Source organism: Anguilla rostrata, chromosome 9 (assembly GCF_018555375.3).
Source record: "Anguilla rostrata isolate EN2019 chromosome 9, ASM1855537v3, whole genome shotgun sequence".
NCBI classification, from domain to species: domain Eukaryota; kingdom Metazoa; phylum Chordata; class Actinopteri; order Anguilliformes; family Anguillidae; genus Anguilla; species Anguilla rostrata.
The window spans coordinates 48,423,892-48,700,314 of NC_057941.1; the positions used below are offsets into that span (position 1 = coordinate 48,423,892).

Here is a 276,423-nt window from a genome sequence, read left to right on the forward strand (position 1 = left end):
GTGCATAGAAATGTATTTTATCTTGTTTTGTTTTATCCTCCTTTACTTTTCTATATATTTATGATTTTATAAATAAACTAAAAGCACAAAAAAATAATTACAGACTGCACTACATAAAAATAAACAATTTTCATAAAATGGTCAAAAAAAGTTCAATTGACAGTAAAAATGTACGTAGAAGATGCAGGTATGCAAACTGTATTTAAAACATTAACATTAGGTCTTTGATTGTTGTACCTGCGGATTTACCAGTTTACTATAAATTATTTCAAAGTAACCTTCAAGTAAGGCAGTACAGTTTTGTTCATAAATGATGGGGCCCAATTTCCTGACCATCTCATTGCTAGAAGTGTGGATAGCATAGAATCCTGGGAGGGTAAGTTGCATTTATTCATTGTTTTTCCATTCGAAGAGAGTCTGGAAGAAGATATTTTCATTCATCACCTTCCCTCCAGCTTTCAACGGCAAGTTTGAAACTCACAGAAAGGCCATGTGATGCAAATTATGCTCTCCAGGTACAAAGATAAATGCACATGCTACTTGTTGAGTTGAATAATTGTATTGTCAAGCTACAAGCTACCCTGACTTGTCAACATAAAAAATGAGTGTGCATTTTTCGTGTGTAGTACTTTCCAATAAACATCAGCAGTGAAGCGAAAAAGACATTTGGAAAAGTCACTCTATAATTCTGCTGAAGGGAGCAGATCAGTGCTGTTTATCTGTCTGAAATAGTTACGGATAACGCACAAATAAACAGAATCATCCCCCCTTCCCCAGTTTAAAAGCACTTCTTTACGTGAGGATCATAGTAAGGAGGTCAGGACAGTCAGGAATGGTTACTGCAGTAGTGTTCACAGAACAGGATCCCAAAAGAGCGACAGGAGAAAGAGCAGAGAGAGAATGTAAACCTAGAGCACCATGGTCTCTCTCTCTTTCCATCACAGAATTACTCATCATTTTATAGCTGAGCCACTTGGGTTTCATGTTATTGTATGTCCTCCTAAGGCCTGACAGTTCATTTTCTTTACCCCTGCAGGGGACATGAGACGCAGGTGTTAACCTTTAGAACCATATATTGTGCTAAGCTGAAAACTGCACTATAAGGGACATTCAATTAAAATGAAGAGAGCAAAATCCCAGGCTCCTGTTCTAATGGGGACTCAGCACTGTAGAGAACTGAAAGAGAGCCGGGTGTCGTAGCTGTAGATGTTTGGGGGCAAAATTACTTTTCCATCCCCATCCTTATCAGCCTCAGTAGCAAATTTCCATATTTTAATTTGAAAAACGTATTGAAATATGAAAATATCTTCAGTGCAAAAATAAAAACGACATAAAAAAAAAAAGCACTGACACATCCACACTGCGGTTGAGTGCGTTACCTGAGAAACACCGCGAGCGCAGTGACATCATCAGCCTGAGAAACACCGCGAGCGCAGTGACATCATCAGCCTGAGAGACACCGCGAGCGCAGTGACATCATCAGCCTGAGAGACACCGCGAGCGCAGTGACATCATCAGCCTGAGAGACACCGCGAGCGCAGTGACATCATCAGCCTGAGAGACGACCCGCGCGAGAAGCGAACCGAAGCTCGCCGTGAGGCGTGAACACCGAGGGGGAGATGAACGCTCTCTCGCCGGCGGGCGTGCGACACGTTAGCGTAGCGCCCGAACGGGCCGCTCAGACGGGAATTCGTTCCGGCACAGCCGTGCCTGAAATTAACCGCAGGACCAAACACAGCGCCGAAAAAGCTCGCCTGCCGCACACATTCAGGGAAAATATACTTCCCCTCACGCTCACAGGGAGAGAACGTGCTTTTCACGCGACTGCATAAAACTCAGACTGTTAACTGCTGTTCTTGTCCTCTTTATAATCGAGGGCAGCGAGGGACAGGCAGGAAGGCAATCTGAAGCGCTGGCTTCTGGAGGTGAGAAGAAAGAGTGGGAGAAAGGAGCTGAACACCCACAGCAGCTGTGAAAAGCTGCCTAACAGCGAGAGCAGACTACAGCTAACAGAGCTGTGTTAAAATGGATTATCATTTTCAATAGACACAGACGTGGCAAACAATGAAATCTCAAGAACACACGGTGGCCATTCAGCCTATCGAGGCTCAGTGTTCAGCTACAAACTACAGAGCATGCAGCACTGTGCTGGGCCTGGACTTAAACACTCTGTGCTGCATGACCCGTACAGTAAGATGCCCAGTGTTAATTCAACAATAGAGTACATATGAGTCCAATAGGCCCTGTGATAGACTGGCGACCTGTCCAAGGTGCAATCCTGCCTCTTGCCCAATGCGTGCTGGGATAGGCTCCAGGCTGGTGCTTCTTTCAAGTGCAGCTCCAGAAGAGGCCGATGTGCCTGTCAGCACACAGACGCTCCCCGAGGGGAGGTGGACTCTCCTCTCCAAAGCAAACGTTCGTAACCAGCAGGATCCACATCACTCCTGCCTCAAAACATAATAGCTGGTCCAACGCGAGACTGAGAATTGGATTCTTCATCATTTTGTTTCCTTTTCCCAGACGGTGCACAAATTATTTGTGAATTCGGAAGAATCCGGAGCTGGTCAAATCGCTTGCCGCGTTTCCTACTGTTTTGTGACGGTTGGTTGTGTAATAACTAACAGTTGGGCTCTAAATCACACGTCTGGGGATTTGTGTGCTACACTGACTTGATGGATCGGCTGACAGGCTGCCATACTTTGTCATCATCAAATTCATGTTCAATTCATATTTGTTCATGTCTCCGGTGTGTTGCGGATGACAGCCAATTTATTCATCCTGGGATCTTCTCGCAAGTCACAAAATACAGTTTGTTTGCTCAGAAATATGGTGCACTAGAAATATGGTGTGTGTGTGTGTGTGCGTGTGTATGTTTATGCACGTGTGCCTTTCTATAATTTGTGGACATGAAGATAATATTTTTTTATTAAGATGGATGCGTGTCACCATTTTCTAATATAATTTAAACAATATCCTCCTCTCTATAACAAATAAATAAATAAATAATGAGTGATTAAACCTTCCTGGCAGGACACACAGCGCATCTGTGGCTCAGGACATCTAGAGCTCAGATTGCTTGTGCAAGAAAACACAGAGTGATTAGTCAACCAAGTAGCTGGATTATTCTCAGTCAAAATGGCACATACCACCTCCAAAGAGGAGGGGAGATCCTTCTCCTGACCCAGAGATGGACAGGAGACCAAGCCTGAAGAGGGACACATCTCTCTCTCTCTTTCTCTCTTTTCCCTCCCCCTCCTTTTCCATCTCTCTCTTTTTCCCTTTTTGCCTTCTCCCCCTCTCCCCTCTCTCTCACTCTCTCTCTTTCTCCCACTGCCGGTCGCCCACCCCGCTTTCTGGCACAAGTGGTACGTGCCATTAACAATTCCATCCCTGTGAGGGGGTGGGTGGTCTGTGGCTGAGACAAGAGGCTACTTTAGCCCCATATAAATACATTCGCAGATGTCTTCCCTCACTCGCCGTGCTCTCCTCCCGCTAGCGCGGGCTACCGCTTAGCCGCCACATCGCTGGAGCAGACTGCAGCCCGCTCGCTTCCCTCTCTCTACGACGGCCGTGTGCACACGAGCGCGCCCGCGCGTGTGTCTGCGTGTGTGTGTCTGAGACACCGGGGAGAGACACAGAGACAGAGACAGAGACAGGGAGAGAGAGGTTTTGCATTAGTCCTGATTCTTCATTCTTCTGTTCTTTTTTTTTTTTTGGTTGGTTTTTTTTTCACTCCTCTCTCTCCTCCTGGCTGGGGACTTGAATGCGAGGGTCAGCGTCCACGCTGGGGGATAAAACCTGACAGGAAGCGGGGCTGCTTTGAATGCTGCCTGCGTTTCTCAGAGAGGAGAGGAAGAGAAACGGAGCGAAGCCAGCGGAGACCAGACGGGATTGTGGGAATGAATGGGAGTCCTCACGCAGCGTGCGCTGGGAATAGCTGTCCATCCCGGCTCTTCAGGTGAAGGTAATCTCCTTTCTTTGTGCACGGACGCCCGCTGTCTCCCGGTCCTGCAGGCTAATGGACAGGGAGCGCAGCCGCTGCCATGTGTCTAGTGTCTGTACTTAGCAGGAGGATTAAAGTGCAGAATCAGTATTCATGGAGAGTGTGGATTTACACTGTGACTGCAGGGCTCTGTAACGCTGGCTGTGTGTAGACGCGGTTTGCACAGAGTAGTGGCAGATCTGAGGGGCTGTGTGTGTGTGTGTGTGTGTGTGTGTGTGCGTGTGCGTGTGCGCATGCATGCAGTGCGTGTGTGTGGGTGTGTGAGAGCATGTGTCTGTATGCCTGTGCTTGTGCATTATTATGTGTATGTGTAAATGCGTATGCCTTTGTGTGTGTGTGTGTGTGTGTGTATGAATATGTGTATTCAAACATCAATTTATGCCAGAACCCTGTACTGAAATAAGCTCATAAGAGTAAGTGAACTCGTGGCTGTAGTGGAGTCACTCTTTCCACACTGACAGAAGCGCTGTGTGACGAGCTCCTCAGACTTTACCTCATCACTGTCCTGGAAAACTCCCTCCCATCCCCCTCCCTCCTCTGGAACAGTATTCCAGTTCAGGCCGTGAGCATGTGGTCATCCCTCACTTAATTCCCAAAAACCTCCCCTCCCACTGACCCCCTGAGGGCTAGAAAAAAGCTTTTATTCACATATTTTAGGTTTGGTAAAGCAAGGCCCAATGAACCCAGAAGACCTCGGCATGCTAATGCACCAGCCCACAGGGAGGTTAAACAGGGACCCCCTACCCCCCGTCCCATCCCTCTCTGCTTTGCAGCAGCAGCAGCAGAATATTCCAGCCTCTTGGCAGAAGGAGGCACTAATCTCAGCAGGTCCCAGAGTGCAGAACACAGCACAACTGACCTCCAATCAAGAAGGTGCGCTAGTGTCCATGGCCAGTGGATGTCTGTGTGTTTTGTGTGTGCACCTGCGTGAAGGGAGTCATTTCAGGGTAAAGTGTTAAGCAGGACCCCAAAGTGAGATCAGGGCCTCCCCACCTCTGTGACATGATCGAGCCACTGAGGCAGAACACTTCCCCACCTCTGTGACATCATCAAGCCACTGAGACAGAAACCTTCCCTACCTCTATGACATCATCAAGCTGCTGAGGCAGAACACTAGCTCGCTCTGTGAGAGCAGAACGCCGCTGTAAGAGCATCGCACATCCGTCAGCTGAACATGTAAACACTAGAACCATCCTAGTGACCTCTGCCAAAGTGATTTAGTGACATCCCTTTAGGGGGCAGTTGCGTGATGCTGTGAATATTTGGAGTGTTACGCGTTACTTTTGGGTGAGAGCTCTCCACTCGACATCATCACCACAGACAACACCCACCACACACAAGCTCTGAGCAAACACACCGACCAGACAACACAAGACACACACCACCACACACACACACCAGCATGTCAGTGGTGATCCTCAGGCTTCCTTCAACTCTCACAACATCCAGATGCAGCAACACAATCAGCTGTTTCCTTTAAAAAGATAAAAGAACACACATTTCCATGCTCTGTTTCTTCTTCTGAATACACAGCCGACATCTGCTTTCTGACATGTACACAGAATGTTCTGGAAGAGTTTGGACAAACACAAAAGCAGATTTTTGGCAGTGTTGCCCCATGCCCCACAGACACATTGCCCTGTCTGTTTACTGTCCCTGTGGGGGCATCCTTACCTTCAAGAGGAAATCTGTCCTACCCCCCCAACCCCACATCAGAAAAGCCTGCACCCCCAGGCCCTCAACACCGGCAGCCCTGTTCTGTTTGGGGTGCCAGTTGGAGCCCTCTAAATGCACCCCAAACCTGACCCAGCAGCCTGTCCTCTATCAGTTGCCAGGCAGAACAACAGTTCTTTTTCTTTTTTTAAACTCTTGCTTTTCTGCACTTGATGCTGTTTGCACTGGTTTTATTTTCAGTCATGTGACACAGCATTTATTTTTATTTCTTCCAGCCCTGTAGGGGTTCAGCTCTGTGTGTACTGGAGGGGGGAGGGGCCTATCATAACTGCACCTACCCTATCACAGCTGGAAGTAGGCATGGCTCACACACACACACACGGACGTACGCACAGACACACACACAGAGTCTCAGACACACACACAGGGACGCACGCATAAACACATACACACTCACACATGCACACTGTTAACTAACATGTTAGCTTTCAGCACAAGCTGTAATAAATGGCGGTAACAAAACTTGTTTTACACAGTAATTTAAATCATAAATTCATTTGCAGACTCTTTTACACATGTCATATAAAATTGTAATTAGGCTAAAGCTAACAAAACCTGAACTTCAAAATCACAAAATTAGCATATTTCAGATCTTTGCCATAAATGTGCGGAAAACTAAGAGTACGTATATATTTAGAAAAATGTTGAATAAAATGTGCTAAATTCTGCAACGCAAATAAAAATTATTTTATTTCCTGCATAACGCATTTGAGTGGAACTGGCTATATCTGGTGGTATTGAGTATTTTGTGACTTATTCACTGTATTGTTACTCAAGGAAAATAATTTAAAGAAAGTTGAGACCAGAAGTCAGTTTAAGTTTTCTGCCTCCTCAGTTTTCAGCACAGCAGTCGTCACTGACAAATGGTAATGTTGAGGCAGCTGGATTTGTTGTTGGGGAAAGGTAAAGCTTTAGCAAACTTTTTAGCAAACTTTATCTGACTGAATTCCTTCAGTCTCCCTCCAGTGTTTCAGCTCTTTGAAAGAAGCAGAACACAAAAAAGAAAAAAAGTGTTTCTTTGTACAAACAGATCCCACTGTTAGGTAGTTTCCTGATAAACTCTCAAAGGTAAGATCATTGTCTGTCATGATTCCTTGTTAACAAAGATCAACGTTTTTGAGAGCTCAGCTACAGCAGGCATGATGCAATTTCCTTCCGATAACATGAAAGCATTTCTTTCTGTCGTGGTTGTGAGGATTCAGGATGTTGTTCACTGAAGGCCCCAGGCTCAGTAGATTTTATGTCAGTGGGGACCGAGAGTGGGCCCTAGAGGTACATAAATCCACACACAGATAAATGTTCAGAGTCAATTCAAGTCTAACAGAGTTCATATGAGTCCAATAGGGATCACACTCTACCAGAGGAATATGTGCTTTATCAGTGTTGATTTAATGCAGAACATTTTACTGTTTAGGTAAAAGTACCCCAAATGCATAGCCAATAATGTTTAAAGACAAAGCATGTATTTCAGAAGGTAAAACTGAATTTTTGTTTAGAGGGTAATCAATAGTAAGAAAAAAATCAGTGTTAATGATTTGGTCATTTTGTCCATAAATGTCTTTTAATTTTCATGCATCAAAGGATTAATGTCCCAGCCATAAAAATAAATTAAACACGAAGCAGGCTGTATCATGGAGTGCTTTCACAGATTCTGAAATTACCTCCAATTTCTCTGTCCTCTGAGGTCTGTTGTGCCCTTGTGTACTGCATAAAAATATGCTTTTGTAAAGTTTATTAAAGCGAAGAAAATTAATTTGCTTACTTTTCTCAGAATTGTCCAAAAGAGCCCCTGCGACTACAAAACCTGCTCACATTTAATCACAGAACAAAAAAAAATGTTCAGAGACGACTTTTTCACGATGAGAAGGATTGTAAATGTAAGGATGGGCACGTTTCCCCGTGTTGTGGCATCCTGAGAGGGAATAATTCAGTATAAACCAGTCTTGGCTGAGATCGTTGTGGACAGAGAAACGTGAGCCAGAAGGTTCCAGAAGGCTTGGCGTTCAGTAGAGCAGGCCCCGGTCAGCTGTCTGCAAGGCCGGACTCAGCAGCCGAGAGCCCACGATTCCCCAGCCAAAGCCCGTCGATAGCTCCTGTCAAACCCCCGCTAAAATGCCTTCAGTCTCCCTGCAGATGGAGGTAGCATTTGGACTGTCAAGATGAGCCACGATTAGCTCGTGTGCGATAAAACAACAACATGACAAGGACTGATGGATCCGATCCAGTGAGCCCTTTGAAATGTGGTGAAACCTTGAGTTTAATTCACTGAAGAGTCTGTACAACTATTCTCCCTGGCATCCTCTGTAACAACAGGATGAGATAGGGAAGAAAGGACACCCCTCAACAGCTCTAATATTTGATTTACTATTTTTCTCTCAACAGTGTGGCCAAATTCTAATACTGGAAAAAAGTTAATTCTTAATACTTCATATAAAATCAGAGATCAGGGGTGGCGGTGGGTCACCACCCTGGGTTTCTAAATCACAGGGGACCCTCATGCGTGAACCCTGCAGTGGAGGACATCCTGATCGTGTGCAAAACGTAACACTTCCTGCTAACGTCACGTAATAGTGCACATTCACCTGTTCCCCTCAGTGAGATTAAACATTTACACCGCCTCACTGACCCCCTCCAGACTGATTTCAGGCACGCCGAGTCACCCCTGCTTTTTACGACGGATCCTTCTGTTTCTCCTCAGCTCTACTACACGACATCACACGATGAGAGGGACTTTATATATGGCGGTTTTAATGTTATTGATAGTTTTGGAGAGTAAAATAATGGAGGCTTGTCGGTCGAAAGGCGCTAATGTTTACGTGAGAACAGCTGGCTGTGCGTACGCAGTGATGCGGAGCGGAGAGGCGGAGTTTCGGGTCTGAAACCACGGCGATGATGGCGGCTGGTAGCGCTCGCGCGCTACTCCCCCCGCTCCACCACTCGTGTTCAGTCAGAGGCCGTCGCAGGAGGCAATTAAAAAATGATCGTCTGAAACGCCGCCAACGCGCTCCCCTCCGGTCGCCGTGCGGATGAGCGTGGACGGGAAAGCGAGACGCGGGGGAGGGGTGTGCGAGAGGTGGGGGCCGGTCGAAAAGAGGAGATGGATCCCGCGTTCTGTTTGCCGGGGTAAGGTTTTGTGGCGGACCCCCTTCCGTTCGTGAATAATCGCCCAGCGTCGGGCTAATGAGCTCAATAAAAAGTAAATCAATCCTGGAGGAGGGGGAGGCCAGCCAGCAGGGCAGCCTGGCGGAGGATGGGAATTATTGATGCGCTCTTCTGGAGATCAGAGAGAAACCCGCGTTTCCAGGAGCAGAATAACGAGGGAGAGCGGCAGCGGTCGGCAGGCCTTCTCACCTTCGGGGGTGGAAGCTGCCCCTGAGCACTGGGCTGAGGTCAGTTTGGGGTTTTCTGTGTGGCGGTTGCGGTTGGGATTTGGCGGCTGAGGTTGGGACTGGCTCTGTGTCAGTGCTGAGGGGAAACTTCTGCCTTGAGCTTTCACCTTCATCCCTGTTCCCCCACACAACACAAGCCTGGGCAGAAGAGAGGCTGCCTTCACACAGTAATGTGAGGAATCATAAGGTATATAGTCACACATAAGCATGAAAAGGTTTCTGGAAGCGAGAGCTCTGCTGGAGGCCTTTGATTGGTTAGTTTTTCAGGAAGCACTTGGAGTAGAATTATGGTTGGTTCGTTTCTGAGGAAGCTCATGGACCAGAACTATGATTGGTTAGTTTCTAAGTAAGCACTTGGCACAGAAATATGATTGGTTAGTTTCTAAGAAAGCACTTAAAGCACAAATATGATTGGTTAGTTTCTGAGGAAGCATAAATATGGGACTGGACCTTCAGCCATGATGATTGGTGGAGTGGTGAAGCCGCTCATCACTCTCCCCTTTGGCCGATGCTCAATGTGTGTCAGACTGATGCGCCAGCACTGGCTCAGCCAATCAAACGCTCCTAACTTCAGTGGGTTACTTTACAGAGGATCAAAGGGGAGTGGGTGCAAAGCACAGGCTCTAAGGCTTCCTGATTATGTGTCACCATGCGGAGGGCTTTCTGGGCAGAAAATAACTAGGATGGGTGAACAAGGACAACCTCACGCCTATAGATAGGGGCTGAGACTATGCTCACAGTGACTATTATTCTGATTCACTATTTCTATTGTTGTATAATATATATAAATATCTATTAAATATCTATCTATTATATATTATATATAATATATATGATATAATTATAAAGCTTTCTTTTGTTTACCACATTGGGTAATGTTCTAATTTTGACTGTAACTCAAGGAATGGCTTCTGTGGAAATATAAGAAACCTGATTTTACGCACAGTGTTCATTGGCATGTGTTCTCCTAGCCGCTGATTCTGATGTACCTGCACCTTCTTGTCTCGATTTACACAGTTCCTCATTACATTTAACCACATCAGTAATTCTCCTTTGCAATAATTAGCAATGCAGATATACAAATAATCAGCATGAAACCAGCTTAAGGTCTCTTACAAAAACAACACAGTCTTTACAGATGTATAAAACAACCCACTGAAATTTTCTGTGGTAACAATTTATGCAGTTATGAAAAGAGCAAAGAACTTGCCACTGTTCTTCATAATTACTAAACAGGATGGAAATAGATACGGATGCATGCACAGTAGATGTACACGAGCAGTTCATGAGGGGTCTTCTCTGCAGATTAATGCATGTTCTTGTCTGCACAAAGAAGACATGGTGAACACAACAGGACACAAACAGACAGTGTTGCTCAGTATACAAATCTGTAGGCTCCCGTATGGATATGGAAAGCATTGAAATACACTGTAACTATGTAGACTTTAAAAAAAAAAACATGTATTACATGTATTACAGTATCTGAAAGTGTCAATATTGCAGACACTTGCCTATTTGCCAATCATATTTGAAGTGTTGCAATATTTTTATATTTCAAGAGTACGGCAGTATTTTCAATTTTTACAAACAAATATACAGTGCATGACTGGTGTAGCTGTCAGAGTTAAGTGATGTGGAGAAGATCTGATCTGACATTGTTTTTGTATTCTGCCTTGCTGTTTATTTTGCGTCAATATATATCGTTTTTAAATCTGTTCTGGAAAATTCCATCCCAGCTTCTTCTTCTGCAACTCTAACCATACAAATCAAATTTATGAAATTAATAACTGCCGTCTGTTTCTTCTTCCTCAGTTGTTTTTGCACAATGTTTGCATGCCATTTTAATGAAACCCTTCAATCACTCTAAGAAGGAAACATCAGTTGTGTTTTTTTGTCCAGAACTCTGGCATTCCAGCTGATCTGGAAATATTATGAATTAGAAGAGATATCCTGTATCTTAGCCTTAAGTTACAAAGCATGTACTGTATCAGATGTTGCTATGATTGATGTGATTGAAGCATCAATAAGACTCATTTGCCAGGAAGAAATGTATTTTTGTAATACCGAGCTCTGCCCTTTTCCCCCACAAAGCCTTTGGGGTTTGATTTGGGTTTCAAGATAACTAATATTATTATTCATAACAACCAGCCATTTTCTGTTCTCTGTGGTCACTGTCGAATTAACCGGTTATTGTATTTGAAAATAATCTTGATTCTATTGCCAAAGCAGACATTTTGCTCAGGGCCGCAGCATCTGTGTTAAAGATGAAACCAGCCAGCTCAGTGCCACGAGCTGTCTGACAGAATATAATTAACTTGGCACATTCCATTTGGATTTTTTTTTCTTTTTGATCTCCAATCCCTCTTTGACTCTTTCTGTTAATAGGATAAGCGAGGACATTGGCAACAAAGGCGTGTGTGTGTGTGTGTGTGTGTGTGCGTGACTGACGGGGGTGGGGGGGGTGGGGGGGGGGGTTGGTTGGGGGCTGGAGAGTACCAAATATTTTTGAGAAAGAGAGAGATATGCACAGACAGAGAGAGAGAGAGAGAGAGGAGAGAGATAGATAGAAGGGGAGACAGAGGGGGGGAGAGAGAGGAGAGAGATAGATAGAGGGGGAGACAGAGAGAGAGAGGGGGGAGAGAGAGAGAGAGAGAGAGCACTGCAGGTGACCCAAAGCCCTCATTAGCAGTAGGTGTGAGGCCAGTGCAGGAAAGGGACCCCACTGCTCAGGCCCATATGTGAAGTCTTAAGCCCTTTTGATTAAGAGCCAGGGGTTCAGGGTTCTGTCCAGCAGCGTCTGAGCCACAGGCAGCGGGGAAAAGAGCCAACAGACCTGCCACACAGGAGGAGAGCACATTTTATTTCATTACCTCCCACCCCTCCCGTACCCCCATCTGTCAGAACAGCTCTGTCATCCATATTGGTGACATTTTCTGTGACTATTTATGTCTTTGTCCCGCGCTAAAATTTGGACCTGACACAGTGCTGCTCTTTTGACTGCAGGTGAAAGGAAAACCTCTTTTGGCTGAGTCTCATCATTATATATTCTTATGTGCAATTTTTTAAAAAACATTTATCTACTGTCATCATCTGGGATATTTTGAATTGAGCATGCAGTCAGTCACAAGGTAGAAGCTTCCGGCTAAATCACACAAACTGAAGAATTCTGTATGGGGGAAACTGCAACGTCTGCACCCTAGTGCTCAGCTCTACCCTGCATATGAGGCATTATTATGCCGCCTGTTCCAGTCAGCTGGTACCTCCTTTACCCACATAAATCAAGAATCCATGATTGCCACCATCTGTTTAGCCCATAGATACAGGGCATATACATGGATTTCACAGGAGTGGGTCAGAACTGATCATACAAAAATTACAAAAGGTTAATGGCTCCTCTATAAATGCATTAAATTTACCGTTTCAGGCTCTGTTCCATTTTACATTGTGGCAATAATACATCCTGTTACACTATAACTATGACCATAGACACAGCGCAACTAGCTTGTTATGTAGTCCCTAAAATAGGGAATTTCTGAATGTATAGAAATCTTTATAGTTGTGGGAAAACAGAAAATGCTAGCCTTGGTGGCAGTGATGAATGTGTTATTTATACGGGTAAATCAGGCGTAAAGTAGAAATATTGACACAGCAGCGACAGGTTTTACAGTTGCAAATACCACGCGAGATTGTGTTTGTAGGTCTGTGGTTATACGCTTGTCACGGGTCAAAATTTGGTGAACCCAAATGCAGACTCAGATAGCGGAGTGGCGAAACTCCTGTAGGAGAAGTTTAATGCAGCAGCACACAATACTGCAGGCAGTCTTGTAGTCAGTTCGGGCAAAAGATCAAAACTAGAAAAATCCACCGGGACGAAAGTACAAAACAGTATGCAAAATCAAAGTCGAAAAACAGGCGAAGGTCAAAAACAGGAAATCAATAAAGCAAAGACAGCAGGCAAAAATTGGTGGTCGGGAAAACAGGCAAGATCAAGCATGAGACCAAAAACTGACAGGCGTAACGGCTAGAAAGGCACTGGAAACAGAGGCACAATCTGGCACTGAAGAGCAGCGGGAACAGAGAATATATACTAAGTGGACCAGGTGAGTGAAATGAGAGATAATTGAACAGAGAGTGAGAATGCAAACAGGGAACAGGTGAATGAAATGTGAGTGATTAACCAGTGCATGAGAATGCAACCGGAACAGGTGAGAGTGATCAGTTGAGGGGAGAGAGTTAGAGGAAACCACGCCCATACTACAAACCGAAGCAAAGATTGTGCAGGAGAGAAACAGATAACCAACTAGAAAGTGAAGTGACAGTCGGAACATAACAACTCTATTTCCCTAGTTAGTGTGTAATTAAATATAGTATTTAATAATGTACAGTGGGACCAAATTTAAACTTTTAAATAAAATGTAGGCCATATTCCTGCTAAATATATAGCCTCAGAATATATTGTTTGTGTGAAATAGCTTGTACGTCATGCAGGGGGTAAAAGTATTTTTGCAGTGTTCCCATGGAGAGATAGTCCACTCAAACAAAGCTCTATCGCTTCCATTTAATTGGCAGCTGTGGGCTTAAAGTGCTCCAGAACTGAACGCTAATGATATCATTTTTATAGATTCTACAGGTAACAGCATGGCACTGTAGAACACACATTTTGAAGTGAACATTATGCAAGTTCACTGTAATAAGGAGAAAATGACTGTGATTATGTCTCTCTGTATTTAGATTCTGTAGTGGGGTTGAAATGCTCCAGATATTTTAAATAAAAGACTGATATTGAATCTATGGGTTAGCGGATGCATTGTAAGCTACCTTTATGCAATATCCTGAATCATCCCCCAGTTTGGCTGAATAACTCTCCCTTCCTTATTGTTACTATGATACCCACCTGTCTCATTATTCTCGTACTTACATATTTTACACCCTTTTTTGGGTTTTATTTTTTCCTTCAAGATTGTTCAGAACATCTCCACATTTAATTAGATTTACCAGTGGAATAATATTTCTCTAATTTCCCAATGCAGTTTTCTAAAGGCTATTAAATGGAAACTAATGCAGTACTAAAGGTTGAACGCTTATTACAAAACCCTTTTGCTCATTGTATTAAGTTTTTTGTGTCTTTTGTGTGTCATTTTTTTCTTTTCTTAAACATTCAAACAAAATGAAGAACCTTGTTTTAAGGGTTTGTGACTGGGTGTCTATGGAAGCTGTATAATACGGTCAATTAAAATGAATTTACATTTGGACAGAACTGCTCAGTATTGTATATGTGTACACAGATGATAAATCCTGAACTGTCCGATATCCAAAGCCCTGTTGCAGCACCTTATCTACTTCATTAATGCCACAGCATCTTTTTTCAGTCAGCCTTCTCTCCCCAGTCCCCCTGGGGCTGGTGTAAACTGCTCTGAAAGCTATCTGCATGATCCCTTTGAAGCAGCTATTGATTTTGTCCATGTGCCAATAGCGTATAGCATAATTAGACCGAGGCTCAGTTTCTCCATGCTGTTTTTCTGCAACCTGCTCCCTCAGGGATTCTGCTACAATATTAATGACCACAAATCCATGAATGCTAATATCCTCTTGGCCCACTAGTTACGCAGTGCGGCTCCATTGCTCCGCATGTTTTATTATTTTAGCCTCATATTAATTATCATGAATAATACACGCCAGTCAGGAGACGGCAGAGAGATGAATGCGAGCGTGGACATCGCCGTCGAGGCTCGAGCGCTGGACGAGTAAGAGACTAGAGCATTCTGGGGCGAGACTGGAGCATCGCATACTCTATCTGACTGCATCTGGTGCAGGAGCTGAGACAGAGAGAGATCAGAGAAGTGAGTCTTCACGTAACAGACGAATGCAGAAATGGTAAACAGAGGTAAACACCAATTAGCAGTAAAAGGGCCCCAAAATAATGCAGTTAACAGTCAAATTATGCTGTACAAAGATCAATCGCGTAAAAGCAGGACCAAATCTCAGGCAGACAAAAGCACACCTAAACCACGCAGGCAAAAGAACACATGAAGCGAACACACAATAAAAACCTGCCCTGTGGGGGAACAGACCCGGCCAATAAACACGCAGAACGTCCAACTGGCCCGAGCCTCACTCCCCCAGTCGCCCGTACTAACGGCAGTGGTAACGGTTGCTAAGGGGACCGGCCATCGGGAGGAAATAGGACTCACGGTGAGCCATTAGAGCTCCTGTTTCTGAAAGAGCTCTGTGATTATTTCTTTAGTAAGAATAAGAATAATAATAACATTTTTCTCTGAGAATGGCAGAGGTGTACACCTGGAGAGAGAGCGTTTTGGAATCTCATTAACTCTGTGCAGACCCCAATTTGAGCCAGGCCCACACTTCACTTCCCCCCCCGAGGGGTGAAGTCATGGAGACTGGATCCTGACACAGGTTACTGTTGGCTCATTTATAGGAACTTTTTGGCGATTCCTGCTCTGCTCACCACAATAAAGGCTTCTGTAATGACTTCACTGGGCTGCCTGGATCTTTAGGGTCTACTTTGTCATATTTTTGCTCCCTTTTTGAATGCTTGGTTTTGATGTTTTCCTCTCTAAATAATTTAAATATTCATCATAAATGCATTAAATAGGACTATTTGTATCTCTTGAAAATTTTGGATAAAACAGGCACACGCTTCCATTGGTAGCTGCGTTTATTGAACATTCCTGTTTTCTGTTATGAACATCAGCTTTGCCAGCTCATCAATGTGGAGATTATTTTACTTTGTTCAATATTTTAAAATCGCCCCCACAGAACCGTTATCCTCAGCGTGTACCCAAAAAGCATATTCAGCACACGTCTTTGAAAAGAAATGCGCGCCACACATTTCTTGCGACGCACATTTTTAAAAATTAATTTCAGTAGTTTGCATCCCAAACTGTTTGTGAACAATCTGTGATTCAGATGTGAGCAAGAGCATCTTAACAGCAGGCTGAGATACCAATGGGGACGACGTACAACTGTTTCTCAAACACGAGTGTTTTGTGAGTGTTTCCTGTTTAAAAGGGATAGTTCACTTTCTGAAGGTTTTGTTTCTGAATACTAAACCTAAAAAAATAAAACTGAATAGTTTTTCTTTTAGTTTTTTTTAGTTTTTTTTTATTTGATTTGCCAAGACAGTCTGTGTGCAGTGAAGGGCATTTGAGAAGCATGCAGTAGTTTCTTGTGACCTTCTGGTTACACAATGGCTGAAAAACAGGATTGTGGTTTAAAGCAGGAAAATAAACTCCAATACACTGCTCAACTCCAAAGCATTGTACTCAAAACCTGATGTATAACTTTAAACAGCAAAAGTGTGAAGGCAACTCTGATAGAATCCAGTACGTTTACCTCTAATATAGCGCATATTGTCCCTGTTGAACTAGTACAAACACATTGAGATTTGATTTCCTGTAACACAAACAGATTTGCTGTGTTGTTTTGTCCACATGCAACAGAAATCTACACAGCCATACTGCTGTGAATGAGTCTACCAGATGTCAGACCTCAAAGTCACTGAAAGGCACACACACACACACACACGCACACACACACGCACGCGAGCACGCACATATAAAACAATGGCAGTGATCAATTCCATTGCAAAAACACGAAGAAAAAAAAAAATAATATGACAAATGCGGAGCCTGTTCTGCCTGGCTGACCTTTTTAAAGCAATCTGTTTGCCCAGGAGAACGAGCTGACGGACAGCAAACCAGACAAGTGTGCGCATTCTTCCACTGAGTGGGGCGGAGATCAGACCCGACTGCGGCCAAATACGTCCCTCTGAAAAAGAATGGTACACGCTTCCTTCTAACTGAGGAAAGAAAGTCGCTCGTTGTTCTTTTTTATTTGGCCTTTTTCCCTTTTTAGATAGCAGTGAACTCTGTGCAGTGAAATCTTCCTGATCTCTGGGTGGCATTTTCTACTGTCTTGGTTAGATGTGTTTCACATGAACTTTGAGTTTCAGTCTCCATCTGAAGATCTACATACTGTATATAGATTAAAAAATTTTTATTTTTTTTTCCCCCCAGTAGGTCTCAGAGAGAATTATGTATGCAAGAATTAGACAAACTCACCACAACTACCTTGCCAAGTACAAATATAACCTTTGGAGTTGGAGTTGTTTACCAGCTTCACCGCAATGGGACAGAAATAAGTTTCCTATTAGTCACATTACTCCATGCCCACTGTGGTTTGTGAAAGTCATTTTCAGCAATGTATTAATCTCCATCAGTAAGCATTATATTAAAAGGCCTCACTCTTCTGTTCCCCATTGTGTGGAATTTAGAGGCAAAGATTCAAGACGGATGCAAACCTCCAGGCTCACTTTGAAGGAAAAATAAGTTATTTATTTTCAAAGTGCAATGATGCTTTTTAACTTTCCCCACATGGGACTGCGGTTGAATGTTTTGCAAGAATCCCTTAAAATTATCAACAAGAGATTTCTTCTCCTTCAAACGTGCATGCATTGTACTCTTTTCTCTGCGTTATGAATAATTAATAGGTTCCTGAAATAGCCCTTGAGTAACTCTGGAGTGCATGGTTTGTTTTTAATTAGTGTTATACTGCACTCTACGAAACAGTGCTTGTCTTTGTATTTTCATTACTGAGACCCAATTGAACTGTCAAAACATTTTAATTTTGATTAAGCTGTTTTGTGTGCATGCATGTGTGCATTCGTGCATGCATGTGTGTGTGTACATTCAGATCTTCCACTATAATGACAAGGGAATAATTACGATAATTAATTTAATGAATAACTACTTGTCAGAAAGAGTGTCCCTTCCCTGCACTATACGTTCTTTCAGGGTTGTCCTTAACATTCATAAATCTTTGACCTGTCACTTCATAGCTTCCATAACGTAAGTATTCAACTGAACTGTGGTCCCACCTGATTTAAAGTGCACATTTGCATGTATTCACTGGATTATACGGTATATAGGTTACATGATTGCATAACTCCCTCTGTAGTTCTCCAATGATGCATGAACTATTAGCAATTGTCTCCTTTTTAAAGTATTGGAGGGCTGTTGACATTGTTAGGATCACAGACTACAAACCTCCACCAACTGTGAACCCAATAATTGTATGACGTGTAGAAATCACTGAGAAAAAGATTACTGCACAAAGGGAGGATATTCACACCTATTTCATCTCAAGGATTGTCTTGCTTTGACCTGTGGTCTTGGAAAACTCTTTTTCTTCCTTTTCTTCAATTTTATCATCTCTCATTTTACTGCATGCATGTACGGGTGCTAAGCTTTGACTATGTGCCAGCTTCTGAACTTGGTCCCCTCATGGTTTTGTTATAGATTCACTTGCCTTTCCTGTTCCTTGTGTTCATTGAACACTTTGATTACACTCTCAGAGGTCTGACTGTTCTCTTAGAAGATTATTTTTTTTCCAATTCCCCTAGCCCGGGTGGCACGTCTGCTTCTCTTGAGAGATTTCCAAGAGTTCGAGCAGAAGGATGAGTTTAAGCCCAGCTGCAGTAAAGGTTCTGAATCACACAGCGGGAGCTGCAGACTGTAATGGTCCACAGGCACAATGTTTTAAATGCAGAAAGTCTTCAAAGTTTGGCAGCCAGCACTGCCCTTGTGTCTTTAATATGAAGTGACCTTGCAGCTGCAGGGTAGGAGGATAGTAATCATCACAAAAAAAGAGCGTGGAACAGTGATGGATTAGCCCGTGACTAGACACACCGGAGGACAGAGCATGATCGTGAGTTCTGAAGGGCAGCCATGTTGGAACAGATCTGGGTAGAGGATGGAGAGAGAGAGAGAGAGTGACGATGAGGGTAACCATCAAAGATCTCCCTCCTCTCGTGCAAGATAGCTCAGCGCAGTTTGAGGATTTGTTCTCTTATAAAGGCATGGAGCTCCCAAAATAGTGCAGCAAGAGTGTGTGACCTCAATTCAGGTCTCTAGAGGACATATTCAAACATGTATGATCACAGGCAATTAACCACATGCCATTAGCCACAGTTTAGCGGATGGAGAAATCGGGATAATATATATCAACCCTGCAGTTAGTGTGTGGAAGGTTGACTTATTTCCACAGATGGTATAACTTCATACGGCCACTAGAACTGTCTGCCAATTGTTGTCACCATTGTTCTGTCAGTTCTCGTCAACGTGCTCAGTAATTGGTGGATTTCTGAGTTTCATGCCAGTAAGGAGATGTTGCAGCTGTCTTATCCTTGTCTTATCATCACTGTCAAACCCTATCAAATGGGCCTGCTGTTTACTGCTAAACGGCATGTATTCTTCGCTAAGCCCACCATGGAGATAGACAGGGACCCCGTAACAGATGCTTTCGGCAGATTCCTTTCTTCCTAATCCCTCGATAACTCACAGGCACGAGCGTGTAGGGCTGTTTATCAAAGCTTACTGCTCTCTATAGACAGTGGGCCAGAAGAGGAATAATGGCTGAGACCATGTGAGTGGATGGGGGGGAGGGGGTTCTTATTTTGTTTCAAAAGCACATAATGCGGATGGCCTCAAGCCTCTACTCCTCATGGCCCCCACACACTAAAGAAATCCCCTGTATTGCCCGTGGACTCTTTTATAGATCATTCTTCATCCTTTTAGCCCAGCTCAACATTGGCCCACATCACCACTTACACGTTCACATTGGTGGTGTACTGCGGAAAGTCAAGGTCAAACGTGCTCCACATCTCAGCAAAACTGAGGGGAAAAACTGAAGGCCATTTATTAAGATGGAGATTTACTAAGGCCTTTCACTGATTGGTGCAAAACAAAGACCATGTCCAATCACTGGTCCTGTTATTGGTGCTGAATGTTTTCACGTGTGCTCAAGGTTTTTTCACCTCAGCGCACACAGCCTGGATAGAAAGTACACAGCTTCAAATAAATCTGAATCTTTCTTTCAGAAGAATTTCTCAGAATTTTTAAACAACAACAACAACAAACAGACTGAAATTATCTATGATTACAACAGAGTGCCTGAATCCTTTGAATTGTGACACCCACTGAACCAGATTTTTCCATGCTTACGTTTTCTCTGACAGTTCTGCAGAGAGTTGTGGGCTCTATTGAATCTCAGAGCTTTATTTCATTGTATTCAGTCTCACGCTTGATGAATGTGGCGATGCAGCACGTGTGGCACGATACATCTGAAAAAAGCATCGCTGTATGGATCCTGGCTCCAGATATTGCCCTGCTGTTCTGCTTCATGCATTTCTTTTTATGAAGACTGTATTGCAAATCTTTTTCGGTTTGTTGTTTGCGCACGTTATTGATTTTTATCGAGCGCCCGAGGTGGAGGGGGAAAAAAAGAGTAATCGCTGTAGATTTATCTCCTCGGATTGAAGTAGATTTGTATTCCAGTTTTATTCAGTTGAATCTCCTTGTGCTACTTGTTCTACATGCTAATTGTAGAGCGTGCTCAAAGAGATGATAAGGGATACTTCAGGGTTTAAGACCCACACTGATCAGCTCAATGGCTTTAAAATGAGTTTATGTGGAATAAATAGTCGCTTCATACTGTCATTAATGCTCTCTCACCTCCCACTACAGTGAATGGTTTATACTCTGTGTGCTCATAACATGAGTGCGTTATAATGTACATTGCGTTTTGTGGACCAGCAAGGACAAGCTTTGTAGATGAATGGCAGTCAATTTAAAAACATAATCTATTAACCCCCCTGAATAACTCACGCATGCACACACACACACACACACACACACAGACACGTACACACATACACACACACACGTACACAGACACACACGTACAGCCTGAGGGGAGAGCTGCTCAAACAACTGCATGCACTTATCATTGTATCTTAGAGAGGCTGTTATTCACATTGTACATCCCACATTTAATGCATAAATGTACTCTCCACTCCCTAAACATAGTAAAAGTTACTCCACTCCGTAATCACTAGCTCAGGATGTGTACTTCCAGTTCCACCACACACTGTATCAGGACCTTCCCATGTACACTTGCAAAATGAAACTACAGTTTTAATTAATTTCCTGCTCTGTTCACGCAGGGAAACACGGAGCGTGGCCCTGAATAATGAACGGAGGCGTTTCGGTTTCTGAGCGAGCGCACGGGAGATCTGTCTCGCTGGCCTGCTCCGTCATCCGCTGATCTGAGGTCAGTTTACCTCCTCCTGCGCCTGAGACGCTGATCCTGGGAGGAGTTCTCTCCGAGTGAAGCAGCTTCCAACGTGCATTAGTCAAAGCTGTGATTAAGACGAGGGAGAGAGTGACAGATTGAATCTGTCCTCTTAGTCAAACACCAGAATTACCCAATGGTTCCATTATGATGGAGGAGAAGAGGATTTCCTGATGGAAGAAGCACTTTGTTTTGCAAACTAATACCATTGTTCTTATTTATCGCGGTGATACTTGTAACCGTAACCTCAATCTCAATGCCTGGCTTTTCTAATCAAGGGCCCGCCTGTTGTCTGTAGATGAAAATGCTCGTTGCGTTGAAGTCGGCACTACAAGCCCATTAGAGTGAGTAAGAAAGAGAGACAGCGCCACTCCAAGATGGCTGACAGTCATGCCTCACTCCCGCCTGTGTATAAACAGCCCATCTCTGTGTTAACCCAGCCAAGGACTCTGGGATTATTTTTTTATTTTTTTTATTTTACAGAATGCTAATCATCAGTTAGATATGACTGGATAAATGCTTCTTTCTTTATTTACGTGTAAACTGCAGACATTCTGCTCAGATTTCTTATGCAGAAGACTAAGGGGGGGAAATCACCCTTGATATCAGCTACTGGTCCACAGCTGACCTCTACTTGAATAAAAAATATGGTAATGAATCAGATCTCTGCCCCCTGCCAGAAGTTATTTTCTCTTTTAGGTGCTTTTGCGAGATGCATATAATTTGAATTCACTGATTACTTCCATATTAAATGCCGGAGGGCTTTCTTATCAGTTTGCTGGTGGGGGGGTCTCTTAAACTCCCTACTGCAGAAATGTAATCATCTTTAAAACTGGTTCATGAAAGGCGGCTCCTTCACTGGCTGCATGCTGTTGTATCTTTGTTATGGTTATAGCTTATCATGCATGGAGACCTGGATTATTTGCTGCGAAAAAACTGCCGATATTTTGAAGGCATATTCTAAATCACGTTAATCTTTCATTGTGCGCCCTTGATACCTTTTTCCCTCTGTCTCCTCCTTTGCTCCAGAGAGTCCCTTATTGTAGTGGTGAGGGTCTCATTTCTGGTAGGAAAACGTGGGAGGGAAAATGGGGGTGTCCCTAAAAGTGCAGCAGAACCCCAGGAGCTTCAGTTAAGCCGCTGCAGTTAGGAGCTTCCCGCTCGCTAATGCCCCATTAGCGCAGCTCTGGGTCCAGGGCTCAGACTTCTCTCTTTGTTATATAAAGAGAGAGAGAGTGTAACCTGAGAAGGAGCGTCGTACTCGCTGAGGAGAATGAAGAGCCTCCCTGCGTCTGTCCGATTTTAACTGAATCCTGGAGGCGCTGAAAGATGATCGGGAGACGGTTATGAAAGTGAGAGACCTGCTGTGTGTGTATGTGTGTGTGTGTGTGTGTGTGTGTGTGTGTGAGGCCGGTGTCTGGGGTATGGTGTGATATGTGCCCGGGAACAAGAGAACAGGGACGCATTACATCACCCTCACACGCCCCCTCGCTCAACATGCAGAATGAAGTCTTGTCTCTGTGCCTACAGAGCACAGGGGCTTAAATATTGACATCAGGTCCTATAAACGCTGATGCAGTTTACAGGTACCCTGCCCCCCTCCACCCCCCCTTCCCCACCTCTGCAGGTCTTCTCCGTTGGCCTTGTTCAGCAGAATTAGGTGGTTCGCGACAGTAACGCGATTAAAGAACGATTTTTGGATGAGATCCACTCGACCGCGTCTGTAATGAAGCCAGGAAAATCATTGCGTGATTATCTGCGCACAGGAAACTCCCTCTGCAGCAGAGCACCGATTATCGCGGTTTCAGTGACACGGACAAAGCTGATGAGTTTCCCGCTCTCGTTATCTTACACGGATTTTCCATCTTCTGTGTTACCGTACATTTGATTTCATCGGTCTGTTGCAGTTTGAAGTATTGAACTGCGCAAATTAAAAATCTCAGGATCTTTACTGGTTAACATTTAAACTTAATTTTGTTTCAATCCATTTTGTAGCGCTTGATGGGGTTTTTTTTAATTGCAATTTCCAGGGTCTGTGGCAAAGAAAGCATTGAAGCAGACAGGGGTTAGTCTCCCCTAATGAAGTTATAAATTATATTTTTCTGTTTGTCCATTCAGCTTTGGAACTCTCGCAAGATTTCTTTTTCATTTGCCCTTATCAGCAGTAGTAGATATATTTTCTTCATTTGTTTTTTTAAGGTTGTTTACCATCCAGTACTTCATTTAGATTAGTTATGCATTCATTCACACGCCAATATGTTACTTATTCTTTAATTATAGTTTAATTAAATGCTGGAGGTGTAGTATCAGATGTGAGCTTTCTATTTCAACTGAACTGGAGAACAGTAATTTCAGTCTGAAGGCTTTTTTTCTTTTCTTTTCTTCCATAGTGGTAGTGAGGACGGTTGAGTTGGCATTCAGACAGGCCACAGCAACGAGGGGCACGGATCGATCCGGCAGCTCGGTCTCGAATTCCAAACTCCCAACAGCCTCCGCTTCCGTGTGATTGCCAAACTCTTTCAATAGAACAGGGGTCAAAGACATGTAGCCCTCCTCTACTGGAATATAAATAGAAGGGACAAATGAAATAAAAATAATAAAAAGCTGAAACAGCATTCCCTCAAAGAGCCATGGGAGGGTAAAAGAGCTTTGGCAGAGGTATTTGGGATCTTGCCAGTTTGTACTGAATGATTCATTATGAGTCTTTTGTTTTATAAGGCTCTTTAAATGACGAATGCCTTTTCTGGCTTTTTAGCCATGTTCACTCTGTCATCATCTTCAGTATAGTTTTATTTATTCATGAAACATTGTCTTATTGTGTCACAATACATTTATCAGTGCATTCATATTCAAAGTACAAATGCATGCACCTGCATAAGTAGGGCCATGACTTTTACCCTTTTTAACCTGCAAAAAATGGGTCCGTGTGTGTGTGGCCTTTGTTCTAACCCAGCACTATGACACATGATTAATCAAATCAATTCATCGTGATTTTAAATTAAACGATTTCGCTTTTTTTAATCTCCATCTCCCGTGACCTCGTACGTTGACTGTTTGCTGGTGCATGGGTCAGGTCAGCAGACAGCTACTGAGCGTACGGTAGGGATGCACCAATCAGGCCCTCAAGGCCAGGAGTGTTCCTGGTTTTTATTCTTCTCCTCTTTTCAGGGACTTGTTTAGACTTGGGATCTCTGTTAGATTGTCTTTTGTCTTCATTATATGAGGATAAGGGTTTAAAAGAATCAAGTGCAGAGATGTTTAAAAATTTACTTGGACCTGACTCTCTTTAAAATCTATTTTATACATTGTTGTAAAAAGGGAGGCAAGGTTTGTGAAGGGGACACAGTACAATATTTGGTGTTACATCAACTCTTACAGAGTACATTTGGCCCCTATTGGACTCATATGTACTCTGTTAAAGTTAAAGTAACACTGCACATTTTACTGTGGAGGAGTGGTAAAGGAGACTAGACGATGGCTGTTGATGACAGGGTCACAAACAGAGTGACATTAATCGAGCAGTTAACTGTCAGCTAAAAGAACAGCAGTGGCAGGTTAGAGTATCTAGGGTCCGTGCTCCTGCTAGTCCTCCAGAGTCCCCCAAAAGCCGAGTCACGTGACAGATGAGAGAGTCTTCACCCTCCGTCTCCCACGGGCGGATTTGCGGGGGAGTTAATGGGGTGAGAGGAGCTGGAACAAGGTGGGCAGGAGGGAGGTGATTCATTCCTCTGTTGCCGTTCCTGGTGTGGGCGATCGATAACAATCCGCTGATCCCGCACAGGTCACACGAGCGGCCCGTCTTTCACTGTCCCCGATGTCCCATCATGCCCTGCGTGAGGGGCGGAGCCAGCGGGGACCAAGCTGAATGTCCCGCAGCCACAAAAATGAATAGCAATACACGGTAATAAGAACAACCACATATGACATTGACTATATAACATCCACAGAAGCAACAAGCATCACCCACAATGTCTTTATACAACATCCGCACATGACATTGACACCGTCCCACCCTCATCCTCGGTGACAGTATAACTGGCTCAAGGACGGTTAGGGCACAGGCAGGATTTATAGTGCAAGTCTTCACTGCAGTATACCAAAAACAAATTATCTCTCCATGGTGCAGGTGGCAGTATATATTGTGTAATAACAAAACTATAGCTGATATATAAGCCATGCCTTCTGAAGCTCCTCTGCCATGTTGAGAGTGCAGCAGTTACCCACACACCCCTCTGCTGAAGACGGGAGCTAGCGCTCAGCGCTTAGCGGCAGGTTACCCTCCGGGCAGCTCTCATTAAAGAACACCGCTGCGGCAGAGAAGGGAGTCAAATTGCAATTAAAACCGTGTTAGTCTTCAGGGGTTGGATCAGCGCTGAACTCCAGCAGAGATGATTAGTACATTTTTAGTTATTAGATTTTTCTCTTTGAAAGTGCACACACTTAATTTGAGTTTTTTGACATTTTCTTTTCTATCAGTGCTATTAATCAGATTGTGGATAATTCACAATTTTACGCAATTTTCATCAAGTCTGTACTCTGGAAATGTGATGGGTTTTGCGTACAAGATTTTTTTTCAATTATGAAATGTGTGTGTGTGTGTGTGTGTGTGTGAGAGAGAGAGAGAGAGAAAGAAAGAGAGATAGAGAGAGTGAGAGAGAGGAAGAGAGACAGAGAGAGACACAGAGAGGGAGAGAATGATGCAAAAATAAACGTGTATAAGAACCCTTATTGGTAATAAAAGCAGGAGAAGAGCTTTGATGTAAACTCTTCACTTAATGAGCGAGCCCAGCTCGTGAGCCTGAGCCCCAGTTGTGTCACGTCTCTGACTGTAAAAGGGAAGCTGAAAGGGAAAGAGCTTCCAGAATAATCTACCTCCTTAAAACCTTGTGCTGAAGCCTTTAGAGTCTGTGATTTGGTGCTCCTCTTCTCCTCTCAGCCACAAATGAATAAATTACCACACTTATAATCACCGGTTTACTGCGTGTTCACGCTGGATAAGTCCGGGGGCCATGCCTCTATCTGGATTACCAAAAGCAAAACACCTATTAATTATTTAGGTGCAGTGGAACTGTTGCTACGGATGTTGTGTTTATGATGCCCGATTTGGACTTAATCACAATGAAAGGCGATAGCCACCCTTACGCAGAGCTATAAACCATCAGGCTTAATGCATTATGGGACAGAGTGGTTAATCACACTATTGAATCAGCTTCATTCTTTATGTGTAACATATATTGCTAGAGCTTCTTGGGAAATGATAAAAGAGCACGACTAACTGTATTGCTCATTTTAAGGAGAGTGTTGCTTTTGGGCAGCTCCTAATAATACAGGATCTCTTGAGGGTGTAGCAGGAGAAGCTTGACTGAAGAATTCTAGTCTCCCCTTCTCCATGCTCTGAGCCACTTTTTTCTCCTCACTGTTTTAATCAGTAAAGGATATCTATTTTTTTTTACCATCTTTCTATCCTCTTTTTTTTCAAAAAGTTGGAACAGTATTCAGAAAGTTCCATCCTCAGTTTAGATGAGACTCAAAGATTTCAGTGTTCTCCAAAAGTGAAATGAAGTTGTATGCTGGTGGCTGTCTAGTGAACCAAACTCTATAGGGTAAGTGTGCAAGCTAATTCAGAGCAACTGTCAATCAGAACTTCTATTTTCCAGTTGGTGATTAATCAGTACTTAACTCATGGCAACAAATCCAAGCCCCCCATTGAAAGAGAGATGACAATCTGAAATCCACACTGCCACTTTGGAATCACGTTATCTACTGAACCTGGTTTATTCCTTCCTCTCTGCAGTCCACCAGCTGAGCCACACAGGAACTTGTTCTTGCAACACGGTGACAAGTTCTCCTGCACAATGAATGATCTTTGTGTTGGTGTTCTGAACTGTAGCGGGCTTATAAATATTTGGGTTAATGACCGGATGCTGATATTAATGCTTTTTCTAACCGAACACACGGCTGAGCAGTTTAATGAATGACTTAAGGGTACTGGGTGTCTTCAGAGAATTCTAATTTAAGATGTTTTTATTTTATTTATGCAATTTAAGTAATTAGCTGCAAAATGTGTGGTAGCCATCGATGAAAAACAAAGTCTCTGAGATTTGCTCTCTATACATTAGCCTCTCAACCTCAGGAAGATGATAACAGCTAACTGCAATCAGCAGCATTTAAAACCTATTAGAGAAGTCAGCCATGGGAACGTGTTCTTGTGTGTCGCAAGCCAAGCATGACACTCCAGGGAGTGCAATGCCGACAATGCTGGGGAACACCGCTGCATGGAGAGAGAAAGAGCGCACCCACACAAATATGAAATAAAATAAACGGACACCTTCACCCATTCCCCCTCACGCGTTCCGGGCAACAACGATAAACTAAATCAACAAGCTAAAATGACAAAGACAAAAGAAAGTAAAACAGAGCAGCAACTTTTCAGTTCACCTGCTCCGTAGCTGACCCGCCTTCCCGGCCAGGTTCAGCTCCTCCAGCATCCCAGCTGAGGATTGCTTCCTTTTTTAATGCTCAAAATAAAATGAAATGAAATGAAATGAAATGGAAAATCATAACTGCGCTCTCAGTGTTAGCTCCCGGTCTCGGCCCCCGAACTGTGGAGAGCAGCACAGCTTTAAGCATCAGGGCTGATTAGCCAACGCAGCCCAGGTGCATGTGCTCTCTCCACCAGCCGGCGCAGCCGAGACCAACCCGCCTCTCCGGCAGACCGACTGCTACGTTGCGTTAGTACAACACGATGTGTAGAAATCGCAGTGCCAGAATGATTTAATGGCAAGCAGGGCCACAGCCATGAATTCTCAGGACAAAATATACTGGGAATATTTTAATCACCCTGGGAAGGCCTTAGGCACTACGATTCTGTTACTTACTATGTCCTTTTCTCTAACATCACCGTTAATGTGCTTTGAACAATTCACATTACACGCATAGCTATGGCGTATTAGAGTTTCAGTCCAAAAAAAAATAAGTGGACCAATTTTTTCATTTTCAAACATTTATATCTGACATATCTTTGTAAAAAAATATGAACTTGCACTTTGTGCTTTGTATTGTAGCCTACTCATACAGGTCGTGTATTGACTAAGGTAAATGGATACTAATACTAAGACTCGAATTACCCAAATAATACCACCTCGATTGACTCATTTGAAAAATGACTCAACTGTCATTTTTCAGTCGTGATGCTGACCATTTTGACAAGCCTCAAAACAGCTCCTGCCTCGTCTGACACATTTATTTTCAAAACAGCAATTTGCATACGCGACAGCAACATTACCCTTTTCTGCAGGCTTTTGTGAATCAGACACTGAAAGAAGTCCTGCATTATAGCTGGAAGACTTTGTATCTCCATCATATTCTATTCAAATGCTTGTTTTTTGTTTCTGTGTTTGTGTGTGTGGAGGGGTGGGGAGGGGGCGTTGAACTAATGGCAGAAAAAAGAATCAGACTTCACAACATCAAACTGTAATCTTCCCCCACTGAGCTAGCGTTCTGTGCCAGCTCAAGCTTCAAATATAGCTTCCATTCCACTCTTCCAAATGAGACAGTCATGCCAGAAAGCAGCAAGCCTGATATGGCTCACTGTGGCCTAATTGCTACAGTAATGCTGTATGGATTTCACTCTCATATTTTCCGAAGAGTTCCCCCCCCCCCTCAGAATTTCAATGGGGGAGAACATGACATTCTTTGACGGGTCTCTATTGTCTCCAACCGCCCAATATTCTGACCCCCTACCCCCACCCTCTCCCCTCAACACAATTTGAGCCTTTGTGTTGGGATGAGAAGCGCCATTATTGCAGTGGAGTGACCCCCCCCCCGGTTTCCACAGGGACTGGCACTGAGGACGTGACACGGCGGGCAGACTGAACGCCACCGGCAGCTGCATCAGGCTCCGCCCTCTCTGGCTCCGCCCCCTAGCTCCCGCGTTCCGATTCGCTCGTCTGGAGTTTGGCATCGGAGAAACGCATGGGACCCCCTCTTTCAAATAGCCAGTGTACAGGGCAGAGGTAGAAGGAGACCCTCGACTTCAGGCCGGGCTAAGGGAGCACTGATATTTGTGAGTACTGAGGATTTTTTAATTATTTAATTTTTTGAACTCCATACTAGTGACCAGACTCGACACCAGGTTCAGTTTCCTTTGTTTTTATGTGTCTGAACTGACTGAATTCTTGAGTGTGTCCTTCAGTAGTGATCTACTATAGCTGCTAAGGATAAAGTTTCATTTTGATGCCAAAATCATTGCAATAAAATCAAGAGAGTATGGAGTAACTCGTAACTCGCATAGATTACATATGGGCTATGCTGGAGTCATATATGATCTGTTACAGTTGATTTAACACTCAGAATTTAGTTGTGCAGTCAAGCAATTCTTTATTTGGCAGAATATTCTTTAGAGGAAAAAAACAACTCTATATTCCAAAACTAAATAAGCAAATCAGCAGCCCTGGAATGGTTTGTTGAAATTTCAGTTTTTTCATGCAATAAAATGTTCAGCATTAACCAGCAGTTTATGTGCGTCCATACGAACCGTAAATGTACTCCATCAGTGCAAAAAAAGTTATTCTCAGCGATGCATTGCAAATCAGTGCAAAATAAATCTGGCCATTTGGCTGTGTTGTCCAAATGTGCTAGCGATCTTGTATTCCATTTAGAATAATTACTGCCGCTAACCGACCGTGTGCTAGGCACTAGCGCTAACGCTAAGACACGGCTGTGTGTCCACACGCTGGGCGCTGGGCTAGCACGCTCACTGTCCAACGCTTAAGTCTGACGTTAGAGCACATGGACCGTAGCGTGCCTCCCCACCTCAGTCCCACTTCCACAGAACGGCAGATTACAGCTCTGAGATTAGAGCACCACTGGAGCAGATTATGTGACACGCCTGCTAATGTCAAACATCTGTGCGCCTCGACCTTCCGTAAAGCTCTCCAGGCACCTCTGGGTTGTGGGTGTTGGCATGGCGACAGGGAATTATGGGAAATGGGCGTGGCATTACCAGCTGGCTAAGCACAGCTGAACTCACAGAGGGCAGTGGAGAAGAGAATAAAGAGGACAGGCGTGCTCAACTCAAAAACATAAACAACTCAAACGGGTGCCGACCCCAAAAATATAAAAACATAAAAGAAAAAAGTCCCTGCTCGCATAATGTATATTTTATATATATATACAGTCTATCTGTAATTGCACAGCAGCAAAGAAAAGACAAGAAAACACATGCATTTCAGCCCTTGGCCTTCTATGCTGAGCAAATGAAGACTCATAAAATACACATATGGTGTAAATAATGGAGGAGGGAAGGAAGAGGGACTCCTGTAAGACCGTGTGCAGCTCCTGGCTGTACATGGACCCAGCTTCCCTGTTCCTCTCATACAGCCTGAGGCCACAGCCATGATTCTGGGCGTGATGTCATCAAACTGCGTCGGCCACACTGCTCAGTCCCGGCAGGCTGGCTCTGTGTGTGACATTACATTACGTTACATTACAGGCATTTAGCAGATGCTCCTACCCACAGCGACTTACACATTGCATCCATTTATACAGCTGGATATATACTGAAGCAATGCAGGTTAAGTGCTGTGCTCAAGGGTACAACCGCAGTTTCCCACACGGGACTCGAACTGGTGACCTTTAGTTCCTTACCCATTATACTACACTTCCGCCCTATGTTGACGGAGCCTGATGCGTTTCTGGGGTCTCAGTATCTTATCCATTCCATGAGAGAAGGGAAAAGACTAGGATTAAGACCATGGTAGGGTCAAAGCTTTGACCTACTTTTCATGGTGTGATAAACACTTGTGTGTTTGGACTGTGAAGAGTAAGTGACTTTTTTCAGCATTCTCCTTCCCTGAGCTTGTCAGTTTATGGGAGGTTTTGAGAGTGCATGCTATTTAGTTATGTGACTATTTTAGTATTGAACATCAAATTGTTTGAATGAAAATAAATGTGTTCACACTGGTTGATTTGTTATTTCCTTAGTTTAGCCAGCATGCATACAGCACCGATCAAAATTATTAGTAACCCGCCATTATGACAGAAGCAGCAGACCAATAACTATAAATGAAATGGCTGTTGAACACAACAAAATACGCTCAAAATATAATACATTCTCTTTATCCTGTTAGCCAGAGACAGTGTTCTCTGGTCAATTAGTTAGTCAGGGACTGAAACAATGGCATTGCATAGTCCATATTAGCTTTTCAGGGAAAGTGCACTCATTGCAGTGAGTGTGTGTAAAACATCAATAGAAACATGGCAATCTGCTAAATTAACTGAGTTAGAGAGATGAGGAGAGGCTCTCCTTCTGACATACTGAGGGTTTAAAGGGCTAGAGAAACCAGAGTCTGCTTTAGCAGATTTGAGAGGAGGGCTAGAGACAGATCCATCACTGCTGGATCTCATCTGGCGAGAACTCATCTGTGTGTATGTGTGCGTGTGTGTGTGTGTGAGTGCGTGCATGCATGCATGTGTGTGTGCATCTGTGTGTGTGTGTGTCTACCTGTCTGTGTGTGTGTGTGTGTGTGTGTGTGTGTACATGCATTTATCAGAGTGAAAGCGCTTTCTGTTCTTTGGCAGGCTCACTATAAGCCGTCTAGGAAACACAGGCTGATCAGTAGACTCTACCTGGCCTTAATATGTCCAATAGACATTACAAATGAAAGCAGCTGAACCGTACTGGGTCTTCACTGAGAACAGGTTCAGTTTGCGCAGCAAAGTAGAGCCAGTCAGCTCCTGCAGCTCCAGTAGGCCTCTGTAGCAGAGCCAGGAGGAGTCTGACAGACTCTGAGGAAGCAGAGCCACCAGAGATGACTTCCTCCCACATCAGACGCAGAGCATTTCTGCTCATTACTTAAAATAGTCCGCTTTGCCAAGGAGCCCAGAAAATGGATGGACTGCTTTTGCATGCAAAGATTTCTTATAAAAGGAGGTTCTGGGGAAAAGATGAAAGCTAATCTGAGAATAATAATATGGAATAATATGAATTAAAGAATAAAAATCACTCCTCCCCAGCTGGTGCTTAAATGCTGCTCTGATGGCCGTAAAGAGCCTTTCAGCTCAGTATTGATTGAAGGTTCTTTATATATTGATGAAGCAGCAATTAAGTTAAAGGCAATTAACTGTACTGTAATTGAGCGAGTTTTGCCAAGGGGCTCGTATCAGTTTCTGAATATCTTTTCTGGTTGCTGGGCAACCTTAAATCTTGAAACTCCATTCCTACTTTTTTCGATCAAAGAAAGAGAGTTTATTGTAATACATTTCGGTCACCAAAAAAATGATCATTTAAAAAAATAAAAATATAAAGTTTTAATGGATTCCAGCCATACCTCCATTTACCACAGTGTGCACTCCTATGGTCACTGCCACAGCCTTGCTCAGTCTGGAAACAGCACTCAGCACTGAGGCTGTGGCGTGTGTTGTCCACTAAGCTTGATGTGCCTATGTTTTTCCATAAGGCTGTGGTGTTGTTGTCCACTAGCTGTGGCGTGTTGTCCACTAAGGGGGTCCACTGTGGTGTGTGTGTTGTCCACTAAGGCTGTGGCGTGTGTTGTCCACTAAGGCTGTGGCGTGTGTTGTCCACTAAGGCTGTGGCGTGTGTTGTCCACTAAGGCTGTGGTGTGTGTTGTCCACTAAGGCTGTGGCGTGTGTTGTCCACTAAGGCTGTGGCATATGTTGTCCACTAAGGCTGTGGTGTGTGTTGTCCACTAAGGCTGTGGTGTGTGTTGTCCACTAAGGCTGTGGTGTGTGTTGTCCACTAAGGCTGTGTGTGTTGTCCACTAAGGCTGTGGCGTGTGTTGTCCACTAAGGCTGTGGTGTGTGTTGTCCACTAAGGCTGTGGTGTGTGTTGTCCACTAAGGCTGTGGTGTGTGTTGTCCACTAAGGCTGTGGTGTGTGTTGTCCACTAAGGCTGTGGCGTGTGTTGTCCACTAAGGCTGTGGTGTGTGTTGTTCTTGCTGGCGGGATTTCTGCAGTCTGGCCAGGTGTCTCAGAGCAGCCTGCCCACCCGAGGGCTCAGCCTTGCGCATTCTTTATTTCCTGGGAGATGAATGAGCCGGTCTTTCACACATCGACATACGGAACTCCTCAGGGCTGACACTGTACAACTTACTGCAGGCAAGCCACATAAAATAAAACGGCCCAGTGCATTAACACTCTGGTGCTCTCTCTCTCTCTCTCTCTCTCTCACACACACACACACACACATACACACATATCTTCCTCTACTCATCCTGGTACCACTGCTCCCCTCTCTTTCTCTCTCAAGCACAATTTACAGAAACCCTTCATAGAGCCCAACCCAAGACTTGCATCTCCTACAGAATTCTCACCATTCAGTGCAAATAAGTGAAGCACTTCAACACTCATTCATGTCTCACCAAACCACCAGAGACAAAACTCCCAGCAACCATAAGCTGGGCACTGAATCACTACTGAACCAACAACTCCCACCAAAAACGGCCATTTTGTGGTTTTTGGCATGCCGGGAGAACGAATAGCAGATAACGTCTCCCCATCCACACGCCCGTTTATATAAGCTGACAGTTTAATCAGGAGATATCACCGTGGTGATTAAACAGGCCAGTTATTACCTCTGAATGGCCTGCGTACATCATTCTTAATAAGAGCGTAATGAAAATAACTCACGTAACTCGTTAATATGGACAGCGTAAGTTCCGGATACGAACTTCCTCTCAGGCAGATTGACATCTTCTATACTTGTTACCCTGCTGTATGTTACTGTTTAATGGATTCAACATCAGAGTGGATTCTTTTGCAAAGCTTCGCAGTTCTAGGATTTAAAAGCCTATGCCTGAGCGGTTCGATTTCAGGAGTCATCTTAATAGGCTGTGAGCCTCCTATTCATTAAATGGAAAGCAAAGAGCCTTCAATATTTCGGCTTACATAATGAGTCAGACTGTCTTCCAGTTCGTGCTTTGAGTCTTTTATTGAGGTTCATTCTCATGAGTCAAACTTTTAGGGTGCAGCTTGGTTGGTTCCACAGATTTTGATAACCATAAAGAAACCTCGCGTTGGTTCAAAAGTGGAATGCAATCTCAAATTAAACCCAGAGTGGTACCTCCATCCTCTAGTAAAACAAAATTTTATATTACTTCTGAGGTTCTGTCTATAACAGATTTTATATTTGGAATGTAATATATTCAGAATTAAGAAGGAACACTTGCACTTGGATTATTAGAAAAAATCACTTGTAAAACTCTTTATAAAACACTTGCATGAAACATTAAAAACAAGGAGACATTTTCATTGTAGAATATATATGGGTGCATCAGTCAATGTGGAAAGGCAGAAACTGTAGAGAATTTGAGAAACCAACAACATTCATACAATACGAGCTTCTGAAGTCATTGGAATTCCAGGTGTCGTTTCTAGAAAGTGCTCTGGTAACCTTATCAGGTAACCATCCTGACATGTCTTAAGTTATTATTTGTTCTGCTTCGAAGCATGTCAACATGTCATCCCATGTTGTGCTCCGAGCATAATAATGGCTGTTCCACAGGTTAGCATGAACTGCAGTGTATGTGAAAGGGCAACCTGTGCATTAGCCAGGCTTACAGCCCTGCGTGTGCTAAAGCATGTTTAACAATGAGGCATTAGTCATAGGAGGATGCAAGCCTTGAGATGCACTTTAATATTCAAATTACAGACAGCAGAATGAATGTAGCTTTAAAGAAATCAAAAGGCTCCATTGTGCCGTTTAATTGGGAAGCTCCAAAAGAATGGAGACAGTTGGGCCTAATTTGTGTGTCTATTTGTTAATCTTCCGTTGGTGGCGCCTCATTAAGGGACACCTCCAGCACTCTGTTCACCCCCGCGGTCACAGGAAAACGAGAAAAAAAGACTCAACCCACCTCTGTAATTTATGGCCGGGAGCCTTAATGGCTGTCATTTGCACATGTAATGCTGCGTCTCCAAAGGCACTTATTTGCATTTTGGCTCCCCTCCCGGAGCGTTTAATGGTTTGGTCCACCGCAGCCAGTAGCGGTCTCCCCCCGGACCTGCATGTTTGGCTCAATCTGCTGCTGATGTTCAGTCACTGTTCTGCCAGTGTTCTGCCATCGTTCTCCTGATCCTTTGTACAGGGGAAGTGCTTGAGTGGGCTGGCCAATGTAAGATGGGCTCCCCCTCTATAGCCAGGTTCCTCCTGAGATTTCTTCTCATTATGGAAGTTTTTCTCGCTACCGTTTTTCTACCTACTGGGGAGTTTTTTTTTTTACTTCATTTGTTTGCTTTTTGGGGGTTCAGGGCTGGTTTTCAGGGCTCAATTTTCCTTTCTGTTTCCTCTGTAAAGTGTCGTAGTGACAGCGTGTCGGTAAAAAGTGCTTGAATAAATAAAATTGAATTGAATTGAGTTCTCAGCAGCAGAAAGTGTTCCACTCCAGAGATACAATGCTCATGATTGTGAACACTACAAAAGGATTCAGTGGGTTCCCTCAGCTGAAGGCCACACTTTGGACTGTATTCTGTAAGCATTTGTCTTGATTACTGACTTACAATTGAAGGCTAGTGTGTGATTTTTTAAAAATTTCATTAAAGTGCAACAATCACATACTGTAGCATCACAATAGCACAGCGGTATCTGTGACAATCCAGTGCTGTTCTTGCAGCATATTTCATGAATGTGAGGACTTATAGCTCTCTTTCCCATGTAAAAACATAGCCTGCAAGGCACAGAATTCTGGCTCAATACAGATCTGCCTGAGACATACAGCACTGTGAGGCTCTATTCTGTACATGCACCAGCTCTCCAAAGTGCAATGGAAATTATGTATTTCCCAATTTCCATCGATGACTCGCAGAGCTGACATCATGAATATAAACATTTAATATCCGGCATTGTCAAGCTTCAAGGTGAAGTGATTTAGTGGGAGTTTATGCCCACAGCAAACGCCGCTCAGCTTCCTCACAAAATAATTGGATCATGGTTTCATTTCATTACAGTATCTAGTGTTAGAGCTGGATAAAATGAGTGCTGAAAAATTTGAGACAGTGTCAACACTGAACTATAAATGGAAGGTCAAGGCCAATGAAATTTACTGATTAAAATTACAGCACAGAAGCAATGTAATTGAAAAATAATTGGAACCTTTTGAATTTATGTTCAATTATAGTGTTAATTCATCTCCACAAAGCCTATTTTTATTCACAAAACTTTTGTTTGTTCTCTAAATACAAACTCATGTTTCCCTTTGATTTATATAAATGCAGAATACATATTTTCATTAGAACATTTGTAAATGTGTTAGAAATTGTACCTGACATTGAACTGCTCTAACAGTGGATAGTATGAATGATTGTGGTCTTTTATATCTTGTGCAATTTTCTGTGACATTCAGAATTATTTCATATTTTCCAAATGCATGATCATATTGCAACATTGCTGAATGCAAAATAAAGCAACTCATAACACACATATTCAGTCTTAGCCATATATGAATAAAGCATCAGTGGGTGACTCACTCATACAAAAACACCAGGGTACTTATGAATGAAATGCAATAGTGTGCAATACTGGTGGATTGACAGTTGGGACTTGATGGAATCTTTGGAATTTGTGCAGGAAAAGTGCTGTAGACCCACATAGACTGTGATCTTTGAATGCTCTTGAAGAATCTTGGGGAAAAGCCATCTTACTGCAGACGTTGTCCAGTTGTGATCACATCCCCTGAAGTCGGTCAGTCCGCAGTGAAACTGTGGCATGCTGGGAAACTTCAGAAGTGCGTATCACAGTAATATATCAGGCACAGTGACTGTGAAGTCCAGGCCCATCCTTCAGGGTTTCAATATTCAGCAGGTGCAGCTCAGCTTGATCCAGTTTCATCCAACGTCATCATTTCCAGCTCCAGCTTTTCCTTCTCCAAAGTTAAACTCACATCAGTGATGTCCCAGACAAAAGCACTTTTAATGATTTTTATCAAGAAAAGTGCCACCTTGAAATCACCTTTGAGTTGCATTTAATCTTTAAAAAAAACATCTATAAAGAACAGATGTTCAATCACATCTCGTCTTACCATGTCAGGCAGAGGTAACATAGATTTTATTGAAGTTTTAAGATCTTTTTCTTGTTTCAGTGCCTTTCTTCTGGCTCAGAGAAGGTACTGTTTGATAGGCATTTGAGTGCAGCTTTCTAAGACAGGATCTTATTAACATCAGACTTGGTGTGTGAAAATGGAAGATGAAAGAGAAGGAAGTTGCAATTACTGCCCAATATTGAGTTCTGTCCCTAATAATAACTCAACTCTATGTTCTGGCTTTTCACTGCTTTTAGATTCGAAGCACCTCAAACACCTGGCTCGTAACTCATTCACTCACTCACTCACTCACTGACACACTCACTCACTCACTCACATTTAGCAGGGTGAAGATTCTCCACAAGGGAGCATTATTAACACTCATGGTGCTTCACATCAATGACACTGTGTGTCCTTATCTTCATCTGCAGCTTGAACTCTTTGGTAGCTGTCTTTTTTACAGAAATTTTTATTTAACAGCCCTGTTGAATTTTCATGAATGACACATCACTGATGACCAATGACCTTCCATGGTGCCTAGCCATTCACTATTCATCATTATAGAGGAAGTTGTTGGCAGCATAAAGACAGGCTGTCTGTCTAGTGTAGCAGTGTGTTGCTTTTCAGATGCTTGGGAAGTTCTTACTTGTGTTTCAGAGTTTTGATGTTACTGATTGGGAAATGTCAATGTCAGTCAAAATAGTTTGCTAAGAGAACAATAGGGAAACATCCTCATTGGCCGTTACACAGTGACACATATGCCCCACCCACTGTGCTTTGTACTCCATACATTGGTGCTGCTGTTATAAAACCAGAAATGATTTCTGGTGCTTGCATTTGCCACCTTCATTTGCATATTTAAAATAAGACCCGTGTTGTTCGGCTAGTGTTTCATTAGAGGTTATCAAATTCTTAATTATATTTTGCCACACACAGGCCTGTAAATGTGCTCGGCCTTTGCTCCTGAGAATCCTTCTCGTGTCGGCAGCGGGCCCATATTTCACCGAATGGGTCTTATTACAGAACGCCGCTTTGCCATTTCTGGAGACAGAGGAATAATAAAGAAGAGCAAACGCACGCTGTTTGGTTGATGACTAAGCACTGAAACGGCATCCCGCAGAGAACGAGAGTGCTTTGTGTTTCGCTGATTATTTTCTAGACGCACATTTTCGTAAACACATTTTATTTGTCATTTATCGCGTTGTAGAATAATAGGCAGGGGCAAGATCAGTCTGTTCTTTCGCAGTGGAGACGGAGATTGATACGGGCTCAGTCAGGGTATGTTCAGCTATTTCCATTGTTGTACTATAACCATAATTCATGTTCAGATATATTAAGCTTTTACCTTTTAACTTTATAGATACATAAAGAAAAATAAAGAAATAAAATGCAGAGCGTTGGTGTATGACAGGCTCAATGGATCTGTCTGTGTCAATTTCTCATTCCAAAAAAAAAAATCTCCTGGTTGAAAATGGCTGCATATGGTCTTATGTCGTCTGATGACTTTTAGAGACCTTGATGAGCTAATCAAGGTCCAATCAAAAGTCAGTCAGTGAAATCAGTAGAGCGGAAACTGCTACCAAAACTCTGATCACAATATTGCATAAATATGAGCATATATAATGAACAATTAACAATACATAATGCATTTCCATGTCATTCTAAGCTTGCTCATAGAGGATCTTTGAGGAGCTTCCTGTGTTTCTGGCCCTGGTACTCCGACTTCCATGTCAATCAAGATAACAATTAAGCATAAATGGTTTTTCTCTCGGAAAGTTATTAAGGATTTTCCATTATAAGTCTAAAAGAAAATTTCCTTTAATCGTGTACTGGCCTCCTATTAAGGAAAGGAGTGAAATCGAAATCCAGTAAAATGGCTATGGTAATTAAGTAATTATAACAGGATACTGATGGTGGGAAAAGTGCTAGAAACAGAATATTATTCAGATTGTTTTCAGATTCCTTGCAGCCTCATCAGCATAAAACTCTGCAAACTTCATTGGTTGCCCAAAGCAGAATCCCTGTAGTAGCTCCCAACCGCTGAGTCCAAATCCCTTTTCTCTCTGAAGAGGAGCTTCAGTTTCATCACAAACAATGGCATCATCTCTCAGAAAGTCATTAAAAGGCATTTAGAGAGAGAAAAGTGGCAATCTGCCTGAAGAGGCTTCGGGGAGCGTTTGATTCCCTGTCCCGTTGATGAAGTTGCTCCATTAATGAAATGTTGTCTGAGCTGGTGGGGCTCAGTTTGAAGCTTTGGTCAGAGGAGCGATAAATCGAAACGCATTTGAAGCAAGAGTTTGGGTTGAGCTCTCAGGTACTTTTCCCTGTCAAAAGCACAGCCGTTGTGCCCGGTGTGACTCATTCAAGTGTCCATGGGGTGGGGGTGGGGTGGGTTGTGAAAAGGAGGTTAGATTGCTTTAAAATCCAGTGAATCACAAGAGACCATATTATTGGCAGCAACACAATATAGACACAGGTGCTGTTCTTAAAAATATTCTTTTTATATTGGTATTATCCAGATTATACAAGGTGAAGAAACTGTAAATCCTGCAGAAAAAAACTGACAGTGAATAGAAAATAAATAACTCCATATCACCCAGTGCAACACTGCCAAATATACTGCATAAAGTTTGACTTATAAATGTGTCTCTTTATGTGTCTTTGAAGGTCAGGGCCTATATAAGGATGCATGAACAATGTCTACAATATAACCATCCCTCCATTGTTACCGAAATATAACGTGAGTTATAAAGCAGCAATCTGAAGTTTTTGTTGCTGTTTGTTTTGGATTTGATTGACATATACAAATGAGGTTCCAAAAGTTTTCTACAATTTGCATGCAGTTCCACTATTTTTAGAAATAAACAAGCCCATAGACACAGGGGAAATATATTTGTATGTATGCATGTATGCATTTGTGTATGTGAAAAAACTTCTGAGAAACCTAGGCACCCCAAAATCCAAATTTATTCCACCCCCAAATCCCAGCTAAATTTCTCAACAGTGAGTAATTGTTTCCCGGAGAGGCTAATTACTTACTGCCGGTTATCCTTCTGTGACATGTTTCTTTTCTTCCACTGACTGCAAGTTTTCATTTTCCTGTTAAATCCTGTTCTGCTGACCTTTCAGGGAATGTTCAGTTCTCCCTAAAGAAAAGGCAACGCACCAACCTTTAGAGTTTATGCCTGCCTAATGCGTAATAACTCAATATTTAATTCACACTAACTGGGACCTCAAGGCAAAGTTATTTTTCCGGATGTGACAGTACACCGATCACTTACTATCGCTCCAAAGTGCCTGTGGTCTTGATTAAAACCCTTCGAATAAAGAACAGTGATTAAGGAGAAAGGGGCATAATGCTTGAGATTGCTTTGCTGTTCTCTCTTCTCATGGATGTGTAGGTTTTATATCTGGCAGAAAATTGATCCGGGAACATGCAAAGCATTTACATTTCCTCAGTCCTGCGTGTTCCCTATGTAGGGCCCTAATCTCCAATGATTAGCCCTAAAAGAAGTGCACACTTTTAAGCGCTCTGCCGTTAGAAACAGGAGTGGTCAAGTGGACATCTGAAGAGACATGAAAGAATTTAGGACACGCCTCTGGCTGCTTGTTTGCTTCACTAACGTCACCCCTCTCCCCCCAGGTGTCCATGACTAACAGCATCATGTCCTGTTTCACACTCAGAAAATTAGCCATTTGAGCCGCTTTGATTTGAAGTGGATAAATTGATGTGGCGCAGCATTTCCAATCGAACACACAAACCAGCTGTGACTAATTTGATACATTAGACGGTGCTTTGACCAATCAAATCGCAGCACACACAAGCAGGTCACTGGGCCTGCTGTGCAGAGAGAAGAGGCCATTTTCTACACATATTTTAGCAGTAAGACAAACTAGTTCCCGCATTCCCAAGCCTGTATAACCCATGTAATTAAATTTGCATTTTAGGGGCTGAGCAGACAGACTTATCCAGCTTATATTCTTTAAATACACGATCCATTCAGACAGCTGAATATTTACTGAATCGATTCAGGTTATACACACATTCTCAAGGGCAGCAGCAGTGCTTAAGCTGGGAATCACATGCACAGCCTTGGAGTTGGAACTCTGATTCCACAGTGCCCGACCATGATCCTACAGAGCTGCCTTAATGGAAAATGGGCTGAGCTCCATGACTACCCAGCAGTGACTTGTAACCTGTTAACAGAAGAGCCTGTAATCTTACTGTTCAATCATTTTGTCTTATCTTACCTTAATTAACAACCAGGCAATTAATTATCTGGAAGATCCATATATATGTGTAGCTAACATAGCTAACATTAATCTTGGTGTTGTGCTCTAGTCTCCTGTGACATGCAATCAACGGACTGATTTCAATGAAGAAATTAAGGTCCATTCTTTGCAATATCTAAAATTATTGATGTTGTAGTCTGTTTTTTCTAATTTAAATTCTCTAGCATAGTATGAATGATGGATTACCTGTTAATATATAATTCAGATAACTGAGTCTGATGGATAGGGAACCAAAAGAAATGTATATCAGTTGTGACTAATCATCATTTGAAATTATTTTATCTTCCTCTATATCAAGAAAACAAGCCACCATATCTACTCCATCATAAGACCCTGTACTTGCCCTCTATGGTGTAATGATATAGTCAATATTTATGGTCTGGATTTGCTCATCTATCCAGGTTTTAATTGTTCAGCTCAGTGAACTGGGCAGAGGGCCTTAGTGACCTCATACAGCCCGTGGGTCTGGCCCAGTAACTCAGAACTCAGCGTTCGGAGGTCGCTGGAACACTGAGGCGTGAACGCAACTTCCTCTTCCTGTCTCCCAGGCACTCGGGCGGGGGGAGTGGTCCGCTCCTCGGGTCATGGTCAGCTGACTCTCCTCACAGCGGCACATGACCTCTGCTGCACAGCTGGGCGTGGTCATGAGCGCCTCGCGGTCGTAGGTGAGTACGGCTAGCGCAGCCACGCGGGGGAAACATCCTTTATGTCACGTGACCGTGGCAGATTTTACCCGTAATAACTGTAAGCAGCCCGGTCAATAACGATTATGATCTGTGACAAGTATTGCCACTTACGTTTATAGCCGCTCTTAAGAAGTTGCCTCAGTTATGTAAAATCTCAATCAATTTTATCGCCTCTTCACCGCAATCATTGTTTATTCATGCTAAGCATATTCTAAATGGGTTTCTTCTATTTTCCTTTTTAAACAACAGAAACAGTGGTAAAAGCCATCCCCCCCCCCCCCACCCCCATTCATATGCCCCCCAAAGCAGCAGCTCTTGCTGCCCCCTGCTCTGAATAAAGAGGCCAGAAGCTCTCCAGAGCTTTTCAGACACAACGCAAGGTGGCAAAAGGTCAGCGTTAGCTCACCTGCTTCAGACCCTGGGGCACACTGGCAGTGTAAATATATAACAGCGCTGTCATGTATCGCCATGGTCCACTTTTCCTTAATTCCTGAAACCTCACATAAAGGCCGAGGCCCTTGGGGGTTTTGACGCTGTTCTGGGTTTTCCAGATGAGCTGGATGCTATCTTCTCTTCCTTGTGCATTCCTGTGTTCTTATTCACCAGTAATTTATTTATACCTTCCTCATTATCCATAAAAGGGTATGTCTCATCTATGTTTCATGTGTTTCATTGGAACAACACATTTATCTTTGTCATTATCCATAAAATGATACGTTTCATATGTGTGTCATTGGGACAACACACTGACCTTTGTCATTATCCATATAATGATATGTCTCATCTGTGTTTCACAACTCATTGACCTTTAGCATGTTTTAAGAGTAACACCATATTAAGGAAACACTTTAGTAATTAGATAAAATGATAGACTCTTGGCATGTAGTGGAAACCATATTGTATTATTTGTATAATATTTATTATTATTCCTTTTGGTTTTGCTGGGTATTTGTGCTGCAGAAATATGAATCCAAATCTGTCTTGAATAATGCTGCATTGTGACTGTATCTGGGGATTTGATCCTGTGAAAAAGGGAAAGGTTGTGTTCTGCGGCTGTTTAAAGACATGAAGCAGGTCTCCTGGTTCCCCCTCGAGGACGACAGCCAACTGTGATGGTGTCTGAACATTTTATAAGGCTTTATAAGACGAGACAGATTTCACAGACTTCCTCTTTTAGTGTCGGATACAGAGCTACAAGCAGCCCTGGGGAAAAGTTACCAGGGCTACACATGAGAGTAGACATTGAAAAAAATAGCACTGCTCATATTACCTCAATTAAATAATTTTACAATTATTTGAGCTCATGTGCAAACCTGAAACATGGACAGCATGGTTCTATTCTCAGTTAGATAGAGAGCAAATGAGAGCACTTTTGCGTCATTGGATACAATGCGGCTGGTGATTATTTGCATGTGTGGGAGTGTGCACTGAAGCTGACCCACCTCAACAGCTCGTATTGCATTGATTATCAGTTACTTTCAGCTTCAAAAGCACATGCATGTCCAGCGCTTAGCAGCACAGCACACCAGACAGCATTTACACACTTAATAAAGGACAATGGCTGATGGCAGGTTAGGTGCACTCCTGCCATTGTCCTTGACCAAGGCACTGGCCTCAGAACGGGAGCTGGTCCCTGGGCGCTGCACTGTGGCTGCCCACTGCTCCTAAGTGGCTAGGATGGGTTAAATGCAGAGGACAGAAAGTGCATTTCCTCCAGAAGAGGAGGACAGTGTGCCTCTAAGGGTTTGAACTAACCTTCCACATTCATACGCAAACAGCTCTCAACGTTAAAGACACCAAAGACGCCGGGGGCGTTGGGGGGGGGGGGGGTGGAGATGCAGGGCAGGGAGGTTGTTTATCCACAACTCTTATCATCCATGGACCCCCGTTTTTCAGGACCGATCCCTTTGTTTCCCAGCGTGGGCGGTGTGGCTGTAGCAGAGATAGAGGCCTGGTCTGCATGCGCACGTACGCGTTCAGAACAAAAAGCCGAACAGAAGAGGCGGCCCCTTCAGGAGGAGCCGGCTCGCTATCCCGCTAAGACGGCCTCTTGGGCTCTCGGCCAGACGAGCTCTCAGGTCCCCGGGCTTCAGGGCCGACGCCACACCGTCTCTTTTGTGATTTTACTCCATCACTTTTCAGACCGACACAAAAGGGGCTCTAATGTGTGCATGAAGGCAGAGGAAGAGAACAAGGTTTTTCCAGGGGAAGGATAAAGGGCCAGAGAAGCCAGTTACCAACAAATAAACAAGACCAGGTTAAAACCTAGTATATGGCTGGACCTAACACACGTGATCCGGCCGACCAATGGTGCAACTTCATCACTCACTCAGTCAGCTCTAATGTGCGTATGAAGGCAGAGGAAGTGAACGAGGCTTTTCCAGGGGAAGGAAAAGGGGCTAGAAAACCCAGTTAATAACAAATAAAATAAAGGAAACGAGGTCACGTGACCATCATGTCTCCAGTGTCAAATCTACCCCAGCGTCTCAAGGACCTGCGATACACACAGAGACCCGGAGATACCCACAAACAGTGGCTAAGGTGCTAAATGCTGAAAGAGGGACAAAATGGAGACTGAATCAAACTCTTCAGTGGCACCTCTGTGGAAAAAGAGAAAGAAACACCACAAGCTGGTCTCTCTGATCATTTATTAGGACAGTATGAAAGTATCCTTATAATCACCAAAATCTTTTTCCATAAGATACCGTTTTGAAATGCCCCTCCCCCCAGTCCTATATATAGCCGCGTTTCCACCAAAATTACCCGGAACTTTCAGTCCCAGGAACTACTTTACCAGGAACTAAAAGGTTCCTTCAGCCAATGGTTGTCTGCGTTTCCACCGGGGTCTAAAGTACCGCGAAGATTAGGCAAATTAGCCCACTGACGTTGTCGTCGGTCCATCTGTCATATGATTTCTTCTGTAATCCCATACTACCACCGAAGTAGCCTACATTATTTTCTAATAACCGGGACAGCCCGGAGGGGTTTATTCCACTTATATACAATGGGTTACCAACAATGACTATATATGGTTACTTTTGTATTTATTGATTTTCATATATCCTCTCAAACACATTCATTAACAGCAGAAAACATGCACACGTTGTAAACAATTTGCTGCTTTATTACTTTCTCGTCGTCAATTCCATATAGGCTAATCGCAAAATGACAAGAATAGAACGAAAACTCGGACTTGCGTGAAAATGTAAATTAGTAGTGGTACAGCCACCGTTTGCTTTCCTTCGAAGTTACTGCTAGCCGAGCAGCGAAGTGTGCCCTCCAGATGCGAACCATGCACCATAAATGAGTCCATAGTCTTCCTGGTCTTTTCGTGGAATTGAAAAATGGCAGTAAAATTGAGTAAAATTACGGCAGTCTGAAAAAGCTAAAGGGAAGGTTACTAGAATTAACCTGTTATTTTACCCGGATAAAAAGTGCGGAAGGTGATTTCCAGTTTGCTTGTACTGTATCACCAATGTTAATTATGCAGAACTACCGCATACCTCACATAACTGTATCAAACGTTTTGAGTCAATTACAACGGGCTAACAAAGAAAATCCGGAAGAAAATATTCAGCAACCGAATTAATCCGTTTGAATGTTTTGGTAGCCTACGTAATATGCTGTCCCAGCACGAATGCTTAGCATTTTATAAAACGAATACTAAAGCAAGAAAAGAACAGAAGAGCACACGTTATAATTCCAAGACGTTGACAGGCTATAACCAAAAGTAGGCTACTGCGCCGCATAACATACAAGTTTGATTTGAAGTTATTATGAAAATAAATTGGTTTGCCGCTGCATATTTTCAAACATGGCGGGTAATGGCGGAAAATAAATACAACGCAAATGCTACGAGTACTCGACCAATCAGAAATGTTCAGCGCTGCAAGCTCCACCCAAAAGGTTCCTGTACTTTCGGAAAGTACTACCCCCCGAGCAGGAACGTTTTGGGGGGTAAAACAAAGCCCCCAGAACTAAATTTAGACCCTAGTTCCTGCGGTGGAAACGCACTGAGTTCCTCAAAAGGTTCCTAGTTCCGGGGTATAGTTCCTGCGGTGGAAACGCGGCTTAAGACTCTCAAAACCGTAATTTTTGCTTTCTCTTCTGATGAAGATTTTAATTGCTTTCAGAAGGGACTACTGTACTTCTAGCTGTATCATGGCAACACAGCTTGGGCCAAATTAAAAATAAATAAATAAATAAATAAATAAAAGTGTACTGTATTCCTGACGCTATGAGTCCTATCAGATGTAATGAAAATCCTCTTGAGCTGAGCTGAATGTAATTACACCAGCAGCTCTGCTGCAGTAATGCAGTACAGAAGGTTCAATCGCTCCCTCGTTGGCTTTTCAGTGGGATTCTGGGAGCGGTTTAAACTGCCGCTGCCCCATGTTCAGGAGACCGGTGGCTTTATGGTTTCCTCTGCGGATGCTTTACCACCACAAAATGGCGCCCATTCCCTTTGGCAGCTGCCGTGTGATTGGAGAACATTTGTGCAGGTCATTCTGTCCATTTAGTTACTCACAGATAAGCCAGAACAAAACTAAACATGGAATTGTATAGAATCCCCGCAGTGTCTCTGTACTGTACTCAAACAGATGTCAATTAGTGGCTGGGTTCCTTACCATTTCAGATAATGACAGGCTCTCCAACATTCATATAATGTAATGATGAGTAGATCATCTTAAATACTGTAATGTCATAATATATTTAATTCCATATCTGTTTAAGCAAGAATTACTGTAGTAGCTGTATTTTCTACCATTGAAGTAGTTAATGTGGTTTCATCTTAGTTTTGTGCTCTAAAAACGATAGCTATCTTCCGTGCCCTGGATTTTCTTACACCCTTCTCCCCCTCCCTCTACACCCTCACAGGTAATGATGCTCACGCCTGTTCTACGCCCTCACAGGTAATGACGAAGTGTGAGCCTGACGCTGGAGATGCTGAAGAGAAGAGACGTCCTTGCCATCGTGTTGATCGTGTTACCGTGGACCTTACTCATCACAGTCTGGCATCAAAGTGCAATCGCTCCTCTGCTCGCCATCCGGAAGGGTAAGGACTCCGTCTCTGTCCCCCCCCCAGGCTCGTCTCGGACTGGGACAGGTCTTTGAAAATATTTTCTGCTTGTCTTTTCCCCCCAGTGGTTTGTGAGTGGTTTACACAATAATTTATACATACATGAGCTGTCAGCTATAGCCCTGAACACATTCAAGCCCATATGTAACTGTATCCCTAATAAGGATTTAATTCTGACATATTGAGCTCAATGTATTGATTTGACTTTCTGCAAAAAGACTGATGAATTATTCTTGCTGGTTGATAAGCTGTAAAAAAGAGAGAGTTATAGTTGCTTGTCGGACTCATAAATATGTGTGGGATGCGATATTGATTGGGATCAATTATTGATATTAGTCTGGCTATATTGACTGATGCTGCTATATATATATATATATATATATATATATGACATTCAAATCATCTATAACTATAAAATGAAAAGTGCTTCAGATCCACTGAAATGAGCTGCCTGTTGTCCCCACAGAATGGAGCGTTAGCATAAAAAATGAATAAACAAACACAGACGCTCAAGTCAAAAGGAGATGGCATTTAATCCTCGTGACTTTAAGCAGTGTTTGCTGTAATAGTCTCTCCCAGCTGATTCAGGGCCTTCGTCTGAAGCCCTAGGCGAGGAGGAGTTTAATGTGATGCCCTTAGACTGACAGCAGCACAGGGAGCCGCAAGCTTCCTCCGATATTTGCAAGGTGACGGCCTTATATTAAAAAGCAAATGAACTTGGAGACTCTGCAAACAAATGTTGAGCTGTCGGAGAATCGGACCGAGTCGCTTTGTGAATGAAGATCAGCACAGAATACACAGATCAGTCAGTCTGGACCCTATTCCCCACAGCACAGTACCATAGCTCAGAGAGCATTAGAGCAGTTTATTGTATATTTCTTATACAAAATGGACAGAGAGAAGGCCTTCTCTGGCAGAAGTTGCTAAGAACGTTGCCAGTGGTGATTGTGGTGAGTTATGTGGAGCAGACAGTGTTTTTAGAGTGTGGAACAGGAATTGATCTGTAATAACACAGGGATGAAGGCCACTGTTAGTCTGGAATGCAATCAGCAGAAAATTAACTTCTGATTCAGTGGTTACTCCAATTGGTCGCTCGATAAAGCTATCCCATCGCTGTTCAGTTGTCAAGACTTCTCACCATTCGCTCTTACATGCTTTCGCCTTTGTACAGCTTGCTACCACTTAGAAAAAGAGCTCTTTATCATTCTGAGGACGATCGCAGTGCGTTGAAACCGCCTCGCAGCTATTTAAAGTTCTGGATCGGTGGAAGAGGGGGTGGGGGATGGAAATCTGCTCCACATGGCATGGAACTTAGTCCTAAATTTGAACAACGGTTTTAAGCAATAATTGCTTTTCATGATCACAATTAAACCACATTTTGTTTGGAAACAAAATAGGTTACAAAATAACATCGTACTTTCATAAATTGGTTTCTCAAAGATTATGTTAAAATGTCATAGCAGGTGGATTAACCCCCCCCTCCCCCATGTCACATGACAGTAATTCAGAGCAGCTCCATGTCTGGCCTGTCCTCCTGTACCCCTAGATGACAGGGGCCCCACCAGGAGAGACGCAGGCCAGGGCTCAGACTCCAGGGAGTACTGCTCTCCCGACAAGGACATAGTGGAGGTGGTGCGCACCGAGTACGTGTACACCCGCCCCCCGCCCTGGTCCGACGTGCTCCCCACCATCCACGTCGTCACCCCCACCTACAGCCGGCCCGTCCAGAAGGCGGAGCTCACCAGGCTGGCCAACACCTTCCTGCACGTGCCCAACCTGCACTGGATCCTGGTGGAGGACTCGCAGCGGCAGACGCCGCTGGTCACCCGGCTGCTCCGCGAGACGGGCCTCAACTACACCCACCTCAACGTGGAGACGCCCCGCAACTACAAGCTGAGGGGGGACGCGCGGGACCCCCGCATCCCCCGCGGGACCATGCAGAGGAACCTGGCCCTCCGCTGGCTCCGGGAGACCTTCAGCCTGAACGGCAGCCAGCCGGGGGTCGTCTACTTCGCCGACGACGACAACACCTACAGCCTGGAGCTGTTTGAGGAGGTGAGGTCACGGCCCGCCGCTCCTTACACCGTCACGGGGCAGGAGGGCTGATCTGGGATCAGTGTTGGCCGTTGTCCAATGCTGGAGAAAGGTCAGGATGGGGACAGGAGAAGGCTGATCCTAGGTCAGCCCTCCCAATGTGGAACACTTTATTAATCAGGCCTTACCAGTTAATATTCACATTTATATGTATTCATTTAGTGGACAATCAACCAGAATGACCAACAGTTATGTGGACACAAGTAATAAGGCTTGGCTGAGATAGACTTCTCTCCATGGAAACTGAAAATATGCAGAAATGTCATGAGTGTGTGTTCGGGGAGTATTTGCTCCATCCATTCAATATTTGACTCCCATAATGCACTGAAATGTCACATTTTTGGCTTTGAAAAGAGTGTCCTGTCAGACTTAAATACAACGGGGTAATACTTGCTGCTTTCAGATTAAAAAGGGACTCTGTGCGCATTATTTGAATGGTGAACAGAAAGTGGGCAGGGGGAGATAAAAGAGACAGCGTTTGGTAGATGCCGGGCATTGTGATGCCCGCGTATCATTTAATCACAAATTAATTCAACACAGTGCTTCACCAGCACAAATCTGAATGCAGACAATGAACTGAGGAAAGGTCATATCCAGCAATCAGTGTTCAGGGCCACAGAAACTCAGCCTGAATGAGTGGCTTCATAACAAGTATTAGAGGAGATTTGAGAGCATTAAAGTTTACAATTTACAATTTAGTCACATCCTGCTGGTGTTAAAGTGCCCTCGTAAATACTGGTACCTGTCGTTTTGATGAGACCGCCGGTACCTCTCCTGGCTAATCGCTGGTAGGACACACACACGCCACCCTAAAAGCTCTCCATCCCCTCAGCTTTTTAATGGGGTAGCCGAGCAACCACAGGAGGCGCGGCTGTCTGGTTGTCACGGTGAATGATGGCCGCGGCCGTTAAGGCTGTCGGGCCTTTCGACCGTTTTACCGCCGTTCCGGGGGACACGGTCGTTTGTGTCCTGCGCGGATCCCGCCTCGCTCTCGGCCTCTGCTTCGCCGGGGGGGGGGGGGGCAGTGGCGCTCGCTGCCAGATTGCCCGAGAATGTGCATCGAATTCTGAAAACCGAGCCTCACAGAAAGCAGGCACAAAATCAAAAACCTCACTGTTTTCTTTTCTTGTTATTTTCCTGTTTGTTTTGTTTTTCCTCGAATGTAACTCACCATGAAGCTGGGACGTACAAATCGCTCAGGCGAGCGATAATTAAAGTGTGCCCGGCCAGGCAGGTGACCTTAGAATCATCTAGAAGCCATCTGGTTCTCCTGGCATATGGATCCCCACTTACAAAGTCAGAGTAATTGCTTGGCCTTGCTTGAGCAAAATTGCCATGTCGTCAGTGGGTTTGGTGAGTAACAAATTGGAGTGACTCAGAGCATCGTCTGAGATTGCTTGTGCCCAATTTACGCTGTCTAAAACCCCCCACCCCTCCACACACAGCACGGAAAGGTCAACAGCACACCTGGGCTGCTGCCTCCTCTGTGTGTCTCACAGTAATTGCCTTCTGGAGGAAGCATTAAATCTGGATCCCAGTTCGGCCTTGTTAGATTTCACAACACTTATAGTGAGCAACAGTGACATTTGGAGCAGATTTCCAATATCTCTCACGCATACGACATAAACGATACATACATACACATACTATCATATCTCTCTCTCTCTCTCTCTCTCTCTCTCTCTCTCTCTCCACATACAAACACAGCGACCGTCTCTTTCGCTCTCCCAGACATCTATTGATCTCATAGTCTCGCGGCTAATTGTGTAAATAAATCCTCTTCCGCTCCTCCAGCTCGCCCGCTGTCCACACTCTAAAATGGCCGCCGTGTATCACCCCGGCGGGAGCGGTATGGACGGAGGATTTTTTTGCGCAGACGGAAGAGCCGCCGCTTTCGGCCGTCGCCGATCCCTCACAGCCTCGTCGGCAGGACTGTTGCGTCGCCCGCCCCCCCCGGTAAAGGGCCCGAGGACTATTAGCCGCGAAACAGAGCCGCGAAACAGAGCCGCTCTCTGTCCTCCATTCATCTTCCCCGGCAGCCAGGCCCAGACAGCGGAACACGTCCGCCATCCCCCTCTGCGAATCGCGCGAAATTAAAATGACCCATAAAACATGTATTTCTCACTGTGAAGAAACCATGCATCACGCAGAAGGGCACATTAATTATTCATCCGGTGTTTTTAAAAAAAAGTGCTTATGCTGCCTCTTTTGGAAACGGCAAAGCTTATTTACAGGAGCTCTTTATTTATATTCCAGGTACTGCTGTTATGTCCTTCTTTCTCCCCTGTTCCCTTCAGAGGTGCTGTTTGTCTTTCTGTCTCTCCCTCTTTCTCTCCCTCTCTGTCTCTTTGTATCTCTCTCCCTCTTTCTCTCAATTTTAAAGTATTCAGTTTCAAGGTGCTTTGTTAGCAAGACATGCAGTGTTGCCCAAGCAAATGTCACAAACAACAATAACACTGTCACTAATATAAATGCATTACCTGAGCCATGCCACACTATACACACATGCAACATAAACATACACCGTCTGTCATATCTCTCTCTGTCCTCTCTCTCTCCTCTCCCTCTCTCTTTATCTTTCTCCCCCTGTTCATCTCTGCCCCATACCCCCTACGGTCTCAGCTCAGTGAACCGCGCATTAAAGTGTCCCTATATACTAACAGAAAAAAAATATGTAACAATGCACCTCAGAGGCCAGTGCAGGTTTGATTTAATACCATCAGAGGACACCTCTGGTTCCAGCTGCAGCTGCCTGCTATGCTCAGAGGCAGTGTGTCTTTATCTGGGTGTGTGTGTGTGTGTTTGTGTGCGCATGCATACACACCCATCACTTTTATAGGGGCAGTTTTATTTTTTCCCACACCATTGCTTTGGACTTGCCTGTGAAGCTAAGGCATCAGCTCTGACAAACACGACCTTGTGCATTGTGGATCTGTGTATAAAATGTGCTGTAAAAATAAATACTGATCGATTGACATTGTTTCCACACAGTTAAGTACAGATGGGCCAAAATAACACAATAAAAAAACTTTCTCTTGAGAGGTTGCTTTTGCTGCTCTTAAAATCAGAATGATGTAAATCACAGAATGAACTGTATTTATAGACTATGCACAGTTGTCTCACTCAGAGTGTTGTAGGCTGGGTAAATTTGTGTTCACTGTTATATTCCGCATTTACTTATTTTATGGCAAAACAAAGAGCTAGAATGCAGTAACCACCTTTTATTTCACTTTCAACAACACAAACTATTTCATCTATCAGTGTATTCCTTGCTACAGATTTATCAACTGACATATGAACACATACAATTTAAATCAGCTGAAACGGGCACATTAAATCTAAAATACAGAAAATACTGTATCTCTGCCAGCACTTATGTGTTTATAAAAGGGCCAGCTGAGAGTTGAGTGTACTTGAGAAAATCTCTCCTAATATGAAATAAATTAGTTGTGCAAGTTACTGAATTCAACGAACCATGCAAATTAGAATTCTGAGGGTTGTATATTCCCATCCAAATGAATTTTCTCCGCATGCTAAATCAAATAGCTATACTTCCACAGTTCTTCTCAGATGTTGGCCTGTTTTCCCCCATTTCAGGAAGGAACCTCTATTTAACAAATGTAAGACTTATTAGAGAAACACTCCATAAACACGTTAAAATGAGACCACTAGAGTCAAGTCATTGAGCTCTACACATCTGTTCATACGGAGATCACTATATGAATTATCTACTGTTATACCACGGTCTGGGTGAATACTCAATTCTGATTGGTTGGAAGGTGTGCGTAAAAACCTTTCGGTCTAGAGAGCTATTGCCAGTTCGGGTAAAGTTCATTCACTGTTCCAAATTCAAAAGCTGCCTGGCTAGCTAACCAGCCTATGTAACCATAGCAACGTGCTGAAACAGTACCAAGCCTAGTGTCTTTGTTGTTAGGATAATGCAATATGTGACTAAAAAGTTCATATTTTGAGGGCAAATTGCCACTTATATTTTAACATTTGGCAAATGACCATGGTGTAAGCAGAATAATCCACTCCGAGGTGTGTGTTAAAGGGTTTTTCGCCCCAGCAGCTTGCGTTAAACCCCTTTAAAGCGCACCTCGTTGGGGATCGTTCCTAGCGTGCTCCAGCGCTATGAGGCTAACGCTCTGGCTCCATGTTCAGATGCGGCTGACCCGGAAGGTCTCCGTGTGGCCCGTGGCCTTCGTTGGGGGTCTTCGCTACGAGTCGCCCAAGGTCAACGCCGCCGGCAAGGTGTACGGCTGGAAGACGGTGTTCGACCCCCACCGGCCCTTCGCCATCGACATGGCGGGATTCGCCGTCAACCTGCGGCTCGTCCTCTTCAAGCCCCAGGCCTACTTCAAGCTGCGCGGCGTCAAGGGAGGCTATCAGGAGAGCAGCCTGCTGAGGGAACTGGTCACCCTCAACGACCTGGAGCCCAAAGCAGCCAACTGCACCAAGGTGAGGAGGGAGGGGCGGCTTGTACCTCAGGGGACACCTCGGGTAAGATTCCAGTGACCGTACTACTGTAATACAGGGCTGCCCAGTTATGTTGAGGACAGCCTTACAGGATCTCTCCCCTGCTGTGTGGTTGTGTTGGGGGGGTTAGGGTTTAGTGCTGCTGGAAGGGTCTTCCCAGCAGGAGTGGAGGGGCTGTAGACCGCTCTCTGACTGCTCTCATCTTCATGATGCCCCTCTTCAGCTCCATCTATGTCTATAAATCCCCCCTCCCCAGGGGTAGGGCGTCCGGCGCGTCAGACGTGTATGTGCATTATTCACAGAAGAAGTGGGGGGGTGGGCCAGGTGGAAATGAATTTTAGGTCCTGCTGGTCTCCAGTGAAGCTGCTTCATCTCTCCTGGAGGCCTTGCAGGCTCAGTGATATTAACACTGCTGAGAGTACATTCTACTCTGAAAGTGTACCTCTGATAGGGTTCTCATGCAACTACCACAAATCACGCTATGGCTTAACAGCGAGAATCAATAACATGGGTTTCTGGGATACTCACAATGGCCTGGTGTTTGGAGGACAGGGAAATCCATTCTCTAAATGAACAGGTGTACTCTACGGTCTATAAAACAGATCACAGTGGGCCCCAGAATACCGTTAAAGCAATATTCAAGCAATGTTCTTTGAGTAAAAAGGCTCACTGGCGAGAATAATTCCTTTCATGTAGAAAAACAAGCCCGAGTCTCGTGTGCGTAAAGGCTTATACAACCCATCTATGATTCACTCAGCCCGGTGTTGCTGGGGTTTTGGGCTGTTTTGAAGTTATTTCAGACTCAAGTGAAAGCTGGCATTGCCTGCCCTTTCCCCTGATGTATTTCCTTTCATGATAAGAGAAAAAAGGCTCTCTCAGCACCGTAAGACAAGAGTGCTGCTGCTTTGCTCTTCCACACATTTCAGGCTTTTGGCCTTTTTGTGCTCCCAGTGCCTGACAAAAAAGTTCCCCCCACTTTCAAGAAGCTACGAGGCTACGTAGCATCTCTCTTACCAGAGCAAAGAACAGCTACCACTGTATCAGTTTCACACCTACATAAATGGACACACAGAAAACAGGATACAATACAGGCTCCCATGGCGATAATTCAGATGTTCCAGCTGAGTATTGTTGCAGGGGAAGTGAAGTTTAGGTACATTGGGACAGATTGGCACAGATAGGCACAGACATTCTCTTTAACCCTGTTACTGATGTTCATTCTAACTCAGAGTTCGCTCTAGAATTTTAGCAGCCCTAAACAAGAATTATCACGAACCGGGGGTGTTCTACCAAGCTTATGACAGGGTGATACTGGCTTCATGGCCTATATTTCAAGTGAGGTGTCACCAGATAGCCCTCGCTGTTGAAGCACCAGGCTATTTCACTCTTTTTATAATGCTGTATTAAATATGAGAACTTTACCCTGAGCTCTTGGTTCCTCTGCATGTTTTTTTTATTTATTTGTATATATTTTTTTTATAATTCTGTATTAAATCCGAGCTCTTGAACCTTGGGCTCCTCCGCAGATTCTCGTGTGGCACACCAGGACAGAAAAGCCTGTCCTCGTCAACGAGGGGAAGAAGGGATTCACGGACCCCGACGTGGAGATCTGACGCCGCCGCTAACACTGGTAATATCCCGCGTAGATTATAATGTGTGTAATGTATTATAACTAGGGCCACCAGTTTGCCTCCCCTTGTTTTCTGGCATGGTACTTCAGTCCTCCGCCAGCTAGAGGTCGCAATAGCCTGTTTGTCAAGCCCCTTCTCAAACAATTATCCCATTTGCACCGCCTTGATAAGTTGATCAAGTAATTGCCACTAATTAAGCACAGGTGATGATTCACAGAAATGTTTAAAAGTGACACACGTTAAATTCAGTTTGATTTCTTACTACAGCAGACATGTTGCAGTGGTTTTAAATGTTGTACAGGGTTTTTTTCAAAGCAGTAGGACATGCTCACATTAAAATTTAAAGCAGTTATATAACGTTTCACTTTTACAAAAAAAGTTAAATAAAAAATGAGTTCATGTACTAATTAACAAATATTGGTCTTCAAGCAAGACTGTAAGTAGAATCAGGTGTCTTAGTGCTGGGCTAAAATAAAAATCTGCACCCACACCGGCCCTTTTCAGATAGGATTGGACACCCCTGTTTTATATTGATGCATTTTTATTTTTATTGCAGTCCTGGTCCTGGAGAGCCATGGAGTCTGCTGGTTTAGCGACTGATTCAAACCCAAGAAACCAGGTGAACTGAGTCAACTGTGTAATCAACTGCTTTAACCCTCCTGTTATGTTGCGGGTCAAATTGACCCTTTTTAAAGTTTGAAAATCTAGGAAAAATACTTAAAATTATGTTTTCAGTATGAAACTTCTTCTACTGGCCTTAATTAGTGTAATCAACATTTTAAATGAAAATGGTTCATTTCATGTATTTGCAAACCCCCCTGTATGGGGATTGACCCGGGAACATTTTTGCTGTATCTAAAAAATGAACAGAACAGGAGGGTTAATAATCAATTGCTGTGCTACAAGTGCTGAGTAACAATGAAAGCCAGCAGACCCTGTGGCTCTCCAAGACCATGAGTGAGGACCACTGGCTCAAAGACATGCTTTTCATAGCATTTCAGGTTCTATCCATGTTAATTTTCTTTCCTGACTTCCCCCACATTACATCAACTCATCGTTTACAAATGACTTAATTAGAAACTGAATTGTATGAATAGTGGCTTAACTGTGCCGTTGGAGTGCCTATGGGGACCCCTTAAGGATAACCATTGAAATACAGAGTTTAAATACAATACAAGTTTAGATCCCTGCAGGTCACATGGTGGATGCAAAATGGTGGCCCTACTTACACCTCTAAAAGTGCTAAAGCAACCTACACATCCGCTTAGCAGTTTACTTTAGATTCATTTCGAAGATTTTTGTGCTTTTAAATAAGATTTTAGTTTGTTCCTGTTTTTCTGTTTTCCTTCCCAGACGGCCCCAGCTCAGTGAACGTGACCTTTCACCCTGGGGTCACCTCTAAGTGTCTCCTGCTTGGCGGACGGGAACCCCAGGGCAGAGACTTAGTGGCTGGGGGGGGAGTGTAAAAGCGCAACACGTGGGCGGGACTCTGCAGTTGGCTGCAGTGCAGGAGGAAGATGGGGGAACGTACTGGTGCATGTCCCAGTGAGTGAAATTGTAGTCAGGATTCAGTAAAAACAGTGGTCCACAATTCTGGACCTGTTGTTTTTTTTGTTGTTACTCAGCAGTTCATGATCCAGTGAAAGCAGTTGATTAATCCTTTAACTCACCTCACTTTGTTTCTTGGATCAGAACTAGTTGTGGAATTTTAAGTGAAAACAAAAACCAGCAGACCCTCAAATACTTTCATTTTTGGTTACAATTTAGCACATGCCTGTAGAACAATACATTAGGAGACCTATTTTAACAGTCAAGACACAATTGTCAAATACTAGCCGTAACACAAGGGCCTGGGGAATTAGGGTGTGTCCAACTCAATTTTGTGACAACATGTTTTCATATTAGTTTTAGTTTGCAATAACAACCATGTTAAGAACACATGAAACTTATTTTGTTTATTGATAAAAAGTGATTAATCATAATTGGCTATATACAGACCCACAAGCACATAGCCAAACCCAACCCTTAGCATGTTAGCTGCTTTTGGATTACTTGGCTAACCGTGCTTTGGGGAAGAGAATGCGTCTTTAGGGACCTCACAGATATGTTTGCGGAGCCTACGTTGTATGTAGCCCTGTGTTTCCTCTAATATTAATGTGATCACAGAAATCATCACATTCCTGAATGAATTATAGCCTATTAGGTATCCATGGCACCTTCATTAATATTTTTATGATTTGTGACTGCATGTTTTTTCCCCCTCAGGTGGTACGTATGGGTGTACCCACTGGCCTTTTGGGGCAGCCTAAAAAAGGTGAAAACAAAAATGTCCTATTTTAGTGCCCTGACAGAGGGAGAGGCACAAGACTTTGCCCTGGGATATGGACAAACCCTAACGAAACATTTGCAAAGGAACTTTATATCCCAGGACATTTCTACCCATGAAGAAAACATTACAAGGTGGCCATTTTGTGTGTGTGTGTGTGGGTGAAAATTGAGTGGCTTGTAATTAACAAATAATTTAAAAAATGACAGGACCACCCTTGAGATTTGTATTTTACATTTTATTCTAAAATATTTAATTGAAACCATGTTTGAAACTGTACTAGGTATGTTGCCAACAAATCAAATGTATTGTCATCATATGTATTTTTTTAATTTTCTAAGCTATGGATTTGGGCCGGCCCAAGTTTGCATTAATATGATTCACCTAAAACTGGGCTGCTCAATCCTGTTCCTAGAGATCTACAGTCCTGTAGGTTTTCACTCCAACCCTAACAAAGCACACCTCAACCAAAAGGTAGAGATCTCATTCAGCTGCTAATTAGTAGAATCAATTGTGACAAATTAGGGTTGAAATGAAAACCTACAGGATGGTAGATATCCAGGAACAGGATTGGGCACACCTGACCTAAAATGTGAACCCCATACATAACCTTTTTGTTTAATAGACAGGCCCTGCAGACAATAAGGGACAATATTAAAAGTTTGGGTCCAGAGTCAGGCTTTGCACTTTGGACCCACCAGTGTTGAGGTGTTACTTGCATTTTCAGTGGACCGGTTGGAGGACCAGGAACCAAAGCCAGGCACCACGCAACCAAGCTTTGAGCAATCAGGGGAGGATGGAATGACTCATGGGCTCATTATGGAATGGCAGACTCACCTGTTCTGCGCTCAAACGCTTACAAGTACAGGCTCTGAAGTTTTAGTTCCGTTTGGAGAACCGCGCTTTTGAGTTCCAACTTTTTTTCTTTTTTTTTTGACATGCCTTTTCCTTTTTGACTTTTTTTTGGAAAACTTTGCATGCTCTTTCATCTGCTGTGCATAGATTTCTTTTTAGTGTATTGCTTCTGTTTGGATGCAGTGCTTTAGTTTTTCTTGTAAGGTCGTTGATTGGCTCTTTCTGAAATAATCAAATGAGAAGAGTCTTAAGTCACTTTGCCATGAAGAACACATTTCTGAGAGGCTGTTCTCTCAGGTAAGTTCTCCCATTTCTCAAGAGTTTGTAGGACGTGCTTTAGTTTTTCTGTTGATTTTACCATCCATGTAGTGAGCTAAAGCATTTTCTAGGGCTACCTTAAAAGGTAGCATATGAGCTGCATGGTCTATTTATGGTCATTTGTGTCTGTTACTTGAAAAAAGGTCATTTGCAACAAGGAGGGAAGCACATTGTTTGTGGTATGAAAATGTTCAGCAGCTGCGCAAGCTGTTAACTATGCATGGTTTAAATAAACCTCTACCACACACGCTTTCAACATGGACATTTTTTGTGTCTTTGAAACAACGGTATTAGATTTGAGCATCAGTGGATCAACTGTACATGTTCATTAGTGATGGTCAAAGAGCTGTCTATTTGGCAAGATTATGAAATATACAACCAATCACATTTTCTGTATTACTTTCTTGATTTACGAAAACCTGAACAAAGACCCCTTTTAAAAACTGAACCAACCTGGTGGGACTTGGACACCATTTGAGGCTTCCTGTGAAATGCATATAGGATCAAAGACATTGCATGTTGATTGGTTAATAGAGTGCATCTGCCCTGCTTGTTTATGTCTATGAAGAGTGAGTTGGTGTTAGTGAGCTTAGTGAATTCACACTCTAGCACGGCGTAACCGCACGTTTCTGAAAGCTGATTATGAAGATGTGTGGACCTCACACTTTTGTTAAAGCGCCCGAGGAGGTGAAGTCTGCTACTTTATGGGACCTTAAATGGTGTCTGTTGATTTGTACTCCCATTTAATTTGCAACAGGCGCCAAAGGCAACCCACTCAAAAAGGGTAGATTTGACTGCATGCCTTTACTGCCTGTTTCCCTGAAGATATCTCTGGGTCTTTACTTTAAGCACATGTGGTTTGCATTTCATTTATATGTGCTACTCTCTAACATTTATATTACGCTCGTTACATTTACAAAGCCTTTGAAGAAAAATCAGAAAATGGTCAGTAGAAACATTGCTGGTTTGCATTTCATCTATATGTGCTACTTTCTAACATATTATATTACACCTATCACATTTATAAAGCTTTTCCAGAAAAATAAGAAAACAGACGATAGAAACATTGCTTTAGCTAAACAAAATGGCGGATATCTTTAATATCATTGTACAGTGAAATAAAATAAAACCCCTTAATATTAGGAGTAAGCAAAAATGAAGGAAAAAAAATGCAGTGCAGATGGTGTTCATTCTGCAATGAGAACACCGAGGAAGCAATAAATAAGATTAAAGATTAAAAGTGGAAAATCCTCATAGTATTGGTGTGTACTCAGCATTTTTTACATTTTTATTTAATAAACTTAAAAAGATAACCAGCAGGTGGCGATGCAGAATCGCACCCCCCACATTTCACGACTGGCTTTTCGCAAAGGAACATCTCTTGAAATACTTTCAACTTCAGAATTCAGTCACTGTGATTATTACCTGATCCTTTAGAGAGAAAAACGTTATTGTGAGTTCAGAAATTGCATGTTAGTTATTTGCTGTATTTAGACAAATCATCTGCTTTAGTTGTTGAATTAATACCTGGTGGTCATTGACTCAAAGCTAGAGTAAATTGTTACTACATTTATATCACCTATACTTATATCAACTACATTTGTGTCACTTGTGTTTCTGGGTAAAAAAAAAGTCAATTTACCCTTTCACTCAAACGAATGAGACTGTTAATAGATGGTAATGAGAGTCCTGACTCAAACGCAATGTTGATCCATTGTCTTTACATTATGAACTGTTCATTCACCAAAATACTTGCAAGACAATTCCACTAGGTGATGCTATTGCTAAGAAAAAGCAGATGGGATGAAAAATCTGCTAAATTCAGCTGCGGTTTCCAAACTCAGTTTTAATTTGGAGCAAGCAGTATCATATTAAAGAAGGTTTAATCATAAACCTAACATTACTAACGCTTATTAAAAGGGAAATGTTTAATTTCCTTTGAAAGTTGTTTGCTGATTAAATCAATTATGTGGAACTCAGTCCCATGACCCAGTTATGATCAAAGAAATTTAATTCTCATCAACTTTCAGCTTTTCAGTTTTTTTTTTTCTTTTTCTTTCCTGCTGACACAATGTTTGCCTAAAACCATTTTTAGATGAGTGAATAGATATGTTAAAAAAAATAAAAAAACAAGGCCTCAACGTGTAGTTTCAGAAATACATTGAACTTTCTGATTTAAATCTTTTCCTTTTTTTTTTTTACATCAAGAGTTCTAGTAATGACTGGGTGCTCCTTTGAAACCTTTCATGAAGGAATAATTGGCCTATTTTATTTTTGTGCTTCAAAGATTAAACGAGTTGAATGTTCAAAAACATGCATGCGAGTTCTACATTCTAAAGTGATCCTGCACCAATTTCATTGCCAATCGCTGCAAAAAAATAGCCACAAAAAGTTTTCTCAAGGAGGGAGTATTGTCAAAAAGAATATTGTCAAAAAGAAGGAATAATTTTCAATAAAGCTAGTATGTTTTATCACTTATGGTATCTGTTATAGTTTGCGTTTTTTTTTGCAATTTCCAATGTGAACTGATTAGAATTAAAGTTTAATTTAAGCTGCTCATTTCTTATCTTCAAATGATGTGGAAAAAACCTAGGGGAGAATACAAAAGGACCCCCAAATTCAGTTTTGAATCAATAGCCTGACGGTCAGTCACTCCTGTATGAAAAAGAACCACAACAAATGAATAAAGTGCACTTTATTTTGCTCCATAAACCACTGGAACGATATATACAGGCTGTAAACCAGCATAAACAATTTTGAAAGCAAAAACAAAAACAACTGCTGCTGGGTTGCTGGTTTGCAATAGAGGTAAGAGGGTGTCTGGCCTTGTACAGGCAGCTTGTGTATGTGGACCATCACACGGGGTGAATTCAAATCCAACCTGCTATGAAACGTCATCTTTGCGGACATGTGGCAGTGCGCAGTGGCATCTGGATTCAATCAACGCCCTTGATTTAGACGTGAACTTTAAGCCAAGTGTTAAGTTATTTGCTTGGCGAACACAATTGGGAGAGTTAATTTTGTCGATGTCTGTTGGTGAACTACCCAAATGATGCTGTGGAAGGCAAAAAAAGAACAATTGCATTTAATTGTGAATTGAGCGATGAATTGAGGACAAATGCTGGACGAATACAAGTCTTGTCAGGTTTTCAGGTTCCATTGTTTGATGCTAAAACTTTATTGGGGGAAAGAGTATATTATGATTGGCCTGTAGGCCTTAGCAACCCTGCTCGGACCACAGATCCAGGGGAAGTACATACTAAAAGTGCTTTCACTCTTTACTTGACAGTACAATTTGAATGCAGCCCTAGCAGATCCGTGAATTGTCGACACGTCACTAACCAAAGTGTACAATCACAAACGGTCTCTTTCAAAAACTGTCATTCTGAGATCTGGCCAGTACGTCCAGCTAGGCCGTATCCATCACGCTATGGTCACTGTTTTGGCGATTTCGTCTGGCACCATGGTGGCCTCAGGCATTCCGAAATATTACCGTACTGTAAATGGTAGATTCAGTAGCTTCCTGCAAGAAAGAAAACGATTATTGAGCTTGTTTTTCCACCACTCCACCAATAAGACTATTTCTCGTTTGCTCAACGGGTTCTTCATCAATGCATTCATTTCTATAAAGCAGAGGTGGAAAGTCTGGTGGGTCAGAAAGTAAAAGTTCTGCCATGTGTTTCTTCGACCCGTGAACTCAGCCTGCTGATTACACTAATTAGTTCTACATACTGTGCTAATTATCAGAATTATCAGATAATTGCCAGCCTTTTTTACTTTCTGAACCTGGATTTTCCACCAAGAGGATCTTAATTTGAGAACGTCCTTGTACACTTTCAGCTGATATGAAGAATGGGTTCACCATTAATGCATTCATTTTTAAGAGGAGGGTTTACAGATTACCTGTCAATATACCCACCCGCCTCTTCCACCCTTCTTGCGTATACCTGTCATCTCATTTGTGGAATGAGTTTTCCATTGTGGGTGTGTTCATTTATGATTTATGTATTACTCTGCCCTGAATTTGTGTGCTGTTGAATCAAATGTTCTTCTCTTTAATTTATGTTCTTCAGTTAATATACATGCCCACCTCCCCCCTCCCCCTCAGTCTGTGAACCACAGTCTGCAGCAAAATTGAGGCCACAGACGCAAACAACCTGAAAATAGGGCGCTTGAAGTGTTCTAAGCCATTCTGGTAATGCTGACACCACAAAAGACTGCCCTCAAACCAAGCAAAGAAACACAATGGGCAAGTTTGCAAGAAACACACTGGGCAAGTCTGCAAGTAACTAACACATTGGTCCTCATTCCCCAAGCGTGCATGATAGCATTTGATCGTAAACTGCATGTAAGAACGTTTCCAAGAACATTTAGGCATTCACCGTTTTTTTCTTATCTGTATTTGTTCATGGCTGTATCCTTATGCAAATCACATGGACAGGATTTGCGCATAAAATTTACAAATAGCCAGCATTCATAATCTCATACACCTGGAATACGCACAAAAAACAAAGGTCTGCGCATGTGTCATGAATCTCATACTGTTTTTACGTAAGAAAATTTTTAAGAATAAAAGTACGAATACTTTTAGAAAAGTTTTGTGAATAAGACTCATTGTCCAAATCTGCCTTATAGTTTATAAATAAGGGCACTTGGATCAAATAATTTGTTTTGTGATATTGTTTTTCTTCTGAGAAATGTCATCCTCTTCACTCATGGTTTGCAAATTATGAAAGCACAAAAACATATAACAGAACTTCAGGATTGTTTTTTTACATTCATAAAACATTACCTCTGTCGCTGTCACTACACATTAAAGAGCAAACACTTTGGACCACACAGTGTTCATTTCTTATTTTTGCTGTGAAACTTGAATCATTGTCATTGTAACCCAGTCCCAGAACCCATGGATAAAATTTTATTTAAAAAAAAAGAAAAAAAAAACTATAAATGAATTATTACCCTTATGTTTCGATTTCTGGGCGCGAGAGGGAATTTGACCTCGGTGTAGATCGGCTGTGATTCGTCCACAGTGTGGGGCACTTTGAAAAAGAGAGGGTATGTCAGAGATCTGCTGCTGTAGAGGTGCAGACAGCAGATAGCATTAACACTCCTTCACCCGCACAAACAGACTGACCTGGCTCCCGCTGTCTTGCTCTTTTACTGCTGAGCTCTAGCACAGAGTAGATGGGGTCTAAAATCGAAAGAGGAAACACAGCATTTATGGTACTCACTGTATAAAATGGCGTGCATTCATTTCAAGTACACTCCATACGTTGTCATTTACACTGAATAATATATATATAAACAGTACATGCACGTTCGTACATAAATGTATATACTGCATGTGTTCATCCATACAGTTCTGGCACAAACTATGGAAACACTGCATTTATAAACAGTCGGATGATTAATTCATTATTTTGTTGCAGTTTCTCTTTTGGGCATAATAAATGTGATATGTAATAAACGTCAACATAAAATAAAAATTAAGAAATAATTAATCATTACGCTTTCCTATGTGCATTAGTTCATACCTACATCATTAAGCAGCCTAATGTATCTTTCTGTTGGACATTTTATAGTCAGCTTGAACATGCATTTTGTTTGTCCAGTATTATTCGCATAAAGTGATAATATTCATGCAAAGAAGAAACCATTTTCTTTTTTTAGCTTGTGCAATTTCAAATTACTGATGGTCACGTAATGTCATTACCACATGTGGTCAACAATATAACCGTTTTCTTTGTTTGTTTTGTTTTTACAGACGAAAATGGCTCTGAGAAACAACAACAAAAGGGCACAAATCCAAATTTTAAGAGTACTAAACATCCTTTTTTAAGCACGGTGTTTCCATAATTTGTGCCCGTACTGTACATGCATACACAGCAGCACTCTATAAAATATGTTAAGCAAACATGCACATAAGTTGCAGTACAGAGAAGTGGCAACATTTTAATCAAGGGAAAATCCTGCATCTGAGCAATTTTTGAAAGTTAGAAATATGGACCTTACCCGGCGAAGCACCCTGGCTCTCGCTGAGGGGAGGAAGTGCGCTGAGGGGAGGAAAGCACCGAGACGTTAATAGATTCCACGCGCAGACAACGCGCTTCGAGATGTTTCTGCCTGCCAAATGGTGTCGGCAGCCAGCTCAGAAAACTCTCTGTATTTAAATCCGTTAATAAGAGGCCCGGCACGAGGTGGTTTGCATTTCACTTCACACCCTTGAGAGATTCATGCCACATGCTGAACACCACAAAAACCACAGGCTTTGACGGTTTGGCGAAAAAGGTTGCACAAACTTGCAATGAAGTGGGCAGATGCCCTGTGCGTTGGCACAGAAAAGCTCGACTTTTCGTAATGGCAGTCATACTTTGGAGTTCGCATGAAAGTCAAAGCATTCTGTGCTCCTTCATACCGTATAGGTAAAATGCATATGTGTGTGTGCAATAGCCATGCTGCTGACTTCACACAGAAAACAAAACATTAGCTCTACATCGCAGTCAAGATCGCAATAAAATCGGCTCAGCAGTTAAAAATAATGGGCTCAAGGATATTTCATCTACAGTGAGATGTTCTGTCAGAAGCTTGGAATTTATGCTAGAATAACCTCTTCACAAAACGATAAAGCTGAATAAAGTTAATCACATAAAGCACCAAACGGAGTATTAATGAGACAATTTTACTGACAGATGAAAAAAAAATGAAGTGTCTGAGCTTACCCTTCAGAACGAGAATCTGTCAACAGAGAGAAGACTGCAGTTACATACAGGGCCGGTTTCACAGACACAGATTAATACCTGCGCCTGTGTCTGTGCATTGAGCTGTGCTGTACCTGTGTCAGTGCATTGAGCTGTGCTGTACCTGAGAGTGTCTGTGCATTGAGCTGTGCTGTACCTGTGTGAGTGCATTAAGCTGTGCTGTACCTGAGAGTGTCTGTGCATTGAGCTGTGCTGTACCTGTGTCAGTGCATTGAGCTGTGCTGTACCTGTGTCTGTGCATTGAGCTGTGCTGTACCTGAGAGTGGCTGTGCATTGAGCTGTGCTGTACCTGGTCAGTGCATTGGCTGTGCTGTACCTGTTGAGTGTCCTGTGAATGAGCTGTGCTGTACCTGAATCAGTGCATTGACTGCTGTACCTGTGTCAGTGCATGAGCTGTGCTGTACCTGAGAGTGTCAGCATTGACTGTGTATACCTGAGATGCTTGCATTGAGCTTTTGCTAGAACCTGTGTCTAGGCATTGAGCTGTGCTGTACCTGTGTCAGTGCTTTGAGCTGTGCTGTACCTGTGTCAGTGCTTTGAGCTGTGCTGTACCTGAGAGTGTCTGTGTATTGAGCTGTGCTGTACTTGTGTCAGTGCATTGAGCTGTGCTGTACCTGTGTCAGTGCTTTGAGCTGTGCTGTACCTGTGTCAGTGCATTGAGCTGTGCTGTACCTGAGAGTGTCTGTGCATTGAGCTGTGCTGTACCTGAGAGTGTCTGTGCATGTGCTGGACTCCTGTTCATTCTCTTTGTGAGAAGGCAGACAAGGGAAAAAACGAAAATCATCAAAACAGCTCCCAGGACACAAAGTGCCAGCAGTCCTGTAAACAGAGGGAAAACAAGCATCCTCTGACTACACGTTAAAACCACATCTTTATTAGTGTCCTTATTTTCCTTAGAACCTGGGACCTTACAATTGCTGGGTGTCATTCACAAAACTTTTATTCAATTCTTCTTGTTTTTGTTCTAAGAAAAGTTCCTATAAAAAAACCAATGTGGGATTCATGAAACATGAGCTTAACCTTCATTTTTGTGCGAACCCCACATTGTTTGTAAATTCAGTGTGAACTCTAGCAATCTCATAAAAGGCATGCCACCTCCAGGATCGTGTGAAAATATTCATTCACCGCTCTCTGCAAACCAACAAATAGGTCCTATGGCTCTCCAGGACTAGAATTGTGGACCACTGTTTTTACTGAATCCTGACTACAATTTACACTCACTGAGGCTACCAGGTGACGTCTGGCTCTGAGACACCAGTAGAGTGATGCTGGCATTCTTCTCTCCGTACAAGTTCTTCGCCAAGCACCAATACGTTCCGCCGTCTTCCTCCCGTACTGCAGCCAGCTGCAGAGTCCCGCCCACGTGTTGCGCTGTTACATTTCCCCCCAGCCACCGCGTCTCTGGCCGGGGGTTCCCGTCCGCCGAGCAGGAGAAGGTCAGAGGTGAACCCGCAGGCAGGAGCAGCGAGCCCTGTGTCACCGGCCCAGGGTCAGAGGTCACGTTCACAAAGCCGGGGCCGTCTGGGTAGCAAAACAAAAAAACTGAATAAAACTACAATCTTCTTTCAAAATGCAAAATAATGACACAATATAAGGCACTATCACAGAACATCAAATCTCAGGCTAAAAGCCTAGCTGTTATCACTGACAGTGATTTGAGCTTTGAGTCACACATCCCAAATGTAAGCAAAACTGTCTTTTACCATTTGAGAAGCATCGTTAAAGTCAGACCCCTTCTCATGCAAGGGGGCACAGAGAATCTAATGCAGGCTTTTATTCAAAGCAGGCTCGACTGTTGTTACGCACTTCTCCCTGGGCTACCCAAATTGCCAGGGAGGACTTTTACTTTCCGAACCTGGATTTTCCACCTCTGAACCAAAACGAGACGCATATTACATACAAATTACGTCCACACAAGCGCCCGTATGTGAAATGGTGGCAGGAGAATGTTGCGGTTATAAATGAAGCGTGCCGTAGCACACTCACAGCCGACATCCAGCGTGACGTTGGCACTCCGCCCCCTCGCCCAGGTCGGGTGGGAGACCAGGCAGCGGCACCGCACCCCGTGGTCGCGGGCGCGGGCCCGGAACGCGTAGCTGCTGAGCAGGGAGAAGGTGCCGTCGCTGGCCGCGGCGATGACGTCCCTCGCGCTGCCGGGCGGCGCCGGTGCGTCGCCGTGGAACCACTGCGCCGAAACGTTCCGAGGGTAGAACCCGGACGCTTCGCAGGTCAGCACTGACTCGCTTCCTGATGCAAACTGCGGGGGGCGCCGGATTCTGATAGAGCTGGCCTCAGCTGGAGCAAACAGAATAATTCTCGTAACATCAATGTGTAAATAATAATAATTATTATTAATATTATTATTATTGCTGTTATTGTTATTATTATATTGTGCCTTTCAGGATGTGGTCCTCAAAGCACTTTCTAAACAATAAAAATATTGTGAGAACAGTGAGATTTTTCTTTACTTACAATAAAGTGTAACTGCCGTGCCAGTGCCTGTCACTTTAATGATGCGTTTAGCCTTTGGTATGGACACTTCACAGTAAAAAACGGTTTCATTCTCTAGGCGGATGTTGGTGATGGTTGAGGAAAAAGTACAATGAAGATTGCCTTGTTTTGAAGCACGTTGTCTGCATTTGACAATATCATCGTTGCTCATCGTTGGTCGGCCATTTTGAGCGTAGAATTTTCCGAATCTCGCGTCCTTCATGTGTCCGTTGTAGATGAAGGAACAGTTTAAGGTAACCGAGCTTCCAACTGCTGCTCTTATTTCTGCTGGCTGTCTCCCTTTCAAATCAGTGGTGGGTCGGCCTGGAATAGTCAATTTTGTATTATAGTGTTACAATATCATCACAAGGAAATTCATTTAAACTAGCGCGTAAGAAAGCAACATTATCAGATGAAATATGTAAATACATTATACAGAACCAGGTGAGATTTTGCAGACAGGAGAAAACCTGGAAGCAAAAAGATATTTCAAATGCATTCTGCAAGGTGAAATATTTGTTGAAAAGTATCACTGTCCAGTACCAAACAAGCAAAATGATTTTTGCTATTATATTTCATTATATTGCATTTATATTGAATTTTACCTTCAAACATTTTGAAGAACCATGTGCATTTCTGTACTTAATTAAATGGGATTATTTCTATTGTTGATTAATCCCAAGGATTTAATGTGAGCTTCTCAAATATAACTTATTACATCGCTTTATAACATACAGTAGCTTAAATCAGATAGCTACTGTATCTTGTAATAGGAAATACCATTTTCAGTACGTTTTTGATTAATAGGAAACAAGTTGTAAAAATTAATAGCAACCTCTCAAAACCCAGGTTCCTCCGTACTGGAATGCCTCCAAACTGTGTGCTGTCGCCATGGCTCTACTCACTGCACAGTAAAATTTCCAGTGTTAATTCAACTCTTAACAGTGTTAATTTGACTCTAACAGTGTTAATTCAACTCTTAACAGATAACATTTAGTCTCGCTCGGACACTATAAATCTATAAGCCTGCTGATGACACCCCAGTTGTAGGTTTGATTACCAATGGGGATGACTCAGCTTACACTAGTGACGTTGAAGCACTCATGAGGTGGTGCTCTCTCAATTTAAACCTCAATATTAATAAAACCAAAGAAACAGGAGTTGGTTTTAGGAAGGAGGAAAGATCAACTGTCACTGCTTGTTATTGTGGGTCAAACTGTGGGGAGGGTGAGGGTCCTTTAAGTTTTTAGGTAGTACAGTCTGCAACCCAACAAAATGGGGGACAACACCAACTCCATTGCGTAAGAATTCAAAGGCTTTTGGATTTTTATATATTTGAGACAGTAGTGGAAGTTTTGGGGTTGTCCAAGCACAAGCAGGCAATGCTAAACTTGAATAGGGCTGTCATTTACTTCTTTTTGTTTTTGTCTCCATCTGGTACGGTTTACAGACCATGAAAGGTCACCTCCCACCTCAGTTTTATTGTTAACCATCAGAGCAGATTGCTCCGACAAAAGCATTATAAGTGTGTAACGGGCGCGTCTCACCCAGAACACTATTTCCGTAAGCCACTTCCTGCTAATAAGAGGCTGCGGAGCTTTCACTGCTGTACTTCTCAATAGCTCTCATCCTCCAGCCATACAGTACTTAACCACAACAAAGGTTGTTTTAGCAACGCATAACAAGGCAGCTGCACGCTGTGCTTTATTAGATTTTATTTTATGTTATTTTATTGGACGTTATTGTTATAGTTATTAGTATTATTGTTGTTGTTTAATTTTATTTATTTTAATTTTTATTTCTGGATACTCCCTTGCATCTACATTGATTGTTGAGGACAATTTATTATGAGATAGTGGGTATTGTATGAGAATTGTGTGACTGTGTTTGTCTTGTCTTTTTGAGCTGCACTGCAACAAATCCCTCTGATATGGTAATGAAGTTTCTTGATTTTGGTCTTCAATTCAGAAATATTTTATACAGTGAGCAAAAGCTGGAATCTATATGTCTAGAGGGGTGTAAATCTAGGTTGAGAGGCTTTTTGACATAAATGCACTAGGTTCACCCCCATATAGCTCTGTGTACATCCTAGTTGTAGTCAGAAAACTTTCTAGAATAAAAGCAAGAAAACTTTCACTTTTCAACCAAATGTAGCCGGGTTTTCACCTAGACAGCATTTCCCAGATTTTTCACTGCAAACATGACATTAGCCTACTATTTTCTTTTTTAAACCAAACATTTAAAAACAGTAATGAAATCCAGATGATAATATCACACTGACAATATTTGTATTCATGCATATAAATGAATTCATTAAAATAATGAAAATGAAAAGTATTTTCCCGAACACACCTATCTAGGTAATTTAACAACATTTAAAAATCTATGAAGATCAAACTGTATATAATCAAACTGTGACATTTGTCTAGTGAAACCAGGAACTCATACATAGAAAAAAAACACCTATATCTGTCATGTCACATTTAATTATTTGTATAAAGACATTTTAATATATATTATGAACCGGGGGCTTGTTAGTATAATACATTGAAGCCATTTAGAGTCAGATGATAACAGCTTGTTTCAGACATTACTGCATTCTCATCTAGGGTTTTTAATAATGTGTCATATTCATGAATGACTTTAAGTAGGATGGTTTGTAGAATACAAATAAACAAAATAGTGTAATGTATTGATAATGCTGTTACACACAGATAATGATATCGACCGTGTTCATGTATAGAAATGTAAGTTGGTTATTGTGATATTAACAGGTCTTAAAAACCCAGCAACAGAAAATGCAGATGAACGAATGTATGAAAAAAACAAAAACTTTCTGAATAAATACATACAGAAATAATCCAGTGACTAAACTGATCCTAATGTTAACACACTGGGTCATGAATATGCAGGCTAGGAGAAAATTCGACAAAACCAAGCATCATCACAAAATAAGAAAATGAAAGATGAATGAATAAAAACTACAGCACCTAATCTAAAAATTTAAAAAAAGACGATAATGATAACCTGTGAATCTTGAAGGCACCTTTTGAAAAAGGATGTATCTGAAGCATGGTGGGTAAAACTGACAGCAAGTAAAATAAAGTTCAACCCTTTAAAGAGCAGGTTTTGTGTAATGACTTTTTTTTTTTTAAAGAGCAGGTTTTGTGCAATGCCAGTGTTCTAGAATTCCACTGCTTTCAAACACCAGTAGTGATTGTTACATCAGCATAACATTTAGAATGTTCAGCTGAGAACATTCTAATCACATATTATGTGTAATCTCGTGGTTTAAAGAGTTAGCTCCAGGTGCGGGACTGGCCCAACCCCCCGGTTTTGGCAGAGCGCGGTGAGCCCGTGGCCCTGGAATACGGAGAGGAAGAGAGCAGCGCTTACCCGTCTTCCTGGCCCCCGGCATTGAGAACGGAGCACATCCCAGGCAGAGGACGAGCGCGATCCAGCTCCGCTCCCTCATGTCTGCCGTCTGTGTAGGCGCCAGAGTCTGTCTCATGTTTTTCTGCCTACACGCGTCAAGTATTCCGGCTCAGAGGGGAAATCGCTACCAACAATACAAGCAATGCCTGTGACAAAGGAAGTGGTGCGTGTGTGTGTGTGTGTGAGGCAAACACAGGCAGGTTAGGTTTCTGGTTCAGAGAACCTAACCACTCATAGCTTGGTGTCAAATACGACTATACTGTAAGTGTTTTTTTGCTCTCATATGTAAACGTTTACATTTTAGCCCTTTAGCAGACAGTCTTTTTTAATATACTTTATTGTCTGACATCTTACATCTCAATCCAATGTGAAGTAGGCCTACACAGTTCAAATTCTTTTCATACAGTCCATTGATAGAGCTGTATATTTTTACTGAAGCAATTCAGGTTTAACACCAGATATTGCAGGACTCCATCTAGGAATCAACCTGACAACCTTGGAGTTACAAACTCAGGTAACCATCCATCGGGTGAAAATAGTTGACTTTCCTACAGTGCAAATGTGAGATGAGATTCATCTACGGTGTGTGAGCTGCTGTACCACAGATGAACAGATTAGTATTACCACGGTTTCAACCCTCCAAGGTCGGGTTTGAAACTTGTGCCAGTCGTGACTTTCAAGTGTGGTCTCCAAATTTTAGAACTCAAGAGTACAATCTGTCTCAGTGCACAGATGGAGAATATGTTATAAAATCCAATAAAGAAATTACTTAAGCTTAAATTGTTCAGCTAAAAGGCAGTTATTGCAACTGTTTCCATGGTTTCCCATATGGTTTTGTCCTGTTAAAGCACTGCATAAGTCAACCTTTCCTGCATGTCACTGACATTTTCAGTTTGGGAAACTAATTGTATTTTAGCCAACATAGAGTACACTGTTGAAAGAAATTTATTTTTGGATTTTTTTTCCTCATAAATGTTGGTGAATAGCCCGTTGTTAAATCTCTAGTTTAATTACTGTTTTAAAACACCAATTTATATTCTTCATTGTTTAACGCAATGTAATACGTTACACCTTACTACGTGTATGTACATACATATTGTTAAATTAATGTTTTAGCTCTTCTCCGAGGTTATCAGTTAACAACCAACCAACATCTGACAGCAAAAATCAAAATGGTGGGTTCCTGTTCATTTCTTCAAAAACCCACAATGCAATTGCATAAAGATCTTGTCTGGTAGGTCTGTAAAATGCTGCACGTGCAAGACAAAATATTAACAAATTGCATGATACATTATGTACTGTCTTGGAAAAACCCTCACACTTCTTTAAACGTGTGATGCGGTTCTCACACAAACTGAGCAGGTTATGATTGCTATGCAATTTTAAAAGACCAGCAACCAATAGGGTGGCTGTCTGTCTAATGTATTGCTTTATTAGGAGGTTCCAAAACAACATTAAGCATGAAGTCAAAAGACCACACACACATCACCAAACTCCAGACACAAAACACACCTTTCAGAGAAAACACTTTCGAGGCTTGCTTGTGGCTTTGATGTTTGCTCTCTCTCTCTCTCTCTCTCTCTTTTTGTCTTCTTATATGCCTCAGTGTCTCTGTTTCGCGCTCCACTCCGAGCCCCTCCGTTCAAATCTCTCTGTCTGAGTCAGTGCACCAACGTCCCCATCGCTCACACATGGCCTACAGACGCTCGTCTCTCCCGTAAACCCCCCCCAGCACGACCAACATCACATCCTGTCCCTATTCCAACTTTAAAAGAACACATCTTCATTTTTATCCGTCACAATTTTTAAAAAATAATTTTTTATATTCAAGACACTTAAATAAAAGTAGGCTTGAATCCAGCAGCTTCTCAGCCCACCCATGACAGCTAGAGGGCAGGACCGGAGCCATAATTACAGTATTTAACGGTGATTCGCTAATCCATTCAACATCATCACAGCCTATTATCACAGACAGATAGTGACTACCAGTTAGTACTCTTGGGTTTTTTGTTTTTTTTTAAAGATCTTGAATTTGTGCTAAGAATTCCTAAGCATAACTGTCTCAGCTCTTGTGCGGTAGTGGCTATCCTTGGCCACTGGAAGGCATCCTTGTCACTTCTTTCCCCTGTTTGGGCTAATTGCGATCACCTGCGGTAGTTCCTATTTAAGCTCTTGCTGGTCTGCAGTCAGTGCTTTTGTGTCAACTCTTGTTACTCGTTAACCGGTAATTCTGTCAGTGTGTTTTGTAACTTTTCAGTGCTGTAACAGTCTCTCTTCTTCCTTGGTGAAGAGATCTCTGTTGTACTGAATGCTGAGACTTAAGGGATTATTTGCTAAGGTTGCACAATAATCTTTTATTCGGTGTTACATTTTGGGTGGTTCTTTATCAATCCTTGGTACTAGAGCTGTTATCATTAGTTTTCACCTTCTTTACACTCTCAGTTCTTTTTATGAGACAGCTTTATTACACTCCTTTTTCTGTTCGGTTTTGCCCTTTTCTCTGGGTAGATTTTTGTTGGTATTGAACGGCAGGGCTTGCCGCCCAGAGGAGTATATTACTCTGTACTGTCTAGTTTTCTTACTCCTTCCCTTAGTTCATACCTACTGTTAGACCTGTTTGACTGGGATAATCTCCCCTAGCAGTTTTCTGTGTAGTTTTATACGCTCCTTGGCCTTAGTTCTTTTCACCCTTTCACGGGTAGTCTAACTTAGTACGGTATACCTGGGATATTCTCCCTTAAGAGTATTTATTTTTCAGTTTGTTTACTTGTCCGAACCCCCGCCACTCCCCCCCCCCCCCACCCCCCCACTGAGAACAAGGTACAGTGTACAGTATTTAATGGCTTTATTTTGCTTCTCCAGACAGACTGTGTTCCCTTACAGAAATAGAATACATTTAAAATAAATTGAAAACACTTTTTGAGATTTTGCAACACTTTACAATACTCTGCCCAAATATACACATTTTTGTCATTTCCACATATTGAGATGTATATTTTAAAAATACACTGCAGTGAAATATATTCACCCTTTTTTGAACGCTAATTAATTTACAATATATTGAGGTATATTCCGTTTCAATGAAGGATGCCTGCAGGGGATTTGTACGAAAACCACCACTTGGAACCTTGTGATGACAAAACAAATGCTATGTTTAAATTTTCAAATGAATATTTAGTAAACAAAAACAACCTATTAAATTATGGTTGCTTGGATATTCTTTACATGATTGTGTTTTTCGTAATTCAGATGTGAATGTGTTATGCATTTAAAATGCATGAGCTAGCTGAAAGATTGCAACGTCGAATGTAGTATTTCGTTATATTTAAGTAACATTTGTACTCAAAGCTTGCCATATGTTTTTACTCTGTTCGGGCAGTTACTCAGGCAGTTATAAAAGCCGTTTTATAATATATAGATTAGATTTTTATTTGTTATATTTCGAGCTTTATTATTATGTTTTTTAAAGCTGGACGCAATGCAGTCCTACTAATTATTAATTTGTTGAGCCACTGGTCTGAAGGTAGGAGCCGAGTAAATATAAACACCCCTCACAAAATTTAAATATCGCTCATAATTATTCCTCTAGCTACATCTAGTGGTGAAATAATTCAGGAAATTGCGTACTAATAGTAATTACCATGCTATTTTATCAGTTTATCAACCCACTTTATTATATACGATTCTCTTTCGGACCGGCTATGTAATAACTTTGCAGATTAATTTATTGCAGTAAAGTTCCGTATACCCGACTCCTATTGGATTATTCGATTGTTTCAATGAAATGTTAATGTAAATTTATATTCGACTTTGACAGCCTGGCAAAGTGCCAAATTTTATGTTACTACAGGGCATTGTTGGCATGCTTCTGTTCCTGGTGCCAAAAAATTGCAGTTACCGACACGCAAATGCTTTTTTCTAGCATGTGCTTGTCGGAATATGTTTTCTAATTTGAGAATACAGATATTTTGATCCCGATATCGAGATCCAAATTTTCAACATTTTTCGAGAATCCAGATATGCCTGATCAGTGCACGCATTGATCTCTTTTTGTCTGGTAGCCTACTGGACTGACAGCCTAGAATTATTGGCTATTTATCGTAGAGGTAAGAATGAGATTCATAAAATTATTATTTGTCATTATTAACACACAATTATTTGCAGCATAGTAACAACATGCGGCCAACTTGGAAGTGGTCTCCCAGTATGAGGTTGTAGGTTGAAAACCTCCGTTGACAACCCAGGCAGAAATCCAGCGCTGTTATTCCTTTCATAAAGGCACCTTTAAGCTCTACTGCGTTTGCATCCGTCGAACTGCGTAAAGAATATGCGCGAGTCGCTCAGTGTCGCCAATGCTCACGTAACATTAACGCACATCTTCTTATTTTGGATGTAGCCTATACTATATGGTGCCTACAGACTGTATGATTATATCAAAGCGGGACTACAAATGGTACATCAAATTAAATAGCCGATGTTATGCAGAGGCGACAGGGCAGCAAGCGCGTATTCCACTTCTGGCCGCATGAGTTCGCGTGCGCGTGCGCGTGCATGGCATACGCCGCAGCAGGCACGGTCGATGAATCATACAGTTCAGTGGGCACAGTCCACGCGCTTTAAGGATGCTCAGCGGAAAGACTGACAGCAGCATTCTCCAGTCCCCGCCCACTTTAGGGAGGGAGTTCCTGGCCGGGTGGCCTGTTACGACAGCCGGGAGAAAGAAGCACGGTCGCAGAGAGGTACCGTTCTTAAAGTTGTCCTCTAAATAATAGCTGTTACAGAGAATTTCTACCTTCATTGTTGAAAATACATTTACGTGCAAATTATGCCCTTTAAGTCATGTTTAGATCTTAACCACGTAAACTGTATGCATTTGCTTAATTTTGCATGCAATTTCTAGTAAATGGTCTCTATTGGATTTACTGATTTCATTGAGAAGCCTTAATTGCATGCGGTAACTATCATTAGGCTACGTTGTCATTTTCCTAAGCCTACGTTTCCTACGGATTCCTATTTATGTTTCGTGTTGGACACAATTGCTTGAAGATGCTATTTCGTATAGCCTAGCCATCGCCTATCTGTATTGTCATTGAGATAGACCTGCACTAGACAGTTATTTAAATGATTGAATTGTTATACTTCCCTAAACATAAACGTTTCGTACCGTTATAAAATTACATTTAAATTCCAGATAAATTACTTTATAAATAACTCGTGAAATATTGCGTGTAGAACATGGCCTACAATTGTTTATAAAAGGGATTTTTCATTATTTAAAATGTCAGATTGTCGTAACATTTTATATCCATATGTGAAGAACAATTTAGTGAAGAACAGAGCGCGTTCATGTCCTGTAATTTTTGCCAAAATAAGACAAGCTTCGTCTGGACAAGCTTATGTTTTAGGCTATAATGCAGTTATATAAACTGGTTTAAGGAGTTAATGCCGTGGTGTAATTATTTTAAGCGTGCGGTTGGCAATTCGTTATTTGGCAGGTGCTGGACCTTGATCGCTGAGGTTAAGGTTCCCATCTAGAATAACATCTATGTCCTATTTCAGGACACTGTCCGAGCAAGACCAAAAAGTGAAACGCAGTGTGTCCATCGATGCCCGTTCCTCTTCATTAAGAATCGCTGCCAACTGTTAGCAGGTCCGTGAAGATAGTGATGAGAACTGTATTCCTCTTTTAGCCCGTCTTGTCCTCTTGTCCTTTATCCTCCTTCCAGGCGTGTGCGCCCTGCTTAAATTTATTTGGGAAATTTGGGTGACTTGGAAGTTTACCAAACTGAGAGAACACACTGTGCTGTTCAGAGACGCGAGAGGAAATAATTGCGTTTTCTATGAAACAATGGGAAGGGGATTAAATTTCAGAAAGTGCTAGAGATAGAACTTCTCCAATAAAGTTTTACGTTTATTTATTTATTTATTTATTTATTTATTTATTTATTTATGTATTGGCTATGGAAACGTGGTCCGACGTTTTTATGGAACCCAAGTGATAAAAAGAAAGACACTATTCTTTTTCATAAGTTTTCATGATTCCGATGAGCACAATTGGCCCAGATATAAATGCATTGGTCGATGGCCACATTTTTATATGAATCTGAATCGTAACTATAGGATCAAAACTTTTTTTATTATATATTAGGTGGTGAAAGTCACAGATTATACAGTAGAAGTTTTGAACTTTCGGCAAGTTTCACAGGAACACGATTACATTTTGTCCCCACAGTTACGCAAACTTTCCCAGTTTAAGATTAGATGCTGATTATTGGGTTTATCTTTACAATAAACGTCTAATGCAAATCCTGTCAAAACAAAATCTTAATCTACATAAAACAAATTCTTCCTTTTACATCGCATTTAGATAGCAGAGCATTTATTTCATTTTTAGTACTGTTAATTAAAATATTTCCAACTAAGCTGACAAAAATGTACTGTAGCCAGTCCTGGAATTTATAACTGTCTTGGAACTGTCCTTGTACTATAAAACCCCATTCAATTATATCTTAAGAGCAATACTCAAATAAGTGATAAAAATACTTTCCCTTTCTCATCTACTACCCCCTCTTTCTCCTGATTTTTTTTTTCTGTCTCTGAAGCATGAAGCTTGTGTGTTTATTATGTGCTGCATGGAACAGACTGGGGGATCTGTTCTGAATACCACCTGTTTCCCTTACAGGTTTTCCGTTACAGCCTCTACATTCCCCTGTTCTGAACGGGTCTTCTGGTGGGCGTGCAGGTCCTGCCGGGTTCAGACTGCACATTAACTGGACAGACCGAGAAGCACCCAAGACAACATCCGTGGAGTGGAAATATAAACGCTTCCCAGGAGAGGAAGAACGGAACGACTCCAGCTGGAACCAAACTGGCAACCCCTGTCCCGAGACATTACTGTAGAACCCCCTTCCCCCCCGCCCCCCTCCTGAATTTTACCTAACAACACATGACGCAGATAAGGAGTGAACATGGACGAATGTTAATTTCTACTCCTCGCCTCCTCGTTGTTTCTTTTGAAAGGGAAAAGAGAAACGGAACACATCTTACATCAGCAAGATTAACCACTGACCTTTCACACTCCTGATTGCGTCACTGTATGTCACTCTCCGCACTTGGCCATTTGATACAGTCTAATGGTGCTTCCCACTTCTGCATGAGTTCCAGTTCCTGTGCTTGGATCAAGAAGAGGGATTTTTCCCATATAATTTATTTATTATAATTATTTCTAGAAATACGTTTTCTTTTACTGCTGGTGAAGTCATGGGTGCGACAGGCTACGGGTACTACCGCGTCAGCATCTTCCTGGCCATGTTTGTGGGCTACACCCTGTACTACTTCAACAGGAAAACCTTCTCCTTCGTCATGCCCTCGGTGATGGACGAGATCGAGCTTGACAAGGATGACTTGGGTTAGTAAGACCTCACTACACTCTACATTTGAGTGTTATGTCTTTACCGTATCTTAGAACCTTTGGTCGAAAAATGTTGATGTGATGGAAATGTAATGCTAACAGCCTAGAATGCAAAACTCTAGCATGATTTGTCATGACCAGACCACAGCAGTTATTGTAACTTATGAATGGAGTCACATGGTAATGCTTAACAGGAAGTGGATAAGTAAGACATGGAAGTTCTAGACTACCTCAAAGGACTGTAGATGGGCACCTTTGTGGAAGAGGGCTTGCATAAATTGTTATGACCTGGGCCCTGTTTCACAAAACTAGATTACTGTGTTAGCTGGATAACTGCACTGAGTAAAACTCAGAATGCTCCCAAATCTGGAACTTGGACTAAAGGAAAGATTCACTATTTCCTGTTTGATTCGGTGCAGATATCCAGCTAACTCAGTAATCCTAATTTGTGAAACAGGGTCCAGGATTACTGGGTTAGCAAGATAACTGCACCAACTGTAATCCTGCTTTGTGGGACAGGCCCCAGGCTCTGGCCAATGCTTTTGTGTTGACTGTGCGTGTGTCTGTCTGTCTGGCCCCGCCCCCTCCCCAGGCCTCATCACCAGCAGCCAGACTCTGGCCTACGCCATCAGTAAATTCATCAGCGGCGTGCTGTCCGACCAGATGAGCGCCCGCTGGCTCTTCTCCCTCGGCCTCTTCGCCGTGGGCGCCGTCAACGTGGTCTTCTCCTGGTCCTCCACCGTGCCCCTGTTCGCCGGGCTGTGGTTCGTCAACGGGCTGGGCCAGGGCCTGGGGTGGCCCCCCTGCGGGAAGGTGCTGCGCAAGGTAAGGCTGCCGCCCCCTGGTGGCCCCCTTTAGTAACGCACGCCTGTGCACGTGCTCAGTCGCATTCTCTCTTGCCCGAGGTGAGCAGCAGGTTAAGCTTGGTGTTCAGTGTTACTCAGCACTTAAGCCTATTTGAGCAATTAAAGGAGTTTGAGGACGGTTATTTCACCTGACCTGGGATCTTTGATCTGAATCTGAATGGTCGCTGATTTTAAGGCTAAAAAAAGCCAGTAGATTCTACTTCTCTCTGAGGGTAAGATTAATTTGCTTAAGGTCTTTAGCAACTGCACTCTGATCCAGAGCGCATCGCTTGCTTTGTTACTCAGCACTTCATCATTTAAAGCTGGATAAACTGGCAATCAGGAGGCTCGTTGTCCATGGGTCCAGTGTCTGCGAGGATGAACGGGCACTTTGGTTAAAGAGTTCCACCACTGTGCCACACTCCGTCCTCACAATTATGCTTTAAAGGTCTGTGTCTCCATGTACCACTGCAGCTCTGGTCCCGGAGAGCCACGCAGTCTGCTGGTGCTTGTTGGTACTCAGCACTTCATCAATTAAAGCATGGATGCCAAACTCCAGTCCTGGAGGGCTGCGTTGTCCGCTGGGTTTCAGTGCGTTTCTGCATGAGTGATAAACTGAAGTCACTGATCGAGTCCACACAGCTTGTTCTCAAGGCCTTAACTGGCTGCTGATTGCAAGGAAACCACAAATACCAGCAGACACTGCAGCCCTCTTGGCCTGGAGTTGAAACCCCTGAATTAAAGCAATCAATTAACAGTTAACTCACCTCACTTGGTTATCTTGGATCTGTACTAGTTCACTTATATTAAGGTGACAACAGAAAGCAGAAGTCCCTGAAGTTAGAGAAGACTTCATTGTGGGATGGATTAGTGCTAAGCACGTCATGCGTTTGAGTTGCAAATCAATCCTTCACCGAAAAGCCGAATAACACAAAAAAGAGCAGAAAGCTTCATGTAGAGGCAGCAGTCTGTTCGTCCTGTCTCCTGTGATCTGGCTCTTTGCCATTGGTCAGTGTCTCTGAAGGAGGCCCCTGTGACTGTAATGGTCAACCTTGATCTTTATGGCTTGGCACAGCCTTTATCAAGCGTCAGTCACACTCGCTAATGCCAGCTGAGTCATTAGCATCACATGCTCACGGTGTCATGTTCAAATCCATAAAGAGCCACATTTTGCCTGTAAACAAGTAATAAGATATGTACAGATGGATGACAAATTAAAGGAAAGACCTGAATAAATGAGTGGAGAGACATAACGAATGCAGATGCTGTCATACAGGTGTACTGCATGATACAGTTAAGCAATTAACATCCTGTCATGCTCTGTGGCATGTTTTAAATATGCTGAGCAGGCCAGCATCCACCACCATCATCAAAACACCAAATGAGGCAATGAGGCAAGAATTGTGTTCCATCCCTCCAGTAGAGTTCCAGAGACTTGTAGAATTTATGCCAAGTTGCATTGAAGCTGTTCTGGTGGCCCAACACCTTACTAAGACACTTTATGTTGGCTTCTGCCTTTAATTTGTCACATTACATTACAGGGCATTATAGCAGACATCTATCAGTATAGGATTCCCACTTTACATGTATTTTACATTATATCCATATTTTAACTGGTAATATAAGCATTCAGTGTCATAAGTCACTTTCAAGGACAATGCTGTGTTATATTGCAAATATGAAATGCGACCTAATTAAAACAGTTCATACATACTGTGCTACATTGATATGTACCCTTCTGTATGTACATGGGACATATATACATTAAATCTATGGCAATCTATTAAGGATTCCCCTCTTTGAAATGCGTAGTTTTCCAGCACTTTATCAACATAATCTAATATAAACATTCATTATTAAGCTCCATATAAACAATAAGTGTTGCTTAACATATGTGCAAATTGAAATGAGACCTAAATAAATCGAGGTCAATAGCAAATAGTATTGCCACTATGATATGTTCAGAGACAATAGAATATATTATAATGATAGAATGAAATACTGTTTATTATACGGAAAACCAGTTACTTTGGAGATTGAGTTCCAGATACTTCAATTATTGAGACCCATTCCATCAGGTGTACAGAGTACTGGGCACTAGAAGGAAGAAAAAGAATGAATGCTCTGAAGTTCAGGTTCGGTGAGGAGGTCACGGTGTTACCGTCTGCGATATTTATAGCCACCCCCGGCTGTGTCTTATTTAGGTTTAGAGACGGGGGGGATCTCTCCATAAAGGAGACAATAGCGAGCAGCTGCGATGGCGATTAGCGGCCCTGTCTTCGGCTTGGGCGGACTCACGCGCGGTCTTAGGCCTCTGGATGATCGAGGCATTAGAAAGACGCACTCCAGAGATTGCGCCATTTGGTCCTCTGTCAGCTGCCAAATTCAAGTTTGCTCCTGGGAAGTCAGGCACTCTGACAGAGTAAGGGCTAATATTAATAGGCTACCGGCACGCACAACTGAGCGTAGGAGAGTGAAAGATAAGTGTTCTCTGATGTAATACAAAAAATACACTTGAATATAGTCTTGTTTTTTGCGGCTTATCCAATAAAACAGATTTTGCATGATGTCACGGACCCCATTTGTGAACTTTGTGAGCGGTTTACCGATTTAAAGACCGATTGTGGGGTCCCAAAATATTTTGCTTCCTGTACATAAGCTGCCATGTTAGTGTCCCAGATCTTCTCCCAAACGCTTCCCTGTGGGCGTCCCGCCCTTCTCGTCCCCAGTGGTACGAGCCGTCCCAATTCGGAACATGGTGGGCGGTACTGTCCTGCAGCATGAACCTGGCAGGGGGGCTGGGACCCATCGTTGCCGCGGTGATGGCCCACAGCTACAGCTGGAGGACAACGCTGTCCTACTCTGGGATGGTCTGCATGGCCATCTCCTTCCTCTGCCTCCTCTTCATCAAGAACGAGCCGGCCGACGTGGGCCTGCCCAACATCCAGCCCGCGGCCAAGAAGGGCAAAGGAGGTGAGTGGGTACTGTGAGGTCACGGGTGTACAGCGTGGTGATTGGTGGAAAGTCCAGGTGTCAGAAAGTAAAAGTCCTGCCGTGTGGATCCTTCCACTCAGAAACTCAGCTAGCCGATTTCACTAATTAGTTCTACCTCTTGGCTTATGAATTGTGCTAATTAGCATAACCTATATACAGTAATACACAAAAAAACACCTCACATAATAGCTAGAGCAGGGCTGCCCAACCCTGCTCCTGGAGATCTACCGTCCTGTAGGATTTCACACCAGCCCTAACAAATGACACCTCACTGAACAGCTAGAGATCTCACTGAGCTACTAAATGGTATGTAGAGTCAGGTGTGCCAAATTATGGTCGGAGTGAAAACCGATAGGACGTGTGGATCTCCAGGAACAGGGCCGGTCAAGTTACAGCTTGGCAATTTGCAACATCTCACCGTGACGCGATGAACGTAGTGAACACCCCCTCACCCCCCATGGAAGGCCTGTGAGTGTGAGTTCAGGAGGGGCCTAAAGGCTTTCTCCCCCCCCCCAACTCCAGGCTCCAGTCAGGAGAGCACGCTGAAAGAGTTCCTCCTGTCCCCCTACCTGTGGCTGCTCTCCATGGCCTTCCTCATGGTGTTCGGCGTGAAGACGGCCTGCACCGACTGGGGCCAGCTCTTCCTCATACAGGAGAAGGGCCAGTCCGTTCTCATGGGTAAGGCCGTCGAATGTATGAAGGTTAAGGGGGAATTTTTTTGAGATTTAAAAAAAAAAAAAAAACATTTATTACATCAATTATTTTTTAGATGTGAAGCACCTCATGGACCTGGCTTGTCACACTCACTCACTCTCTCACAAACTCCCTCCTCACTCTCACACATAGTCATTCACTCACTCACTCTCTCACACACTCCCTCCTCACTCTCACACATAGTCATTCACTCACTCACTCTCTCACACACTCCCTCCTCACTCACTTTCACTCACTCATTCACTCGCTCACGCTCATTCACTCATGTTCATCAGACCACAAGGGGGTGCTATTAGCACTCATGGTGCTTCACATCAATGACAATGTGCTTGATAAGGGATTAACAGAATAGACTACAGTAGATATTTGAGTTCTGTCAAAACAAAGGGACATTGATGGGAGTTAGTTAATTAAAGGCTAATTGTCTTGTTTCCCAGAGTGATGTTCAGTTCAGTGCGCTGGCTTGTTGGTTTGTGACTGTATCGTCCCCTTGACCTCCCCATAGGCAGCTCCTACATGAGTGCGCTGGAGATCGGGGGGCTGGTGGGTAGCATCGCTGCGGGATACCTGTCGGACAAGGCTGTCGCCCGGGTGAGTGGTTCCCATCCTGGGGACGTCATCACATGACATCATTTTTAAGAGCCACTAGCTAACAGACTACTCCATTTATCAGGCAGAGCCTCATAATGGTTATTTTGTATGCACTGATATTCACATCGCTGAACGCTGTACCTCCTCCTGCTGCGTATGTAGGAGTTTTAATTCCTTGCAATGCATCACGTCCTTTGCAGCAAGGACTGCGTAGCCACGGCAACCCCCGCCACGGCCTCCTCATCTCCATGATGGTTGGGATGTACGTGTCCATGTACCTCTTCCGGGTCACCGTCAGTCCAGACACAAAGGTCAGCAGTAAATCTTACTTCGGTTTTCCTATCATTCAATAAAAAATTACTAATTTTTAAGAGATTTTAGGATCTTCTGTACTTTTTCAGTACTTGGCAATGCTGTAGTGTTTTTCTATGTCCTACTGATTTTGACAAGTATTTAGCATTTTCTAGAACGTGCCTTTGAAAGTATGTGTCTTCTAAAAATTTGAAACCCTGACTGTATCACGTTGACACCAGTTGCTGTTTAATATGTGCCCCCTACCCTGATGCAGTGGGTCTGATTTGAGTTTAATCTTTGCCCGTTTGTTTACACAGGAAGTTCCCATTTGGATGGAGGCACTTCACCCTTTCTCTGTCCTCACGGGTTTATCGGAACAAGAGGTACCTTCTTCCTCTTCTCTCTCTTCTCTGTGTGTCCGCCTGCACGTGTGTGTGTGTGTGTGTGTGTAGTGTAGTGTAGTGTATGTGTGTGTTTGTTTATCACTGCTTTCCTTCTTTACCCCTCAGATCTGGATTCTCTCTCTGGGAGCCCTTTTTGGTTTCTCATCCTGTGGACCAATCGCATTGATCGGTGTGATAGCCAGTGAGAGTGCACCTTCAAACTACTGTGGGACATCACATGCTATTGTTGCCCTGATGGCAAATGGTAATTATACTCTTTTTGCTTTTTAATGTCCAGAATAAATATCACTTACTGACTCACTGGCACACTCACTCACTCACTCACTCGCACACTCACTCACTCACTCACTCACTCACTCACTTTCTTACGTTTAACAGGCTAAGGATTCTCCACAAGGGGAAGCTGTAGCTGTATTAGCTATATTGGCATTCATGGTCACTGACACTGTGTGTCCTTGTTTTTGTGCCAATGTCAGTTGGTGGCTTCCTTGCTGGGTTGCCGTTCAGCACCATTGCCAAGCACCACAGCTGGGACATGGCCTTCTGGGTAGCGGAGGTGGTGTGCGCCGTGACGACCGTCGGCTTCTTCCTGCTCCGAAACATCCGCACCAAGATGGGGGCCGTGCCCGAGAAGATCGACTGATCCCCCAGACCACATGATACTCCGCTGCCAATGAGGAGAGTCCAGCCACTGTCACAGCCAATCAGTCCCTGTAGAAGCTTACTCTGCACTCTGTGATAGGTCTCCCAGAAGGGGTGGCAGAATCAGCCGATCAAATTTCTGTAAATACAACACTGAAGAATACTGAAATGTGCTCACACTCTGTCTCAATTGTAAAGCTTCACCAGTTTTAATATGTTTGGCAATAACCTTTAAACTGTGATGCATGAAAGTTGGTGAGGCTCTGCAGAAGACGATGCAAAAGCTTTTATTGTAATACATATTCTCTCCAAACAGCTGTAGAAAGGCACATTATAAACACTACACTGCCACTGTGTGGTTTAACCCAAAGCAGATTTAAGAATTATCATTGGTGTAAAAAAGTAATAACAACAATGGAAGTGGTAATGGTTATGATGTCTAATGAGCAATGTGAGGGTGTAAATAATGTCCATTATCAAACACATAAATACCGTTCCACAATTTTCAACACCATCAGTTACACTCAGTATAGGAAACACTCATGAAGGATAGCCTCGTGTCTACAGTACGATACTGTAACTTGACAACTGTGAACATGAGGTCAAAACAACATGACCCAGAATGCAGTTTGAACCTAAATGACCGAAAGGTCATTCATAATGCATGCCAGTCCTGCACACAGTCCCAGTATTTGTCCGTATTTATTTTAGATGCGTTTTAGACTTACTATACACTATCTACCTATGGAAAGCACAGCTGTTCCACCACTGTTCCATGTGACATCAATTTCAAGCACTGACGACCAGATTTTGAATGTAATTTACTTAAATGCTATAAATGGGCCTGAAACCCTTATCTATGTCTATGGAATGTAGTACGTCTGGTTTATTCTCCACTTAGTTTAATTAATAATAGTTAGAACTTAATCCTCATTCAATGTGCATACTTGTCTTATAACATTATTGCCAGTTTATACATGTATTCACCAGCAGTAAAACTAATTTTGCATCATTACAGATTACATTTTAGCTACATTACATTACATTTTAAAGATAATGAGGGAAAAGAAGAGCGAGAACTGAGTTTACATCATTAAGGTTTACATATTACATTACGTTTGTGAAATACAGCGGTACTTTTATTCATTTTGGTCAATATGTTTTGCCTTTAAAATGTGAATGTTTAAAGGGTTTTAATTTATTTGTTTTTAAATCTCCTTTCAGTGTAAATGGTGTGGCACTGTAGGGGAATTCATTCTAACTGAGGAGTTTCAAAGTCCTGGCGGGCTACAGTGTCTGCAGGTTTTCGTAGATTCTTTTTTAATTAGCAGCCAGTTTTTTTAAACAAGATGTCAGGAATCTTTACCCCGATGATTCCTTAAATAAATCTCTTAAGTGTTGAACCAGAAGACACTATGGCCCTCCAGGACTGGAGTCTGTCTCCACCCATTTTGTTTTTAATATAATGAATATGAGCTGGTACTTTGCAATTTGTATGTCAGATTAATTTTAGTCAACCTTTTAACCTGAAAATAGTTTTAAAAAATAATATAAAAATAATTTTTGCCTTGAAGATTAAGGGTACCTTAGAAAAACCATACCTTAGACTGAATCCCCCTCAGATTCAAAATGACCTGTTTTGTGTTTGTAAATCTGAAAAAATAAGATTTTGCTTTTGTGATATTTCAATAAGCCAGTACACTTTTTGTTCTTTCTTCAAAATATAATTTGTGTTTGATGAACGTTGTGTGGAATGCTAGGCTATGACTGGAATGAGACCCGTGTAAATGTATTCATGGCCAGAACATGACAATGTATTGCACAACTATTCATTTCTACAACTATCCATTTCTACAGACTCACAGTAGATGACTGAGTGATGAAACCAGTTGTTAATTGCAACACTACAGAGTCATATAAGCTGCATCTATTGATGCGATATGGTTCTGTTAGAATCTGTATAGATGGAACGGTTAATGAACAAGTATTATTTATGGCTTTTTGAGCACTAAACTTGTTAGATAACAGCATCACAAAAAAATGCAATAAATTATTTTTCTTTGCCATCTCAGTTTGCTCTTTGGCACCTCTTGCTGTCCTTGCGTTCTACAGATTTGTGAAACCATTTGGGTTGTGGTGCTGGGGCTGGGCCAGGGTTAGCATGGTGGGGGTGCTCCACAGGGACCTGCTGGAGCAGACCGGCTTCCCTGGGGCCCTGCAGGCCGCCCTGAGGAGGAACAGCGCCACGGACAGCACCGCCATCGCCAATGCCCTCCTCACGCCTGCCTACACTGCCCCGATCCTTCTACTGTCAACCAGGTGAAAACTGTCATTAAAACTCATAGAGACAGTCATGACATCACTGGTAGACACACACACACCTATGACACCGCTGGAGGAAGGGGACTCTGCCATGACATCACTGCAGGAAATGGACTCACCCATAACATCAATGGTGCGAACAGGGGTAGTCATAACAACCCAGCTGGAGATCCCTACAACTGAGGAACCTATTTCACCCAGTCACTTTAGAGGCTGTTTGCCCTTACTGGTGGTAGGGGGCACTCGGCAAGATACGGGGCACATCTCTTGTTTCTGTTCTTGCAGTGAATCTGCTAAATCATCGCATATACCATAGCTTGTTGTAAATTATAACCTGTGCCACATACCGAAAAATTGCTAATAAAAAAACTGGATGTTTACTTCTTGTTTTTATTTTTTTATTGAATTGTTCAAATTTGCACAAAGGCTAGTCTGTACAATGTCTTCATGCAAATCTCTGTTAAGATATTTCTTTGTGAATGAATTTTAGCAAATATTTTTTTTACCAACGACTGACTGAATGTTATATTGATGCATGCGCGTCTGTACATCTTCTGAAACATGAGATGCTGATTATATTAAATTCCGTTCCATAATATAGTTTTCAGTTTCATTGGTTTCACCAGCTGTGCGACACAAACGTGGTATGCAAAAACTCTATTTCCCAGATATCACTGTTTCATTTGTATATCCGGTACGGGTTGTCCTAGGGGCTCGACAAAGGGTTGGACTTCCTCTCTCTCCCGATATCTCGACGGAGGTGCAACATGGTGAGAGACTTGGATCTATTAATAAAGGAATAATTCAACGTATTTGCGCATCATTGTTTATAAAGTTGGTATTCAGAAGTGCATAAAGACTCGTTTATTGTTGAGGGGTATAAATTTGTTAGTGTTAGCCTTTAATCATTTCATTTTTTATACATTCTTCAGTCCGTAGCTCTCACGTTTCGTATGGTCCATGACTGTTGTATGGAGCTAACTTGCTTGCAACGTGGGTGAGGCCTAGTTAGCGAGCTAGCTAGTATAATGTGGATCCGCGTGAAATTAATCTAATACATTTTATCTAATAAGCGATTTACTGTAGACTATTATTAAACGATCTTGAATATATAGAAGTGGACAGCTAGCTAACGTTAGCAAAGTGTAAATTCCCCCAAATAGAGCAAGTGTGGCGCTAACGTGCATAGCTTTCTGTTACTTCCGATTGTCGCTTTTAATTTTATGTTAAAACATCGTAACCCTCAATATTGCAATCTCGCTTGCGAGTATCGAAGGACATTTTTGTGACTTGCTTTTTAAAGCAAATTGTCTGTTTCATATAAATGCACTGTTCACAACTAACGTTATGTATCGGAGTTAATTTTACTCGAAGATCTAGAGCTAGCGGATTGATTTAGCTGGTTGTGTTTCGTTAGCCATTTGAGATTTAGTTTGCGAGTGTCTGAAGTTATTTTAAGTAACTTTTTGTTGTTCACTGTTCTAAATGTCTTATTTGTTTTCTACAGCCTGCCAAGGACGACAAGAAGAAGAAGGATTCGGGCAAGTCCAAAAAGGACAAGGACCCCGTCAACAAGTCCGGAGGCAAAGCCAAGAAGAAGGTACTTTATAACGTCGTTACGAGTGACATTATCTAGTGTTTTTAATCGGGGTTAAATTGGATGAGGTCGAGGCCCGTGTGCGATGCTCTGCATTTCAGTTTGCACGAGGTCGTGTTCTACCACTGTAGCAGAACGTGCACCTCGTGAGTTTTCCATTGCTTCGGCCTTGACCCCCTTCTCTCCCTTCTGTCCCGAGTAGAAGTGGTCCAAGGGAAAGGTGAGGGACAAGCTCAACAACTTGGTCCTCTTCGACAAGGCCACCTATGACAAGCTGTACAAGGAAGTGCCCAACTACAAACTCATCACACCGGCCGTGGTGTCCGAGAGGCTGAAGATCAGGGGTTCCCTGGCCAGAGCCGCCCTCCAAGAGCTGCTTCTCAAAGGTTTGATTCCTGTGGCCTTCCTCTCCTCTCCCCTGTCAGCGTTAACACTGCCATTCCTGAGTTATCAGCCTTACATATAAAGTAAAGAAACCTATACACTGTGTTTTGCAGGTTACTCTTATTACCAGGTTGAAAACTGCTAGCATACCAGTCAACAAACCTTTATAATATTCCGGTAAATTTTTATATGTGGCAGTAAGTGAAACTTGCATGAGAAACGGTCTGGGAGCGATTTTGATTTGTTTCTCTGTTGTCCGCTATAGGCATCTGTGGGTGAATTTGCCATGTGTGCAAACATCCTCTCCCAGAGTAATGAATGATGAAATTTTGGCTTTTCTTTTGTTAATTTCCCCTTTGCCCCCACACCTGTAAGAGGTTGTTTGCTCGTATTGGACAAATTGATCAGGGGACAACATCCAGGCAATAAATTATTTTCTTCATGCAGTCAGTGCTCTGGGTTATTTTCCAAGATGGAGTTCCTTTCGATGCAGGGCTCTCTAAACCAGTGTATTAAGTACGTTTAATGTTGTATGGGTCCAAGTTAGTGTAGGATTTTGATTGTCTTTATTTTGAATAATTGTATTTGGCTATTTGCATTGTCTGAAAATAATTTCCTTTAGTAGTGTGACTGTGCATACTTATGTTCTCTCTCACCCATCTAGGCATGATCAAGCTTGTGTCAAAGCACAGAGCACAGATCATCTACACCAGAAACACCAAGGGTGGAGACGAAGCTGTTCCTGAGAAGGAGGCATAGAAGGTGGGTGCATGATCTGTGAAGAGCTCCATAGGGTGGCTGTTTCTCCATCTTAGTTTTTTTTAGTTCAGTTTTCTTTTCTTCCCACATTCATTACCTCACTTGGCTTTTTTTAAAAACTTGTTTTGGGGTGGTTCAGGTGTAGTCTTTCCCATTTCCTGTTTAAGTCTTTTCAACAGTGTCCCTTTAGCCCTTTGAAGAGTTGGTGCTCTGGAATGTTTTTTTCCCAAAAAGCTTAAATCAGTGTTCTAGAATTCCATGGCTTTCAGTTACCCGTAGTGATAGTTACATCAGCAATAGAATGTTCAGTTTAGAACATTCTAATCACATTTGTTTTGTGATCACACATTAAAGGATTAATGGGCACTATATCAATTGATTCTAATTTAATCGATCTTGGCACTGAAAACCACCAGCCATGCTGGTTTTTAAGCTTCTCATGCTCATGTTCATGATTATCAGTGCTCATCTGTGCTAAGCACTTTAAATCTGTTTTGGTAAATATGTGCTTTGTTTGGGTGGAGGCAGGTTTGTTTGAAATGGGTAAAATGTACTTTTGGAAAGTGTGCTTAAATATTGCCTCTTCGTTGCGGAGAAATGGTAAATTGAAGAGGGATCTGTGTGGTCAGTTCAGTGAAGAGGTGCAGTTGATGTACTTTACACATCTTTTTACTGACCTCCAGCAGGATATTGACTTATTTAAATCAGGATCTGTGCTCATTTGGCAGCCCAGTCAGTGTATCAGACCTGAGTTGGGCTGGAAACCAGCATACTATACAGAGTGCCCCCCAAAGACCAGGACAGGCAATGACATGGGCTTTAATTTATGCTGGTTAGGGTGTTAGGAACTGTATGGATCCCCTGATCCTAACTTTTATGTAGTTTAAAAAAAATCTGAAGATGGTTGTCTAACATTTAAAAATGAAGTGGCTTCATAGAATACAGTGTGTAATTAGCAGAGATTTGCCTTGCGAAATGAATAGTATGTTTTTTCATTAAAATTGTGCTGAATAATTTCACAGACACATGCTAGTATAATTGTGCACTTAGGAACTCTTTAGTGTCTACTTATTTTTAATCTCTTTTTTTTTCCTCCCCTCACAGGCCCTGCCGTCATGATTCCATTGGTTATGTCTTGGTATTGTAACATAAATTGAATAAAAACACAAAAACTTTGAGTAATTGTCAGTTTTTATTTGGACATTCTACACTCGCAGATCTTTGTAAATAATTAGTGTGCAAAATGTACCTGTGGACCTATCAATTCAACTTAAAATCTATATTGCTTTATGTATTTATTTGTATGGAAGGACCTTGTGTTCTTGGATGTGAGAAATAAATTTTACAAGTAAGGTCCCTCAAATGTGGATCCTGCAAACTCTTGATTTGCCACCAGAGGGCAGTATCACAATGGTTATTGGGCCAAGTAATTTTGGTTTGTATTTCATGTTGAGGATATATTATGTGGTTATTTTCATGACTGCACCAATAACATTACTGATTTGAGCTTGAAAGACTAAGATGGGAATGGCAGCTTTTATTCAGCCATTTAGATTAGATTTCTCACTTCCTTGGGACTCCTGTATTTATGTGCCAGTTTATCTTTGAAACAAAACAGTCAGTTTTGTGTATCATGAGGACAACTACATGCACATACTGTCAAGGAGTTATTTATACAAAATTATTGTATAGAGAGACAAACAATAATTCACCTTTTCTGCTCAAACAGTTTACTGAACCTTTTTTTATTCAAGTAATATTTGAGTAATAATATTTCTCTCAAAAAGTTAGGGCTCAAAATAATTTGCACTCCAAAAATACAACCAAAGTGCCACCTGATGAAGTCCTATTACATGCACACAAATGCCACTGACATAGTATGTGAAAAAATGTGTTAACATGAGCAGATGCCTACTTTATGCTAGGTATTCTTTTACTGAAAATAAGCATGACATTAGTCTTCTATGGAAAACCATAGGCCTGTTTCAAAGTCACAAGGTTGTGTTTGCACTTGGATGCACAGAAGCCCTTAATGTTGCATATTCACTCTGATATTTACGTAAGCCTTGTGATTACAGCCCTAAAGAACAATATAAGGACTAGCTACTGACGCAATGTGGGCTAATGAACAATAATGTGCAATCACTGCAACAGAATTTGAAGTGCACATCAACAAAGATGATCATGCACTCAAAGACCAGAAATGTAGTGCTAAAATCCTCTCCTCTTCATTCCAATTATGGATTGTTTCTGGGAAAATATTTTACATACACATACACAATACATCTTTAGCTGATTGCATTACGTCTTAGAATTCTTGGAAAGCTTTCCCCTGTCATATTAAGATGTGGCAGCAGAGATTTTGTGGCCAAACTCCCCCTGAAGAATGCCGTAACTGCAGCCTCAGAAGTCAACCTATGAAAATGGTACATAGGCACACAAGCTGCGATGCGCAGGCAGATGTCACTCCAGCCCTGGAGGGGCCCCGCAGCGCCCGCTGGTTTTCGGGGTGTTCTCGGCGCGAGTGTTTCGTTTAAGTCGCCGATCGGTTACGGCAGGGGTGTCCAAACTTATCCGAAAAGGGCCGGTGTGGGTGCAGGTTTTTGTTTTAGCCCAGCACTAAGACACCTGATTCTACTCACCGTCGTCTTGATTGAAGACCATCATCGGTTGATTGGTTCAATCAGGTGTCGTGGGGCTGGGCTGAAACGAAAACTTGCACCCACACCGGCCCTTTCTGGATAAGATTGGACACCCCTGGGTTACGGAGTCCACACACCTTTATTCTCAATCAGGCCCTGATTGGCAGCTGATTGAAAGGAAACTACAAAAACCTGCAGACACTGCTGCGCCCTTGTTTGACTCCTCCTGATATTGTTCATTTTGACACCCCTGCTGTGGTGACGACTTCTAACACTAGTACACAGCTCTGGTCTGGCCCGTGTGCTGGTTTTTCTTTCTACTAGTTACCTTAGTTTTAGTTTTCTGACAGCGCTATAAACTGCTGCTACAGTCCTGCACTTGAGCACAGTAAAATCTCCAGAATGCCCTTAAAGTCTATGACTGTAGCTGGTGCTTGTACAAATGTCAGATCAAGATACGAGTGAGCTATTCAAATGCGAGCAGGAGCTGGCACAAAATCCTGAAACGGATCGGTCCTTATCCGTACACCCCTGACATGGAGGAAGCGACGAGAACAGCACAGCGTCTGCAGTCTCCAGTCTTCCGTTAGACTTGTGTTTGGAGCACGGCGGACAGAGTTGGTGAAGGATACGTCGACTGTCAGCTGTTGTCTCTTACTTCGCTGTTACCGTTCACTAGAGAGCAGTGTGAGGACATTCTTGTTTGAAAGTTTACTCGTTGCCATTTGCCAGAGTCTTGAATTGCCATCAAGCGCTTCTTTGGATTCAAGACTCGGAGTTAATAATGTTGCCTCCCACACGCACAGAACACTGTTGATTTCCCTCATGAATGTTTAAAACGTGCCTCATTAAAAATGTGTGCGCATGCGAAATTGGCTGCTGTGCAAATCTGGAGGATTAATTTCATTTTTTTGTGTTTAATTTAGTATCTTGGGAGGTTCGCCCAGAAATCAAATAAGCCTGCCCATTACCACAGTTACTGGTGCACAACAGAGTGACAAGCTTGTCATGATAACAGCTACTGGGGAAATTGAAAACAAGCAGTAAGTTATTAGCACTGAATGATACAAAAAGCCTGCTGTCACTGGAATTAAAAGTTTAGTTGAACCCAAGTATATTTCAGCAAACATTGAGCCTCTGCTCTGCTGAATGAAGTGGCAATCATAACTGTTCTAGCAGTTCACACACTAAAATATGTGCTCTCAGGCCTGACGGCTGCATAGAATGCAAAACCAGTTAGGTCCAATGGGTGCCATATTTGAAAGGAAAGCGTACTTTATAGTTTATGTCCTACACCTTTCCATATTTGTGAATACACCCTTGGGACATAGAACTGCAGCAACTGAATTTTTCATGACACCCTGTAGCTTCTTTTTTTTATTCTGCAGTTTCCATATTATGAAATGTGCCTGTTTAATTTGTTATTGTTATTAAATTATGACATTTCATTTTTGTTCATATGTGCAACAACGAGAGTGCATTAAAATATTTATCATGAAAAAAAAAATTAATTAAATAACAGGCTGGCTACATATCGTTTTTGGACGTAGGCTATGCCTACCGCACATTTTATTGGTACCATTCGAAGTCCAGTCTTGCTGTTTTTTTTTTTGGTATGTCTCTGAACAATATCGTTGCAATATTGCGACAAATATGTTGATAATTCCGCAGCTTCGGGGTGTTCTGTCGGTTCCGTCGTCCGCTAACAGTCCTGGCTGTTCTCGTGGCACGTGGAGCCCGCGCCGGCTGCAGACGCGTACAGCCTTCCGTCGGGACACATGCAGACTTCGTACAGTCCCTGGGTGGCTCCTCTTTTCCCCCCGGTGCCCAGGGGAAGTTTGGGTAGTCGCAAGGTCCCAGCATCCAGCACCACCTGCGTGTTGAGATGCGGTTAGCGGTTTAATCCAACGCACTTTAAAGGAACCGGACACTGCGGTAAACTTGTTATTTTTGACGTGGAATATTCAGCAGACATTTAATTAAAAATCTTGTCAACGGATGTTTATACTGCACGGTGCAGTAATTACTAATGAATTATCAGTACAAATGTTTGCCAATATCGTCCCATTCATAGAACATTTAGATTTAAAAGCAAGATATGATGACTATGGTATGGTAATATATGACTACGGTGTTATGTCCAAGTTTAGAAAAAAATGCAAAAATTCTATATATGTATTTTTTTCATTCAGATGCATGGTGGATCAGTGAAATTAAATGAATTAAAATGTGTTTGCAGACATTTATGATGAAAATGTTTCATCAGAAAAACAGTAAAATGTACACAACTGTAGTCTTGCGTCCACAAAGTGAAAAAATGCAAGCATTCAAAAATCATTCGAATTTGAGAGAATGCCGTTCTCTCTCACCATTCCGTCCCTGGAGAGCAGCACGATGTCCATGTTGGACACGGCCTCCGCACCTCCTGCCACAGCGTGGACGCTGACTCCTTTAGGGGCGTCCATGCTCAGGGAACGAGTGGGAGACTCCAACCTGAAACCAAAGAGGCAACAGCAACACAGGGTTGCAGGTAGACTTGTGAGTCAATAATATACGTGTACTTCCACTAAGGCCTGTATACACAAAGTGCCTCTGGGTAGAAGCGCTGATCTAGGATAAGTCATCCCTGGTCCAGGGTCCAAACCTTATACGTTCAGAGCTGAAAAGCTAAACTGATCCTAGATAAGTTTAGATCCTGAGACAGTTTATGAATGCGAGCTTCAGCCTTGTCTCTACTTTGGAAATCCTAGCAGTGGAGTTTGTTTCCCAGAAGCACCAGGAGAGGCTGTTCACAGTCTATGTCAGTGGTGTCAAACTCGTGCCATGGAGGGCCGTGTGTATGCAGGTTTTCATTCCAGCCTCAGATCTTGATTATATAATTAGTTTAATTATTTGCTGAATTAGGGATGCAGGTTTGTGCACAATGGTGACCCGACGTCTATGGTGACCCGCATTGTCTAAATAAAAATTTTCTTATATTCTGTGCTTCAATGCAGTTAAACGCATATGGCTGAATGAGTAATTGGACTCAATTAAGGCAGCATTAATTGGTTGGAATGAAAACCTGCATACACACGGCCCTCCATGGCACGAGTTTGACACCACTGGTCTATGTTCTTCTGCAGACTGAAACCCTACCAGTTCACACTTGTATCTTGGTCCTGTGAACTTTGACCTCTGAGCATTTATTGTGGGATGAATACCCCTACTTGTGCTACATTCAGCACTATACCTTCATGTCAAACTTGTGAGGTGGTTGCACCTCTCTCTCTGATTTCTGTGGGTTAATTGACCCTGACGAGCGGCAGGTGTGTGAGTGCTATGGTGAGGTGATGGCACCTCACAGGCATTTGTCTGAGCTAATTGTCCCTGATGAGGGTCAGGTGTAGGAGGCCTATATGTAGCCCCTGATTTCTGGGGTTCAACGCAGACTCATTGTTTGTCAGACTCTTGGTGTGTAGGGGTGTGAGAATTGGCAGAGGTTACCGTGTTGATCCTATTTGTCAGATTTGATCACTGTTTAGTTTCTTCTCGAGTTTATCTCTTCACGCTGTGGAGGACATTTTGCCCTCGTCTCTTTAGTTTTCCTTTTGTTTTCTACCCGCCAGGCTGCGAATATCCTTTTTCTTTTGTAAGTGACCCCACTCTGTTTTTCTAGTGGGGGTTTTCTTTCTGGGCAGCTATGCTGCGGCGGCGTTTCATTTCTTTTAGTTTTCTGAGCCCGCTGACAGAAGTTTCAGTGAGTGGAGGGAGCGATTACTTTGCTCTTTATTATTTGGTTTTTCCCCTTCCCTTTCTATCGCTCAGCGATTTTGTGGTTACCCCTCAGGGCTAACTTTTAGATCCCCTCGGTCCGCAATTGCGTCCCACCCTCCTCAACCGTGACAACCCGTACACAAAAAACTGTATCCTAAAGATCTCTCTCTGACCTACTGTGACCCTCAACATTTTGTTGTACATTTACACATGTAATTACTATCATTGGCAGTAATGACTTGGTTGACTTGGTATTGTCTTGTCTCTTCACCTCCGCCATTTTGTAGGCGCTTTTATAAGTCACTTCGTATAGGTGCAATTACCAAAAAGCCCAAACGTGGTGTGCAATGCAATGTCCATTCCAATTTTGTCAACTCAGGAAATGAACTAAAATCCAAATTGTTCATTTAGAAACTCTGATACAACATGATGGAAATTTTCCAACGAATTGCTGGCATCTCAGTTCATTTACCGTGCTGACAGAAGAGAGAGGGAACCGCGCCTGGTAATGGGGCCTAATTAATCACAGATTTGCGTCGAACGCCAAAAACAACACTTTCGGCTTCATCCCCCCACCCCCTGAGGCGCACGTTCAGTGGCTCCTCGTAGTATATGCCCCCAAAACGCTGTTTTCCCGCCTAAACTCTGTGTTTTACACACAAACGTAACATTACAGTCGCTAACTCGAGCGGACCTCCTCGCTTGTCTCCGAGGCATTCTTGGCTCTGGCGGCGGAAGCTAACAAAACAGCCAATTTAGCCGGGTCTCACCGGTGTTCGCGCATACGTACGAACGCAACTAAGACGCCGTGCCTGGTGGTGCCTGCCAAATCGTAAATCGATTAAGAAACATGATGAATTATTTATACTTAGATTAATTTGTAATTTATGTGAATTTATGTAAATGCTGAACAGATCTGAATGAATTAAATCAGCAGCGGATAGTCGGAGGAGCTGGGGTGTGGACGTGCCACATCGGGTGCCAGTTTCCGAAGCACCGGGGGTCCTGTGAATAGCGTGAGCCAGGCATAGGGTATACATTATTAACATATTCCAGCTGTTGCTATGAGACAACTCGGAATGCTTTCAAAAACATAATCCCGTGTGCTCGGAACATAGCTCAATGTCTCTGCGGAAAATCTATTTAATCTTAATTAGAAATGTAAATTTGATTTATATTCTTTTGAGCAGCACCCCTGATCTCTCAACCCAACAGAAAGCTAGGGAAACTTCAAAGGGCCTAAGATGCACTGATGAACCTGGGTTACATTTTTTTACCATCCGGATGCTGTCTTCCACCATTTTATGAGAGTACTGCATCCTTGTTATGTTCCATCAGTTATTTGTTTGTCCAGAGCAACTTACATTGTTACATACTATGTATGTATCAAATCAAATCAAATCAAATTGTATTTGTATATGTATGTATGCAGTTGAATGATTACAGAAGGCCAACCTGGAGCCTAGTTCACTGACCATTATTCTACACTGCAATGCCCCATGACTGTGTAATACACACCCATTTTAACCCTTTGAAAAGCAGGTCTTCTGGAATTCTTTAATTTTTTAATTCTAAGTCAGTGTTCTAGAACTCAGTGGCATTCCAATTGCTAGTTGAGATTGTTACATCAGCATTAGAATGTTCAGTTAAGAACATTCTAACATGTTCTCACATATTTATCTTCTTACACCTTAAAGGCTTAAATACCTAGTGAGTTACAACACTTACCGTAAATCCTCAAAGTTTGCTGATCTAATCAGAGGTGTCTCTATCGAGTGCTCAAACAGGGCACCATCAGGCCCTGGTAAGCAAATAAACATCATCATCATCATCATCATCATCATCATATTGAGTATGCATATTGAATATGGTTTTTTTTGGTTCATTATTGCTGTATAAGAGACTGGTCGACTGGTAACTGACTTAAAAAAAAACCATGAAATGAATTTATATATAAGGCAGCATATTGATTTTTTGTCAAAGAAATCTTTCGGGGAGTGGTTGCCCTTTCATTGTGGCTCAAAGAAAAAAATAAAATGGCGCACTAAAGCAATCCGACTCCCACACTGGCTGCCTATACTTCTTTGAATAAGATTAAAATGTATTTATATGGTATCTAATTATCCTTTAATGTACATGGAGTAGTGCATACGTTTATCTATGCTCTCCTGAATTTATGGCATAGGTTGCAATTCATGCTGATACCTGTTGTTGCTCATGGAATATTTGCAAACTGGCCAATATTACCCAATGTCACATGAGAGTTACATTGAAATATGAAAATGAATATGAAATTAAATGGGTGTGCAATTTAGCAGTGTTAAGGTGTGGTGGAGGTAAGCACTCTTAACAGGTAGTGTTAATGAGCTCCACACACTGGATTCTTAATACAAATGTAAAGCAGGCTGCCTTAATTAATAGATATGTGAGACCAAACACAAAAGCTTAATGCACACGTACAAAACTTCATCTGTCTGGGAACAAACAGACCATTCAACTCCACAGCCCGCAAATGACACTTAAAATGGTGTAACATTGCTCATGTAGTAGTCTTCATGGAGAAACTGAATCCTCGATTTGCATTCAGGGCTGGTCTGAATGGACAAAATATTACCCTTATTCTTGGCAAACACAGGAACCATATCAGAGTATGGGTGTTATCACGATGATGCTGGTGACATTATAAATATCAACCTGCAAAAAAATGAAATCTTACTACTGTTACATTACATTACATTACAGGCATTTGGCAGACGCTCTTATCCAGAGCGACGTACAACAAAGTGTATAACCATAACCAGGAACAAGTATGACGAAACCCTAGAGAGAAGTACGGTCCAAGTACAGGGAACAACCGCATAGTTCAACTTGGACCCTGGTGGTTAAACTGATAACACGAACAACGAGAACGGCAACAACGCAATCTATGGAAAAATAAAAATAAATAAAAATACAAGTAGTCGTTAAGACTGGCGCATCAACTAAGTCACCTATTAAACAGCTGCCTAGTTACACCCTAAGTTTAGTCATTTACAGGGGGGAAGGAGGGATGGGGAGAGGTGCAGCCTGAAGAGGTGGGTCTTCAGTCGTCGTTTGAAATGGGTCACAGTCTCAGCTGTTCTGACCTCCACAGGGAGGTCATTCCACCATCGTGGGGCCAGAACAGACAGGAGACGTGTTCTGGAAGTGCAGGTGCGAAGAGGGGGAGGTGCTAGGCGTCCTGAGGTAGCAGAACGGAGGGATCTGGCTGGCATGTAGGGTTTGAAAATCTTGTGAAGGTATGCTGGGGCTGATCCCTTGACTGCCTGGTATGCTAGAACCAATGTTTTGAATTTGATGCGAGACTGTTAATCTGTTACAAACTAAAATTCAGGCAATTCCTCCTGTTTCTCAAAGTTTCATGTTTAACTGTCTTACCTAGCATCTTAACTACAAGAATTATTTTGCTTAATTTAATATTCTATTCCTTGTTTTTATAAAGCTCATTGGCAGGTAAGTTTAGGAATAAAGAGGCTAAAAAGAATCCCACACACCACGTCAAATGCTCACATTTATTTTACCATTTGCACCATGTTTCGACCCATCTGTCTTTATCAGGATACCTGAAGTATATATTTCCATTCAGCCTATTAATTCAATTCAACAGCACACAGTGTAAGACATATATAACTGAGCAGAACCACAGTACAGTGTGTAAGACATGTAAAAGGACACAAAGTGGCACATATAGTCTGTTGGCCTGAGGTGTCTACTGACTTTACAGACCTGTGACTCGAAGTTTCTCTGCCCCCACCGCCACCCGACTGTCATCTGCAGAGAGAATCAACTTGCCCTTGTCCGACTTCACCTGGAGGAACTCAGCGTAGGCCTTCACCATCCGTGGAGCTACAGAGGAAACCAGAGGAAAAAAGCAGCGGGACAGAGAGAGGACAATGGAAACATCTCAAACCAGGGCCGCAGCTATGAGCTATCAGGCTCGGGACAAAATATATATTATGTAACAAATTTACAAAATATATATTTGTGCTTGGATGGATGCTTTTAAAACTACAATTACCATGAATCAATTATATCCTCCTTATTTTACTTTTCCTCTCTGCATCTGCCTTTTCGTCCCTGAGATAATACTATTTAATTTTAATTGAAATTAACGTTAAATAGAAATCATAAATCTCAAACCAAACTAAAAGGGGAATAAAACCTTAAGGCTTTTTGCAGTAATTAAGTTTATATGCTATATTGTTTATCCTGCAAGGTTCGTCTACAGAAGACCTCTCTGGAGTCCCGTGCTTATAGCCAAGTGCTGTCAGTTTGCACTTATGGGGACGTTCAATCTCATCACTAAACAGTAACTGTCAACTTCAGATATCATACTTTTTCGATATAATTTTTTCTTTTTACATAGTAAAACTTCAGTTACTTCAGTGACTGCAGGACTTCTCTGATGTTATAAAAGAATAGTTAACAAAATAGGTAGCGAACTGAAAATATGAAACACTATTATTTTATGTTTTATTAAACTCTTCAAAAAGAAAACCAGCACAGAGACTGTAAGGGCTAAATAAAGAGTTTGAGAAGAGTTAAATAATAAACACAAGTGTTTCATTTTCACATTGGCTCCCAGTTCCCCTGTGTTGCCCACTCATTTCTCATGATTTATCAAGTCTTACGCACTTAAGACTGTGCTGCCGGTCTTAAGTGTGGGCCCCTACTGGGCCTGCTGCCCTGAACATGTGTAAGAATAGAAACACTTTAAGGTCAGACAATGATTTAATTGAATGCCCGCCTACAGTTATACAGCAGCGTTGACCAAGCATTAGCAAAACTACGTCAGTATTCTTTAAAAAAAAATGTTCTCATGCAGTACAGGGTAATATAATGGTAAATGGTAAATGGTAAATGGACTGCATTTATATAGCGCTTTTATCCAAAGCGCTTTACAATTGATGCCTCTCATTCGCCAGAGCAGTTAGGGGTTAGGTGTCTTGCTCAAGAACACTTCGACACGCCCAGGGCGGGGTTTGAACCGGCAACCCTCCGACTGCCAGACAATCGGTCTTACCTCCTGATATCCTGAGCTATGTCGCCCCATATAATGATATATTCGCCTTATCCATAACAGTATAGTTAGCATAAATACTGGTGTGTGTTTTTATCAGATCCGAAAGGGGTGCTCTCTTACCCACAGTAAGGCTACCCATTGCCCCCCCTTTTCCATCACGGGCACTGAGTGTCACATTTTGGGACGAGTGCACGTGAAGTGGGGTGTCCTGTAAAAAACAAAAGAACATACATTTCCTCATACATAATGCATGTAATGCATTTAATAATAACAAACAAACTGATATAGCCCTCTTTCAGTTGGTATTCCATGACTGGTGATCCATAATTCATATGTTTACCTGGCAGATCACCAGATCATTTGATTGGCCATTTGAATTTCATTTCCAGACAATGAAAGGGAAACACAGATTGTGTGAAGTAGAGGAATACATTTGTTTGTGTTTTTTTTTTTTTTTTTAAAGATGAAAGAAGTTTGCCTACACACCAGATCTTATTTATCAGCTTGAGTGCAGAGATGTAGGTTGAGTACAGATGCCGAAGCCTTCCTCGTACTGACTGTGTAACTGTAACCTGTGACTAACAGGCTGGTAAACAAAGATTAAACCAACAACACAAAAATATGAACTGCAGGCAGCTCGACTGCAAGCCATCGGCAATTAATCCCAGACGAGGTAAACAGAGACAGGAAGGCGTCCTCGCTTGACGTGTGTCATTCCGAAAACGATTCTGATACGAATCTCTAATCTCTCCATGCCAAAGTGGAGAACTAGTCTCCAGCGCCTAATCAAACAAACATAGCAGAATTCCTTTCTATTGTTTGCGCATAATGAGCAGCAAACCCAGATTTTCATTTAACTTCTAAGTACCTAGTAGTTATTCCAGAATGTTGAGATGACATGGAATCTGCAAGTTCGGCTGACCCTTTTGGCTCACCTCCCTGGAGTGAATTTCCTGGGCATAGATGGAGGAGAGGAATTCTGACACTCCTTGGAGACTCACCCCCTGTGATGTCACTTTCAGAAGCCCCATACCCTCCTGTCACAGAAACAGGAGATTAATGTTGCATGTTTAAAAACAGGTGTAAAATTCTAGTTCAGAAATTAAATCACCATTACAATATGTGGCCTATAGACATCTGCATCTTTTCACTTCCACATTTCCTCTTGTTTATGTCTATAATTTTGCAAAGTAGAGTACAGTGGATATCAATGGTTGCCCTGGTCAGCATGGTGAGTAGTGACCACAACAAAAGGTGAAATTCAATGAGATAAAACAAAACTTGATATCCTTTTACACAATTTGGAAGGATGTCATTTCTACCCCATTCATATCATTTTGGTTTTAATTATTTAAATACGCGTACAGGGGCTAGCAAAGAAGAAATTACAACAAATTAGCATAAAATTATAAGAACAGACCATTCAGCCTTTCAACCCACACAGCCTTGTTTCACTAGTTACCTACAAACTATAAGGTTTCCAGCAATGCATCAAGCCTGGCCTTGAATACCCAGAGTGTCTGGTGCATAATCTGGCTAGCTCATATCTTTGCTGAATTTTCATTTATTTAATAAACACTTTATTCCACAGGAGACCTCTGACAGATGCCTACCTGAAAAGCTTTATGAGGTTCACTTTGTCAGTTCATTTCATGAATTTAAAAGCCGCAATCAAATGCCCAATTAATAAGTCTGAACAGGAAAAGCCTTTCTTTGCAACATTTACATTTTAAACCAGGAACCGATTTAGTTGCCCTTCTTTGTGCTTTTTTGAGCTGCCGGCTGTTCTAGCCTTACTCACTGTGTTGAAGTGGATCACTCTGAAGATCCAGATGGTCAGAGCAAAGTTCAACACCAGGACGGCGAGCAGGAGCAAAAGCACAAGGTGGAGGCAGCTTTTCCGCCAGCCGCCGGTCCCGAACTTGAACGCACGCCGTCCGCCCGTGTCAAGGACACCTGAGTGCCGAGTGAGGCTGTCACATTCCTCCTGCGCCATCTGGTGGAGATCAAGCGAGTGGAATCAGTCTAATCCCCAGCCTTCCAAGCCATACAGCATACTTGTATACAGTAAAACACTTTGTGTAACGTTAACTCTTATAGTGTTCATTTGGTCTCCCTTGGACTTAGAGTTAAATTAACACTGGGCATTGTCCTTTGTGATACTGAATGGATATTTTCACTACAGTGTGGTGTTCTGTTAAATCTGCTGTGACACTTGGTAACCAAAATTGTTCAGACTGTAGAGGAATCAGAAAAAAATATTGTGGAATATTTCAGTATCTGCCACCAACACTGAGAGTATTAGAGAGGGAATGTTTAGAAGGATGCATTGTACATAGTAATCTTCACTAATCATGCTGGTTTATAGAAGGAATGGTTTATTTATTTATTTATTTATTTATTTATTTATTTATTTATTTATTTATTTATTTATTTATTTATTTATTTATTTATGTGGTTGCCTGGTAGTAACTCTGTTAAATGCTAATTGTATAACTACGACCATGCTGTTACGTGGTATCACACAAATCTAAAAATGCCAAATCCTTCTAATACAGTCATCCAAAATCTAAAACACTGCACAGTAAAATGCTCAGTGCAAATTAACTCATGCAGTGTACATGTGGTCCCTACTGGACTGAATTAACACTGCACATTGTACTGCATAATATTGTGTGTAGAAGTTTGATGTGAAAGAAAAAAGCAGACTAGAATATCCATAACAGATATATTCTGTACATACCATGATGATAAACAGATCATACAGTATCAAAACTAATTCTTTTTAGTTTATTTATCATACCCTGCAAACTCTTCAATTGCTGTCATACGTTTTTATCTTTTTTATTTTGTGAACAAACTAGTTTTTGCTCATTTCCATTCCATTGTAATAAATGCCTTCGCTTTAATGGACTGAAGGTAATGAGGCTTCATTCCCCTCCAGGCATCTGTCAGTTCCACATCACTCCATCATTATTTGATTCACAGATGAATCAAATGCACATCGGGGACAGTTATGTATAATGAATGTCATGGAAACTGTTCTTTTCTAGGTTTGGGATATAACATAATAAATAAAGACCCTGTGAGCATTTGCTTGATCTTCAGTCCTTTTTTTCGCACTTTTAAGCAGCAACCAACCAAAGAGCTTCTGACTCAGTACTTCGGTCTTTACTTTTTACTAATTTCACTGTTAAGCACTTCTTTAAAGTAATACAAAAAAAGGTAAAAGTAAAAACTTTTAATTGATTTGTAAGCAAAGTGTGTGGGGGGGCATTCTCAAACCCACAACTGCATTACTTGCTATGAATGTCTAAAGGAGAAGAACAAATATCTAAAGAAGTCCTACATGGAAACAAATACTAACCTATCACATTCACTGTGCAAATAATGTTGCCAAAGAACCAAGTTTGGTTACCATAGAGATGCCACTTGTTTAAGTGGCAGGATGCTGTTCGTTCTTTAGTAGGCATGATGAATGGCGGAGAGTTAAAAGAAAGGAGCGCTCTGCCCTTTTTCTCTTAAGAGCCAGGAGAAAACTCATTTCGCTCTCCCTGCAGTCTACACAGGACTCTGGCCCGTCAGGGATTTAGATAGAGAATATCTCTATCCACCATAAGACTCCTCTCCCCAGCAATTCTGTCACAGGCTCCGTATCGTGGACATGACAAATAGCCTCAGTCTACATAGCTGTTAAACGGTCTTGTGCAGAAAAATGCTAACCTTAGCTTAACCTCTACAGGGATGATAAGGACCACCTTCAAGTGTCCGATCACTAAGGACCTCTGTGGCTTGCTGTGATCTTCTACATGAAGAATGAAGGGAATTGAAACTCTATAAATATATTAGTCAAACTTCAATTGCCATAAAATATTAATATATTTCTGATGTATGATGAAGCCTGGCAGCTTCAATCTTTTTCTTATAATCACACATGCGCTGGCAGTTCTGGAAAGACAACACATGTTTTTAGCTTTTTATTTTTTGATGGTGGAGGAAAAACAATATTCCAATAAAACCTGCAACTTTGCCCAACAAAATTAAAATACTTATTATTGAAAACCGGGATGCCAGCTTTTCTTTGTCAGAACACTTGAGTCAAGCACTGCTTTTTTAATTGATTATAGAGCTGATGCTTTAACTGGCCATGTGATGACCTATTAAATTACTTTGCTTAGCCGTTAAAGTGATGCTCTGTTTACACAAGGAACATATTCAAAGAAGAGTTAAAGTTAGTACCCAGGATCTGTACCACCCAAATATTACCAGAAAATGGTACTAGAAGCAATCATGGTAAGAATATTTACTAATGTCAACAATATCACTGCTCTCATCTCAAGTTCGAATTTGAACACAAATTATAATAAAAAAAGAAACCATGGCAACACAGTATAACAGTATGACATGTAAATTACTAATTGCATTATCTTTTTAAACAGGCAAAAGGTATAACGGTGTGCAGTGATCTTTGCTGAAGATTTTATCCCATGCAAAAGGTTTTCCACAAACAAACCGAAATCTTGACAAAGAAACTGGCAGAAAAAATTGGGTTTTACTGTAAAGCTTTAGCAAATCATGTTTTAAACGCATCATATAGCCAGTATAACTCAATGACATTTTTACTGTTGCCTACCGTGAACTCTGAGCTGGGAACGGCATCATCCACGGAAGCACTCCGTCTCGCGCGCACCATCGGCGCACTCCTTGAGTCTCTCTCGGGCATTTAGCCGCGTTCAACAAATTTACTGCTCCGATTAGGAGTCCGTGAGAAGGCTGCAACTCCGCTGCCGACAAAACACGTGGGTCTCCCTGCTTTCTCTCTGACTATCCTCCACCACTCTAGTGTCTGCATGCATTATAGGAAGGAACAACGGGAGACAGTGGTAGAAAGTGTTGCCCAGTCATCGTTGTCCAGCCACGTAGAAAAAAAACGGCTTTTATATAAATAATGTAGACTACAAGTGAGGGGTGCTATTATTTACACCAGGGCTGCACAACCCTGTTCCTGTCCTACTGTCCTGTAGGTTTTTATTTCAACCCTAATTTGGCACACTTCATTCTACTAATTAGCAGTTCTGTGTCATCTCTAGCTGTTGGATGAGGTTTACTCTGATATGGTTTGAGTGAAAACCCACAGGATGATATATCTCCAGGAACAGAGTTGTGCAGCCCAAACTTAAGTTATTGAATAGTTTAAGTATTCTATTGGGGCTTCAATAAAGTTTTGAGGAACCTTATAATCACTTATAAATATTCAGAATTCAGGGTACTAAGTTCTGAACCCCTGCACAATCAAATGCTGCAGTTAGGTTGCTGCATTTCTGAGTTTCTAAAAGTCATCAGAACACATGCAAGAATAAATAAATGAAGATTAACTTTGTGTGAATTTTTGCTATCTGTGTATTGTGAAGGAATGGGTCACAGCATGTCTATGGTGTTCAATTGGCTGGCTCCAAAAGACAGTGTGGTCATTCTGAGTGAAGCACTGACGACTCTTAGGAGCCACAGGCTGACTGAGGAACATCACAAACACAACCTGACAGGAGGCATCAACCACAACCAGGTTACACCATGTTGACCACTGGACTATGGCCACTGCTGACATCATAGGTTTTTTTTTCTTTTTTTTCTAAATGAGCTGCTTCACAACTTTGCGCAACTTTCGATAATGTGCTCAAGTCTTGGGCCTGCCTGGTACATTCCAACCATGTAAACACTGGTATACCTGTATACATCTGTTTATACAACCAGTCAGTCTAACTGACGCCACGTCCTCAGTGCAGTGCGGTTGCTGCTGTGTGTGGAATTATGACGCAGTGCAAGCAGGATTTCTTCTAAGAGTGTCGTTTTAATATTGCACCTATGCGCTGGAATATGTAGGTCTTCCATAGCCTGAAGGTGACAGACTCACAAGGAAAGGTACACAGCATGTGTGAACAGGTACTTTAAAATGAACCATTTTTAGCCCTGGCAGACTCAAAATGTCACAGTGAGTTAAGGTGCAGTGGTAAAGAAGTCTAGCTGCTCACTCACCACACATGTAAACTTTGACAGAATCTGTCAGTTTAAAAGCCTAGCGTGGATAATTTATGAAACTCGCAACTGTGAAGTGTATCTGTTAGCTTTCTTGGGAAAAACAAGAATGTTCGAAGCATAGAACTGCATAACATTCGGTAAATGCTAATTTAACAATAGCCAGTTTCATTTTAATATGAAAAAGTTTAAATCCTTAGCAGTATGGAAAAATCCCTTTTTGGACTATTCATAAACTGAGAGGGTTATGAACAAAAATAACTAATGGGAGATCAATTCTGACATTGATTATATAAGGCTTTAAAAACCTGTAGGCCTATTATAGACAGAAATATGTCATTGTTACTGTGTGCTGCTATGAATAAATAAACTGCTCCAGGATTTTTCATTCATTGGCTATTCTCTAATCATTTACCTGACATTTTTCAGACCAAAAATATCATCAGTGCAACAGCCATACATACATACATATATTAAGCAAATTTTGGATTAGTACAAGGGCTTCATCAATGAATCTAATTAGATTTTAATAGTGCCTCGCGTTTGGAGTGGAGTCGCAGAGAGCAAGAAACACTCGGTGCAAATCTTGCTATAGCTAAAGTTTCAAAGGTTTCACGAACTCTGCATGTGTTGCTGTGTCATCTAATTTAATAAAAATGGTACATTGTTTTGATTGTTTGCAGATAACCCTGTCCATTTTTATTAATGTTAATATCTGAGTGTTAAAAGAGTCGCCAAATCTTCAGTCAAACTGATCAGGATTCAATCAGTTTTTTATTCTAAACTTCATTTCACAATTAAATGCAGACGCTCTTTTTTTCCTTCACAGTTTGGTTTAGTTCGTTTCTGTGATTACTCAGCTTGCAAAACATTGTGAATAAAAAAACTGACATCTGAAAGTAATTGTGAGTCAAAGAACAATCTATTGATCTCTATCTCCCTGGCTGCAGTACAAAAATGTAACATTTCTGCAAAAGGTAGGCTTGCTTTTTCAGCATTCACAGGTGCCTGCATGGGCACGCAAATCAAACGGCACGACACGTTAGTAGTACCCATCAGTTTGGATACTAACAATAATATCCATGGACAATACCGATAGGCTGATCCTTAAAAACATTCGCTATCTGCGTTAACTTGGGTACTTTTTCTGCTACAACTTTTTTCCATAATTATTATCATTACTGAATTCACGTATAAGGTAGATCTGGAGCTTTTCTGGAGAGCGCGCGCCTCGTATCTTCCACTGGCTTGCGCACAAACCGTTCCAAAGGCGATTTTCGCTTATAGCAGGTGAACTTGCATCGGGGATGGTCTGTCTAGTGACCAATTTAATGCGAAATTGACCTTCTTAATCGTGTAATCATGTAGGCGACCTGTTATTACTGCAATATCACGCATCAGCTCGCATATTATCGCGTTTTCCTCTTCCGTGAACGTCCAGTGCCTCCATGCCTTCTCTTTTCATTGCAGCCATTGACTCTTAATAGTTGCCCATGGCTAGGATTATACCAAAAAAGTCAACAGAGTATTTTTTTCATTACTATCTGCTGCTCTCTAGTGGAATTGAAATACTTTAAAGAGCATGTAAGGGGTCAGGCATGCAGTATATCTCACAAAAAAAGAGAAGAAAAGAAAAGTACAACACTTCGTTACAGCACTTATAATCATTGAATATGATTGTCAAACATTTTTTAATCTCACTGCTAGTATTATATTCTATAGGCTTTCCAACTGGTGATATCAGTGGTTATGCCGTTTCTGGTATGGTTTCTGAGCTGCGGTCCCCATAGTTTAGCTGGTGTTCCTCCCCTCTCTCAAACCTATTGAGTGTCATCTTCACGTATGGAAGGAGCATATGAATTGTATACTTCACATATACATAGGCAGGGGTTGCACTGATCGTGTACTTTCACCACATTCACGACACCTAATTTATCGGTAGATCATTTTCCAACAGTGCACCGGATTTCGCTGTGCAACAGCCTACACGTGAAATTGACCATTAACATTGGACCTCTTGTTCACCGCTCACGACCATTAGTATTGTCTGAATCGTAATATTGTGTGACCGTAAATACAATTTAAACAATGCGTTATTGGAGCTTCAACCTAGCGGCTTGCGTTTGTTATTTAATTTGCTCACCAGGAATAAATTATGGAATACTGCCACTAGATGGCAGAAAAAGCCTAAAAAAACCTGGCATTCTGCGATTCCACAGTCACAGTACTTCACACAAAGTGAATATGCCCGCACTGTAAATATGGGTCACAGGTGCTGGATATACATAATTGAAGGACTCATTCCTTTGAATAAATGTGAGCACGTGCTCACGTGATGTCGATCAACTGTGAGAAATGATGCCTTTGTGTGGTTGCGTATGAACCGATAAATGTACAGTATGAAGTTTATCTATCTGTCTGTCTTTCTTTCTTTCTTGCTATGTGGCACATTTAGCCATATTACCGCTGAATTTATGTGTGTTTCTGTTAGGAATATGATCGCTCCATATAGCCAATTCGTCATGCGGTGTCGATCGCCTTATATAAAATACTTAAAATGGATACGACCCAGCTGTCCATACCACTCCAGTTGTGGTTTTGGAAGCAAACGCGCGTTTCTTCTGTGCCTGTATTTGATTTGCCTTCTGAATTTTAAGCCATAACTTCAACAAATTCAGCCCTAGGCACTAGATAACTGGGCAATAATAGGCTAGCTCCAGAAAAGCTTTCCAGATGGAAAGGCACTTTTACGCGCACATGCATATTCCCGCTATTAGTCTCACACGCACTTGAGTTTGTTTATGAACCCAAGCAGTTCTCTCTCCTTTTCCCCTCGTTTAGTTGAATTAATTAAAAATTAATTTTACTTGCAAGCGCTTTTTAAACACATTGTCGTAAAGTTGTTTCACAAAAACTGGAAATAGGAAAAAAAATAGGCAAGACCGAGATTGATGATAAAACACTTTCAAAAGGGGGCCATTTCATTCGGAACTGACCACCCAGACGTTTTATTGCCAGGTTAACTTTCTGGCACAAGTGCGCCCCTGAAGCTTTATACTGCCTGCCAGTCCGACCAATCCCAGAGCGAGGAGATGACGTCAAGGCATCTGCAGCTCGTTGAGATGAAAGGGAACCCTCGGAGTTGGGCACGGCTTCAAACCACCGACTAGCACCAAACAGCGAGCTCTGATCGAGCCAACCACAGACGTGGGATCGCTCAGGAGGTGGCGGTACTGAAAACTTGAGGGTTTTATCATTTTAAAGGAAAATAAACGGACGATACGTCTGCTTCCACAATCGGAGCGATTTTCTGAACGTTATTTTTGTTAATATTAATATTTAGCTACTTTTTAAAGCTTTGTAAAGCAGTTACAGGCTTAACTTCACGTTGGTGTAATCATCATTAAGCCTGTATCTGCTTTTGGTGTCAGTTGCTGCCAGCTCTTCGTTAACCTTTTGAAGTGGTGCACTGAATACAGATCAGATTACAAGGCTGTCAGCGCAGCCGTCCCCTGCCTTTGATCTCCGTGCTGGTTTGTGCGCGATTTACTGGTCTGTCTGGAGCAGCGCAGGGGATCGCATCAGAAAATGATCATGGTTTTGAATCCGATACAGAAGTTGCTGGACAGAAACGCCGAGTGAAACTGCGCAGAACAGACAGTACCTAACTTTTTTCGGAGAAGACCAGCTATATACTTTTATTTATATTCTGGTAAGAGATACGGCGTGCCTACAGATAACTACTTAATGTTTTATAATTTACACGGAACGTGCAACTAAGGGAAGGCTTTGAAGTTGTAAATAGAAGTGGCGAAAGGTTATATACACTGAATCAGTTTGGTTGTAGATGAATGATCGAGTTTTGTGAATGGACATACAAATTACACGGTTATTGTTTGGTAAATGAGCGGACAAAACAAACTACAGAGAAATGTACTTACAGTCCCAACTTATACTTTATATTATCGGCGAAAATAACATTTATTTTCTTTTAATAAGAAATTTGTTTTAAATAATGTCATAGTGTTGATGAGTTGTGGTTTGTAGATAATGGGTATACACGTCTGTCTCAACTAATGTATTTTTTATTATTAAACCGTGGTGATACCATCCTGTCAAAATCATTGTACTCTAGAGCTTGTGTTTCTAAAAAAAAAGAAGTGGTATTTGTTAATAATTGAATGGCCTGGACCTTTTATTTGATTGATATGTGTCGGTTGTTTACAAATAGCCTACATTAAATTAGAATGATATATGTAGTCCTCCTAGCTGAACAGAACTTTGGCACTCCTCTGTGCATGCACGTGCACGTATTCTGTGCAAAGTACCGCCACGACCTCTTAGCTGTGGGCAGAATTTATAATTGTGTACTATTCGTAAATATTGTGTAAAATCTTTCACGTTCTTTCACGTTCACATTTAAGAGCCCAGTTGCTCTGTGCTATCTTCAGAATCAGATTTCCTCACTCACGACACATCTGGTCTTTTCCTAAACTCAGTCGGCTGTTCGCCGAACGCTGCAGCGTTTTACTGCAGAAATGTGTCTGATCGTAGCCTATAAAAGATGCAAACCAGATTGGGGACGTTCAGACTGCCTGCGTTTTCCATGGGAAAACGGGTCAGTGGTGCTTTGAAGTTAATTGGCGGATGCCTTGTAGATAGCATGGAAATATATAGCTCAGGAACTTACACGGGGATTTTGAACCGATACTTAGATTTTAGATGTTGTCACCAGTGTCAATAATATACACTACTCATAACAAATTTACAGTTAAATGGCGTATCTGGTGTTGATATAACTTCTTGCAGCAGCGACGGTTGTTTTATTATTATAAACAAATTCATTTAAGAGCATCATTTTCGTAATAAAAAAAAATGTGTGTAGAGATGCACTTCCAATAAACCACCCAATGAAACACACCTGCAATTTCAGTGGCGGTGTGGAATCAAGTCCTCTTAATGTTACCACGTGGTAGACATTAAGAGTACTTGATTGAATGAGAAATATTAATATTGTACATATTGATCCTTATAGTATAGGCACTATGATTTCTTTAATGTAGTGGACAACCCTTACCTTCCATTTACAGGTACGGTTACAAGAGGGGACCCCTAAAAACCAAAATGGGCTGGACCCTTAGACTGAACAGGGTACGCCTGCTGACGGTGACCATCATGGGGTCCTGTCTGGTGAGTGTCACTGGAGTGATCGGAAAAAGTCATTTTAGTGCAGATGGCACAGTTAGCCTATTAGCCTATATTAGCCCATATGCTGTGAGGTGCTGCAATGTCCTGACTGATATATCTAATTGAAATGAACTGGGATTTCTACGTCATTTCTGTACGGGGGATGGTGGTTGTGGACTGTTCTGGTGAGAGAGGTGGGTGCAGCTAGGCTATACATTCCCAGAAGAAAGGACTCCAAAAAGCTCCTCTGTGTCTCCATAGAGGAACCCTATCTAGATCATGGGTTCTATGTCGGGCAAAATGGTTCAATCTGGGAGCTTTCACACTTTTCACACCTACCATAGAGGTTTCCAAAAAATATAAAAAGGGTCCCCTATGGAGACAAGCCATGAAACCTTTTTTTCAGAGAGTGTAGGAGCACTGATTGGCCAGAGCAGTTGCTATTGCAAGATCTAGGGAGGGAACACCTTCCTGAGCTCCACCCCTTAGTCAGGCTGCTCCTGTGGCTCCTTCCCAGCAAAGGAACCAATATTTGTGCGTTTTTGGAATTCCCACTTCCCGCCACACCTTTTTTGCCTCACATGCTTTTTCATTGGGCATTGAGACCAAAAACATGCACAGCATTCCAGGATTTCTATTTTCCTGTTATGTGTCTTGGTTACAGTGTCTCGGTTAAAAGTGCCATTGACCTGAATTGAATTGAACTGAATAGATCAGAATAGAATTGAATTCAACTGAACTGAATTGAACTGAAGTGAACTGAACTGAAGTGAACTGAACTGAACTATCCCTGCATGTTAAGCAACCGCGTTCAACTGTGGTTTGTAAAATCCTGCGGTGTCTCTGTGTGGAAACACTGTGTGACATCATCGGCTGGAGGATGGCTAAGGGGAGAGGTGTGAATCTTATTTTCCCAGGTTCTCGGATTTGCGGAGGATCCCAGAGAGTGCAGAGAGCAGGAGTACAGGGACAGATCGGGGAAGTGCGCGCCCTGCAAGCAGTGCGATGCCGGACAGGAGCTGTCAGAGGTTTGTGGGAACCCGTTTCCTGCCTCCTAGCACATGCGTTTCAGGCAGACTTGGGTCAAATACGCAATCGTTTTGGATTCAAATAATTTTCTGTGCTCTGTTGATCTTGTCTGGTGTAATTGAGCCTGCCAATATGACCAGGAGGTGGGGTTTGCACTTTCTGAGAGTATTTCATCGAGACCTACTGCCTCCCAAGGCAGGCTCCTTAACCATCATGCTACATTGCCTCCCATTGTTAATGAAGCTTCACTGGAATGTTCAGTAAGCTACAACCGATGAGCTCTTTGCTTGGCGTGAAATGAGCCAATCACACTGGCCCTGTTAGCATTAGCCTCTGACTCTGCGGTCAGTAAGCTTCATTTTCAGTAAGCTACATCCAATAAGCTCTTTGCTTTGCATGAAAGGAGCCAATCACACTAGCCCTGTTAGCGTTAGCCTCCGTCTCGGTCGTGCAGTCGTGACGGGTGGGCGGCTCGGCGGGCCCGACGCCCTGCTGTCAGGCGCTAACGGGCAGAAGTAACGAGCGCGAGGGACCCCCCGCGGCGCCGGTTAATAATTGGCTTCCTCGTTCGTGGGGGGGGGGGGGGGGGCGGAGGCAGACAGTGTGCCAGGGAACACTCAGATGGGACAAAGGGTGAAAGAGGGCAGGGATGGGGCGAGGGGGGGGGGGAATCTACAGCGTCTCCATGGATACCGAAGAGGGGAGGGAAGGGGTGATTGGAGGGGTGGGCAGTTTCTCACAGCTTTAGGTTATATTTCCACGGTGACAGCCGCCCCCCCACCCCCCCAGTCTGTCAACCTGCCAGCGTCCGCCGCCCCTTCCCTGGCCGCACAGCAGCCAGAGACGCCGGGTCTCCACCGACCTGACAGTCGTGAGGCAGAAATTATGCGTTTCTCTGAAACCCAAGAGCGAGCGCCGGGGTATCGCTGCGAAAGCCATTACAGCCCAGACTGGGGCTGCACTGTAACTGCCTCCTGCCTGCCCCTGGCGGCCATTTTGCCATAAGATACTTGAGGGAAAAAAACGCCGCGGAGGAATTCGGCCGTGTTCCCGCGGCTAGCGCGGAACGTTCTCGCAACCTTAAGGGAACGTTTGGTCGGTGTTGTGACGTTGCCGCTACGTTGCGGCAAGATTGCGAGAACGTTTTTCTGTTAGCTGGGCCTCTTTCGTGTTACGTTTGGGTCGGTCCTTTGGATCACTTGTAGTTTGAATTATGGTATTACAAAGGGCAGGTTTACATTTTACTGTGATTTTCACACTTTTTAGTTTCCTTGAGTTGTTTCCCCTTGTGGGGGAAAACACTTGCTTTGCTGGTTAACTTAAATATATATATATATTTTTTTTTTAAAAGCAGAAAAAGATTAATCCAGTCGCTAAAAGACGGTCTTGGCTTAGCGAGGCTGAGAAAATGCAAGTGGATAAAATTTCTAAACGGCGAAAGCCACAGGTTTTTTTTTTTTAATGAGTTAACTGGCAGGGGCATCTGTGAGAAACGTGCTGTGCTGTGCTGTGCTGTGCTGCGAGACTGCGCGTCGCGTTAAAGGCACATTGTTTTCGGGGCTTGTTCATTACCGGATCAGATGACTCGTCTCGCCCGGGCGCTCGTACGATTCCTGCCTAATCTCCGAAATATCTTTACGCCTCAACATGCTTCAGCCGTCTCTGCCCCCCCCCGGCTCCTCTGTTTGAGTTGGCCTCCCTGCCAAGTCCCGATGTGAAGATAGGAGGAAAAAGTACATTTTTGCGTCCACCGCTTTCTTTTCTCTTCATCCCCTCGTTGTTAAAGTTAAATGGCCTTTCTATTCCTCCAGTGCTTTTATCCACTTTCATCTCAAGTGGTCTTGCAAAGTCTCCTTTCCCCTTTTTCTAAACAAAGTGGGGATGGCATTACAAGTTTGCATATGTAAAATAAAATAAAACATTTTAAGGGTATAGTTTTATCCACACCGCACTGATAGCACGGTGGTGTAAATTGACAGTGAGGTTAAAGTGTGGATGGCCCTTTGGGTGTTGAACTGGGTTTGTTTTCCCTTTTTTGCTGGATAGTCCTGTCCTATGTACATGTGGGCTTAAAGCTGGCCTGGCAGTGCCAGAAGGACAGGGCAGTGCCACAGAGACAGGCTTGGCAGTGCCACACGGACAGGGCAGTGCCACACAGCAGGGGGTGCCACACAGACAGGCTTGGCAGTGCCACACAGACAGGGCAGTGCCACACAGACAGGCTTGGCAGTGCCACACGGACAGGGCAGTGCCACACAGACAGGCCTGGCAGTGCCACACGGACAGGGCGGTGCCACACGGACAGGACAGTGCCACAGACAGGCCTGGCAGTGCCACACGGACAGGGCGGTGCCACACGGACAGGACAGTGCCACATGGACAGGCTGGCAGTGCCCACTCTTTGCGGGGTCTAATCCCCGGCCCAGCTGCTGGGTGGGGAAGCTATGCGCTTGGTCCCGCCGCGCGATCGGCTCACAGCAGCTCGAGGTACGGGGACCCCGGTCTTCTCACGGATCCCACCGCTCGTTCTGCTGTAAATTACCCTCCCGGAAAAGAGCGCACACACAGACACTCTCTCTGTGTGTCTCACACACACACACACCTGCACACATACTGTCTCACACGCACACACACACCTGCACACATACTGTCTCACACGCACACACACACCTGCACACATACTGTCTCACACGCACACACACACCTGCACACATAGTGTCTCACACACACACACACACACCTGCACACATACTGTCTCACACACACAGATACGTGTGCACACGCTCACATGCACTTGCACACACACTCTATCACGTACATGCTCTCGCTGTCTCTCTCCCACACACACGCACACACACACACACCCTCTCCCTCACACACACTCTCTCTCTCTCCTTCATTCACACACACACTCACACACACACACTCTCTCTCTCCCTCACACACACACACACACACACGCACACACACACACACCCTCTCCCTCACACACACTCTCTCTCTCTCCTTCATTCACACACACACTCACACACACACACTCTCTCTCTCCCTCACACACACACACACACACACACACACCCTCCAGCACACGGACGGCGCAGGTTCTAGCCTTTCCTCTCCATTGTTGTGCGTGTCCCCTGATCGGTCCCTGGGCTGGGCCCTCCTCCAGGCAGCGCAGACAGCTGTCTCACAGAGGGCCGTACGAACGACGACAGCTGCGGCTCCGTCCTTCACTTGCCCCCCTGTCTCCCCCCCCCCCGACCAATTCCACCCCTGGCTCCTGTCCCAAACCCCCCCCCCCCCTCCTCTTGGCAGAGCTGGCGTGCCATCCGTCCGTTCTCACACGGGACACTCGGGGGGGGGGCTCGAAAGGCGGAATTTCCTCCCACTTTCTCCCCCCCCCCGTAACGCAGACAGTCCCCCCGCGTCTGGAACCCGCCGCACTTCCTGTCTTCCGACGCCTCCTCTCCCACGCCGCCGTCGTTCCAGAGCTTTCCGCGACTCCGTGAAACGGGAAACGGAGAGGGGGGGGTGGGGGGGGGGAGAGCGGGCCCCTTTGAAGATAATCTTGGAGGCGAAGGACGCGCGTGACCTTCAGGCCGCGTGTCTCAGCCGCAGACGCGCGCCGCGATGAAAGGGGGGCCGCTTTTCGCAATGTTGACAGAGGGAGGTCTGGAGGGGAGACGGTGACCGGAGCCTGGCCATGCCGGAGGGATTCGGTTACGTTCTCAGGCGGCACCGCGCCTGGCTGGAACACGACCGGGTTATACGCCAACCTGAATTAAACACCAAAATTACAACCACATTTTTTTCTCAAAAAAAAAAATTAAAAAAAATTTATATATAAACTTTTCACTTATTGTTACATATGTGCAATGAAAGTGCAGGTATGCTGGTCAGCGAGTTCACCTTCTGACTGCCAGGATTCACAGAGAGAGAGAGAGAGAGTTTGGGGGGGGGGGGCTCTTTTTTTATCCGGAACCTTCTGTTGCCCGAGCTGAAAAGATCTCCCATGCTGATCCAGGGCCCTGTGGAGCTAATGGAATGTGCGATATGTGTTCCAAATGGATTGTTGTCTGACGGGCCTTTGAATGAGAAGATAAGCCCCTCTCTCGGCAGAGAAATCTGAAAAGTGTCCAGCATATCTGCTCCTTCTGGATTCTCCTTCACAAGCCGAGCATGCAAGCCCGAGGCTGCCTCTTACCATGAGCCGCATGGCTCTCGTGTGTCTCTTCAAACGAGCGTAATAATTCAAAATAAGAAAAATCATTTGTTTTTTTTTTACTTTGCCAGGCAGTGAATTGCAGTGATTAAAAAAAACGAGGTCAAACCAAAAAACTCCACTCTGCCGCATCTCTCTCCATTGTAAAGGGCTAAATAAATAAATAAATAAAAAAAAGTCGGGCAGCAGATAAACAAGTCCCGCAGACAATGAGAGCAGTGTTTACTGATCGAGTTGGCACTGCTGGAGGGAAGAAGGAAAGTGGGGATGGGGGGGGTGGAGGGGAGAGAGTGAGAGAGAAAAAAATCGGACGTGCCGGAAATGTTATTGTCAGACACGTTCCCTCATGTTTTCGCTCCTTTTGAACGGCGTGCTGTGCTGCTGAGGAACGGCCCGGCTTTAGAGGAGGGTTACCCGCTTTTTAAAGTGAGTCTCTTGGCTGCAGAGTCCCTTCACACCAGAGCCTAACCGCAGAGTCTTTCTTTTCTTTCTTTTTTCCTTTTTTCCTTTTTTGTTTTGGCTTGCCGCTGTCCCGTGCTTTCACTGATTCGGGAGGATTTGGACTGCCAAACGGTTTTTTTTTTTTTTTTAAAAACACCCCCAACCATAAACTTGTGATAATATAACAGTAGGTGTCTGGAAGGCCTTTTATTATTCTAATGGCAGAGGAATTCCCCCTGACTGTAGAGATTGGGGCTACATATCGACTGTCAGGAGTAAGAGAGACGACAACAAAAAAAAGAGAAAAAGCCTTTGGGGGGGGGGGGGCGTGGGAGATAGATTTTCAGAAAGGCTTGTGTTGAGTCCAACACGGGCCAGGGATGGCTATTTGCTTTTGAAGATCTCCCACCCCCAACCCCCCCCTCCCACCTCTGACCGGCTGGCTGGATGTTTTTTTTTTTTTTCACTAATCCCCCCCCCCCCCCGTCTCCTCCCCCAGGAATGCGGCTTCGGCTACGGCCAGGAGGCGCGCTGCGTGCCCTGCAGGCCGGGGAGGTTCAAAGAGGACCGGGGCGCCCAGAAATGCAAGGCCTGCCTGGACTGCGGCCACGTCAACCGCTTCCAGAAGGCCAACTGCTCCGCCGCCGCCAACGCCGCGTGCGGGGCCTGCCTGCCGGGGTGAGGGAGGGCGCCCGCCCGTCAAAACAGAGCTCCGCCTCCGCCTCCGCCCCGCCCCCCTCGCAACCGCACATCCACTTATACATGAACTCTCAAATAGACTAAAGAAATCATCAGATGTTTTTTGAGTCTTGTGTATAATTTAGAGGCACTTAAAAACATTTCATACCTTACTAGATTTTTAGGATGTAATAAACTTTTTTTTTTTTAAACTATGAACAACGGCAGATCAGCATCTGTGGTTCTTATTTTGCAGGTTTTATAGAAAAACAAAACTAAGCGGATTCCAGAACATGGAGTGTGTTCCATGTGGAAACCCACCACCTCCATACGAGCCCCACTGTAAGTCCTCTTAATCCTTACTCCTCACTGTAGGTCCTCCTCTTACTCCTCACTGTAAGTCCTCCTCTTACTCCTCACTGTAAGTCCTCCTCTTACTCCTCACTGTAAGTCCTCCTCTTAATCCTCCTCTTACTCCTCACTGTAAGTCCTCCTCTTACTCCTTAATGTAAGTCCTCCTCTTACTCCTCACTGTAAGTCCTCCTCTTACTCCTCACTGTAAGTCCTCCTCTTACTCCTCACTGTAAGTCCTCCTCTTACTCCTCCTCTTACTCCTCACTGTAGTAACCTGCCGCTGCAGGTGAGTGTATTCTGGCCAATCAGGACTGTAAGGCAGAAGAGAAAACCAGCAGTGCTACTGAACTCGAGGGCCAGATTAGAGTATCCCAGCTTTGTGTGTCCAGTTTCGATATTGGGTCCAGCTGGATATCGCTTGAAATTTAATCTTGACCACAAGGAAAATGGCAGGAATGGCTTTAAAATGTTATTTCCATTAAGTTTGTAATGCGACACGCCGGGACATCACGACCGAATATTTCCATACGCCTGGAACGTTTCACCCTGACTTTGGCAGAAGGTTTTTTTTTTTTTTTTTGAAACTGAAATTAAGACCGTTGAAGAGCGCCATGTAGCTTAACGTACCGACGGGAGCCAGACCGAATGTTCACGAGCGGAACGCGGTGGCCAGCCAGGCACGCTCGCGCAGCGGCACGCTGCAGCGAGGCCGAGTGGCGTGCAGCTTGCGTGCCGTGACAGCGAGCCGACTACGAGGCCGCAGACAGCCTCAGCATGCGAGACGCTCGCCAGCTCTGTGATAGTGCTGCGATCACTGGTTGTAATGTATCACTGCGCCTCAGTTTTTTTTTCAATTCAATTCAATTAAATTTTATTTGTATAGCGCTTTTTTACAGAGAACTGTCTCAAAGACGCTTTACGGAGCAGCAAAGCGAGTCTCCTGTTACCGTTTACTGTGACGGGTAAAAGATGATTATGGTTTCGTTTTTGGATTAGGGCTCTCAAGTCTGGTAATGAGAACTGAGGAGGCTTTGAGCCCCTCGTAACCATGGAGAAGCAGTGCTTTCATAAGTGCAGCTCCTGAAACAAAAGGGCACTAAACCACACAGCACAGCTGAGTCACACGGCACAGCCGGTCTGTAAATTGGGGGGGATGCCTCACTACCTCCGCTCTGCTGTGATCTTGTGTGGGGGTGGGGCGGGGGGGATTACTTTAATGGGCTCCTACAAGCCAGAGGCAAATGTGCCACTGCACACAAGGCTATAAATCTCAGCACAACCACGCACACGCACACACCTGTGCACACGCATGTGCATGCACACACTTCAGGCATAAAAACAAACACACACAAGCACACACATGCATAGACACACACGCACACACACGCACACACACATACACACACATCTGTATACATACACATGCACAAACACACTCACGCACACACACATCTCTATACGCACACTGCCATAAACGCACACAAGCACACACACCTGTATACACACATTGCATAAACACATGCACACAGACATACATACACACACAGGCGTGTTAAATACTGAGTAATGTAACTGGCTGGGTGTAAAAAGGCCCGTGTGCGCACGTGCAGTGTAATATCCGTAGCGTAGCGTAAAGTGCGCCGCTGTCTCCTCACAGGCGGGGGCCGGGTGAACCTGGTGCCCGTCCCGGCCACGGTGACCAGCCCGCGGGACATGGCCCTGGCCGCGGTCATCTGCAGCGCCCTGGCGTCCGTGCTGCTGGCCCTCGTCATCCTCTGCGTCATCTACTGCAAGAGACAGCTCCTGGAGAAGAAGCCCCGGGGTACGACCTCTGACCCGCGCACGACCTTTCACCCTTACGGTGTCAGTAGTGTTCCTCAGAACTGGGTTAAGTTACCATTTCAAATTACTTAACTGTTTAGATGCCAGCACGACTGCTGCAGATTACCGACAGTTGTAAACGAAACGTTTCGCGGGTATTCAGAATAAAATTACATTCATTTCAGTCTATCATTTGGTTAGTAATATGAAAATTCTTTTTTTTCCTCCAGATTTTACTGCCATCTAAAGAGTATTTGGTGTTATTTTGCCTCAGGTATAGACTCAATATTCACTTAAAAATCGAGCGACCGGTGTGTCGTCTTTACGATGAAAAATTGGAGGGAGTTAACCTTTCCCATCAACCATCGATAATTACCTGCGTTTAACATGTCAGGACGGTTTGATTGACGGCTTGCACTGATGACTATCGCGCCGCGCAGCTGTTCGCACCGGCCAGGCGATGCCACAGTCATCCAGACATGATGTCAGTCTGTCGCACTCACCGAGCGAACATTAGTCATGTAGCGCTTAGCGTTTGTGATGGCTAGCCACTGGGACCGTGACGAACGGCACAGATGGTTTAGAGGTCGATTTGCTAGGACACGCCACAGCAATGCTGACGGCCGCGATCGTGAGACCGGTCGTTCCTTCCTCCACTGGAATAGAAATTGTCAAATTTGTCACGGTTATGAAATCGTTTCCCGCTTATAGCAGGCTGGTAAGGCTACTAATGCTATGAAGCTCAGTATGAGAGGAGATTAGAACAGAGCTGCAGAAGTACATAGTGATGATGTTGATCGTGACAGTGACTGTGATGTCACAGTAAAGGGATGCCGTGATTCGCTCTCTGCAGTGTCGGTCAGGTCACCGGACATCGTCTGTAATGGGGCGGAGCTTTCCTGTTTTGACCGGCGGCTGGTCCATCCCTGCTGCCACTGCCACCAGGACCCGAGGCAGGCCTGCGGTAGGTTCTGGTGCCGGTTTTGGTTCTGGGTAACGTTCTGTTCTAGTTCAAGTTATTGGGTTCAGGAACTGAGACTACGCTTATTAGGGTTATGGTTAAGTGGAGACCATTGGGGTGAGCAGGTCTACGTGCACATATGAGTTAAGTGTAGACCACTAGCTGAGCAGGTCTAGGTGCATATATGGGTGAGGTGTAGAGCACTAGTTGAGCAGGTCTAGATGCATATATGAGTTAAGTGTGGAGCACTAGGTGGGCAGGTCTATGTTCCCTTTAACAGAACCATCTCTGTTGCGTTCAGGCCCGGTCCCTCTGATCCCCACCCTGTGCTGTGAGGAGACCTGCAGTCTGGAGCGAGGCTGTGAGGCCTGTCCCCTCCACCCTCACGGAAGCCTGGGCGACGGGTGAGAGCTCCGGCCCGAAGCACCTCTGCACGCGTGGGGCAGGACAGTCAACCCCGACAGGGTCCTCCAACTCCTCCGCATAGACCACTCTCAGCCCTTTGATGTAGCATAATGCTTCAGGAACTGGGCTTTGTAACTGAGAGGTTGCAGGTTCAAAACCCATGTGAAGCATTAACTGATGCTTATGGGAATTGTACCTTATCTGACCCGTTCCGCAGTTGTTCCAACCACTTTTGGTACGCACTTGTACGGTGCTTTGGATAAAAGCATCCGCCAAATAAATGTAGCATAATGTAATTGTGGTCTGGAACTACAGTACCTTGAAGGAACTTTGCTTGAATTGCTTCAGCAAACATCTTGCTGTACAAACTTGACAGGCGTGCCAGTTTGGATAAGCAATAAATGAGGTGAATAATATTTGGAACTACACCCTCCCCAGCCTCTCCTACCCTGCAGGGGGCACCGTCCCTCCCAGTCCGGGCCAGATATCGGACTCTACCGGCACGGACCCCGACGAGGCCTGGCCGCTGACGGCAAACTCCGAGAGCCCGGACGGCTCCCGACGTTACCTGGACAACCGGGAGAGCCCCCTAACGGTTAGCCCCGCCCTCCAAGGACCGACATCCACAGGGGAGGAGCCTCCCTACCCAGAAGCCCCGGAGGAGCTCCCGGCTGACCGGCCCACGGAGGGCCAGGCCAAGAGCGGGAGCGGCAGCCTGACTGAGAGTCATCCAAAGCCCCAGAATTCATTGCAAGGTAACGACAGGAAGTACCGGTTCGTCTGTTGAGACATGCAAGCCGAGCAGAACGGATTTATCGCAGGCACAGGAGGAGCGCTCGTTTTGGCATTTGGCTTTTTGGGTGGGGAACAGAAGAAATTGCTTCATCACTGTTGTATTTGACACGCCTTTGCAATAGACACAAATTTACACTTGACACTAATTGGATAATGGTTTACAGTCCTCGCTGAGTTTTAATGAGGAGTTTGCCCCGATATAAACCTTTGCTCTTAGCTTAAAACGTGCAGTAATCCCTCGCAAATGTTCTGAGCATTTCCTTTTTGTTTGCATTCCAGAATAACACGGATTTAGAGGATTTTGTTTTCGGTGTTTTTCAACCCTGGAATCGGCCCTAATGAGAGAGCAGAACTGCACGTTCCGGTGTCACGTTTCGCCGGCCCCAAACCTCCAAAGAGAAGAAGAGAGCACCACACTCCCTTTCACGCGTCCCCTAATCCGGGGCCTGCCAGAGCGCCTGCACGTCGGACCACGTAAATGCTTTCAGGCGTTTATCCGAAAAAGCAAACGCACGTCCACCAAGGGGGGGGGGGGGGGGAGCAAGAGAAGACTGCAAAAGAGACACACAAGGAAGTCCACTGCTGAATGGGAGCTGGCTGGTCAGGGGAACTGCCACACAGTACACCTTAATGAAGTTTTGTTAAAACAGGAAATGACTGGGGGCTCTGTCAGCTGTCTCTGGATAACCTTCGGACTGAACAGGCTTTAAACCAGACGGCTGACCGTGAAGAACCCGCTCTTCAGACCCTGGGATGTGTCTACTCCACAGCCCACGGCATCAGGAAGTTTTGGGCATCGGGGGGGAAAGAAAACCGTCCGATCGAGTAATTGTTCAATTAACTGGGGAAGGAACCGCCCCCGTTTCAACGGGCCTGTCTGAACGTGCCTCTTTGCGTTTTAAACGGGCGTGATTTTACTGGGGAGCTTGAACGGCAGTTGAGATTCAAAGCGATCCGATGCGCTTTCGAAGAGAGCGGTAGAGACAATAGCGAACGGGCGAGCGCGACCTGCGGTACCTGCGCTAGCACGCGCGCGCTCGGGCCGGCTTGTAGACGCTGCAAAACAGGAAGCAGAACACTAGTCCCTTTCGCTTCGGAACACGGCCTCCGACAGCCGTGTCCATTTTCGGATAGCCTGGTAGCGTTTGCTGCATGTGTATATATACCGTGTACTGTGTACCTTCTCGACGCGGATGGGTCTGAACGTCACGTTCTCAGCATGTGTAAATAAACACCGCTATCGTGGCTACGCCACCTGGTCCCGTACTTTTATTATCCTATCACTGCACCACGCCTAATGGATGCATCGGACGACACTTCATATGAAACGTCTAATTCCCCAAAGCTATTGTGATTGTAACAGAACTTTAGCAGATTTTTATTTATTTTTTTTTGTTGACATTGTTTAGGCCGCAGGGGTCTACATCACAAGGGAACATACAGGTCTTTGTCGGGTGAAAACGCGCTCTTCCTGGTTGCACAAAAAAAGAAAACAAACACACACACACACACACACACACTGAGGAGCAGTGGTGTGTGAGAGATGTGCCTCTTAATTGTTAGTTCAGCTTACACCTGTAATGACGTCATACACTGGCACTTGTAATGATGTCTTCAGCTCGCACCTCTTAACGATTTTGAATGTGCACTGCACCTCAAAAACCTGACCCCAAACTACTGCCACCATTTGCATACCTGTAGTCAGCATCCCGAGCAGGTGGGAGAAAACGCTCATTACCACACAAAGTCTTACTTCAGCGCTGCCTTGGGGCTGACTTCGTACCAGGCAAGTAATGACACCGTCTTGTAAAGCAAAGGCATGCTCTGCTTTTCGTAATTACTTTGCAGATTTCTTTTTTTTTTTTTTTTTGAATCGCCAGAAATGACAGGTGAAATTTGATTTAGTGGCGGTGAATCTCCAAAGTAGGCTAAGCCACAGATTAGGAGAAATAATTCCCAAATACTCAAACTCAAAGAACAAAAAAAACTCAAAAAAAAAGAAATAATTAAATTTATCTTGAACATGGAGGGGCAATTAGATGACTCCCAGGATAAATTCTGTTCCCATTTCAGACAAAAACACAGGCAGGGAGAGGCCGTTTCTCGCTACACCCAGCACTGTTTGCAGAACCCGATCTGACGGCCACGCAGACCGGTCTCTGAAAAGTGTGCGTTCTAATGCCTGAAACCACACAGTGTCCTTTTCACACTGACGAACGGGAACAATAGCACAACCGAAATGGTGAACAGCGAAAATGAGAGTCGCCCGTGAACAAAAAAAAGACGAAAAATATTTGACTATTAAATTTTGGAATCGCCTTTGGCTCGAAATACCAAACGCACAGCACCACGTTTCCAAGCTACATGAGTCTACGTATTTACAGCTGACTAAGTGTGACATTTCATTGAGTTCTTAGCCCTTGCAATGTAAATTAATGTCCAGCTGCATGATACTATTGATACAAATAATTAATAATATATATTAAACCCAGTGGCACAGGTAAAATTTTCTTTACTGATATCCAGTCTGTCACAAGGAACAAACACACTACAGTACAATATCCCTTTTGTGGAGGAAAAACAGCAGCACAAGACACATTGTTAAATGTAAATAAGGAATAACCCGTCGAATGTGTTTTTTGGTATACGATACAATCGCTTGTTTTGCGGTCTAATGGTTTCCACAGAATCAGTAGTCGTGCGGTTCAGTCCAACAGCGGCGAGAATGGAGGAGGAATGGAGAAGAAACCGTGATCCAGCTAGACGTAGAAAAAACAAAACAAAACAAAAAAAAAAACACAAAAACAAACCCGTCCCCGAATAGTAGTTGATCCGCTGAGTCGTTACGAGACCCCTATAAATGTTGAGGGGAGGGGTTCAGGTCCGATACCAGGGCGTCAACGAAGTCCTCGATGGTGGGAGACCTCTGCAGCATGCCTACGGAGAGAAGAGAGACGGTGGTCACAACCTCACAACGTTGAGCTCACTTTAACCCTACGCCAGGCACACATACTGTATTTCTGTATCACATATTTAGCAGACCTGAGACAAATACTTTATTGGAAATAATTTATATGCCACTAAATTCCTGCATTGTACTGACACTTTTAAAAGAAGCATCCGTTTTACCAATACCAACAATTGAGGGTTCAATAATTGTTTCTGATGAATTTAGAAAAATATCAAAATAAAAACATATTTTAAAATGTTTTCTTTATATATAAAAAATAAAAAATGTCTAGATCTAGTAATCATTGGGATTTCGTGAATGACAAACAATGATTGCCCAGGTAAAAGAATGAGTCCAAACACACATTTATAAGAAATAACCCATTCACATTTTAATCGCACTTCATGGCAAATGGCTCTTCCACCGGTAACTCACAAACGCATTTCTGTGTTTGATTTCGGCTGTCGTGTAAGGCCGCGGGACACTTGGCGTGTCGGGGCCCAGAGCGCGCGGGCTGCAGGAGATCAGAGCATGAGATCTCCTTTCCCACTGGCCCCCGCCCCGCCCCGGGGCTAGCGCGGCTAGCGCGGCTCGCGCTTTGAAGCCGCTCGCCCCCGCGGGCGTGCAGAAGGTGGCTCCAGTCATCCCCGCCGCAGAGACGCGTCTGCGCCGACCGAGCCTGCGTGCGCGCGCGCGCGCCCCCGTACTGACACATTCAGACAGGCGCGCGCAGATGGACCGGCAGACTCACGCGTAAACACATCTACACACACACCACACACGCCACACACACACACACACAACACAACACAACACAACACAACACACACACACACACGTACGCACACACAACACAACACACACAACTCTAGTTGACCCTCAAAATCTTCTGCACTGTGGTCCGAGTAGAATTTTAGCCAGACAAACATAACTACGGACATGCGAGCCCAGAAGAGGTGACGGATATACGGCGATCTCGCGGTCCTTAAGAGGTCGCACTGGACCCATGGCTTCCCCAGTCTCGTCTCGCTCCACCTTCAGTGTCCCGGGCTGACTGCCACCACATTCGCTAATGGGGCAATTTCCTGTTTGAGACAGCGACGGTAACTGGTTTCTGAGTACAGGCTTATTATGCACACAGCCTGGCTTGTAACGGAGGCTGTGGGAGCAGGTTGCACGCGCGTTTAAAACAACAAACCTCCGATCAGCGCAGAACCTCTGTCTGTTAACGCGCACATTTAGAGCACTTATATTCAGACGCGTGTCTTTGTGTTCCTGTCAGAAACGAAAACAAGTGCTCGACTTCTTACGGATGACAGCAAAAATAATCAACGTGGAAAAAGCACCGTAGCTCTCTACGAGGGTGAGTGCGTAGGAATGTACGCTTAACCTGACTCTGTAGCAACGGCAAGGATAACACACAAGACCATCCATCATTACATGCTGAATCTCATTCCACAAACAGACAGGTTGAACACTAATGACTTGAAGAACCCGCGTTCGCAATACAAACCCAAGATGAACCCACGATAACCTGCTTCAATGTCAACCACGGGGTAACATGACTTGCTGGTACTTATGTTTTTTTTGAAAAGGCTGTTGAAACAGTGATGTGGGAAGAGCACTTTACGAACATTGTTAAAAACGCACGCCCCCGCCAAGGCTGCCAATCTGAGCCACCTCCCCACGCAAATTTCATTGGGGACGTTTCAGAGTAAAAATGTACGTTTGGACACATTCATATGAGAATAAACCCAGGAATCGTGCAGCGATGGTACATCTTGCTGATTTTGTGGTTTGTGGTCAAGAACTAGTTCATTCCGAGTGATACTAGTCGAGGGATCGCATCTGCCCACGTTGTCATGACGATCAACAACGATCATGTCGTCAACAACCTGACATATTCGGCCTCTCCTCCTAGTGGAAGTCATCAAGTTTGGTCTTCAAAAGATGCTTCTAAACAAAGGCCGTTGTGAGCAGCTGCCTATACGTGCCAATGTCAATGCCGCAAGCCAGATGCGCAGGCCATATCACCTATTTGGCTGTGGCGGGGGGGAACAGGGTCTTTCGCCGAAAAATAAAATCGCCGTTAAAAACGTTAATAAGCGAGGTTTCGCGCTAGCTGAACGCGTCTGACTGCGGCTTTGAGAAGCAAGAGCAGGTCCTTCCAAAGGCAAATACACATCCAAACACATCCCTGGAAAGGACATCAAACAAGCTCATTGGCATCGGTTTTTGTTTTTTGCCACTTCTCACGCTTTCCAAGCCTGGGAAAACAGGCAGCGAACACGGAAGGACTTGTTCAACCTCTCGTTCCCTGTCTCGTGCGCACTGTAATCCACTTACACGATTTTCTTTTTGTTCCTAAATAATCACATTTGGGCGGCAGGAAAGACAATGTTAGCGTTTTATAAAAGATGAAAAGTCTATAAGCAGTCTGACAGGTAGAGTGTGTCCCTGTCATATTGTCGTGTTCAAATCAAGACATTCAAGTTCATATTAAGTCACCGTTCTGCAATTTGGTATTGTAATTTTTACGTATGTTCGCACCATTGCAGATGAGGCGTGACATAAAAGGCGATTAACTCATTTACACGCAGTTCAGCTCCCTGGGACACTAGATAAACAGAAGAGAGCACCGCCCAGCGTAGCCTAGCGTTCATTAACACGCGTGTATTATAGCTGTTTCGGTGGGCACGTCGGCGCTTACAAGAGGTAGAGCGCATCGCTAACAAAGTTCTCACCCCATTAGCGCGGCGCTGCCGAGACAGAACATCGCGTTTGAAAACGAACGCAGCAGATATTGTTGAATTCATTTCCATGCGTAATGAACTACACACATGCTGGCCCGAGCGTTCATTTGGTTACGAGACGGATTTGAATATTTCTGCTTTAAAACAATTTCAAACATGTCAAGGAGCACCGGCAGCAGCCAGTCTGTTTTCTCCCCCGCGGGCAAAAGCAATTGTAGCGCGGCACCGCTAATCATGCCTTTGAAGTGGAGGAAGACGGCCATTTTGGCAACTTACTATTTTTTTCCCTCCCCCATTTGTTTTTTCTATATGAACAAACAGCACAAATAAATGCTCAGACAATACAGCGGCGTCAGTGTCAAACGAGGCCAAAACTATGGGAATTTATGGAAAGACTTTACAAAGGACGTGACGTATGCGTAAAACGTGGCACCGTAGCCAATGAGGTGTCTGAATCTCAGCCGCCAGCCCTGCGCAGTAAAAACCCAGGGACATAGTACTTCTAAATTTGCAACACAGCAATGCAGACTGAGAAACTCTGCAGACATATCAATGGGCGCTACAGTCAAATGCCTGCAAAATGGCTTGATCTGTGTCACTGGGGGCGCGTTAGGTGCTCCAAATCACACTGTGTGTAAAATAAACAGAAACATTTGTAGGCTAGATAATTTAATCATTTATGTATGAATAAATGTGCCAGTGATAAAAATTTACAGCGTTATACATAATTGGTATTTTACCTTTTTTTCCCCATTTTTTGGTATCTATAAACGTTTCTATGGGAACAGGTTTGTGCACAAGTTTTCCTTTGAAGCCCTGATACGTGGCGTATTCTGGTCTGGACATGCAGCCCTAACTGTCCCCAGGGTTGAGAACCACTGGTTTGCAAAAACAAGGAAGCAATGTGACAAACACATATAGACAATATTCGCTTAGTTTATGCAGCCTGCACTACAGGTAATTCAGTGAGTTTTTTTTTTTTAGTTTTGTTTTTTAACGTTACGCGACTGCTCTCCTTACCTGCCCGACCAGGTTCACCAGGGACTAACCGAGGCGGGGGTAAATCGAGACGCGGGGAATCGATGCGGGCGCCCCCATTGTTCGGCCCCTCCCCCTCCAGGTCTCCGGGCAGCGGGGGAGGGTATGGGAAAGATCGGCTGGTGAAAGCGTTCTCTATCCTCCGCTCCGGGTCCCGCACAGAGGGGTGCACTCACCGCCGCCCGTCCGCCCTATCAGCTTTCACTCTCCGTCGCCATTCCAAGCCCGCTCCGTTTCAGCGGGGGGGGGGGGGCTCCATCGCAGGCGGGACGGGTTCGAAACGGAGGGCCACAGGGCGGGCCGGCAGAGCACGGTCACACTCGTTTGGGAGAAGGTGCACTCAGTATGGCACTCTAGGTTTAGATCACGATTTTCATTACAGATTCAATTTTATATTTCATATATAGATTATATATCTTATCTCGTTATGTCCTATGGAAATAATCTTCTGACTTGCATACAAACTTGATTCACGTCCTGCATTTTATCTTGTTAATTACATGCTAAGCACTTTGAATTGCATCTTGTGCATGAATTGTGCTATACAAATAAAGTTTGATTGATTGAAATGATTATATAATATAGATCTATGTTATATAATTTTATATAAATATTATTGTATATTGAGACTTTGATGACTGTGGTGCAGGCTCCACTCTTTGTTTAATTCACTTTTGTAAGTCGCTGAGGATAAAAGCATCTGCTAAATGCCTAAATGGAGAACTCCTTCTCAATAGGTTCCCTTGTCTCCCTCCTTCCTATTGCAGGCAATAGGGGAAAAAAAACACGCCCATTTGTTTGGTTTTCCCACTCTCTTCAAAGTCTAACCATCTGACCTGACATAACTCTAAACACAAGAGCCGCGACCGAATGCTTTTTTACCTGGAAGGCATGCCGTGTGTACTGTAGCGAGAGCACACCTGCATATATGCACTTCATTTAATGAGCAATAATGCTCCCACATGCAGGCAATAGTGCAATTCAATAGGAACCGTGACTCACATGCAGTTTACCAACTTAGCCTTTCTGGAAGTGGTCCAGAGGGACACCTTAATATTACGTCTAATCTTCACCACAGGGAAAATGCAGCTCCCTACAACTACAATGGTCTTTTGGGATGAGACGTTGAACCGAGGTCCTGACTCATTGTGGTCATTAAAGACCCAGTGAGACAAAAGAGTAGAGGGTTTCCTGGCTAAATTCCCAACCAGGCTCCCTCAACCTGCCACCTAGTCATCTCTTGATTCAATTTGCTTAAAAAAAAAAAGTTCTCCCCCTCTCCATTTCCACTGGTGTGAGTTCTCATGCAAAATGGCTGCCGTGCATCACCCAGGTGGGTGCTACACATTAGCGGTGGGGCTGAGGTGAGTTTCCCCCTCAATACTGTAAAGCGTTCTGAATGTGAGCAAAGCGCTATATAGACGCAAAGAATTATCATTATTACCACTGTTTTCAGCGAAGCTGAGACCAAAATGGCCGGATCCCACATTGCTAGCAGTACACCCTGAACCAAAACCACTATTGCACACATGCAATAATTAATATTTGAAATTTCCAAAAAAAAAAACCCAAAAAAACACGCAAACGTGTGAAGCTCTCAAAAGAACAGGCAAAAGTCATATTGCACAAACTGACTTAATTGGGGGGGGGTGGCAGGATGCATTAGCCCCAATTAACAGAAACCTCACAACATTTCTGGTTGTTCTGAGGCACGGCCACTTCACAGAGAAGCGCAAAGAGAGCCTCCAACTCGACGCGATGCAGAATCGGCATGTGACACGCCCTCTCCTGAGCCCAGCATGGCGCTGTTCTGGCGCGACTGTGCCGATTTGGCGCTGCCGGCGGGGAAATCTCTCCGCGCTGAGCAAACCTGGCACAGCCGGCTGTGGTGAAAACAGGCCAGCCGCTGAAACGATCCGTCGAGTTCGGACAGGAGGGTTCTGCAAGGGCCCGGGCTTTGATAAGGGCTGCCAACAGATTTACAGTTTCCACGACTTTTATATGACAATTGGTGATAAATTCACTTGCAAGGAGTCATTTTTTTGGTCCAACAGTCAAGGCTACTTTCAGCATTACGTCCATTTTGCCGTAAACATATATTTTGAAGTGCCTTACTTTCTATAACTGCGATATGATTGCGAGCATGGGGAGTTTACCCTTGACCATGAGCATGGGTTCCTTGGCGCCGCCGTGAGCCAGCATCTCCCTGCGGTAGCGCTCTCCCATGTCCCTGAGGGAGGGGGTACAAGATTAAAGATTAAAGATTAATACCCCCCCCCCCCCGCAACATTCCTTAGAGTCATCAGCAGCACCCGCATGGGGGGCGTTAGCACCCGCTAACGTTCAGCTCAACAAAGACAAAACACCCCAGGGAAAGCGACCCGCAGATCTCAAGCAGGGATCCTGGAGAGGGCAAGTCAGCAGGAAGTGACATCGCCGTGACTGGCGCCCGGCCAACAAGAATGCATTTCCAATGTCCTGTTCAATTTTGAGTTCAGTATCAGCCCGGAGTAGGGCAGAGTTATACGGAAAAATGCTGCAAAATACCAAAGTTGATTCAGAAAACACACCGAAAGTTATTACATTGCACACGGCCAGCAAGAACGCTTCTCAAACCAGCCGCAGTATCAGTGCGCGTCTCCATCGCTCACCTGTCAAAGGGGTCCTCGAGGAAGCACTGCCTCCACAGCATGGAGGCCACCGCCCGGGACATGAGGTAGGAGTAGTACTTGGCGCCGTACCCAATGAGGTGGCTGAACCTCAGCTGCCAGGCCTGAGCAGTGGAAACCAGAGTCAGTGCTTTAGATCCGCGGCGCTCCGGAGCGATTGTTCCGCCCTGCCGCGGGTGGGCCCGGCGCGTCCCGCAGTGGGGGGGTGGGCCGGTGTGTCCCGCTGCGGGGGCCCTCGTCCCGTCTCTGCCAGGTGGCATGTGGGGCGGCGAACAGGAGTGGAAACTCACTCCGGGCAAAAAAAAAAAAACGCTCTTACACAACCAGGGGCCTGCTGCTGCCTGCGCTCTCTCTCTCTCTCTCTCTCTCTCTCTCTCTCTCTCTCTCTCTCTCTCTCTCGCTCTCTCTCTCTCTCTCTCGAGGCCCTCCCGAGGACTGCTGCTAGACTCGCAAAGCATTGTGGGAAATATCCACTCCTGCTGCACTGATCTCTGTTAATTATGGGATATAGTCACTGCTGCTGCACTGATCGCAAAGAATTATGGAATATATCCATTACTACTGCACTGATCGCAAAGAATTATGGGATATATACACTACTGCAGCACTGATCGCAAAGAATTATGGGATAAATCCACTATTGCTGCACTGTTTGCAAAGTATTATGGGATACATCAATTGCTACTGCACCGATTGCAAAGAATTATGGGATATATCCACATATCCACTACTGCAGCACTGATCGCAAAAAATTATGGGATATATTCACTACTGCTGCACTGATCAGAAAGAATTATGGGATATATCCACTCCCGCTGTGCTGATCACAATGAAGTATGGGACATATACACCACTGCTCCCCCCCCCCCCCCCCCCCAAAAAAAAAAAAAAAGTCAGGATGTGCTTGTTGAAACTTGGTAGTCATAAAAATATGTTTTATTGACTGGTGGATTTTGGTATGCTTAATTTAAAGGTCATTCAGAAATTGTGTAAAATTGCATTTGATTTAGTGCTACAACAAGTACACTTCTGAAGGTATTCATTCACTATGAATCTGTGTTAGGAAATCATATAAATCTATAACTAAAAGCATTGTTCCCCAGGCAATCTTGATTTATCTGCCATTTTTGATAAATTACACCATCATAAAATGCAGTTAAAATGGCACAGGAGCCATTACTGATGATCGACAGGCTGAACAAGGATTAGAAAGTTTGCCTGTACCTCTCCTGGAAGCAGTATGGGTGTAAACGTTCACTTGTAAAAAATCATAACCATCTTTCAAAGATTTCAAAGATAGCACGAATGGATATATTTACATTTTATCCTGCAGATGAAAAGCCAAAGGAGGTATTCTGATACCCCTAGATTAGCGTCGTGAGGATTTATATGTCCACCAATCATCAACAAAGGAACTGGAATGACACGTTCTGCATGATTTTACAAATAACATCAGGAGCCAAAATGTTTCCATATGAGTCCTGTACCCGACAGTTGCCATTATCCTCAGTCTGTACTGGGAAACACTGCACCTATGTGAACCCTGACCTCTGGTTAGATGAAGCACGAAACTGGGATCAAAACTGCAGCCAGCAAGTTTAGGCTTTTAGCCTGGAAGCTATTGGCTAGTCAGTTTTTTCCTTTTAAACTTTCGTTTAGAAACCATACTGTCAGTAGCACATTGTGTTCAGAATTCTGGCCATTTCTTCCAGCCAAAAAAGGCCCATGATGAAAGTAAGGTTTATGCTTTTAACTGTTGACTGTTTTTGATCATTTTTAGTGCAATCATTCATGTCTCCAGATACTGGCGATTTTGTTATTTTAATCTACGTGATGATGTTCTTCATTTCAATTGCTGCCGATTTTCAGATTTATATATACTGTCAGGAATTTATATGGTGTAGCAGTGTGGAAAAATACTATCATCAGCATAAGTGGAGCAGGCCTCTTTCTGTGCAAAGATGCATGAATGTTTTGTTTCTGAACTTCAGAAAAAATTCAAAATTAACCTATTTAAAAATTGTTTTAAAAATAAAGAATATTGCATAAAAATAAGCCGGACTACACCACGTCTGCTTTAACTTTCAGAAAGACGGGACGGTTGAAACGATATCCTACAATTACATCAGTTGTGCGTCGACACGGGGGAAAAGCTATACTATCATTTTGAGTTCCCCGCGGACGGATTAAAAGGGAAGAGCGAATTCGGGAACGGGAGAGGCAGTTGTGGTAGGAGTTACTTCACAGATGGAAATCGAATACACGCGGTCTCGGAGTTTGAAGGCACGCATAATTACAGCCGGGAATAAGTGCCTTATGAAGGCCAAATATATAAAGGCGGCTGTATTTTATATAGTTTTATATTCCCTGTTGACCGTGGCTCTTGCACCACATGGCAGCACTAGTCTTAAGAGCCTATAGAGAGAGCAGATTCAGACATCCACGCAGAGGGGCAGCCTCATCCTGGTTATTTTAGGAGCCAAAATGTGCTTTAATCCCATAAATGTTCCGGTGCTTGGACTGGAGATACTGAACTACAGAGACTGTGAAAGACCAGTAACAATAAAAAGACATCATTCGAATCTTTCCGTTTATTTTATTTAAAGAAAGGAAGAGGAGACCTGCATCCCTTGGTTGTATTGACAATGACAAAACACTAGGACTGCAATCTTAAATGAACAAAATGTTCTGTCTTGTTAATGCCAAAATGTTTGGCATTAAAATAAGCAGAAGAAAGAAATAAAACAAATATTAAACATATCAATCCCAACTTCCCATGCAGCTAACCAGAATTATTGTATTATTATTATTCCATTTTTTTGTAAATGCGGCTGAATTGATTAAATCATCTTTCTTTAGAAATTCTTATCCAGGAGGTGTAGTATGTTCTGACCTTGCAGCTGTCTGACTGGGATGAATTTGCTGTGAAATTAAACTGCAGTGCGACAATCCTCTACTCACCGTGTTGGGCACGTAGGGTAACCCATAGAATTTCTCCTGAATCTCCTGAAGAATTTTAGTTGATGATTGATTTTGGGGCTTCCCGTGGTACACCTGATCCAGTGCAGCATAGAAAACCTTAAAAAAACAAACAAAAAAAAAAACAAAGTTAGGATCATGAAAAATTTTGATGGGAACAGTCCAGTCAGCTCACCCCCATCTGTCCTAATTAACTTAAATTCAATTAAATCTATTCACGTTCAAATGCATTTGTTAATGCTTGAAACTTCCCCACCCCCCAAATTCTTCAGAGCCTGAATGTCTGCCTTGTAGTTTTGTCTCAGGAAAACAAAGTATGCCAGATCACAAGACCACGTGCGTGTCATTTAACATGCTCACCGCTGACATATACTATCTGATCGATGGATCTAACGTGAGCCAAAACGTAAAATTTAGATCTTTACATCAGTCTGCCTTATATCCGAGTCGACCTTTTTAACACACTTTATTTTGTAACTGTCACAAGCCGTGACCTGCTCCCACCACACAAAACGCATTTACAGAGTGGCGACCAAATTGTTATGCTAGCGTTACATTCCCCCCATCAGAAAACGGAGGAGAGGGTTCTGTTCTCACCGAGTTGCAAAAAACCACAAAAGCACTGGCCTGGATTCAAACTGCATTCATCCCTAAATTTTGAGTTCCAAATAAACGCAAGAGAAATGTTTTTTTTTTCTCCTCTCCACAAGCACAGCTTGGTTATGTTTATTTTGGTGATTGCTGAGCTCACCGCAAAATAATAAATGAAAGAAAACTAATGATTGAATTTAATTTGCCAGTTAAAGCACAGAGTCTATATACGCAACAGACTTACTGAGCTCCATCCTCATTGGTTCTTATCTACAGGGAGTTCAAGTAGGAAACAGGAGTTTCCAGCGCTCTAATGCAATACAGATCATCCACTGCCACAGTATCGTACTTGGTCACACACTTTAAATTACTTCCAGAAGATGCACCAGATCAGAATGTTACAGCTTCACCGTTAAAGGGACGGAACTTTCCGATGTTAAAAACACAGAGTGGAGTATCTGGTTCAGCTTTATGGAATCTGCGGTTTGAGTTGGGGAAAAATGCTGACTGAAGCCAGGCCTGTGGCAGATGGCCTTCAGGTGATGAGTCTGTGATGTCGTACGGTGGGCGGAGCCTTTACCTGAAGCTGGGTATCTGCCGCTCCACAGACCCTCTTGGATTCGCTCAGACAGGACACCATGCTTTCAGGTAGGGGCTGGAGGGGGGAGAGATAACGCTTAGCGAGCAAAACTGGCCACCGCACACTAACACTGCTGCCACTGATCATCTGTTCCCATCCATTCCCCATATTTCCCTTCCCATTTAATCAGCAAAGTTACTGAAGTCATTAAAATTGCACCACTGGAGGATAGCAACGTTTTTTTTTTAAGCAAAGTTAAATAACAGTTTCTTTTAATTATGCTACATTAACAAAGAGCACAGTAAACAAAAGTGTTTTGATACTACAGACCACGGTGTATCTAAGATCTTTACAGTGTGCAGGCAGAGGTGTCTCTTCTGTTCGTTCAACTGGTAATTCTGGTCATCAAACACGTCACTCTTTTCCTTCTGTAGAAGCGGTCATTGTGTTGGAGGAGTGCGCCTGCAACGCTGCGATGAGACGGGGACTATTTTTAAAAACGCTCTCAGCCTCCAGCTGTTTTTTTATATGGACGTATAATAACACGACCGCAGCAGCCCATGGAAATGAATCCATAAACTGAACCGCAAGTGGAATGCGGTCGACAGCGCTCCAGGACCATCACGCGTTCGTGCGCTAGTATCGTGTTTTCCTAGCGCGGTTCCAGGCTTCTCCAGATCACGTAACGAGCGGCTGACAGTTGACAGACGCCTTTCCTCCACTCTTGAATTCAGACGAAGAAAAATGCAGTTTCTATGACTAGACAAGCCAAATGATACAATGCTAAGCAATGAATTATACCAATGTTTGGCTCAGTAGTTACCCTCTCACTCTCAGAAACTTATATTTGGATTCGGTGTTGCATCCCCCGGTCATGTTGGGTCATGTTGGGTCATGTGTTCTAAGAGGCTCATTTTAAACAGGAAGTATCAGACGAGGCCCTTCTCACGACTTAGCCTTTGAGTCGAGACTTTCCGGAAACATTTATATCGAATCAATCGCGTCCAATTAGGGGATCCACTACTTAAAAGAGCCTAATTAATTTTTCTGTCAAAACAACCGAGGCACGCCCCCATCTGCAGTTCGTCTCGGGCGATCCAGCCCAAATCAATCTCCCTGCAACGTAAACACTGTCAACGAAAAAATATCTCCACGCCACAACCCCCACCAGGGCTCCGCGCTAACACTGGGCTGAATGGCTGCTCCAGGCCTCTTTAATCAATAGGCTATCAATCCACATAAAAACAGCAATGAAAAGGATAAATCTTTGAGCCAAGGACGCTGAAGAATTACCAAACAACGTACCCCCCCCTGAAACCCCCTGACTCCTCCTCCCCCACCCCCCTTCAGAGTGATAACAAGCCTATGATCTGCCTTTTTCGGTTCGGCTGAGAGAGAACAGAACTGAGGTTGTGCAATGCTTCTCCCCTGCAGATTGCGGTCTCAGGCAGAGGTTCTAAACCCTCCTGATTGGCTGTAATAGTCGTGCGCCTGATGCCCGTACACTAACAGACCTTTACTTCACAGGTGGGTCCGTGTGAGAGAGCGGTACCCCCGCGCGGGACGCGTACCTGGCCCGTCTGGTAATGGCGCGCGAACTGCTTCACCACCCGGTAGTCCGTGGCGAAGTACTCCATCAGTATCGACGGCACTTCGGCGAAGTCCGTGGAGCACCGGGTTCCTGCGACAGAGGAAAAAAAAGCAGAACCCATAACCAAGAGCTTTTCTATCAACTGGCCTATCTATCTATCTATCTATCTGTCTGTCTGGCTGTCTGTCTATCTATCTATCTGTCTTTCCTTGTCTTCATAGCTTTTTCCTTTTTCCAGGTGAAAATGACATACACTCTGAGGTAACAATAGTAATACTACAATAAATATAGTAATAGTAAAGTATAGCAATTCTGTAAAAAAATATTTTCATAAGGAGTGGAAACAATGTCATGATTACCAAATAGGTTCATTGTATTTCAAACAGGAAGTCATTTTTAAAAAAGGCAGATAGTTGAAGAAGCATGTGAATTTTCCCTTTTGGGGGTGCGCACCTGTGACGTGCTGGTAGCGGGTCCGCCCCAGCATGGAGTGCATGGCGTGCCCCATCTCGTGGAAGAGGTTCTCCATCATGGCCGGGGTGAGCAGGGCGGGGGTGCTTTTGGAGGGGTGGGGCAGGCTGAGCATGAGCACCACCACGGGGAGCTGGTACTCCCCGTCCTCCTTCAGCCGACCCCCGCGGATGGTGAAGTGGCAGTCCTGGGACATTAGGAGGGGGCGTAGGGTCAGAGGTCACTGCTAGCATTAGCGTTAGCATTAGCGCTGTGGAGATGTTGGGGAGTCTTGCTTTCTACCACTCGGACAAATTCACAACACTGCAAACAAAGCTGTTTTAACCCCAGAGTGGACCCCTGTCTCTCTGTCTCAGGTCAGATTTGAAAGATGCCCAGATGCAAAATGGCTGCCCAAAATCAACCCATCCCCTCACCCCCAACGCCATTTGTCATCTCATCAATGTCAATGTGTTCAATTTAGGAAATTACCAATTATTTGGTTCCGGCTGTAACAAACAATAACAATGTCTGCTAGAGCCCTACTTCTACATAGGGTAGAGTAGGGCCCCAATGATTTTAATACAGAGCCAATTACCCACACTGCACTGTGGCGTCAGGTCTGAATTAGACTGTAAAATGGAGACAGCTGGTTTCATCTGTGCACTAAAAGAGAGCAGGAATTTGAGAATGAGAGTTTAAGCACCTGGTGTGGTTTACCGGGCCTGTGGAAGAAGTCGCAGTAGATGTATCCCAGAAGTCCCTCTTTTTCATGAACCACCGCCTGCACAGAAAGCCACAAGAAAAACTCCCTTCATAGTTATCATCAAAAACATGCGCAGCTGTTGCTAGAAATATACTGAGATTCAGTGATATCATCGCAAACCCCATTACAGAACCTCTGGAATGAAAATATACGCGAACGCACGAACATTTAAAACCGTGACGCATCTGCAACGCGAAGCACTTTCAACTGACGCGTCGAGTAACCCGATTTCCAACGGCTAGCGACAAACTACATTCGATCTCGTGCTAATTAGGTAATTAGCTGTTGCTTACGAGCAGAACTGAGGGGTTCAGTAAAGCTTTAAGGAGACTAGGAAAGGAGATAGTGCGCCGCGGCTCGCGTTAGCGGCAGGCTCGGGGGGGGGGGCTCACCAGCTTACGGACGTCCTCGCTCCACACCTCCCCCGCCTGGGTCTGCTCCGTCTGGAAGGACACGCCCAGCAGCTGGCTGAAGAGGCCGTTCAGACCCTCCATGCAGGCCCCCAGGGAGAAGTACGGGCTGTACAGGCTGGGGTCGATGTTGTACCTACAAAAAAAATATTTAAAAATTTTAAAATCCCAAAGCTTCAGTCCTCCTACGCTAAGGAGGAAAACTGAGATAATGCATTAAGGCAGATATTCTGCGCTTTTTTTCCTCCTTGGGTTGAATGGATAAATATCTGTAAATGTAACATCCTCCTGAGACCAGGGGGAAAAAGTTTTTTTTGTACATAATACAAGCATCTTGGATCATAAAAATGTTGCAGTAAAAAAAATTTCAAAAATATAGATTAGATTTTTTACTGAATCTCCCTAGTAGTGTAGGTTTCAGCATAGTAGAATATATGGTTCTTGAAATAAAGACCAGAGACTCACAACCCCTACAGGGATAAAAAAAAAATTTTTTTAATGAACTGCTAGGTCTTAGGGAGACAAGCTTTTGTCTAGTTCTGTAGCTTCACCGTCTCGCTGCAATCTTGGAAAATATCCGAGTCTCCGCATATTGCACAAGATCACGCTTTGAGGCTTTCAAGCTTTGGAAGCTTTGAAGAACAGGAATATGTAATTCGTTTTTAATTAAAAATACTCAAAAGCTTATATGTATAATCTCATAAATTTGGTAAGAGCGCATATGGACAATCATTCATTTTGATATATTACTTCTGACATCATAGTGGTTTGAAGGGGAAAAATTCAGTGATGAGGGTTCCAAAATAAGTACTGTATATAGCAGACTTATCATATTTTAATCTGGAACTGTACGCCCCAGAATGTTATTAAAATCTTTGCTATTAAAAAGAATAAATCACAGAAAACCACACAAAGAGTGCACGAGCCTCCCTTCAAAGCCAGCAAACACGTCATCCTCCACATCCGAGCTCAGCTTCTCCTCTTCCTCGGCCTATCCTGCGCTCAAACCACTGACGTTCTCACGGTCTGACCTCATTTCCTGCGGTCAGCAACTGCCGACCTGGCTCGCGTCATCGCCCAAAATCAGCTTTCTGACTCTCCGGCTGCTTTCCAAGGAATTATCCGAAGAAGTTCACCGTCAATCGATCAGAATTCAGGAAACAGTCCACAGTTCGCACAGAGTGGCCAAATAACCTGATAGTCTGAAATTCTTAAGAGCGCCTGAATCTTTCTTTGGACTTCCTTTTGGAATAAGTATTTCAGCAATGTAGTACAATGGGCAAGGAACTGGTCTTATAACCTAAAGGTCACGGGTTCGATTCACGGGTTGGACACTGCCGTGGTACCCTTGAGCGAGGCACCTAACCTGCATAGCTTCAGTATACTGTATATCCAGCTGTATAAATGGATCCAATGTAAGTGCTTTGTAAAAGTTGTGTAAGTCGCTCTGGATAAGAGCGTCTGCTAAATGCCTGTAATGGCTAATTGGGATGGCACACTTTTTTTCCATGAAACTAACAGCGACATTTTGGACTTTGGTACGTCACCGTGTCACTCTCTGTTCACTCTTCACCACGCCAGGGCAGAAATGAGGCTGTACTCGCCACACAGTAAGAGCGTCAGCCACGGAAACAAACCCCAGGACAGCGCCCACAGCCTCGCGCATCAGAACTACAGAGCCAGCGCAAGTATGGACAAGGAGGCATTTCAGAAACAGGCCCTTGCTAACTTCAAAAAAAAAAAGAACATAACGTTTAAGTGGGGAAAAAACCACCCGTTGGTCTCTGGAGACGGGGAGCAGACAGAAGTTGGGCCAGGTCCTGCGGTGGAACAACCGCACCTTTACGCGCCCCCCCCGGGCGGGACGGCCCGCGGGAAAGATTTTAAGGAAATAAGCGAGCAGCGGTTTGAGCTCGCTGAGCTTATTAGCCGCCGGTGCGCAGCTCTGAGCAGGAGCCAGAGTTCATTAACTGTCTGTAAAGAGCTGAGGGGCGCGGATCACGAGCTGCCTTCACCCCCCTCCTACTCCCCCCCCCTCCCCTCCCTACAGGCTGCCTTTATCCCCCTCTACCCCCCCTCCCCATTAGCTGCCTTCACCCCCCCTAACCACCCTCCCACAGGCTGCTTCACCCCCCTACCCCCTCCCCATGAGCTGCCCTTTTACCCCCTCTACCCCCCTCCCCATGAGCTGCCTTCACCCCCCCCCCCCTCTACCTCCCCCATCCCCCCCAAGCTGCCTTCACCTCCCTCTACCCCCCCCCCCCAATTTACCCTAATACTGAGTTTTATGTATATTAATATATACATTTTCTCCATACAGGAAAAAAAGAGAAAGAACAGACAGAGACAGAATCACAGCAGAGAAAGTAACTTGGCAGAAAATGGAACCCCCAGCCGCACAGAATTCCATGAGCTGCACCACACGTCTGGCCATAACCCGATTCTACTTGAATATACGTCCAGTAAAGCCCACTTCCACAAGGGTCTTTCACACAAATGAGACGCTTAAACAGCTTTAGCCGGACAAAATCCATTAAGCCTCGGAATAAATCACTTAACTACAAAGGAAACCACTGCAATCCTCCACGGAAACAGGCTGGCTCTTTCAGTCCATGGAATGCTTTTTTAAAATCCACAGTAGCCAATGAGACTATCCTTGGTAATTAAGCGGCACAAAATAAATACACGTACACTTTATAAGGCGTATTAAGTATTGCTTTCACTTCCTTTCACAGAGATCAAGCCAAGCATTCAAAAGTACATTAAGCAGTGGGGAAGGGAGGACAGTCAGGGCCCATGACGCCAAAAGAGTATATAGAACGAACAGACTTCTGCGCTGGCTAACTTAACTTTTCTGAGGAAACATAATATTCTGTATTTTCCCCCAAATGCTCAAAGGCGGCATAAATTTTAACAGACACGAGAGGCTTCTGGAATTCTCAACAAAAAAAATTCCACTGGAAGGAGAGGGCGGAGTCGGCCATTTTGTTTTGTAGAGGCCGACAGCGCAGTCGCACAGGGCGAGGTGTGTCAGTTGGAGCTGGCTGGTTGGGCGCAGTGGACTTAAGTAGTCATCCTTTTTTTTAGTGAAATTCTGTTTATAGAGCGGTCACATGACCTCCCCCTCATTCACACTCCCCAGTCTTAGGCTAGCATTCAGACAACATTCATCTTTAACTCTGACCAACAAACACACTTAACAGTTACACTTTTTCCTCACAAACTCAAGTTTGGCGAGTTAGTTTTAGTGATTGCTGGACTCCCCCACACAACTGTGTCTAAGAAATAAATTTAAAAAATCTTGTTTTTAACTGTTAGCCAAAGTTAATGACAAATAATGACTGAAACCCAGCCTTGGTCTTTGTGGTCGTTTTTGTTGGAAACCTTTGAAAATCGACACAGAAGCTCTTCTAAAAAGGGCGGGGTCGGGTGACATCCTCCAGACACCCCAAACGTTGACACATCGACCGCAGCCGTTTGATGTGGCGTTCACGGACATTAAGGCTCAATTATCTGCACCGTCTATCGCAAACGGGCAAAGGTTTTTTGTTTTTTCCCTCTCCAGTCCAGCTGGGCTTAACCAAGCCTCAGAGCTCAGCCGTAAACAGGAGATTATGAGCACGGGAGAAGAGCGGCAGGCTCACCGCTCCGTGCGTATCACGCTGCTGAAGTACGGATGGTCCCAGGGCATCAGCTCCTGAAACACAAAAAGCGCAAACGTGGACTCGCAGATCTTTGAACACTACACTGTGCTGGACAGCAAAAATATCTGAAGTGCTTTGTTACAAAACAAGATATTCACCGTTTAAAAAACTGACACCTAGTCTTAAAGAAAATGATTGCTCACATAAAATCAAAACTCTCCTCTGTAGTTTTGAAAAGATTTTTATAAGTCCTTTACTTACAAAGTAATCATGTATTTTGAAGATACTGAACTTCCCTAAAATGGATACATCTCTTTTTGGAACAAAATCATTAATTTAATGTGTCATTTAAAAACGGATCAAATAAAAAAAGAAACTCACCGCATTCTGTGGATTCACTCTGCTCTTCGTGTTCCTCATCATCTGAAAGTCATTGGCTGTTCTGGGAATGGAGGTCAGAGGTCAAAATCATGACGGTTGTTTTGAGAATAATCGTTCGGATATCGTGCTGTGTCAACCCAAACTGAAAATATACGAGCAGCAAGGGATTTAGCTTGAGAACAGGATTAAAAAAAAGAAAAAGAAAACCTGGCACAGAGAACATAAGATTATCCCTCTCGATTTAAAGGAGGATCTTGCTACAATGATTCACGAATATCTGTAGGCGATAGCCCTGTTATTTTCTCTGAACCACTTCAAGCTGAGCTGAGTTTTTGAAAAAAAGCTGGGGAGGCTTAAAGTTCTCAATGAATACAATCACAAACAGTATTGTGATTATACACAAGAGACCTTTGCTTCTCTCGCTAACAATTTTAGAATGAAAAGCGCTAACATGCTAAATTAAGTTTAATGTTCCCAACATCTTTATCTCAGAGTCTTACTTTCGACTTTTTATTTCTCTTCTCAGTTTCTCCCCCAGAACAGTTGCATTTGGTTCTCTTGTGTTTTGCTGCTAAGGTAATCTTCATAATGATTTTCTGTTATTACACAATGACATTTAAAGGCTTTTGTAGTTCTCCCCCCTTGATACGGTGCTGCACATACATTTCAACATTGGCCTCAGTTCAAATACAGTACAGAATAACAGACCCAGAGGGGGATTCATAGAGCTCACCTGATCCCCCCCCCCTACGCTCCACACACACACACACACACACACCAATATACTAACTGAATGAAGTTGTGCTGGATTTGAAGTGTGTCAGAAAATTTTAAACATTTTAAAGTAGGTGACAGTGTTATATTTTTATCTAATTGTGTCCCTCCTCCCCATTCACAATCTTTTTGAAGGCAACCCCCCCAGGACACACACCCATCCTTGAGGACCGGGAAAGATCTCTGCAACAGTGGAACAGGCATTAACATGCGTTAACTTCAAATAGCCACCCTTCTCTCATGCTGGGAAGTTTTAAAATTCACTTGAGTAAATCATGTGAATGAACAACGTACCTGTCTGAAAGTTTTTCTGTCAGCAACGTTAGGAATTTCATCACAGTTTCTACCAAAACAGAGGGTAAAAAAAAAAAGATTATGTGAAAGACCACTTAAATACAGTAATGAATCTCATGGTAGTTGGTAATTTCACAATCATTCTCTTCAGTAATACACAGTCCCTAGCACAAAGAACAATACAATTCTTCTGATTTTATCCTTGGTGCATAGGCAGAGAGAAAAAAACATCCAAAAAGAAAAGTTCACACTAATTAACATTTTCTCATCATTTGGTGCATGCAAACATTTCTGTCTGAGGTGTCATCGGCGCATGTCTATACGGTGATTCAAAAACACGCTCAGATAGGATGATGTCCATCAGAGTAATTGAAACATCTCACCAAATTAACTGAATGCAAGGAAGTATAGAACTGGTCAGGGATATTGATATGTCACCTGGGGTTTTAGCCATTGTTCCTTTCAGAGCTCGATGGGCAAACGAGTCGTACCCCACCAGTTTAGCTAGCTCGTTCCGGCAAGCCAAAAGCTCTTCCAAGCAATGTAATAGTTTTGGAATGGGATAAAGAAAAACTTTATAAGCAGCTTCTCGCACCTAAAGTCAAAGGTGAATAAAAAACAAAAACGTATATTATAATCACAGTGATTTAAAATTATCATAATTATTATGAATGCCATGAAATGAGTCCACAGTTTCCCTAAAACAATATATAATTAACAAATACACACGCTATTGATATAACAACTATGGATGTTTTGAAACATGCAGTTATTTTCGTGTCCACTACTGGGATTTTACGTAATTATATAACATTAGTGCCATCTTGTGGAAGAAAAAAATTATCCTTCATTCAGTTCCATTATTGAGTCTTAGGTGGGAAAAAAGAGACTATTTTCATAATTATAAACAGTAATCACTATTTTCCTTCTAAGTACTAAAGCAAGGCCAGTTGTTCACTGGAAGCTCAATGCAACAAAAATACAAAAAATAAAAAAACAACAGTTAATCGTATATAATACACATTGCAGTGACTGACCGTTGGCTGAGGCACATAGCACTTACCAAATCATTGGGCGAATCGGCATGCAGACCTCCAATCTGTATGCAGTTGCCGTCTATCGAGAAGCAGTGGCGAATGTGTTCTGGCAGAATATGCTTCTCTATTTTGTTTGGCTGGTGGGAACCCAACAGGAACTCGTTGCTGAGGTCCAGGAGATCGACGTTGAGGTTCACGGCCTTCCTTCTCTGAGAAACCATTGTTAATAAAATTTACACTCCACAAGCTTGGTGCCGGGGCAACATTCAAGCATGTCGGAACAAACGGGAGATTTGATTTGAAAAAGGGGCAACTTTAATATCACCAAAAGGATGCAATAATGTTATTATCGCCTCACCTTCTTTTCATCCAGATGTATTCCGCTAATTTCGAAATCAAACATAAAGAGCTCTGCCACCCTCCTAAAAAAATATAATTGGTCATTTTCACACACAAAAAAAAATGAAAATCACATTCCATATGCAAGTGAAAAGATGAAAACATCGAATTAAAAATATATATCTTCCTGAACGTGTCCATGTGGTGCCGCTGTTTCTTCTGGTTGCCTATAAACATTGGAGAAATGCCGATGTCGTGATATCAGGCTTCATGGTCAATGGCCGAGCATTTTTAGGCCACTCAACTACAAAGGGACCAGTAAGTGCCCTCTTCACTGACTCGTCTGATCTGTGTGAAACAAAACAGTGATTACCCAAATACTGTCAAATTTACAAGAGCACCTATACCTTGTTTCTGGGTCCAAGGTGGCTAGGACCTCTTCGTCATCCAACAAATCCTTTAGACTCTTACACAGGTCAACATTAGTGTTTAGCCTGTAAGAGGAGACAGTACCAATAAGGAAATGTGCACAGCAACTAGCCAAAAAGTTCCAGAATTATTAATATATAATTAATGTTAATAATTAATAACGGCCTCACTTTTCTACCACTGTGCCGATGTTTACACACGTCCTCTCGGCCGCTTCTCGGAATGCTGGATCAGGGTGAGCCACTTTGACAAAGTCAGCCTGCACGGAAGTACCACGGTTACCAATTCAGGTCAAGGATGAGTACTTTTGAAGGGACCCTGACTGACTTTAAAATAACAATTAATTTTATGGAGGATATCACCACAAGATTGCAAATAAAAATGCACATTGTACAAGTACTTTGTGTTACCATGCGTTTACCATGCACTAATTGATTTGGAGATTTTTTTATCGTTGATTTATTGTATCTTTATAATTGTATTGACTGCATGAGAATTGGGGTTGGGAAGGAATAGAAAAATGTTTCGGAATTATGCTACTGCACAAATTCGTGCAGAAATACAAATGGGAAAGCGCCAGTAAGCAGAAAACAGTTTGCAAATTGGTTGCAGTGTTCCTGTCTTTGAAAAGGGACATTAAACAACATACCAAATCAGCCACTTTGCACAAACTGTCGGAGAGCTGGTCGAATGTCTCCACGGTGATTGCCCCGGGAGGGCTGCGACACACTCGGTTCACCAGCTGTTCGGTCTCCTTTAGGGCTCGATTTTCGACAACTGCAAAGCCTGCCTTCGTGCAGAGCTCCGGCACCCCAAACAAGCCCTGTGGAGTCAAAGTATCGCCCCTTATTCTTAATTTCACCATAATATTTAAAATGAAAAAAATGTGCAAAAGTAGCCAACGTAGGCTATATGTGACAATGTGTTGTAATAAACAGCTCGGCGTCACTAACGATTTCGATGGCAGCTTACCACATTTTGTTCAGACAGGTCGAATCTTTTGTGCTGTCTGGCGTTAAATGCTGCTCCGACAGGAGACCAGGTCGTAACATATCGGGTTAACGCACTAATCCGTATATGTTTTGTAACATTCGCCAGTCTGTTGCACGCCAACATTGTGTTTTAACATAGAAGTGTTACAGCCTGTCGACTTAATACATACATCAGTACATTTTCACAAGGACAATCGAGACTATAGCATACTTGCATTTCCAAATGACATTTCCTAACTGCACATTTTGCACACGTTAGTTATGTTTAATGCGTAGCTGAAATTCAAGTGCTAGAAAGAGCTTGCGCCAGATCAATGCTTGATCTAATAGACAATACAGACAACGGGAAATCCTTGTAATGTTATCACTGTCGTTACATGACCACTGACAAGTCCACATTGGTTGGCACCACACCGGTCACGTCGGAGATGGCAACATTTTGAAAACAGACTTTCGTCAACGGTTCAATTAAAAACAAAAATATATATCGTTACTTCAAAAATAAAGGCATTCACACAAAGAAACACGCTGAATTAAACATCCGCATAATGTTACAAAACAATGTTGCCAAAGCTTATAAATATATTCCTTGTTCGCTACGTCGAAAGTGCCAATACCAGTTAAGGTTCCACGAAAACGTCATTTATGAGCGACCCGCAACAGGCAAATGCGTCATTAAAATGCGTTTGTGTTTGAGTTTTATTGTGTTCCGTTTGCGCGGATAAGTGGTTCAGCATCGGTCTAAAACAGTTCAAGAAAAATTATAATTGTTATCCAATTTCCTTTACCCCCAGCACCTGGAAAATTCAAGTATGGCATTTGGAAAAAAGTTTTTTTTAAGTTAAAAAAATGAAATGCACCACAAAAAATATGAGAACAGGCAATTATAGATCCATAATTACAGATGCATCAAAATCATTTGCTCAATAATATTCTCATTTATTTTCTTGTGTCCTTTTCCACTGTTTGACACTACAATTTCAGACAGAAACTTAAATCAGTCCAACATGATGGGCATTTCATCAAAATAATAAAAGAAAAAACCATTTTAAAAAAACATTCTCAAGTAAATATATTTGTAACTTTATCTGCCTCATTCTACATCTTAAGTTTAGATGATGTGCATCACAAAACATAACTAAATATTTTTCAAGTTAGATACAGCTTCAAGAACCTCTGTCATTCGACAGTAAAATTTACATGTTTTGATTTCATCTCCCACAGGTACGCTGCTTTCCCGCAGTCAACGTGAAATAAATCAATTGTGCACTAAATGGCAGCCAACAGTATAATTCATTCAGTTAAAGCTTTGATGATGCTCATTCCCGAACAAATGCAATTCATTTAATCATCCTGTGTATTTAGTCACCTGTTACAAAAGACAATTCAAGAGTTCGTCATATTCGTAGTGCATGCAGACTTTAACTCAGAAGCCACAATTAAGGCATTGAAATATGTAACATCTTTCGCTTTGATTTGTCTCAAAATATAAAATCCTACGGAAGTACTGAGTGTGTAGTTCTACCAGCCTAGAAATGAACTTCGTAGCTTCTACTGTAAACACTATAAGCCCAAAGTACCGGTTCTGAAGTACTATTTAAAAAGTCACACATACCAGATGCAAACTAATGTAAATTAAGTGACCGAAACTTCACCTGTTTTGTATTTTATGAGAATTACTCGGAACATTGGCAAGCCCCTTGTCTTCGAGCAGCTCTGGATTCAAACGGTTCACGCAACTTCCTGCTACAGTACCCGTTGACCCCCGCCTTTCATTCCAGGATACAGGATGCGTGAGCTTTTCCCATGATTTGAAACAGCCAATGCGAACGCACCGCTTTTCTGCAATGGCTTTGACCAGACAGCGGTTTCCAGTTTTACAGACACATTTTTCACAGACCGCAGCAATGTTTCGCATTTCCCACAATGCACTTGGGGGACGGTGCTTTCCACGATAACCGTGACCGCTAGCGGCGGTTAGTAGCCGTACATCTGCTGCGCGGCGGGTTGCTGGGGAGGCTGGGCTGTGGGCGTGGCCTGGGCGGGTTGCGACTGGATGGGCGGAGCCTGGGCCTGGGCTTGCTCCAGCTGCTGTGGAGCCTGCTGGGGCTGGGGGGGCTGCGTCTGGGGGTCCTGGGGCTCCGGCTGGGCGGGGTCGCCCCCGGGGGGGGCGGGGGGGCTCCCCTCCGTTGGGGTGACGGGTCGCCAGGCCAGGGCGGGCTGCTCCAGGGGGTGCGCGATGGGGTTGACGAAGGTGGTGAGGTTGATGAAGTGCGCCACGGACTGCGGGACGGCGGCGCCCCCTCCCGGGCCGTCCGTCGGCAGCTCGGCGGCCCGGTTGTGGAGCACGGCGGCGCCGCTGACGGCGTCGAAGGTGACCGTCAGGATGGAGCTGTCCAGCGTGAGCGGGCGGTCCCCGGGGGTCAGGTGACCCACCGCCACGGGCTGCAGGCTGGTGAACTGGGCGGCCTGAGCCGTGATGGGCGTCACGGTGATGTTGGTCAGGCCCACCGAGCTGGAGGGCGACGAGGCGGAGGAGGTCGCCACCCCGTGGTCGGCCAGCACCACCACCTGTCACCGGGGACGACACAGAGAGGAACGTTCCTCCTTAACAAAAACGCCTCGCTGGACCATTTCAGCTCAGGAGATGGATTAACATCAAATTCACTGGTTGAATCCTCACAGAATATTATTTTACCATTACTTTAAATGAACGAATGAATGAATGAATGAATGAATGAATGAGAGGATTAATTGTGATCATTAATGACTGGGGGCATAGGGGGGTGGTTCTGGGGAAGACTGCGATCACGAAGGTATTGGCCTATAACGTTACACTCAAAATATTTTCCAGGACACCTACTTCCAAGACATTTAGGCAATTTTGTCATTTTCCATTACTTTTCCATGACAGGAAAACTACATTTAAACAATTCCATGTTTTCCAGGACGTCTGGGAACCCCGTACGGAGGGGGGGGACCCCGCAGCGTCCCAGGCGGCGAGACAGACGGGCCCCACCTGCTGAATGCTCTGCACCGCCGAGCTGGTCTCGTCCCCCACCGCCCCGCCGAAGTCCGGCGCCTTGCCCGAGAAGGGCCCGTAGTCGTCCGCCTCCGTCAGGTCCACCTCCTCCACCGGCTTGGCCGCCTTCTTCTTGGGGGGCCGCGGCGTCCGGGGGGGCTTCTCCCCGGAGAGCGCCTCCTTCTCCAAAGACAGCGATGGCTGCGGGCGGGGACAGGCAAACACACCGTCACCATCACGAATCCGCTCCGCCACCGGGGGGCAGAAGAGAGCGACGCAGAGCGCGACCCTACCCACCTGCTCGATGCTGATGGTGGACGCGTCGATGGTCGTGGCCTCCTGCAGCTCGTCGAAGTCGTCGATTCTCACCGTGACGACCTTCGGACAAAAGCCAAACACAGAGGGGCGGGGGCGGGGGCGGGGGCTGGAATGTTAGCGCGGCTCAAACTTTAGCTGTCGTTGCGCACCAGAGAAAGGGATTCCGTGTGGGGAAGTAAAGCTCATTCTCGGTAATCGTGACCATTTCGCTTTCGCAAACGTCCACTGTGAAATAGCCTCTTTGAAAATGGCGCCGCGCAATATACATACCAAGTGCTTATAGAACGCGCAACACATAAAAATTTCAGTCCTGTGTAGTATGTCAGGTACAGTGATTTGTGGGCTAAACTCTTACTGTTCTCAGATCAGCCCTGTGCGCAGGTGAGATCAGTTCAGTGTGCAAGTGGTTTAACTCTAACTGATCTGAGATCAGTCCTGTGTGCTCACCTCCGGGTGCTTGCGGCGCATGTGGCGGTTCATGGAGGCTCGGGTGGAGACCTTGGTGCCGCACAGGTGGCAGCTCTGCGCCTCCACCTTCTCGTGGGTCAGCTGGACGTGCTTCTGCAGCATGTACTCCGTCACGTACTTCTTATCGCACACCACGCACGACCACGTCTTCCCCACTGCGGGGGGGGAGAGGAAGCGCATCATCAGCCTCGGCTACTCAGCCAATCAGAGCTCTCCAACTAGAGCGAAAGCCAGCCACGATGACATCTGTGAACATGCACGTGCCTGTGTGGATCAACTTGTGCGTCTCCATGGTGTTCCTCTCGCTGAAAGTCTTGCCGCAGAGCTCACACATGAAGTCCTTTATGCCTGTGGAAAGAAGGCAAACTCACACACTGGACACACATATTACTAATAAGGCCTCAGGTAATATTTTCTGAAACTGCTAGTCCTAATCTGTTAGCTGGGAGCTAGTCTTTGGAATGCTGGGAGACGGCTATTGGAATACTGGGAGAAGGCTATTGGAATGCTGGGAGCTAGCCTTTGGAGTATTCAGAGCGGGATTTGAAATGCTGGGACCTGGCTATTGGAATGCTGGGAGAAGACTATTGGAATGCTGGGAGAAGGCCATTGGAATACTGGGACCTGGCTATTGGAATGCTGGGAGCTGGCCTCTGGAATTCTGGGAAACGGCTGCTCACCGGTGTGGCGCTTGTAGTGCTTCAGCATGTTGACTTTCTGGGCGAACTTGCGGTTGCACTGCTTGCACTCGTACTCCTTGATGCCCTTGTGGAGCTTCATGTGGTGCCTGAGGGCGTGCTTGGTCTTCATGCCTGCAGCGGGACAGGGCGGACACAGCGGCCTCGTCAAAACCTTCCGCAAAACTACGCACGCCTCAGAAAGATGGGAGTGCCCCCCCCTGCCAAACGCCGGTGTCACGGCGTAGGGAGGCGCCGTGAGGGGCGTGAGTGGCAGCATTCAGGTTACCTTTCCCGCACTCGGCGCACAGGAAGTCCCGGATGTTGTCGTGGACCCTCAGGTGCTCTTTGAGCATGTCCTTCCTGGCGAAGGACTTCCCGCACTGATCGCAGCTGTGACTCTTCACACCTGGACAGAGAGAGCGGGGGAGAGGGACCAGTGGAACAAGCTGTAAATATCCCTCACAGACAAGCCCAGGGCCCTCACGTTCATAAAGCATCTCAAGGTAGGAGTACTGATCTAGGATCAGGTCTCTGCTGTCCATATCCTAACTCTATCCACCGTGAGCTAAACAGACAATCTGACCGGAGATCAGCACTCGTACTGAGAACTGCAGTACTGTGGCAGGCCTCACCCGTGTGGATGATCTTGTGTCTCTCCAGGTTGCCAATGCTGTTGAAAATGCGACCGCACATTTCACAGGGATGGATGTACCTTTAAGGGAAACACAGGCACGCTGTTGTAATGAATCTCTTCTTACAATTAAACAGGGAAAAAAAAAATTAACACAGAGTTGCAAAAAATAGAAGCCTGGAAATGGATTCCAGAACTGATATGCACCTTTGGAATGTTTTTTTCAAAATTGTAAGTCAGTGTTCTAGAACTGCAGTGCTTTGAATTGCCAGTAGTGATTGTTACATCAGCATTAGAATGTCAGCATTAGAAACATTCTAATCACATATTCACGATCGTACTCCAGTGACCAGAACACACGTTTTATGAGATCGTTAAAACTGATCAGCTGACGATTGGCCCTGAATTCCCCCACGCTCTCTGGCACAGGAAGCCGGTCTGAATAAGAGCGCCCCTTAAACGCGCGCGTAGCGCCCCCGCGACGCAGCGCCTCACCTCTGCACGGCGGGGTCGGGCAGCTGCTCGCGGTGGATGACCAGGTGCGCGTTGTAGGTGGCCTTGAGCGCGAAGCGGCGGTTGCAGATGGCGCAGCCGTAGCCCCTCTCCTTGTGCAGCTCCAGGATGTGCTTCAGGTACTCCCTCCCCTTGGCAAAGGTCACCTGGGGGGGGAGAGAGGTTCCAGGGTCAGAGGTCAAGGGTCAGAGGTGAGGAAATCGGAAATACTTCAATCATTTGGACAGTGATCATATTCCTGCAGAAGAATCTAGTTTCAACAATATTCAGATTAAGGTTATTCTATAACATAATTGCACATTTTGGGATCATAAGATGTTTGGCTGAAAGTTCTCAGGAATGTTCGGGGGAGAGCTTTTACATTTTACTGGCGTCTGAAGAGTTAAAAGCACTTCAGGTGTGTAGCTGATGCATTACATTACATTACATTACAGGCATTTAGCAGACGCTCTTATCCAGAGCGACTTACACAAGTTTTACATAGCATTTACATTGTATCCATTTATACAGCTGGATATATACTGAAGCAATGCAGGTTAAGTACCTTGCTCAAGGGTACAACGGCAGTGTCCTTACCCGGGAATCGAACCTGCGACCTTTTGGTTACAAGCCCAGTTCCTTACCCACTGTGCTACACTCCGTCCGTCCGTGCAGGTATGGGACAACCAGAAACCCTGACACCTCCCATCAGGGGAGCACAATGACAGTCACCATAGCGACCACAGGGTAGTCATCACTTGGTGACGCGTGACCGTGAAGGAAGTAAGGTCTACCCGGGTCCGTGCCTGTGCCCCGCGGCACCCTGGGAAACCCACCTGGCACTTCTTGCAGCTGTACTTGTGGTTCTCGGGGTCGTCCTCGGCCTCGTCCTCGTCCGAGTCGCAGTCGCTGTCGCCCACGGCGATGCCGATCTTGCGGATGAAGTCCTCTCGCTCCTGCTCGTCCATCAGGGCGATGTCCTGGAGGCGACGGACGGGTAAGCGCAAAAAAAGCCCCTTTCAACAGCCTCACCGCTCAACTAAAGAAGCTGGTCTGATGCAGCAGTATCTTAGTATTATTATATGGATTGGAGATGAAAGGGGCGACATAGCTCAGGAGGTAAGACCGATTGTCTGGCAGTCGGAGGGTTGCCGGTTCAAACCCCGCCCTGGGCATGTCGAAGTGTCCTTGAGCAAGACACCTAACCCCTAACCCCTACCTGCTCTGGCGAATGAGAGGCACCAATTGTAAAGCGCTTTGGATAAAAGTGCCATATAAATGCAGTCCATTTACCATTTTCCAGATGATATTATACACATATTTAAGTACTGTAAGGTATAACTGATCACAAACTTGTACACAGTGCATTAGGCAATTCTTCAGCATTGTATCAAGTTTAGCTGCTCCTGTCTTAAACAAATGAACTAATAAATAAATCAACAGTCAATTAAAACCATATGCTGGAAAATTATTTGTATTTGAAGTAGGCAAATACATCTTCTGAAAGGAAAATACCTACTACTTCCATAAAAGACTTTTCAAACACTTTTAGTCAATGAACATTTCCAGAGGTTTCAAAGGTTGAGGAAGCTGTTTTTCAGTCTTTACTAATCGCAGTCATTACATGCTGAATCACTTTTAAAGCCCGATCTTTAAACTCTCTTGTAAAACTTGTTTTTGAAGTCTAAAATGGCTTTAACCCCTACATGACTGTAAATGTTACAGATTTGCATTGTGTGTCCCATAAACACAGATGTATAAATGCTAGAAAATTGGCTTTCTGTTCGTTGCAAATCTGTCACAAACAAACATCAAATGTGGTTTGATCAAGTGCTCCTGAAGTCCACCGTATAACTTTACGAACATGACAATGCTGTGCAATCCTGCACATCGTCACAAAAGCAGGCTTTAGTCGCAAGCCATCATCACCATCATCATCATCGTCCGGGGCGGGCGCCGGGTACCTTGAAGTGCACGTGGATGTGGTCCCTCAGCACGTCCACGCGGAAGAACTTGCGCCCGCAGATCTCGCAGGTGTACTTCTTATCGCCGTGGGTCAGCAGGTGCTTGTTCATGTTGCTCCTGCAGGAGAACACCTGGCCGTGGCCGAGAGAGAGGCCACTGTGAGGTCACCGTGATGTCACAGCGCAGGGTCAACTGCAGCGCTGCCCTAGGCCATGGATCTGCATTACAACTGGATCAGCTAGTCCTAATCTGTGAGGTATGGAGCAGCTCTTCCAGTTCTGATGCAGTTCCTTGGTCTAGAGCAAGGGTGTCAGACCCCAGACCTGGAGACGAGTGCCTTCCAAGTGCGTTTAGTATGGAAAGCAAGCACCACTAGGGCCAGAAATAGCCATAATAGAAGTTAGAATCAAATAACAACTTGCAGTATCAATACAACAACAGAAAAAGAACGTTAGCATTTGATGCTAACGGAGAGCCCCCATCTCCAGTGCTTGCAGACTCACTTTTCCACATATGGGACAGGCCGACGGCTCCTTCCTGTACTTGCTTCCTTCTTCCCCGTTGGCCTCCAGCTCCTCCCTCTTCACGTGTCTCGGGCCTGCAGGTGGGAGGAGGGGAGTGGGCATCGTTTCATCCTTTTCCCAGCATGCACCTCGGTCACCTCGCCAGCCCGTCCCGCCGGACTCACCCACGATGTGGCGCCGCTGGTGGTCCTGCATGACGTCCTTGCGGTAGAACATCTTGTTGCAGATCTCGCAGGCATACAGCTTCTCGCCGTGCTTCTTCTTGTGCTTGGACAGGTTGCTGTTGGTGGAGAAGAACCGGGAGCAGATCTCGCACTGGAAGGTCTTGTCGTCTGGAGGATTGGGCGACGAGAAAGATCGCGTCGTGAAAAAATACTCTTTAGGAAAGGAAAAAAACTCCTTAACAACTTTTTTTAACAAGCTCCCGTAACAGGAAATCCAAATTCATTTAAAAAATGAAAGGAAATGTAGGGAAACAGAGCGGAATCTCCAACCTGTCCTGCAGTTATGGAACTTCAAAGCGTTTTCGACCCTGAACGACTTCTCGCACGTGAGGCACTTGTACCTGTACTCCAGGTCAGGCTGAGAAAAGAGCGGGAAAAAAAGAGACACTCATACAAGGTGGTAGTGACTGAGGGACACGGCTGACATCGCCATGGATACATTTGGGCATTTCAGCTCAGTATGTGCAGTACTCTGTGTATGCTTTATGCTTAAGAAAAGCACTGTATTTTTGTATCTCCAAAAAGACTACTTTTCAGGAAATGTAAATTTTTCAGTAATACTCCACATTGAACCAGACATGTTTTAGTTACATGGTATTTTGAATAAACTTTATTAGTTACCAAGTTGTGAAACAGACAGAGTATGTACAGGATGATGCAAGCTTTCTATTTCTGTTTGGAACTGAAATATGGCAAAAAATTACATAAAAGTTTTTGCTACACAATCTCAAGAAGCAGCTTCGCTGGCCAGTTGTCCTTGGTTTGTAAAATAGCTAAACAGGGTGCGGTAACAAAACAACACGGCGTCTGGTTCTTCCTCACCTCGTTCTTACTGTGCTTGTAGGAGATGTGCTGCTTCAGGCTCTCCTTCCTGCTGAACATCTTGTCACATTCGTCACATTTGAACAGCTTATCGCCTGAGAGAGAGAGAGAGCGCAGGCAGTGCAGTCCTGTCACTTTCACATCAGTCAAAGAGACAGAAACAGAACAATGTCTGTCTGGGCTGGTGATATAAATAATCTCCTCCCACTAAAACGTACATAAACAAAATTAAAATAGCACAATAGCGTACAATTGATCATCTTAGTTGCTGCTTTACTCCCCATTTTCAATCTGTTTCACAATCTTTTATTTAAGTAAACATGTTATACCCGTTCTATTACATAAAGTTAGTAGAGGAGTTTAATTTAGCCTGCACTCAGATAGTTGCGTTTTTTGTTTCTGGGGGGCTGGATGGGTTTGCATGCCCGTGGTGGTATTTTGGTCAGCTTGTTGAAACTTGGGGGCTTACACAAACAACCCAGAACAACAAACACGAGCAGTACTCTTTGGTCCTCCGACGATGTGGCGGCAAGATGACTAAATAAATACAGGAAGTGGCTGATTTTCAGCTATAAGTGATTACAGATTGATGATGTGTTTTTTTTCTTCTTCTTTTGTTTGTTTTAATGGAGGCTGTGGAAGGGTTACCGTGGGAACGAACGTGGCGGTTGAGGTTGCTGCTGTTCTGGAAGACCTTGTTGCAGAGGCTACACTGGTACACCCGCTTGTGCTCTCCCTGCCTCAGGAACCTCCTCCTGATCCCAGTCCTGCATTTGAGGGCGAACCAGAGGGCGGGGGTTAAAGAGAGGGCGGAGTTACAGGGGGGGGGGGGGGCGTGTTCAAGTTCTCTGCCCCCACCGTCTTGAAGGGCAAATTCAGTTTCAAATTCAAAGCCTTAACTGTCCATTTTAAAAGCATTGTATTCGTCTCGAAGACTTGAAAACACACAATCGATCACAATAAATGTTGCCAAACCGACAATACCGGTTTAAAAAGACACAGTGAAGCTCCTAATGCTGGTATACTTGTTTGTGTTTTAAACTGAACCTGCAGTAGGGATATAAATCACTGCCTGTATTCATAAAGCATTTCAGAGTGCTGACTTAGGATCAGATCAAACGTCAATATCCAAAAACATCTCCATTATGAGCTGAAATGGAAAACTTGAGCCTAGACCATAAAATATAACAGAGTAAGAGGATCTAGAGGAGATTTTGGATCAGATTTCCCCTGGTAATATCCTAACCTATCTTCATTATGAGCTAACAGATCAAAACCTGTATTCATAAAGCATCATGGAGGATGAATGGCCATCTAGGATCAGATACCCCTGCTAATATAATAACCCTCTCCATTATGAGCCAAGAGGGCAAACCAATCTAAGATCAGCAGCACTCTTCCTGCTCTCAGATGCTTTATGACTACAAGCCCGGGCCTTACTTGGAGGACGGCATCAGGGCGCGGGACATCCTCTGCAGCTTCACCGGAACGCCGTCCGAGCCGATCATGATGTCAGAGGTGTCCAGGAGCGACAGGCCCACGTCCGGAGGCATGGTACTGAGGACCTGCTCCATGGGCACCTCAGGCACACCCTCTGGTGGAGACAGCGGGAAACACACCCAAATGTGACGAGGCCCGGCTAACGCAAAACATCCTCCTAAGGTTGCTACCATTTTGTGGCAATGTTGTAACACTGACAAAACATTCCAGTAACATTGTGAGAACATTTTCTGTTAGCTGGGGGAGATCTTACTGTACCGTTTAAAGTTCATAAAAGGAATTAACAAAAATCTAAGTGAAGTGAAAATTGTGTGGTACCAAGGAAAAAGGCCAATGCACTCTGTCTCAAGGTGTAAAAATGGATAAAAAGCCTTTATTCGATGGGCTAGGACAAGGCAAAGAAATGACCCACATGTATTTTTACTTGCGTGAAAATAACACAATTGGCATATATGTATGTTACGCCATGACGGGCGTCCATGTCGCTAACCTTTGCTGGTGTCGCCTGCAGGTGGCGCTGGGGGCCTGGGGGTGAGTTTGTGACCTTTGCCCTTTCGCCCTCTCACGCCCTTTTTCTTGGGTACCGGCAGCCCTGTCGTGACCTCAGCGCTGAGAGCGTTGCCGGGGAACGCCGACTCCGCCTCCTGGTGGACGGTCAGGTCGACGGCGGGCGAGGCCACGGTCTTCACCTCCTGCAGGTGACTCAACAGGTGGTCTGAGGAAGAGGAAGAGGCGGGCCGTGAGGAAGATGGAACAAACCATTTCCAGCAATCAGACAGACAGACAGACAGACTCCTTAAAACACAATTCCTGACAGTACTGACTGACATGATTGTCATATTGGGGGAGGAGCTGCTCTGTTGCTAGGAGACTCACCTGTCAGGAGTTGTGGCTCCACAAACACAGCTGGGCACACTTTACACACCCACTGGGTACAATCCAGCCCTTGGGCACCTGATGGAAGAGCAGCATTTTACTTTACTTATTTTACACCTCAGCTCACAGACAATAGTTTTCCCTAACTCTTTGAAGTGTAGGGTTTTTGGAATGTTTTTTTTGACATTCTAAGTCAGTGTTCTAGAAATCTATGGCTATCAATCACCAGTTGTGATTATGACATCAGCGTTAGAATGTTCAGTTAAGAACATTCTAATCACATATCTGTGGCCTTACACCAGGTAGGTCATCTGCAGTGACAACCTCAGGAAACAAAATGCTAGAGAAACGCAATGCTTGAGTGTTTTTAAAAGTGACACGAGACCACAATGAGTCAGGCCCCTGGGCAGAATCTGCCCCTCCTCCTCCGTCATGCCCGTCGCCCGGGACTAATCCCCCCTCCTCTCACCCGCGTCACCCTCTCCCGCCAGCGACGGTTCCGAGGCACCGGCTTTCCCCGCGGTCCCGTCCATCGCGGTCTGAGTGGGAGGGGCCACTTCCACCACTGGGAGATAAAAACAGAGGCGCATTTTACTCTTTTACTTCTCACGCACCAGCAGCAAGCTCAGAAACAGTGCGCTCTGGGGGGGTAACAACACATTAAAAGACACTGTAATTAAGGTGACAAAAACGCAAAGTCCCACCACATCAAAAGACACTGAAATTCTGGTGGCCAAAAAAGAAACTAAATCCCCGCCCTCCCAACAGAACTGCGGTGCAGGTGCCTAGCAACGCATTCCGCCCCCGGCAGCGGCGGCGGCTACCTGCTGGAGGGGGAGGAGCCGGGAGCTTCAGCACCGCCTTCTCCATCTTGCGGGCGTAGAAGGCGCCGTACCACACCCTCAGCTCCGTCCCGGGCAGAACGTCCTGCACAGAGACACCAGACAGAGCGTTCGGCAGGGTAGTGCAGGGATTAGGGAACTGGGCCTGTATCTCAGAGGCTGCGGGTTCAATTCCCAGGCGAGACATTGCCATTGGGTCCTCAACCTGGGCTGCTTCAGTATAAATGTACAGCTGTATAAAGTGGTTGTGGTTAAGGAAAAATGCAAGCTCTGTATGTGACTCTGGATAAGACCATCTACTAAACGGATAAATGTGAACGCAAACGCAGGAATCGAGGTCAGGCGCCATAAGGTGGCAGCAGGTTTCAATCCCAGCTGTTGCACCTTGAGTGCTGTTGCCGCCACCTTGAGCAACGGCATACAAAATGAGTCATGCCTGGAAAATGTGTCAAGCTGTATAAACTGACAGTGCGTGTAAATTTAAATTAAAGGATTTTCCTTTGATGACAGCGTCTCCTAAGAAATGGGGTAGTGAGGTGACACGTGGAAAACAAACAGCGTCAGTTCCCTTAAGGAAATACAATATACTGCAACATAATATAAAGTTGTGGACTTATAATGGAAATTATATTTTATAACAACTGACTTCTTTAATTACACTTCAACATTGCGAACTGTGACAGTATCTAATATTGCTTTTGACAGTTTATTTCAGCATGTATTCCATTTCTGAAAGGGCCAATCAGGAGGCCCAGCTGGGCAGAATCGGGGCGTGGCTGGCACCTGCGACGTGTTGAAGTAGACCTCGTCATCCTGCTGGTGGGCCGTCAGGTTCTGGTGCTGGTGCTCCGTGGCGGGACGCACCAGGATCATCCAGTTGCAGTCGTCCTCGTTCGCCGCGTCGAAGCAGACCACGGTCCCGTCCTTATGGAAAATCTGCATGCGACACGCACAACGACCAATCAGCTCAAAGATACTCTAATGTGAGAGGAAATTTAAAAATGCTTCCTTTTGCTTTTTAAAATGTTAAAAAAAAAGAAGAACTTCACAAAAATGGTGCACCAGGACTCAAAAAAAGTAAAACAAAAAAGGCCCCTGTTTTGGAAAGTGTTAAATACTGGTACCACCTTTAAATACTTGCTTTTTTATATTTTCAAAAAATGGGGTACCTTGGTTTTTTTGGTCATGCATTTTTTATGACAGAGAACAGATGCACATCTCCGGAAAGCCTGAGGACTAATGTGCACCTTCACAGCGGACGGGACAGAAGGCCCTGCAATTACACCTGTATAATTACAGGGCCCGGGTGAACCCCACACGACCGCACCTTCAGAGGAAACAGCACTTCCTGGTCCAGCCGGGCCACGCGTTTCGCCTCGAAGGGCCCGAACCGCGTCCGCTTGATCAGACGCCGGAGGGCGAACACTCCCTCTTCTCCCCCCCCGGCCGGCCGGATCTCCAGGCTGTCCGGGAGAGAGGACCTGGAGCGCGGACGGAGGACAATGCGTTAGCCACAACCGCTCTCGTCCAATCGGCTCGGTCACAACCCCTTCGGCCAATCAGATCAGTTACAACCCCTCTCGTCCAATCAGATCAGCCACAGCCCCTCTCGTCCAATCAACTGGCATCTACTGTCAACATGTTCCACACCTGTGGTATTATAATTCAAACGATGGGCTGTTCCAACCAGACACAGATTCACATTGGACCCTGGCCAGGGCTAGTAGTTAGGGATGAAATGTAGCCAATTGACATATGATAAGTACATGGGGTATTGGTTTTGCTTCACTTACGGAACACGTATCTGCTTGCACCGGTCTTAAAAACGGGAACAGTCCGTTACCCACTATTTTATTTTTATACGTCCTGCTGGAAATTAAAATTGGACCATTAAAATTGACACACACCCAGCCTGCATTCATTGTGAAATGAGGCTGTAATGGTGCCAGGTGTCCTTTTTAATTAGAGATGGGCAAGGGGGACACGGAGCAGAACCAGAAAGCTCTTAGACACAAGGCGTATGGTGAGGGGTGGGGGGTGGGCGCTGAGGGGTGAGGTGGGGGAGGAAGAGGAACGGCAGGTTCCTGCGTAAATGAAAGGCAAAAATCACTGGCTCTCCAGAGCCCCCTGTAGTATTCCCATCGGGAATATTCCTCGATTTCAGCTAAATGTGTCAAAGCCGAACTTCCAACATAAAACAGGACAAATATGAGCAAGACCCGCAAGAGCCGGCGAACCGATTTGCCCCAATTAAGCCCCTCCCCTTCTTGCGGGCATGTGACGGCACATGTGGACTGTCCTCTCAGACGTGACGGCTCTGGAGCTAAGGAGCGCAGCTGTTCGCGGTGCGTGGGGGTTCTGCACACTCACCGAGCTCGACTCAGCACAAACGAGTCCCTGACCGTCACCACAGGGCCGAGCTCCGGACACTCCGCGTCGTGGTACTGCCCACAGTCATCGCACCCTGACACACGCACGGGGGTGGGGGGGGGGGGAGAAAGAGAGAGAGAGAGGGAGGGAGGGAGAAAGAGAGAGAGAGGGGGAGAGGGAGAGGGAGGGAGGGAGAGAGAGAGAGAGAGAGAGAGAGGGGGGAGGGAGAGAGAGAGAGAGAGAGAGATGGAGAGAGGGTGGGGGGAAGGGGGGAGATTCAGTTCCTGTTAAGATTTTTGACCTCACATCTATAAATAATTCAATATCCTGTACATGTCTACAGACGGTTCCATCAGCGTCACAACGTAAAAAAAAAAATATATATAAAAAGATAACTTCCCATGAAAAAGAATTAAAAATGAAAATAAACGTGTCCTTATACTCACAGATAAACTCCTCTGGTGTCTCCTCGGTCATTTTGACAATCTGAAAGTGAAACACAGTTTAAAAATATATATTGCCAATTATCAAATATAGCAAATCGTTTTAATAGCAAAAATGTGTTTGTCTGCCCAACCCCCCCAGCTGGTACTGGGGGGGGGGGGTTATTTGCGCGGTTTTATTATGTTTTAGGCTTCATGTTATTGGTGTGTTTTTTTTTTTTATTGGTATAATGATAATTACATTTCTTATGGTCAGTTCTTAAATTATAAAAGGCATGTGTAACATTACTGCAGGTAGTTTATTTTGTTTTCTCCAGTTTGCCACTTTATATTACAACTAGTTTATATTACGTTATAGTTTTTCAGTGTTTGTTTTATTCTATTTTTAAACCGAGTCAGCTTTACTTTCGAGGCGTGGAATGAGAAGCACTTCTGAAGTTCCAAAGGCCTCCGCCTTACGTAGCTAAAGGTGACGATAGAAAAAGATGCTTTGTCTAACTTCTGCAGATTACTACCATGTTACGCGCAGTACGAAAAACGAGCAACTGCACAGCGTAGCAAGTAGCCCAGTATCGGCATTGCTAATTCACTGAGCCGGAGACACGGGCCACTACCCAAACATAACCAAACAGCATGATGTGTATACAATAAACAGGATCCGGTCGAGACGAGATCCAGGATTTTGTCGGATTCCAAACTCTAGCCGGGTTTTAACTCCGATCTCAGCCCACTCGGTCTCTTTTAGTAATGCAAATGTAACAAAGAACAATCGGCATGGCGGATGGAATGGAGACGAAAATCGCATCTGGAGCCAGTGCATACGAATGTCAAAAACTGCCAAGACATTTTTCGTTCTGAGTTCGCTTAGGTGTCAAGTAGATTACCACCACATCCTTAGCAAAATGACTAAACTATTTCATGCAAGAGCACCACAAGTTGAAAATACCGATATTACCTGCTTTTCAAACGACCACACATTTGTTGAATCCTGACTCCGGGTTCCAATCCGTTCCAGAAACCGCGCAGGACCGGAAATAAGTTGCCTCTTGTGACTCTGGGACTCGTAGTTTTCTGTCTCGTTGGTCTTTTGGCACACGCTTGAATTATAATACGTTTGACTTGTGGTCATTCTGCGCAATTCTCAAAATTATACTATTTTTATGTAACTCTCACAGTTGTATTAAATTAACAGAACTCGCAAAAACAGGCTGTGCCATTATTTTATGTGCGTCACCGGTGGCTTGCACCAGTCTAAACCAGGGATGTCCAATCTTACCCGAAAAAGGTCGGTGTGGGCGCAGGTTTTTGTTTTAGCCCAACACCGAGACGTCCGATTAAACGAATTAACTAATCATGGTTGTCAATCAAGACGTTGATAACAATAAAGACCTGGGCTAAAACAAAAACCTGTTTCCACACCGGCCCTATTCAGATAAGAATGGACACCAGAGGTCTAAACAAACAGCACCATGATCAGTTATTGGTTCCTTACGCGTGTTCATTAAAACCAATTAGCGACGATTGCGACTACCCTACCAACCGTGCAGTTTAGAGCACAGCATAGGCTACTGTTGTTCTGCCCGTGCTCTAGGACTCCAAGGCGTCACAATTCAAACCCAAATTTGCAAACTCCTTGAGAGATGATACGCTCTTACACAGCAAGGAAAAGGGAAAATAAAACTCGCATCGGACTGTTCACCTCTGGTAGTGCATGAGTTTTATTTCAGTGATACAAAATAAAAAACAAGGGCACAGGATCATGGTTATTCAGTCAATGTTTATTGCTCAAAATTATAATCCTGATATGTTAACTGGTGATAATCCCTGCATTGCCCTCACTGACAATCTATATTAAGAGGCATCATAGTTCCATTTATTAGATGGATCTGATGTGAATATAAAATGTCAGCAAGCAGTTTGATTATTTACAAGCCATCAGCACATTATACAAGTATGCATTTTTTAAGACTCATTTTAGGCTCAGAATTGAGTCTGCAAAATAAAAAAAATTCCCTCCAACACGCTCCCTGGATTTATAGAGCTTTTTATTTTTCCACTTTATAGATATAGCAGTTGCACCACAGTTCTTTGTCCAACTCTGTATTTATCAGTCCGGCGAGGGAAAATAAAAAATCTGAGCACTAGAAAATGCTACTGGCGCAAGCAAATATTAATCCACCAATGCTCAAATATAGCCCAATTAAAAAAAAAAAAATTTTTAAAAAAAAACTCTAAAAGGTGTTGTGGTAGTTAAACATTACATCAACTCACGGCATGCGATGAAGAAGCCATTTTTCACCAATACTGCATTGGACCTCAAACAGAGCTCTGTTGGTGAAGCAGATACTTCTTTCCCATTCAGGCGGAAGGCCTGGAAATCAACAAGTACTTTTTCTTTACTCCAAACAATGCACACTTCTCTATCTTTTAAAAAAAAAAAAACATTTTTTTTTTTTTTTTTTTTTTAAGATTTGAGATTTCTCAAAGCCATCCATGCAAAAGTTCTGTCAATTTCCACTCCTGGCTGCCTAATAATACATTTTTAAAAGCCTCAAGTCGTTTTACAACCGCAAGAGACGGTAAAACCGCAGTTATGAAGAGGCTGCAAAAGCCGAGGAAGCACAGCACAGCCAGCTTTCCCACTCATTTAAAAATAACAAAATGGCCGCACTCATGAAACGTCAGATAGCCCTCATGCTAGCTGCTAGCACTACGGTCGTAACCTCCATCAGTCTGCCAGTGCGTTGGCAACAAACCGGCTTTGAGTGCTGGGCTTTAAGGCTATGAGCTGAACTTATGATAGTAAATGGTAAATGGACTGCATTTATATAGCGCTTTTATCCAAAGCGCTTTACAATTGATGCCTCTCATTTTCCAGAGCAGTTAGGGGTTAGGGGTTAGGGGTTAGGTGTCTTGCTCAAGGACACTTCAACATGCCCAGGGCGGGGTTTGAACCGGCAACCCTCCGACTGCCAGACAAGCGGTCTTACCTCCTGAGCTTTGTCGCCCCCCACTATGATAGTGGATGGACTACTCTTATCTACGTAGTCTAATGTGCATCATGATTTTTGTGTGTGTATAGTTAGCAAATTCCTTGCTAGGCTCATTCAGGAAGAACAGTAGTATATAATCTGATGAACTGATATTTAGATGCAGTTTCTTGTGCTAAAAAAAAAAGTTTACCTGCATAGGAAAATAAATTTACAATCATAAAGGAAATAAATTTCTTTTTTTTTTTTAAAAAAAAACAATGTCATTCTGGTAAATTTTCAATTCCTCATACGTCTAAGCTCTTGAAACTTAAAAACTTAAAAACAAAAACAGTAGTCAATGAGGCGACTGCGGCTCGGGCGGGTCTCGACGTCCCAGCTCGACCGCCGCGCCTCCTGGTAGTGTTTCCTCCGTCCGAGGTTCGCCGGTGCCGCGCCGCAAACGCCACACCCCTTTACACAAAGCCGTAGTGTCGCGGGAAAAAGAAAACCCAGAAGAAAAATAAATCGACGGTAAACAGTTGCATAATTCTTTTTAAACGGAAACGTCTGCTGCTTCTTTTTTTTTTTTCTCTCTCTCACAAAGGCAAGAACACATTCACGGTGTAGATTTTGACCGCTTCCTCATTCTGCGTGAAGCGTGCTGCGATGCCGGTGTGCGATGGCTCTGCGGGAGTGTTTTTTTACATCTGCTTTTTACCTATTAAGCTTTATCTGGTGGGTGTGCGTCTCCTTTTTCATAGCACTGAATAGCTAGTTGGCTAAACGTAAGCGAGAACATCTCCACTGCAGTGGACATGTCTGCCTTGAGTGACTGCTCAGATTCTGGACTCGTAACTTAAGATGTAGTCTTCAGTATAAGGTCTTTTCACAGTAGCTGGATAAGTTATGCAGATAAATGTGATGGACTCTGAAGCACTAGCAGGTAAAAAAATAGTCGGATTCAAGTAGCTTATCCGAAGGGAATTAGCCATGCAACGCAATCAATTGGTCTCCCTTTGTCTTGACAGTACGCTCCCATTGCGATATACGCAGTACAGTCAATATAAACTAGATCTGCAATGCGTCCAGGACAAGCCTGGGTTAAAGTGAGAAAGAAACAAGTTTTGTTTGTCTCTTCAAAATGTGCAAAACCACTTTTTTTTGGTTCATCTTGGTCAACAACCGGCAACCCACCCCCCCAAGTCACAAAAAGCTGGTTATATTCAGGGGGGAAAAAACCTAGCATGGCCACCGCATTCCTTATAATAGGTTAGAAGGCCACAATTCTCATTAACTAAAAATAAACAAACGGTTGGAAATGTCCGTTGCCATTAGTTAAGCCGGTTATATCGTCATGGCCCCCGCGGCGCGTCCTCTTCCGGAAAAAAATCCAAACCGAGGTGGTGTCCACACCCATTCTCCATCGAGTACTTAAAGGGTCCTCTCCCTCTCTCTCGTAACCACCAGAGGGGGGCGAGGTCAGTGCAGAGGCCACACCCCTTCCTCAGGGCAAGGTTTGAGTCAGTGTACAGGCCACACCCCTTCCTCAGGGCAGGGGTGGGGTCAGTGCACAGGCCACACCCCTAACTCCAGGCAGGGGCGGGGTCAGTACAGAGGCCACACCCCTTCCACAGGGCAGGGACAGGGTCAGATCAGAGGCCACGCCCCTTCCTCAGGGCAGAGGCAGGGTCAGTGTAGAAGTCACTCCCCCTCCTCAGGGCAGGGGCGGAGCCTGGGCAGAGGCTGGCCACCCCCCCCTCACAGCTCAGGGCAGGGGCGGGGTCAGGCGTGCGGGTCGCCCGCTGAGCCGTTGGCTTTGCTCTTGCTCTTGGGGTGCAGCTTCCTGTTGATGATGCGGCTGAAGGTGGCGGTGCGGCGCTCCTTCTCCACGCCCGTCGGCTGCTCCAGGTACACCAGGTCGTTGTGCGACTGGCTCATGCCCGGGTCCTTCTGCTGGTGCCGGCGGCGGAAGAAGAGCTTGGCGCTCTTGCGCAGGAAGCTGCCTGTGGGGGCACGCAAAAGGGGGGGGTGGGTGGGGGGGGGGGTGCAGGGAGGGGGATGGGGGGGGGGGAAGTCAAGCTCAAACACGCAGGTGCTCCACACTGCATGCTAATGCACTGAAGGAATGGCTACACCTCTAACACGCACAGCCGTTCGAGCTCTCAGAACGACTCTCTCACATCAACATTACATTACATTACATGATACGCATTACATTACATTACATGATACGCATTACATTACATTACATGATAGGCATTACATTACATGTTAGGCATTTAGCAGACGAGCAACTTACACAACTTTTACACAGCATTTACACTGCATCCACTTATACAGCTGGATATACACTGAAGCAATGCAGGTTAAGTACCTTGCTCATGGGTACAACGGCAGTGTCCTACCCGGGGGAATCGAACCTGTGACCTTGAAGTTACGAGACCAGTTCCTTACCCTTTATGCTACACTTCCTCGACTATTCCCATCACAAATTGACTGTAAACAAATGTCCTCCACCTTCCTGCTCCTGGCATAGCTCTGCTGATATCAAATGTCACAGTGACCCCATTTAACCAGGAAAAGCAGTACAATATTATTGTGTGAGGGCAGCTCATAGTAATTACACGAATGAGGGCAAAACAAGGAAAGGAGTGAAGGGGACGAGACGAACGGGCGTCCTTTCAGACGGAAAACCCCGGTGAGACGGAACGGAGGGCTGCCAGCTCAACACCGGGGCTTCACCACTTTCGGCACCTGCGCGCGGATCTTTTAACTTCGCCGCGCAGCAACGCTATTTCGCTTCCTTGATGTTCGCTTGCAAAATTCAATCGGGATCATACCGGACAGACGTGACACATTTATTCAGACGAACAATAGAGGACAAAGTTCGCTTTTTACAAACGAGCCATAAAAGAACTCAAAGATCCAAGGCGGCTTCGGTTTGTAAGTGCCACTGGCCAATAATAAAACATTAAGCCGTGCTCCTTTTTACAAGTTAAAATAAAAGAAAAAAATTCAACTTTGGCAAAGCACAGGTGGACATAATCTAGGCTGGAGCCGCTGCTTGAGACCGCAATGATGATAAAATGAGGATAAATGATGTTAAATGTCGTGTGGCTAAGCGCATTGTTCGCTACTGAAACACTGGAGCTACTCAAGAGGGTAACTTACTGGGCCGGTAATACTGTCTGCTTAGCACAGGCTTCCTCTTAAGATGGCAAAAAAGAGAGTGAAAGGGAAAGGCAATGAGGGGGAAAGAAAGAAAGAATGAGAAGACATGAACAAGGAGGAAAATGGCAAGAGAGAGACAATGAAAAACGAACAGACACACCCCCCCACCGTCCCGTCCCGCCCCGCCCTCCCCCCTCTCCCTCCCCCAGTACATGCAGAAATGAGAGCTGCAGAACAGAGGAAACAGGCCACAGGCTAAAGGCTAGCGGTTCACACAGCGCTTCGCACAGAAGAGGTCCGGGATCGTCTGCTCATCCGCTGTTCCGTGCTGCTCTTTGTTCTGGAACTCCGGTCAATCCAGTTCTTCCACACACAGAGAGTTGGGAGTCCTCCGGGTGAGGGATGTTTGCGCACCGTTTGTTTGCTCATAACAAGGGGGGGGGGGGGGTCGGGTTACCTGCCCGGCTCTAAAGCTTTTCGACTCTGGCCCTAAGTTCTATGGCAGCGGTGACCAATCACGGGCCAGGAGTGCAGGGTTCCATTCAACCGATCACCGCACCCGCTGATGTCACTGATTAGTGCCCTCCCTCTCTGGCTGAAAGTGTGTTCATCAGTGAGATCAGCCAGTGTAGTGATTGGTTGGTTGGAATGAAAAGCTACATACAGTCAGCCCTCCATGGCACCACGATTGGACACCACTGTTCTACAAGGTCATGAGACAGATAGCAATAAGGAAACATGCAATCTTTCAGGATCATAAATATACCACTGAATAATCTGTATAAACTCACCACAAGAGCAAAACCTTTGGCCATACAGCCCAGCCCGATGTGTAGGCATCACTCAATCAATATATCTACATTAACTTCAGCCTACTGACTCACCTGGCTATCTGAGTGACACACAGCCCTGGGAGAGTAGCTCACCTTTACTCTTTTTGGAACCCGACTCCGAAATGCACAGGGACAGCGCGGACTTCTTGTCGGCGTCGGGGTCGTGATCCGATTGGCCGTCCCAGTTCTCCTCGGTCCCCGCCCCGTCGGGGCCCTCCCGGGGGCCCGCCAGGCTCGGGGCCTCGGTGGGGGCCCCCCCTGTGGCCCCCGAGGAGGCGGAGCTGGGGCCCTCGGTCATGGAGGCATCCATGGCAGCCGCGTATCCAGCCATCAGAGCCATCTCATCGTCCTGAGACAGAGGAGTCTGGAAGGGGGCGGGGATTTAAGGTGTGAGGTCACAATTATGTAATTAGAATGTTCTTAGCTGAACATTCTAATGCTGATGTCACAATCACTACTGGTAACTGAAAGCAACGGAGTTCTAGAACACTGACTTAGAATTCTGAGAAAACATTCCAAAAAACGACAAAGGGTTAAGTGGTTCACCCCACATCAGGGCCGGTGGCCAATTCCATTCCAAGTCGGCCAGTTTAGTAAATTGAAATTAGAATAGACTAAATTAAGTTTATCTATTCACTGGAGGAAAAAAAATCTTCATTGGACATCCATCACATCCTGCTCCCCCGCATTCATTTATCGAATTTCAATTATTCTACTGCACTGACTTGAATTGAAATGGAACCTTCCCAAAGATCTGTGCACTATTTAAGATTTGCAGTTTGGAAAACAAAAACCTGTGCATATTTTTCTGTTACAAGCAAAGAGTCCCTTCAAAATAAAAGTTTAAAAAAAAGAGAACATAACAATAATGATAAAAGTTGAGTCCTGGAAGCTCGCGTTGAACTGATACATGTGTTGTTGTGTGGTGTTGGTAGCAGCCCCTGTTCTCCGTATGCGTAGCGTACCTTAGCCACGCCCGAGATGATGATGGTGCTCTTCCTCACGGGGGACTTGAGCTTCTGCTTGGCCGACTCGTGGAGCTGGCGGATGGCGGCCTCGGCCACGGGGTCCGTCCCGTTCAGGATCAGGAGCTCTGCCAGCGGGGAGGAACGCCACCGTTACACGCTACGCGTGACATCACACGTCACGCTATTACATCACGGCTCTCATTTCATCTGGTGATGAAAGGTGACCTCACATAAAAGGTTATTCCCTTGAGAAATCTGATCATCCGATCCAGTTCCACAAGTCTGGTTTCATTCTTAGGGTTAGTAAGTTCATGCATCTAATCAGTCAATCAGCCAAAGGAAATGTTCAATCTTTCCATTTCATACAGGATTTAATGGACAGAACTGCATTCTCCTCATACCAGGGAAGAACAGAGCAAGATTAACCGCAAAATGAACCAGACAGTCATAGGGAACAGACAGATGGACAGATACAGACAGACCCACAGACACACACACACACGCACACACCTGTGTCTGAGGAGGACAGGGCCTTGCTGACTGTGGCTCCAGACACAGAGTGCTGCTCGGACACTCGTCTCCCAGACAGCTTGGATTTGGGCGGAGCCTTCAAGGGGGACTCTGGAACACAGCAGGGTCAGGGAAAAGGGGCGGGTCAGAGGGGTGACCAATCACACGCACGGGCCGGAATCACTCGACCTATCATCACGGGCTTCCAGGAAAAGGTCTCTACGGCAGCTCTCTCATCCACAGTGACACAATGAGGAAAAAATGTCAAGGCTTGTCAACGTCTCCCAATGCCTCTCAGAGTTTCCCTCTCACAACAAAACAAGCACCCACCGCATCAGACCAGACACATTAGAAGATGAAGACTTCATTAATAATTAATCACTCATTTATGAACCTAGCCTGAAAATACATCAGCGGCCCTTTCGCCCCTCTCCTTCACCGAGCGGCGAAACGTTAGCACGCCGTCGGTGAGCCAGTCAGCCAATCAGCAAATGGGGTAGAGGCCTGCAGCCAATTGGCCGCCTCCTCCAGGAGCACGCAGCCAAAAATACTTCCGTCCGGAGTCTAAAGGACATCTTGTGTCATATAGGAGGGTAATTTGATGAGTCGGGGGGAAATGGGAGCCGACTCGGGCAAAGCTTCCCACAGCCAGCGGCCTGCAATCCAAGAGGAGCCAGATGAGATCATTTCTTCAGCCTCCGCAGGGGTGAGTTACAGGAGTACGGGGCAAATCTGGGGTCAATTCCATGTCAAGTGGAAAAATTCAATTCAGAAAAGAACACTTGAATTCAGCTTTCTCGTTAATAAAAATCCTCATTGAACGTTATGGGAAATGTTTCAATCGTCAATGATTTCGATTCATTTCCTAAACAGACTGAATAAAGGAAGGCTTGCCACCACACTCATGTAGGTTCCCAGTTCAATGTCCGGGTTAAGAACATTTCCGAAAACGTATTGAATAGTTCCAATAAATCCAATTAAAAAAACCAATATCTCAATCACTAAAGTGACCACTACACAGTCTGCAGTCTAAGAAAGGTTGTGTCAATTTGCTTAAATTATTTCATTCAGGAATGTTTTAAGATATAAAACGAAGCATAAACCTGTTGGTGCTCTACCTTCTCCAGCATCTGTGAGGGACCATGTACCTTCTAGCTTTATTTTGTAAATAAAAACACTTTTACCAAACGATTCACTTCCTGAGTGTATGGGCCCTCCGTTATCTGCTCGGAAGTGACAGAACTGAAATGGAACCGTCCCGGACGCTGGTGGCGGGGTGGTGGGGTGGTGGGGGGGTGTGGCCTTTTTGGCCCGTACCTCCGTTGAGAGCGGCGGGCAGGGTCCGGCCCGGCTTGCTCTTGACCGCGGTGATGGTGGTGACCACGGTGCCGCAGGGCATGACCGTGCGGTCCATCTCCACCTTTTTGGTGAGGGCGGGGGTGGGGGTCTGCCAGGACCGCACCTCGCTGGGCTCCAGATACTTGAACTGGGGGTGAGGGGAAGGGGGGGGTAGCAGGATAGGATGTCACTTTTTGGAAAGCCCCAATGGGCACAATAGAGATAACATTACAGTCACTTGGCAGACACTCTTATCCAGAGTGATGAACAGTACTGGAGAACATCAGTGTTACTCTCAGGTATACAAACATGCCACATCACCAAGAGGCCCATTTACAATCACATAGTGCAATGCTATACTAACAAACAATTTGTATAGTAACAAAAAGAAAAGTTACTAATAGACAGATAACCTTACACAACTATACCATGGCACAAAGTGACTGCCAGAAATCTAATCAGACTTCCCACCTGGGTCAAATGTGAATGTGGAATTTAAATATTTAGGTGGGGGTACAATTTGGTAACACTCAGATCCCTGAGAATTTTCACAAAAACATGCTACTAGCCAAAACATTTATGAAACATGAAATTTACCTCAGTGGAGAGTGTCCCGGCCTCTTGGTCTTTATTCAAAAGTGCAAACGTCTGCTGTCCTTTGGGCTGTTTCTTAACGAGGTCAAAGGGCACGGAAACCTGGCCAATCAGGGCACCTGCCAGAGCGGAGAGAGGCGTTAGAGTCTTATCCTAAATACCTGACTAAAATAAATGAAACACTACACTCCTTTTCAGAAAGGGACTGACAAAGGCATTTCAGAATGGGATTGGAAGATGTTTTACTGGCTTGAGTCGTGACTGCGACAGGCGTTTGGAAAATTTGGAAGGTGCGGTTCGACTCACTCTCCTGCGGCTGCCCCTCGTCCAGGACCTGAATGATGAGCTCTTTTGATCGCCCGCTCAGCTCGCTGGGGGGAGAGAGGGAGAGAGAGAGAGAGAGATAAGCGGTGTCTGAGTACGCTTGTGGGCGAGCCCATCCATCTTCGCGCGCGAGGAGACTGCAGCAGCACCAGACACAGGCCTCCTCCTGCAAACGCTCCAAACGATAACTGGGGAAATGAAGTAACGAATGGGGCTGCTGAGTGGCTGATCCTGTTAAAGTGCTGTTCTAGTGTATGAAAGAGGGGTCACACGATCGTATATCAAACCCAGACCGCGTGACCGCGGCTCGACACTCACAAGATATAGGGCTGGTCCCAGGAGGGGCTGGAGGTGCCCCTGCACACGGACGTGGAGACCTTCTGGGGCGGGTCGTCCAGCTGGAGGACGCAGTATGGGTTTGTGCTGCCTGAAAGGACAGAGACCGTGTCAGCACCGGGGGCGGGGGGGGGGCAGGACAGGACAAACGAGACAACCACAGTCGCTAATAACCGCACCGGTAATGAGAAGAGGATGGGGGACCTGGGGGGGGGGGGGTGACCTCAATCCTTAATGAACTTGCATCAGCATGAGTCAGACCATCTCCGAAAAAGCTCGGCGGGACGGGCCAATTTGGCCGGAGTCCTCGCGGCGAATTTCATCAATAAGCTCGTTTCGGAGTTAAAGTGCACTTTGCTTTAATGTGGAAAAAGTAACTTAAAAAAAAAAAACTAAAACAAAAGAAGACGACACCTCAGCTGGAACCTGAGTGGCTGAGCTATGCCCTACGCGCTGACAGCGATTTGTTCGACCGCTCTCAAAACCAAAAAAAAAGGTAACGACGGTCCTGCCAGCCCACCGGAGGCCCAGACACGAACCAGGCTCCGGCCGGATTTATTAGCCCGCGGCTCGCGCGTTCACCCGTCAGCGGCTTCCTGTTTCCCGCCGACGGGGAACTTGGACCGCCCTTTCAGCTCGGCCCAAATTAAAGAAGTGCACTGCTGGAATCGACTCAAATTAAAAACCGGGCTGATTAGAAAGAACGCCGTCTTTGTGGTTCAGCAAAGATGAAAGGCGCACACAGCAGTGATTATGAGGAATTAAACCTGTCGCTGATTACAGCTCACGTGCACAGCTTGGAAACATTTAGCTATGCGTCGCACCGAACAGCGTTAAGACTGCCGCAGAAACGTGCTCCTCTGCGGTAAGGAATGCATTTGCCTGAATCTACTGATCCCCATGACTGAAGGGGCCCTAGAACACAGAACATCCTGAACACTACTGAACACAGGACATCTTGAACACTACAGAACAGAGAAAATCCTGAACACGAAAGAACGTGGAACACCCTAAACACGGGATCTCCAGAACATGGAACCTCCTGAACGCTACTGAACATGGAACCTCCTGAACGCTACTGACTGGAACTCTGAACATGAATGAGCCTCCTGAACACACTGACATGGACCTTGACATACTGAGGAACATTAAAGGTACGTAGTTGAGATGTTCAGGTAAGGTAATGTTCAGGTTTGACGCTGGTGAGTGAGGTGACTGCAGCACTGACCTGCAGCACCGTCCTCCTGCCCGCCCGTCACCCTGATGTTCTTCACCAGCAGCTTCCAGTCGTGTGCCCGGGGGGGCTTGGGTGGGGACGCCACCTGAGACGCCTTGGCCCGCGCGTCCTGGGGGGCGGGGGGGGGGGGGGAGAGACGGACACCTCAGCGAGCACACAAAACAAACCCTTCCCAAACCCTCGGCAGGTCAGGGGGGGAACCGGGCAAGCAGGTTTGTGAGACCAACCTCCTTAGTTTATTCTTATCCGGATCAACTGTTTTTATTGTGTACAGAACCAGGTCATGATAGCAGGATAACAATTCCAATGAAGTACCTCAGAGTTACAGAAACCAAGGGGACTTATCTTAAGAAAAAACCCGACAAAACTAATGGTATTTCAGACCAAAAAAAAAAGTTGCAACTTCAACCTTTTGGTTAGTACTCAGTGCTTCAGCGTTCAGTGTTTTCAATTTCTTGGGACACTTATCCAAGTTACGTCAGGTTGCGCTAGCTGACCCCAAAACGACCTCCCTGTTTTTGGCTTATTATTAGGTTTCACTCTGCCTGCCAGAAACGAACTCAATCCCACCGTCTCCCCATTTAAGCGACGGCACTGTGTTTGAGCAGCTTCTCTTGGGCAGCTCGGCCCTTGTTGTTCGTTGCAGAGTGGGCACTGCGGCTCAAAAAAAAAAACAAAAACAAAACACGGAGAACAATAGCACAGTGCATGCTGGGAAGCATTCACCCGCGCTCGCAGCCTTCCGCAGAACAAACACCGCCTTCACCGAGCCACAGCTACCATCATCCAGCTTGGGCGTGCCCTTGACTCTACCTTCTGCCCTGGCACTTCCCGATGCCCGATTGGCTCAGGTGTATCGCTTTGATTAAAAGGTAGGCGGTTGGCAGCGAGGGTGCGTGATTTATGCCGCATTTGAAGCGCTTGGTCGTTTGTTTTTACCTTTCTAACACGTAACGCTCGAGCCCTGTGCCCGGCCCAGCAGCCCTGACCAACTTCCTGTCCTTGAGCTCGCCTGTTTGCCAGTTCCTGTTTGAGCGCGATTATGTCATGCCACGTTACGGAGTGAAACCTTTTATCCACGCTACATATTCACCGATGAACTGCAATAATTCCCTCTCAGTTCCAGTTTATAAATCACAGCTTAAAACATACTGTTATCAATGAGGCCTTTTACAAAGCTTCGTTTTATCTCTTCTGCTTTTATCTCTTGTTTTGCTGTACTTCTCCTGTTTTATTGCTTTATTATAACCCATAGAAATTTTATAAGTCCTGTTGTGTGTTAACACTTTGTTTGTACCTCTGTAAAGCACTTTGTCCTACACACAGGTTGATTGTTGATTGGTTGAGACAGTAACACTGGGCAGTGCTGATTGGTGGAGGCTGTAGCACTTCGGAGTGTTGATTGGTTGAGACAGTAACACTGGAGAGTGTTGATTGGTTGAGACAGTAACACTGGGCAGTGTTGATTGGTTGAGACAGTAACACTGGAGAGTGTTGATTGGTTGAGACAGTAACACTGTGCAGTGTTGATTCTCACCTTCAGCTCTGCAGGCTGGGCAGGCCGGCTGCTCAGCAGTACTGAGGGGCGAGCTCCACACAGGACCTGCCGCAGTCTGTCCCTGATCTCAGACACGCTGGGGCCCACGACACCGCTCTGGAGCACAAACACACGCGTGTGAGGCATGTACACACACACATGCACATGTGCGTGCACACACGCATGCATGCGCGCACACACACTGCTACACCGCTCTGAAGCACAATGACAATAACACACGCATGTGCACAGAGATGTCAACATACACACAAACACACACGTGCATGCAGACACGCAGACACACATGCATGCACACACACATGCAGAGACGTGTACATACACACATGCATGCACACACATGCACACACACACACACACAGCGCTCTCTTCGGGCTGGCTGCACACACAGCTCTCTGCAGTCCTCCCCCTGAGCTGGACTCTAGATAAACGAGCTCAGCACTCAGCTGGACGGGAGCCACTGCAGTTAGCAGCAGTGCTATAGGCTAACACACACGCACACAAACACACACACACGCACATCCACACACCCATCAGTCCATGTCTGTCTGAACAGAGGTGACCCAAATACACACATCTGCCCTAAATTTCATACAAAAGACAAAGTGTCAATTTAAAAAGCGCTGATCACACTATGGGGTGACACTTCTGTGAGTGTGCGTGTGTGTGTGTGCGTGCCTGCCTGCCTGCCTGCGTGCGTGCGTGCGTGCGTGCGCGAGTGTGTGTGTGTGTGTGTGTGTGTGTGTGTGTAACATGGCGCTGCTCTTGCAGATGGCCGATCGGCTTCAGGACACACCTGCGTGTGGCTGGGCGTCAGCTGCAGATCCCACACCTCCAGGCTGGACAGCGTCCACGCCACCTGCACCTCCTCCGACACCTCCCGCATCTGCAGGTCCAGCTGCAGGGTGAAGGGAAACGCAGACACACACACACGCACATGCATGCACACACACATGCATGCACACACATATACACACACACACACACACGCATACACACACACACAAACAAACACACACACAGACACGCGCACGCACACACACACACACACACACTGCGTCAGTCCCACGCTGATAACAGGCCTGCAGTGCACACACATTCCCAGACGAGCCATAGCCACCGTATCCCTGAGTCACCCGGCTCCTTTTGAAACGTAAAGGTGAGCAAACAACAGGCTCGCCAGGGACCGGAGTCAGCCCCAGCTCCGCTCTTATCGCACCAGCACAACGCAGCACGCAGGAGCACTTCAAACAGACTGACCATTACACAAAAAAAACACCACTTCAAAATTACCGTAAACGTAACATATGGTGCTGCACTACAGAGCAGCGGGTACGTGAAACAAACTGGGACAAAAATCAGTTTTATTTCACAGAAATATCACAGAAATATGGAAAATAAATAAAGATAAATAAATAAAGTGTTGACCCATCCCACGCGCTAAGCTGCCAGGGCTGTAGCCCTGCAGAAGCTACGGTATTTAGCCGCTGCCCAACGGGGAAAAACAAAGGCCTGCGCTGAAGAAGCTGCTAGCTGGGCTGCATAGCTGCGGAACAACAAAAGCAGGCAGACCAGCGGACCGGTGCGCACACACACACACACACAAATAACACACACACACACACACGCATTGTACAAAGGGCTAAAGCACGGGGACTTTTCTGGCGTTAGTCACACGAGCGAAAAAAAAAAAACAGACTAAATATTTCCACAGTCCTGGGGTTTTCCAGATGGTATGTAGCTAAAGCTAAAGGGGAGACTGGCGGGGGGGGCGGGGGGGGGCGGGAGGTTAGGGTAAAACCAAACAAAAAACCCCTATCCACTCCATCCTGAAAACAAAACCAAAAGAGCTGAGGCACTGTACAAAACATGACTTCTGTCTAATCTCGGTCTCCCTTTCCCTTTCTCTCTCTCCCAGCCAATCTTAATTAGCGAGAGGCAACAAGCACCTTATTGGTTTAAAAATAAATAACCTTAATTCAGTCGGCTAATCCGGCAGCTAAGGCATGGGGATCCTCCTCAGGAGGCTAGCGTGTATAAATAAGGAAGCGATGACTGGGGCTAACCCAAAACAGGAGCCTGTCGGGTCAGGAGAAAGTGTTCTGACACCCCCCCCACCCACCCACCCATCTCCTCCCAAACACGCTGAAACGCCAAAAAACAATACCACTCCGGCTCCAAACCGCCAACCCGCATGTTCCGCACGCAAATAAAGAGCGAATCAGCGCGTCGGCCGTAACCCGGGGCAACCGCGCGGAGACCGTTCTGAAATCGCACGCGCCGGCGGCCTGTGCGCATCAGCACATATCGCTGAGCGGGTCGCCCCTCGTACAGACCGCTCTGCGCAGACGAGTTTAATCTTGTCTGAAAGGATTCCTGCAGAAGCACTCCAAGCGTTTTTCAGTTCAGTTCAGGAAGGGTTAGAGCCTGTTATGGGTTGCACAACAAAACGCCATCGATGTCAAGAATTCAAAAATATCAATTAAAAAAAAAATAGCACTAAAGATACTCGGGGGGGGGGGGGAGAAATGGATAGATGTATTGACCTCCTTTGAAGTTAGCTTCAAGGGCTTTTTTTCAGGAAGTGAACTATACACCCAGCTCCAGCAGAAATATCCTGCAATCTCTCTGCACCAAATTCCTTTGCGCTGAAGGATGAAAATGAAACGAAACGGTCGCCCTGCGGTTCCTGATACGATCACAGGAGCCGAGATGGAGGAAATTAATTAACCTTGACCAATGGCGGGGGGGAAGGGGGGGGGGGTGAGTAGACGAATCAGCCAATCAGGCAGAGAGAGGGCGGGGCCTAAGTGCAGCACTGTCCTGTCCCTGTCGCGGAGCCAAAAAAACACAGATTTTGGGACGGGAAGTCAGTGATGCAATCGTGCCTTCCGCGGTCTCGGGGAGGGGGGGGGTTTGCGGGGCGTCCCCGCAGAGCGAGGGGCCGCCCTTCTCGCCGCCGCGCGGTTGACGGCGATTTAAACGCGACCCCCGGGACAACGACCCCGCCCCCGAGGCCTCGCTATTTAACCCCGCCCGCGTGGAAGCATCAAACCTGTCGCCAAGCGCGTCACGTCCAGTAAATCACGCCTCCCACCAATAAAAACAAAGGACAGAAGTGCCCCGTCTCTGTAGCTCCACCCCTAGCACACCCCCCCCACCCCCAAGCTCTCTCACACAGACCGCCCTTTACCGTACTCCGCAAATACACTGTAGATGCAGCATTGTTTTGCCCAAGCAGCCAGCTTGTGCGAGGGATACTGGTTCTCAGACCAGTGAGCCACAACATCTCTAGCACAAAAGACAACATTATGTGTGTGTGTGTGTATGTGAGTCAGTGTGAGAGAGAGAGACAGAGAGCGAGAGAGAGAGAGGGAGGGAGGGAGGGAGGGAGGGAGGGAGAGAGAGAGCTGCTAGACAGCCAGTGGCGCTAGGACAATGGTACACTAAGACTCCAGAATGGTATACAAACAGCTGTGCAGGCCCACCGCGTTCTAGAAAACTCTACAAAGCTCTGCTAGCTGCAGATTAGCCGCAGAGCGCTCGGCTGTGCACACCGCTCTCAGCGCACTGGCAGAAGGAGGCCATTTCACATCGTGATTGCTAGCGGGCAGTAGCATCATCCGGTCAGACACATTTCGGGGAAAGGGGGGGGGGGGGTGAAAGAGAGCCCCAGGCGGCTGAACGGAGGGGGGATGGGGGGATGGGGGGGTGGGAGGGGGGCAGTACCTGCAGCTGAAGCGGAGAGATCTTGACGCTGTACCTCTGGGGGCCGGTGGACGAGGCTTCCGTGCGAGCCGCCGTGAAGGAGGCCTGCAGTTTCTCTCCCACCACCCGGCAGCGCACATTCTGCGGAGAGAGGCGCCCCCGCCCGCGTCAGCCTCTTTCTCTCAGCTGATCTGGGATCAGCCCTCCGCTGTCCCCCCCAACCTAGCTTTACACATTACCAGACCACAGGCCGAACTGATCCCAGACCTGTGCTTTTGCTCTAGGTGATTTGTGAGCAAGTGCAGGGCCTGGTTCTGAGATTCACTGAGCGTACCATGATGAAGGACACGGATCTGCTTAACTTCACCCTTCTCCTGCAGCCCACAGGGAGACGGGTCCACACACCCGCCAACGCTTTGTGTGTGTGTGTGTGTGTGTGTGTGCGTGCGTGTGCATCTTCTTGTGTGTGTACGTGAGTGCATCTTTGTGTGTGTGCGTGTGGGTTTGGGTCTGTGCCTGTGCGTGTGTGCTTGCAAGCATGCGCCTGTGTGCACGTGTCTGTGCGTGTGTGCGCATGCGTGCCTGTGCGTGTAAACAATCAGCTTGAAAGCAAAACCGTGAAGCGCAGAGGGGGTGTAAAAGGGGGGGGGGGGCATCATCCCTTCTCTGGCTTGTGCTGAGGTGTGCTGAGTCCAAGGGGAAGCCATGTAATCTCCTTGCAGTGAGAAGGCAATAAGCTCCTATTAATCATTCAAGGGGACACAGCACAAATCTCCCATTGTACAAGCCACTCAGGACAATACAGGCATCCAGCTTGTAAACGGACACGCCAGTTTTTTTTAAAAAAACAAATCCTTATATGGGACTTCTGATAGCCTGCTGTATCCACATATCAAATTGCCCAACTGAAAGGGCTCGGTGCTACCCAGCCATTGGGTTTTTGTCGTCATCCAAATCTGCCTGCGGGGAAAATCCCATTAAACTTAAACACGCAGTAAGACTGAGAACATTGCGCTACTGGAAAACCCATAAACGCAAAACCGACGCAGTTTGTTGTTACAAGGTGCTTAGACGTCGGTAAAGTTCATGGACATCGCGTGACTCAAGATATGTGCCAGAGCTCTACTGAAAAAAGATGAGACTGCATTAAACCAGAATAGCCCAGTCATTTGCATTTAATTAATTAATTAATTTCTCTACTTAGTAAAATGGGTGTATCGGAGACGAACAGTTCCACGGTGTAAATCAAAATGGTATGCACCAAAATATGCATGTTAAAAAGCAACATCGTGTTCAACAAGCCTTTACTTGACTCCCAATGTTATGAACACTAAAAACTGATCAGACAGGAGCAGTGCTGAGTCAATAAGACAGTCCTGACGCAACGTAAGCACGTAACAGCCAAGAAGACAAAATCCAGCAATGACATCCACTCACAACCCATCATCAGTAGTATCCCTACACAAGTCCCCCTGAACACAACGCTAGAACGATTAACTTACCTTCAACTCGGTGGATTTTCTAAAGCTTGACACGTGGCTGACCGCCAGATCGGAAGCCTGAACATCATCCTCTTCAAACGTTATCTGCACACCTCTCTGTATAATCAAAGCACGATGACATCTTGCTTTGAGTTAAGCGTAGGGTAGGAAGCACTGATTATTTTAGCAGGTTTAAATGCACTGCGGAGATCTTAGATAGATACTCGGCCTCTTAAGATTCCTCCAGTTAAAATTCTAGACTAAGCCATAAATCAAAATCAAGTTCACATAAACTGCTACTAAACACATACCACAGCTAACTGTCATAACGTCTTAAACTTCCTAAAGAATACGCAATTTAAAAAATTAAAATTCCTCTGTGATACACCCCCTGAAAACATTGGCTATTGAAAAAAACCTTGCAACAGTGCAATAGCTATGATGCCAAAACTCTGCCTCTTAAGCGCTAACATGTAACAGCAGCACAAATATGACAATATTGGCTAATTTATTACCAACTTCATGAGCTTCAAGGAAGTCTCGCCAGCAGCGCGCTGTCACGAGTTAAGTTAGATAGCCGACTAGCTAACGTTAGCCATTCCCAGTTCATTGCATTACGACTTCTTCACATTTCCTTAAAAAATTAAGCGGTTAAAGGTGTCGGTAGTTAAAAGATTCCCATTTACCCGCATCTAAGCAGGAAAAAACCGTAGACCAAAACTGGCTACAACTTTAACGTTAGCTTGTAGCTATATAAGGAAAACTGTTTGTAAACCAGCTAGATTATCAGCACATGACAGCAATTTCTTAATAAAAGTCACCTAAAACGTTTACAGTTAAGTTAGCTAACAGCTGCAGGGTAGTCACTGTTTTTTTTTTTTTTTTTAAATTTGGCAACAAACAAATAAACAAATAATTAAATAAATAATTCGTCCGCCTAGAGTTTACCAGACCAGTTAAATGAATTCCACACATAAATGATGTTACCGCATCCCAATTTAAATTAAGCATTTAGCTAGGTCCAAATCCTTACCGTGGGCTTCTTCGCTTCTTCGTTCAGGGCTCGAATCCAGGATTTTTTCCACTGACACCTCCAGCTTTTCAGTGACAGCGCCCAATTCAGCAGGGCGTCCGCTTCGTCCCAATTTCGGATTTCATGTTTACTAACGGTACCAGCTCGCAAATCGCCGAAAAAATATTGCACAAAATACACAAGCACCGTGACAACAGAAGCGATGAACAATGTGACCATACATAGCCACTGTAAACTGCTTAAATTAAAATATGCCAGGAAACTTTCTATGAAAGACATCTTTACTTTAGCTGACTAACCAGCACCCTTTTTAAAGTATAAAACATTGGTTCGCTCGCCGGTGAAATTCAACTTTGGTCTTTTGTTCCCTATAGTTAACAATAGCTAAAATGCACTCAAATCTAGCCCAAACAAAATAAGATTAAAAAGTGACAACTGCATAACTAGCATTACCCAACGCTAGTTAAACTCGGCTTGTTTGAATGAGATGGCTAGCACGAATGTAGTTGTTTAACAATCAATGCTAGCTTGATGGAGCTTAACTTGTCGATAACTCCAGTTCTTGCTCATTCAAGACGAGCAACCTAAATAGTCTTACGTATGAACCTGAACACAACACAAATGGTTTAGCTACATTAGCTAATAAGTTGAGATGACGCTTGCGAAGCGCCAGCTATAGGAATGCAAAACTGAATGAGGAAAACAGCTCGTCAGCGAGGGGGTATATTTGTCAGCCAAGTTGTCTAAATATTTGTAAACCTGTCTGAAAAACGGCCAACGTTCAATCAAGCTAGTTTATTTACCTGGCTAAATTAGCCAAATGGCTACATAATTACTACCGTGCGGGCCTGCAGCATTTTAACTAGTAGCCTACAACAGCGGATCCAACGCAGCATTGTCAAGATTTGCGACCTCCGTCGTTAACTCGTCGTTAGCTGGTGTCCGCTAGCTAGCTTGCTACCTAACTAAGCCCGGGTAGACTTCCTTGGGTAGTGTCGGCTGATTAACTAGCTACCGACACAGGCAACTACAAACTCGTCAACATGATCTGGTTTGCATAATCGAGCTATACGTAGTGGTTTTAAAATTCAAATAAAAATTCCTGGGAGGACCTCTGGACATCACTGGCGAATCTTGTGAATGAAAACTCCCGTCGCAGTCCGACTTCGCTCTCCCCGGTCACACAGCCACCGTGTGAAGTCTTCAAATGTGATCTATGTGGCAATGTGTAACTAGCACAGACTACGATTCCCAGAATGCATAGCATTTTCTTAAAGCGGCAACGACACATCCATTCCCAGAATGCATATTGACTTCTTAAAGAAGCAACGGCACATTTGTTGTGTGACCAGGCCAGAGTTACAGGAACGGCCCCAAAGACCCATTCACAGATAATTTTAGTCTACTTATTGCTTGGATATTATTGTTTGCTTGGTTTCAGCAGTGAGTTTATTTAGGTAGTCAACTATACTAAGGGTCGGGGTAAGAACAGCAATCAAAGTGGAGCAACCAGCATAAATTAAATAGCTATATTTTAGATCTCAGTAAGCAATGACTAAACCTTATAGTCAGAGTAAGGTCCTTGGTGCTTTCCGTATTTTTTTTTCTTGTGTTTACACATTTTGAGCCCCGCCCTTCAAAAACGACATTTTGACTGTCGTTGTAGCTATTATCTCTACGCACAGACTAACACGTCAGTTTGCGAAATAAATGTAGCACATATCGAACTGCTTATTTATATCGACGCAGATTAAGAGATCCTATCAAGCTAAAGTATCTAGCATTTGTGAAATATAGCTAGTCTGTTATATAGCCACACACATAGGCTAGCTAGCTAGTAAGTCACTACAAGTGTAGCTAGCTAGCTTGCCATTTATTTTGACATCCTTCGAGTGGGCATTTTTAAGAATAATATAGTGGTTTCCCTGACCCCACTGTGGCTAGTTGTAGTTAGCTGTTTCTCAAACTTCCTCCTGCGACTGCGAGGAATTAAATCACAATATGAACTGCCGTTCGGAAGTGTTGGAGGTGTCCGTGGAGGGGAGGCAGGTTGACGAGGCCATGTTGGCACTTCTGCATACGATTCTGCTGCATCGCAGCACCGGTAAATTTCACTACAAGAAAGAGGGCACATATTCCATAGGTACTGTTGGGACGCAGGATATTGACTGCGACTTCATCGATTTCACATTTGTTCGCGTGTCTTCCGAGGAGCTGGACAGAGCTATTAGAAAAGCAGTCGGGGAGTTCAAGGTAACTTGCGTCTAACATGTTTCAATTTAACATTACTACCTAGTACCTAATTTGGTCGTCTTGCTACAGAGTAGCAATACGATCGACGATTTCACGTTAGGGTAACTAAATGCGACACTTCTCAGCAATCCGTTTGAGAGTAAATTGAAACCACTAACGGCTGTAGTCCAGTTGGTGCTGGTCTGCATTCAAGTTGGCTTCTTTCCGATGGCTCGTCTGTCAACGTCGATTACGTTCTGTAGACATTTCTCATAAACGCTTGGTTTATTTAGCCTATGAGCATTAATTGATAATTATGATTTGCAGGAAGCTTTGGGGAACTCTGGGAGCGACGGAATGGGCCAGATTTCTTTGGAGTTCTACCAGAAAAAGAAGTCCCGCTGGCCTTTCTCAGACGAGTGCATCCCCTGGGAGGTCTGGAGCATCAAAGTAAACGTCGTCAACTTGGCCAACGAGCAGGAGAGGCAGATCTGCCGTGAGAAAGTTGGCGAGAAGTTGGGCGAGAAAGTCATTAACATTGTGGAGGTGATCAACCGCCACGAGTACCTGCCCAAGATGCCCACGCAGTCCGAGGTGGACAACGTGTTCGACACCAGTCTCAAAGATGTCCAACCGTACCTCTACAAGATCACCTATCAGATCACAGACTCACTCGGCACGTCAGTGAGCACTACCATGAGGAGACTCATCAAGGACACCTTGGCACTTTAGAAACCTGTGTGGAAGAGGGACTCCGTTTTACTGGTCGACGTAAAATATTTTACTCCTTGGTAGATTCGATGACTGATGTAGACTAGTTAGCCAGTATTTTTATTTTGGTAAATTCTTGACTTTATAGACACTGAGATGGGGCGCAAGTCCGGTGCCCCTTTGAACAAAGCAAATACGCGTAGTACAAATTTCAATATGCGAAATGTCTCTCGCTATTTGTAGTAGTAGCCTAGCAGTAGTAGTGTTTGTACAACGAAGCTCGGAAATTATCATTAAATCGATTACCCATTAAGGGTTAAAGCTGCAAATCTAGCACATCACGCTTTGGCAACAATTGATTCCTAAAGTGATTGAAAATAAAGTTGGCTACCTTTGATGATCATTGCTACTGTAACGTGACATTTGGAGTCAGTATAAAAGAAAGCATACTAATATATATTGTACAAATAAATTGAGTTGAAAATTAAGTCGATAACTTAAGCGCATAATAACAATACTGTATTTGTGAGATGGGGCATATCTTTAAATGCTGCAGGACATTTCTGATATATTTCTGCAATAAACGAAATGTATCTTTATGAAATTACAAAAATAAAAAATCTTTTGGATCCTCTAATGACAGGCATTTGTCTAACAAAAATTTAAGTGACTGATATATTGGGATAATAATGTAGAGATAATTTACTGAAAACCTATCAAGTGTAAATGATGGATTGTTTTAGAGGCACGTCGTCATTTCTCTGCACTAAAATGCATAAGGTGGAGACGATTATCTCATGCTGACAGTTCAATATTGGATATTTGTCCTAATTCAGATAAGAATATAGTACTTCTCCATCTATGTGTTGCTTTTGTTTCTCAGAGAGGGTCATTGCAGTTTGTGATTTAAAAAAAAATTTTTTTTTTGCTCCTCCTTTGACCTTGATTTCCCATGATTTCCAGTCTCTCGTATCCCCCAGAGCCTCATCAAAGCAGACGGAATTCCCAAATTCACTTCCTGATGTCCAGCCAAGAAATTTAGTCATTCCTGTTTAAGTGGCCGAAACAGTTAGGTGGGAAAAAAAACAACATCTCCGTGACCCGTGGCACTGACCATCTGCCACCGGGGGAGGACATTGTTTCCAGTTGCCTCTTGTGCGTTTTACATAATCACAGTTCGCCATTGTTTCCCGATCGCGCCAGCTCCGGAACACTTTGCGCAGAACTCGTCTCCGACGGACGCGCATGCGAGGGAGCCTTCAACCCACGAAGCGAGTTGCTTCACGCCTGGCGTGGCAGTGTTCAAATACTGTACAACAACGACTGCTCAGTTGCAGGATGTGTAATATGCAGCTAAAGGTCTTACTGTAGTTCACATGGGAAATTAATATTGCGAAAACTCTGGCATGACAATAGGCGCGGCAGCTCTGTCCTCTAGTTGGCTGCTAATGCAATATGCTTTCCAATACACTAAACCCGTTGACATAGTATCAGCTGAATTTTTTTTCTAGCAATTTTTAAAAATGTTAACAGATGTATTGTTAAGTTCATATTCAAAGTCCATTTTTATGAGTGCAGATAAATTCATTCCCAGGAACATGTACCTGTGAGTAATCATTTTTTTACATTATATGTAATGTAATGTAATCATTCTTATTCTCTGGAAATCAAAATCTTGAGATATAGCCACAAGTGCCAATCGAAGGTTTTAAATCTGTAATGGCATTAAGGATCTCAAGCATATAATTTAAATTGGATTTAAATGTAATATTATTTTAGCAATATGATCTGTTGCTATGCAATGATACACATTCTACAGAAATGAGATTTTTTTTTTCTTGTTTAACATTGGAAAAATAATGGATGTCTATGAGAAAATGGTTATTGGTTGGATAAATATTGACGAGTCCCTGGGGTGCTTATTGAAGTAATTACTATGTGGGAGCAAGTCTTGTGACTATTGGATGAATGGCCAATGAGTTATGACCATTAATGAGACAGGCCACACCCAATCTGAAATTAATTGGTTCACAGCTCCCATAGTTCCAATATAGCTGTCTTATAGTTACCAAGTATGGTTAGGCACAGTAATCCTATGTACCAAGTTTGGTGCAGATCGGTCAAAAAACAGAAAAGCAAATTAGCAAAAAATCCAATAGGGTCTATGGCAGATTTTTGAACGTTGACATGAATGTACAGGCGCTTCAAGGGAATACTCACACCAAAATTGGTGGGAATTGGGCAAAGGGTGTGGGAATTATAACCTTTATCCAGGGTATAACTTTGAACTTTAATTATAGCGCCCCCACGTGGCAGATTGAGGTGATATATCATTTTGTCTTTATTTCACACATTTGTAACGAGTGTGCCAAGTTTCAAGTCTCTTCGATTTAGCATCAGGCAAAACTTAGCAAATATGCAGATGAAAAAATAAAACCACAGATGAAAAATTATTACAAGGGTTTAACCCCCCTAACCACTAATTAGTGTTATGACATTTATATTATGTTCATATTTACATTTGCAATACATTTTAGAATTTAAGCAAATTATTACAATATAGCAGCTGGAGCTGGATGTTTTGGTCCTGAATAGCCTGCAGCTGTGTAAAATGCAGCCAGTATACTGTAATCAGAAAAATAAATTTGTGTTATTCTAAGCAGTTTTATCGTGGGACTTTTCTGAAGAGAGTAATTAAGGCTTTGAAGATCGGTACAACAGAGAATGTCAAAACAGCCACCGCAGTGGCTCACTTTATTTTAGTAACTAAGAAACCAAGAACAGTAGAAAAAAGCACTAACACAAAACTGATGCAGTTTGAAGCCACAATTTTGCAATCCATATTATTACAAATATTAAAGTTATTGCAGTGATACCACAGTAATACCAAAAAGATATAATCTTCAAAAACAGGGAGATTACAGTTAAAAAAAAACTGAACAAAGATCTTACAAATGCTGCTGCATACATCATATTAAACGTGTCCATTCTATGCATTCAATGTCTTACAATCTTTCAAAATATTCTAGAAACAGGTCAAAGAGTGATTTTTTAAATATATATATATATATATATATATATATATATATACACCTATCTTCAATCACAAATAATTGTATTAAGCAATGTAATATTTAATATGTGAAACATTTCCTGGAAATCTGACATGTTTATTTATGCAATTTCTTTTATGGATACCACGGTCATTTTAATGTTGTCATGGATGATACAGCATTTCAAATGTGGGACATTGGTATTAGCAGATCCAAACCAACAACTTCAGAGCAAAGTGTATTTAACCTGGGAAGGGGGAGGGGGGGGGGGGGGGGCAGGTCTAAGGGCGTGGCATGATATTAACAAATAAATTGATTTAAACCAACCTGACAACAAGAGCTAAAGTCACGATTTAAAAAAAAAAAAAAAACTAAACAGGCATGTTTAATACTGTTTAACCTTCAAGCTTTTGCCCAATTCTGCGAGTTTAAAAATAAAAAGGGACAAAAGAGGTGGTTCAAAATGGAGAACATGGCATGCCATGAGCACGCAATTAGACTGCTTTCAGGCCCCGCACCGGGTACCATAAATAATCTCAATCTGGTAAAAAGTGTCATTCACTTGTTCCTGAGGGGTTTAGACATACAGTACACAAGGTACTAACGCAGCACCCTCGTACTAAGTACTTACGCACCGAAGTACTGATACAGCACCCTTCAGTTGTGTGATATATTAAAATGGAGATAACAAGTACTTCTGTGTGCAAAACATTTGTAGTAATTACTTGAAACGATAAACTTCTACCATGCAACGCATACAGAGGAAAAAAACAATCCTTCCCCCACATTTCGTATAGGTTTGTTTCATCTTATACAGCCATGAATACAGTTTGATTTAAAAAAATCAATAAACAACACTACCTATGTATACAAACGCAATGTTTAAAGTGACACTGGCTTAGTCTGAAACAATGGAAAATAAATCTGGCTCTCATTTCTAAAAATTGCAGTATGTTAAAGATACATTTCATTTAGGGATTCACAGATCCACATATACTTGAGTTTTAAAGACCACAATTAGCAAACTTCTTAAACTGACTGGTACAAAAAAGTGTAATAATATGTATGTGGGACAGACAGTGTGTGATTTCATGTGATTTTATCAATATTATCAAAAGCTTGAGAAGAATGTTGAAGCTGCATATTAAAGCTGTAGTCAATTCTAAACTCATTTAAAATAAAGTTGCCTGACTGCAATTGGTGTAGTTGACAGTTTAACAAAATAAAATCATAAATTGAGCAAATCATTAGCTTGTGAATCTTTGGAATTCAAATTGACCTAAATTACTATTAGACGTAAAAGTATTAGATTTAGCTACAAGATTTAATATTTGAGATAGAAAATATGAAATATATACTGCCATCCCTCCTTTGGCCACAAATACGCAGTCTAGTTCCTGAGCTTCGATGTGTTAGAGCACAAATCTACTGGAAAAAAAAATCAAAACAGTAAGTTGCAACAGCTACTGCATTTCACCTGCGAAATTCAGGATAATTGTACAATGTCCATATTATCAATGCAAATGGGGATAGGTTACATACTGAAAGGCAAATGATTAATGGACCCTTCCCTAATATCTAATGAAAACGATCCATAACAGTAAAAAATTTAATTCAGGGCTGCAGTACAACAGAAAACTGAAATACAATTCAATTAAATTAGTTTTAGTTCTGAATTCTGTATGCACAAGTCGAATTTCTGTATTCTTGTCTTGACCTTCCCTCACCAGGCACCACAGAAACACAACAGCACTCAGTTAACTTGCCAATCAGCTCACTGACCCCAAATCTCCCTGAACAAAATATGTGGATCTCAAGCAGTTAATTGGTCGCAAGGGTTGGATTTAAATGTGGAAGTGATAGGATCTTATCTGTCAGAGGAAATAGGCTGTAACAGATACTTGTGAAAATGACTCTTTCCTATCCCAAGGATTCTGGCTGGTATATGCTGATGTGAGATTCGAAGGCACCAGCATAACACAGACATCTCCATCAGCAACCAAATATCCCCATTTGTCTTTGAATAAAATAAAAAAATACTGGGGTAACTCATATTTACAGCCTGCTGGTAATGGTAAAATCTGACGTCCTGTTCTACACTGCAAACAATTTGAAGAAAATGTACATCATATGTTCCCAACGCAACAAAAAAAACCAAAACACAAAAACTGTTAATTTAATCATCGTAATACAACATACTGATAGCCAAATTTACCAAGACTATACTACGCCCCCACGAAGCTGTCAAAATAAACCTAAGCAAGGCAACTGCTGTTAGGCCTAGTGAGAAAAAAAATAAAAGAAATGGAGTAACATTCTAGAATTTCAGAAATATTTAAACCCAACAGAAAACACGACGACCATTGAATTCGACAGTTTGCTTACCTGTGCTATGTGGTCTATAAACAGCGCTGCCCCAGACAGCTACAGAAAGGCAAGAGATCACAGAGGTAACAACTTTATATCACCCACTGCACAATTACTAGTCTTTTGCAAGAGCACTTAATTTACCCAAAAACTGTACATTTTTTATTTAATAAAGCACTTTCAAAAGATTTTTTTTTTTTCTTTTCCAAAAAAAGTTGTACAAAGACGCACTGGTATCAGAGGTGCTTAAATTCCAAGTTTCTGAGGCAAAGCGTGGAACTAGAGTGAAGAGAAGCAAAATCTTTAAAAACAAAACGGCAAAAGTGTATATACATTCACACGCCATCCAGAACAACCACTTCTACATACAATATATATCAAAATATATTGACACTGCTTACAATAAGGCCTTGAAGGAAAGCCAACCGTATTTTGTCAGCCTATCTGTAACCCAATCCACCTAAGATGTTACCAGAAAAAAATCTGTTTTTGGGAATGTTGACATTAGAAATGACCGCATGTTTATTTAGAAACCCCCCCCCCCCCACCACCCCCACCCCCGCCCCCGCTTTCAAGACTGCATTCTGTCCCGTTTTCGGGTCAAACTTAAAGTAAAAAGGTAGCTTGAGGCTCACATGAGTAGTGGCTTCTTGAATAAATTCAGGAAGTGCTTATCCCAAGGGTAAGCAAAACAAGCAGAAACCCAGCCAGCCAAGTCACATTTTTAAAATATTTTAAGATTATGAACATGATGAAATGGAGCTATTGGTCACAATAATGCCTTTAAGTTGCTTTCCTGAAGTAATCTAGACTACATGAGATCTAGACCTACATACAATGTAGGTAGATAGTTGTAGTTTGTTGTGGGTTGTGGTTTGTTGGGGGTGATTAAAAAAAAATGTTGTTACACTGTTATTTGCCATGACCTTACACAACCATATTGCAACATTTTACGATAGTACTTTCAATAGCATTTTGTGCCAGCTGGGTAACTTCTTTTTCAATAGAAATTAATGAAAACTATCATATTTGGCAAAAAAAATTGAATGAACAATCCAGTAAATTTTTAAAAAATGACTTGTACTCCATGAGAAAAAAAAAGTCAGGGTATAAAATATGGTATCTAATATTATTAAATGGATGTATTTACCCTGGTTCAGACAGGTGGATATTAATACAAATCAATTCACAAACTGAACTTAAAAAAAAAAAAAAAGTTTCATTTTTAAAGGTTTTGCCAGCAGGAATACTCTCGAAGATCCACCTTTCGTGGATGAACGTTTGAGCGCTTTCGAACGGCAAACCGAGGCTATGGGTTTGTGTGGCTCTGCTCGTGGCTCCAGAGACTGAAGGCGGTCTTGAAGGTCCTGTGGCAGAGCTTGCACATGTATTGCCTCTTGAAGGTCAGGGCGGAGAGGGTGGGCGCGTGGTAGAACAGAGTGTCCGATTCCTGAGGGGTCAGAGGCTTGTCCGCGGCGGCGGCGGCGGCGGCATCGGCCTTCGGCGGGGGGCCCCCTTCCGGCTTCTCCTGCTCTGGGTTCTTGAATTTGGTGGCGGGCGGTGCCGCCCCCGCCTCCGACGGCCCCGGCTGCGCAGGTTTGGGAGAGTGTGGCGCCCGGGGCGGCGCGGGGGGCCAGGGAGCCGCGGACGTAGCTGGGGGCGGGGAGGGCGAGGGGGACGAGGGGCGCCCGTCGCCCTCTCGGGACCCGGGGGGCTCCTCCTGGGCGGCCATGTGGGACTGGAAGTGGCTCCAGAGGCGGAAGTTAGTCCGGAAGGCCTTGTTGCAGATGTGGCAGATGAAGGGCTTGATGTGGCAGAGCAGCTCCTGATGACGCTCCAGCTGCTTGTGGGTGCTGAAGAGCTTCCCGCACTTCTCGCACGGCCACACGCCGGGCTCCTCGGGCCCCGCCTCCGCCGCCGCCGCCGCCGACACTGGCCCCGCCCGGTTGTCCACCGCCTCCTCCTGAGGCTCCTCCTTCACCTTCAGCTCCCCCTGGTGGTGGGAGGTGCTCAGGTCTTCCGCCATGAAGGACGAGTCCTCCGAGTCGAACATGACCGGCCCGGAAGAGTCGCTGTAGACCACCTCGTCCTTGGAGCTCCCCGCACTCGCGGACTGCAGGCCCGAGCCCATTGGAGGGAGGTGGTCGGACACCTCGCCGTTGTTCTCCTGGAGGCCCAGGGACATCTGCTCCTCCACGGTCATCATGTTCTGGTTGTGCACCTCCACCTGGTGGCGCCAGATGCTGAAGGAGGACTTGAAGGTGCGCATGCACTCCAGGCAGGTCAGCTTCTTGTACTCGCAGTGGGTCTCGTGCTCCTTCTTGACCATCGGGCTGGAGAACCGAAGGCCACAGTAGGGGCACACGGTCGCATGCCGGCAGCCCCTCTCGTGGTTCCCCTGCTCCACCAGCGAGGTCAGCTTCTCGTTGCAGAGTCGGCAGGGGTAGACGTCCTTGCCTTTGTTTTCTTTCAGGTGAGCCGTCCGCTCCTGCATTTGGAGGAGTTCATCCTCCTCCCTTTGCGCCTCCTGGTCGGACTTCTCGCCGTTGTGCATCTTCAGGTGCTGCCTGTACTGAGACTGGAACCAGAACAGCTTCCCGCAGTAAGGACACATGTAGCTCCTGGACCTCCTCAGGCTCCTCTTGCCAAAAGGCTGCGACTGCAGGCCTCCCTGCTTGTTTCGCCTGAGCTTCATGATCAGGGCCTTCTTGATCTCCCTCTCGCGCACGATGTCGATCAGCTTCCTCTGAAACTTCTCGTCCAGGACGGTGTAGGAGCTGGAGGACGGGGCCGGGTTCTGGACCACCCCGTGCTGGGTCTGGCAGTGCGTCCAGACTTTGAAGTTCGTGTGGAACCGCTTGTGGCAGATGTCGCAGGAGTAGGGCTTCTCCGGGTTGTGGTACATGTTCACGTGGCGATACAGGCCTGCGTTGGACCGGAAAACCTTCAGGCAGTTCCAGCATTTGAACATCCTGCTCTGCCTGGATTCTCCCGCCCCTTCATTGTCCTCCTTGTCTAAACCGTGAGGCGCGGCGGTAAGCCGGTTGTCCTCGGTTACAACCTCGTCCACTTCGCTCGCGACGCCCCTTGACCTCTTCCCTGGGTTCCTCCTGCTGTCCAGCCTCGCCTTCCTCTTTCCCGAATGTTTGAAAAACCCCCTGGGCCCCTCGTCGAAGTTAATTTGAAAGTCCCTGAAGTTCACGGGCAGGTTGTCGCCGACGGTGATGCGGATGATGTCGGACGGATCGGCGAGCGGGCTGCTGGGCTCCGTCTTCACGTGGACCTCGGCCGCGTGCGCGTCCTCCTCCTCCTCCTCGTACCGGTTGCAGTGCCGGGACTTCAGGACCAACGGCGGGACGGCGTTCGACTTGGGAGCCTTGTGCACCGCTGGCTCCGCGTCAGCCGGGCTCCTGGCGGCCATCTTAACCACGGACTGCTCCCGACTCTGCGGGGTCTTGAGCTCCAGGGCCGGGGAGAAGACCGGGACGGGGCTGTCCATCGAGAGGGATCTGCGCAGAAGGCTCTTTATGAGCGGGCCGCTGCGGTCGATGGCCTGGCTGGCCTCGTTGGCGTGACCCGAGGAGGCCTGCTTGGGACCGTACGAGGGGGCGCGCGGCTCGTCCCGGATGCCCACGGCGTCCGGCTGCAGCCGGCTGTGCTGTATCTGAGACTCGCTGAAGGAAACCGACGAGGTCAGCTGCGGTCGCCCGCACGACATGAGAGCCGCCCTCTCCCTCGCCAGAGAAGCCGACGGATGAGATTTACCTTCGGGCTCCGCGGACTTTCTGGGGACGCCCGTCGCTTTCCTCGATGTAGCGCCGGCCTCCTCCTGTCCCGCGCACTGGGAGGGCTTGCCCACGGCCCTGGCGGACGTTACGTCTCTGGACTCGGCGGGGGTCGCCTGTTTCGACGCCGCCTTCCCGAGCGGATTGAGGCCTCTGTGATGGGACGAGCCGGCGCTCGGCGGATCGCCGCGGCTCTGGCGCACGATGACGCTCCTCTGCTGGCAGCCGTTGTCCTCCTCCTCCTCCGAGAAGGACATCCTCTTCCTGGAGACGCTGTACGAGACCTGGGGCTTGGTCGACATTATGTTGGTCAGGAACGGGATCCCCAAGCTGTAGCCCAGCTCCTGTATGGCCGCCAGGCTGCCCCGGTCCACGAACAGCGACGAGGAGTATATGTAGTTCAGCACGTTCTCGAAGGCGTCCGGTTCGCAGAAGTCCAGCTGGACGGCGGTCTGGGCCCCGCACTCCCGCCGGGCGAACAGGGAGTGGAAGTACTCGCTGCTGGCGGCCAGGATGCTCCTGTGAGCCTGGTACTTCTGGTCCCCGACCACCAGGATGACGTCACAGAGCTGACCTTTCAGACGCTGCTCGTTGAGCACGCCCAGCAGGGAGATGGCATGGGCGGGGTTTATGTAGTGCACCAGGCTCTCCATCTCGGCTGTCGGAATAAAATAAAGATAAAAAGAATAAAGATCCGCCATTCCGTTTTCTTTCAGTTTTTATGACTAGCCTAACCTTCTAGCTGAGGTGTTTCCGGGTCATAATGAACCACTTTGTTTTTCATTTTTAAAAAAGTTTTTCATTTACAGCAGTGCTATTCAGCTCTGGTGCTGCAGGGTTTGCTGTTATTTGTTCTCAACATATAATCAACAACCAGTTTAGACCCAGGAAATCATTTCAGGTGAGTTGACTGTGTGAGCAGCTGCTTCATTTGAGCAGACCCTCTAGGAGGTAGTTGGGGGAATCCCTGACATACAGCGTTTTATAGTTTTGTAATGTAACACAATGAATCATGTGATCACACATCATAAGAGGCTGCTTTTTTATAAGTCACGTACACACTCCACAGTACCCAGACCCAAACACTCTTCACTGAGTGACCACATGTTTGTGACCTCTTTGAAGACAGTTCACACACCCTACAAATTTTAAGACTTGCCTTAAAACACGTTTACACCTTTGCACCTCTACCTTAAATCAACCAGATTTTTGCTGCAGTATGAGTTTCTCTCAAATATGACTCGCTAAGTTTAGTGTTTTTACTTTTATTACATATTACAAATGCAAACCATTTTAACTCTTTTTTCCTCAGCTTTTTATTTATTTATTTATTTGATGAGATGATCAGCATCAAAAGAAACAATAATAATAACAACAACAACAATAATAATAATAATAACAAAAATAATAATAATAATAATAATAATGGCAGCAACAAGCACCCATATCTTAGGCTAATTATGGAAAGACGGTTGCTAAATGTCCTGAAGTAAAATATTAAATCTATTTAATGTCTGTCTTTAGACTTTCCATTATTTATCCAAAACGACCAAATGTTATGAGCTAACATAAAGGTCTCTTATATGTATAGCTACCCACCGCCTCTAAATACCTGTTAATGTGTTATTTAACAAAAAGAAAGAACAAAAAAAATATTGTGGTTAAATAATCATAACTGATACGCTATTTTCAGACATGGGGTAACCGGAAAGCCTAAATTCAGGCAGAAAGCATTGAAATATGCGCATGCGCACGTCACAGTTCTTTTACGGATTGAACCTGGAAGTCGCTTGTATCATGTCTACCGTTTAAATATATTTACAAAGCCTAAGATAGCTTATTTCGTGTTATCATCCTAGTTATGACAAGTGTCAAAACCGAAGTGCTCGACGGCGTGTTAGTTTGCGAAGTAGCTAGCTACATGGAGTTACATTTGTCACTTCGCACATGACTAACATGCATCTGGCTAACGTTAGCTAGTCCCCCCGTGGCTTGTACACTCACTCAGACAATTATCCCGAAACAACAAAGTAATGACGCTAATCCAAACACAAAGCTCTTTGCTGCACACGCAAGCCCGCGACAGTCCAAATACAGACAGAGGAAAAACAGTGTGGTCAATGAGCCTGCGCACACGCCATCTCCTGTCATTTCTCTGAAAGAGCGCAGACGCAGCATCCAAAACGGGCACTGCAGAATCGCTTAGGAGAAAGAGAAAGAACTCACCTCAGCGTTACGTCAGGAAAGGACGCTTTTCCCAAACATAAACAGATAGGATAACTCAAGTAGTAGCAGCTATATGCAACCTAAGTGGTCTCATGCTTTAACTCACCCTTTCGATTTACTTTAGTTCCCGCGGAGCACCTAAAAAAAGACTATTTTAGAATTCCGTTAAGCGTGTGGCAGTCATGATTCCATCCATCTTGTACTTGACGTCATCCCACACAAGAGATGAGGTCATCGCAAAGAACGCTCGTCACGTGCACTCCGCTCTGATAGGCTGCTTCCTCTCTGAAGGCGTGTGTGTGGGAAACGACTACGGAAATAACAGATTTCTAACTGAAGAAGCCTGCACGTCTGCGGAGACTTACTTAAAGAGACAGCTTGTTCTTTAATTCCCCGTGATATAAACATATAATTTGGGATCATGTAAAAATAATTTTATAGTTAATAGTATCATATGTTATTTGTATGTATATGGCATATTATTTTTATTCCCAAGAGGTAAATAACTTTTGACAACATTAATAATAATAATAATAATAATAATAATAATAATAACAATAATAATAATAATAATTATTATTATTATTATTATTATTATTATTGTTATTATTATTATTGTAATAACAACAACAATTTAGCAGAATTGTTATTATTATTATTATTATTATTGTTGTTATTATTATTATTATTATTATTATTATTATTATTATTATAACAACAATTTAGCAGAATTGTTATTATTATTCTTCTTATTATTATAATAATAATTATTATTGCCATCAACATTATCATCAAGAATCTTTCCTCACGTGTAGCGTGTGTCACACACACCTCAGTTTCTCAGGTCAGAAAAAATCACGGTACACCTATCAGCTTTATTATGACAATCATGTCGTGTAGCCACATTCTTCTGCTTTATCACGCCCCAATTAATGACACATTATCAGTGAGTAGCCTACACTTTCCTCTCCCTTCATCAAAAACATGGAATAGCCTACATTCCACATGCAGTACATATCACTTTCAGGTTCCATTCTTCGAAGAACTGATCACTCCCCTTAAGGAGTCCCTTTGAAACCAATTAAACCCAGGTAATTAAAAACTGACACTTAATCACAGAGAGTAGTATGTATTGCCCGACCAGAGGGCTTGCGGTAGGGCTGGGTGTGTTTGCTCTGTACCGAGTCTCTTTCCAGAGAGCGTTCCGCGAGCATTGAGCCTCCCTGAGGGCTAGGAGGACCGGTGACCATGGCGCGTTGTCAGGGGTTGCATCGGGGCACACTGTGCGCGTGAACCCACTGCCTACTCGCGGCTCCGCGTTGCTGTGCGCAGTCACTCCGATGCCCCTCCTCCTGGCGAACGCGCGCATTGCCTTGCCTTTGGAATTAGGCGACCAGTGGCTGTAATGCTGATGATATTAATTAGCGATAATTCACATCGCGATGATGTTTAGCAGCTAATCGCCACGTCTGTTGTTGATAATATCTTGTTTATTTCCGCCCTGCTGGTGTTGCCTTTGTGTAACCTTTTTAATGCCACCTTTACATAAGGCTATAGCACTACGAAGGAATAGTCAGCTCATGGATTTTCTTCCACGTGTCTGTGATTGTGTGTTAATGTCTTCCTGGAATTAATTATGAACTCAAAAGCTGCCTATAACTAATATATACCTATATATTCACTGGGACACTGCATTTACTGTACACAGACAAGACCGATAGTCCTGCACCCAAGCAATACAGCACAGATTATTAAATATTATAAATGATCAAAGTATACATATATTTTTACAGGAAATTAATACATAATTTTTCCATTGTGATGATGAGTTCCTACTGAGAAGGGGAGTTTCACCGCTGCAATATCCTTTATATAGCAGCCTTTTCTGGACGTGCTAATTGACACGGCAACTGGCTCAGGAGCACAGATCAAACACTGCCATGGTTACCTGCGAGGAAAACACATCACCTGGGACAAACAGTGCCTCTTTCCAACGTGAACATTCTATCCCTCTGGCATTGCAAACAGAGTTAATTGCCATTACTGAAAGCACCAGGTTATAACAGAACTGTAAAATGAAGCAACGACTTCTGAATTTGGGTGCTGATTAGCAATAGTCTTTACCTACAAAGCATCCCTTTCTTTTCCCTTTTGCGTATAAAATAATAAAATGAGTAAATGAATACCCCCCCCCCCCAAAAAAAAAACAATTATGATTTATTTTCCCATTTAACAAAATCAGTAAGTTATTTCCAAGTTTGCTCATTTCATGCTCACCTGCGTCAAAATAAACCAATATAGTGAAGTCTGTGTATTAATTAACCCTGGCGACCCGAGGTTGGGAAAGATCTCGATGGTGTTTTGTGCTCCACAGGTGCAGCTGAATCGCTGGGTGGAGGCAACCCAGCCCACCGCTCTCCAGGGGGCTCGAGAGCGCGAGCAGCCTCCTCCAGCTGAACCATCTCTAGCTCGGCAAGAAGGAGCGCCTCGCAAAACCGGGGGAGGTCACGACAAGTACCACAGGGGTCAAGAGCGGGGGCCCGGATTTCTCGGCTCGGAGATGCGCTGGATCTTCTCCGCCTGCATCGCGGCATCCTTCCTGGGGCTCGGCCTGGCGCACAACACCATGTTCGAAGGTGGGTGAAGGGCGAGGCGGGAGCTTTCTGTCTGTGACGCAGCTCTGCGTCTCGTCAGCCGGCTCAGAGAGCCAAGATCTTCCAGATAAGGCGATGAATATGAACGCACTCTGTGAATAACCATTAATTGATCTCGTTTTTATGTTTATATTTTCTCTGTAGTAACAGAAAGGGGATGGTCACTGTTTGGGAATTTTGAATAAAGCACGTAATGCAAGCTTCTGTATTTCCAGGTGTTTCTTCCTTTTGGAGTAATTGGGTGTGAAGAAATGGCTTTGCAGCTTGGCACTATAATTTATATTATGTGTTGTAAATGAACGATAGCACATACTTCAGTCTCCAGAAATATTACAAACACTGAGCTGCTCTGTTTTATCTGACCGAAGTTTGAAGCTAGGGGATAATACTGCTCTGGTCATTACTTTTATACATTTCACCATTCTCAAGCACACGGAGGACTGACACCACAATGCCACTGACAAAACAGAACAAACTTGTGGTACAATCCTTGATTTTCCCTGTTGTTTCAGGATATGACCTGTCCTTGTCGGGTTACCACTTATGCACCGAAACAAAGACTGTGAACCACAGCGAAGTGATGTCATACACGGTGTCCTACTCAGTGAGCACGCCTTGCGGAGGCTGGCTGCCGTGGAGGACATGTCGGAAGACCCTCTATAAAACAGCCTACAAGACCGTGGTTGTCCCGGTCACCAGCACCACCACCAGGTGCTGTGATGGATACGAACAAGTCGGCAGCTACTGTGCCTTACGTAAGTCTGGCTCTCAGGGTGGAGGAAAGGCACTGATTAAAGCCAAAAGTTTAAAAGTCATTTTTTCTTCACGGCACAAAACGATTTTGTTTATTTTTTTTTGATGGCACCGGTAGTCATGGAAATAAAATGTCTGCAGTACCAAACATAGACACTGGGCGGGGCTGTGGAACAGCAAACAAACAAACAAAACGTTGATAAAAGAAGACCGTCCTTTCCCATTGTGTGTATATCAGTGTTCAGTTCAGCTGTTTTTCAGTTTCTTTCTCTCTTTCTTTCTTTCTTTCTCTTACCATTGCAGCTTTGAGCCAGAGTGCAGTGTTCAGTGCCAAGCCCGGCTCGTGCCCGGAGCAAGTGACGAGACGTTATGGCATGTGCCAATGGGACACCGATTGCTCTGTCGGCCAGAAGTGCTGCCCGGACGGAGGCGCCTCTTGTTGCACGGACGCAAAAGCTGAAGGTGCGGGTCTCTACGACAACGGGCTCTAGATATATAATCGTTTTTAGAGCAGTACGATCACATGTGAATTCCCATTGGTAATTAACATTTACTTTTTAGGCAATTATCCTCAAATGGAAAAAACATTATCCCCTTCTCTGCATATAATCATATCTGGGGAGACTTAACATGGCTATAATATTTTACGCAGAATGCAGTTAAAATGCTTATTGAGCAAACTGGCTTGAGTTTCTTGCTGAAGGGCACAACGACAGCACACCACCTGGGAATTGAACCCACAACCTCAGAGTCCGTGCAGAGTCATACAACCCCTCTGCCCCAAAATGGCTGACAGGCAAATCAACAAGAAAACAAACAAACAAACAAAACACTGGGAAAATGTTTCTCATTGTATCACTTACTGGTGCTTTTGCATTGATGTAGAAAATTAATTTATAAAAAAGGACACATGAAAAATATGGTCTCTACAGCTGTCCCTGGAAATTTTATTGATATTCAATATGAGGTAAAATACATATTGATTAGAATTATATTCTCACAGACAGTGACCGTGTACTTTTCTCCAGTGTGAAATTACATCTATGACCAAGCTTGTCTCCATGTAACCTCCCTTCGAGTGTCTCTGAATCTAACATGTTAAGGGGTTTGATCATTTAGGTGGAGAGAGAGGCTGGAGCCTTAACGTGACCATCGTCGTGAAGACAAATTACACAATGCTGGAGCGTTTGCCCCACGCCATCCTGAACCACACACGGCTGTTACACGCTATGGTAAAAATTGGTTACCGCATGCATCCCACTACGGATGTTTAAAGGGATGGGTCTCTTCTCGTAGCTTTTGCTTGTGTGGATAGGAGCTTTTGGTCTGGTGTTTCTGTGTGTTCATTATTGTATGTTTCTTACAATGGCTTCCAATCGAAGATGCACGTTTGATGAAGTGGAAATTTCATGTGTCCAACAGACAATCTCATCATTGATCAATCTATGTCCAATCCATGGCTGCACAGCGATGTTCCTGGAGATCTACCATCCTGTAGGCTTTGATTCCAACTATAATTTGGTGCACCTGATCCCATGAATCAGCAGCTCAGTGATATCACTATCTACTGAAAGGAGGTGTGCTTTGTTAGGGTTCGAGTGAAAATCTACAGGACGGTAGATCTCTAGGAGCAGGGTTGGGCAGCCCTGGTCTAACCAGTCTAATCAGTTCAATGTTGCCCAGCAGTTTTGTTGGTTCAGTCTGGCCTCTTATGGACGGAAGATAGAGCATTTTTGCTGTATTTCTGCAGGTCACAGGAGCGCTGGGGTCTCCGAACATCTCCATGTACCACCTCAAGTGCCGTCCGGATGGCCCGTTCAGGACCAGCACCGAGCTGATGATCGGCTGCTCCCACCCCCTCTCCCTGCAGGGCACCTCCACCCAGCTGCACCTCCTGATGGAGAACATTGAGGAAATATCCCACGTGGAGGTGCAAGGTAAGGCTACTGGATCATGTAGAGCAGTGGTAGCCAACCCTGCACCTGGAGATCCACCATCCCATTGGTTTACTCTCCAACCCTAACAAAGCACACCTCACTCAACAGCTAGAGAGCTCATTGAGCTGCAAATTAATAGAGCCAGGTGTGGCAATTGTGGTAATAATGTTAGCTTTAAAGCTAAAAAGTAGTTACAGTGATGATGTTATAATCATGCTAACGTGTTTGGCTAACGTGTAAATGTGCGCGGCTAACTGTCTTCCATTGCCGCACGTCCACGACAGATGTGAACGAGTGCGCTCGGGCTGAGCTGAACAGCTGCTCGCCGAGCGGCAAGTGCTTCAACACCGAGGGCTCTTACAACTGCTCCTGCCTCCCGGGCTTTGTGGACCTGAGGCCCAACGTCACTGGTCAATTCTGTGAGGGTAAGGACGAGCGGTTGCTACCGTCGGTTAAAAGCTGCACAAATCTACTTAAGCGATAATACTGTACTTAACAAATTGGCATTCTCCGTATTCATGCTGTAATTTCCATAATTACATCATCTTTATATTTAACCAGAATGCCATGTCTATATATCATTGTGTTTTTTTGTGCTCAGTGTCTTGCATTAATATGAGTGAGGGGGGTATATATATATATATAATGTCAACTCAGCTGTGGGGAAACAAACCCGTGGAGAGTTGCCGAGCAACAGCACCGAGAGCTTGTGTGGCAACAGTGATGGAAGTGCACACGGCCCGGGAGGGCGTGCAACGTGACCTCTTCTTCCAATTACAGTGATTTGAGTTATAGAGCCTTTTTATAACCCTTACATGCTCCCCGCCCTGCCCCAGTGCTCTGATCCAATGGCGTTGGCCTTTGATTGCGTTCCGACCCAATAGAATTGGGGGGGGTCACCAGGGGTGGCCAATCATATTGCAAAGGCAGGGGGGTTGGTGCCACCCCTGGTCTCCAGACATCACAAGCCACTGGGAGACCAGTGATAACGCCCTGGAGGTCACAGCCATGTGCCATTCCACAGAGGAAGAGGACCACACCTCGGGCTACGGAGGCCAGGAGCAGACCTCCTCCCCCTACGTCAGCACGACCATCCCTTGGACAGCCAATGGGACCACCCATGATGTCACAAGCGCCGTCTGGAGTAGCGTTTCTGCTACTCCGTCTGCCACCACAAACTCCACTCCAGCAGCACCGCATGTTACCATGGCTCCCAAACCAGTTACTGTCAGCGTGAGCACTGTGTCCCCAGTGCCCTCTCCGAGTAAGTGCAACCACACCTTCTGTATGTGTTATTCAATAGGAGTTTCGATTTCACGTACTTAGTTACACCTTTTCCGCCGTACCCTTTTCTGATAATGGAAAGGGGTGACAAAAATTATGATTATGATTATGATTATTATTATTATTATTTTATTTTGCAATACAGTTCATATTGAGGGGCTTGCCTTTGAAAAAACCTTTAGTATCAGTGCAGTAACCGACAGTATATGAGATTATTAATTTTTATATATTTACATTACATAGCTGTCTGTTATTCAAAAGAATCATATAGAAGAAAATACAAAGAACTTCAAGGCACTCAGTCTCCAGTAAAATGATCAAAAATCCCTCCAGCGTTTTTTCCTACAACAAGCTTACATTTTTAAAATTATTATTATTATTATTATTTTCATGAAGATTGAGTGCATTGAGTTTTTTGTATTTCCTTCTACATGAACATGAACACCAACTGGCAATGAGGATCTCTCCATTTTGATAATAATTGATAATATTTGAAGCCAAGGTAGCGTTCCTTTTTTTTTTTTACCACGTTTATTTACATCAATCGCTTCACTGGAGTAATAGAACAGTAGGCTCATTGTGGAGACACGTGCGCGTTGTGAGATCGCGTGGCCGATGATGTGTAATGTCGCGATCCGCGTGACGTCCGCAGCCGTGCAGACTCTGAAAGCGGTCGTGCGCTTGACCAACGTGGAGTTCCAAGAAGCCTACCTGAACCACAGCAGCCAGGCGTACCTCGATCTCACCCGAAGCTTTGAGAGAGAGGTAAATTCGTTAACGTCATGTTCGTTTTTTATGTGTCTGTTGTTGTTGCTGTTGTTTTTTTTAAAGGGTCAGGTGCGCGCACAGTTATTTCATCAATACGACTGAACTAAAAACTTCATAAATCATCATTCATATAAACATAGTGATTTTTTTTAATATGCAGAAGCAAGCATAACTATCTACAGACAGCTGCTGTATTTAGCACATACGCTCATACTATAGTAACAAAGAATAATTTACCCATGTTAGCTTTTCAATGTAATGTTAAGAGAAACAAACCCTTATAAACAAATAGGACTGATAATTGAGCTGTAGACCCTGATAAAAAAAAAGTCCATTGATAATTTACCCATGATAGCTTTTCAGTGTAATATTAAGAGGAACAAACTCTTAAAAACAAACAGAACTGATAATTAAACTGTGGAATGTAGTAAAAAAAAAAAAGGTCCAAATTTGATTTTTTACAAAATTCAGTCACAGTTTTTAACATAGACTTTGAGTGCACTTCTGACACGGGCTCCTGCCTTTTCACAGGTCCTATCGTCTCTCCCTCCGGACATCCAGTACCTGGTGCATTCTGGCGCCGTGAAGATACTGATCGCGGGCCTGTCCCGCGGGAGCGTGGTGGTGGACTTCTTGATCGTGTTCACCAAAAACGTGACCCAGGGTGCCGTGAACGTGTCAGAGGCCCTTGTGACTTCCTTGCGCAACAGTTCCGTGTACGCCATGGACAACAGCACGTCTATACAGGGTACGCTGGGAAATAGAGTTGTGCTGATGGCGGCGCTCTCGCGGACTGCAGACAGCCTGCTATACAGTAGCTCTATTATTGCCCTATCTACACCGGTGATTCCCAAACTCTGCAAGTGCATGACCCATTTTCATCTTCTGTGACCCCCCACCCCTTATTAAAATGTAGTCTGACTTATATTACGTTCAAATATAGAACAACAAAAATGAAATGTCAACATTTATTTAATATGTTAATATTAGTTGCATTCAAAATGGTAATTTAGAACTATAGAAGTCATATTAATTAACGTGTGCCTTTTTTCACCCTCAGATTTTAACGAGTGCGACGCTAAGGCGAATGACTGCTCCCCCAACGCAAGCTGTGCCAACACCTGGGGATCCTACACCTGCGCCTGCTTAGTGGGGTTCATAGATACATACCCCGATAGGCCGGGACGAACCTGTGCAGGTGAGTGATGTCATCCTCTTCGATTTGTGCCAATTTGAGTGCAAACCTTCAAGGTGGATCTCCAGGAACTTGATTGGGCAGACCTACCCAATGTTAAGTTACAATTAAAATCTTTTTTTTCCTTTTTCTCCTTTATTTTTTAACGAATATATAATGGCTTTTCACAGTGTAAAAGCTTGACTTGCACACGCTGGTGCAGTCTCACAGTTGAGAGAGCCTGTTTTCCAGCCTGCTCTTGTTCGCCTGTGCATTGCTCATCTTAAACTCCCGTACAAGTCGTTTCCTTTGTACGCAGCCGTGTAAACGACGGCCCTGCTTTCACAATTTGAACAATTAATTCGCGGCTCTCCCTTTGCGCTTCACCGAATTGTTCAGACGTCGTTCAGAAACAGAGCTTTGTGTCCGTCTGTCGCTGTCGCGCACGGAGGAGTCCGGCGGATCAATCAAGTTTTATTCGACTTGGCACTCTGCACAATAGAAACGGAGTTGATGAGTGATTCACTGGGGTCCTTTCCTCAGAACGATGTTAGTTAAGCTATAATGGATAGAGGGGAGGAGCGGTTACGCTTTGCGTTGGCAACGGAAAGAAAGTGCCTAGAACAAATGCAGTAGAGGCAACATGACTAAACTCGGTAGGCCTATAATACAGTCTTACTGGAACATTATAGTGTTGTATGTAGTCAGATATCATTGCTATATGCACCGAGCTGGCCCTTTGGTTTTGGTGGCCCTAAACAAAAATGTTGTTATGGCCCAACATAAATCACACCCACCCAAACAGTGTGAAATTTCACAAATTTAACCGTTTTGCCCAACAAAGAACTCTTGAACTAGACAGGATTCCTCTATGGAGACACAGAGGAGTATTTTGGAACCCTCTTCTGAGAGTGTGTGGAAGCAATTAATGTTAGAATGGTCGGGTTCCATCATCATGGAGAATTGGTCTGAACATGAATGACAGCAATTTGCCCAGTCGCTTGTCCTCTTTCCCCTCACAGCGGTGACCAGCACTGCTACCACAACCACGGGCACCAGCACAACCACGGGCACTAGCACAACCACAGGCCCCAGCACCACCACCAGCAAAGCCTCCAACACCAGCACAACCACGGGCACCAGCACAACCTCCAGCACCAGCACAACCACCGGCACCAGCACAACCTCCGGCACCAGTACAACCACTGGCACCAGCACCACCACCAGCAAACCCTCCAGCACCAGCACAACCACGGGCACCAGCACCACCACCAGCAAAGCCTCCAGCACCAGCACAACCACCAGCACCAGCACCAGCACCACGACGACCTCGCAGAAGAACGCCGTGCCGATTGCGCCCGCCCCGATCACTTCCCCGGTGGCGGACATCACCGTGGAGTGCCGAGCCAGCGCGATCTCCGTCACCGTGGCGAAGGCGTTCCTGAGCGCCAACTTCATCGCGGAAAGCTCTCTCTACCTGGGAAGGCCGGAGTGCGGCATCACCGGCGGCAACGATAGCCACGTGCGCCTAACTGCTGATTGGGACCAGTGTGGCACTGTGCTCCAGCAGGTAAGCACACCACAGACCCTCGTGCCAACTCCGCTAACATAAGCCTAAGGAGGTTCCCCATGCAGTTTATTAGGAAGCTTTCTGTAGCCTCATAGGTCATACGTGCCAGATTTTCAAAGCTGCACTGTGAAATGTCCAGTGATCATTCAACTCTAACCGTGTTAATTCAACTCTTGAGAGATAGCATTTTGTCCCACATTCCAGAGTGACTGAGTGACAACACTGTTAGAGTTGAATTAACACTGGACATTTTACTGTGCGTTGGTGAAGCACGTAAAGTCTTATTATGTCTGTAATTTAGGATGATGGTTATAAATTGAAGCCTTTCTCAAGTGAGGCCGAACCAAATTGTTCTGTTCTTCAGTTGTGCTCTTTTTAGCCTTGAAATGTGTCGGGTCTCCGTACATAGCGGGTGGACGAGAATGTGATGTGCTTTACCTTTCAGAACAACACTCACAACAGCGCGCAGGTAACGTTCTTCAGCAACGCAACGTCAGGCTCTCTCGCTCCCAAAGTGCACCTGCAGATTCCTGTCGTGTGCATCTACTGGAAAAACATTCTCATCTCCACAGGATATTCTCCTTCAGGGTGAGCCCTCCTCTACCTCCGTATGCCCTCAAAGAAAAATATTATCTGGTGAAATATGAAATAAAAAACAATACTGTGTATGTCAGAACATGTCTGAATCTGAACATGTTGACATGTTATAAGATATGTTGTCTTACAGAACATTATGTAGCCTAATATGCTTAGCCAATTCATTCAAATGAAAGTGACTGTAATTTACAATGTTTCTGATATTTTAGGAACATAGAAATGCACAACCCATATCAATGTCATACCCTTTATTCTTTATAAAAAACATTTTATATGTCAACATATATTCTGCACCAAAATAGTTACAATGAATTTATGGATGTGTTCTTATTAAAAAAAAAATCTGAATTATCACATTGCACCACTAATGCAGTATTATTAGTAAAATCACAAGGAAACAGCCTTGTAGCCCAAACAAGAGGTCACTCGGTATGCGCTATAGCATGCCTGTTCAGTGCATGTACGGCTAAAACCCGTTTTCTTTTCTTTGCGCTCTTTCGAAAGCTATGACCTGATCAAAGACGTGATCGAGGGATCTGGGACCTTTCACGTGACCGTCCAGCTCCTGAACGGATCTCTCCCCCTTCCCCAAAACTACTCGCTGTCCCCCAACGAGGAGGTCGTGGTGGAAGTGGCGATCAATTCCTCGATGGACCAAATAAAGCTGGTCATTAACGAGTGCTGGGCCACCCCCTCCAGCGACCTAATGGACTTAACTTCCTATTATTTTCTGAAAAACAGGTCAGACTTTTGTCCATACAGACAGCTGAGTGTTGCCAAGTCATGTAGTAAACATGTTGGATGTTCAAGTCCAGTCTTGAGGCAGTGCTGGATATTCTCTAGACTGCCGGTTAATGATTATATTACATTACAGGCATTTAGCAGATGCTCTTATCCAGAGCGACGTACACATAGCATTTACATCGCATTTACATTTATACAGCTGGATATATGTTGAAGCAATGCAGGTTAAGTACCTTGCTCAAGGGTACAACGGCAGTGTCCTACCTGGGAATTGAACCTGTGGCCTTCAGGTCACAAGACCAGCTCCGCCATTATACTACACTGACGGTTAAAGATGAACCTAGATGGGTCCAAATGGCCCATTCTTGAGACTGTGTATCCTTACGTTCTTATATTGTGCTATGTACCTGTCCCTAGAGAACCATGGGCCGTACGTCCGCGATACGCACACTATTGTGACGGTTGTAAATCGCTTGTTCTCCCTCTTGCCCAGTTGTCCCATCCCTGAAACGTACACCACGGTCCTCCAGAACGGGAACTCCAGCTCGTCCCGTTTGTCCATCCGCGTCTTCTCCTTCGTTCAGCAGAACATGATCTACCTGCACTGCAAGGTGCAGATTTGCTTCGAGACCTCGGGGACGACCTGCAGGCCGGTAAGCCGTTCCGCAGTCCCCCCCGCGTGCGTGGAGACGCTATCGCATGCATTCTCTGTACGGCGGAGTGGATCTTTCCCGAAGTGCGCGATATTCGTTTAAAATGGACTTGGAATGGGTTATACCGTGCACAGACTTAAAAAGACCTTTTAGGAAAGCGCTTTTTTGTTGTTGTTGGTTTTGCAAAGCTGTGCACGTTTCTGATCTGGCTTCTTTTCACAGGATTGCCTTCAGCGTACAGAGAGATCCAAAAACATAGTTGCAGTTGGCAGTGGTTCGTGCGGACCCATTTACAGGTCTCCAAATTGTGAGTATCATACGAGACTTTACTTTAACTCTTGGATATAGATGAATGAATGAATGAATGAATGAATGAATGAATGAATGAATGATTGCATTTATGTAGCACTTTTCCTAGCACTGAAAGTGCTTTGCAGTTTTGAGTGGGAACTTACCTCACCCACCACCAATGTGTAGCACCCACCTGGGTGATGCACGGCAGCCATTTTGCACCAGAACGCTCACCACACATCAGCTAAGGTAGAGCAGGAGAGAACATTTTTTAGCCAAATTAAATCAATTAATTATATAGTGATGAACAGCTATTCAAATGTTGCAGTTTTAGATGGCCTGGAGCGAATTATGTTTATGTGTTGTAGGTCTAGACCAAGCGAGATTTTATCTATTGGAACGTATTGAGAATATGTGGACTTTATGAAAAAAAAAATGATACGCATATTTCACAGCAATGCACTTTAAAAAAATACATTGCAGTATCTGAAAGTGGAACTAATTGGTATATTTACTTATAAATTGTGAAGCCTTGTATCTCCATAAGAGAAAGACCTACTTTTTGACTGCAGGGTAAAATCACCGTGTAACTTTTGATGCTTTCTCTCTTGCAGTGTCAGACGAGGACATAATGAATTCATTTCAGGAAGTGATCTTCATCGTCGTGGGAGTGGGCGTGGCCGCTTTGATCGTTGGAGTCATGTCCATAGTCTGCTACCGCAAACGACGGGTCGGACACTACAACTTCAACTTCACGCAGAAGCAGGAGAGCTTCACTTATAACGTGTTCAGCTCATAGTCGTTCCGTCATGCCCGCGTTCCTATCAGATTTCATGCTTGTGTGATTCAGCTTTCTCAACTTCTGCGTATTGTATGCATACTTTACATGTGCACTATATGACCAGAAGTATCTGGACACCCCTCGGCCTGGGGCTGTTTTTCATTGCTTGGGCTCGGCCCCTTAGTCCCAGTGAAAGCAAATTTTAATGCTACAGTCACATTCTAGATGATTCTGTGCTTCCCTAGCAGTCTGGGGAAGGCCCTTTCCTGTTTCAGCATAACAGTGCCCCTGGGCATACAGCGCAGTCTATGTAGAAATGGTTTTGTTGGGAATGGTGTGGAAGAACTTGACTGGCCTGCAAAGAGCCCAGACCTCAACCCCATCCAGCACCATTGGGAAGAGTGGAAGTTGTTATAGCAGTAAAGGGCAGACCAACTCTATATTAACGCCCATGATTTTTGATGAGATGATGGATGTCAGGTGTCCACATACTTTTGGCCATGTAGTGTATATTAAATAGTAAAATACGATAGTGAAGTCTCTGTATTATCAGATTATATTATATTAAAAAGTAAATGTGAGTGCATATTGATGCATGGACATTGCTATAGGCCTATACTACGCAAACATGCAATTCCTGTATTCCTGTTTAATAAAAGCTATATTTATTATATATCCTGTAACTTGGTTAGATTGGGTAAGTTTTAGCCGAAGCTATGAAAAGATACATTCACAAATATTGTATTTTATTCTGTCAATACTTTTTTGTAACAAATTCATGAGCTGTTTTGAAACTATTTGAAATTGGTGCAATTTACACAACTGTACAAAACGAAGAACGGTAGCGAAGCTTACGAATGCGGAAGGTGTGAGCTGCGGCTTGTTCGTGTCATTGCGTTTAACGCACGCGCTCAGCAAAGGCAGGTTACTGTGAAGGGCATGCGTTTTGTAATTAAACATTTATAAGCCAGTAAGTCCCTGTTGTTTCCTTCATTTCCAGCCTGAAAAGATGTGGTTCCGCACCATTAATGAAACAAAGAAAGAAAAAGACCGCGTTTAATTCTCATAACCTCACAGCTGTTTCTGATTGCCCGCCTCGCTAAACTGCGCACATAGACGCCGTGTGTTCGCATCTGGAGGAGACTCAATATATTTGGGGATGTTATATTGGAACAATCGTTTTGCTCCACAGCCAAATGACAGTTAAACAACACTGGGTTCACGAACATGACTCTGATTCAGCAGTATAAGTACTACCCTCCACTGAGAACTGATTAAACCAGATGTGATGTCCTTCAAACTTGTATAAAACACATCAAAGGGAACATCACTTTGATGCAAGGGTTGTGTCCTTCGCCATTTCAGATGCAACATACACTCCCAAGTCTGCATCTCACAGTATCGTGAGCATGGACATGCAGTACTGCTTGTATTAGCAAATATGATACAAGCATACATAATACAAAATACACACATCACATAAAGTACATACATAACTGCAATACAGAATTTGAAATAATACTGTCAAAAAACAATGTAAAAAAACATTTTTCTATACAACCAATCAAGCTTCACATTCCCCTGAATGAAATAGCAGGATTCGCTTCTTGAATTTTCCGAAAAAGGGTTCATTTTGAATCCTCATATAATTAGTGAGCAATAAAATAAAATGTGTAATTAATTTTCAACTAAACCTCTCATCTCACACTGCAATAGCTTGCTCATTCCAATTGTTTATGGCTGAATTACAGTGCTTACGTAGGCATCAATGACATTAGCTTGGCTCTGGCGTAATTCAGTTGGCGACTTTCTCAAGGGGAAGGGGCAGTGTCCTGACTGGGAACTGAACTTGCAACCTCTGTGTTAAACATCTTCCCGTCATTTCTAGACCATTGACTAGCTTAGGAAAGATCACACACAAACCACACGACAGTATTCTAAAACAGCTAGTCCTTCCATTGTATAAATGTAAAGGTTGGAATGTGCATGTTCACTTGCATTTTATACGGTCGTTATAATATATTTTACATGAAATTTCTCTGTATTAGATTGAGGTATGTCATTGCTTTATAGCTTCATAGTGTGAAATACAATTTTGCAAAACAACAACAAATGTTTTTTTTTTATTTTTTAAATACATTACCATAAACAATACTACATTGCTTTATTTCACACATTTTCTCTTTTGGGAAATGTCTTAATTAGAAAATAAATTATGTATTGGTTATGGGATTCTGTCTGTTTAAAAATGTTTCTCAAAACCGTGCACTAGAGATCGCTATTGTCACAAGCTATCCTGGCGTGCCAAACGACCAATGTTATGTGTGCGTGCATGTGCATGCGCGTGCGCACGCAGCCCGCCACAAATAGCAATAAATCTTTATACTTCGTGACAATTTAATAATTAACTCATCAACAAAACCGTGATAGCCTATCTCTCAAATGCGCGCAGTGCAGATGAGGCAGGGACACGACGGCCGTTCCTTTAAAGGGAAACCTCCTGGGACCGAAGTGTTCCATCTGCGCGCATATGAGGTCTCGAAAACACCACCCCCCCCAAATGAGCAAATACCCATTCCTTCTTTCCACCACGTTACCAAGACAACTGGTCAGCATGGCAAAAGGGAATCGGTCAAAAGCGGCACCATTGCCTTTTCTCACATTGACTTTCACAGAAGTGTGAAAGACTGCGCCTGAAACAAGATGGCGCACTGAGAAATGGCAGGTGTTCTGTCCTCATAGGGATGACATCATTAGGCCAGCCCCATGACTGTCTCATCACACACTCATCAAATTATGTGGGAGCATATTTATGCTCAATTCATTCATTCTCAGCATAGAGACATTGGCAAATGATTTGCCTTTGCTGTTTTCAGCATCGCATCCCGACATTGCTCCGGAGGTTGACACACCAAAGTTGTGCTATGTCCCAGTGTCAGGTGAGGTACATACAGTGAATGGGTGAGCAAGATTCACAACTCTAAAAATGTAACAAAACTGCAGGGGAAAGCTCAGCACTGCACACACAAATCACAAAAACATCAAATCAGCTTAAAGACACCTTTTAAAAAGCTATTAGGCTTATTTCTGTTCAATAAAATAAATGTGCTGTCATAACAGAACATTAAAAAAGAAGCTGAGATTACCTTCCCTGCCTCCTAATTCAGCCTGATTGAAAAAATTAACAACCATCAATTTAACACTCTCAGATGTCTCAAATCACGTTTTCAGTACAGGAAAGCAAATATAACCTTGCATTCCAAACACTGAAGCCTTCCTACTGTTTCTTGTTCACAAATACATTCTAGAAGTCCCCCAGAATTCCGAGGGAAAGAATAGAAAAACTCTACGGAGGCATTCCAGTAATGACTATTTGTGCATCGCATTTAAAGGTTACAATGGCATCATTCCTAAATGTAACCGGCTAGATTCAGAAAGGCATTCTATTCCATGCGCCCCCGGCCCCGTTTCTGAGCAGGCCCTTGCACAGGGGCGTGTGCCAGCAGAGGTGCCATTCATCAGGCTAAAATCTGCCATGTCTCTGGCCATGGGTCCCCAGCCAATTCGCTCCTCTAAAGACTCATTAATAATTAATGATCTCTGTTATTTTTTTTTTTTCCGCTCCTTCCTCTGAGCCCAGCCTCCCATTAAGGGTCCTCTTTCCCGTCCGGACGACTGCACCTGATCATAATTACCGGCGAGAGAGAGGCACCTTTCATCATCACATCATTAGACCCTTTGTCTTTTCCCCCCGAGGCCCTCGGTTGGTTTATTTTCTTTTGACGGCGGCGCTTGTGAGTGACCGCAATCCCGCTACTCCACACGAGGTCGACGGAGGCAGACGCATCGCATCTTGGGTCCACGAACTACGCGCGCAGTAAAGCACTGCGTGTCATTTCAGCTCAATCAGCTTTTGTATGAGCCCATGCTTGTTAAAGGTTGTTCTTTCGGCGCAGAATTGCAGTTTATTAGAGCCGATTTGACACTGAGAATTTTGCCGTGAAGACGATGGCCTTCTTTTCCCACTAGGTACCCAAGAGGGTTGTGGGTAATTCCAAATCGGTTGCATCAATTAATTGAATTAATTGAAAGATCCTTACACAACATTACAGATTTTTTTTAAGTTAATGAATTTAACTTCAAATTAATTTACTGAAATGCCTGAACTGAAATGGAAGCAAACTCAACTCTGCTATGCTGGTAGCACTGCAAAACATTAAATTGAATCGAATCATGGACTATTATAAAACAATATGAATCTATAACTCCCCAGTTAAATTGTTGCAAATGCATTTCATTTGAAGGGAGTGCCGTGCCAATGCAATTCAATATTTAATTTCACTTTCTAAACAGAGTGCTGGGATAAATCTGAATTATTTAGCTCATTTCTCCCGATGACAAATGAGTCAGTTATGGCAAGAGACAGATGCAGCCCAAACACCCCTTATTAAAATTTGGTGATTTCTGTGTAGTCAGTTACAGCTTCTTATATTCATACAGGGCTTTTGATGACAGGGCTTTTTTCAGTGATTTGTCTAATTTAGAATATCACCACATTAGTTTTCATTTTTTAAATCGTGTAGGAAACCTAACAACAACAAAAAAAAGATTTTTTTTCTTACATTACAGTTTGGAGTAGCCTTGTATACAATCAGTGACATTGTAATGCAATAGTTAGACGATAGGAGAGAGAGGATAAAAAGAGATATTGTCATGGTCCGGTGTTCCTGTCTGCGTGTTTCCTTGTTGGGCCGCCAGATGGCGGCACTTCGGTTTTGTCCTGTTTAATTGTATTATTATTTTCAATTATCCAATTTGTGTTTGCTGCTTGTCTCGTTTTCCCTTCCCTCTCTGTGGCCTGATTGTTCATGGTGCCCTCCTGTGTCTCGTCAGTGTCTGTTCTATTTAAGTTTCCCTCTCCCTTGACTCAGGTGCTGGATCCTTGTGGTTATGTCTGATTGTTTGTGCGTAAGCCTCTGCTCCATGTGTTCCTGCCCATGTCCTGGTTATCTAGTGTTTTTGGAGTTTCTGCATTTTCTTTGTTCCTGTGTTTGTAGTTTCCCTTCGTTATTGAAGGTCGCCCTGCGAGGCTTTTTGTTCCCTTTTGTTCCCTCGTTTAAGTAAAGTCCTTTGTTCTCTTCATTTGGAGTTTTTTTGTATTTTTGCCCTCTGCGTTTGGGTCCCAACCCCCCACGCATCCCTGACAGAAGAATCCAGCCCGTGCTGGACCCAGCAGAGGTTTTTTTTTTTTTTTTTTTTTTTCCCTCTCCCTTTTTCCCTTTTCTTTCCTCTGGGTTTTTGTTTATCATGCCACCGGGGTGGTGGAGTGACCCGGAGGACTCGCCGGTGCTCCTGCCCTGCCCAGTGTTCCGGCGCCCGTCGTTGTTCCGGCGCCCGTCGTTGTTCCGGCGCCCGTCGTTGTTCCGGCGCCCGTCGTTGTTCCGGCGCCCGTCGTTGTTCCGGCGCCCGTCGTTGTTCCGGCGCCCGTCGTTGTTCCGGCGCCCGTCGTTGTTCCGGCGCCCGTCGTTGTTCCGGCGCCCGTCGTTGTTCCGGCGCCCGTCGTTGTTCCGGCGCCCGTCGTTGTTCCGCGCCCGTCGTTGTTCCGGCGCCCGTCGTTGTTCCGCGCCCGTCGTTGTTCCGGCGCCCGTCGTTGTTCCGGCGCCCGTCGTTGTTCCGGCGCCCGTCGTTGTTGTTCTCGCTCCCCCCGGTGTCCGTGCTCCACCAAGGGTTCCCAACCGTGTCCGTGTTCTCCGGCCCCCGTGTCTATTTGTCTGCCCGCCTGTTTGTCTACCAGTTTGTCCGCATGTGTGTCAGCCAGTTTGTTGGCCTGTTTGTCTGCCCCCCAGGCCGCCGGCCCATTGGCCAATGTGTTCTCCTGCCTGTGTCTGTGTCAATCCGCATGTTTCTTGTCCTGTCTGCCTATTTGTCAGTCTGTGTGTCAGTTGTTGAGATCACCTCTCTCCTTCCCGGTCTGTCTGTCGGTGTTGCAGTGTGCCTCCCTGCCTGCTTGTCCCTTTGTTTGTCTTTGTAGGTCCCCGTGGTGTTCCCGTCTCTGACTCAGTCCGTTTTTTCAGTCTTGGTCCACCCCTGTGTAGTGTCCTTGCCCCGCTCCATGTAGTGTTGAGTCCGCTCAGTGTCTGTCTTGTGCCCAGTCCTGTGTTGTGTGTGTATCTGTTCATGTAGGGTCGTGGTGTTGTCTGTTCCGGTCTTTACCCAGTCCAGTTCTCTGGTCTCATGTACCAGTCCGGTGTTGTCGCGTTGTTCCTGTCCAGTGTTTCTGTCTAGTCATGCCCCGGTCCCTGTCCAGTGTCTGCCTCGCCCCAGTCCTGTCCGGTGTGCTCCTGAGTTTCCTGCTCCCGAGTCCTGGCCCCGAGTTCCTGTCCTGCCCCTGTCCAGAGTCCGGTCCAGAGTCCTGTTCCTGTGTTCTATCCCTGTCCCTGTCTGGTTCCAATCCCCTTCCTGTCGAGTCCTGTCCCCAGCTCCCACCCTCTGGGCCGTCCCTTGCGGGGGGAGGGGGTACTGTCATGGTCCGGTGTTCCTGTCTGCGTGTTTCCTTGTTGGGCCGCCAGATGGCGGCACTTCGGTTTTGTCCTGTTTAATTGTATTTTGTTGTATTGTATTATCCAATTTGTGTTTGCTGCTTGTCTCGTTTTCCCTTCCCTCTCTGTGGCCTGATTGTTCATGGTGCCCTCCTGTGTCTTGTCAGTGTCTGTTCTATAAGTTTCCCTCTCCCTTGACTCAGGTGCTGGATCCTTTTGGTTATGTCTGATTGTTTGTGCGTAAGCCTCTGCTCCACGTGTTCCTGCCCATGTCCTGGTTATCTAGTGTTTTTGGAATTTCTGCATTTTCTTTGTTCCTGCGTTTGTGGTTTCCCTTCGTTATTGAAGGTTGCCCTGCGAGGCTTTTTGTTCCCTTTTGTTCCCTCGTTTAAGTAAAGTCTTTTACTTAGCTCGGACTAATGAATTAGTCGTTCTCTGTTCCATCAGGTTTCAAAGATACAAAGGTTACAAACGAGCAGTATCTACAAATAAATGGAAAGGCACCCTCTACTGGCAGCTCATGAGCAGTGATAGCTGAACAGAAGTAGGCTACTCTACTTCTGACAGGGTCACACACAGGGGGATTACCAAGACAAGCAAAGCACCTCTACCATAGCAAATTAACATTTTCTCTCGATTAATTATTCATCTCTAGCAGCAATGAGATTCTTTACATATTAACTTCTATTGACGCCTGCTTCACCTGAAACCCTCTTCTGTTTGCCCGTTTGATTGCAGCAGATGCTCTACAAGAGCAGCTCAGAAGAGACCCATAATACCTTAAATGTATTATTCCTAGTCTGTGATTGGTGGTTTTAATGGGTTGATGTTTGCGGTGTGACAGCATGATGGCATCCATCCTTTGTGTGTAGATACTGCTCCACTGGACTGGCCTCTATTTACACGTTTACAGACAAAGGAAGCAGGATTCAGGAACTACAACACTGGGGAAAAATGAGGTCAAAAATAAAAGTGGGCTTTATGGACAAAATTGTACTTATTGTAGGATACATTGTGTTTCAAATGGCAGTCTTATTAAATCCAGCTGAAAAGGGATGGCATTGAACTTGCTGACTGCCTGTGATGGGGGGAGGGATGAGGTGTGTAATGTTGCGTGCAGAGATGTAGACCATGTCATCGTGGCATCTGGCCACTGAAAGTTGCAGAAAAGCTGTAAACTCAACGAATGCTGCGTTCATTTTTGCCAAGAGCATAAAATCCTGAGCAAGGCTTGTACTGGAATCCTCTGGAATAGTTTTCTCAGACAGACATTTCATCATGTTCACACTTGAGTTTTAAGTGACACTCATTATGAATAATATAAAATGTAAACCACATGTGTATCATATAAAAATGTAACATACAGTATATTCCATAATCAAGTGGCAACCGGACAACACTGAACAATTGATGGTGCAGTGATTCATGTTTCTAGAATATAACCTCAAAGAAAAAAGATCAACTATTGAAATTATTTACAACGGATTTATTTGCATTTTACGTTATCACTGTACAGTACCAGTTCTCTTAAGGAAGCACTTTTTGGTGTAGCAATTCTACAGTACATAATTAACAGTAAAATGCACATGGCTAGACTTTCATCTTTTTTTATTTTATTTTTTTTAAATCAGCGTGTGTATCAATTTAAACATAGCACCTTTTTTTTTTTTTGTAATCGATCAGGCGGAAGGTTCTGGAACCCGCAGCTGCTGCTGGTGAACATGCGCACATGTCCTCCGGCTCACATCTCTCTCTCTCTCCCACTGCTCATTCACAGTTTAAAAAAAAAAAAATTAAATTAGATTTCAAGAGTAACTCAGGAGTACATCGTACATATATACAGTCCAACCTCCCTTCTCCTAAACCCCCGTGGTGGGCGAAGGGGGTGTGGCCAGGGCGGGGCCTAGGGTTGTGCAGAGGTTGCGGGTGCGTTCCGCTTTACTTCACGTCGGGCGCGAAGCGCACTACGGTCCCCCCCCTCCGTGGTTCTGGTCCTTCCACCGGTGGTTCTGGTTCTCCTCCAACGGCACCCTGGGGATGATCACTGGGTCCACAAAGCTCGACTTTTGGGCCTCTGGAAAGCAGCGCATAGTTAAATACAAACAAAAAAAGAAAAAAAGAGAGACGAGAGACTAAATATGAAACGTTTTTTTTTTTTTACGGCACATTTGTGACGAGTTCTGCAGAACGGCCTGTGACTGGCTGGTGCTTTAAGATTCTAGAGGGTCCAGAACTGCACAGAATAGGACAGTGACAGATACCCTTTAACTTCCTGTTCAGGGCCCTTCAGAGATTTCAGGGAGCGTGTGCTCACAATAATAAACAAATAAATAAAAAAATTAATTCTGCAGCTAAAAGGGCACTGTCGCTGTCTCAGAACAGGGGACCTGTGCCCCCAGAATATGTTTGTGTCCGTCTGTGCTCATGCCATTTCCTGTTTACATATGTTAAACAGGAAGCATCGTAACTGTGTCAAAGGACTGCAGCGCCTCCAGCTTTTATTAGAAATTAAAACTTAGTAAGACTAATTGTTGACAAATTATTCCCCAAAAACCACACCCGTACAGGTAAGCTGGTGCTTCAAAACCAAAGCATCAGCAAATGGTAAGAAAAAAAAAACTGGCTGAAACAAAACCAAAGCGTGATTTAAATTTGCAGATTTACGAAAGACAAGAATTTAATAATTTAGGATTTGAAGAGCCAAACGCGAGAGAGGGAAACTGTAAGCCAATTGTCACAGGGCATTCATGCGGCATCACCAGCAATACTGAAGGGAAATATAATCTGAATGAATTAAGTGAATGTTGATAGCAATTGAGTCACTTCACACCAAAAAAATATATAGTTTTCACCCAAACACAAGATTTGAGATATGTCATTAGAGGATCTAATTTATACACAAAACCCAAAATTATAACCATACTTATTAATTATGATAAAACTATTCATATTCATATTCAGATTATATTTAACCACATTCAAACAAGACAGGGTCAATCAAACAATATAATTTCAGAAATATAATACTGATATTGAAACGGTCTGCATTTCCATGATTCAGCCGTTAGTTAATCAGCTTTAGCATTTAGCATTTGTTTTCTTCCAGCAGTATTCTTTAATAGCCATGTGACATTATATGCTTGCTTTTGCATGGTTAAGCTACACACTTGCAATGTAGCAGAAACACAGCTTGTCATGTGATTTGCTTATCAGCATGCGCCGTTCAAGACATTTTACGCTTGGCTTTCCCTTGACCTAGTTTTTTGTCATACGCGAGAAAGGCATTTTTACAGAAGGTGGGGGTGATTTCCCAGTGGCACGGCTAACAGTTAACTGCAATTCCCATGATCCCCTCGGAAAGAGGGCGGGGGTAGGAGGGGCAGGAAACTAAAACAGGCAACAACAACAAGAAAAGAAATACCCAGCCACAAGCATTCAGACTAACAATCAAATGTTTCATCAAGGTTCCATATGGAAGAGAAATAGGCTCCAGCAAGGATATGACATCACTGCTCGGATTATAAAAGATTTAGCCTCGGGGCTTCCTGTATCCTGCTAAGTAATTCTGCAATAAAAACTAAAGCAAACAAAGTTACATCGAAATAGCGTGACAATAAAAGTATACTGTTTAAAAAAAAAAGATTTATCTTAATGCACATTTCAAATTCACACATGAATGTTTTTAAATGATTGGATTACCTTGCATTGGATAGCGTACAGCGCCATAGATGCTGTTTTAACGTCTGAACCCAAACAATGTCTTGGATTGGCTGACAGAGCTGTATGTAGTGTTTTAGCACGACCCTTCAAACGAATCAGAACGTTACTAATTAAACGAAGTTCAATTTATCATGGCACTGTTCTCAAAACAAATGATATGACCCCATCAGATAGCCAATCAGAGAGAGAGAAAGAAAGAGAGCATTGTTTGAAAAACATAGTCCTTCACAACATTTTCACTGAAAAGTTACATTTGCAGTTACTGAAGGCATCATTATAAATGGCTAGTCAACGAAACACAGCAGATGTTAAATTATTTTATTCTAATATTCTCCATTGAGCTCTTGAATTTGTTGAATTGTCATAATAAGCCAACTTTTTGAAAGTCACCAAAACATTTCATATTTCCAATTTGATCGAGTCTGTCCTCATTTTTTTATATTATTTTCTGTTCTGTTTCCCAACTGAATACTGTGATACTGTGGTGGAATTGTGAGATTTAATTCTGGAATATAGTCCTTCGCATCCTTCCACATGCATATTGCAGGTACCCTGAATATATATTTGACATAAGCCAAATATATGTATATATATTTCCCAGCACTCAATTGGTAACAATATGCAGGCACTTGAAGGATGCTAGAATTTATTCCAGAATGTGTTAGTCGATTTGTGAAAACGTTTGCATATAATTGAATTCATTATCTGAATACAGCAAAAATAAAACTGCTTTCATTTGCACAGTTCTCTTCCATGTGGATATAACCATGTCACCTTCTTCACTAAAGCAAGACTAGGCGATAGAACAAACTTTTGTCACACTTTTCGAAACCCCCTCTTTAATAAAAAGAATCCACACACTCTTTTTTTTTTTACTGCTTTTGAATTTATTAATAATTTCAATAAATAGTAGCAAGCAGAGAACACAACCACGTCACAAGAACTTTTGCAGTACACAACTCCTTTTTATACTTTCTCCTTTATATTTTTCTCTTTCCTTTCTTTCGAATCGTTCTCAAAACCCGACAAGAGGGGCGATGGAGATAAGGGGGGGGGGGGGAGGGGAGATATAGCACCAAATTCGGTGTGCTCTGCAAGCTAACATGACCAACCTGACCACGCAGGACAAGCCCAAGGCTGCAAAATATTAATGAGGTGGCCCTCACCCTCCCGAGACAGAACACGCCCACCCCTCGAGTGAGTGGCGGTGGGGGGGGGGCAATCCCGCTGGGGGTGCCACGAGTACACGCACACCACACGATGAGACTAAAGACACCCACGCGCGCGCGAGATGGAGAGGCAGACTACCATGACGACGGATGACATCACAGACAGGAAGCGAGGGAGCCAATAAAGACCAGGGAACATTTTCCACACAACAGGCGCTCTCCTATTGGGGCCTACCCCACCAGCAGAGCCCGTGGTGCTCCAATCAAGCGAAAGCCGTGAAGCACTGTCACTAGCACACTTTCTCTTCTCCCAGAATTCCACGGGGGCTGAGCAGCTTGTGAAGAGGCCGCCTTGGGTCGGCCATGTTTAAAGATGCACAGCTTAAACAAACACATCGATGGCAACAAAGCAACATCGTAGGCCTACGAAGGTAAAAACACGCCAAAGCCATGAAGCTAGTCATTTCACTGGTCTGACAACAGCTACAGCTATTCTTTTACTCAGAATCAAGGAAGATTTATTTCATAATATGCCACCGGCAGTATCTACAGCGATGCATTTGACTCAGTTTCCACCTAAGCCCAGGAGAATGTGAATTTGGTCGAATGCGTTTGCGTTTTTGTTTGCTCAGAAAAAAAAAAAAAACCTTCAAAATCCTCTTCAAATCTCACCCTCGCACTACACATGCAGTTCCCAGAAAAAGCTGTGATCTATGGCCCAAACCATGGGGAGAGCGAGATAGAGAGACACAGAGAGAGAGAGAGATAGCAGGATAATGCCATGCAGCATGAAGCATCATCATAAACACGTAAACATATAAAGCATTCCATGCTGACAGCATTCAACTTACCACATCAGCAAGGGGGAGCTCAGATAACATAAAAATTAAATTAAATAAAATTCACAAAAGCCATTAGATATGTCATCTCCCCCCTCCCCCCCCCTCCCAATTAAACAGAAGAAAGGAAAACCCCCATCATCATACAAATAATACATATAAATGAAAACCAGTTCTAACAGAGCACATCTGACTGTGGCGTCTCACAGTTAATCTAGAGACCTCAGTGTGTTCATTGTGTTATTTTGTTTTGTTTTGGGGGGGGGGGGGGTCCCATCTGCTTGTCCAGAGGGGTCCTCAGGGACAGTCCCCATAAATCACGTTAGTGAGGACAGACTGTGACTACGACTGCGAGGGCGGCATTGAGTAGGTCCACTGCAGGTTCTGACTGTGCAGCATATGGCCTATGCTGAAGGCCCCTCCCCCCAGCCTGGAATCATCCGATAGCCAATCACCTCATTGCTTACTCTAGCGTTTTTTTCTAAAATGTCAAGCTTAATCACGTCAGTGTAAAAAAATGGCCTTGTTGTTGTTTATTATTTATTTTCTCACTTACAATTTCCCTAAAGAATCTATATGCTGCATTTTTCCCCACTTAATTTTCGACGTGCTCATTCTGATCACAGTGTACTCTGACGGGCCCACCTCACGAGAATGACAGAATCTATCACTAATCAAAGGTTCCAAAGGAGGCGGGCACATCCAGTAAGGGCTAATCCTGTTACAGTAACCGAGTTGGTTCCCTGGCAACCAGACCCATGAAAGCTGATATCCTCAATTAGGCCCCGGACCAGCGTGTGACCTTCGGAGCAATTCAATACGGAAAAGGTCCAAAATGCAGATGTACCCATCATAGGCCATTTAGGGATTAACGATGTCTGAACACTCAAATACTTCACAATAGGCCGAAGGTTTGAATTTAACGGAGGAGTAAATTACACAGTCTGAAGAACTATACATAAAATGCATATTTAGGGCGTGTAGGGAAGACCTGAAAGCACCAGAGACGTGCCAGTATGCAATGCCTTTTTCACTCTGTCCTCAGGTCAGTGCCTTCAGGTTTGAGAGGGAATAGATAGGAGGCACTGCAGACAGAACAGCTGATCTGGAATCAGCACACTTCCAAACACTTCACATTTATCAAAGCTTTTTTTCCCTACAAATATAAACATCTAACATAAATATGAATATCTTAAAAAAAAAAAACAAAAAAAAAACCTTGCATAAAATTTAAAACAGATTTAAATCCAGCTGGCTTTTGGTTGTGACAGCGCCCCCTGAGTTTAGGAGGTTCAACTGCAATACAAAAAAAGCAAATTGATAAATACAAACAGAACAATCTGAGCAGGTGCCGCAAGCCAGCCATACAGATCTGCTCGTTGAGAGCTCCATGCAACATCCAATCCTCAATGCAGAGCGTCCATTGGCTAGCGAGTGGGGCGGTAGCCATGGAGACCATGGAATGAGCGGGGGGTCGGGGGAGGAGGAGGAGGAAGCGGATGCGATGGCGGATGAACGCACTCCCCGCCCCCCCCTTCGTGCTGGGCGAACTGATGCAACGTGCGACAGTGAAGCGATACGTCATGTCAAAAAAATAAATTAATAAACCTGACATTTATCATTCTACGCTCTGATTACAGAGAACTAGGAGACAGACAGAGAGAGAGAGGGAGAGAAGGAAGGGGAGAGAGATGGAGAGGAGAGAATGGGAAGGGAAGAGTGGGAGAGAGAGAGATAAGGAGGGAGAGAGATAAGAAAGAGAATGGAAAGAGAGGGGATAGAGGAGAAAAGAGTGGGAGAGAGAGATAGGAAAGAGAGACAGAGAAAGGGAGGGGAGAGAGGTAGAGAGGGAGATAGATAGGAAATAAAGATAGAGAGACAAGGTTAAGGGGATGAGAACCCTCTAATTAATTTTGCAGCCTTTGTTTTATTTATTTTTTTCCCAGAAGAAGAATAGAAGTGCAATGGTTTTTACTCTTTTGCCTCAGCCAGTTTGTTGTTCATCTCTTTACTTTTCTCCTTGTCCCCCTCCTCTGGTTTGGGCTCTGGCCGGTTTTCCGACGCCTTTTTCTTGGCGCCGCGCACAGACACGGGCTGCTTCTCCTTGGCCTTCTTCGTTGCTTTGCCGTGGCCCGACGACGTCGCCTTTTTGACCTTGGCCCGGGGGACGCTGGGCTTGTCCACCTGAGGAAGTACAACAGGCCCATTTGAATCTCCTGTCCGAGACTCACGTGCACCGGCTTTCGAAGACTAGGTTTTTTTGGAATGTTTTTTTTTTCAAAATTCTAAGCCGGTGTTCTAGAACTTACCAGTAGTGATTGTGACATCAGCATTAGAATGTTCAGTTCAGAACATTCTAATCACATATCTCTACTCTTACACCTTAATAGGTTTACATTCATTTTCAAGCCAAAGAACATTGTGGGGGTCACTGTAGACCCAGAATCCTCAGTGCCAAGAATGTTCTGGCATCACACAGCTGTCAATCAATTTCAGTACAACAAGGAACAAAGCAATTTCGTTGATACGAGTGCCAAAGAATTGCTTCATTGTAGTTGTAGAGTACAAATGGAAAAAAAAAAAAAATGTGCATACTACTGCAAAACAAACAAAAACTAAAAACATTAAAGGAGAACTCCAGTGATACAGGAATATGGTAGTAACACATCTAAATCCCACATTGCATTTACACATTACAGAACACAGACAGAAAGATCAGCTTTCAGAAATGTGCAGAGAGGTCTAATGATCCTTTGATATAATTATTGCTCAAGCTGCCACCTACTTATTGTAGCATTAAATCCTTACAGAAATGAAAAATACCAAAAACATATTGAAATAATGTCTACTGTCAAGATACTGCAGTACTCCACAATATATAGCAAATATGAAAATATATGGCTGCTTTCAGATATTGTACCAAACTGCTGTGAAAAATCCAAAAATGTACAATATATTGCAATATATTCCACTACAGATAAATTCATAGATATTGACTGGAGTCGTTCTTTAATTCTCAATGCCATCCCGTGCATGTTAATTAAAAACCGGAATCAATAAATGTGTTAACGATCTCCATGACAATGATTCCCGTATTGAATTATCCCGTGATGTCAGCATGGCAATCAGCAATTAGCGATCAGTCATTTAATCGTGCTTGTTGATTACTTTCATTTTTTGCCACACCTTGATTAGATTCTTTAAATAATTAAGCGACGGTTTCCATCTGGGGTTCCACACAGCATGCGGTTCTCAATAAGTATGAAAAAGCAGGAAAATGCTACGCTTTCTATGCCATAATGATCATTTTATGTTTTTTATGTTTATGCAAAGCAGGAAGTGACCCCAGGTAGGAGAGTTGTCACATGGGCGATAGCCAATGGGAATACGAATAACCAAACGATATGAAAGCCAATAATGATCATGCACTCTTAGAAAACCAGATACGAAAAAGTGCCCAAAAAGGTACAAACGCTTGTCGCTGGAGTGGGGTGGTACTCTATGGGTACATAAACGTATACCCCTAGCCAGCAATACATGATTCATTTGTACCTTTTTTGCACGTAAAAGGTACTTACTAGTACCCAAATAGGATAATATTTTACTTGCAGAGTAATTTTTGGGAAATTTGTTCCTTATACCTCCCCTATACTGAGAGTGTATCCACAACATATTTTATGTTTCAGTTGGACCAGTTTTGGGCTTGGCCCCTGACTTAGTTTCCAATGAAAAATAAAGTATTTTACCGAATATAATTAAAACAAACAAAAAAAAACTTGAAATAAAGCCCTGAAGGTGAAAACTCAAGCCCCCTTTGATGGCCTAGTGGTGAGATAACCTGGTCGGAATGGTCCCGGGTGGGCTAAAGCAGGTAATTCCCCATGCCTTAAGGAAGAAGGGCAACACACCTGACAGAACAGCGGATCTACAAGCGAGCTGCTGTCAGCCTCAGCAAAGCCCTACAGAGGGGTGAGAGAAGGGGCCCATATGAAGACTCAGCATGCAGGCGCGCCGACACACACCGGTCACACACCCGACACACCGACACACACCATCACACACACCGACACACACCCGACACACACCCGACACACACCATCACACACACCGGTCACACACACCGACACACACCCGACACACACCGACACACACCGTCACACACTGACGCACACCGACACACAACACACTTCGTCCTCGTGTTGTCTTCATGTCTTACACATGCACCCCCCTCCGTCTCCACAGGGTCAAGAGAAATCAGGTTATGCACACATCACATGTCCAACCTTGAGACATATTATGCAAGTTGCTTTGGAGTTACTTGGAAGTGCATGTTCTTGCTTTGAACTGCAAGTTAGTGAAGGCCTCTATACCCTCCATTTTAAAGCAGACAGGTCATCAGAAAATCCTATTCGAGATATCCTTTACCGCACGTAACAACAGCCTGGGCCAATCAAATACAGGCAATGAAACTGAACAACACCAAAAATTCCAGGAAGTAAACTGTCCCTTTTAAAATGCTTCAGGTTTTAATCCTCACTCTCAGCCTGGTTCAAGCATGCGTGTCATGGGGTACGACAGCATCGCCCCGTCAGGGATTTTAATCCTCAGGGCAGGAGTCTCGCGCTCCAGCCAAAAAGAACCCCCACACTTCCCTTTCCCACCCGCATTTCGTGCTAAGCTCCAACCGGAGAACAAGGCAAGCTTTAACGATCTCAGCGGTGAAGAGACAGGGACAGAGCACAGCTACTTCTGGCCTGCAGCGATAACAGGAACATAAGAGGGAACAAACACACTGTTGCTTATATAACTCATGTGAATGCACTCATGTCAGGTTTGCCCAACCCTGTTTCACTCCAAGCCTAACAGAGCGCACTTCATTCAGTAGCTAGCTAGATCTCATTGAGCTGTCAATGGAGGACCTTCGGCTTTGAGGAAGTGAGAGGGGCGGGGTGGGGAGGGGGGCGGGGTGGGGGGTGTGGGGTTGGGTTGGGGGCCAGGGTGTGTGTGTGGGGATAGGGAGGGGGGGTCGTGGGTCCCCTACTTTGCTGGCCTCCTTGCAGGGCTCGCTGTAAAGGCTCCGTATCCTCCTGTGGTCCTGGGCTCGGGGGTCCCCGTCCTGCTTGCCCTGCTCGCCCCTGTAGGTGGCGCTGTAGCTGGTCTCCAGGCAGGCCCTCTCGTCGGGGGGGTGGTACTGGAACTTGGCTTTGAAGGCCTTGACGGGCTTCACGTCTGTGTAGGCTCTGAATTCGTTCCTGGGAAGAAGGGGCAGAGGTGGCATCATCTCTAACCTGCAAGTTCGAGTACACTCTCAGACCAGCGTTAAAAATGTTTTAAATGATGTTTAAATCAACACATAATGTATCACATAACTCCATGACAAGATAAGGACAACACATTTTGCATTACTTTCAACACAGTCCATTAAAAAGTCCCCCTTCGTGACACATGAATTGTAACACGAAAGTAGTAACTTTAACACGAAACGTGATGAAAGTGACACAGGAAGTGTCTTGGATATTAAACGCATCCTTACTGAGAGTGTAGTTCAAGTTCAAGCAGTTTGTATGAGACAAATTGGAATTTGTAGTCACAAGCCTTGCCTCATTCAAGGACAGGTAAAATATTTAAAACACAATAACGACTAAGACCACACACATGATCGATGCAGTGCAGCGGTCAATAAAGTGCGGAGGTGGCACATGCATAAGGCGTATCTGAGAGACCTTGTGTGAGGTCACTGCACCCAGAAGCTCAAGGGCTTTAATACATGAGCAGCACTGCTGTACTGAATGGGTCAGCAGTGTGACCTTGAGTGACCTTGGCAGGCGTTCCACACAGCTGTAAAGACACTGCGAGAGGTCACACAGAGTAAGTGCTGTGTACGTTTATTTTTGAGCGTAGAAATGTGCAAACAAACGCATTTGCGTGTCTGTCGCATGAAAACAGGACTTCGGCAGAACTGGCCATCGTATTGTTTTCTGTGGTTAGCATGAAGATCCGCAGATACAAGGAACGTGACCTTGCGGCCAATAAATGTGAGTGTATGTGAGAGAGTGAGAGTGTGTGTGTGTGTGTGTGTGTTTTGTTTGGTGAGGTGGTTGTTTATTGATTGCATTTAGTGCTCTCACATTTTGTGACTGCTCTGAAAATCACAATCATTTTAAGGCTGACTATTTAACAAATTACAGTGGGCTAAAATGAAAATAGCAACATAATTTCATTTATTTGAAAACAAAAAAAACTGCACAAGAGCATTCTTTCAGCATGGCTCATCATTTTGTAGTATTGCACTGAAGCTATGAATACATGCGGCCACTGCATAAATCACCTGTGATTTCTGTTGCGCTGGTACATACATTTTTGCCTATGCAGGGCGCATCACCGCTGCAAAAACAGATGACTCCTCAGGTTTGACGTAGGGAAGGACAGAGGGACCGCTTGGACACGCCCACATTCCGGTAAGCCCCACCCACCTCCAGCACAGTCTGTATATTAAGCCCCTCCCCCCCACACAAGTTCGTACTGACCTTGCGGCTGCGCGACAGCACACATTCTCATTCAGCCCCGCCCCCGTCCCCCACCCCGCAAGTCACATGCCCAAAATCTAGGCAGCATTAAAAAAAAAAATCATAAAAAAAAAAGATTATCCTCTTTGAGTTCCTTTATCACCTCTGTCAGTGATGCGTGCTACTACACTACAGTGATTAGGTAACACTATTACCGTGACGACCGCGTCCGGGGCAACCCACAGCACCACAGACCCATTACTGGAATTAGGCTGACGGTTAAGGCCACATAAAAGCTTCAAGTCAAATGCCCGTCCAGTGGAAACACTTGCTGTCGATCGATACCCTGAAAACTAGACCAGCAGCTTATAAAACGTTAGGTAAATGTTTTGCCCTTCTTTTACGAAAAAACGAAGGAGAAAGTGATCTCTTTTGCTCTTGCTTCTAATGATATTTTCTATCCGTCAATTCCCTGACAACCCCTGGAACAGAAGACTTCTGCTCAAACACATCCATCCAGTGTTCCTGGTTCACTGACAGGGAGCCAACAGGGAGCAAATATGCAAATGAATAATATGCAAAATAATATCCTTTCTCCATCTAATTAGCTGTATAATGGTGTCCTGTACCACGATACCACTTATACGGTAGACCATGGGAGATTTCCCCAGAAACTGCAAGATTGATGGAGAGAGCAGACTACACAGAAAGGTCTACAGTATTCATCTGAAACAGCAGTGTGGGCAAAATGAAACCTTTCAGACATAACCCTGATCCACACAAGTTGTAAGCAGTGCACATTTAAAATGGCACTGCGTTACGTCACAATGCTTGTAAAACACAGCTTGACGTCCTTCTTAGACGCTTACAACAAGTGCAACAGCAGCAGGTCATTTTTATCATGGAAGTCTTTGAGTTAAACAGAGGTTGCGTATGGTTTTAACGTTGCTAATTGGGGGATGCTGAGGTGGACTCACGTGCTAAAGCAAATGTCAACAGCCTGCAACACAACAGACACAGCTTTTTAAAATATCAATGTTTCATATTTTTGTTCCTAGAAGTCAATACCTGCAGTCCCACGCACATTTTAAATGCCAAACTACTGGCTTCTCTAAGAACCATTATCATTGCTCTGTAACATCTGCACTGTCATTGTATTTCACAACTGAGGCTGCCCAGATAGCAGAATATTCCAGGTCAAATACAGTTCGAGTTTAGGCACTTAAAGGTCAGTAATGGCAATGGCAAGTGTATTATGGGCCAGAAGCGCAAATGCGACCAACCACATGTAAGGTTGGTGCGACATTACAACTTTGGGACAAAAGTAGCCCAACAGAACCCAGCTGCATTAAATGTTTATCACGGCGTTAGGATTCTGAGCCAGACGTGACCCAAACGCGTATCGCACCCGAGCCGTGGTCTCACAGAGGTTGAGTCGCGGTCGTGTTCCTGGCGGCCGGACTCGGGCGGGTTCGCCACCGTACATTCCATGGCGGTACGCGGAGAGGCTGAAGCGGTAAGTGTGGGCCGGGCCCTGGGACATTACTCACCCGCTATCCGGGTGAATAAACAGCCCACCTCTCTGACAGCACACATCTATTATTGAGCAACGCTTTCGGAGAAGAGAACACTTCTGGGGGAAACTCTCACGTTCGGGGGAGGAGCTCTGTGGGGGTTCGGTAAGGCCGAGCTGTGCAGAGTGCAGACGGGAGTGTGATCAGACGATCTCCTGAGACAGCACAACGAACAGAGCGTGTGGTGCTGGGCAGATTACACTACACACCAGCACTGAGAGCCCCCAAGGTCAACCCTCCGAGCTCATTTAACACCTGAAATCCAGATGTGGAACATACTGCAATATACTGAAAATATATCTGAAAACATGATAAATACATTCAACGGCTGCATAATATATTGCAATATATGTGAAGGGACGTGATGACGAGAACAGACCATTCAACCCAACATGGCTCATCATTTATTTTTTGAACAGGTGCACAATAATTTGCACACAATTATTCGTATATTCGCCACATACTGTGAAGCACTGCAATATCTTAATATATTTTATTGCAATACGCATATATTCAGTAAAATTTATCTCCTTAATGGACTGCACTGTGTACCATCAATAAGAACGCTGCCTTTAGCTGTTTGCGCGAAGAACGCTGAAGGAATGGTAGTCCTTCGTCCGCTGCGCAGAAGACAATTTATATACTGCTGACAGCCGTTATTCTGTGCAACGGAAGCTCACCTGTGGGCACGGGAAGCGGCGAGGTCAGCTGACACGGCAATCAAAGGCACGGCGTGGAGCGCTGGAGTGTCCTTCTAGCGGGAGTAACACAGGCTTACGCTCAGCTGTCAAACACTGACGCATAGCCGAGCGGTACCGTAGCGGCCTTGGCGGGGTACTGACGGCCGGCCCAACCGTCGGAACGTCACGCGGTTTCCACGGGTTACGAGAAATCCGTCTGCGCGACTGCGTGGCCACTGGCTACGAAGAGTCTTTAAGGAAAGGGTTTTTACGCTCCCCCTTCAACCCGAATTAAATTCGGAATGGGATGACGGGGACCGCTTACACTGCACTTACTGTATCGCTCAGATCTCAAGCTGAGGCCCCAGCTCATTATTTATTAAAGTAATTTCTTATATCAAGGGCTGCTGGGAAAATCAGGGGGGTTAAGAGAGAAATGAAAAAAAGAGGGGGGAATACAAAGGTGTTACTGTTGCGGAGAGCGGTGACCTGCTGGACTCGGAAGCCATAGCTGCCTCGTGTGAAAACACAAAACTCTGAAGACGGCTGTTCTCACCAGCCTCTTTTTTATCCCGAGATTCACATGGACGTGGCTTCCCTCTGGCTTAATAAAAAAAAAAACCACACTAACAAAGCAGCACGGATACAGCTCTTCAGAACACTTCGAAGGGATTGGTTGTGAAGGCGCTGCTGCGCAAGAGAAATATATATATATATATACGACAAAACGACAAAATATTACACATCGTGCCTCGTTAAGCTATTCGCCGCGGCTCGTCTCTCATCCCCGTCACTGCATAATGGGGCTGAATGCAGTCGCTGGCTCGCTTTCAAAATGCGGAGATGACACGTGCGCTAAATCAACAGCGCTAACGTCCTCTCTTTGTTTCCATCACGCGGCTCTGTCTTGGCACCGTTCAGGAAGAGAACGCCCGTGAACAGGCTTCCCAGGTACACCGAGGAGCCAGAAACTACCGTAGACCCCGTCATAATCCTGTGCGGGGTGCGCCATTGCAGAGAAAAGGACAATTATGAGGGCCTGTACTCTTCCGTGGCTTGCATGAAACATCCAGTGAACAATGAAGGGCTTTACAGTTAAAAACATCCTGCAGAAAACCAACTGTAATTGGAGAATTAATTAAAACAGGGCCAAACAGAAACTAAAGGGATACACATGAACTGGGAAAGTAATCCCAGTAACACTTTATGTACAGTAGCATCCCATTCTAAAGTAATATGGCATTTCATGTTTTGTGAAAATATCACAAATGCCTTTGAGGGTCCAGGAACCATGCGTAATCCTGGTGTACACGTCTCAACACCTTTTTTTTTTTTTTTTTAATTATAAATGTTAAGTTTAAACGTCTTTAAAATTATTTCAAATGCAGTTCTGCCACACGTGTTCTCAAAAACTCAAATATATTTTCAGATACCTTTCAATGTTCTTAATGTGTCTGCAAACAAATTTAAAATAAATTAAAGTTGCATTTCAAATAATTGCATCATGAAATGAATCACTGATTGTACGGGTCCATGAGCAGAGAAACAAGTGAATCTGCATGTGAACAGGTTCGTGCAAAGGCAAGAACCAGTGCACTGCACCACACCACAAACTCAAATACATTTACATTTACCGAAGGAACTCAGGATTACACACGTTAGTTATAGGATGGATTCTGCGGCCACAAATATGTTCAACTCTTGCCGTTTTAATTGCGAAATGTTTCGCAACTGCACCGCCACAGCACTCATAAAACTTATTGAACTTATTCCAAACTGACAGATGAAACGATGTAACATTTCCTACGATCTGAATAGGCTTTATATAACAGTGTGCGACGGGTGCTATTTAACAGAACTATTTAACAGAACCCCATTTATTGGCCGTTTTTCATATTGTCAAGTCGATGACTGAGAACACTACGAACAAAGGACTTTTTAACACCACCCATAAAACGAGGTGCGCACAGTGGAGCACAACCCACATTTGTCTAGTTTCATTTTCGGGAAAACAACCCCCAGGCGACAGCGCAATGTGAAACCCTTCACATCACAACGTTACAAATGGCTCCACTATTCCCAAAAGAAAGATACAGGCCACATTACTGATGAATCCACCGACTTCTTTCAAAGCACACACACACACACACACGGCACGTGCACACGCACGCACGCAACAGGCCATCTCCCATTAATCTTATTTATAACTCGATCATACATTGGGTAAACTAGGATGTGCCTTCCTCTGGCCTGTAGCCATATGTATTTATCTCCAGACACAGCTCTCCATATATAACCCTAATTATGCTACCTAAAACCATACAGGTCTTCAATCACGTTACTTAAAGCACAAAATTTCCCTTGCGCACCAAATGTGGCATTTAGCATTATGGCGTTGGTTGATGTAGTGGCTGCTACTAGCAGTTGCGACATTAATAACTTGATATCCTCTTAATACTGATATCCTCTTGATATCCTTTTTGGACGGACTGTTCCCTTATTCCCTCTGGATAAGAGTGCCTAAACGAAAACGTAATGAAACAGGACAGAGGAAAAGACATCTGTTTGTTAGAAGGAGCCCCGGTAGAAGTGAGTTTGCACCATGTTTACCAGGTACACACCGGTCGGGACAATAAAGCGCCTCATTGAACAGAACCAAAAATAGCCCAAAGTCAAAAACACAGTACGCCAGCCGTGACACTGCCTCCTTTCTTTGGCGAATAAATCGCGTTTTAACGCGTGACCGCGGAGACAAAGCGCAGAGGCTGTGGACCCGCGCCAACCTTTCCCCCAGAGTGACGGCGCCCGTCAGTGAATAAACATCGTGGTGGAGAGTCAGTTCCAGTCGCCGTGCAGACAATCAAAGGGCGGAGAGCACAATGGCTTGCCAAAGAGCAACAGTGACAGGCAGCAGGCGAACAGCTTGCGAATGTACCAGTGTGTTACCGTGCAGTCCGGGACACGCTAATAATAAGAATGAAAGAGGCACAAGGCCACCGCAGACCTAATGAATCGACCTTAATGTGAATGGGGGTGGCTGGGGGGGGGGGGATAAAGATGGCTGCTTTGGCTCCGCGTTCTTCAACCCACCCCCCCATAAGAAAAATGCAGAAGTCATTTGCAGGATGTTCAGTTCACTAACCTCACCAATGTTCTGTTTTTCAAATACGGCCTTTTCACTTCCCAGTGTCTTATTGCTGGGACATCCTCATTGTGCTCCAAATAAAAGAAGATAAAATGAAAAAAAAAAAAAAAAAAACAATCACTCTGGTTATAAGTATAGAAGAAGAGTGACAACTGGGATAAAAGATTCTCCAATAGCTATTCTTCAGTTCTGACACTGTTGTCAGTGTTATTTTGAAGGCTGTGCATCATATGGAGTGCGGGGAGGGGGGGTTGAAGTAACAATGAGGAGTATAACAGGTACAGTGCCTTTGGGATTTTACTTAATGGCCTTTGAGGTTCTTGTAAGCTCGCCTTTGTCACGGAGATCTATACGAGATGCAAATGAAAACACTCCGAACCCTGTCCTTATTTAGAGAAGGGATTACTCTCATCACTCTCCCAGCTGGGATCTGAACATGAGCTGCCTCACAAGTGGTACAGGGCAAGAAAAGGCTTTCAGTTCAACATTTTTTTTTTTTTTTTTTTAAAACATCATTGAAATGGGGAAATAAAAGCCCCTCAAACGTGCTCGCTCCACACACAGTCAGGGGGCCGCACGCCGGACTCCGCCCCCTTGCTCGTTTGGCCTGGGCTTAACCTGCCCCCCCCCCCCAAAATCCCTACTCGCGGAGCTGGAGCTGGGCCCATACTGCATGTCCCCAGGAGACATCAGCCGCGCTCTGCCGGGTCAACCCACCGCCGACCGGCTCTGTCGTTTCACCGCACAGAGAAAGCCGCCAGAGCCCGTTCGCGAGCCATGGCAGTGCCGCCGTTTTGCATTCACGACTGTGCCTCGTTAATCTAGGTGAATACAGCACCCCATACTTAGTGTTACTGATAAAAAATGCTGAGAACTTCTGTTAATCTTTATGCTCTTCTTCACCATGCATATACGTTATGATCAAGGGGATCATAAATATATATATATAAATGTGTTACCATATATGAATCATTTGGAAAATGCACTGTGAAACATCTATAGAACAAACAAAACTTTTTGGAATGACATTTTGGCCGGTAAATGTTTTTGCTGAATGTAGAAAAGCAGGTGTATCTCCCCCTCTGACCTCTCTTTATTCTTTTTTATAAAAAGTTTGAATCACATTTCACAACTTGCAAGATAATTTGTCAGTTAAACTTAGCCATCATTGAAATTCTCACTGAAATTTTTAGTTTTCTCACAGGAAAACTGAAAACAGCACTTAATTTCTTCATTCAAACCTCATTAACATGTGCTTTGTTGCAGGCCTTGCTCTTAACACCATTATAATTACCCTCCAGACTAAACAAACTGGAACATAAAATTCATGTTTTACTTTAAATGGAAAGCGTCAATCGATAGCAACGCACCAGGGCCAGGACTTGATGAAGGTCAGACGTGTTTTAGGGTTATTCTTTATTGATTTGCCATATTCTGGTCCTAGAACGGGCGTGGGGGACTGTTACCATGGATTTATCGCTGTTTTCTTGACCTTCACATGCAGGACTACTAAAGATGGACTCCCAACAGATCAGGAGTCTGATGAAGAAAAATACTGGCAGGTAAACTCTGACTTATATCATGTGCATATATGTATGCATTTAACTTGATATGTCGTATTAAAATGGTGTTTTAAAAAGCTTTTAGGACTTAACATCTGAAAACAAATGTATTTCTGAATTTCAAATGAATAGTTTCAGCCCGGTGCAAATAATATTGAGCAGGAAGACTGTAAAGTGTGCAGTAAACCTTCCACGAACGTCACAACCTTTAGATCGTACCAACGCAAGTTTACGCAGAATTAAAGAGACGACAGCAACTAAGCAGGAAACGAGGCCTTACCTATACGAGCTCCCAGTGCTAACTTCCTTTTTTATCTGCCGATTCACCGCGTCCGCGGCGGCCCTCCCTTTGCCCTCTACGGGGACATCTTGAGGCTGCGCGTCCGTTTTGATTCCCGCCGCAGCTACAACTACCTTCTCCTCTGTAGTTTTCTTTCCGTGTCTCTTTTTCCTCTCACCGGACAGAATCTCCTTCTCTTGCACCTTGTCGGCGATTTCGCTTTTCTCCACCCCGCTGTCGACTTCCGCGGGCGCCTGGGCATGCTTGGATCTCTGTGCAGCTCGGTCGTCGGGCGCAGAAATCACGGGGCTCGGTTTGGGAATCCAAGGATGGTCACCCCTTCTCGGAATAGGCCACGGCTTGTAATCTTTCTGATACTGCGTCTCGTTGTTAAACGGGGTCTCGGAAACGTGATATTCGTTCTTGGGTTTGCAACTAGGCTCGGGACGTACTTTCCAGTGTTTGAAGTCCTGGCGCATCACCGATGAGCCCGAGCACTCGTCGGGCGCAGCGGTACCCGTCGCGGGCGCCGCCTTGGCTACTGCCTCCTGGTCGCTATGGGACGGCTGCGTTTCTATGGCGACTGCGCTCGCCCGCGCCTGGGGATGCGGCGGCTGCTTTTGCTGGTGGTGCAAAGTGAGGTGCTGCATTTCGGACACATCGGAATACTTGGTGAAAACCAAAGGCACCGCAATGTCAGCTTTGTCAAACTGGTTCCAAAAGCGGGCCATACAGCAAGCCCGGGAGATGCACGGCCACGCCATGATTATGGCGTTTAATTAAACCAGCAAAATAGCCTATATAGCTTTTAATTAATTTTTCAAATCCAAAATCAAAATTCTGGAAATTGTTCACTATCCTCACACCTCTGTGGTCCCAAACTGTCCACCAATGGGTTAAAAAAATATGTCCGCGAAGCTGGATCTTGAAATCAAGTTTATTTTATATTGCCCCAGAACGACAGACTATGGTTCCATGGCGGATCAAAGGAGTGGTGAAACAAAAACGGAAATATTTCCCCAGTTTGTCGAATTTCGGTTTCTTCAAACGTCCTCAGATCTCACAGTCCGCGCTCGGATGTCTTGCACATTACGCTGCGAGTGGGAAAAAAAGGATAACACTGCAAGAATAGGACCCCGCCCGCTTCGCTTCAGCATCCCCAGGAGAAGATGCTCGGTATCTGAGCAGTGAAATATCACCTGGTCTCTTTCATCGTCGCGCAGCCTGCAGTGGGAGGACGCGCGCGGACGTTCCACCACTCGCTGTTCGGCAACTGCGCCACGTGATACACTCGTCAAATCGCGTGTTTTATTTAAAAGCGCACGGAAAAAAATTTCAGGCTGAAACCAGCAATAACAGTAAATATCTTGAACATACCAAAATGTTAATGTAAACTATGCTATTTTTAAACGAGTCTACCATGAAGCTTGTAACACAGTGTTCAAGTCAGTTCGTGCACCATATAATAATAATAATAATAATATTTCTGTATAGACCAAAAATGCCATTGTTTTCCTTACATTTAGCATGATATTTTGAATCATAGGCTGGTAGGAATATTTGCAGAAATAAAGAAAAAATGAAAGAATTTGAGGGACCCTGGCTCTTTTGTGCAAGTAGTTTTTTATGGAGACATTAAGGTTTCACTGAAGTCATGTGGAAACAATGCAGTTTATTAATTTATCTTGCTTATTTGCGGAGGCACAAGGCACAAGCGGGTGTCTCAGATAACAAGAGAAAGATTTTGTTTCACCTGAGATATTCTTCCACAGAAAGAACATGATCTTGCATCTTATCTACACTTATGATGATGAAGATACTGTACGAGGTCCCAAGGCTACAATTCTTGGGGAAAAGGGAGCTATTGAAGTAGTGCTGTGGGTGTTTTTGTATTTTATGTCATTGTATGTGCAGATTTCCCCTTCAGCACTAGCTGACATTTATGGTTCAGAGAATGAGCCTCGCATAAATTTTTAAAACAAAATATAATAGACATTTTAACACATGTTCCTGAGGGCATACTGCACATGTTAACAAAATGAGGTACTCAATATACACATTAAAGTAAAACGAGTGAACTAACGATGGTTTTAACAAAACGGGAGACTTTCTCTAATTAAGGGACCAATGGTTGATTTATTAACATGATTGGAATGTACAGTAGACCAGATTGTAGACAGAATGACTAAGTGGTTTTTCCAAACAATTTTTTTAACCCTGATTTTTTTGTTATTTCTTAATTTAGAATGTCCAAATGTTCTTCTGGGCTGGTCTCACTGCTCCAAACCCCTCCAAAGCCCAATGACGGAAGAAAATAGACAAGGAGGCACTGTTCATCAAAATGGCTGCTTCTTTGCAAAAGCTGCACAATCACTGCATCAGAGCAGGATGCAAGTGAGCTGCAGGTAGCCCATCACCCACAAGGGGTCACTTTTGTATGATGAGACCCTGACAAACCTGCCGACCGAGCCCACCATCCCTGGGCAATGCTAGCTTGTCTGGATTTGATACCATTTACACACCAGCCACTTAGCAGCACCTCATTGCATGATGTCGCAGTCACATTATGGTGTCACAATCACATTACCAGCAAAAACCAATCAAACAAAAGAGTGGAAGGCATAATCATAATCATATTTCACCTATGGTGTTTACACTGCATTAGTGCCTGCCCCCTGATAACAAATATATTACTAAGATAATAATTATTTTGTTGCGTAGATTGCATCTCTCCTGTAAGTATGCACATTGGAGGTCAGAACATTGCTGGAAATGCGGTGTAATTGGGGTCATAGGTCACAGGCGGCAGATATCGTCCGCCTGGGGGACTAGCGATGGCGCACTTCAAAGGATCGCCAGCGAGATAAGGCAACCTCGGCGGCGCAGGTGCGAGACTTTGGACCGGCGAGCGGAGCCTCGCCTCGCTCGCCCCCGGGAACGCGCGGCTCTCCTCTCTCACTCCGCTCTCCGCCGGCCGCCATGAAGATCGAATTCGCCCCCCCCGACGTCCCGCTCCCCCGGAGGCTGCAGACGGCGGCCGTGCTCCAGTGGGTCTTCTCCTTCCTGGGGCTGGGTGAGTGGCGCGACCCGGGGGCGCGACCCGGGCGCGGCCGGACGGGCCTCGACCGGCGGGGGCGAGCGCTCCTTCGGGTGGCGAATGCTAATGCTAACGCTAACGTCCCGCGGCTTATGCTGCTCCTGCGGTAGTCTCAGGTTGTCCCAGGAGTTGATGTGATTTTCGTTTTTTTTCCTTGCTTCCTTAGGCTGATACAGTGTGTGTGTGTGTGTGTGGAATGTGTGCTGAAAACAGGGAACACAGGGAGTGTGTATCGCATTATTCCAAGGACAAATAGAACTGCTAGGAGAACCTAGAAATGCATTTGTCACTCAAGATTCTCTAAAATGCTTCTGCGCAACTGGGGCTCTTTCACAATGTGAATATTCTTGATGCCCTAGAAGTTTTGCCTTCTTGGTGTTGTGTAGATCAGATTATCTAAAGGACAACATTACCGCATGCAAGGTCAGCGGAGGGTGTGTCTCCGTGTGAACGAACAGCACGGTTAGTCTTTCGTATCTCGCCGCGAAGAGTGCCAGATTGCCATGGTTCCAGGTCCATTGCCACTGAAGCCTTAAGTGTTAAAACCTCCCTGATCACGTGGGCATTGACCTGGCACAGGGGTGCCTGACCCTGGTCCCAGTGAGCCCAGGCTCGGCTGGTTTTCATCCTCACCTGACAATCAGAAAATCATTCGGGCTGCAGGTGAGGTAAGTCAATTGAGGTGACTTTAAAAAAGTAATTAAGTGCTGTGGGACAGTGAAAACCTGCGGAACCCACAACCCTTCTGGATCAATATGGGGCACCCCTGAGGTAGTGGATTCTGGGTTCTCATGGACAGCATAGGGGAGGGACTGCACTGCGATTTCTCTCTCCCTCTCTGTAGTCCTCCTGGCCATCACACAAGCCCACCCAGGCCTGATTCTCAAGCTCTCTCTCTGTCTCTCTCACTCTCATTATCTTTTCTGTCTATCTGTGCAAACAAACAAACAAATAAATAAATAAATACAGCACAACGTTATCTCCCAAGAGGGAATGATCTCAGATGAGATGGATCTATGATTGATGTTCTAGAGGCAGTATAAATGACTAGACTGCTTTTTGTGTAACATTGTTATGGCCCTTGTGGGTCAGATCTTTATTGCAGAAAAAAAAAGATTCCTTATCCCAGTGGCTTTAAAATTAAACTACCACTGTACCACAGCGCCCTCTTCAGTCTAACAGAGGAAGTGTCACCGATGTCCTCAGTACTGTAGAGACTGCTGCAATCTAACAGCGAGTGCCTCACATAATGGCCTCACTAGTTTTATGCTTTATTTCTTGTGTTCCCTTCCCATGCTTCAATGCGGGAATCCCCAAATTAAAAAATGTTCCAATTTTTTAAAAAAGGGTGGGGAGGTCCCTTGCTCCTGCATTTTTCCTCCCTCCCACCAAGAATATAAAATGCAAGCTCTGCAGTCCTGCAGGAAGGGTCTCGTTCGTTTTCACTGCACCACAGCGCCCTCCGCTGGCTAACCGAGGGTAATGTGTTCCAGCGCCGTGCTGCATCGTGCTGTTCTTCGTCCTCCTCTTCACGCGCTTCTGGCTGATCAGCGCCCTGTACACCGCCTGGTGGTTCGTCGACTGGGACACACCCTCGCGCGGCGGGAGGCGGCTCAACTTCCTGTGTGACCTGTCCGTCTGGTACCACATGCGGGACTACTTCCCTGTGCGGGTGAGTGACAGGCAACGCGCTGTGCGCAGACTCCTCCCACCCCCCCGTTGCCGTGGCAATCAGGCCAAATGGAGTAGGCTGGGATGGATGAAAATGTTTTCGTATCGAACACTTAGCGCCAATAGTGGTCCAGTAGGTGCTTGTTTGTTGGGTTGCCTCTTCCACAAGACACCAACCCCAACATCTCCGGAATATCATTCCAGGCTGCTGGTCAGCCATTAAAGATTAATGGGTCCATTCTGAGATTCAGACTCAGACTCAGATTTCCTCTGACTCAGCAAGTTAATGCAAATCCAGTACAGTGGCACCCAGAACAAGGAACCTCATGCATCTGCAATAGCAAAGGCAGTGGCTAAATATTCACACGGCTAGTGCATCTGATATCCTTGAGACAGATAGTACCTTAAATTATATAAATTATTATATCATATTATAAATTATTATTTTTTTCTATTGAATTTATGGCTGTACAGATCACAAGCAGTAAAAGTTATTATTGTTCTAAATGTAAAACGTTGCTATTCAATAGTGTTATATCACGCATAATAAGTTAATTTGGCGTAGACTGAGGGCGTGTCTAGTCTCAGATAACTACAACCTCAGCGTCTGTTTCCATTGCTGACACAACAGAGCCTCTTGCAAATGTCCTTTAAGTGCAGCAAGTTAATATATCTGACCGGTGTTTTGACATGTACCAAAAAGGTCCTTCTCCCACAAATAAGTTATTCTAATGGTGACATATTTGATTTCTTGATTGCCTGTAAAAGTTTCTATCCCTGTTATTTGGTGAATTTGTAGAAAAGATATTAATTTCTTCCTTAGTCACGCCCTAAGCGTTCCTCCCAGGGTAAATGCACAGTCACAGACTGCTGGCTCTTCTCCGTGGCTGTTTCTTCCAGACTTTATTTTGCTGTGTCACTGTCTTTGGACTTCCCGCGGTGCACAGACACACTCCGCATTCTTGTTTAGAAAAAGACTGACAAATGTCTTGTGATGTTGCTTCACTGAAGATCAGCTGACAAAAACACAAAAAGGAGGTCACAAAGATATCTCTTTTTTGAGGGAATTAAAAAAAACATCATATGATGTTTTTAAGTCTTTCTAATTTGTTGACGCACACACACACACCCACACACACACACACACAAGTATATGTATTTACAAATGTGTTTGTGTGTTTCTGTCTGTGTGTGTCTCTGTAACTTCTACACATTAGAAGTATTTAAAACCTCTTGTCTGCAACGTTTTGAATATCATATTGAATATTGTGTTGAATATTTAATTGAACATTTTGATCCTCTTTCTCGACTTCCCGTTGAGGCAACGGTACAATAGTAAACACATCATGAGCCTCCTTAAGAAACCCCCCCCCCACCCTTCTCCCTGCTGCAAGTTATCATTCTCCTCAGCGGGAATGGTGAACCTTTGCAGTTTGGACTTTTGAGCAACTGCGATATGTCTGGAGCACCACCCCCCCCCCCCTCTTCAGGCTGGCCTGGGAGTCCCATTTACGTGCCAGGCGACAGGGCCATGCCAGGCCACGGAATGGTTGCCATGGAACTGTTGCCATGTCCTGGCAGGATCCAGAACTTTGGCTTTTCCAGGGCCTGCCAGCCTCCGTCAGCACTTATCTGGCCCCCAGATTTCACATCTGTTGGTTTTTTTTTTTAGGTTCACCATTAGCTACGTGGTTCACGGGGTGTCGGTTCTGTACACTGGCTCGGAAAAACGCTCTCGTCCTCGTTCAGCAAGCTCTGGCAAACCGTGCCGCGAGAGTCAATAATTTTTAAGGAAGTATGACTGCAAACGGCACACAGCAAAAATTCAAAAGGTGCACACATACACAGGTAGAACAAGTGAATAGAACTGTCCCTTAGGCCTGATCAATATGTTTCGCAAACGTCTTTGATCATTAAACCGATCGTTCTGGCGTATATTCTCCTTGCTGGTTGTTGAGGAACACAGTTTGATATAATATTCACTCGCTCACTCACCAAAATTTGCTGCCTTTATGCAGAAAGAAAGATGTAATTGAATCTTTGGTCACAGTTTAGCTATTGTGACAAAAAAAAAAACATAATTGCAGGCTCATTTTTAAGAGGAGATATAAAATGATTCATTATTTGTAAGAAAAATAAAACCAAAAACAAGAAAGAAAAAAAAAAACCTAATTTGAACAGAGATAGCTACGGTTGTTGCCAACGTGTCAAGCTGTCTATTCATGTTCCTGGAAAGGGGTTTTCCAGAATTTACTGGTTAGCTGTTAACCAGGATACTGTTTGGTGCAAGTCTGGCGATGGTGGGTGGGTGGTAACTGCATATGTTTTTCCACATTGAGTCTAGCACTTAATAAAAATACACTTCAAATCTATACTCTATGTATATGGCCTTGGGAGGTATAAACAGTACAATGTCATAATGTTCTCCTGAGTATTCGCTTACCTGATGCAATGAGCCTCAAAAGTGTATCCTTCTGGCTAAACACTGCCATCGTGTGGGTAAGATTAGGGTGTCAATGTAGTACATGGAGCGCAGTCAAATTGAAAGAATAACCCATGGAATCTTCTTCCTTAAAACCTGCTTTCTGATGAGGACCTGCTATGTAACTCATAATTCATAATTTTCTTTCCAGCATGTGATTCATTGAGACATATTGTTAAACATTAGATTTTGGTATTCTTTTAGTTCTTGTTCATTTAGGCCATAAGATTTGGTCAATAATTTTCCAGGATATGTCAACAGTTCCTCATAATTAAATAAAACTGCAATAGATTTAGTCTTACAGCATGCCATGGTGGTTGGAGTCCTGGCTTTTATCCCCGTATGTTTTCCAGGTCCTACTTTTGACTCTGATTTATCATAGTACCTTTGAAAAAACACACTTAAGGCACTCAAAGAACTAAGAGCAAAAGCCTAGCTGTGTAAATTGATTATGTGCCAAAATGAATATACGGTTTATGTGTGAAACTAAATGCACAGTCGGTGTTTCTGCTAAGCTGATAAATTGCACGATGTATCAATTGCTCTGTACTGCAATGTATCAATGGATACTGCTGTGTAGTAGTTTTTTTTTCTCTCTAAACGACGTGTGTTAGTTAGCAGGCTCTTAAACAGATTGGTAGTTTGTCATTGTTGTTGTTCAGACTTGAGCTTGACCTTTAGCCTTTGTAATGGCCGTCAGCCAATCATTGCCTCAAGGGGGCGAAAATGACAGAGAGGAGCGGGACTGGCCGACAGAAAAACAGGGCAGTCTGCGGGGATTGTGTTTGTCCAGAGGTACACGTGCTGCTGTTTAGGGATTTCTGTGAGAGAGGCTTAGAGGCCTAGCGCTGGCCGCTCTGGTTTCTACAGGGATAGAGGCTTGGGGGGAAATTCAGCTTTGTGTGTCTGTCATTAACAGTTACATTCTTTACACAAAGGTAATGTCCTGCAAATATCTTCAATTGTCCGGTTTTGATGAAGTGCCTTGCAGATTAAGCACTTTGCTCAAAGGCACAATAGTTGTTTCCTATCTGGGTACTGAAACTGTAAACCCAGTTTTCTAATCATTTTATTACACCCCGTCCCACTTGTCAATCTATTTTCCAGTTATCAATTTCTTGTCATAAGGGAATTTCAAGAGTATTAAACTTAGGTAGAATTATTATCTTTATTATTACTAGTTTGCAATCCAGTAGTGGTTCAGCTCTAAACATACGGAGTCTCCAGTCCTGTTCTGTCCTGGATTATTTTAGCGTACTGTGATTATTAAGTTCACTTCGTGTTTGTGTAAGTGTGGCATTTTTTGGCCTAAAAGAAGTAAACGATGTAGAACTGTGTGTGAGTGAGTGTGCGCGTGCATGTGTGTGATTGAGTCTGTGTGTGAGTGTACGTGCAGACGAGTGTATGAGTTTGTGTGAGCATATCTGCATGTGTGTACATCTTTAGCCGTACCATATTTTACAGCCGACACCTACGGAAGCGGTGTTAATCAATTTATATAACGAGTTGGCCGCAGGTCCGGAGATATCTCCCATCCCAGAACATCACATCTTATCTTCTGACCTTGCGTCTACATACAGTAATGCTGACCCTCTGACAGTATAAGGGTCAAAACAGGTTTCTCACACACGGAGAAAAACATTTCAAGATAACGCCGCCCCTGAAGATGTTTTTCTCCAATGTCACACACGTCTTGTTTACTCGTGCGGTAGTGAGGGTGAGGTACGCAGAAAGGTCAGGGCCCAGGGACTCCTTGGAAACCTGCGGGGGGCCATATGTTCGCATTACCCACCACGCAAATTAATATTTTATTTTATGAAATAACTGAACTTTTAAATGCACGTTAACTTTATGAGGCAAAAGAGCAGGCCTCAATATCCCAGAATGTTATCCCAGAGTATTTATTTTACCCTGTGACCACCCAACTTGCCTGACGGTTTGGGGGAGAAATTCCCTGCCATGTGACTTTACGCATCATTCGGATAGAAAATGAGAAAAAAGTTTTTTTTTTTTGCTGAAAAACAAACAAATATTTGAAAAGAAAAGGAAAGGAGTGAATAAACGGAAGCGCTCTGTGCAAATCGATTGGGGCCGAGGCTGCTGTTCATTATTAATCCGTGATCGACCCTGGCCATTCAGCGCCCGTGGCCCCCCTGACCAATCAGTGGCTGTTACAAAATCTGAAATGTGCGGGTTTCTGATACAATGCAAGCTTTATGAGGGCTGACTGCATTTAAAATCATGATAGAAGAATTGGGAGACATGGCAACAGCAGTGCGACCAATCAGGAAAGCCGGAAACGGGGGCTCTCAAAGTTCTTCTATTTGCAAAATAAAAGTATGTGACTAGCTAACAATGCAACCCTTGTCTGTAATTGGTGGATGTATTTGACTAGCTAACAATACGACCAGGGTCTGTTATTGGTAGATGTATTTGACTGGCTAAAATGCAGCCAGTGTCTGTTATTGGTAGATGTATTTGACTAGCTAACAATACAGTCAATCTGTTATTGGTGGATGTGCAACAGTGTGATATAATGGTTAGGGAATGGATCTTGTAAATCAGAGATTGCGGGTTCAATATCAATATGAGGCACTGCCATTGTACCCTTGTGTATATGACACTGTATAAACTGTTTTTATGTAGAAAATGTAAGCTGTACAAGACTCTGGATAAGAGCATGTGGTAAATGGACACATGTAGATGAAGAATCAGAAATTTTGCTCCTGTAATTCCTTTTACTAAGAATTAACAGATCACAAGCAAAAACTCATCCCTCTCTTAATCCCAGACAGGTTAAAAACTTTTAATAGGACAAACAAGCGGAGGGATCAACCTAAAAATCTCCAATCAAACACATTCAGATCACAAACAGCTATTTAATCTTTTTTTCTAACCCAATCATTCTTTAAGGTGCAATGATGAACAGGGGACTGGAAGCCCCAGGAAACCTTTCCTGGGTTTGTTTTTTTATCCTTGGATAATCTTGCCCTTTGAATCCACGGTGATAAAGTCTTTCACAAACAACAGTCTGAATGACCTGGAATGGTGCAGAGTGTATTTTACACCGGACTGCTGACCTAAACAAGCCGAAGAATTCATTGGTTGATTGTCTTGTGAGAGAGAGAGGCCCTGGAAGCTCTGATGTGTTTGTAAACACAAGATCCGGCTGAAGGCGGATCGAGAGCCAATCATTAACCTGGGACACACGGCCTGCTTCAAGCTGCCTCTTGATTGGCTGGGAACAACTGATAGGCATGTTTAAAACCCAATAAGAGTGACAGAGAATCGTTTTGCAACTTGTTTTTTGTTTTTGGCAGCATATATCACTTTTTTAAATACTTTTTCATGATATGCGTCACATTTAACGATATACGATATGTGAATCTGCACCGAAAACATTAGCACGCTACATGTACCTCGTCTGCATATAAAGCCAAAAAAGCATTGGGAATATCAATTTAAAAATGCTTTTTAGCATTATATTTATGTCATGCATGTAACTCAAGGGAGAGTGCATGTTTAAGTCATACGACCAAAAACAGCTATACAATGCCTATACGCCTTTCTATGTCAGCTAGCTGTCATATCTTAGTACTTGGGATTAGTGAAAAGAAACTAACATGCACAAGGTATAAAGTACTCCCGAAAAGTAATCCCTCTTCTTCCTGGTCCGCCGCAGCTGGTGAAGACGGCGGACTTGGACCCGCGGAAGAACTACGTGTTCGGGTTTCACCCCCACGGAATCCTGGTGGCCGGGGCCTTCACCAACTTCTGCACCCTGTCCACGGGGTTCCCCTCGCTGTACCCCGGCCTGACCCCCCACCTCCTCATGCTGCCACTGTGGTTCAGGGCGCCCTTCTTCAGGGACTACATCATGTTTGCAGGTGGGGGGAAACCACGCTGAATTGTGTCCTTACAATGGGAAAAAAAACTACAAAAAGACCTCACAAATGTATTAAAAAAGCTACAATCAATATGGCGGAGGTTTTCTAAACAGCCCAGTATAACCACTACTCCTGTATCGGACTGGTTTCATGTTTTCATCAATGACGCATGCAGCATCATGAATTTACTGAAAATGCCAAAATGGCTTTTAAAAAATGTCAAAATCTCAAAAAATCCATTCATTAACTATACCTGCTTATCATGGGCAGGGTCGTGGGGGGGTGGGGGGGTGCTGGAGCCTATCCCAGCATGCATTGGGGTGAGAGGCAGGAACACACCCTGGACAGGCCGCCAATCGATCGCAGGGCACACACACACACCATTGATTATCCCTTCTGTGTGTCCCTAAACGGATCGTTAAGCTGCCCCCCCCCCCCCTTCCTGTTTTTACGGCCCCAGGTCTGGTTCCCTCGGACAAGGACAGCGCCAGCTACCTACTGCAGCGGCCGGAGGGAGGGAAGGTGGTGGTCATCGCTGTGGGCGGGGCCCCGGAAGCCCTAGACGCCCGCCCGGGCGCGTACACCCTGCTGCTGGCCAATAAGAAGGGCTTTATCAAACTGGCAATGGAGCATGGGTAAGGCTTGCTTGTGGGGGGGGAGGAGAAGGAGCCTTTGGGGGATTTCCTGTGACATCAGGCTTGCTTGTGGGGGGAGGTGAATGGTCACGCAAATCTGCTTGTGGCTGTTTGTGTCACTGCAATCAGTATTGTGTAATATGAATGCAGCCATCTTAGAAACAAAACATCTGTCTGCTTCAGTCTGCTGGTTTAGCCCTCTTGATACATGTATGTACAAAAAAAAGAAATACAGTGACAATAACAGTGAACTCCAATCAATTCACTTGTGAGAAATAATATCAGTGAAAATCTTGATTGGTAAAAAGTAAAGTGTGCACATGATCAAAACTGGTATTTGTATTTTCCTCTGCGCACATGATAATTTTAATTAGACTCTCTCACCCCCTCTCTCTCTTTCTAATGGATGACACATATTCACACAGTCAGGTGACTTATCACGATCACTTTTCTCTTTCCTTTCTCTGCATCTCTCTCTCCGTCTCTCCTCCTCTCCGTCTCCCTTTCTCCCCGAAGGGCCCCTCTGGTGCCCGTTTTCTCCTTCGGGGAGAACGAGCTCTTCAACCAGGTGGACAACCCGCGCGGCACTTTGCTGCGATGGGTCCAGGAGCGGCTGCAGAGGCTCATGGGAGTCTCGCTGCCCCTGTTCCACGCCCGCGGCGTATTCCAGTACAGCTTCGGGCTCATGCCCTTCCGGAAGCCCATCCACACCGTGGGTGAGTAGCGCGACCGGTTGTCCCGATTGGCCGCCGGTTTCTGTCACTCAGCCAATCCGATTCAGCATACTGGAAAACGCCCACGATGTAGGCTGCCATGGAGATTTTTTTTTTCAATTCATGCATGGAATTGGCTAAACTGAATTGAAATTGATTCCATCTTTTTTTTTTTGTTTGGCAAAACTCTTGATAGTTTCCTTGAGCAGCAAGTTTATATCATGCAATTCATCTATGAATCCTTTCAAAAAACTTTTAAAGAAAAATGTGCATTTGATAGATATTTTTTAAAAAAAATTACTTGCTTTTGTAATCATCAAAGATTCAAAGGTTACTTTGCTCTGGTGAATATCCCCCTAAAATTGCGGCATTACCAAAACCCCCTGGCTCCCAGACGGTTGTGACCTGAAATGAGTCTGTATGAGTCATTCGGTTTGGCAAAACCACAACTCTTTTTTTTTTTACCCCCACCTCGTGAAACGTGAGGCGCATCAATCGGAGCAGGTCACGGATTGTCAGTTGAAAGGCAGCCCGGCGGGGCGTGGGGGGGTGGAAAGGTTTCCTCGTTTTTGGAGAGGTTACGAGGTCGGCAGGACGCGGTTTGCGACGCGCGCCTGCGGCGCGCTCGCCTGTCGGTTGGTACCATGTGACCGCGGCGGCGCACGTGTGCGGTGGGCTGACCCCGGGCCGCTCGCGTGCGCTCTCCCTCAGTCGTTGGCGAGCGGGGGTTGCCCGAGGAGTGGTTTTTTTCCCTCTGCACCGAAGCGCTGAAGAACGCACGAGCTGAAACGTTCTTGCTCTTGCGTTGTCTCGTCTAGCATCTTTTACGCGCAATTCTTTTTTTTGCACAACGTGTTTGTCATACCAAATTGAAATATATATTTTTGCTCGACTATATTGCTGTGCAGTTATTTTATGCAGAGTGCCCACAGGCCGAATTTTCTCCCCCTCGCCTCCGCAGTGGGGAAGCCCATCCCGGTGCAGCAGAACGAGAAGCCCACGGACGAGGAGCTGAACGACCTGCACGAGCGCTACATGAGCGAGCTCTCCCAGCTGTTCGAGGAGCACAAGGGCAAATTCGGGGTCCCCGAGGACAAGCACCTCACCTTCGTCTGATGGACCACCACCACCACCGCCTCCTCCTCCTCTTCCTCATCCTCATCCTCCTCCTCAGGCACACCGGGCCAGAAACACGATGGATCAGCTTCGCGGTATTCCAGACGGGATTCCCGTTAGTGTGATTGACGCGTCGCTCCATGTCCCGGTATTCCAGGCTGGACCCCTGCCCCCGCTCTCGCGGAACTGAAATTGGAAGGGGGCTCATTCGCGACTCACAGAGAACGATCAGGAAACGCATTACTTAATTATGACAATGATGATGATGATGATGATGTTGACAGCAAGAAACTTGTTATTGATTATTTCATGTGATCCTTAATGTGTCCCTTTCGCAGACACTGTAAATACCCCACCCTTAGCTGCCACCTAAAATAGCCAAACTTCTGAGCTGATTGTATAGTCAATATAATTTCATGCTGCTTTGAACTCTTCCCCATCAAAGTACAGTCTTTCGGGGAAAAAAAACCTGAATAATAACCAGAAAAAGGCTGTTTCATAGCTTTCATCTTTCTTGCTCTCTCTCTCTCTCTCTCTCTCTCTCTCACTCTCTCCTGCTAAATTCAAAATTCTAATTCAGACATCCTCTGTTTGACAGTTTGCAGGACAGGAACACTGCAGTACGTGCACGGACATAATGCCATGACATCCCTCTCAATAATTGTGAGCACTAAATTAAAGTGTGATACGTCAGTACACAAGTATGGAGTTCTTCATGGGTGGGATGCTTTCGTTACACTTAGGGGAAGGGGAGCCAGCTCTCAAAGCCAGATACCTCCTCATTAATCTCCATAGAGGTGACACTGTCTTTGCTAGCTATTGCAAAATGCTTGCAGATCACTACAAGTGCGAACGCAACTTTCATGAGCATTGCCCTCTACAACTAATTCTTGTCCCCGATCAGTTTGGAAGAAATTCACACTGCAGTTGTGGTATATTCCCACAAACAAACTGCTGCTTAAACAAACGCTGCTTGCCAAATAACACAATTTTCCTACACGTTTCTAACACCTTGCAAAACCACTTTGAAATATATTTTGTGTTCACGATTCTTTGAAAATTTGTTCCAAGAAAGCAGAACTGTTTTCCGAGTGTGAGAGCTGTAAACTACCAGTGCACATGCGATAATAAATCCGACGGTATTAAGTAGTTTCGTCCGCCTCTTGTGCGGCTGCTTTTGAACGGGCAACTCCGCAATTAGTGACAGCCAGGGCGAGGGAGCACTGCCCTTCCGCTGGTTTGGCATCGTCCGCGACACAATGCAACCGTCCCCAGTGTTTTTGCAAGACCGTTGTTTGATTTGATTTACAGCAGGAGTGAAGTATTTCCAAACAGCAAGTCTGGCTCGATATCCCCTTACCGATTCCAAAAAAAATAAAAGAAGTGGGGACAGAATCCCAGGACGCTGTGTTTGGCACGTACGGGCGGATAGGCGAAACTCAGCCCAGTGTCCTTAGGAGTTCGGCTGGGGGGCAGGGGGGTGGGACCTGGGTGGGTGGGACTGGGGGGGGGGGGGTGTGACCGGCGAACCAGTGGCCTGGAAGCTGCCGGACCTCGCGCAGTTTAGGCGAGATTGCATGCCTGCAGCCAACAGACAAGGGTCTATTTCGGTATCCAAAGCAAATGTCCATGGCATGTGCAGAGGGGTCACTGATCATTAGGAGAGCTTCTGTCGGTCACTGAGCTCTTTAATTGTGTCCATATCGGTTTCATAAACTGCTTGCGTGGCAATTAAACGTACAAATTACCATTAAATATACAAGTTCCAGCTGCCTGTTTTCAGACAGACCTGGCCAAATCTTCTTTTCCCGCACCAGGAGAAGAACGGCAAGGAAAAGCATTTTTATCTTCAACAGGAAGCATCTTCTAGAGACTGCTTTCAGTATTTTTTTTACTGAGTGTTTTTCGTCCAACAGGGCAGTTTTCTTTTAGGGGATTCTGGCCTGGTTTTTTTTAAAACAAAGTATCCAAATCATTTCCTCTGTATAGTGTCTGTGTGACAGAGTCTCCATAAAAACTGCAATATTAACGGAACCGAATGGAACCGCTTTACCTGTACTGGGTGCAACTAACACATGCACACAGTTCACCTAAAGACTCAGTTTGCTACTTTCAGCTCTTTGTGAAATAATATTAAATAGTAGCTATCATTTGATCGCAGTTTAAATAATCTGTCATTCTTTGATTGCGTTATCATTTTAGCTATGCGCAGGGAACATCGAAATGCATCGTTTGCAACGTGGCTCGTCGCCAAACCGTTTCGACGGCTTCTGACCCACCAAGGGAGGCAACGACGGGACGACGAGGCGTGTAGCAACCCTGGCCGAAATCCAGTAAGCGAAATCGCACCGCGAGCGCGTTTTGTAAAGCGATCCCAACCGCTCGGAGCTGGAGCCAGCGAACGCCAGCTGTTGTCTCCTGCCAGCTGTTTGAGGGACTCGGCGGAAGATCGCGCGGAGGCATCCGAGCCGCAGCCACCGGAAAGGGGGATAGAATTCCCGCGGAGTGCGTCCAAACTGCCGTAGCAATTCCTGAAATTTTCCCGCAACTAAAATTTTTTTAAATTTCCACCGTCGATACCTGGCCGTTAGCTGGCGAATTCCGAAAGGCGTCTGGCGCGCTCTTGTCTAAAGAGGCACACCTGCGCTCTTGTCTAAAGAGGCACACCTGCGCGCGGGACCTCCACGGAGCACGCACTTCGATCCCATTAATGATCCAGATAGGAAGCCGATGGAAAAACAATCAAAGCTTTCCAGCAGCTTCCCAAATGCTTTCGGTGAACAGGGCAGAGAGCACACCTGCCCGACTCCACTCCTCACTCATGCTTCAGCGAGTCCCACGGCACCTGTCTACATGGAAGATTTCTGGAAAATACTCAGGAGCATTCTCTATTTGCAATAATCTCTGTTATCTCTGCGTTTTACTTCCCTGTTGAGGGAATATAATTGTATTTTCACAGGCCCTCTTCTCACACATAAGGAAAGCAGGGGCATTACCGCCGGACGGCCTATCATACCCACAGACCAGTGATGGCATTTTAGAACATTCTCCACTGTTTACCCGTGTGCAGGCATTAGTATTGCAAGCATTAGAGAATTAGTTGTATGTATGCATACGTGTACGCATGTCATTTTCCATGCAATTCTATACAACGTCCACCTACCATGATGCTACACCTTAAAAATCTGCTAAATGCATTAGCAGGCAAGTTCGACTTCAATCAATTTTGGGAAAAAAAAGTACAGTATTATCAACTAAATCACTAACTCATCATGTGGAATGAGATCCTGTATAATCAGTTCAGTATTTGTGACCTTCCCAATGCTGTGAACATATACCCAGACTTACCATTCACCTTGCGTTGTGTGTACATGTTCGACCATTTCCCAAAGTTTCCAACACACCAGCACACCACTGTGTAACACTGATTTGTGCGGGAAAGTTCTGTAACCATGTGACACACAGCAGGGGAGGGCCCTTGGCGTCACATGATGATGCGACAAAGTGGAAAGAAATAAAAGTTGCCATGCAGCCTTTTATTCGCCCCTTTATTAAACTGAAAACCGCTACAAATCTGTATAAAATAAAACAACCAATGCCGATCAGAAATTCCCCTGGAAGGCTGGCAAAAGAATCAGGGGAAAACCCAAAAACAAAAACCCACAAAGAGCATCAAACCTCACCCTGCATCAAAGCCAAGAAGACAGCCTTCCCTTAGGCCTTTTTATAAGCCCCAATGATTGGGGAATAGACAGCAGCTGTAGCAATTACAATGAGTTACACCTGCTGCCATACCTGTGGGAAGGGCCAGCACTGCCCCCTGGTGGACAGTGTTCAAACTCCCACGCGCACATCACAGCCAACAAAGGGAAGTGTGGCTTGTGCATGACATTCCATTACATTCACACAGAAGCTCTTATCCAGAGAGACTTGCAATGAAAGAATAAATACAAGTTTGAACGCATAAATAAAATGCAAATTTGAGGTTTATAAGCAAAAATGGCATAGACCTATGAACCAGTGGTATTCAGTCTCAGGCCAGGGGACCCCCTGTGCATGCTGGTTTTGGTTACAACCACAGTTGCAATCCCAGAATTTTAACAAGCTCTTAATTTTTCCTAATTAGGTGCTTTTCATTATTCAGCTAATTTAGTAATCCTTCTTTGAGAAACAGAGCCCTAGTCTCATTTGAAATACACATAAATACGCCTTTCTTAAACTAAATAAAGTAATCGCCCGCCTTTCAACATACTGTATATAGACAGACCTGTGCCTGGACCAGCGTAAAGACAAATACACTGGCACGCTGTCCCAGCATTTGTGTATAAAGATAACTCATGTCCTGGGTTCAAGGGCCCAGGAGGGATTGGTGACCTGCCCACGGTGTATTCCCCTTGCCCAGTGCATGCTGGGATAGACTCAAGCCCCCCCCCCTGCGCCCCGCCCCTCCCCCCACATGCAACCCTGACTATGAATAAGCAAGATGGTGCTGGAAAATGGATGGATGGATGTATGGATGTATGTATGCGTGCGAAGGGTTCATCTAATATCAACATATGGATGGATATAATGGATATTGAAAATAAACACATATACATTGCATTGCACTAGAATGATGCAATGCATATGACTATTACATCCACTGCACCCAAGTGCCCAGCCATTTTTTTTTCCCTCAGTGTGTCTTGGTTATTCATTTAACGGTTGTGTGCCTACATACAGTATGTGCGTCTATCTATATATTTGCGCCTCAAACATATGCGTGTGTCTGCAGAGGGTTACTACATGTCACGGGCCAGGATTCTACTGTATGTACAGCGAGTCTGGTTGGTACAGCCTGGGCAGTAAAATCTGAGGGACGTTCAGCAGATAAAATGGGGTTAAAAGGGGTATCAGGGCTGCACTTTAAACTCAACAACCGTCTGTAAATTAAAAGGCGCATTTTACTTTTTGTTGTATTCTCTGTTTAGGTGGATTAATGTTTTTTTTTTTCCCCCCTGCTCTCTTCATTACTTTAAGCCCTTTCATATATTTTCTATGTTGGCTGAAGTTTTGCAAGTTTAAAATGTGGATCAAGTGTCTAATGATTGGCAATGCCAACAGGCGGGAGATGTGGAGGCAGGCGGGCAATGTTTCTGAAACAAGTGCAAAGTGCAGGCAATATGCTAAGCCACATTTTCCTCCCCCAGACCAGAAACTGTACATTCCTACCACATAAGCGAAGATTTATCAGCAGGATGCGCGATAAGTATATCAACGTTCTGTAAGCTGAAAAAAAAGGCCATGTTGAAATAACAAAGTTCTCATTTTTTTTTGCCCTTTACAAAATGAAATGAACGGCTTAGTGTTTGATAGAAAGGGGATATTTTGACTTTTGGAAATTTATCACAAGGAAATAAAGAATTGCTGATTAAAAACTATACATCTTGACTAGTTAGGTTTTACCTGACAGAAAATGTACATACAGTGCTGAATGCCAAGATAAAATGTGCTGAAATTTCTAAATTTAGCTTTTGGGGGTCAAAGGGATTTGGTGAAACTGTAACTGCAAAGATTTCTAAATAAGCCCAAGGGTCAGCGATTGAGGGGTGCCAAATGCTCCCTCGATTCTGCAATAATCACGAATCAAATTTATTTCAGCAATACCGCGTCTAGACAGCCTCTATTTCCTCATCCGAATCTACAGTGTTTGAGCAGTCCGTTGAACCTTGACTAAATATTTAGCAGGACAATTATCAACCTGGAACGTGCAACACCATGTAAGGTGAGGGACACCTTAAGTGAGTGTTTGTTTTGCATTGTTTCCTTTTTGTTTGTTTATGCTTTTGTGTGCAGATATTACAGCCATTGTATTTCAACTGAGACACCGGATAAATCAGATTCGGATTCTACTAAAAGGTCAGCCCTCAAACCGTCTTTCCATCACGCACACCCATTAATGCCCCATAAAATGGGGGGGGGGGTCAGTTTGTGAAGGTTACGGTCCGGAGCCAGACCTGGACGGGACACCGTGCGGGTCTTGTGCAATCCTGTTGACAGCTGACGTACAGTCACCCTCCTGGCACTGCCCGCTGGTCACTCTGAAATCACACACTGCTCACCCCGAAGATGTCCTCCACGTCCGACCCGCACAAAAAGCCTGAAACAAATGCTCATATTTTCCAGTGAAATTTACTGAACACCACTGAGATCCCGATTTAATGGTGTTCCTATTATTTATTTTGGAATAACAAATATTTTAATATTTTTATTTTCTTTTTATTAATTTTTCAGCAGCCTCGCTTGATGTATTTTAAAAAAAAAATCACAAATATACTATATGTGTAACATAATAAATTACATAAATAATACAATTTAAATAACATCACACCATTTTAATATGCTTTAGACATAGCTGGCTATCTCATTTGATCTAGCGAAGATAAAGCACACAGTTTCCCTTTGATCGAGCACTATTTTAAGCAACAAACACTCATTCTTGCCCGTGGAAACCTTAATAAAATATTTGCACCGTGTGACCAATCAGGTGACAGCATTTGCGACACACTCCCCCATGTGATGTCACAGAGGTGACAGGTTCTTCACTGCAGTATTATTGCGAGTTTCTGACTTCTTCAGCACAGTGTGTGACATTACTGTCAGTGTATCTGAGTAGCAGTCTAACACTGCGCTTGCTCAACACTGACTGTGTCCAACACATGAATGGTTTGTGTTTCACAATCATTCAAGTATCAAGCCTTATCATTGTGTTACCACTTTACACTGGCCTGTAATATAATGGCATACAGTTAGGTAGATGGGTAGGTGGGGGGGGGGCACAATTTCTAATACATTAGGTTTCGATTAAATCTATGCCATATCACTGAAGCCAAATAAACACTACATTGCCCTCAATATGTAGGTATTCTCAGACATATTGGCTGATCCCACAGTGTGCTTGCAAATTCGCTTGTCACCCATTTATGAACTGGGCTTTTCTGTCAAACCTGTACAGCAGCTATCTTAGGCTCCTGCTTATTTCTGAAGTGTTTCGTCTTCAAGTCTTGACTTCAGCAAGTGAATCACATGTTCAGTCGGACACAGGATGGGTGACTGAATGGGCCAGTCAAGAGCATTCCCGTTTTTGGCCCTGGAAAGCACTGCAGCTGCTTTAGCAGGGCGCTTGGGGGTCATTGCCCTGCTACAAGGTGAAGCGCCGTCCAATGAGTTTCGAGTGCATTTGGTTGGATCTGATCAAATATTTCTGTGCACTTCATCCTGCTGTTGCCGTCAGCAGTCACAACATCATCAAAGATGATGGGCTAGTCCAAGGGGCAACCATACACGCTGGCACAACACTAACCCCACCATGTTTCACAGATGAATGGTAAATGGACTGCATTTATGTAGCGCTTTTATCCAAAGCGCTTTAAAATTGATGCCTCACATTCTCCAGAGCAATTAGGAGTTAGGTGTCTTGCACGGGGACACTTCAACATGCCCAGGGCTGGGGATCGAACCGGCAACCCTCCGACTGCCAGACAAGCGCTCTTACCTCCTGAGCTATGTCACCCCGATGAGGCGGTGTGCTTTGGATCATGAGCAGTTCCTTACCTTCTCCTTACTTTCCTCTTTCCATAAATTCGGTACAGGTTATTACTCATATCACCTGTCCATAAGAATTTGTTCCAGAACTAATGTATTATTAATAATTTTTTTTTATCAAACTCTAACATAGCCATTCTATTCTTGAGGTATACCAGAGGGTCACAACTTAAGGGAAACCCTCAGATGTTATGCTGGTGTAGTCTTCTTTTTATGGTAGTATTGGACACGTCTATGCCTACATCCTGGAGGGTGTTGTTGAGTTTTTCTTCACAATTGAAAGTATTCTTCGGTCATCCACTACAGTGGTCTTCCATGGTCCACCAGGTTGTTTGCTACTGCTGAGCTCGCCAGTGCATTCTTGCTTTCTAAAATGTGTACCAAACAGCTGATGTTGACACACCAAATATGTTGGCTATGTCTCTGATTTATCCAAATTTTACAGCCTCATGATGGCCTGCTTAATTGGCATTGACACTTATTCAATACTCGCCTAAAATGGGGAACTATGAATAAAAAGAGCTGTAATTACTACATGGATCACCCAATATGGATGCATATATGCTCAAATTAAGGCTAACAGTTTGCACTTTGACCTCACATTCATTGTTTTATTTAAAATTCTATTGCACAGGATTACAGAGCCAAAACAACAAAAATTGTGTCACTGTCCAAATACTTACACAATATGTGGCATATAGGGATGTACAAGTGTAAAGAATGCTTTTCTAGAAACATGCGTAGTGTATAGCCTATTGATATATATTCTCCAATATATAAAGTTGTATGACTCATTTTATGATGTGGGTAAATTAAATTTGTTTTTGCAATAAACAAGAAGTTAATCAACACCCATGCTTTGGCGGAGTTAATAAATTATGCGGTCAAAACACTAATTCTGGCATCTCATTGGTTAAACCTGCGCACCTTTGACACTATATTATTTTCAGAGAGAGCGTTTTCTGGACATTAGGCAACTGTCCGAACTATAGGGCCCGTGTCTCAAGTCGGTCACTCACCGCACGCTTTTAGACTCCACAGTTACCACAACGCGGATTCCAAGCTCCTCCCACGCCGGTTAAATCCTCGATCAGAGCGTGGCTGAAGGTAGTCGAAGGCGGTCATGCCGGAGGTGCTGTAGGTTCTCACAGCTTCGAAGCAGCAAGTATTCTTGCGTCTTTTATATTTAGTTTGTCTCGCGGGAGAAATATGAAGACAATACTTGCTGCGTATTCCGGTGTCTTGCGAGGTAAGACATCGAAGTTTTTTTCCCCCCTTTAGTTGTTTGAATTCGCAAACTGCGTTATGCATCACTGTCAATTGCCATGGATTGCTCGACCTCGGATACATAAAGAAAATAAAGAATTGTCATAAGTGTATTTAACTTAGTAGCTGGAGTTGATGCTCAAGTGTCAGATATCAGAGCGCGCTCTTTAGTTAGATCAGATCACGTGAAATGTAACAAGTGGTTTATTTACGTTTCATGTGTTTTGCCTATTTACTGTAGACTAGTACTCGCTTGCTATAGGTTTTTAAACATGCCTAACTGGTTGAAATTCCGAAGGTTTCGGTAATGTGGCATCAGCGCTGTTCGCTCACTTGCAGCCTGTGTGTCCCGTTTGACCTGGACTTCGCGACAGCCTACCACATAATCATTAAAGCTACAGTAAATAGCCTGTAAACGAACTTGTGAATTCTGAATGCTTGGCACGAATAAACTTTTGTCATTGGATCCAAAATGTTGGCGAACTGCTCTTAACTTTTCAGGCATACTGTTTGTCGGAATTAATTGTAATAAATTATATTGTTGTTATCACAGAAAGCCTGCGTAACAGTTATCTTTTGTTTGTAACGACAAAAGCTTGTAGCTTGTTAGAAAGCAAACCAATGCTAAATGCTGCCTTTAAATGCAGATCCCTCCCCCCCTCACCAAATCAATAAGTTGTTTGAAAACTGTCACCTGCTTGTCTGTCTCGTGCAATGTGAAGGACGGTTGCCTAAAAGTCTGTGCAGATATTTGCATGGCATGCACTCAGTTAAAGTCCCGAACTGAACGGGCAAATCCGCTTTCACGTCTGATATCATTCTGGAATATTAACAACATACCCATATCTTTCCTCCATATTTTTAACATCAGGAAACTTAATGTTTTTCATTTTTACTGGAGAATGAGATGTTTACAAACTTATACTTGTGCTTATACTTGTTAAATATTCAGTTCTGGAGATGGGTGCGTTTAAACATAGCGAAGAGATTCATTTGTCTACATTTTTTGATTCATGTGATCATTTAGTGAAAATTACACGAATGCTTGCTCTATAGCAGTTCCTTCAGAATAGTGTGTTGGATTTGACTGAGAGCTTGTTTACTAATCCCTGCCGTAAACAGATGGCATGTTAGAATCTATCCGACCCGGCGCAGCGCACCTTTCGTGCAATTCGCACTTTTTGCGCGTCCGACGTTTGGCACGCAGGCAGCTCTGTCTAGCGCGGAGCATTGGCATTTTCTATAGTCAGAAGTTCCGTTTCGTGTAGCCAGCACTTGCTATTTTTCTCTTAGCAGCCGTGACAGCGTTACATCTTAGTATAATATTAGCGTGTGTGCGTGCAAGTATAATTCTGGTGAGCTGGGCTTTCATTTCTGAAAGAAAGTAAAGTGATGGAAACACGTTTTAGATTTGAATTTCTGTAACATAGACAGTTCTGTAAATCCCAAACTGTTATTTATTAGCTAACCAGAATGATGTGATCTCTGATTCCAGCATTTTCTCCCAGGAGGTTAGACTAATATTAAAGGAATTGCAAATGTCAGTGTCTGTCCGTAGAATAAAAGTGTTTTGCTCTGAACAACCCTCTTCTCTGAACCCTACCCTCTCTCCACCCCCCCTTGCGCATCCAGGCACCGGTTCCAGCATCCTCTCGGCCCTGCAGGACCTGCCCTCTGCTCCATGGCTGTCCCGCTCCAAGGTGGAGAAGCACCTGCAGGTCATCTCCGTGTTGCAGTGGGTCCTCTCCTTCCTCATGCTGGGTGAGAGCTCGCTCGGGGCGTGTCCGTCGCCTCGGCAACCGGGGCGCTTCGACCCGCGCCGGTCCGTTTCGGGATTTTGCGCCGCCCTCGACTCCCGATTGCAAAATTGGCCAGAAATTCGACAGCCCTTATCCTGGAGAGCAGCAGGGTCTACTGGTGTTTGTTGTTATTCTGCTTGGTTAAATAGTCTCCCACCTTTTTTACGGGCCTGAATTGGTTTTAGATTCTAAGGTGAAAATAAAAACCAGGAGAACTCCTGTGCAGTTTTCTGAGGGCCCCTGTCAGTTAGGGCCCTTGGAATCTTTCCTAAATTTCTCCCCCCGTACGGAGCCCCTGTCCCGCGTCATCATCAGGGAAAGTTGTCGCATGGCGGTTTGGAACGGCATCGTCTTTTCCGTGAGGAAAAAGAGTCCAATTTTAATGGCATCAAAGATCCCGATTCAGAGCGATTTGAAACAGCTGACCTGCTCCTTCACGCCTCATACTTTGAATGAATAGAACAGCACTGGCCGTTAGATTTCTGCTGGTTTAATGCTGCCTTTTTTTTCTTGAAGTGGTGAGCACAGCTCGCGTCATTTCCTGGTTAAAACTCCCACTCTCGTTCGGATAAAAGATTTATTAGATTGTTTATCTCGCTTTCAAACATCTACAGAAAGGACGTTCACGTATGAGATTCTCATTCTGATAAACGGCACAAGAAAAAGACAGAACAAATGTCCGTGAAGAAAAAGAACAAGAAGGCTGTGTCACCTATCACAGAGATACAATGATTTGGATCTGCTCAACACCATAACACTCAAATTAAATATGCCATACTTCGTGTGGGTGAAAATGCCGAATCTTATTTGAAATGATCACGGTGGATAATTAATTTCAACTGTAAGAATCTCAGTAGAAGATTAAACAATGCCACATACAAACAAGTATACACTATAATATTTGTTTGTGCATGACACTATACTTAAAGAAAGATGTATTGATTAAATGATTGAAAGAATGATTGATTGATTGGTTGATCGATTGATTGACTGATTGGTTGATTGGTTGATTGATTGACATCTCCGGTTCCCCCGTAGGTGCGGCCTGCACGGTGCTACTCATCTACATGTTCTGGACCGACTGCTGGTTGATTGCCGCCATGTACACCACCTGGCTCATCTTCGACTGGAACACCCCGAAAGAAGGCAAGCCACCCGCGCCCCACCCGTCCCGACACGTCCCCCGGGACGGGGTCGCGCACACTGGACCTGTTCGGAGACAGGTCCGCTTTTATTACGGTTGCTTTTTTGAGGTACTTTCCGGTTTATTAATCCAGACGCCCCCCTTCCCTCTCTCTCTCTCTCGTCCTCTCTGTCTGCGCAGGTGGCCGCCGGTCCTCATGGGTCAGAAACTGGACCATGTGGTCTTACTTCAGAGACTACTTCCCCATCAGAGTACGTTTTTCCCACGCCAAAAACAAAATGTGCACCAATCCCTTAGCCCCAGGGGTCTCAAACTCCAGTCCTGGAGGGACGCCGTCTCTGCCAGGTTTTTGCGATTTCCCTTCAGTCGGCTGCCAGTTTAGACCTTGGAAACAAGGTGTGCAGACTCTTTGACCCAATCATTGGCCCAAATTAAGCACTTAAGTGCAGGAACGTGCCAAAGACCAGCAGATGCAACAACCCTCCAGGCTTTTGACTTTGAGATCCCTGCCTTAGACAAATAAAATGTAAGCAGTTATTATTTTGAATAGAAACGGAGTAGAATAGCTACACTACTTTCTAGGGAAACCCCGTGTGAGTTCCACCAGGTGAGGATCTGAATCATTTGTGACTCAGCATCCAAAATTTTGTCCAGGTCCTCGTGCCCCTCTGGGTTTGATTTATCTTCCCTGCACAGGTAAAGAACACCGTGGATTTTAAGCAAGATCGGGGCTGTTTTATTTATCTGGTTTTTTTGTGTGAAGGTGCAGAGTATTGGAGTCATTGATTATGCTGTTGGAGCAGTTCCTAGTCTGGCAGAGATAAAAGATAACTCTATCTCAGTCCCTGAATCCAATATTAGCTCTGTTTGTTCCATGCAGTTCCTTGCACCTTGCTGCCTGGTTTAGGGGTGGTGGGCGGGGCTTAATTCAGCCCCGTAGACTTTGTACAGCTGATAGGAGAGAGAGAGAGGGAGAGAGAGAGGTGAGGTGCTGTTTTTGTGTGTGCCTCCTCTGCTCCCTGGAAGCTTGTATCAGAGGTCGGTCTTTAAACTAGAGAGATGGGTCCCCTGTCACACAGAGCAGGGTAGACTGGTGTGTGCACTCTCAAAAAGGATATGTTAATTTCCAACCCTTTTTTGTGTCATTACTTTTGTGTTACCTTTAAAGCGTTTTGAGTCAAAGTTACGACTTTTGTGTTTCAAATATACAATTTATGTGTTACAAAAGGAAGACTTTTCAACTCTTTCAACTCAGACTGTGTTGAAAGTAACATAGAATGTGTTGTCCTTTTCTAGACATGGAGGTATGTTAAAAAACAGCACATGAACGGAGCTGCTTTGAGAGCAGAAATCTCGGTCGAATCGCAACAAAGCCATCATTACAGTCTTTTTAGAACAAGTCGGGGTGGGTTCGACCATCAGGACCAAGAGTGGTTACTGTATATTCAAATTATATTCTGGAGGTGAAATATGCCAACCTATAAATACCCGTTCTGTCTGGAAGGAAATGGTGACCGTCAAGCCGTCTGATCGGCATGGTTAAACATTTCCGTCATTTGGCGACGGTCTCAGCCGGAGCCACTGTTTTGGCCGTCCCAGCCCCGATGTCCTCTTGATAAAGGGGTGAATTTCGGGACAGATGCTCCGCCCGGCTTCCAGCGGTGAACTGTTTTAATGGCCCGGCATTTTTTTCGGCTGTGGGCGATCGCCTGTCCAGCGTTTCCACACAGCCGGGAGAATCAGTGCGAGCGGGGTCGATTTGAGGGTCCCTTTCGCCCCAGAGACTCAGTGTATTTCATGGTCTTTGGCTGTTGTGAAACTGTACTTCCGAGAGTTTTTTTTTTTTTTAAATGAAGTAATCCCAGTTCGTCATTTTTGGTTTGTGTAACTGCACTTCTGTCACCGAGAGGAGAATTCTGTGGCATATTTGAAAACTGCAAGTAGTAACTTTTTTAAAGATTATTTTCAAGAAATTTGTTTTTTTGTGACACTTTTCACAGAAAATATTCAAATAGGATTTTACACGTTCCAGGCATCATTTAGTCGGGGTCGGGTAAAGGTCAGTTTTCCTGTTTGTGATGTGTTGATGACTAACACAGATGAAATCAGCTGTGTGTTGTCAGCTGGGCTCGAACTTTGTCTTCCTTCTCCCTGTACGTGCCCTATGTTGGGCTATGCGGTTACTTCACTGACAAGATAAGGCCAGATCCTTATTTTCTGCTAGTCTGTGAGATCACAGGTATGACTGTGGCTGCCATGGAAACGCGCAATAAAAAGTGCAAATTTGCGGTCAGCATTTGGGGGCTAAAATGGCCGTCGTGAACATCCTGGTGTGGTCCGCCGTGGGTATCGGTGTTTGACTTGCCTAGGCAGCGCTGGCGTAGTCGCTGGGCATGTGTGCATTCAGTGACACTGGTGTGTTAATTTTTTATTTTTATTTTTTTGTGTTTTGGAATCAAAGTCCGGATCTGTGGCTCGGTGTTCCAGAGTTTGTGCAACTTTTTTTGGGTACGCTGCCAGCTGGCTGCCTGGCTGGGGAGAGGTGACCCAAACGCAGGTCTGCCGTCCCTAAATTTCTCTTCCCCGTTTTTTTTTTCCCCCTCCTGCAATTTCATCTTCCCATTGCTTCAGCTCTGCCTCCTTTCTGGCACCTGTTCGACACCTAATGCAGTGAAGTGGTTTCACAACTGGCTTGTTTGACTTGCTGCTGAGGACTGTGTGCACAGGTCATTAGCTCGGTGCACGTTCTGTGTGCATGCATCATCAGTTTCTACTTGAGTGGCGGGTGGCGGTAGGTCTCCTCACCGGATTAAGTCCCCCCCCCCCCCCCCCGCCACTTTGCACAGGTGATTTGGCTGAGGCGTTTAAGTAGGCTAAATGGACATTCCTTCCATCCTCACGCCTGAAGGAATGCATCATCATTAACCCTTCGAAAAGAAGTTTTTTTTTTTTTGGAATGTTTCCAGTGTTCTAGAACTCCTCTGCGCTTTCAATTATCAGTAGTGATTGTGACATCAGCATCAGAGTGTTCAGGTAAGGACACTGTGATCCCACAGCTTAAAGGGTTAAGGGTACATTCAGCTGGCCGCCCCAACCAGCCGTGTTCGCGAAGGGTAGGGAACCAGATCCCTGTTTACCGATCTGCCAGTTTATTGCACGAGTACACAGATAGGGCATATCAGTGCCCCGATAACGTTGTCCCAGTTCCAAGAAAAAGAAGAGGGGTCGCTTGTGATAAGCATGCGTAATTTCTCCCGTTCAGATACCTGGCTCCAGCCCGTCCTTTTGAGACCGTTCGGGAAAGCGTGGCTACTTGACCTGCAGAAATATTGGTGACATGGCGTTGTTCCAAAACTAGTCATGCCCAGATCTGTAATTATGTTTGACGTGAACAGAGATTAATGAGCCATATTTATTTAATTATTGATAACAGACCTGAAGGAGAAGCAATTTAAAGGTGAACTATATGTGACTACAGCTCAGATTCCCTGTCTAATGTAGACATATGAACTAAGACAGTGGTTAATTCTTTGTCCTGGGGACCCCTGTTTATGCTCGTTTTTATAACAGACAATTTTTTTGCTTAATTAAGGTTGTTGAACACGTGTGCTTAAGTTCTTCCATGTTTTTTCCCCCTCAAACTTGTTAGCACATTGCAGTTTTTTGGCTTGTTTCATTTCCTCTGTCTTCGAATTCCTCATTATCTACCAAATGGTTTGTTTCAGTGGCCAGGCTGTCCACACTTTCAGCAATTAGGAGCCTGTTGATTCACCCCAGCCTTTAATTTGATGAGCTAAGGCATTTTTGTAGCCTCTTTATGTTATTATTTGCAATATAGCACAATAAGCACAATGACATGGGAAACGTGGGACTTCTGTTCTGTATGGAATGCATAGCTATTTCTGACACAATGTGGCTTCAGAGGGTAAATAATCCCTCTGAACATAAGTGTATAATTAGAAAAATAAACAGCTTGTTAAAATTATGGTAGTGCAGTAACGGTTGGAAGGAAAAGCAGAATACATGGGGGGGGGGGGGGGGCCCTGATCTGTTCAACACTTGAAAAGGGGTTTTTGGTCACAATTGAAAGTATTCTTAGGTCATCTACTACAGTGGTCTTCCTTTGGCCTACCGAATTGTTTGTTACTGCTGAGCTCACCACTGTGTTCATGCTTCTTAACAATGTATCAAACCGGTGATTTTGACTCACTCAAAGTTTTGGCTACGTCTCTGATATATTTATTTTGATCTTTTTTTATTATGGCCTGCTTTACCGGTATACACAGGATTGGTCCTCATGTGGAGAATCAACAGCTATGGACTCCAATTATAAATGGCACAATAAAGCAAGAACCTTTGCTTGCTTTATTGTACATGAACAAATGATGCAATAAGACACAGCTCGCCAAGAAACGTGAGCTGAGCATGGGCAGGCCAACGTCCACTTGCCTTTGGTCCCCTAAAATGGGGGGAACTCCAAAAGAAAAAAAAAAAAAAAAAAGGTGTAATTGTGTAATTCATACACGGATCACCTCAAATGGCTGTAAACGGCCTCACATTAAAGCTGACTGTCTGCATTTTAACCTGGTGTTCATTTATTTAAGATCCAGTGTGCTGGAGTACAGTGCCAACTGCCAAAACAACAAAAGAAATTGTGTTACCGTCCCGAACACTTACAAACTGCACTGTGCAGTATATATTACTCTCCACTGTGGATGGATTCCTGCAGTGAAGCAGCCTGATAACGCCACACTGGCCTCCTCTCTCTCGTGTCACCAGCTCATTAAGACGCACAACCTGCTGCCCAGCCGGAACTACATCTTTGGCTACCACCCCCACGGCATCTTCTGTTTCGGGGCCTTCTGCAACTTCGGGACGGAGGCCACGGGCTTCTCCAAGAAATTCCCTGGAATCCGGCCCTCCCTGGCAACGCTGGCGGGGAACTTTCGGATGCCAGTGCTGAGGGACTACCTGATGTCCGGGGGTGAGTTGGAATCGTGGGAATCCCTCGGTGAACCGGTGACAGTTGAGCCGCTCTCTGAGGGTGTGACTGCACCCGTATTGCAGATATTTGCCATCTTAAAATTGTATTAAAATTGCATTAAAATTGTATTAAATTAGACGTTATTAGTTGGAGAGTTACTCAATAAGTCACTCCGTTGGTCAGGTAGCCAGCCAACCAAATCGCCAGTCAGTCAGTCAGTCAGTCAGTCAGTCAGACTGACTGACTGACAGACACAATGAGTGACATATTTCCAGACAGATTTCCGGTAAAGAACTACATTAACCATATCTGGGGCCACTTAGTCACTGCCAAAAAGGACTTGAGCCTTACATCATGAATCGCGAACAGAACTGCTGCCTTGACAAATGCTAATCTGTCTAACTCTGAGCTTTGTCCCTTTGTGCAACTGAATGGACATTGCCGGCTATACGTCAATGCAGCCGCGCATGGCTGTCGAAATCTGGCCTGTTTGCTTATTGATCATTGCTCCGAAAATGCTTCCCTTGGCCCTCTTTATTTAAGCACAAGGAAACTCGGATTTTAGGTCTAAAAATGCTAGCCGTTGCTTATTAGCTTGAAATTGTAGTGCGTGGAACGTGAGCAAATTAGTCAATTTCAAGATGCAAAAAAATACAATATCAATCATTAATGTACATAAAGTCTTATCACTGGGATATGTATCAGTAAATAATGATACAGTACGGTGGAAAAAACTAGAAAGCGTTGTTGGTTTCGCAACCGCTAACTCTGCTGCTATGCTAACGCAGGCATCTGTCCGGTGAACCGAAACTCCATCGACTACATGCTGTCCCGGAACGGGACGGGCAACGCCGTGGTCATCGTCATCGGAGGGGCGGCGGAGTCCCTGAACTGCGCCCCCGGCATGAACTCCGTCACCCTCAAGAACCGCAAGGGATTCGTGAAACTGGCCCTGCAACAGGGGTAAGACTGCAGTGGAAAGAAAAAAAAAACAAAAAAAACAAAACAACAGCCACTGTATTCACACTGGCTGACCCTTCTGAGAACTGTGTGTGTGAGTGCGTGTGTGTGTGCGTGCCTGTATGTGTGTGTGTGTGTGTGTCAGTATGTGTGTGTGTGAGTGCGTGTGTCAGTGTATGTGTGAGTGTGTGTGTGTGTGTGTGTGTGTACCAGAAGCGTGACTCCGTCCTTGGCGCAGGACGTGGGGATAAAGCACTGTGACTCGGCTGTATTAAGCCTTGGGTTACAGGGAATGACCCGGCAAACCTGTGCCAGTGCTAAGATCTCTGAGGCGAAACGATATTTCGGCTTCTTCGCCATTGGACAGAAATGAATCAGAACAGGGCCTGGCAGCGTACCGTTGGAAATCCAGAATGTTCCAGGCTCAAAGAAGATTACGAGCTAATGCTTTCCAAAGCAACTTAGCCCTGGTCTTCCGCATTCACAAGACGCTCACAAGTATTCTTAGACCACTTAGGCTGATGTTGTTTGTACAGGGAAATGTTTAGTTCGTCTGGCAGTGGGCATTTGCCGAATGGAAGTCTGGGAAAACTGGTGCTGCAGCTGTGATGTGTGATGGTTTTTTTTGTGTGTAGCCTGCCTTAGATTAGTGCCAGCCCTAGCCTTTGAGAGACCCTCAGCAGGATTTCATTTGGCAGCCCCCCAGCCCAACATTATGAATAATGTATTTTAGAATAATTATGGCGCCCCCTGGTGGCCAGGAGGTCCTAAGCAGCTGTTTATGTGGCTTCCTGGGTCGAGCTGGCTCTGTGTGAGATACATTGTGTGGCCATTGTTCCCATTGGTCAGTGTGAATGTGTGAGGCTGCTGTGCCGTCGCGGACAGCAGGGGGCGTGGTTCTCCTGGAGGTTTTTGAGGGAAGCGCCTAATTTTCCACGCCGTGTTCTGACAGGGCGGACCTGGTGCCCGTGTACTCTTTCGGGGAAAACGAGGCCTACAAGCAGGTGATCTTCGAGGAGGGGTCCTGGTGGAGGCTGGCCCAGCGGAAGCTGCAGAAGCTGGTGGGGTTCGCGCCCTGCCTGTTCCACGGCTGCGGCCTGTTCTCCGAGGACTCCTGGGGCCTGGTGCCTTACTGCAAACCCATCACCACTGTCGGTGAGTACCATTCACCTGCAAACCCATCACCTCTGTCGGTGAGTACCATTCACCTGCAAACCCATCACCTCTGTCGGTGAGTACCCTTGACCTGGGTCTGATGCCTTAAGCTAAACTAATCGCCAGTGTCAGTGAGTGCCCTTCACTTGGGTCTGTAAACCCATCACCACTGAGGGTGAATAACCTCTACCTGGGTCTGGTGCTTTAAGGTAAACCCATCTCTGCTGTCGGTGAGTAACCTTCACCTGGGGCCCTGTCTTAAAGAGAGATAGACCTGTCTGTTTGTCATTTTTGTGAAAAATCAATTACGAACATTAGCATTGCCTTTACCGTGTTCCTCTATGCTACAATTGGTAACTCAGCCAAAATCAATAAAAAAAACCATACATAGATTCAGTACAAAATAAAAACAATGGCCTATAGTTTTTGTAGTAAGCTTCTGATATATACATGTATGATTCATAAATGCATTATCAAATGTTTTAAATAAATGATAGAAAATGACATCCTGGAAGATAGCTCTTACAGGGTGGACATTTATATTTTTCATGGTTCTAGCGGAACCACCCCGTCTCTGTGTGTTTCTTATTTACATGCTAGAACATATCAGACCACATCGGACGATATTAGACAACATCAGGACCCCTCTTTGTGTGCTGCTCTCGAAATAGCTATTAAACAAGTGGCTCAAGGATGAATCACAGCAGTCTTGCGGTCAACGCGGTCCACGGTCAATATTTGCAGTGACCAAGGTCAAGGTCAAATTAATGTTTAACTTAAATCTTCTACAGGCATCAGGCCAGGCATGAGCCAGTGTTGTCAACTGTCAACTCAGTGAATAACCATCGAGCGCACTTTCAGTTGTATTTTTTTTTTGTTTGAATTTTGAGATTTTTAACGGCTTTTGAACGGCTGTGTTTCAGTGGGAGAGCCCATTACCGTGCCTAAGATCGAGGAGCCCAGCCAGGAAGTGGTGGACCAGTACCACACCATGTACATCGCCTCCCTGGTCAAGCTCTTCGACAAGTACAAGGTCCGCTTCGCGCCTAAGGATAGCTTCCTCCAGGTCCAGTGAGGGGGGAGGGGGGACCTTGGGACCCCGGAAAGACAACTGCGAAGTAGCTGCCTTGATCAACATCCCCCCCCCCCCCCCAACCTACCCCCAAACCCCCACTCAAGTGCCCAGCTCTAAGATCCAGCCAGGAAAAGGATCTCTTTTATACGTACGTACGCCTGTACTACGCACATTAGCATTTTTCCAAACCCGCAGCAAGCAAGAAAACTCCCCTAATCAAAAAAGAGCATAGCACTCTTCTTTTATTCTCCTTTTTTTTGGTGAAGACCCGAGGCTTGCCCCAGAACACTGTCGGTGCTTATTAGGGAATGCGTTCGGCATTACCTTCTTCTGTTCTCCTCATTTTTGTTTTCGTTGCCCGTTTCCTCCAGGAAGACCACCACGGACGTTTTTTTTGAGGAGCAGATTCCGCCAAACGATTCGAAATTTTTGTCATTCACAAGTAGTGCGATTGGAGTGTTTGTATTATGTCTGCCACTGGGTGGCACTATAATGTCTGGCTTCACCAGCTTAATGGCCTTAACACACGTAGCAATTGAAGACAATCCTCGTTCAGCATATGTGTGCCATGCGCTTGCAATCTTGTCGTAATATTTAGCACCCTGGTTGTACATTTCTTTATTATTTTACGCCTCAAGAGAAAGAAAAGCCCCCAAGTAAAGACCATAAGATTTGTGATTCCTCAGATGACTGCTTTGCTGAGATATTGTTAGGGTTATCAACATTAGCTTCATCTCATTAAATGTCCATATTAAGCAGACAAAGTAAACTGTCTTTATTTCAAATGAACAAGAGAAACAAGAACACTTTTTGGCATGCCCAACTCGTAGAAAATTTGATTAAGGGTTATATTCGATTTTGACTCCTGTGGGACTTTCTTTTTTTCTTTTTTTTTGTTAGCAAAGATGCACAAACAATGCAATTTCAAAGGTTTCGCCTCAGAAAAAAAAAACAGTCACCATTGTTTGCGTATGTCAAGCCAAAGTCAGGAGTTACCCTGTTCTACCTTCACACTTTTTAGTGACGGTTTTCATAATTCTTGATGTAGTAATACCACTGCCTCTACAGGAAGCTAACTGCATTAACTTAACATTTAATTAAATGTAATTCTAGCGTTAGCTTATGCATATCTATGATTCCTGGACACAGTACAGGTTATTACGGAATACCGTGAATGTGTTCATCGTAAACAGATTAGGGGGAGGGGGAATAATCCCATTATTTTTCAATGGAAGCAAAGCCATTTCCCTTGCGTTTTATTGTTTGTTTTAAGTGTGATGCCATTTTCTGCTAAGGAAATCTATCTTTGCAATGCAAAGATTCTTCCCTGAAAAAAATACTGCATTGTACGCCATACAGTAATTGAAACAATGTTTTTTTTTTATCGTGAATTAGATTTAGTTCTGAAACTGTCCCTTTATTATTTTCCATGAAAGAATGCGCTGTTCTGTGTCAATAATTATTGCTCAAAATGATTTATTCGGTTGATATGGTGCAAGCAGGAATGCAAGAATGATGCAAGGATGTGAGGTGTGTGTGTGTGTGTGTGTGTGTGTGTGTGTGTGTGTGTGTGTGTGTGTGTGTTTGTGTGCGTGCATGTGATAGTACACGCATTGCGTGACTTAAAATCTGGTGTAGTTCATGTGAACGTGATGAAGACAGTTTATGGGCATGGTGATGCAAAGGATGATGGGATTTCTCTGACAAGGAACTTGACATTAGCCCGGTTGAAGGAAATGAAGATTTTATTGTGTAGCACCTGTTGTGAATGTTTTCTAAATCTGATGGAAAAAAAAACATTGCCTTGAAGTACTTAAAAATCCCTGCTGGGGCAAGTATAGAGGCCATTTTGAAGTTTTCCCCTTAAAGACTGGAGCTGTTCTTGTGAATATATTTATGCATGTCTGCTCTTTGTGTGTGACGCCTGTAGGAGGTGTTATAGCTATTTTCTAAGTGTTTACAAATCCTGAAAGGGGCGATTGTTTAATGGAAATGTCGTTTTCAGTTAAACGTCTGCCGAATTCACCCGCCGTGACTTCCGCAGTGTGACCCGTGCCTCCCTCTAATTCAAGTGCAATAAAAATGACGATATAAGACTCCCCTCTCATGCTGTGTATGCTTTCATAATCTGCATTTCTAAATTCAACGGTACATTTAAAAAAAAATTTGTTTTCCGAATAAATGGATGGAAAATAAGACCTTTTATATTTTTGTGTTAATGCCCCCTCCCACCCCAATCCCACCCCCCCCCCTTATAATCAAATAGGCCTTCAAGTGCTACAAGTTTCCTGCGTGTTCTGGGTTGCCAGTCAAGTACGAGACCAATTTTTTTTTTTTTTGTCCAATTGTGTCGAGAGGACTTGAAGAATTTCTATATGGCTGAATATGGCTCAGGGCATTCATTGTATGCTCTAAAACACACACACACACACACACACACAATGAATGGTTGGCTCTAAATTCTGCAGGCTGTAATGGAATTTTGATTCTGTGTTCACGTAACACACACCTAACAAAAAAAATGAGTCTGAATAAGGTTAGGGCAAAACCCCTTCTATGGAAACTACGTGCCGCTATATCACAGTGAACCTGCAGCCGTGAGCGAGACTACATGCTAACAAACAACAGGAAGTACAGCGGACACCTCATCGCTTCTCTATATCGACCGCGTTTCCTGCGGTGGCCGGGGCAGTGCTGGCCGCAGCTGAGTTTCGCGGGAGCCCCCGAAACGGAGAAAATGGAACGCCGGGGATTTGCTTAAGCGCGGAAAATTCGGGGCGGCTATTTTCGCCACGTACTTAAACACACGTTTCAGACCTTAAGCCCGCTTCTACAAGATTACATGGAAGCCCTTTACAGTACCACGGCTTGACCCACATTTGCATAAGGTAGGGCAGTGGTCTCCAACCCTGGTCCTGGAGAGCTACAGGGTCTGCTGGTTTTCATAGTGACCTCTGCACTTCATGAATCAATTAGAGCAGTTGGTTACACAGTTAACTCAACTCACCTGGTGTCTTGGGTCTCAACTGGGTGCTGATTTTAAGGTGAAAACAAAAACCAGCAGACCCTGAGGTAGAGTGTTCTGACAATGCTAAGACCCTTCAATCCAGGAACGTGGGTCAGCTTGCTACTATACGCTTCCCATGTTCCATCAACTGACAGTCATTTTGATGGACAGACACTGAGCATTATGCTAATTAAAGAAGTGCTCTGCTCGATCATGTCTGCGTGCACTTGTAAGAGTAAAATTAGGCATTAACAAAAGTGGGGAAACAGGTCCACAATTTGCAAGGTCAGAAAGCAATGTAGAAGTAATGAATTGTCATGCATTCGCTTGAATAATCCTGATTACTGAACCGCTTAAGTAAAAGACTGCATAACGTTAAGATATGTTAAGCATGGTGGAAGTCTGTGACTAAGCAATTTCCCTGATTTGAAGAGAAACCTCTCTAGAGTTTACATTTCAGTAGTGTTTTGCCTGGGGAGCCAGACTTTGCTCTGATTGGTCAAAATGATAATGGACAATCTGGGTCAATCCTGTTGAGTACATTTACATCATAACTGAGAACAGCATGCTTTATGTAAAGCATTTGTTGAGATTATTTTATGAAGTAATTTTAGGATCTGATTTTGCTTTTTGCTGTTGGGATCAGATCTCCTACAGTGTACCGTAGCTCACTCTTTCTGTGATGATTAAAATTTGGTTTTGTCAGCAATGGCCTTTGAACTTATTCAGTCACAAGATTTTCGTGACATTATTGATCAGCATTAGTAAGCCTACACAAGATTTTCTGTTACAATACAGAAAGTCCTGTGCAGAATGATTTTGGTGGCAACAAGGGGGCACTGTTCACTAACAAATTGGCTGTTACCATTGTCCACAACGCTCTGCAGAAAATTCTTTTTTTTTCTGGATTAGAACAATGAGATCAATAAGTCATTAGGACATCTCAGTGAGTGCATCGACATTCACCTGAAAAAAATGGTCAAGAAATGCAGCAAAGAACCAGTTAATATATTGAGCTCAAACTATCAGGATTTTGTATTAGTCTTGACTGCAAACACTTGTTGAATTTACTAGGGTGTTTTTGTACTTCCTTTACACAAAGAAAAAAAAAACTAAACAAAACAAAGGAACACAATGTGAAATTTTATCTGTTTGGGTCTTGCACTGATAAATAAACTGAAAAGGTATCAAGCTCACAGGAACAAAGAGAATAAGGGAAAAACACTCTGTTCTTACCACATGGCTCATCTTACATAATGGAGACAATATCAATATTGGTCAGCAAGACTGTTTTGGGCAAATAAAGCAGTTTATTCATTAACACACAGAGAACTGGCTGCATGGCTCCATGGAACGACAAGTCAGTCATTCATAATCTGTATCACTGACTTATATAACCAATGCAGCCCATACACACACACACATGCACGCACGCGCACACGTACATACGCACACATGCACGCACACATGCATATGCATGCACACACACACACTTTTAGAGTTTTGTTGAGTACGTATATATATGGCAGGTGGAATGGTGAGCTGCAGTTTAAATGGCTAACGTTTAAATCCCAGAGTTTGAATACGTGAACTGAGACGGCGTTGTAAACACCATAAGTCAAATGGCTCCCACAGTTGTTTTTTCTTACCTTCTGTTTTATCTCCAGATTTTTCAGTTCAGTAAACTGCATTCATTCTTATTTTTTTAAATTCTGAAGTCTTCACCACCTCGCTCTCTTTGATTTTTTTTTTAAATTTTATTTTCCCAGCGAGTCGATCAATGTTTCGTTTGATCTGACCCTGTGAGGTTTCGAATTCCGTTGCCTAGAGACCTTGCGAGGGCAGTTCGAATGCGGTTGTCAAGACCTCCGTCTCTAACACAGGTGTAAATTCCATACCTGTTTCGCAACTGGCGGCGGCCAATGTTCCGCTGCGTTTGCGGGCTGAATTCTAAACGGGAGAGCCGGACAGAGGAACGGACGAGCCCTGTGGCGCCGCCGCCTCTGAAAGATCATTTCGTTTAGCGTGACTTTTCTCCCGATTAATTTGGGAACGGCAACAGGAAGACATTCGACAAGATGAAAGGAAAGACCAAACAGTGCATTGGTCCCGTTTCATGGCAGATCTATTACCTTGCCGAGCGTTCAAATCGTCATTTTTTTGCAGGGAAATATTTTATATTATATGCAGACACTTGAGCCATTATCAATCCAGTAGTTCAATTGGCGGACATTTTCAAATATTTCTGG

The 276,423-nt window shown here is 44.4% G+C and overlaps 15 protein-coding genes and 1 long non-coding RNA gene across 34 annotated transcripts; 8 read left to right on the plus strand and 8 right to left on the minus strand.

Annotated features, from left to right (window-relative positions):
- Positions 1–3,430: 3,430 nt before the first annotated feature.
- LOC135264013 (galactosylgalactosylxylosylprotein 3-beta-glucuronosyltransferase 1-like) lies at positions 3,431–59,328 on the plus strand. Of its 8 annotated transcripts, XR_010332580.1 has the most exons (10): positions 3,432–3,964; positions 29,114–29,341; positions 42,152–42,268; positions 47,203–47,345; positions 48,916–49,424; positions 53,628–53,924; positions 55,469–55,572; positions 56,130–56,192; positions 56,927–57,118; positions 57,839–59,328. XR_010332580.1 is itself a non-coding variant. In XM_064352575.1 (8 exons), exons 4-7 carry the CDS (start codon positions 47,234–47,236, stop codon positions 55,553–55,555), a joined length of 1,005 nt encoding a protein of 334 aa, XP_064208645.1. In that variant the 5' UTR covers positions 3,432–3,964; positions 29,114–29,341; positions 42,152–42,268; positions 47,203–47,233; the 3' UTR covers positions 55,556–55,572; positions 57,839–59,328. The 8 variants fall into 8 exon arrangements, 1 of the variants encoding a protein (XP_064208645.1); XR_010332583.1 differs by lacking the exon at positions 56,130–56,192 and having other exon boundaries at positions 47,168–47,345; XR_010332579.1 differs by lacking the exon at positions 56,130–56,192 and having other exon boundaries at positions 3,433–3,964.
- A 2,424-nt stretch (positions 59,329–61,752) lies between these two features.
- Positions 61,753–66,091, minus strand: LOC135264014 (uncharacterized). Its single transcript, XR_010332586.1, has 4 exons — positions 65,088–66,091; positions 64,210–64,266; positions 64,035–64,114; positions 61,753–62,595 (listed from the first exon to the last, which is right to left on the minus strand). It is a non-coding gene; the product is annotated as an uncharacterized LOC135264014 (long non-coding RNA).
- A 283-nt stretch (positions 66,092–66,374) lies between these two features.
- Positions 66,375–71,921, minus strand: LOC135264015 (hemicentin-2-like). The gene is made up of 5 exons (XM_064352577.1): positions 71,720–71,921; positions 68,306–68,647; positions 67,820–68,128; positions 67,055–67,354; positions 66,375–66,652 (listed from the first exon to the last, which is right to left on the minus strand). The coding sequence occupies exons 1-5, from the start codon at positions 71,832–71,834 to the stop codon at positions 66,453–66,455; spliced, it is 1,266 nt and encodes a 421-aa protein (XP_064208647.1). The 5' UTR covers positions 71,835–71,921; the 3' UTR covers positions 66,375–66,452.
- A 4,102-nt stretch (positions 71,922–76,023) lies between these two features.
- On the plus strand, positions 76,024–87,724 carry LOC135264016 (glucose-6-phosphate exchanger SLC37A4-like). Of its 2 annotated transcripts, XM_064352578.1 has the most exons (11): positions 76,024–76,497; positions 77,318–77,408; positions 78,441–79,166; positions 79,762–79,994; positions 82,744–82,987; positions 83,531–83,686; positions 84,228–84,313; positions 84,514–84,624; positions 84,925–84,990; positions 85,117–85,255; positions 85,488–87,724. In XM_064352578.1, the coding sequence occupies exons 3-11, from the start codon at positions 79,019–79,021 to the stop codon at positions 85,652–85,654; spliced, it is 1,350 nt and encodes a 449-aa protein (XP_064208648.1). In that variant the 5' UTR covers positions 76,024–76,497; positions 77,318–77,408; positions 78,441–79,018; the 3' UTR covers positions 85,655–87,724. The 2 variants fall into 2 exon arrangements, with proteins under 2 accessions (XP_064208648.1, XP_064208649.1); XM_064352579.1 differs by lacking the exon at positions 77,318–77,408.
- An 877-nt stretch (positions 87,725–88,601) lies between these two features.
- LOC135264017 (small ribosomal subunit protein eS25-like) lies at positions 88,602–91,893 on the plus strand. Its single transcript, XM_064352580.1, has 5 exons — positions 88,602–88,745; positions 89,483–89,575; positions 89,775–89,958; positions 90,621–90,718; positions 91,820–91,893. Exons 1-4 carry the CDS (start codon positions 88,743–88,745, stop codon positions 90,713–90,715), a joined length of 375 nt encoding a protein of 124 aa, XP_064208650.1. The 5' UTR covers positions 88,602–88,742; the 3' UTR covers positions 90,716–90,718; positions 91,820–91,893.
- A 2,303-nt stretch (positions 91,894–94,196) lies between these two features.
- On the minus strand, positions 94,197–107,090 carry LOC135264023 (gamma-sarcoglycan-like). The gene is made up of 8 exons (XM_064352593.1): positions 106,809–107,090; positions 103,977–104,171; positions 103,111–103,212; positions 102,296–102,383; positions 100,879–100,998; positions 98,842–98,914; positions 95,727–95,850; positions 94,197–95,230 (listed from the first exon to the last, which is right to left on the minus strand). The coding sequence occupies exons 1-8, from the start codon at positions 106,896–106,898 to the stop codon at positions 95,060–95,062; spliced, it is 963 nt and encodes a 320-aa protein (XP_064208663.1). The 5' UTR covers positions 106,899–107,090; the 3' UTR covers positions 94,197–95,059.
- Positions 107,091–111,332: 4,242 nt separating this feature from the next.
- Positions 111,333–125,350, plus strand: LOC135264018 (tumor necrosis factor receptor superfamily member 19-like). 2 transcript variants are annotated; one of them, XM_064352582.1, is made up of 11 exons: positions 111,333–111,438; positions 111,824–111,920; positions 113,299–113,398; positions 114,313–114,423; positions 119,587–119,765; positions 120,022–120,107; positions 121,777–121,941; positions 122,794–122,904; positions 123,203–123,305; positions 123,745–124,061; positions 124,381–125,350. In XM_064352582.1, the coding sequence occupies exons 3-11, from the start codon at positions 113,333–113,335 to the stop codon at positions 124,383–124,385; spliced, it is 1,143 nt and encodes a 380-aa protein (XP_064208652.1). In that variant the 5' UTR covers positions 111,333–111,438; positions 111,824–111,920; positions 113,299–113,332; the 3' UTR covers positions 124,386–125,350. The 2 variants fall into 2 exon arrangements, with proteins under 2 accessions (XP_064208652.1, XP_064208651.1); XM_064352581.1 differs by having other exon boundaries at positions 111,359–111,920.
- Positions 125,351–126,596: 1,246 nt separating this feature from the next.
- On the minus strand, positions 126,597–149,425 carry LOC135264021 (mitochondrial intermediate peptidase-like). Of its 2 annotated transcripts, XM_064352589.1 has the most exons (19): positions 148,749–149,425; positions 148,426–148,599; positions 147,947–148,035; positions 147,755–147,841; positions 147,367–147,430; positions 147,035–147,217; positions 146,410–146,566; positions 145,972–146,020; positions 144,904–144,964; positions 144,523–144,575; positions 140,861–141,014; positions 140,409–140,486; positions 139,706–139,910; positions 139,233–139,342; positions 137,662–137,736; positions 136,473–136,589; positions 133,494–133,615; positions 132,999–133,072; positions 126,597–127,038 (listed from the first exon to the last, which is right to left on the minus strand). In XM_064352589.1, the coding sequence occupies exons 1-19, from the start codon at positions 148,890–148,892 to the stop codon at positions 126,956–126,958; spliced, it is 2,079 nt and encodes a 692-aa protein (XP_064208659.1). In that variant the 5' UTR covers positions 148,893–149,425; the 3' UTR covers positions 126,597–126,955. The 2 variants fall into 2 exon arrangements, with proteins under 2 accessions (XP_064208659.1, XP_064208660.1); XM_064352590.1 differs by lacking the exons at positions 132,999–133,072; positions 133,494–133,615.
- A 261-nt stretch (positions 149,426–149,686) lies between these two features.
- On the minus strand, positions 149,687–165,380 carry prdm15 (PR domain containing 15). 3 transcript variants are annotated; one of them, XM_064352584.1, is made up of 26 exons: positions 164,901–165,379; positions 163,949–163,988; positions 163,503–163,596; positions 162,460–162,613; positions 161,916–162,068; positions 161,115–161,217; positions 160,760–160,855; positions 160,291–160,368; positions 159,905–160,129; positions 159,355–159,508; positions 158,563–158,681; positions 157,915–158,009; positions 157,363–157,450; positions 157,033–157,200; positions 156,848–156,942; positions 156,344–156,475; positions 155,216–155,359; positions 154,383–154,546; positions 153,889–153,968; positions 153,543–153,662; positions 153,257–153,388; positions 152,841–152,924; positions 152,556–152,731; positions 152,088–152,168; positions 151,788–151,991; positions 149,687–151,339 (listed from the first exon to the last, which is right to left on the minus strand). In XM_064352584.1, the coding sequence occupies exons 1-26, from the start codon at positions 165,072–165,074 to the stop codon at positions 150,746–150,748; spliced, it is 3,747 nt and encodes a 1,248-aa protein (XP_064208654.1). In that variant the 5' UTR covers positions 165,075–165,379; the 3' UTR covers positions 149,687–150,745. The 3 variants fall into 3 exon arrangements, with proteins under 3 accessions (XP_064208654.1, XP_064208653.1, XP_064208656.1); XM_064352583.1 differs by having other exon boundaries at positions 156,848–157,200; positions 164,901–165,380; XM_064352586.1 differs by lacking the exon at positions 164,901–165,379 and adding an exon at positions 164,351–164,857 and having other exon boundaries at positions 156,848–157,200.
- A 322-nt stretch (positions 165,381–165,702) lies between these two features.
- Positions 165,703–185,487, minus strand: LOC135264022 (C2 domain-containing protein 2). 2 transcript variants are annotated; one of them, XM_064352591.1, is made up of 15 exons: positions 184,006–185,487; positions 182,994–183,089; positions 181,513–181,632; positions 178,580–178,681; positions 177,766–177,882; positions 176,220–176,337; positions 174,974–175,082; positions 174,638–174,702; positions 174,335–174,450; positions 173,717–173,885; positions 172,400–172,510; positions 171,887–172,014; positions 171,015–171,285; positions 170,089–170,125; positions 165,703–168,920 (listed from the first exon to the last, which is right to left on the minus strand). In XM_064352591.1, exons 1-15 carry the CDS (start codon positions 184,282–184,284, stop codon positions 168,683–168,685), a joined length of 2,076 nt encoding a protein of 691 aa, XP_064208661.1. In that variant the 5' UTR covers positions 184,285–185,487; the 3' UTR covers positions 165,703–168,682. The 2 variants fall into 2 exon arrangements, with proteins under 2 accessions (XP_064208661.1, XP_064208662.1); XM_064352592.1 differs by lacking the exon at positions 170,089–170,125.
- Positions 185,488–185,659: 172 nt separating this feature from the next.
- atg101 (autophagy related 101) lies at positions 185,660–187,585 on the plus strand. Its single transcript, XM_064352594.1, has 2 exons — positions 185,660–186,258; positions 186,565–187,585. The coding sequence occupies exons 1-2, from the start codon at positions 186,007–186,009 to the stop codon at positions 186,967–186,969; spliced, it is 657 nt and encodes a 218-aa protein (XP_064208664.1). The 5' UTR covers positions 185,660–186,006; the 3' UTR covers positions 186,970–187,585.
- A 5,633-nt stretch (positions 187,586–193,218) lies between these two features.
- zbtb21 (zinc finger and BTB domain containing 21) lies at positions 193,219–198,602 on the minus strand. Of its 2 annotated transcripts, none has more exons than XM_064352587.1 (2): positions 198,486–198,602; positions 193,219–196,811 (listed from the first exon to the last, which is right to left on the minus strand). In XM_064352587.1, exon 2 carries the CDS (start codon positions 196,804–196,806, stop codon positions 193,678–193,680), a length of 3,129 nt encoding a protein of 1,042 aa, XP_064208657.1. In that variant the 5' UTR covers positions 196,807–196,811; positions 198,486–198,602; the 3' UTR covers positions 193,219–193,677. The 2 variants fall into 2 exon arrangements, with proteins under 2 accessions (XP_064208657.1, XP_064208658.1); XM_064352588.1 differs by having other exon boundaries at positions 198,380–198,587.
- A 2,157-nt stretch (positions 198,603–200,759) lies between these two features.
- Positions 200,760–212,559, plus strand: umodl1 (uromodulin-like 1). Its single transcript, XM_064352595.1, has 16 exons — positions 200,760–201,015; positions 201,546–201,788; positions 202,090–202,248; positions 202,906–203,018; positions 203,537–203,723; positions 204,008–204,148; positions 204,748–204,987; positions 205,660–205,772; positions 206,307–206,523; positions 206,836–206,973; positions 207,972–208,519; positions 208,965–209,107; positions 209,621–209,857; positions 210,354–210,513; positions 210,736–210,820; positions 211,419–212,559. The coding sequence occupies exons 1-16, from the start codon at positions 200,940–200,942 to the stop codon at positions 211,601–211,603; spliced, it is 2,985 nt and encodes a 994-aa protein (XP_064208665.1). The 5' UTR covers positions 200,760–200,939; the 3' UTR covers positions 211,604–212,559.
- A 7,262-nt stretch (positions 212,560–219,821) lies between these two features.
- Positions 219,822–238,842, minus strand: map6a (microtubule-associated protein 6a). 5 transcript variants are annotated; one of them, XM_064352596.1, is made up of 6 exons: positions 237,600–238,842; positions 228,894–229,104; positions 227,761–227,811; positions 225,828–226,036; positions 221,824–221,928; positions 219,822–220,198 (listed from the first exon to the last, which is right to left on the minus strand). In XM_064352596.1, exons 1-6 carry the CDS (start codon positions 238,361–238,363, stop codon positions 220,063–220,065), a joined length of 1,476 nt encoding a protein of 491 aa, XP_064208666.1. In that variant the 5' UTR covers positions 238,364–238,842; the 3' UTR covers positions 219,822–220,062. The 5 variants fall into 5 exon arrangements, with proteins under 5 accessions (XP_064208666.1, XP_064208670.1, XP_064208669.1 ...); XM_064352600.1 differs by lacking the exon at positions 221,824–221,928 and having other exon boundaries at positions 225,865–226,036; positions 237,600–238,841; XM_064352599.1 differs by lacking the exon at positions 221,824–221,928 and having other exon boundaries at positions 237,600–238,841.
- A 1,629-nt stretch (positions 238,843–240,471) lies between these two features.
- On the plus strand, positions 240,472–252,353 carry mogat2 (monoacylglycerol O-acyltransferase 2). Its single transcript, XM_064352602.1, has 6 exons — positions 240,472–240,672; positions 242,190–242,368; positions 248,532–248,736; positions 249,197–249,371; positions 249,888–250,087; positions 251,046–252,353. The coding sequence occupies exons 1-6, from the start codon at positions 240,579–240,581 to the stop codon at positions 251,198–251,200; spliced, it is 1,008 nt and encodes a 335-aa protein (XP_064208672.1). The 5' UTR covers positions 240,472–240,578; the 3' UTR covers positions 251,201–252,353.
- A 7,393-nt stretch (positions 252,354–259,746) lies between these two features.
- Positions 259,747–273,263, plus strand: dgat2 (diacylglycerol O-acyltransferase 2). Its single transcript, XM_064352603.1, has 8 exons — positions 259,747–260,033; positions 261,683–261,811; positions 262,888–262,995; positions 263,174–263,244; positions 267,773–267,977; positions 268,766–268,940; positions 269,890–270,092; positions 271,016–273,263. The coding sequence occupies exons 1-8, from the start codon at positions 259,994–259,996 to the stop codon at positions 271,165–271,167; spliced, it is 1,083 nt and encodes a 360-aa protein (XP_064208673.1). The 5' UTR covers positions 259,747–259,993; the 3' UTR covers positions 271,168–273,263.
- The last annotated feature ends 3,160 nt before the right edge of the window (positions 273,264–276,423 follow it).

Bases quoted from the DNA above. Each gene is read 5' to 3' on its own strand.
- umodl1 (XM_064352595.1), top strand. From the start codon at position 200,940: ATGCGCTGGATCTTCTCCGCCTGCATCGCGGCATCCTTCCTGGGGCTC. The intron at 201,016-201,545 runs GTGGGTGAAGGG...CTGTTGTTTCAG, and splicing joins GCACAACACCATGTTCGAAG to GATATGACCTGTCCTTGTCG. The intron at 203,724-204,007 runs GTAAGGCTACTG...CGTCCACGACAG, and splicing joins ATCCCACGTGGAGGTGCAAG to ATGTGAACGAGTGCGCTCGG.
- atg101 (XM_064352594.1), top strand. From the start codon at position 186,007: ATGAACTGCCGTTCGGAAGTGTTGGAGGTGTCCGTGGAGGGGAGGCAG. The intron at 186,259-186,564 runs GTAACTTGCGTC...TATGATTTGCAG, and splicing joins AAGCAGTCGGGGAGTTCAAG to GAAGCTTTGGGGAACTCTGG.
- map6a (XM_064352596.1), bottom strand. From the start codon at position 238,363: ATGGCGTGGCCGTGCATCTCCCGGGCTTGCTGTATGGCCCGCTTTTGG. The intron at 226,037-227,760 runs GTGTGTTGCCCT...GTACTTCCTCAG, and splicing joins TAGATCCGCTGTTCTGTCAG to GTGGACAAGCCCAGCGTCCC. The intron at 220,199-221,823 runs GTAATCCAATCA...GCTGCTTTCCAG, and splicing joins TGTACGCTATCCAATGCAAG to AGGCCCAAAAGTCGAGCTTT.
- LOC135264017 (XM_064352580.1), top strand. The intron at 89,576-89,774 runs GTACTTTATAAC...TGTCCCGAGTAG, and splicing joins GAGGCAAAGCCAAGAAGAAG to AAGTGGTCCAAGGGAAAGGT. The intron at 89,959-90,620 runs GTTTGATTCCTG...TCACCCATCTAG, and splicing joins CCAAGAGCTGCTTCTCAAAG to GCATGATCAAGCTTGTGTCA.
- zbtb21 (XM_064352587.1), bottom strand. From the start codon at position 196,806: ATGGAGAGCCTGGTGCACTACATAAACCCCGCCCATGCCATCTCCCTG.
- dgat2 (XM_064352603.1), top strand. From the start codon at position 259,994: ATGAAGACAATACTTGCTGCGTATTCCGGTGTCTTGCGAG. The intron at 260,034-261,682 runs GTAAGACATCGA...TTGCGCATCCAG, and splicing joins GTATTCCGGTGTCTTGCGAG to GCACCGGTTCCAGCATCCTC. The intron at 262,996-263,173 runs GCAAGCCACCCG...CTGTCTGCGCAG, and splicing joins CTGGAACACCCCGAAAGAAG to GTGGCCGCCGGTCCTCATGG.
- LOC135264021 (XM_064352589.1), bottom strand. From the start codon at position 148,892: ATGTTGGCGTGCAACAGACTGGCGAATGTTACAAAACATATACGGATT. The intron at 147,842-147,946 runs GTGAGGCCGTTA...CTCCTCTTACAG, and splicing joins ATCGGCACAGTGGTAGAAAA to GCTAAACACTAATGTTGACC. The intron at 137,737-139,232 runs GTACGCGTCCCG...TCCCCCCTCCAG, and splicing joins GCCATTACCAGACGGGCCAG to CCCCTACCTGAAAGCATGGT.
- LOC135264018 (XM_064352582.1), top strand. From the start codon at position 113,333: ATGGGCTGGACCCTTAGACTGAACAGGGTACGCCTGCTGACGGTGACC. The intron at 122,905-123,202 runs GTAGGTTCTGGT...TGTTGCGTTCAG, and splicing joins GGACCCGAGGCAGGCCTGCG to GCCCGGTCCCTCTGATCCCC. The intron at 123,306-123,744 runs GTGAGAGCTCCG...CACCCTCCCCAG, and splicing joins CACGGAAGCCTGGGCGACGG to CCTCTCCTACCCTGCAGGGG.
- LOC135264013 (XM_064352575.1), top strand. From the start codon at position 47,234: ATGCTGAAGAGAAGAGACGTCCTTGCCATCGTGTTGATCGTGTTACCG. The intron at 47,346-48,915 runs GTAAGGACTCCG...CTGTACCCCTAG, and splicing joins TCTGCTCGCCATCCGGAAGG to ATGACAGGGGCCCCACCAGG. The intron at 49,425-53,627 runs GTGAGGTCACGG...CTCCATGTTCAG, and splicing joins GCCTGGAGCTGTTTGAGGAG to ATGCGGCTGACCCGGAAGGT.
- LOC135264023 (XM_064352593.1), bottom strand. From the start codon at position 106,898: ATGCCCGAGAGAGACTCAAGGAGTGCGCCGATGGTGCGCGCGAGACGG. The intron at 104,172-106,808 runs GTAGGCAACAGT...GATCTCCACCAG, and splicing joins TTCCCAGCTCAGAGTTCACG to ATGGCGCAGGAGGAATGTGA. The intron at 102,384-103,110 runs GTGAGCCAAAAG...TGTTTTTTACAG, and splicing joins AGGAAATTCACTCCAGGGAG to GACACCCCACTTCACGTGCA.
- LOC135264022 (XM_064352591.1), bottom strand. From the start codon at position 184,284: ATGTCTTTCATAGAAAGTTTCCTGGCATATTTTAATTTAAGCAGTTTA. The intron at 181,633-182,993 runs GTAAGTTAATCG...CTCTCTCCGCAG, and splicing joins GAAAATCCACCGAGTTGAAG to AATGTGCGCTGCCGGGTGGT. The intron at 175,083-176,219 runs GTCAGTGCTGCA...CTGTCCTTTCAG, and splicing joins GCAGGAGGACGGTGCTGCAG to GCAGCACAAACCCATACTGC.
- mogat2 (XM_064352602.1), top strand. From the start codon at position 240,579: ATGAAGATCGAATTCGCCCCCCCCGACGTCCCGCTCCCCCGGAGGCTG. The intron at 242,369-248,531 runs GTGAGTGACAGG...GGTCCGCCGCAG, and splicing joins GGGACTACTTCCCTGTGCGG to CTGGTGAAGACGGCGGACTT. The intron at 250,088-251,045 runs GTGAGTAGCGCG...TCGCCTCCGCAG, and splicing joins GAAGCCCATCCACACCGTGG to TGGGGAAGCCCATCCCGGTG.
- LOC135264016 (XM_064352578.1), top strand. From the start codon at position 79,019: ATGGGTGCGACAGGCTACGGGTACTACCGCGTCAGCATCTTCCTGGCC. The intron at 83,687-84,227 runs GTAAGGCCGTCG...ACCTCCCCATAG, and splicing joins GGGCCAGTCCGTTCTCATGG to GCAGCTCCTACATGAGTGCG. The intron at 84,625-84,924 runs GTCAGCAGTAAA...TTGTTTACACAG, and splicing joins CCGTCAGTCCAGACACAAAG to GAAGTTCCCATTTGGATGGA.
- prdm15 (XM_064352583.1), bottom strand. From the start codon at position 165,074: ATGACCACAAGTCAAACGTATTATAATTCAAGCGTGTGCCAAAAGACC. The intron at 163,989-164,900 runs GTAATATCGGTA...TTTCACTTTCAG, and splicing joins TGTGGTCGTTTGAAAAGCAG to ATTGTCAAAATGACCGAGGA. The intron at 156,476-156,847 runs GTGAGTCTGCAA...GGCCACGGCCAG, and splicing joins CCTGTCCCATATGTGGAAAA to GTGTTCTCCTGCAGGAGCAA.
- LOC135264015 (XM_064352577.1), bottom strand. From the start codon at position 71,834: ATGAGACAGACTCTGGCGCCTACACAGACGGCAGACATGAGGGAGCGG. The intron at 68,129-68,305 runs GTAAGTAAAGAA...TGTTTGCTCCAG, and splicing joins CACGGCAGTTACACTTTATT to CTGAGGCCAGCTCTATCAGA. The intron at 67,355-67,819 runs GTGAGTGTGCTA...TTTGCTACCCAG, and splicing joins CGTCACGCTGGATGTCGGCT to ACGGCCCCGGCTTTGTGAAC.